The 288,358-nt window shown below is 44.7% G+C and overlaps 5 protein-coding genes and 1 long non-coding RNA gene across 15 annotated transcripts; 2 read left to right on the top strand and 4 right to left on the bottom strand.

Annotated features, from left to right (window-relative positions):
- The first annotated feature begins 11,043 nt into the window (after positions 1-11,043).
- LOC137157396 (trace amine-associated receptor 4-like) lies at positions 11,044-13,497 on the top strand. Its single transcript, XM_067554659.1, has 2 exons — positions 11,044-11,777; positions 12,151-13,497. Exon 2 carries the CDS (start codon positions 12,424-12,426, stop codon positions 13,495-13,497), a length of 1,074 nt encoding a protein of 357 aa, XP_067410760.1. The 5' UTR covers positions 11,044-11,777; positions 12,151-12,423.
- A 79,089-nt stretch (positions 13,498-92,586) lies between these two features.
- TP53INP2 (tumor protein p53 inducible nuclear protein 2) lies at positions 92,587-141,238 on the top strand. 2 transcript variants are annotated; one of them, XM_067554462.1, is made up of 4 exons: positions 92,587-92,880; positions 113,235-113,607; positions 126,778-126,913; positions 131,488-141,238. In XM_067554462.1, the coding sequence occupies exons 2-4, from the start codon at positions 113,484-113,486 to the stop codon at positions 131,735-131,737; spliced, it is 510 nt and encodes a 169-aa protein (XP_067410563.1). In that variant the 5' UTR covers positions 92,587-92,880; positions 113,235-113,483; the 3' UTR covers positions 131,738-141,238. The 2 variants fall into 2 exon arrangements, with proteins under 2 accessions (XP_067410563.1, XP_067410562.1); XM_067554461.1 differs by having other exon boundaries at positions 126,568-126,913.
- LOC137157204 (uncharacterized) lies at positions 97,750-109,886 on the bottom strand. Of its 2 annotated transcripts, none has more exons than XR_010921033.1 (2): positions 109,749-109,886; positions 97,750-99,738 (listed from the first exon to the last, which is right to left on the bottom strand). It is a non-coding gene; the product is annotated as an uncharacterized lncRNA (long non-coding RNA). The 2 variants fall into 2 exon arrangements; XR_010921032.1 differs by having other exon boundaries at positions 97,750-99,433.
- Positions 141,239-144,519: 3,281 nt separating the features above from the next.
- NCOA6 (nuclear receptor coactivator 6) lies at positions 144,520-207,742 on the bottom strand. 6 transcript variants are annotated; one of them, XM_067554455.1, is made up of 16 exons: positions 207,685-207,742; positions 198,554-198,658; positions 193,741-193,895; positions 192,222-192,500; positions 188,791-188,946; positions 187,945-188,067; positions 183,738-183,866; positions 180,854-181,669; positions 177,588-177,734; positions 175,538-176,654; positions 170,364-170,485; positions 166,424-169,390; positions 163,549-163,617; positions 161,704-161,740; positions 150,330-150,478; positions 144,520-145,135 (listed from the first exon to the last, which is right to left on the bottom strand). In XM_067554455.1, exons 4-16 carry the CDS (start codon positions 192,454-192,456, stop codon positions 145,089-145,091), a joined length of 6,114 nt encoding a protein of 2,037 aa, XP_067410556.1. In that variant the 5' UTR covers positions 192,457-192,500; positions 193,741-193,895; positions 198,554-198,658; positions 207,685-207,742; the 3' UTR covers positions 144,520-145,088. The 6 variants fall into 6 exon arrangements, with proteins under 6 accessions (XP_067410556.1, XP_067410555.1, XP_067410559.1 ...); XM_067554454.1 differs by lacking the exon at positions 207,685-207,742 and adding an exon at positions 206,691-206,808; XM_067554458.1 differs by lacking the exon at positions 193,741-193,895.
- Positions 207,743-211,341: 3,599 nt separating this feature from the next.
- GGT7 (gamma-glutamyltransferase 7) lies at positions 211,342-262,296 on the bottom strand. 2 transcript variants are annotated; one of them, XM_067554452.1, is made up of 15 exons: positions 261,489-262,296; positions 253,726-253,952; positions 251,715-251,867; positions 246,843-246,959; positions 245,499-245,566; positions 244,285-244,358; positions 241,220-241,413; positions 235,937-236,024; positions 228,208-228,335; positions 225,198-225,286; positions 223,189-223,341; positions 222,469-222,586; positions 221,609-221,746; positions 219,602-219,701; positions 211,342-216,298 (listed from the first exon to the last, which is right to left on the bottom strand). In XM_067554452.1, exons 1-15 carry the CDS (start codon positions 261,925-261,927, stop codon positions 216,135-216,137), a joined length of 2,250 nt encoding a protein of 749 aa, XP_067410553.1. In that variant the 5' UTR covers positions 261,928-262,296; the 3' UTR covers positions 211,342-216,134. The 2 variants fall into 2 exon arrangements, with proteins under 2 accessions (XP_067410553.1, XP_067410554.1); XM_067554453.1 differs by lacking the exon at positions 261,489-262,296 and adding an exon at positions 254,798-254,914.
- Positions 262,297-272,773: 10,477 nt separating this feature from the next.
- RAB5IF (RAB5 interacting factor) lies at positions 272,774-282,842 on the bottom strand. 2 transcript variants are annotated; one of them, XM_067554451.1, is made up of 4 exons: positions 282,570-282,835; positions 277,751-277,854; positions 274,853-274,982; positions 272,774-273,198 (listed from the first exon to the last, which is right to left on the bottom strand). In XM_067554451.1, the coding sequence occupies exons 1-4, from the start codon at positions 282,711-282,713 to the stop codon at positions 273,157-273,159; spliced, it is 420 nt and encodes a 139-aa protein (XP_067410552.1). In that variant the 5' UTR covers positions 282,714-282,835; the 3' UTR covers positions 272,774-273,156. The 2 variants fall into 2 exon arrangements, with proteins under 2 accessions (XP_067410552.1, XP_067410551.1); XM_067554450.1 differs by lacking the exon at positions 272,774-273,198 and having other exon boundaries at positions 273,209-274,982; positions 282,570-282,842.
- Positions 282,843-288,358: the final 5,516 nt, after the last annotated feature.

Below are 288,358 nucleotides of genomic sequence, written 5' to 3'. Positions count from 1 at the left end.
TTTGGTGATCTTAGGTCCCACACTTTTCTTGAGACATGATCTAACAGTCCTTAAGTTATAGCAGACCTTTTTGTTTGGCCTAATTCAGTCTGTTGGCCTTTTGCATTTTATCCAATCATATAATGGTAAATGTCAATGGCAAAAAAGTTTACAAGATATTTCACATTCCCACAGTTAAGCCTATGTATTTACCCTAATTACTTCAAGAGACCATCACTGCAAATAGGACATGGATTTATTTATTGATTGGATTTATGTAAGTGCCACCAAACACTGAGCATCCTGCAAATCCATGCAGCTGCAGTTTTGTAACCTCATAATTTTGCAAGGGGAAGGCACATGAATCTGGTGGTTTGGGCTGGAAGTGCCTGTGTGAATTTGCAGTCCACTGCGAGTCTCTTGTTAGTCGATTGCACATCTACATAACAGACACGGCATACTGAATAAGACATGGTATCTTGCCTCCAGCTGTAGCTAATATTTCATGCTTCAGAGAGAGATGGCAGGAGACACCATAGTGCTGCTGACCCATTGAACAGCACTGCTGAGTGGGTGGAAGAATCTCCATGGTAATTAGTTTGTGCACAATGATGGGACTGGATTAGTTTTGCTCAAATACACTGTTGTTCCACAAGGTAAAATGCCTCACTACTATATACTGAAGAGCTCTCCCTCCATCCAACAGAGTGTATCCATTTGTTAGCAGGAAACCTGCCTGATGAATGGTATTCGAATAACCTGCACCCCTGCTAAAAACAGCATGAAGTGGAGAAGATCTGGTGCCCCCATTGCTGTGACTGAGCCCTTGTTTTCAGGCAGGAGCAGACCATTTGAGAGAAGGAGGATGGAGATGGGATGTTAATTTCTCAGTTACCAGACTGAGGCACGAAATACAAGCTCAGAGAGAGACCATGAGGTTTGCAGAGCACCCAACAGGGTTTGCAAGCGTGGATTCAGCCACCAGTGACCACCTGGCCTGGGCAAAGGAAAACAGCAGAAAGCAGGGCAGCTGGAGAGGAATTTAAGAACTGAATCTGTTTGTCTCATCTATGCAACCCACTAAAGAGCTATTACAACAGCTGAGGATCCGGCTCAAATCAACATACTGTAAAAATCTATGCCAGTCTGTACCAGGTTCAAGTTTGGCTCGATACTTTGTCCTTCTCTAATGCCTTCCATCCCCAGATCTAAAAGAACTTTACAGACTACAGTTATTAATGAATTGTATCTCAAGACCCCGATGAGGCAGAGCATTAACATCTGAGTTTTACAGATGGGCAGCAGAAAGGCTAAGGCTCATATTTTCAGAGCATGAAATGCAGGAGTTGTTATTTACCACAACTGTGCATGCTCCACTTTGTATGAGTCATTATAGATCCATTGGTGGAGGGACTCCTAGGTCTCCCCTGGCAGTGTGCTAACCACTAGACTGCACAGTCACACTCTCTCTCTCTCTCTCTCTCTCTGACCCAATGAATATTGAGGTATTTTGTACCAAATGGAACAGCTTCACCAGGAGTGTCTCTTTCAATCTCTCACCCCAAAATGTCCCAAAGCCCAACACATCAGGCAGGGAAAGGCCAAGTTGGAGGACTCTGCCAAGGTTTAAGCATGGAGCAGCTTGGCAGGGCCAGGACTTAGGCCCGGTGCACACACCCACCAGCAGAGGTTTAGGTGCCAAAGGGATTTTACTGGCACCTAGGGAATTTAGGTGCCAACAGAGTTAGGAGGGTACTTAAGTAGCAGTTTTGAGGATCTCATTTTTTGGATTTAGGCACCTAATTCCCTTTATGGAGCTAGCTCCAGGCCATCTTTCCTCCCATATAATCAAATCAGACTATTGGTTTTTAGGCAATAGAGATGCAGCAGTACAATGTGAACAGCTTGATTGCTATTATCTCCAATCTGATGTTGCCACGGTTCTGTTTCCATGGTTGAGAAAGCGGTCCCCTCATTTGTGTGCTTAACCCGCTCCAGGACTTGTGCACTATTCCTTTGGGGGTGAAATTTAGCCCTGCACAGAACACCAGTTGCAGACCCAGGGGCCACTTTGCCCCCAGGGTTTGCATGGAACTCAAGTAATGCTGTGAGCTGGTGGATTCATACCAGCCCCAGAGCATTTAACAGCCTCCAAATGTCACAACCCATTGCCCAGTAGGCCAGGGTGACCAGACCACCACAGAGAGGGTGGAAGGAGGGTGGAGAAAAAAGGAGCCAGAAATAGCATAGTAGCTCTAAAAAAGTGGGGTTAGGGAATCAGTTTGTAATTTACCATTATCTACACCCAAAATCTTTAGCTCCATTTCCATACAAGTCCTATGGAAGCAGTCCCAGCCTATGCCCCACTCTCCCTGAAGTCAGTACCTTTTGTCCCAAGCAATTGCTTCTCCACCTGCCCCTTTCTGGAACAGCATTTCCTCTAATAGTCCTACAGCAACTCACCCTCTTTGAGTGTTACCTTTCCTTCCCTAGGAAGGGCTGCATCTCTCTTATACAGGACCCACCCCCTCCCACTTTCAACCAGTTCGCTGAGGATGCTAATTGGAGCCAGCTGTATGGGTTGAGGGTTTTTCTCCCCCATGTGACAGTTTACTCTGTTGTAAATGCAGAGGCTTTGTGCTGGCCCTAAATTCCACTTAAACCAGGGGCTTAAGGCTCAGGCTGGCTCTCTGCACAGGACTGAATTTCACCTTTGCTAGACACCTGAGCAGCCTTTAACCAGCTACTAAAGCTTCCCAAACAGCTACTCAACTTTCCCAGTGAATGTAAACAACTTACCCACCCTCCTTCCAACCTAAACAGAGATCAATTGTTGCAGTCTTTCAGGCCAGAAGGGACCATCATGATCATCTAGTCTGACCTCCTTGCACATCGCAGGCCACAGAACCTCACCCATCCACTCCTGTCATAGACCTTTAACCTCTAGCTGAGTTACTGAAGTCCTCAAATCATGATTTAAAAACTTCAAGTTACAGAGAATCCACCATTTACACTAGTTTAAACATGCAAATGATCCATGCCCCATGCTGCAGAGGAAGGCGAAAAACCCTGAGTCTCTGTCAATCTGACCCAGAAGAAAATTCCTTTCAAACATCAAATCTAGGGATCAGTTAGACCCTGAGCACGTGAGTGAGACCCACAAGCCAGACATCAGGGAAAGAATTCTCTGTAATAACTTAGAAGCCTCCCCATCTAGTGTCCCATCTCCAGCCATTGGAGATATTTGCTGTTAGAAGTCACAGATCGGCTACATGCCATTACAGGCCGTCTCATCATACCATAATTTATCAAGCTATGTAGCACCTCAGCTCACTGGCCCACCCTACCTGGAAACCCATCTTCAGCTGTGGCCAATCCCTGATATTTCAGAGGAAGATGGCAGGGAGTAGGGGAAAGAGGGGGGAGAAACAAAACAAAAATAAGAAACACCAGAATCCATTTAGCCCATTGTGCATTTGGGGGTGGGGAGGAAACCTTCCTGGCCCCTGAAGGCAAGCAGATGAAACCCTGAAGCATGAGCATGTGCCATATAGCAGAAATGGGATAAAATGGCCTGTCTCCTTCCGTACTTCACTTCCTGAAACCCAAAGACACCTGAAAGGGAGATGACTGAGATCCTAGTCTGGCAATTTGGCAATCCCCCTAGTGATATCAAGTACCTAACTTGGGCAGGCACCTTCGACTGTCTCTTTCTCTTTACCATCAGTTTGGATTTCCTACTAGCGCTCTGGGAAAAGACTATAGTCCTGTCCATCACCTGCTCTACCTGCATGTGCAGAGTCAGCTCCCGCTGTGAACAGTAACTGAGCTGGATCTGGTGATAAGTAGTACACAGACTTTCTCTTGGGTGATGACCCAAATCAGTCTATTGACTCCTTCCTGAAAGTGGGCACCTAACTGTTAAGGAAGTGTACATGCCTGTGTATGTGCCTTAAAGATTGTCACAGAGACACAGTGCATGTCCTTGTTTTGTAACAGGTTCCAGTCAAGATTGCTGTAGCGTAGGTTTGAAACTGAATAAGTTATTATTTTTAACTAAGATTGTGAACCAATGTACATATGCCTTCCATAGTTAATGGGTTCATACTGCCTTTCAAGTTATAGGTGTATATGGCCATAAATTAAGACAGCATGTGAAAGCTCTTGAGTGTACTCAGCTTATACAGTCTTTCATAAAACATAGGCATTCACATTAGATTATTAATAGTGTTAACCAGATCCTGGGGCTAATCAGATTTGTGTGGCTATATGTTAAAAGAGTTGACTACTACAGAGCCATTTTTGGGAAGGAAGCTTTACTGAATAGGCATGTGAGTAACTGACCAAATTGTCTTATGCCTTAGCGTTGGATTGTTCTCCTCTGCTGTGTTATTTTACAATTAATTGGCACAAGTGAAGTCCTGTTTGAAGGGACTCTTAGTCAGAATTCTAAACAAAGTCACTTTCCCAGGATAGCCACTGAATGGGAACATTTTCTGTTACGGATGTGTTACGTCATTCTTGAAAACCTGAATAGTTACAGTGTGTCGATTTTTTTCCAGTTTATGTTAGTCCAAAACACTACCCAGAAATATTTTGCCTCCTTCTGTCCTACACTAAACCCAAATCTGGTGATCAATTTGGCCCTAAGCAAGACTCACCAGCCGAGCGTCTAAGAAAGAAGATTCTCTGTACCACCTCAGAGCATCGTCCAGTGTCCTGTCTCCAGCTGTGGCTAATCCCTGATGTTTCAGAGGAAACTGTAAAAGACACCTCTGGCCAACTGTGCGTTGGGGGAAAATATTCTTTCCTGATTCCAGCAGGTGACTGGCTGAAGCCTTGAAGCATGAGATTTCATAGAATCATAGAATCGGAGGGCGGGAAGGGACCTCAAGGGGTCATCCTTGAGTGCACACTCAATGCAGGACCAAGCATTATCTAGACCATCCCTGACAAGTGTCTGTCCAACCTACTTTTAAAAATCTCCAATGATGGAGATTCCACCACAGCCTTCCTAGGCAAATTATTCTAGTGCTTAACTACTCAGACAGTTAGGAAGTTTTTCCTAATGTCCAATGTAAACTGTCCTTGCTGCAATTTAAGTCCATTGCCTCTTATCCTATCTTCAGAGGTTAAGGAGAACATTTTTTCTCTCTCCTCCTTGTAACAACCTTTTATGTACTTGAAAACTTATCATAACCCCTCTCAGTTTCCTCTTCTCCAAACTAAACAAACTCAATTTTTTCAATCTTCCCTCATAGGTCATGTTTCCTAGATCTTTAATTGTTTTTGTTGCTCTTCTCTGGACTGTCTGCAATCTGTGCATATCTTTCCTGAATTGTGGCACCCAGAACTGGACACAGTACTGCAGCTAAGTCCTAATCAGTATGGAGTAGAGTGGAAGGATTACTTCTCGTTTCTTGCTTACAACACTCCTGCTAATACATCCCAGAACGATGTTTGCTTTTTTTGCAACAGTGTGACACGGTTGACTCATATTTAGCTTATGATCCACTATAGCCCCCAGATCCCTTTCTGCAGTACTCCTGTCTAGGCAGTCATTTCCCATTTTGTATGTGTGCAACTGACTGTTCCTTCCCAAGTGGAGTGCTCTGCATTTGTCCTGACTGAATGTCATTCTATTTACTTCAGACCATTTCTCCAGTTTGTCCAGATCATTTTGAATTTTAATCCTATCCTCCAAAGCACTTGCAACCCCTCCCAGCTTGGTATCATCCTCAAACTTTATAAGCGGTTTCTCTATGCGATTATATAAATCATCGACGAAGATATGGAACAGAACCGGACCCAGATTTGATCCCTGCGGGACCCCACTCGATCTGATTATAGTCATCACCTTAATGAACAGTGGCCAGTCTTATGAGCATGCTGAGCGCAATGCACAGCTTTGTTCTCTCAATGGCTCACGGAGGAAGCAAATGAATGGGGGTGGGTTCCCAGATTCCCAGACTTCCAGGCCAGAAGGGACCACCATGACTATCCACCCCGAACCGCTGCACGCACAGGCTGCAGAATTCCTCCTAAAAACTAAATGAAGCCGTATCTTTCAGCATGACAGAGAACCTCATTTTAGAGACTTCAAGCAATGGTGAGTCCATCACTGCCCCAGTGAGCCCTTCCAATGTTTAGCTCCCCATACTGCTAGGAAATTGCATCTTATTTCAAAGCTGAATTCGTCCAGCCTAAACTTCCAGTCACTGGATCTTGTTCTGCCTTTGTCAAAAAGATGGAAAATCCCCCCACTATCAGATCTCTTTTCCATGTGTGAGTCCCTACTGGCACAGGGTAAGTGTGCCTGCATTCCCCCTTCCGGAGGTCTACTCCAGGAGTGCCCAGTCAGCTCCCAGGTGTACAGCTGTCTCCTATATCTGGGCAGGGACACTGGTCCCACTCCCTTCTGACCAGGAGTGGTCGGGTAGTTAGGCTGCACTGTGACATCCCCAGCAAGCCAGCCTGCCTAATGACCAACCTCTGTGCTTTGCTTCCTCTCTGAGGGTTATGCACAGTGTTTTCCCAGCAGTTACATGTGACCACCCAGCTCTTTCTAAGCAAGCACATTTTTTTAACGTAAAAGCATCACGGAAAAAACATAAAAAACAACAAAAGTTCCTATACGCATGCTAGCAGCTTTCCAGCGGTCACCCAGCAGTCTTATGGGGCCCTCCTAGGTTGGTCCTCCCAACCCGTCTGCAAGGGTTGGGGCCCCCTTTGGACAGAAGGTCCCGTCCACTTGCTGGATGAGAAAGAAGGACTTGGGTCCGTTTGAGCTTGAACCAGTATATACAAACCACTTCAGGGGCAGTAACTCTGTAGAGCTGAGGAGTCTCAAGCCAGGTATACACTACACACTTACTTTGGTATAACTACCTTGCTCAGGGGAGTGAAAAAGCCACACCCCTGAGTGACGTAGTTATACTGACTTCAACACCCTGTGTAGACAGCCCTATGTTGGCAGGAGAGCGTTTCCCACTGACATAGCTACCGCCTCTCGTGGAGATGGAGTTATTAAGCCGATGGGAGAGCTCTTTCCTGTCGGCTTAGAGTGTCTTCATCAGAAGCACTATAGCGCGCAAGTTTGTAGTGTAGATCTGCCCTCTGTGATTCACTTTAATCACCTCCCACGGCTTTTAGTTCCTGGCAGAGCTATGGTAACCCACCCCCACGAGTGGAACACAATCATACCTAAACCATTCATAGATTTAATACAATATGGTACCCAAAGATATTGCATGCCATTGCAGTAGCTATCACATCTATGCAGAGTGATCAAGTCACCTCTCAGTTTTCTCTTTGACAAGCTGAATAGGTCAAACTCCTTAAGCCTCACACAGTATGACTTGTTTTCCAGTCCCTCGATAACTTCTGTGGCCCTCTTTTGATCTCTCTCCAGTATTTCCATATCCTTCTTGATGCGTGGACACCAGAACTGGATATGCTGTGTGACTAGATGAGAAAGACCAGGTCAGAGATGATGCCCAGGTTACGAGCTGGCGTGACAGGCAGGACAGAGTGGTGTTCACAGTGATTGAAAAAGGAAGTAGTGGGATGGGTTTTTTGGTTGTTTTGTTTATTTTAGCTATGCTGAACTTGCGCTGCTAGCTAGAGATGCACAAGGAGGTGTCAAAGAAACTGGCCAAGACTGTTGGACCGAAGCAGGGGTAGAGAAGTAGATCTGTGAGTTGTCAGCATACAGATCACAGTTGAATTTGTTTGCCAGTGAAATTGCTCAGAGATATAGTGTAGACTGAGTAAAGAAGGGGACCAAGGACTAAGCCCTGTGGAACTCCTGCAGAAATTTGGAAAAGGATAAGGAGGATCCTCTGAAGAAAATGCTGAGGGAGCAATTAGAGAGGTAGAAGAAGCAGGAGAGGACATCATAATGGAAGCCAAGGTGGATAAAAGTGTGGTTGATGGGGTTGTAGGCAGCTGATAGGTCCAGGGGAATAAGGATGGAAGGAAGGGATCATTGGAGACTTTGGTGATTTTGCCATTCTCTTTTTGGCCTGCTCTCAGCTCTAGACCAGCTGTCTGCAAAAGCATCAGCCCATTCCCCTGCCCAGGACACATCCCTTTAACCAAGATTTTAGGTCAGCGGAGCAGCATTGATAGAATTGCTCCAGACTCACTAACTCATAAGCCACTTCAACATGTGGACTCCCGAACCATTTTCACATGTACCCTTTATTTGGACTGCTCTTCAACATAAATCATATCCCCTTCCCTCTGAGTCCCCTGAGGTTTCTTCCTGTATGCCTCAGGTGTCAGTTTGAACTTTTGCAGCACAGCCTGTTTACAGCATTGATAACTGCCGCAATCTTTCATGGGCATCTGGGTGAATGCTTCTAGTACCTGGGCAGCCACTGGTCCTTGTCAGCCACTCAGTTTAACTCACAACTCACAGCACCTCTCAAAAGTGTTTAAAAACTCATCCATGCCATCCCCATCCCTACAGTGCTGAACCAATGCTGACTCTTCAGGTTCCCTTTGTAGTCTAAAGATACACGCTCTCAGAACTCCAGCTGTGTAGGGACTCTGGGTTTCCAGTTTAACTCTTCGGGAACATGTGATAGTGAAAGCCAACAGACAGACTTTGCACAGGATTCTGTGCACCCTTGCTCTTTACTTAGCAGCATGAGAGATACACAGATCTCGACAAAAGTAATAAACACACCTATATGCATTTCCCTGACTCAGTTTCCTCACCAGTCTGGAGATTTCTTGTGGCTTGGGCAGAGTCCTCTGAGGTGTCCAGGATTCCCTCCTACAGCTCATGGTTTCACTTCAGAATCACAGAGCCTGTCTAGTAAACTCACCTTCTCTGTCCTTGGCTGGTACCTCAGTTAAAAGACACATATCCCCTCTCCCCCACACACAATTAAAGTGTGCACATCTCTTCCTTGATGCTGCCAAAATCTTTATGTGAGTGTCTGTGAGTCCATTGAGTTTATATATTTGTGTCCCCCACCCACCTCAAAACAAACCAACAACCCTTAGTTTTGCTGCTGGTGATTTTCCAGTCCCCACTTCAGCCCCCTTCAGAGAATCTTGGTCAAAGTGGTTTCCCCAGTCAGGCAACTCTTTAGCAAACCTATTGTTTGGTTAGAGCAGTCATGAAGATTAACAGCCAACTATTGTCCCTGATCTGGCAGAGACATGCTACAGCACATCAGCAAATTGTAGATTCCACATCCACATCGAGGCATTCCATGATACAACCATTTCATAATAACAACTTCATAAAGCAACCAGAATTTATAAGATAGATTCCAGGAAGAGGTCTTTATTGAGAATAGTTTTGCAAGAAAGATATAACTTCCGTCAGACAATTATACACACACACACACACACACACACATATATATAAAGACCCAAAATGGGATGTGGAAGGCAGATAGCAGAGTGAATAGAAATAAAGAGGAGATAGAACTGGTGAAATCTTTAAAGGAGACTAAATAAGATAGCAAGCTCCTAAGCTACCACACAGGCATGTCTAAGAGTGCAATTTGCTGTAATCAGTGAAACGGATAAAAACACTTGCAGTAAGTAGGTATGACCTTCCAACAGATGGGTCACAGTGGAGAACGGTGCCAAATATGCTATTACAGCAGAGTTCATTTTGGATAACAAAGCAAGGAGTGAGGGGCTGGAACAAAGTAACTTGTATGTAAATCAGTGTAGCAACCATTATATGCTCAGCAGCCCATTCACAAACCACCTTAGACATGAGAACCAGTTTTATTGCCAAAAGCATACTCTATATTGTTTTTGCTTATATATAAAATACCCCACCAGTGCTCAGGGCATTGTATTGTCCTGACATTGAATGGGTTATTGTTCAAAATTCACCCACCTCCGCCCTTCCTGGAGTTTTCCTTCACTGGGTAACAGCCATCGTAACCTTAGCCCACACTCCCTCCTGAGTTGGCTCTTTGTAGGGTTCCTCCTGTCCCTCCCCCAAAACTTTACTTTGCCATAGAGTGACACTCAACTTGTTAACTCCGCCACTGGAGCTAACGAAGCCCACTGAGTTTGACTGCCAGGGTGACTCAGTAAAACAGATACAGGGGGTTGTTAGAGGTGTCAGTTGCTACAGAGGAAAAGGCTCTTGCACTAGTAGTGACAAGAGTGTGAAAAGGGATGCTGGTGCTAAAGGAGCAGAAGGCGATGGGGAAGGAAGACAATAGCCTCACGATAGGGTGGGGAGCATTCATGGAGGGTTTTAAAACTGGATCCCAAAATGAATCCCAGTCTGACTGTGTCTGAGGATGAAGGTGATCCAGTCCCACTTCTTCATCTGTACAGTGGTAGAGGCACACTGCTGGCACCAGAGACTGAAGTTGGGATTGTGGCAGAACGGGGTGCGGCACTAGCCAAGGTGAGAAAGACTGAAGAAGGTGGCTGAGAATTTTGGTAGAGATGGAGTCAAGTGAGAATGACTGAAGAGGTGGCTGAGAATTTCGGTATAGATGGAGTCAAGGGGACAGGGAGAGCGCTGCAGGGTGAGCTGTGAGAGGCAGAGTTACAGATGCAGGAGATGTGAGAGAAGAAGAAATGTTCAGGGCCAGGAATGATGCCAAGACGATGGTGAGCTGAGGCAAGGGAAAGATCTGACTCAAGGGAGGTGTTGGAAGAAATAGATCTAAGTTGAGGAGATGTGTCTTGCCCAGGAGAAGCGCATTTGTCTTTATGCTATTTTGTTAAATGAAGTTGAGATGAAGCCACAACTTGAGTTGATGGAGACTGGCAGAGTGGGTGGAGAAGGAGAACTGACTAATGGTGTCTGGTCCATGCCCTGTGCTCAATGCAGGACGTGGGGTAGGCAGCAAAGGTCACTTTAAGCCAAATTTACATCTTATGACCCTGGAGCAAACCAAGGGCCAGGGCCAGGGCCAGGGTCAACCCTCCCCCCAGGCACAAGCCAGAGCAGCTTCAGGGCTGCTCAAACGTGTGCTGGTCTGTAATAGCCCTAGAACCGGTATTATGATGACTGGGGATTAGCAGACTGCATTGGTGCACCTGCCACTCCCAGCTCCTCTGCTCCCATCCTCAGACCAAGGACTGAAAGGATCGGCATAGAGTTGGCCCATACCACCCCGGGGGTTCCCCTACATCCGGCAATCCCCATGTAGCTGCATAGACGAACTTTAAGGGGGGGCCACCCGGGCAAACCACCTTCTTCTAGGAGAGTATTTATAACGCAGAGACGGGCCGTGTCCTGCCAGCGCTCACCGGGCCGGGCCAGAGGACCTTAGGGGCCAGTTTTCTGTCCAGCTTTCCCTAGCCCCGGATTCCCGGGCTCCCCTGCTCTGGCTACTGGGTCCGATCTGTATGTGACGCGCCGGGAGCGGCTGCGGTGGGCTTCGCTCGGGCCCCAGCGGCTCTGCCGGCTGACGGCGAGCGCGGGGGCAGCCCGGCTCCAGCGATCGCCGCCGACTCCGCGCCGCGCCAGCGCAGAGGGAGCGCGGAGCAGGGGCCGGAGGGAGGCGAGCCGCCAGCCCGGGGCGCAGCGCCCTTTGCCCGGCGCCCTGCCGGTTGCAAACGCCGGGGCTGGTTCCGCGGCTCGGATGCGCCGGGAGCTGTTGGCAGCCGGGTTGGGAAGCTCGAGGGGGAGGCACCTCTCGCCTGCGCCGCGCTCCCTCTGCACTCTCGGGCGGCCAGGAAGAGTTGGCCCTGGAAGCCCGCTGGGGACCCCGCCTGCCGTCAGCCGGAGCAGCGCCGCGGGGCGTTCCGCAGCTCCCGGCTGCGCGGCGGAGAGGGAGGAGAGCAGCGCACAGCTGGTGAGGGGGGCTCCAGAGGCGCGTGGGGCGGACTGGTTGAGGGGCGCTGAGGGGCTGAGGGGGGCTGGAGGGGTTTCAGCGCTCAGGGCTCGCGTGTCCGTGTTGTGGGACACCCTCCGTACAGCGGCTGGGGGCTCTTTGGCTGTGTGTGTGGGGGGGGGTGGGGTGGGGGGGCGCCCTGGGTGTGAGATCTCAGCGCCTGTGTGAGTATCTCAGTGTGTGACACATGTGTGTGTGTGGGGGGGGGGGGGGGCACATCGTGTGTGATGTGTGTGACACATCGGGGGCGTGATCTGTGTGTGCGCACGGGTGGGCCTGCCACTCGCCCGCTGTCACAGTCTCAACAACGACGGGTGTGTTTGTGATCCCCCAGGAAGCGGTCCAGGGTCCGGGCCCCTCCCGGGCGCCTCCCCCCTCCGGCTCTCTGCGGGAAGCCTTCCCCCGCTAACCCTGGCTGCGTTCGTGCAGGAGGTGCCGCTGTGAGCCGTCGGGCTGGAGACCGGCTCATGGCTCAGGCCGCTCAGCGGGACTTTCTGGAGCCCCAGCCCCCGCCGCCTTCTCCATGGAGCCTTAGGAGTGAGCCGCAGGACCCCAGCGCACCCCTCTGCCCCAGCCCGTCTGCTCTGTCAAGAGAAGGACCTGGGCAATGTGGGGCAACAGCAGCAGCCTCAACTGCACCCTCTCCAGCCCAGCGCTCCTGGGGGAGATCTGCAAACTCGTCCTCATGGTCCTGCTGATCGTTGCCATCGTGCTGGGCAATGTGGTGAGCCTCCTGGTCTTCCTGCAAGCCAGGCAGTTCAGGACCTCCCAGGGCTACCTGAAAGCCTCCTTGGCCCTGGCTGACCTGGCAGTGGGGCTCATAGTGGTCCCCTACTCCCTGTACAGGGAGGCGAGCAGCCTAGCCTCTGGCCTGGGGCAGGGAAGCAACACAGCCACTCCATCCTTGCCTTGTTTCATCACTGGCCCCCTCTTCGCGGGCTGCACCTTTGTCTCCATCACCACCATCTTCCTGCTGTCGGTGGAGAGGAGTGTGGCGGTGCTGAAGCCCCTGCACAAGAAGGCGGTGATCACCAAGCGGCGGACGGCCTGGCTCATCCTGCTGTCGTGGTCCATGAGCTTCTCCCTGGCTGTGGTGCCCATGCTCTCCAGCCCGGACATCACCTTGCAGTACAGCCCCTGCAGCAAGATGTGCATCTACACCTTCCCGGCAGCCAGGCTGCCCCACTCCCCCTGGAACATCATGCTGCTCTTCGCGGCCTTCGACTTCTCTCTGCTGGGGGGCACCTTTGCCATTAACTTCATCACCTTTGCCACCATCCGCCAGTACTGCAAGGCCCGCAGGCAGCTGGGCAGCGAGGCCCCGCATGGCAGCCGCCTCTCCTTCTCTGACATCACTGCGGCCAAGACCATCAGCATCCTGACCTTTGCCTTCTCGGCCTCCTTCAGCCCTATCGCTGTGTTCGTGGTGGGCTCCGTGCTGGGCTATCAGTGGTGCCGGTTCTCCTTCTACGCCTTCTGGATTCTGACCTCCAACAGCTGCTGGAACGTGGCCATCTACAGCGCCTGGGACCCCAAGTTCCGGCGGGGAGTCAGGGAGTTGTTTAGCAGGCCTGTGCTGAACTCAACGTCCCAGCGCCCTAGTCGCTCCACAGAAGGGGACAACTCTGCCCCAGCCTGTGTGGCTGTCCTCAAGGAGATGTTTCGCCCAGAGAACGCCTGATGTGAGCTCTCCACACAACACTTTGCCAGGAAGGCTCCTGTGCTCCTATCAGACAGGCACCTGCAGCCACAGGAATTCAGTGCAATCTGTGTTTGGGCCAGCAGCTCAGCTCTGGGGCTGACGGGGAAGTCTTTATTCAGGTACTGATTTTTGCCGGGAGATGTCATGAGCCAGGGTCTTGGGGAAAGCCATATTTTTCAGAGCTGTTATCACTCAGTCACTGTTTAACTCTTGCAGTGTTGGGTTTTCTATCCCGGGCATTGAAATTGCTGGAGGACATGGCTAAGGCATAAGAAAGGAGGGGGAAATATTTCAGACTATTTTTTGTCAGCATTAATCTTCCAGAAAGCAGTGGAAATATGATTCTTCTTTGTGCTGAGCTACCAGGCAGTTATATACTATAAGGAATCCACCATACCATGCAATTAACAAATAATCCCCTACATTGTTATTGCTAATTTAAAAATGGTTTCTGGAGCTGCCATAAATGTGCAAGATCCTTTACAAATAGAGGAAAAACAGATTCCTTACCCCCAAAAAGCTTAAAATTCCTGGGCCAAATTCCCTCCTTTCCCCACTTACACTCAATTTAACGTCAATAAAGTATTGCTTGGTTGCCCTTGAAGTCATTGAGGGGTTGCATGGGTGCAACTGACTGCAGAGTTGAGTATTACATTAGATGAGACAACACTCTGGACAACAGATCAGGTAAAAAAGGGAGAGTTCAAATATGGGGCATAGGATATGAGGTGGGGCTCGCTGATGTTGACAGGGTGGAAAACATTGCTGGAAGAAGGAGGTTTTAAATATCCTGTGAATTATGACATGCTGCTCTAAACAGCTGCTATTTGGAGAACTCTCATTTGACATGCCACTGGGACAGATGTTGTAACCGTCTGCAGTATCTTTAAAAAAACATACTGTATTACATTAGTGAATGTTCAGATCTTATTGTGGGCCAGAGAGTGTATGCAACTTGGCCGGGGGGGTGCCACAGCTCCTCCAGAAACTAAAATCAGTGGTGGAGGAGGGAGCAGTGATTCAAGTGAATCACTCAGGATGTAAACACTTCCAGAGAGGTACAGTCCCTAAGGAGGTTTGCATAGCTGATTCAGGCTGTTCCAGAGACTAGGAAACAAAGACAGGGCTTTTGGTATATAAAAGCTGAGTTTGGAGTGACTCAGGGACCTCCTTTATGATTGTACAGACAGGTCCTTTAGTCCAATGGGGGGGAGGGGGGACCAACACTTGCAGAAGGGCTGGAAAGGCTTTGCTTGCTAAGGCCCCATATGACTGATGGGTGATCTCGGCACAGTCATTTTTAAAATGTATTTTCTTGTCATGATTTTGCCTTAAGAATCTATGTATTTTGCTTTGTGAAGGCTGGTTGGTAACTACTATACACTCTGGTAGCCCACAGAGAAAGGTTAACCACAAGAGCTGGACCCTGGTCATTGCTGCTAGGGAAATCACAGTGAAATGCAGAGGGACTGCAAGCCTCCAAACTGGAGGGAGATAGAGAAGCAGGTCTCCGCCTGAGAGAGGTGAGGTCTAAGAAGCCTGAGAACTTTAAGTAGGTTCCCCCGAGGAGGACCAGGAGTGGAGTCAAAGGTGCAGTTAACTCTGAAAATGTTATGGTGGCAGCATGTTCAATCTAAGACAGTGGGGACCTGCTAGTAAAGGGCCAAAAGCAATGACAGTAAGTACTGTAGAAGGGAAAGCAAGGCAAAAAGTCTCATTGCCTTTTCAGGAAAAGAACAGTGAAAAGAGATGGGGAAAATAAGTACATAAGAATGACCATGCTGGGTCAGACCAATGGCTGGTGGAATGAGTTATGAACATGTGAAAGAAGTCAGGTGGTTGAGATATGCAGAGAAAGGCAGCTCAAGATGGAAGAGCTGACAAAGGCACAGCTAGGTGACCTGCTATACTCTGAGGACCAGAAAAGGAAGGATGGTCCAGGAGTGCAGGGCCCAGACAGAACACTGACAGAGTCCAGCAGGCTGGGGAAATCTCGCAGACACCTCCCTAGGGGGAAGCAGGGAAGACGCTGATAGAAGCAGCAGCTATACTCCATCCCGACCAAATGCACCACAGCAGTAGCGATCCTGGACAGATCAGCAGGTAGAGAAAGGTTGCAGTTGGAAACCTACCTGCTTCCAGACTAGGAGAAGCAGCAACAGCATGAGGAGAGAGAAAAGAATAAGGAACATCAACATCAGGTCGAGATGGAAAGACTGCCCTAGCAAACCCTAATCTGACAGATGGAGCGAGACCCCCGTGTACCTGTGCCAACGGGTGGCTAGACTCCAAATTATTACCCAACTTTAGGGCAGGGGATGACACAGAGGTGTTTCTAAATGCTTTTGAAATGAGATGTGAATTGAACAAGGTGGGTCAAGAGGACACTGGATAGTCTCTGGCTTCACGACTGCTGGGGAAGGCCCTAGATTCTTTCACCCATACGGACAGAGAGGACTGTAAAGATTATCGGCTGTGTAAATAAGCTTAAATGGACTCTTCCATATAGGAGGAAGTTTCATTGAGTGCAGAAAAGAGGGGATGTGGACAATTCTAAGGTTTCAACTGAAATTAGGGGTTACATAAGAAAAGTGGTAAGTGGTTGGAGGGTTACCACAGTTGATGAAATCCCCCTGATCTGACATTGTGTTAAATAGACAAATATCCTAGAGATGTAACCCTGTCTGGAAATGGGCCAACCAATATGCAGATAGTCTGCCTGGGTTTGATAAAATATTCAACGGAGAGTGGCACAAAGCTGACCCCCAACCAGGACTCTCCAGAAAGGAGAATAGGGTAAATCAACACCCAGGGGGGAGGGAAACCCTAACTGGGACTCAAAAATGAAACCGGGGGTGGGGGATCTGAAATAGTTTTAGTGCAAAAAGCATGGTCACAAGGTGATGCACTGTCCAGAACTAGGGAGACCCAGGGCTTGGGTTAAGCTGCAGTGGGTCCTGGTGACAGTGACTCCACCATCTGCCAGATCAGATCCAACCTGACGGTCCAATCAGTAAAACTGACCATGTCACACCCGAAAGGGGACTCAGCAAGACACCGTTTCCTGGTGGATGGAGAAAATACCCAGGGATGGAGGGACACTGGGGCCCCGGGAACTCTGGCACGCCCAGAGTGGTGGACCTCATGAGAAACATCCCTGATAGATTGCTGACCCTTCAGGGAATAATGGGACCCCCTTTCCAAAACCTACCGGCGCAGATCCATTTGAAAGGTGGTGACAATCAGGGACCTGAGGATGCTGGGCTGTCCTCCCAACTACCAGTGCAGGACCAGTTGGGGAATGGCCTAGAATCCTGGCCTGGCCTGGCCCCAGCTGCTTGTGTGGCTACTCAGAGCCAAAAGCAGAATGCAGCAGCCCTTGGCTCTGATCTCGGGGGGCTGCAAGATGACAGGCGGAGAGGCAGCTCTGAGCCGCTGCCTGGTAATGTGAGCACAGGCCTTGGGGCAGAGCCAAGCCGCACTGATGAACTGACTGGGGGCAAGCGGGTCCCAGGCAGCAGCCTGAAGTTAGCCCCCCAGCTCCTGCTGCGGAATTCAAGCAAGAACAATTGACTGACCTTTCTCTAGAAAAACCTGGGGCAGCAACTGACTCCCTTGGTAGCCCTCTGACCTGACGGCAGCTGGAAAGGTTTTTGAGATCCGGGACTACTCTATAGAGAGTGGATGCCCCCTGGGAATGCTGAGCTATGGGGGATATGGAGACAGTGGTACCACAAGGGACTGACTGAGGCTACTCAGCCAAGCCCATGATATACCCTTCTCAGGACACACGGGCATACAGCACCCTAAACAGAGCTTATTCCAGAATTTCTACTGACCTGGGGTTTTTGAGGCAGTGCAAAAATACTCCAAGTTCTGGGAAAACATGCAAGATTCCAGTGGAGCCACACAGTTGTAGAGCAAGTGAGAAATTATTGCTACTTAGAAAACATCATTACAGGAGATGTAAGATCAAATACTGACATCAGCACCAGAACAGCCAGAACCATGGACACATTCTGGAAGAATAAACATCTGATGAGAAGGGACATATGAAAACTAAATACTGACTCTTAAAAAAACCCTTACATTTGGTCTGCACTGAATTACAGCTGTGAAACATGGACATTCAAACAATCGATAATAAAGAAACTACAATCCTTCGAGTTATGGTGTTACAGAAGAATTTTGAAAATATTAAGGATAGACCATTAACCAATGAAAAAGTAGTGGAGATTATTGGAACTCAGCAAAGGGTACTTAGATATTTTATGAAGAGAGAGATTTGACTTTAAGAGTATTTTAAGAGGGTCAGTGGGCAATGCATGTGTACGGGCACTGGGAGGGAAAGTTGATGGCAGAAAAAGATAATTTTAGATGGACAATGTGGTAGCCTGCGTGAATGAAAAGGACTATTCATCCACAAAGAGATTAGCAGAGGACTGTACAGAATGAGTTACCATGGTTGCAAACCTCCAGCAATGGAGATGCCACATAAGAAGAAGGAAGCAGAGAAACTCCATTGAGTTCAAATAGGCTATGCTCATTTCCACCAGCCAAAGAGCTTGTTCTATAGGTTTGTCTGGTTTTGTTCATCGCAAATTCCACTCCCACTTCCCAAATATGACAAGTGTAGGGTGATCTGCATTCCAGATGCAAAGGTCAGATGCTAGGAAGAGCCCAGAGATACAGAGAAAATTAAACTATTAACCGGCATTCAGATTTGCACTACTACACAATTTGTGTTGTTGGGACTAAATCTCTCCCTTCCATGAATAAATACATGGAAAGGGAAAATCTACATTTCTAACCTCCTGTAGGGAGATTGCTGCATTGTACTGGTCAGCAGGGGTGCCCGAGGCGTGCCAGCTATATGGAAGTCCAAGCATTTCTGGGCCAAACTAATTTTAGTAGCATCTATGCCGAGTGCCTGCCCCTCCACAGGCTTTCCAGATCTCTTCCATGGCACCTTGGCTGGCTTATTGCCATGCTACTATTGGCTCCTCTAATGTGGCTGCAAGTTTTCCCCTCTGAGGGAATGTCTTCACTGCAGAGTTAACTTGGGCTCTCACTCAAGAGTTGCTCTTGTCCACATGTAAAACCTCTCATCTGAGTTAAGTGGTGCTTTCAACCCAGCATAGCTGGCCCAGCTGGGGGCAGGGGTGTCATTTCAGAATATTTTTTTGGGGGGAGGGAGGGGTTATGTCAGCACATAGGACATCACAGAATATAATATGAAGTTGGAAGACAAAAAAACAGAAGACGTAGTAGAGCGTGTAGACCTATGAAAAGTCTGGGGGAAGGGCAACTGCACCACTTGCCCCATAACAAATGACTCTCCTGGCTGGGGGTGCAGTTTAGAGCCTGAGTTCTGCTTTCATTCAGGCTGGTAACTTGCCCACTTTGCACTGTGGATGCAGGCTAAGTCACTTGAGTGCTGCTAGTCCTCCAGCGCCTTCCTACAATTCCTCCTCTCTGCCCAGAAGGACAGACAAGTTCTCCCACAATTCACTGGCAAAGAATCAGAGAGCAGCTCAGTTTAGCAGAAAAGAACCAAGGGAGATGCCCCCAGAAGTCCTGCTGGCCCACACAGGTGAATTCAGCACAACTGAGCACACGGTAACTGGAGTGTGGCTTTTCAATGGGGCTGCTCATGCTCAAGCTAGACTAACCTGGGCGCTGATCATTTGAGTTAACGCTGCAATGCAGATATACCCTGTAGCTGGTTAAAGTCATAGAAGAGAGTCAATGTTGCAATGGGCAGTATTAACCCTCAGGCAATTTGCTGTGCAAGGTAAAAGTGGTTGCCAAGAGAGTATGCCTGGTAGAGTAGCTGCTTCCTAGCACCATTCTCTGGCCTTGTCTACACCTGACTTTTTTTCCTTACATAATTCCATGGGTGTAACAGTACTGGGAACATCTGTACAGACGGGCTGCCATTGGTGTTTTAACCATTGTGTTGTCTAAATCGGCCTTGAGCAGGATTAAACGACGCACTAATTAAAAACATTATCTGTCAATCTACACTTGTTGGCACTTACGAACAGGGCTAGTGTATGGGGAGCTGCACCTATGGTAGCAATGGTGGAAAATTGTAAGAAAAAACTCCCATGTAGACACAGCCTCTGTCTGTTGTACACTGCATATATTTTAATACATGCATTGTTGCTGGGAAGGGATTATTGTCCTCTGCACATTGGGTGGGATAGCACATTGCATAGCCATGTGTCCCTTGCTGGCACACTTGCCAGTCCCCTGTCATTGGGCTGTCCCATGTCATGCATTTAGGGGGAGATTTTCAAAGGCGCAAATAGCAATTAAAGATGCACCTCTTATTGAAAGACAATGGGAGCTGGGTGCCTAAGTTGTTTGGCTGTCTCTGAAAATCTCACCCTTCCTGTACCCCACATCATAGAAATGATGAGAGCCTTTAGCTCTTTATACGTATCAAACAACGTATATATTTCTAGGGTGGAGCCGGGAACTTTCTCTTGACTGCGGAGGCATCAATGGAAACTTTGCAATCAATATGTCGTGGTCATCTATTTATTTTGGCAGCCATTTATTTTCCTATTAAAAGAGGTTATTTCAGAAGTTCATCTTCTAATGGATTTCAAGTTTTTTGAAGTTAGCTGAGCTTCCGTTCACGCACACTGACCAGAGAGGCAAGTAAATGTACATAGTTTTCAAAGGAAAAATATTAAACGTAAGCCCAACATGGAGCTAAACCATTGTATTCATTTCCATTACAACTGAAATGTTTGTCTTTACCTACTCTAGTTATAAAAGCCCAAACATTTCTATTACTTAATTAAATGAACACGTTTGAATCATGAGGCTGGTAAGCTGTTCCATCAGAATAGCACCATTACGAGTTGTAACATCATATTGTTATGGGTAATTATATATCTTTTGAATGTTTTTTGGAAGCAGCATGTAATACTGTGAAGCCTTGTCATTCCTTTCACACAGTATAAAGTTGATGTTGTAAACATTTGAAATGCAAATTTAAATGCAGTAACCCTTGGAAATAAAGCCAGTGAGTGCAGATTTATACGTTGGATACTTGTGCATATTTTTATTTGTTGCGGGCAAATATTGCTTGTTTCACAATAATGAATGGATTGAGGAGACAGATTTAGTGTCACAAAGTCATATGTACAAAGCTGTGATCCATACAATATTGACAAAGGGGCTGATTTACCACGGCCCTACAACTTGTGTCATTATTTACATGAGTGCAAAGCTACCATTTTGATTTGCACTTGCTTTAAACTAAAATGACACATGAGATGCAGAACAACAGTGAAGTGGGCCAACATTATTTCAACTTAACTCTCCCCCTCTTTACTAGCAAAACCTTAATACCCAACAGGCAAACAATTCACCATTGCAGCTACTTAGGTACAGTCATTTAAATGTGTTTCCTTACAATATGCACATTTTCCTTCCTATGCCTTTTATTTCAGCCTGGACAAAAAAAATCTTCTGACCTCCCTCATCTTGAAAGAAAACCATTTTTAATTGGAATAAAGTGTCTCTTCATAGCTTTCGTGAACCACCAACATCCCACACCGAAGAGGTGAATTCAGGGACTATTTAGGCACTTACGTCCCAGAATAATTAAAAAAGCACATTACAAGCAAGTTATCAAAGCACACTAGACTTACACGCTCATCCTCTAGTATAATAGCCAACAAAACATTAATAATAGATTCTTATCGGAAACTATTAAACCAATTTCTTACAAAGAGTCCGAGGAAACAAGGTATCAGTTATCAGTTTCTGTGACCTTAAAGTAATTACTTTGGACCAGATTCTGCCACCCTTACTTTTTCACGCTCCTATCTGACATAGCTACGCCAGCAAAACTTTACAGTGTAGGTCAGGCCTGAATGTCACTGAATTTCTATAAGACTCAGGAGTCTAAAGCCCAGATCCACAAGGGAATCTAGAATTTAGGTGCCACTAAGATTCTCAAAGCCCCACTCAGCTGTCACCTACACCTGGCGGTGCCTACATTTCCACTGTTAAAGACCCTGAGGCACCTAAGTATGTGCCACTGGACAAGCACACTGCCATCTCAGTCCTGATGGCTGGTACCTGCACCTAAAGGTTGGGTTTAGTGTGTGGATGGTGTTGGTGGCCTGGGATATTTAGGAGGTCAGAGCAGCTGATCTGTCAACACAGTTGGCCTAACACTCTACGATTCTACGCCCTGCAGTTGTCTCTCTCTAGGTGTTCCCCCACCTATCTCATTTAGCACTCTTTAGCCCGGTACGGGCTCAATTTCCTTTTCTGCCTGATGTGGCAAAGGGATCTGAACTCCGGCTCCCACTTCTTAGCCAAGTACCCGAGCCACTGGGCTATAGAGTCTCACTTTTCTTTTGGCCCAGACCATGCCATAGGCCCAGCACAAATGTCAGGATTTGTTGACATTTGGAATTACATCGTGCGTTAGCGCACCCTAACAATCACGATGGTCAATTCTGGCGTAAGCAGGGCACAAGTCTTTGTTGCTGGTCATATTTAACCCTAGGGGAGCTGTCTTGACTAGGAAAAAAATGTGGGTTTTTTAACATTCAAATTAGCTAAAATCATTTGAAAGGCCATTTGTGCCTAGAGTGGACACTGTTTAACCCCATGAAAATCCTGTTAGCTGGCTGTGTAATGACAAGGGCAGTGGCCCAGCTTACACACAACTAGCAGCAAATGTGTCCCCCCTCTGGACTGTGAAATGATGCTCTCAGCTCTAGCATGCTGGTCATGCCTTCCTGCAGCCCAGTGGGATCTTCATGCAGCCAGAAGGGCATCCGGGGTCGCCTGCCTGCTCCCCATTACTGGAGGCTGCTGCAGCATTTGTTCTGCAGGTAGCAATGTGGCCTCTCTGCATCCCATCTCCGTTCCCCTGCTAGATCTGACTGAGGAAGGAGCAGCCAGAGGGGAAGAGGAGGAGGCAGCAGTGGCAGAAGGAAAAGACAGGAAGTGAAGGTCTCAGTATTGGCCCTAGACTCCCACTTCCAGGCCTGCAGATGCTGTCACCCAGCACCTAGCTACAGCACCTCCCTCTACCCTGCCCCTGCTACCGTAGGCAGAGGACGTGTGAGGGGGATCAATGACTCATCCATGAGAAATGTCAGGCCTGGTCTATGCTTACCAGCAAATTCAGCTGCAGTCAACAGGAGTTCTGCAAGCTACATAGAGTAGCTTGCGTAACTTACATCCACTTCCTAAATTCTCTTCTCAGTGCAGTCTCCACTATGCTGTGCCGATGGGAAATGTATACCCGTCGACGCAGCGCTACGCTTTTTTTGGAGGTGGTTTTATTGAATTGACTTCCGGATCGATTGAGCAGGTCTTCACTTCTGCTCAATTGATCTGGATAAATCAATCTGAAGGCAGTGAATTTGGAAGGAGAAGGAGGCCCCAGTTATTCTGAACTCAATTTGTTCTTTTAAAAGGCTACATCCTGACACCGGCAAAGTCAATTGCAAAACTCTCCTTTGACTTCAAAGGAATCTGGATTTAGTTTTCATTGCTTTGTCATTTACATTGGTTTTGCACTGTGCCCACAAGTATAGCTGAATTGGAACCAGATCTTGAGAAGAACAGAGAATCCCTCTGGGTTCTTTTCCTTTCCCCATTTATTAGGAAACAGTCAGATTTAAATCAAATGAAATCACAGGGTCAGATTCATCTCTGGTGTAAGCCCCAGTGGAATTACAACAGGGGTGAACTTGCATCATTCTTTAAAATCATTAAGTATCTATGTTGCTAACACCTTATGTCAATATTTCCAAACTTGGCAACCTAAAGTCAGACTCCCAAACTCATATTTAGCACCAAAGTAAATTTTATTTGTAGATGTCTAACTATAGATTTAGGAGCCTAGCTTAGAAATTTTTGTCCTGGGGCACTAAAACTGAATTAAATACAATTAAATTTCCTTTCTACCATCCAGGCTGTTGGCTTACTTTCTACATTTCTTGCCACTGAGACAGTGAAAGCAACCTGGTCGGTTTCACCGGTGACTACACATTTTATTTTCTAGCTCTTCTGCACCAACTCAGTGTTGCAATTGTTGCATTGCAAATATTGCAAGGGAAGGTTTACATTGGAATTGTTGTTGTTCTTCCACTTAATTTAAACCCATTTGAACATAAATTAAAAAATAGGGGAAGAAATGGAGCAGAGACAGAGTGGAGTGAAAACACACAGGGACACTCAAAGAAGGAATAGACAGACAAAACTTAATGGAAATATAAATATAGTCTTCATAGTGCACATAGCATTCCTGCTTGGACCAGCCTAACTGGGAGAGTTCTGTCCCACTACACAGAACAGCCTTTAATTAGAAAGGTGGGTGAGATAATATCTTTTATTGCACTAATGCATTTCAGATCAGATGCTGAGGTGCTGTAAATTAGCGTATGCCGATTCACACCAACTAAGGATTTAACTCTATATTTTTCAACTGAATCTCCTTGGGAAAAAAAAAATGTGTTTACATTACAGAATGACAATGGAAATGTTTGCAAGTCAAGCTAGCTTTGTGAACTCCCTGCAAAGAGAGATAGAGACAGACTTCCAGCAGTGCTCACCATCCACACCTCCAGGCAAACTCAGTCGAGTTGGGGACACCCAGCACCTCTGAGAATCAAGCCTGTGGTTGGCATAATTCATCTAAGCATGGTTTAAATCCAAACACCCAGACCAAAGCATTGCCACCTGTTTTCAATGATTTGTCATGAAAAGACCATTTTTAGTTCCAACGAACTTCCAACAGAAATTCAGTTCCCATGCTGATCATCAGAATGTGCCATGTGCGCATTTGGCTTTTCAAACGACCACTGTGCTGCTGTGATAACAACCACAAGTAATGGGATTTGGTCCAGCACAGAACACAATATAAATTGTGGTTGAATGGGGTCTAACTTGATGAATCTCAAACTGTGGGCCATAGAGAGCTGGCTGGCCTCATAATGCCACGTCCTTTTTTCAAGCTGTTAAATCACATTCAAAGAAGGTAAAAAAGTAAATACTTCCCCCAGGTTTCTCTTCCATGTAGGTGATGGCTGCAGGGATATAATCAGTGATCATCAATGATGGGGGGAGGTGGGCTACGTGACTGTGACTGGGAGGTGTTGGAACTTTTACTTTTAGGTCAAAACCCTTTCCTAGTTGCATGGGATATATTGGATCAAGGGAACGCCCAAGGAGGAATAAAAGGCAGGATACTGATCTAATCGACTTTGAGAACTAGAAGCCCGATCCAAAGCCCTGTGAAGTCAGTGGGAGTCTTTCCAGGAACTTTAGTGGCCTTTGGAACAGGCCATAAACTGGGGGTGGCTAATACAGCTGCATTCTACTGTATTGCATATGGTAAGACATACAAGGAATATTAACTCAAACCTTTCTGCAGTAGCTGATACTTGAAAAAAAAAAAAAAAAAAAAGAGTCGGGTTGCAGTAATTCACAAATATTTGTCAGTCTGTGGTCTTTCTTCACATGTAATCTGAAGCAGAGCAAGGGGAGATTGCATTGTATTAAGCTCCAATAAAACTCTTCTAATCGAATTGCCAGTCTTTAGACACCCTCTAATTATTCTGCCATCACTAATCCTGGGGTCTCAATCTGTGACAGTTTTAATTCAGAATGAATTAATTTCCATCAGTGCCAAAGCTTGATTCACAATGAATGGTAGTGTTGTGACAAAGAGTTTAGTCAGTTTCAGGAAACGATTAGACTGGTATATTAATCAGAACAGGCTCTGCAGTTATATTATGGGGGAAGCTGAAGGCCAGATCTTGGTCTCAGATACACTGGTGTAAAACTAAAATAACTCCACTGATTTCATTGAAGTGACTCCAGATTTACACTCATGGACCTGAGATCAGTACCAAGCCCAATGTGTCTAATGGGGAGACAGTGAGACTATGGAAGTGGGAGTCAGGCAACCCAAGTTCAGTGCCTGGTTCTGCCACAGGGTTTTTGTCTGATCAAAAGGCCTCATGCCTCAGTTTCCCCACCTACAAAATGAGGATAATGCAAGGGTTTCATGAGGCTTAATTAATTAAATATTTGTGAAATGCTTTAAGATATTCTGAGCTATAGAAGCAAAAGTACTATTAATTGTTAGGGTAAACATTACAAAGCTATGAGTCCTAATGCTTTAAGGAATAAGCTGATCGCCGGCTGGGATAAGACAGAATTTCCTCTCTGCCTCAATGTCATTGTAGGATGCAGGTTTTATGCTTTCTCCAAAACATCCAACATTAGCTAGTGTTAGAGACTTACTAGACACTGTATGGCAATGTCTCTGTCCTTATGTTATCACATCTTGAAGCGATTAGCTACTCCCACTCTAAAGAACTGTGGTGCTGACTCAGAAGAGATTGAAAGGCGCAGAGCGGAGCGTGCAGACATGTTCAAGCTACTTTCTGCTGTTGTCAGGATTGATTTGACAACTGGAAAAGGGGTTTAATGCTTGATATTGATCCAGGGACAAGTAAATGGCCACTTTCTTCAAGGAAAGAGACAGGCTTGTTTATAAAGTGCTCATCACTCACAGTCTCAGAAATTACTGGGGTTGGCCTTTGTTTGTGAAAGGTGCTGGCTTTACAGCTCCAGACTCCAATATTTATCCATACAAGCTTGGGCAGCCGCAGAACAAGCTTCAGACCTATACACACACCCCTCCTTGGTCAACGTGCCCCACTGCTTACCTCCAGGATCAGAGAGGCATTCACACCTCAATGCCTGTTCAGTGCTTGAGTTCTAGTCTTCGCTACAATGGCTGAGGAAGTGGGGGCATTGTAGTCTTGGGTACTGTGACATGGACACTTGTTCAAATGAGACCACCAACTCATTTCACACAGGCTACTAAGTCGCCATCAGAAGGCAGCGACTCTCAGCCATTACTGACCTGTTTCATAATCAGCCACGTGATCTGTAGATTGGACACCTTCTCCCAGGACCAATCCCATGAGCCATCCAGGCTACCCAATTTGCTGCTTTTTATTCATCATGGGAGTGCATCCCTAGAAGTGGATAGTGAAAATTTAAATGCTAATGTCATATGGTGGCCCTGCCCCTCCTGCAGCAGACTATAGCACAAGTGGTGCCCCTGCCTCAGTTTCCCCTTTCTTCCAGAGTCTCCAGTAAATCCACAGCAAGCTTTTAGACTATAAGTAGTCTTCTTTGGGGCACATTTATTATAAAAGGTCCCATAACTGTACCAATAGTCCCCAGGATGATCCAACCAAGTTCCAATAATCCATCAACACCAAGAACACTTCTAGCATCTGTCACCGCACTCCAGCTCTTAGCTATGACTCGGATATCTCATCCCACCCCCTCTAGTTGGGGTGCTTCTCCACCCTTTTCCTTCCCAGGTATGGTTCCACCTCTTACCTGGAGACATCAGCAGGCTCACCCCTCCATCCTTCCCCCGTCAGCCTCTCTGGGCCTCCAGCTTCAGCTCTCTGGCTCAAAGAGCCAGCAGCATCTCCTTCTGCATATCTCAGCCTCTAGCCCTCTCTGGCCTGCGGAAGTTTGTTGGTGAGCCCCGCACAAATGCCTTCTGCTATCACCAGCCTAATCTGGATCCCCTGCTCTATCAGGGACCTCTCACCACTAAGCACTCAAGCCAGTCCTGCTCTTCTGAGCTCTCTCCACTTCTCTAGATGTCCTCCTCTCTTCCCTCACTCACCTTTGGCTGTCTCTCATTTATAACTCACAGAGGCAGCTCTGCCTTCCTCATTACACTCAACTCAGAAGCACCTGATGTGGAACAAGAGCAGTGGACCCGATTTCATTCCAGGGACCTGCTACCCTGTTACAACTAGCAAGTCTGAGGTCACAAAGTGCTTTGAGACTCCTGCAATGGGAAACAAGCGATTTTAGGAGCTGGTGTGCCAAAGAGCCTGTGAAATCACACGAGATTTCTGATCACCCTTCCATCGAGGTTGGCACAGGTTTATTTGAAGTAAATAAGGAAAGGTGACCTCTTATTACTGAACTATTGGGTTGATGTTTTTTAAATCGAGCCGTTGCACAACACAGCGTGTAGCTACGTAACAAGCTATGTAACAGTTTGTATGGAAAATTGTAGCTTCCTTGTCATGGGATTCTAGGTCTGTTAGGGCCCACAATTCACAAATAAAAGGCCAGTGTTTATGTAGAGAATGCAGTGGCCCTACTCCAATTATTCTGTATATACCGCACTGTTTGTAATCAGGAAGAGCTCCTTTCAGACACAATTACCATCTCTCTCAGCATATATTTCACCAACCAGATCATTCCACTGACAAAAGAGGCAACCCACTGGGCCAGATCCTGCTCCCACTTATCTGGGTGCAAAGTCAGCAGAGCGACTCCAGATTTATAATGGTAAAAGTGTGCACAGCGTCTGGTTCTGACTCACATTGCTGGCACTCTGTGAGGAATCATAAGAATTTATATTGTTCCATTTTGGGTTATACCGATGAGTGGATCAGAGGCCCTTCATTCAGGTTAAGTGTAAGAAGTGACCTCCAAGAAGCAATAGTGGTCTGCAGGACAAAGGCACACCATGGCCACATGGGAATTCCAGTGTTTGGGGTGGAGGGGTTTTCACTGAATTTTGTTTTGGGGATAAAGGTGTGGGGCGGAGAAAGACATAGAACGAGAGAGAGAGAGTCAGAAAGGCAGAAGACACACACAGCCTGGAGAAGCTGGCTAAAAGAGGCTGGGGGCTGTGAACAAAGAAACTCTCTCCTGTTGTTTTGGTTCTGCTCATGTTCCGGGAAATGAGGCTTTGTACATTCTCTGTAAATACACAAGACTGCATCACCGGTACCAGACTCCTCCTTCAATTTCTCCTCCTAGTGGAGGCAACCTGCAGGAACTCGAACTTTCACTAGCTGCTCAGGTCAAGAGGGGTAACAATCTCTTAGAAAGTCTGCTGGAGAAACGAGAGTCTCCTCAGGCTGCACTGAAGCCACAAGTGTGAGCAGTTCTTCTGAAAATCAAAGTCTTCTCTTCTCACTTGCTGATTGAAGTTACGGCTGCCCTCTCAGTCACTCTGGGCCGTACTGAGGTCCTGACGCACTGAAATGCTGAATGAATAGCTTCAGAGAAAGAAAGGCAAGAGAGAACAGCTCCACCTCAACCCTTTAGCAGAACCAAGGTACTCAAATGCCAGCAGCTTGCAATTTGGAAGATAAATACAAACATTTGTCTGACTGGACAGTACATCTTGGGCTGAAGACAGTGACCACAGCACCATCAGCGCAGAATACATACAACTTAGAGATACCAAAGCCCTGGACTCAAGCAGCCCTGAAACGTGGGGGCTTGTGAAAGCTGAGCCAGAATTTGCTAATGGCCCGGGAACAAACAGCGTAGACCCTTTGAGTCCCCACAGGAGGGGCTCATGGTCATTTTTCCCCACATCCCTGTTTCCTCTACAAAGGGAGGCAACAGCAGCCTGGAGGCTGGGATGCTAGGACCCCAGGCTTAGCAAAGGAGACAAGGGAGCTGCACTCATTTGACATGCTGGCGCATCACGTTCGGTGCTCAGCGTTGTCTCCTCCGTGCAAAGGGACTGCGCCTTTAAGAGCCTGGAATCCACAACCCCACAGCAGGTAAAAGTCCACAGGAGAAGCTGCATTGGGACATCCGTAGGGGAGGGAGAGGGAGATTTATGTACATCTATATAAGTGCATGGAGAAAGTTTGCAAAGGGAATTCTGACAGCAAGGAGCCGGGTGAGCTCCTTATAGGGTAGCCAGTGAAACTGCAGCTCCCTGGATGGCCTGCAGTGACTGTAGAAATGAAGCCACCCGCACACCCAGGTGATGGTGGCCCTAAGGACTCAGTCCTGCCCCCAGCATTGCTGCCTGATTGCAGCTATTGTAAAGGAGCCAGGGCGGCCCACCCGCGGGCCAGTAGGCTGGGATCCTAAGCCATTGAAAACAAGGATGTTCAAAGCGATGACTGCAGCCTAGCCCTTAGAACGAGGTGGGGGCTTCCCCGGGGCTGCTAGGCCCAGCGCGGTGGCTGAGCGGAGAATGGAGGAGCTGCCTCAGCAATTTTCTGTCTTGAATTCTTAGCTTGTGAACTTGGCGCTAGTGAAAGGCTTGGTTGTTAACCGTGGAGACCAAGCTTCTGGGCCCAAATCGGTACTACTGGGGCAGCAGCCGTGCAAGCTCCCTCATGTCATTGTGCCTCCAGTGCCAGCTCCTCTGGACTGGCTGGGGCCGTTCCCAGTTGGCTCTGCTCCCCATACCCCATCATGGGCCTCATTTGCTCCCTCCCCAATGCTCACTGCCCTCCACACACCTGCCTCCCTCTCCCCACCATGCTGACTACACCCCGCTTGCTGTCCCTTCTCCCTCACACTGCACAGGAACCTCCCTGCCCCCCACAGCTGAGTCCCCTAGCTCGCCTCCCACCTGGATTCCCCTTAGTCCCCTCCTCAGATGCCCTTGACCTGGCCAGTTTGGGTTTCCCTGTAAAACTCATATGTGCATGTTAACCCAGGCCCTGCCTTTATCCCCCAACACAGTTGTTTTCCGAGTCATCACCAGACACTTTAAATCCATTGCTTGCCAGCTCCACGGGGAAATCCATAACCTGGGCCTGTGTAAACACTGCTGCTCAGGGACCCTCTTCAGCACATGAGCACTCACCAACACTCTTTCCTGCCCCACGGTGTTGACCCAGGGAGCTCTGCTCCCTGCACAAGAATGCCGAAAGGCGCCAACCACCAATCCGGCAGCGCTCTCATGCGTTACTGGGCCTCATCTTCACTGCTGAAAATGGTGCTCTCTTTTCTTCACGGCAGGGTAAGTCACACATGTGAGCTATCCCGGGGTAAAAACCCAGTGCAGCCAGCCACTGACTTTTAAGCTAGGTCTGCGCTTACCGAAGCTTATGGCGTACAGGCACTGCATGTGAATGACGTGCCCCAGGAACGGCTCTGGCAGTGGGGCAGGGTGCTGTAGTAAGAAGTGAGAGCTTGAGGCCTGCAATCTAACAGAACAGGCTAAGACATAAGGCCTAAGTGGAAAAAGCCAAGCTAACAGGAGTCAGGCTGTGAACTGACGACCTGACTGAAACTGGCACGGAGAAAAAGCTGATACTGCAAACACACATTTCCAAACTATTACTAATATCAAAGCATTACTAAAAATACACAGCAGGTGCAGAAGGTACCAGGACATCCTAACACCAAAGAGATAACAAGGGCAACCTGACCCCCTGATGCGACACTTTGATGGATAGAAATGTCTGGTAAGGTGACAAATAGAGATGTTTTGCCCGAACCATCCAATTTATGGTAAAGGGTGGTATCAGACTACGTCAAGAGGGTGGCAACTACCTACGTCGAAGGGCGCAGAACGAAATTGTCTATAACCGTGTATAAAAGAGGGTGTCAGAGGGAACGATGTTGTCTGGCCTAGGAGATAATAGAAAGTCCCACCGTTAAGTTGCGCTGAGTTCATTGTAACGGAACACTCCTATTTGAAGTGTACCAGTAGCTACTCTATAAGTCACTTCTCATTATGCTTCAACTGCAATAAACCTGGCCCGACTACCTTCGTTGCTCAGCTAATCCGTGGTCATGTCGATTCAGTCGATCGCGAGTGCTGTCTTGGCTATCTGCAGAGCTAAGACAGTACCTTACACAAAGGATACATGCATGCAGCCTACACCGACAAGCACTAACAACCAACAACACGCACTAGCAGCACTAGCAGCGAGGCAGGCCAATAATAATGTTTACGTTCATGTGTTATATGTGTAATGGAAGTTATAGATATATTAAACATATCTGTATTTCAAATTGTGCTGTGTCTGGGCGACATCCCAGACAGGATGGCTGCAGCACTAGCCTGCTTAATGGCCCATTAAGAAATTCACAGGTACAAGAGGCCCAGGGGGAGAAGCCAGGGATATAGCTGATGAGTCACCAAGACTTACTCATGTGACTCTGGACTCCATCTTATTCCTGTAAAATTCCACAAGCAGCATGGCAAAGACCAAAGGACATAAAAGGCAGCTGCCCGAGATCCATTTTGTCTTTAGTCTGTCTTTGTCTTCAGTCTTCACCTGGATCAACTCTTCTACAACTGAACTGAAGCTGTGAAACAAAGAACTGAGACCCATTCAGGTACTGGATGTATATATACCACAGGAACTATACAAGCCTGCAAACTCCACAATTCTTCTAAAAACCTGATATATATGAACTTTCAAATCATTTGTATGTATTTAATTGATTTAATCATTTAACATTTCTCTTATAGTTTGTTTCTTTCTTTTTATAATAAACCTTTAGTTTTAGTTACTAAAGGATTGGCTGGCAGCGTGGTATTTTGGGTAAGATCTAAACTTATATTGATCTGGTACTGTGGCTGACTCTTTGGGGTCAGGAAAAACCTTTTTGGTAAAAAGCATAGTGTTTTAAATAACTGATCTCTTTACTGGACCTAATGGCTAATTGGGAGCCAAAGACTGAAATGCAGTAAAGGGGGCTGTGTATATTTTTATTTTGGCTTCTTAATAACCAGTGTGGGAAATCAAAAGCACTGTTTGTGGCTGGTTGGGAAGTCTGATTTCAGTGTCACCCACCAGTGCTGGAAAAATCTGCTCTCCTTTTACAGCCTGCCCTGACCTTGGCATTTTCAGGTGGCTACCCTAGGCACGAACGGGTCACAGTCACTGAAAACCCACTCAATCGATCCAGAAGTCGACACTCTAAAACCCCTCCCTCAAGTGGCGCAGCGCAGTGAGGACGCCGTTTAGAAGAGGAGTTACAAAGTTAACAGGAGTTACACAAGTCTGTGTAGCTTGCATAACTGCAGTTGACTGCCACCGAATTTGCAGCTAAGTGTAGACCTGGCCTGAGACTGAGGTCTCTCCCCCTGGAGTCGAGAATTCCAGCAGAACTGTTTCCCTGGTAAGGGATTTTCTGCTAGAGGGGATGACTGACCCGAAGTTACTGAATCTTGCAGAGTTTGCTTTGAGTTTGGCTTGGTTTTTATTCACCCAAACTATTTTGCCCATCAGGCACAAAATGAGTTATACCTAGCTATGGACACAAAAGGCAGTAAGAAGAGATTATATAAATACATGAGGAGCAAGAGAAAGATGACAGAAAGTGTAGATCCTCTACTTAACGGGGAAGGAAAGCTAATCACTGACAACATCAAGAAGGTTGAAGTGTTCAATGCCTGTTATGCTTCAGTCTTCATTAAAAAGGTAAATTGTGACCAGAGGTTTAACACTATTCCTACTGACAACAAAGGGGAAGGAATGCAAGCCAAAATAGGGAAAGAACAGGTTATAGAATATTTAGAAAAGTTAGATGTATTGAAGTTGGCAGGGCCTGAGGGACCCTCAGGTACTTAAGGAACTATCTGAAGCAACCTCAGAGCTGTTAGCGATTATCTTTGAGACCTCATGGAGGACAGGTGAGGTCCAGAGGACTGGAGAAGGGTAAACAGGACCTATGCTTAAAAGGGGAACAATGAGGAGTTATAGACCAGTCACCCTAACTTCAATACTTGGAAAGATACTGGAACAAATGATTAAACTATCAGTTTGTAAGCACATGCCAGGTCATGACAACAGGTGGAGAAGAATGATGCACCAATACCTGTTGAGGAGCAATGTAGCTCCCTGCATCCAGCACACATCCTATAGAACAGGGAGATCTCCCCCACCCAGGTTTGTAAGTGGAAGCTTTGCTGCCCTCAGCTATTCAATCAAGATTTCTTCAGGGCAGAACTTTTCATGCAATGAAGGGCTAGAGGACATGTGGGGGAATACCATTCACAGTTCTGGTTTGCCAATCAAAGCAGAACAATCCCCCCACATGCCTGTAATGGAGCCATCCCACAGCCAGTGCACCTGTGTGTTTGCAGTGGTTTAACCATGCACAGGCAGGGAGAGATTTGGAGAACTTTTGGGCAATACAGCTACCCAGATCTTGAGTTCATCCCTAGCTGCTCAGTCTTCTGTGAGAAGCACCTCTTTGCTCTCCAACTAGTGGCCATCAGCAAACCACATTCAGAGCACACAGCTCTAAAAAGTATCCCATGCTGCCAGTGTGACTGGCTGGAGAGCCCTTGTGACTAGATCCCTTATCCCTTGGTGAATTGACAACGGTAACAGGGCAGATGTGTTGTGCGACCCAAGTGTGGGGAATTAGGTCCCATGGCAAGTTTTCAGTGGTGACCCATAATTTAAAGTAACAGAATAGAAAATATCCTGGCAAGGCTGTGCTGACATTTTAGCTCTTTCCTTTTGGGCTTGTCATACCTGGCTAGAGCTACAACTTCAAAACAATTGGCTCCATGGCAACGCAAAGAGAAGTTCTTAATTAGGTACAATGCTTGTTCTGCTTGTACAACTGTTGGAACAACACAAGCCCATCAGTACTTTAGAATGGGGTGGAAAGTGTAGGAGAGTAAAGAGTTAAAAGCTGGACAAGTGGTCAGGCCTAAATTACAGGGAATGGGGTCAAAGCAAGGACAAACCTTGTTTCTGTTAATTGGTGTGAATTCTAGTTAATCTGTTCTCTTCTCCTCCCTTCCTGGCCATCTGCACAGGGGATGATTCTATTGCTATTTCTGTGCAAGGCTTTTTGGTGGGAAGAAAGCATTATCTTCTTTCCCCCCTGGCATGCCTTTACTTCAAAGAATGTTAGTGTAAAATGTATAGATTTTAAGGTGATGTGCCTGACCTCTGTATGGTAATCCTGTAAACAACAAACAGGGACAGATATAATTATATTCATTATGTAGTTGTTACTATTCATTTTATAGGTGTCAATGTAACCAAATAAGGGTGTATGGGGAGTTGCTGAAAATGTATACATTTACATACTATTATGGATAAAATAATTGTAAAGTAAACCTCTCGTTTCTCACACACGGCATCGAGGTGGAACGAGCAGGCAATAAAGGGTTCTGTCTCCCCACTCCACCCCCGGGACAACATGTTTGATTATTTCTAACAGAAAGGTGATAAGGGAGGAGTTTCCTCTCTATGAGAGAAGGACAGATTTATGGAAAAGCCATCTTTTGAGCTCTTCAAGGCAGGGGCTGTCTCTGTTTGTTTGCATCTAGCATGATAGGGCCTTGATCTTGATTGAGGCTTCTAAACACTACCATAAAACAAATCATTAATAAGGTTACAGTGGGTGTCCCCACGTGGCACCATCACACATAGACTTCAAAGTTCTTTTTCTTACCACTCAAGCAAGTGTTCAGTCTTGGGAAGACATAATGGGGTGGTGTTAGTTGGGTATTTTCATGATTCCATGTAGATGGAGCTATGTGAGCAGCAGGAAAGTTTGCACTGTCCTGGGTTTCGCTCAGACTCAACTCTTGGGCAGAAATGCTCTCTGGCAATTGGACATTGTTGTGGGGCAGAGATTCCTGAAAGAAGGGATCCCCTGCCTGCTGTTTGTGACCACCTCCATTCCAAAACTAATGTAAATAAAAAGCTGCACTTAGAATATGCCCAGACTCCTCATCACTCATTGCTGATTTCTTCCCCCTGGGATGCTGACCTGCAATACCCCAGAAAACTGTTACTACTTAGCAGCGGAACGACAATAATTATCATAATTTCAGCCACACCTGCTTTCACCCTTACTGTTTGCATCTTTTACTGCACTGTGAGCACTTGACTGGTGCCTTTGCCCTTGTGAGGCAAGTGTGCTGAATGCTCTCACCTGGTTCTGCATGATCTGTGAACACCATGCAAACATGAACTAATTCACTCTCACAATGGCCTATGGGGGAGGGGAGCATGATCACCATACAGATGGGAGAGCTGAGATACAGAAGTGGTAGGCTGCCTCAGCCAAAAATCACTCAGTGAGTTGATCTTGTGGTAGCATTTCATACTGCCCTCCTTCACCATGCCTGATTGCTCAGCCTTGTTTTCTCTTCTTACATTTTTCCAGAATCCCTTCCTCCTCAACCATCATCATCAGACGAGAAGAAAGATGTTACCCTGGATGTGGGTAGAACCACAGTAACGCATCGCAGTTATTCGTGTCTGCAGAGCACTTCAAATAGCTGAACTGAGATCTAGAAACTCCTCTCAAATAGTTCCCCAAATTGCTGTCAGACCAGACTAATACCACCTCACTACCAAGCTGGGCTGGAACCAGACTGGTGGTTTAGAGGTGAAAGACTTCACAGGCACTCAGGTGCTTATTTATCCATTTGGCAGAGCCCTGATTTGAATGTTTGCTAAATATCCTTGAGCACGGAGTGAGCAATCCTGTGGCTGAGGTGTCAGCTTAATGCTTACCTTACCCAGCATTCATTTTTCAGCAGCCCTTGGACTTCAGGGGGGAACACTGCTGAAAACTGGGGATACTAGCTTAGAGGAAGGGGCAGCTGCCTTCTCTTTCAGAGCCCAGGCGGAGATCAAAGGGGATGTGCTGGGAGTTGTTTGTGCTGGGGAACTGTCGAAGACTCACCCCATAGCACCCCCTCATGGCATGACTCAACACTGCTGCATTTCCACCTCCCTGGTCATCAGCCGCCTCCTGCTATGCAGGTGACATGGCCCTGCCGAAAAGCAGTTTCAGAGAGTTCCACCCCTTCCAGGCTATCAGCATTCCCAGAACAGCCACAAAGTCTACACCAGCGTCACACCAGGCCTGGCCCCTCCACACGCAGATCTCCTGGTCTCTCCTCAAACCCTCCTGAACAATGGGCACTCCCTGACCTGTCTACCCGGAGTCTTCCACAGGCCTCTGCCTGCCTTGTGCGCCTTCCTTCTGGTTCATCACAGTCTCCACTTTCCCCCCAGGCCAGCCCTTATTTGCTGGGCTGTCCTCCTAAGTTCCCGTGTGCTAGCTCAGCCCACAAGCCTCTGACTTGCCCTGGGCTCAGTCTGGAGCACCAGCTTCAGCTCTCAAGCCTGTCTCAGTTCTTCTGGTGCCTCAGGCTAGCACCAGCCCAGACCATCTCCTACCCAGCCAGCTCTGCTCCTATGAAGTCCCATGCCCTGCACAGGTGCAGCAGGGCAGGGATAACTGAACTTTAAAGGGCTAGGCCACCCCATTACAAACTCAAGCAACTGTAGTTCATCTGCCTGGGAAGATCCAGCTGATATTAGGGCTGCTTGTAGATGTGGGCACAAATTAGCCCATTAAGGCTGCTTCATGCTGCTCTCTAAAGCCAATTTAACTGGCCACTTGAGGATTCCCCCCCTGCAATGGATCCTTTAGTGGTGTAGAGCTGCTGGAGCAATTTCTGAGCCACCCTCCCTCCCAGGGACTCCTGGATGATGCAGCCACAGGAGGGCTGACCACTGAGTGCTGGTGACAGAAAGAGAAAAGTCTCCAGCAATGATCCTGTGACCCTGTGATACCAGTTCAGAAAAGCCCTGCACTCTAGAGCCCATCCCCAGCATGCAAGGACGAGCTTGGCATCTTCATCATGCGCCCAGAGCCCTCCTGGTAGCTGCATCCATCTTGTCTGGGCTGGAATCTGGGGATTCCCACCATGCAGCCCAGGCTGGGCGTGGGTCCACATTGCCAGCACTTTGCTTCTTGGACTCAGGGACCGTCACCCCACCCCAGGTCCCCAGTGCTTAGGTTACTATTTCATTAGAACCTTTGCACCAGACCAGCAGATGGGGCAAACCAGCCTTGATTTCAGTGCAGCTGATGATTTGGCCTGCTGAATGCTTCCTGAGCAATCCTGCTAGATTGCAGCTTTAACTCCATCTCACGCACATTTGTGTCTAGCTGCCACACTGCTCACATCCCCTGCCTCAAATGCTAATGGGGCTGGGTTCCAGCTGTAATTTGACAAGAGCAAGGGACAAGCTCAGCCTGTCGGAGACAGACGCCTTGTTTGCTTCCCATCAGCACTCAGCTTTCCCCCACCTTCATGCTCTGCAATGAATGTAGTGGTGCCTGGGGCGGATGGGAATCAATGCACGGAAGACCTTGTCCACCCTCTTAGTGGAGTCAAACTGACAGCCCTGGAGATTGACTCTGTCTCTGCCCAGAACAAGTCGAACAGAGTTAAGCTGCCCTTACCCTGCTCCAGCCCTGTGCGTCAAGAAGATCTAGCTCTGTCTTGCTGTATGAACTTGGGCTGCATGGACAGTGGTAGAGTCACAACTGACTCTGGACTCCCAGTTCCATGCTGCCTCTCCCTGGTCCCGATTCAGGAAACCACCCCTAGTTAGGCCAGCACTTAAGCATGTGCTTAAGTCTCAAGTCAATAGCACTTAAGTGCATTCTTAAAGTTAAGCACGTGTAATGTGCTTTCCCAAACAGGGGTGATGTCCTGTATGGGGGCTGCTATTAGTGTATTCTCCTAACCCCTTTAATCCTTAACCGCTTCACAAGCTAGCTACACACACGGGTCGCTTCATCTGCAGCTAAAATGTGGTCTCCCCTAGAGTGAGAGGGGAGCAGTCAGGACACCACAGAAACAGTGAGGAGAAGAGGGTGGGTTTTTTCTTGGCCAGGATGACATTCTTTCCTAATTAGAATCTAAAGCTGTTGGGGGCAGGGACCGTCCAGGACTTGGTGTTTGTATCACAGCAGGGCCCCATTCTCAGCTGGGCCTTTGTTACTACCGTAATAAAAGTGGTTAATAAACAAGCAAAATGGGAGGAACTTCCATATTGCTTTGGGTTGTTTTTTGTTAAGATTTCTTTTTTCTCTGCATCCTCCTAGCTCCTTCTCTCTGTTTTTTGCTGCTGTCATCGCACTCTTAAACTATGCAGCCTGTTTCACTTCTTTCCTGGCGTTACAAATGAACAGCTCCCTGGGTTTCTCAGTGCATTTTCCCCAGTCTGGCTGCCCAGATTCTCTCTTTGTATGAACTGGTGCAACTCCATGTGCAGTCTGCTCTGTGTCTATTTTATCTTCTCAATAGACAAGAGCTTGCTCTAGTTTTCTCTCTCGGCCAGGGCTACATCGGTTTGTGTTCTGCTGTAATTAGGATAAAGCAGTAGCATCTCATAACACTACCGTTTTTATTGGCCGAGCAAAGTAAAGACCTGTGCTGAACTCGATGGCATTTCTGTTCATCTGTAACACACTAACTTTTGAAAGCCGCAGCCAATCAATTTCAAAATTTCAGGGAATGTGCTAGGTAGCACCGGGCAGAACCCTATGGATTTTGGTGAAAATCAGAAAGCTGGAAAAGCCTGATTGCCACTAAAATCAGGTCAACAGTGCCCCCATCTGGTGCCACAGACAGAGCAAACTCTCCGGTGCTCTCAGCTGCTGCTTACACATATCACAGGCAGCAGTTCACAAGAGGGTGGCACACTTCCTTGGGTCCATAGGCTGAGTTGGACACCCAGCCGAGCCTCTCATCCCCACTACAGCCAGCCTCCCTTCAGGTGGGTTCCATGCCCTTCCCCCCCAGCCAGGCCTCCATTTGCACTTAAACATTGGGTGACACAGAATTTGGCCTATGTAAGCTACACAGTATGTGACCCTCTAGTTCCAAGAACTTCTAACCCTCATAAAAACTATGCTCCAAACTGTCACACCTGTATATCAAGACAGAAGGATGCTCAAGTACTATCTAGTTAATCCCAAGGTTACTCACTTTTTTTTTTTGCTTCTTTATAATATACAAAGACGATATGAACGAATTTTCTTTATTTTTCATTTAAAAATTTGTTTTCTGCTTGTTTTTATACTGGAAATATCAGGTCTTGTCTACTCGACTGTTTAAAACTCAGTTTTTTGGCTTGCTTTTGATCAAGCCTATTTAACTCCCAGGCCTGATCATCATTTGGGAGAATAGCTCTCTTTGTTAAAAGGTACCAACACCACCTCTTCAAATTAGGGGCTGAGAAAGCTTCACTTACAATTCTCTAGTCCTCTCGCAAAAAGAGGCAAGGCAAGACTTGACATTCCTGCTAAGGTACAAAATATACAGAAAAGGAACAAGGAAAAATAAAAGCATTCAGGCCATCTTCATAGATCACAAAAAGGCAAAAGAGAACATAAGGTATTCTCTCTTTGCAGATCACCTTTACGAATCCCTTTTCTGTCGTTATGGATGTCTGGATGCAATTTTTCCCTGTTTGCCTTTCCTCTCCTGCTGTTTTCACACTGGTTTCTGCTACCTATGTTACACACACTGCTGAATGTTGTTACAGATTTAAAATTGTCCATATTTCTTTCAAATATTACTGATCTCCAACATCTTTACAGGCCTTCCTGTTGCCAACGGGTGGCTTCATTCATGATATACAGTCTACTTTACTACTTGTTTTCCCATACAGCCTCACACAGAGACAGGGCTTTAATTGCCCCCACCTCAGTGCTATAAAGATCCCAGGAGTTTGCCATGCTTTATCTGTGAAGTCTGAGCTGGTCTTTAGGGCTCTTTTTAAATTACCTGTATTTGTTCAAATCTCTAGCTATTTGCAATTCTGCTTTGCGCTTCCTCCCACTGCAGTAGCACCATTCCCAAATGACTCCACAATATTCTTCTGAACTCTAGAGCTCCATACGTCTCTGCTGAATGCTGAGGCTCTGATCCCCCATCCTTTCCACAAACTTTCACTACGACCTATCCAGAAGGCTTGGGCTTCCCTGTGCAATAGAATTTGCACACTGCACTCCCCTATGCTGAGGAAAAGGTACACAAGGGCCTAAAAGGGTAAGTCTAGATAGACAGACATGCACTAGCTCATGCTAAAAATAGCAGTGTGGACACTGCAGTTTGGGCTAGAGAGCCAAGTCCACACCTACCCATCCCCTTGGGTCTGAGCTCACGTAGCTAGCCTGAGTTGCCACACATACCACAAACCACCCTGCTATTTTTACCATGCTAGCGAGTCTGTCTAGCTGAGCTGGGAGGCAAAATCCTAGCTGCAGTGTTGACATACCCCAAATGTCTTATGTGTTGGGAGCCTTGTGTTTTGGATGTCCAACTAGAACCTCCTAGGATGTTGCAGATACTCACTGTCTAGCACTTTGACTTAGCTCATTTCTGGAAAATGCACTGCTTTAATTATGAAGACATCAGATCTCATGGGGAAATGCACCCAGCAAACAGAATATGGATGATGAACTTGAAAATTTTTCCTTGTTTTCACTCAACGGTGTGTCCATCACTCAGGCCAACGCTCAAGTCAGTTTGCAACAATTCTGGAGAGTAACCCACGTGCAATTGGAAGGAAAAGGAATGAGAACGTGAAAGCTCAGCTTCCTGGGTGCCTGCAGCCTTCCATGGGAGTTCAAACCTTTGTTGGCAGATGACTCTAGGGGCAGCTGATGCATTAAAGCAGTGAACATTGTGAGGTCATTGGGAATTTTTAACTGTAACATCAGCAAAGCATCAGCAATTACTAACCAGTTAATCCAAATTGTTCAGACATGTTCACATCATCATCTTCAAAGTCATTGCCTTCTGAGGAGCATTTTTTCATAATATTGCTTCATTCTGACAACCAGGCCTTGCATCTCTCTGTTACACTGTTTACACTTGGTATCTGTTCCTTTTTTACCCAGAAGTACAGGAATTTCTTGAAAATATTCCCAAATAGGATTTAAAAAAAAAACAACAACCAACCTGTAGCCATGTTCCCTGGTGTTCTCCAGTTCCCTGGTGTTGAAATCAACCCTAGAGCCTGTACTGTGAAGATTGTTGTCCTTTCTTCCCACAGTGCCCTACTTTGATACCACGCTGCTCCTTTCTGGTTGCACACTCTGCTGCTTCTCCCTTGTTTCAAAAGAACTAACAACAATCCAAGACTTCTGCTCGTGTAACCCATATGCCTTTTGCACGGCAGTGTTTTATTTGTTTAGCAATTGAGTTTAGCAGTTGAGAAATTAATGGATTTCTGTTTGTTTGTGTCTCTGCCTGTGTACACCTGCAAGGAGACACAGCAAGTCCATTTGTCTGAAGTGCCCAGAACCACCCAGAAGCAAGGGCTGGTAGTTACCAGGCAGATCAATGTTTCTCCATGACCTGGAGATTAAGTTTCCATGATGGGTATTGTAATAAATATTCATAATTTGAGAACTGAGCCAATCTGAGCTCAGGTAGGGAGATGCTATAAAACAGGAGTATGAGATCACCCAGGTGGGCTCAGTAGACAATCCTGAGATAGATGATGGTGTCGCCTGGAGTCAAAGGCTGGGTCCAAACGCCTGTGGTGACTTTGTCTGTCTTTTAAACCTAGTAGCACAGCCCGTGGGTCCCCCACAGGATCAAGCCCTTAATGCACTGTGTGCCCTATTGTGACATATTTATAGAGCTTGGCCTCATAAGTTAGAGCTGGGGGGGAAACATCTTTCTTTATACCAAAAAGCAACCTTTAACTCGAAGTGTCTGATAGAGGCTCTGTCAGGGATTCAGAATATGTATGGGTTTTAAGAGATTATAATAAATTTAGGCTTTAATATATTCTGCATTAAATTCAGATTTCATTTCAAACAGATTTTCAAAACAATCATTGATTTTTATGCAACCTGTTTTTGGGAGGGAAAGAGGGCGACAGGACAGACCACCCTACAACACGCTGATTTTAATTTTAAAATGAGGTGCAGAGATGCTTATACAGACCTCTGTGTAGCTTGACAACTTGTCTCTTTCACTAACAGAAGTTGGTCCAATAAAAGATATTACTTCCCCCACCTGGTCTTTTTATAGAGAAGTGATAATTTTATATTGAATTCTATAGAACTTTTCCATAATGTAATTAAAATAAATTTAGTTGCATCGGTGCAACCTCTTGCGTGGGCACTCAAACTGGTTTCAGAGCGGCTGATACAATTTAGCTTAATTTGATAACAACCGTGTCATCATTCCAGGCTGACCTTATGCACCCCCTTGTGGGCAGGCACGGTGTTGCAGACGAGCCCTTAGTTGATTTGTTTCTGTCACGGGATCCACTCACCGCAGGTGGTGCCTGATCTCTCCGGGCATTAGCACTGGCCAGGCGTTGCACCCTCCTCTGGCTGTGTCTTCACTTGTCCTGTCTTGCCCTGTGGCCCCTCTCGCTCCAGGAACTGGAGCTTCTTCTTTGTGACTCACCCTCCGGCTGGGTCAGCATAGGTGTTCCCTCTTCTGGGATATTAAAGTCCTTCTTGACAAATGGGCCCAGGTACTCTTCTTGCTCACTGCCCTGCCAGGAGCCACTTTGTCAGCTGCTGGTAGGGGGACCCGGGCTGCCCTCTACTCTGGGTCCCAGCTCAGGGGCCCTGTCATTGGCAGCCAAGGTGTGACCTACCCCAGACCTGGCTGCTCTTTCCTCTGAGTCTTTCTGGCTCTCCCCCTTCTCTGGGCTTGCCAGTCCAAACTCTCCCCTCCCAGGCAGTAACTGTAAGCTGCTTGCCTCTAGCCCCAGACACCCCTCCCTTCTCCCAGGAAGTGACTGCAGACTCCTTCCCTGTAACCCCCTTTTGGTGCCAGCTTCTTGGTTTATATAGGCCCTGCTTATCCCCGCCCAGCTGAGCTTGGTGTCTAATCAATCAATCCCTGCTCCCTGGCTCCTCCTCCAGGTGCAGCCTGGGCAGTTAATTAGGCCTAATTTACCCTATGGAGGCCAGTCTGGGGCATACCCTGAGTGAGGGACTGTGATGGGGTGTATCCACAAGTCCGGACAAGCCATTGGATGCCTGCCTCTTTTGCAGGGCCTTGTTTATGAACAGTAAAGCCAATGCAGAACACAAACAAAGCTTTCACCCCAGTATCTGAGCTGGGTGAACAGGTCAGTCTAAGTCCCCCACCGGAGTCCAGTGCTCTCCTTTAGCCAGGCTCTTCCAAGAGCGACCACCTTTTCAAAATGCAAATATGGGACACATGCAGGAGCCCCACCCCCTCTGTGGCCCCACCCTGCTCCTCCGTTTCCCCCTGAGGTCCCACCCTCTGGCCAGGCCAGAAGCTAGAGCTGGGCAGTTGTAAGAGATGCCCACGGAGTCCAGACTGCTGTGGGGCGCCCCAGACCCTCCACCTGCCCTGTGCAGGGAGCCGGGAGGCCCAAGAGCAGCCCCAGCCTGTGTCCCCACCCTCTGGGTGTGCCGCCTAGGGCAAGTGGCATCTCTGGGGCTCCCCACAGCAGCCCAGGCTCTTACTACTGCCTGGCTCCAGCTTCTGGCCCGACCAGGGGTGGGACCTCATGGCCGAGAAGAGGAGCAGGGGGCGGGCCTTGCAGTGAGTGGGGGGCTAAAGCCCATCTCAGCCCCCCCTCCCTAGCAGCAAGAGGCTGGTGCTATCCCTGAGCCTCGGGCAGGCGCGGAGAGCACTGCTGGCAATCTGGGACAAATGCCGTCCCGGAGTCATTCAGCCTAGGATCGGGACTTGAAATGTACATTTCGGGACTGTTCTGACCAATTAGAGATGGGTGGTCACCCTAGCTCTTCCCCAGGGGTTCTCATGGTTCCAGTCTCGGCCCCTGGTGTTAGGCCTCTGGCCTCTGCTGGAGAAAGACCCTTCTCTGGAGTCAGGGGAGGTCTGTCCTCTGCAACGTGTCTCCAGGGATAGCAGGTGATCCTTGCCAGGGTGGGCTTCCATCCAGGGTCAGGGAGACCCACTGGCTGAGACCAGACCCTCTTGGATACCGGCTGACTCAGTTCTCCATCTAGCAGGCTCTTCTCTCTCTAGGATCCCCTCTTACGTTGCAGGCTCCCCAATCTGGTGGGTTCCCCAGAGCGCTCACCCTCTAGGCTCCCTGCTCAGCTCTCTGACTCAGGCCTCTCTTGGGAGATCTCCACAGGAGCTTCCTGTCTCCCGCTGGAGTTCCTCTCTAGCTGAGCGTAGGTAATAAAAGTTATTAGGTCCAGGTGCTTGTTTATTAATCAGCCCTCTGGGGCAGCCAGTTACCCCCAGGTGGGGCCTTCATAAGGCAGACCGGGCCCTAACTTCCCATACGGGGCAGCTGCCCTGTGACCAAACACTGTAGTGAGCTAACTCAGCATTAGCTACTTTTAACTGATATAAGGCACTCTGAAACCACTTTAAGAGAGTCTCCACTCGAGGGCTGTACTGACCGAGCTTATTAAAAACAGACGCAGTTAAATCGTGGCCATTTCTGTGGGTGGTCTGGGCCCCCGTGCACAGAAAGGGGATGTTATTACAGTTGCCTCGACGGAGGGCTCGATCCTGCTTCCACGGAAGTCGGTAACAAAACTCAGGGGCGGGCTGGGGGCGGTGGAGTCCCTCTGATCACATCGCCTCCAGAGAAAACCTCATGTGCATGCGCTGGCAGCCCTTGGTGGTGTGAAGGGTTGGGTTCTAGCGCCCTCTTCTGATGGACAACAAATAAAGCCAGTTTCATAAGGAGAGCTAAGGCTTTGTTCACACAGGCCTGACTGGAGGCTGCTTTCAACGCTGACATCATCAGAGCCCTCTTCAGCTGCGGGAAGCAGCAGTGAAGGGCATGTGCAACTCCTGGAACTCTTTGATAGGTGATCCAATCCCGGGAGCGGCATGAAATCCCAAACTGCAGGGCCACTCAGGGACAAGCAATGGGGAGGCACCGTCTTGGAGGTCTTCTCTCTCCTTTGTGTCCAGACTAACCCCATCACAGTAACCTCAACTAACCTCAGAAAAGGCAGTTGCCAGCTTGCGCCTCCTCAGAGGAAATGCACGCTGATTATGCTGAGGACCGCAGTGCAGCTGGACAGAGAATTATAATGCACCAAGGACAGACAGCCAGAGACGTAAGGAAACAAGTGGTGAGGGCCCCAGCTAGCGAGCGGCCAGGTTCCCAGGGAATGGCTGCATTCTGCTTTTTTTCCTCAAGGCAGGAGGTATTATGCCAGGGGGCAGGGGGAGGGCGTCCAGCCAAGACTTTTGCCTGGAGCACTGACCCATCCCTCTCACCGGGCAGCAGCAAAGCCCCTGACCTGCCTTCCCCATGAGACTCAACTTGTGCTGTTGCTGCTTCTCAATCCAACCATTCAAGGCTCAGTAGGTAGGAGATGGATCATCAGACGCACGGGATGGCATGGTGGTGGATGGAACCAGCGGGAGAAGTGCCTCAGTGCCAGTGGGTAGCAGGGAGGTGAGGGACGCAATTGATTCCAGGATCCTTCAGGCTAAGGCCACATGTGGCATCTGTCAGGAGGTACAATGGGGTCAGATCTTGTGGGACAGGCAGAAGAGGGATCAGAAGCAGAGCGGGCCCTGGGTGACTGCTGAGGACAAAGCATTCAGTTATTGAACGAGCTGTGCTGGCAACTCAATGAGCAGGGCAGGAGGCAGGCCCATGGTCTTACTCCCTTCTGTGGGCACCAGGGGCGCACACACAGCACCCCGCTAAGAGATGTAGCAGCAGGCAACCTCCCCAGTGCAGTGCACTGGGGAGGAGGCAGGGGCCTGAATTGATCTACGGGCCAGTGCAGGCTCTGGGGGAGGTGGCTGGTGCCTCCCTTAGCCGGGGGTTATGGAGGGCCAGTCCAGCTCAGCACAAGTCACCGCAACCACACTGGCTGCCCTAACTTGTGCCTCTGCTGCAAAGATCCCATGCAATGCTCCAGAATAGCTGGGGTGGAGGCACACCCTGGCCGTTCCACCTGCTGTGCCTGGCCTGCCTTGCTTCCCACACCTAGGAGAACTCCCCAGGGCAGCTTTGTGGGTGGCACAAAGGGTACTAGAGAATTATCCCCATTGTGTCCCAAGATGGGGCCGTGTCTAGAAGGCACACCCCTAGCTGAGTAGGGTGTTTTGAATGTCTGCCAGTTTGGTGGAGTAATGCACTGGTATGTGTTATGATGGAAGGGTTTTGATTAATGTGTTTTGTATGTCACGAATACAAGGAGAGTGTGCAGAGGGCGTGGGTGGAATGTCCTGGGTGAATGGGAGTTGTTATTGTCATGCTCGGCTCCACTGTGACCCGTCCATGCCTAGTGTAGCCACCTGAAAATGCCAAGGTCAGGGCAGGCTGTAAAAGGAGAGCAGATTCTCCCAGCACTGGTGGGTGACACTGAAGACAGACTTCCCAACCAGTCACAAACAGTGCTTCTGATTCCCCACACTGGTTATCAAGAAGATATGCACAGCCCCCTTTACTGCATTTCAGCCTCCAGCTCGCAATCGGCCACTAGGTCCAGTAAAGAGATCTGTTATTTAAAACTCTATGCTTTTTACCAAAAAGGTTTCTCCTGACCCCAAAGGGTCAGCCACAGAACCAGATCAATATAAGTTTAGATCTTACCCAAAATACCATGCTGCCAGCCAATCCTTTAGTAACTAAAACTAAAGGTTTATTATAAAAAGAAAGAAACAAACTATAAGAGAAATGTTAAAGGATTAAAGCAACCAGACACATACAATTGATTTGAAAGTCCAAATATATCAGGTTTCTAATAGAATTGTGGAGTTTGCAGGCTTGTATATTCCCTCTGGTATACATCCAGTACCTGGGTGGATCTCAGTCCTTTGTTCCTTGTGGAGTAACGTGATTCACTCAACGGCCAAAGGGGAAGTGATGGAGATAATGCTGGACAGTCACGCTCATGCGGCCAGAATACACAGCCGCTTATCATTCAGTCCGATTCGAGCTTCATGGCTGCACAACCTTGAGATGATGAAGAGGGTATATTAGGTTTTAGCATCAGCTGGGACACTGCTGGCCTTTGAGGTCACCTGTTTATGTGACTAGCTGCTGTCTCAACGGCTCAGTTAGCCAAAATCAAAAGCTCTAGGATATGCATCAGTCCCCTGGGGGCAGCCTACTGAACCTGAACTCTGAACTCATGTGGGGAGATAAGTTCATGGAGAATAGGTCCATTAACGGCTATTAGCCAAGATGGTCAGGGATGCAACTCCATGCTCTGGGTGTCCCTAAACCTCTGACTACCAGAAGTTGGGACTGGAGGAGAGGGGATGGATCACTGGATAACTGCCCTGTTCTGTTCATTCCCTCAGAAGCACTTGGCATTGGCCACTGCTGGCAGACAGGATACTGGATTAGGTGGACCATTGGTCTGACCCAGTATGGCTGGTCTTGTGTTCTTACAGAAAGTTGCACTGAATTAATGTGACTGTGCACTGCTGCCCTCTACTGGACGGATGTTTCTGAGCCGCTCCCACCCTCTTATGGCTGGAGGGCAACGAAGAGGAGTTAAGCCCTAGTACCATGCATTAGTCATGGGAATTCTCCTTTAGCTTGTGTAGCCACAATCTGTGTTTTGGAAGGGAACGTCAGGTGAGGTCTCTTTTCCCCCTGCGATAGAGGAGGGATGTCTAGAGGAAATGGAAGCGGCATCTATGGCCCAGCAACAGGGGCAGACAGGTATGGTCACAGGCCAAGTGCTACATATCAGTCGTACATTAGGAGACAACATTCCCCTAGGCAGGAATGGAGTGTGGGCTAGTGGTTGGGGCAGCCGAGAGGGAGGCAGGATTCCAGAGCTTTAATCTTGTCTCTGTCACTGAATCGGTCCATGGCTTCCTGTGCCTCAATTTATATCCATGTAAAACTGGGATAGTAATATTACCCACCTCACACAGATGTGGTGAAGTTTAATTTTCAAGGGCCTGACTGTCACCCTTACACTGAGGAGCGGCTTCGCTGGCCAAGAGGCTGACGAACTGCTCTCCGTGGACAGGGAGACTCACATTAAGGGCTCGCACTTCCTGAGAATCCAGGGCTTTGAAGTGCACAGTGTTTTTGTTATCATGCAGTGTGTGAAGCAGCTTAAAGAATGCCTGGGGTGAAGGATGCTGTGAAATATAAGTCATTAATTAACTGTGGATAGTGGGGCCTGCTAGCTCTCTCTTTTTTCTCCCGTAGATAGGCTGACAGGTGGCCGAGACCAGTCCTGGCTCTGCCTTAGCATTTCAGCACTGCTTTAGTGATGGGTCTTGCAGGCCACAGACGCTTCAAAAGAAGGACACTCACCACAGAGTCTCCTCCTTCTCTAGGCCTCCCTCTGTTGCAAAGGTTCCCAAACTTTTTGGCTGCCTAATCCCACTTTCAGACTCATTGCTTCCCGTGACCCCAGACAGCACGACGGCATCCTCCATGTGGCATGATCTCCCACACAAAGTGCGTGACAGGTCACGCTGTGTGGAGGATGCCATTCGGTAGAGCAAAATGGCAAACTCCACACCCTCGGGAGAGCCACAACCCCATCCAGTTAGAGCTGAAACCCATAGTTTGGGAACTGCTGCTCTCATGTTCACAGCGTCGAGGAGCCTCCCTATGGGCCGTGCCCATTTCTTTTTCCAATGGTGTGAAGTACCTTCTAATCCTACCTCCAGCAGTCCATGCAAGACCACTACCAAAGGCACAGCAATATCAAGGTAACAGCCCCCTTGGGAACAAGCAAAAGAGGCAAGTTTCACCAAATTTCACCAAGCACTGACCTCAGATTGGCAGATTCCAAGCTCAGGGCAGTGGTGTACCGATGGGGGCGGGGCAGGAGGGGGCCATGCCCCCAGGCATCAGCCTAGGGGGGGCGCCGGCTAGGCCCTCCCCTCCTGATCCCTCTGCCCCTGTGCTGGGCACAAGGAGGGAGCTGCAGGTATCCCAACCACGCAGGGGCCAGGTAAACCTCTCACCTGCCGCCACTGGGCAGCCTGGGGACATCTGCCTGGTCCCTGTCACTCCTGCTCCCTGTTGGAGGGCCAGGTTGGCATGGCCACCAGGGATGTCAGCGGGGAGCAGCTCCTCCTCCAAGGGCCCGGCCGCCATTCCCCCCAGGCACGGCCCCCTCTGTACACCACTGCTGCTGCAACCGCTGCCCCCAGTGGGGGACCGCAGGAAATGGACCCACAGACCCCACCCGCCACTGCTGCTGCCACCAATGGGAAGGGGGCACAAATACCAGCATTGGCCCCCGGGCACCAGAGACCCAAGATGCGCCACTAGCTCAGGGTGCTACACCTTGCCCCATGAAACCCAGACAGCTGGGTGTGGATCAAGAAGAGGCCAAAGCCTGGATAATGTGAGGACATGGTGGGGTGTCACCAGCTGTAGCCTGAAAGGTTACTTCAAGGAACAAGTACTTGTGAGCTCAGCCTCCTGCATGTTGGATCTTTTGCCTTTCCCCAGAGTGATCAGAAACCAGAGGCTGTGTTGCATCTGGAGCATTCAGCTCCCTGTCCTATGCCTCCAGTGACAGCAGCAAAAGGCAAGGCAGGAAACACCTTTGCTACTTTTGCAAGAAAGCGGATTAGTCCCTTGCTCCTTGAGCAGGCCCATGGCTAGGAGAGGAACGACCAGAGGAACTCAGCATTACTCAGCATAAGCAAAAGTGGCTTGTCAAAATGTCGTTTATCCCCCAGCAAACTCGCACATCTCCCAAGCAAAATCTCCCCTTAACAAAAACTAAACACCAGCCCTCATCAGATCCCTGAGCATCATGAGTGAAAGGACAGGCCTGGCAGTGTGCCTCAAAAGCCAACCACTGTGGCTTATTCTGGACCATGCATGGGAGTCGAATCCAAAGCTCAGGGCCCTCGATGGGGAATGCCCCGCTGCCAGCCCCCAACTTCTAAACCAAGGAGGGGACCAGATCAAGAGCCCCTGCTGAGAGCAAGTGTAGCCGTCTGGCCCCAGGAGAGAGGCTGACACTGACACAGGCCAGCCATTTGGAGAGAAGGGAGAAGTCGCTGGAACAGCTTCTCCCTGAAGACACTGAGATTCTCCTGAAGCAGCTGAACTTTGTGTCAACAGAAACGAGGGGCAGAAATCAGCAAAAATGTTGGGTCTGGATAAAAACAAAGAAAAACCTGGCCATTTTCCTGGCAAAGAGATTCCCCCGCCACCGGCTTTTAGCTGCACACTTATAAACTCTCCTTTTTCTCACTTGGGCTCCCGGTCAGGGACCCACTGTGCTAGGCCCTATGCCAACAGATAACAAATGGGCCCTGCCCCAAAGCAGTTACAGGGCTTGTCTACACTTGGCGTTAGTCTGGACAGAAGGGTGTAAATTCTAGTGCACACTAGCGTGTCGTGCTCTAAGTGGCCTGCCTAGCCCCTGCCGACGTGCACTGAACGTCCCTTGTGTGCGTCAACACAGTACTGTTGGAAATAGGACTACATTGATGGGGAACTTTCAATGGGTGCCAGCAGGGTCCACACGGGCCAATTGGTGCGCAACACGCTGGTGTGCACCTGAATTGACATCTTTCTGGTGCAGACTAACACTCAGTTTAGATGAACCTATAATCTAAGTCGATTACTTCCAATCTTCTCATAGTGTGCCTGCTAAGAAACCTCTCCTCTTGGAAACGCCTAGGGCACTGTTTGCCTCCCACTGACACCAGTGTAAAACTCCACGGATTTCAATGGGGTTACTCCTGCTTTACACCAGTGTAAATGAGAAGGGAAATCAGGCTCCCCAGGCTTTGTCTACACTGGGAAAGTTTTCCCCCCACATTCAAACTGGTTTCAAAACCAGCTTGGGAAAAATTTCCCCAGTGTAGACAAAGCCTGGGGGTCCCGTTCTGATCAGTTTGTCGGACGTCTCCATGTATCTTTAAATAGACCGCATGTGGCACAATCATCTCCTGACCTGCTCTTTTTAAAGATCTATTTGGTGGGCAAAGAGCTCTCAGTGCCTGTGGCATAGTGCTATCCTTTGCAGAAGCTGAGCGTGCGTCAATACACATTCAGCATCGCCCCTTCCCTGATGCAGGGCCATATGCTCAGTGGTTATGTTTCACGGGATTACGGTGGGTCATGCCAAGAGCAAAACCTAACTGACCCTCTGTCAGTGCATTTCTCAACTGATGATGGCAGGCCTAGTGTGCCAAGCCTGTGCCAGTCAATGCTTGCAGCACTTTGCCAGGAAGGAGAAGAACACAAGGACACTGCAGCGTCTGCTTTTGCCGTAGCATCTTCATACACCAGTTGCTTTGCTGCTGGTCTCCACTGCAGCGTCTGTGCATTGGTACATAGTGGTGACAGCATTTCTCTATGTGTCACTGTTCCAGTGGTGCCTCTATAGAGGCCTATCAGAGATACACACCTCCACTGATGCCTAGTGTATGATACATTGGGTAGCACTGAAATGATTAGCCCAGGGTGGCCAAAACCTTCTGGACTTGTGGGGCACATATTGTTTGCAGGAGGTTCTCCCTAGATCTCTCCCACACACCTCTGTCCAACTCATCGCCTTCCCTTGGGCTCTCTTACTTGCCTGCTCGGGTCACTAACTCCTTCCCATCATTTCCCTCACATTCCCTCCCTTTCTTCAGGGTCAGACACTTTGTTATGGGCTGAGCCTTTCTGACTTTGGTCCCATTAACTCACAGCAACAGGAGCAGCAGACAAAAGCAGGGAGGTAGTGTTGCTTAGTGGATAGAGCACTGGACTGGGCTGCAGGAGACCTGGGTTCTATGCCTAGCTCAGCCCCTGGTTTGCTGGGTGGCTGTCACTTCCCTATGCCTCAGTTTCTTTATCTGTAAAAGGAGGATAATGATATGGACTTCCTGTATAATGTGCTTTGAGATCTACTGATGAAAGAGCAACATCTGTCCTACAGTTGCACATGTGCAAGGTTCAAGTACAATCTGAACAAGCATACGAATCCCAGTAGTAGTGCGGGGCAACAGGGAACATAGTGCCCAGGTATCATGGTTCAACATCCTGATTTTTCCACTAACTGGCTTTGTGACCTTTGTCAAGTCAATAACCTCTCTGTGCCTCAGACTGTCCAGGATTGTTGGTGATAACGCTGTGTAGGCATGTTCCAGGAGTAGCGCGAAAATCCATTCATCTTACAAATTACCTACAGATCTTTGAATGAGATCAATGAAAAATATTATTGCTTTGAATATCATGGTCCTGATTTAAGACAGTTCTTAAGCAAATCCTTAATTCCTATTGACTTCACAGGCACATGTTTAACGTTGAGCATCTGTTAAAGTTCTGTCCTGACCACTGATGACTTTCTGAACAGAGCCCCTGACATTAGCCTAATAAGAGAAGATGCCAATGTTACAGTGTGTGACAAATGTTACTATTCCATATTAATTCTGTATTAGATATTCCCTAGCATGCAGACACTTTCCAGGCTGCTAGCCAAACAACTGCTGCGACAGATGTCTATATATACACACACACAGACACACACACCAGACACATGGTTGAGATAATGCTGCGCTATCAGAAAGAAGAGCATGTGATGACTCCACTGTCAATCAAAACCAATTCCCGGATGCATTTTGAAATAAGTCAGTTCCTGGATGATTATGTGGGGGTTTTGGGTTTTTTTGTTTGTTTGTTTTATGTTCTATTGTGAGTTTACAGACATCTGCCAAACACTGTCATTTAGGGAAAGAAAAGGAGACAAGGGAAGTGCTAGCACATGCTCTCGTTTCTTTGCTAATATAGAGCCTGATCCAATGCCCACTGAAATGAACGGGAGTCTTTCCACTGATTCAGTGGGCATTGGATCAGAATCTTGGTGAGGTATTGTCCATTTTGCTTATAACATCTAAGGTGCATAGGACTAGATCTTCAGGCTCAGTCAAGCTGTGCTGAGCCGAGGACCAGAGAACGTGGAAAGTAAGTGGCCACACACCACTTTTATACCCCTCAATCCTTAGGTTAGCTGGGGGAAAATGTGACTCCCAGCCCTGCCACCAATTAGAGTTGTTCTATTAAATAAATATGTATGTTACATTGCTTATGGCCACTGGTTTCATTAGTAGGCTCTGGTTCAATGTCTCAGCAAACGTTGCAAGATAAAACATTGCAAGCAAAAAAACCAGATAGGATCACAGACTCTAGAGATGACACAAACATCTGTCCATCCCCAGATGAAGAACATGTCTGATATTATTACATTTGATCTTAGGCTGATGTCATGCAGGAAATCAATAGCAATACGAAGAGTACTAGGAAGCTAAACAAGGTGCATCAGAAAACATTCATCAGAAAATCAAAAGTTTATTTAATATCCCCACACAGATTCTACCAAACAGAATGCAGGGGTGGGGGGGGAGGAGGAAGCAGGTCATTGATAGTGTGGTTACCCCCAGCTTTACCTGCACAGAGGTTAAATAAATAATTTTAGGACTAGCCTTCCACAGTGCTGATCAAATCCAGGATTGCCAAAATCCAGTTGGCATCATGCTTGGTGTACCTCTGACATTTGCAATCAAAGCTAGTCCTTGTATCACTCAGAGAGTTTAAAGCAAACCCTAGGGCGGGCTTTCAGTTGTAGAACAAGGGGAAGTAAAAGGAAGGCTTCCCAGAAATCTGAATTAAAGACACACACACACTATTAGACTGTGGCAATATCAGTTCTGTAAATTGGATAAATTTTGCACAACCAGTTAATAGTGTGTGGGTCATACCAAGAGGAAAACCTAACTGACCCTTTGCAGAGCTGCCAACTCCCATGATTTTGTCATGAGTCTTATGATAATTATTGTTTTCCTTAAAGCCCCAGCTCCTGGAGTCAAGTGGATATGTTATGATTTCAGCCTCCATTTCTAAAGAAAAAATAAGTTTCTAGCCACGAAAGCTTCAAAATGTGATCCCAGTGCACCCTAAAGGCTCAAAAAGCAGAAGGCAAATAAAAAGAACACCACAGCTATTATTTGTACATAATCTCATGATTTTTGGGAAGCCTGCCTCAATTTTTGAGCATTTGGGGTTGGCAATACTGCCTTTACCAGTGCACTTCCCAGCTGAAGATGGCGGGACTAGTGTGCCAAGCTTATGCCTGTGTATTTGCATTGGTTCAGGAGTGGAAGGATTTTAAGTCAATATTGTCCCAGAAATTCTATTTCATGCATTTCTTTCAGTAGCTCCCCCGAGTATAACCGTTTTAATTAAGATGAGACCAGAGAAAGATTTTAAAGGAGAATCATACTGAAGCAAGCTCTGCCCATGCTAGCACTTTAAAAGCACGTTACAGAACCTTTAGGGCAGTTTTCCAGCAACTTTGTGTTGCTCGAGCAGCACAAAACAGCCAGAAATGGGGGCTGAGAATCTGGTCCTTATTTTTTCTTTGGGCTCCCTTATTTTGGATGAACCCCCTGTTGTAATATTTATCCCTTTTTCTTCCCTGGCTCAATCGAGCATAGTGCAGCTGTACATTGGAGTCAGAGGCTGGAAGGCCCCTTTGTGGCTCTACTGTATGCTGCATGACAAACGAGAGGTCACGCACAGAACTATCAGACTCAACAAAAACACTTACTGCACACCTGATTATAGCCTAGAGCCAGACACCAAGGGCCTAATTCTGATCTCATTTACACTGGCTTTACATTGGTGTAACTGGAATGACTTCAGTGGAATTATTCCAGGTGTAAGGCGCGATCCTGTAGGCGTGCTGAGTACTCTGCCCCCAGGCCCAAACTGCCATGCTTAACTTCAATTGCAAGCATGGTCCCATGTCAGAGGAGGGACCACGCTCGTGCTAGTGCTTTGCTGCACTGGGACCAGTGTGCCCTGGACCTTGCAAGATGCAGCCCTTGCATGGATCCGAGTTCAGAATCTGGCCCAAACCTTTCCAACATGGATGGAGCAAGGACCTGGGAGTCAGGGCTCAGAGGTTCTGTTTCTGTCTCGGCCAGCAATCTGCTGCATGACTGTGAGCAAGTCACCCCACCGCCCTGTGTCTGTACAATGAGGGATAACAGCATACCTAACAATCTCACAAGGGTGCGTGATGAGTCCTCAGTGAACACTGGCAAAGTACTCCAAGCTCCACAGATGAAAGGCCTTTAAAGCACAGCATCATTGCTGTTTCCACATCACATTCCACTCAATATAGTGTGGCTTTGTGGCACCAAGCCCTTCTGAAGAGCAAAGACGAGATGGAAGGAGGGAGATAACATCAAAGGGTCAGAGACCAGGATGGGAATCAGTGACAGGCAAACTGCTTTAGGGAAGGCAGGGGCCCATCTGACCCTTCACACCTCCCCCCTCCTCCCGCCAAACACTCCCCAGAGGTGGGGGTCAGGTAGAACCGAGTCCAGATCCAAAATCACCCCAAGTTTTGGCTTTGCAAAACTAAAACCCAGCTGGTTAAAGTTTTTGCAAAATCAATCCTCTCCCCAGCTAGGTTTTCCATCTCATCTAATATCATTACTGGCAACTGTTGATCCAAAAATCTCTCTTCTAATGCGACTTAGTGGGTAGTAATAACTGATCACAACCGTGTTGAGCAGGCCTATCTATCCCCAAAGTACAACACAAACATGAACTAACCCTCCCAGCACCCCAAGATGTTGACAAGCTACTGTGCATCTCAGTTTGTCTTTGAGGTGAAGTGATTTGCCTGAGGTCACGCAGCAAGTCATTGTGTAGGTATTCGCTCTGGCTCAATTATTTGAGTGACTATGAAATTTCCCCCCCTAGCCTCTGCCAGTTCCTCCTCCTGATTGCCTGTGCAATCTGTATGTCAAATACCTGTGGGACAATAACTCAACTACACACCATGCAGCTGTGGGAATGGCAGGCGACCTTTGACAATAACAAAAGGAACCTGCTTGGCAGTCCACACAGCCAGTGCCTCCTGTCACATTCCTTCCTAGGGTTCTTATAATTACAGGGCGTTGCAATGTTGACAGAAAGAACAAGAACAGGCATGTCTGCCATATGACACAGATAGTGTGAACTAATCCTCACACCTGTCAATGAAGTTTTGAAAAAAACAACTCCCCTCCCCCCCCTCCCCTCCCCTCCCCTCTCCCCCCAAAAAAAAAAAAAAAAGTATAGCCAGACCCTCAGGGCTTAAGAGACACGTTTGGATCGCAGATATTACTTCTGCACTCCACACATGATACTAGTGTGGTCAAATGAACTCTCCCAATAGAAGGAAATATTTATCCCTAGCCCATGCATGAGCAGATAGTTAATAATTACAGCTGGTTCAAAACCAGGAAAACAATAATCTACCAAAGAAGAAGCTCTTAGTGGTGGAATCCAGAATTTGAAAAATTTCCAACCAGCTCTTTAGTTAGTCAAAAAGGGGGAGGGGGGAAAAAAACATGGAATTTTTTTCCTCAATTTTTTCCTACAGAAATGTTGATGATTTTTTAAAATATAATTTTAGAACTCAAAACGTTTTGACTTGCTGCAATAACAACAAAGTGTAATAACAATATTGCATTTTGCCTTCCGGGCAGGGAGGGTCAAAAAATCCTCTCCATATTAGAATGGGCAAATTCTGGCAAAGAGAGGTGACACCACAAAGACTACACAATGAGCTAGAACTAGACCTCAGCAGAGCCAGCTGCCCATGCCTTATCTCTAACCACTAGATAACTCATGCCTGATTGCACACACATTTAAACCGATTTATAGAAATACAGCATGATCCAAAACATCCCAGCCACAGAAATGTAAGTCAAGCAGCTTCCACTTTTAGAGAACTATTATAAGGGGACATGTGTTTTGTTAGCATTACCTACCTACTGAGGACAATATAAAAGACATGGCTGCAGATGGTATGCTCCAAACGGGACCCATTTCTTTCTTCAAATACATGTTTGTAAAGTGCATATGTAAGTAAGTTATCTGATGAAGTTAGCCTCTCTTTCTGTTTCTGACTCATTCAAAGAACAAGCCTGATTGCTACCAGATGGAATCATCATCCACAAGCAGTTGCTAAATAGCTGATGCAAACAAATTGGATTGTTGGAGATCTATTTGCTCCAAATGGGCCACAGATCATTGCTATTAGCTGTTCGTTATTTGCAGCGTTTGATGTGTCACTTAAATCATGTGGCATTAGCTCTGGCTCCTGATTGGAACGTTTAAAACGGGAATTATAAAAAGTGATGAGCAGCAAATAATCAATAGTAATGGTTAATTAGGCTTTGCAGAATTTGTTTTTTTTTAAATTGCAATGGATGTATGGATTTTATGTTTAAGCAATTTTTTCAATTTTTATTGATTTAATTTTTTCACAGTTGCACAAAATTATGGGTTTTAAGCATTTTTTCCCCAATTTTCACATATTTAAATAGGCACAATTGTGGAAAAGTATGGGGGTGGTGTCAGATAATTGTTTAATGACAATAGGCATTGAGAATCATAATGTTAAAGCTTGATAATTGTTAAAACACAAATTGTCAACAGCACATGTCAAAATATATAGTTAATATCCTTAAATCAAACTCTCGCAAACAGCGTTTTTCTTACTTTGCCTGTCTGTAAATTTTGATGATCATTGATGGAAATCTTTTCTCATCTGTTTGGGTGTGCACGGTGAAACTGATGTTACCCACATTTACCTATAGCAATCTAATTCTTCCAAGCCTACGAATAGTGCACTGGTTCATTCATGCTACCATGAATGAACATTGGGGATCTGCAAACAGCAGGGCTCTGCTCATACCAAACCCAGAGAGTCTTTTGTGGGGTGCCACGCCCTATGATCTTCATTCCTCCTGCACAAGGGAAGCAGCAACAGCCAGGAGGAGCTTGCAGGATGGACTATGGAATTCGGAGCACCATCTCCAAAAGTAGCAAACATTAGCTACAGCCAAGGTGCATGGAGTAAATCTGGGCTTTGCCGCCCTCCTTGTCCTCTAACTGGACTCAAAGGGACTCACCAGGCCCAGTGGCCACAGCTCCACAGAGCTTATCGAGGGAGGAAGACTATGAAAATTCCCAGACCCTTGGAGCTCCCTTGCCAAAGCAGCCAGCCTACTCTTGTCACTCAGCACCTTCGACACCTTTCTGCCCAAACAAGGACCTGGCGACAGACTATTCGCACCAGACTCGGCTGCTGGAACTCACTGGATCTGGGCCTGGGGATGGAAGCAGAGCAGTGGCTCCAGATTGCCGATTAACACCTTCAACAGGTGCCACAAGCACACACGGTCCCCTGTACCGTGCTCTGTCGTATTAATTCAGATGGAACATCTGGGCCCAACGAGTCAACGGTGTTAATGTGATCCTGAAACCGTCCAACATGCAACAGTGTTAAACAAGGTTCGCAGTTTGGCCTGCAGAGACCTGAGCCTAGTTGGTATCCCGGCAAACACCCCATTAATGATCTTTGCAACCTAGCACTAAAGATGCAGAAAAAGGAGGAAAAACAGTTAAAGCACTTGAAATATAAAGCATTAAGTAAGGCTTTCATTTTAACAGCAATGCTCGTTCCCTTTCTCTTTAGCTGGCGAGAATCTTTATAGGAAACCCCCCTTGTTTGACAGGCATTGAGATGGTATCAAAGATGATCATATCTGGCCTTTTGTGGGGAAGAGAAGAAGTTAATTGAAATGGGATGGAGCTGTTGATGAAGTCTGATCCCATTTATTAGAAGATAAAACAGGAGAAAAACACACGAGAGAAGAGAAAAGAACAGCCCAGATAGAAAATGCTTCCTCTCCACCAGTTTTCCTCTCCTAGTCTCTTATTTCCAAAAGGGAGTGGTGGGAAGCATAGGCCATCCTCTCGTTATTTTGTTCACCCAGTTTTAATTCACTGGTTTCCGGTCTCACGCTGGTCTTGGTTACCCAGTATGGTCTCAGCACAGTTGTTGATTTATAGCAGGAAAGCCTAACCTGTTTTTCACTTTTTCTAAACAACCTTATGTAACACTCTGAGCTAGACGTTTGTTACCTTTTTCCCAGTAAAAAATTTGTTACCATTTGTCATTACAGGGGGCTAAGCCATTATACAAAACTTCCATCCGTTTTCCCCGTGGTTGGGTGCACAGCTGAGGCAGGCCTTCTGGGCCCCAATTATTGCAACTGGTCACTTCCCAGATTCCCATTCATTCTGCTTCCTTTGCTAATTCCTTTGGTCCTGACTTCCAAAGCCACTGAGTCAAGATCTAGTCACATCAGAGACTGTTCCCTGGGCTCTCTGATGTCAGCACAGCAGCAGAGCCACGCAGGGCAGGGCAGCTATACCAAAACAGGGGGAGCTTGTACCTGCCTCATCATGGGGGTAGGGTGCAGAGCAGCAACTCCCTGCTTTCCCACAGGACCCTGGAGCCTCTACCAGGGTGAGGGCCTTCCATGGTGTCTGGCAAACAGACACCTACCCTTCTGCTGGCTAATCTGCCAGGGGAATGGGAAGAATCCGCACACCAAGCTGAGCTGAGCATCAAAAGGCACTTATGAGCAGACTAAGTCCTAGGCACTAATGACAGGCAGGTGAGGGCACCATAATGACGGGGGGCCACTTTACAAAGCACCAAGGGTCAGATTTTCCAACAGTGCCTAAGTGCCTAACTCTAATTGCTTTCAATGGGAGTTAGGTGGCTGGTGGGATTTTCCAAGCATCTATCTGCATCTTTACGCTCTAATTACCTTTGGAAATTTGTCCCAATGTTTCTACAAGCAATTCCCCTGCATCCCCAGCACTTTGAGCCTGATCTCTGATGACTGGATAGCAGCCAAACAGGCAGCTGGAGTGAGAGGTGAAGAGCTAGGTCAGAAGAGTATGAGTGGGGTGATATGAGGTGAAACAAGCCATCATGTGGGCTGTAATCCAGCTGCAGAGAGAAACTTAAAGCTGCTACTGTCCTAGCCCCACTGAGTGGCGAGAAGGGTCCTGGTAACCAAAACCACAAGATTAATTTAGGTCAAATGTGCCTCTGATTCCAAAGCTGCCTTCACCCTGTCACTGCTAGCAGCGTCCTTCACCTCCTCCTGGGAGTGCTTATCTCAACTATAAACCAAAGTGCAACTGCGTAAACAAACATTCTTTGTGGAACAGCCTCAGGGAAAGATCTGAACTTTAAACTGCCATGGAAAGCTGATTCCTCGGGGGACAAAGGAATCAACAGTGCTGGACACTAATCCAAAATGCCACCTTAACGTTATTTAAAATCATTTAAACAGGATCACAAAGTTACATTGTGCTCAGCATAGATTGAGATGAATTTCCTACGCTGAAGACTTTACAGCCCAAGAATGCATTTACCTGCACTGTGTTGTATAATATAAATCTATATGGAAAGTTTTATGTTATATGCTGCAAAAGGGCTGCGTGAACTGCTTCAGATAAAATGAGAACCAGCCCTAGGTCAAGCTGACATTGATACCATTTCTGAGATTCTAACGGGTTTAAGAAACATTTTGGTGTTTGGGTTTCAAATTTTTCATGTGCAAGCTGGGACTAGAAGCCAAGACTGCAAAAAACTAGTACAAGCATTAGTGCTGTCCAGCGGATCCAGCACTAGACTAGAAGCCAAGTGACCTAGCGGTTCCAGTCCCCGCTCTGCTGGTTTAGCATATGTCTGCTTTATTCATCCTGGCCTCCTTTTCTTCTATTTCCCTTACTTGAAATAAACAACCGGAAAATAACAAGCCATAACCTTTTTCTTTATTTGATTCCAACCATCACACTTGTGAATCTCTCCCTATGTTATCTGGTATATAAGTGCCTGGAACATGACCCTTAGCTAACCAGCAAACTGGGTGTAGATTCTGTCGACGGTGCTGCTATGACACTTCCCAGGGACACGCAGGGCGTAAGGCACCGCATGAGGAAACCTGGTGTGGGTCTGGCAGGGGTCAGCTCCCTGACTCTCCACGCCCCTCAGCCCATGGGGGCTCTTGCTCATGGAGGCTAGAGATCGGCACACTCCAACCCAAGTCTTCTGAGCATCCCACTGGTGCGTCCAGCTCCTTGTCCACTGAGCACTCACAGAACCACCCGTTCCCAAAGGAATAGTACATCACAGCTTATTAGCTACATCTTGGACCCCCACTCCACTCAGCCAGTCCTTCAATGTGTTTATAGTCAAACCAAGAATAAGTTTATTTAACAAAGTAGAATTAATACAAGCAAAGGGTTAAATATACAATAAAATCATAACACGCATTTAGATCTTAAACTTAACCAACAAGATGCCCTCTGGTCTAATAAGGTACTGCTTACCCAAAGTCCTTCTCACTGGGTTTTTCAACCTGGATGGCTGACAGCAGTGTGAATTGGTAAGGAAAGAGGTGCCAGAGCTCAAGCAATTAGGTACCGGGGCTCAAGCAAATGTTTTACTTTCATAACTGATGCGGCAAGTCTAGAGGTGCCGGGGTTATGAACTGCCATGCCTAGAGGTGCCAGGGCTCAGCCTGCCAATTAAGCACTGGCTGAGGCCCTTCTTTCATTGGATCAAGCCCACTGGCAGCTTGTCTCCTGCAGATGAAGGATGCCAAGACATCTTTCTGCACCCCTAGATATATTAGGCCAGTCCTTTGTTCTTTATCTGTAAACTGAATTCCCTCCCCAGCTGTTCACCTCTTCTTGTTAACTTCTTCTCTTGAAGTCCCCACCCTTTCTTAATTGGCATTAGACTCAGGATGCAAATCACCAGCCATCGTAACACACACAATAGGCAGTGGTCAGCCAGGGAGATCAGAGTCTCCCAACACCTGTCTGGGGGAACCTATCTGGGGGAACAACCTGTCTGCACGACCTGCCTGTAACAACAAGGCCTTAGGAACAGAATTTCCTCACATATTAGCCACACATACATTTTGCAAGAGTTATGATGACTGGTGTGACACAGGCCTTCAAAAGAAACCTTACATGAATGTAGATAAGAGACTCAGTGGCTCCTGTAACCCTTGTTCACCCCTGGGCCCTCTGGCAGTTGGCATCAGGAGGGCCGGGGAGCATCACAGCATCATCCATCAACTCCACTGCTGTTAGACTGGGCATGAAAAGAGGTGGGGGGGAAGAAATCGGATACCTGGGAAAACATTTTTGTTTTGATCCACAGGCATTCACACAACCTGTTTCAGCCCAAACCTCCAAGTGAGAGCAGCTGGGTTTCACCTGCTTTCATGTCAGAACCAACAATCCATACTTCCCTTGAAAGGGGATCCAGCCTCCCCAAAAGGCCTGTGAACTTTGGTGAACCTTTCCGTGAATCTGGCGTAACTGTGCAGCCTGCCCCACTCCCTCACCAGTTGAGGCTGCAGTTTCAGCATGAGGCTTTTGTGATACAGATAAGCCCCTGCATGGTTTGCATTCACAGCTTATCATTCGCCATGCCAGGAGCTTGTGAGGAGACAAAATATGCAATAGCCTTTCCTTGCACTGCTGAGAAGATCATTTTCTTATATCTGTGTGTATATTAAGAATGCGGGATGGCGGATGTCTGTCTACAAGTGATATTTAACTACATGAGAGAAGGAGGCCAAGTTCCCCAGTACTTTGACTCTAACTTGGTCTATATTTAGTGCATTTTTAAGATAACCCTCTTGTTCTATTTTCTGCCCCACACACTGACTTACTGGCCCTTTTGCTTTTGTCCCTCACTGTCCTGTCGCTTCAGAGTGTACACAGCCTTTTTATATTCTAATATCCAGCTCTTTAAACATTTAAAGGAGACTTGAAAGGGGGAGGGGAAATAGGATTTGTGTTGTTTTAAGCTTCTTTTTAATGTACAGAGAAGGCCAAAAAAGAAGTTTTGTTCTAAAGTTCCCCCCCCCCCCTGATTTTTTACAATAAAAACTCAAGGCTTCTCTCTCCTGCTTTTCCTAGAAGTTTCAAGGGTTGACTAGTAGGATCACGGCCTCATAGGTACTAAGTCAACAAACCTTGATCAATTGACCCAGGCATTATTTTTATTCAAACTGTTTTAAATGATTTTTTGGGGGGAGGGAGATTAATCGTTTATTTAACTCCAATGCCTGACAAACAGCTGGGAGGAAAGTTTTCTTGGTTAAAGATGAACCTTTCAAACAGGGCTGGGAAAGCTCCCACCAGTCCTCTAGTCCTCCAAAGAGATCTCCAGCACAAACAGAGAATACAAGGCTTGATGTTCCTGATTGTTCCCATGTAAAAAGAAAAGGAGTTTTTGTTTGTTTGTGTAACAAAAACTTCCCTACCCCCAGGCAGTATGAAGAAGCAAGGGGGGTCTCAAACTCCCAATTTTATTTTTCCTTGCAGCTCATGTTTAAGCTGTGGCTCAGAAGTGACAAAACCTCCCTTTCAGCAGTGTTTGGAAGAAGCGACTGCTAGGGCTCGGTGCTGCCACCTCCTCCCCCCTGCAAGGAAGTGGAAAAGCCTGAGAGTAAAAGCTTTAAAAAAAACCTTCTTGCTTCCCAGTATTGTTTTGTTCTTTTTAATGACTGTTTCTTGGAAGGATTGGGACTCAGGTGTTCCATCCTCTGCTGTGAAACCTGAACTGGCACAAATCCCTGCCCACCTCTGCCACCAACCTCTCAAGAACAGAACCTCCAGGTGGGAAAAGGTTATGTCACTTTTAAGCATTCGGTTTTATTCTGTTTAGCTGTTAATGGAGTATCACTAACTGAGAATATTAAAGTGGATTGCACTAGATTAAATAGATGGTAGATGCATAGGAAAAAAATAGATCTTTAGAAAGCTGGGGTCTCCATCCAGCGAGGCTAATAGGTGCAATTAGCTATTCTTGTCATTTAAAATGTACTAATTTTTCTGCAGGTCACCAGTTCTTGCTGGGTATTAGAGCTGATCAAATCCTGGAACCCTAACAATAAATAAATGACTGAATATTTCATAAACGCTAGAGTTTTGGTTTGATTCAATTGCTTTAGTATTGGAGGTTTATGAACCATTGGAGGTAGTTTGGATGATTTGAGAATATTTGGTGTTGCCTAAATATACGTTTGTGGTCAACAATGAATTTGTACTTTTGACTGGGCCCCAATGAGCTGTGCTCAAACTCCACCTCTTGTAGAAGTCAGCCAATCAGGAACCAAAAAAAGTCATGTGACAGGAGTGACCCAGTTCAAAGTTTGAATAGCAAATTGGAATATTTGCTTGCAATATTTGGATGTTTTGTAAAGCTATCGTTACTGATTATTTGGGATGATGCCCAAAGATTCCCATCACAATTGGTGCTAGGTACTGTACAAGCACATAGTCTGACAGTCTCTTCCCTGAAAAGCCTACAATCTAAAGCCCGTGTGTCAAGAACTCAGGGTTCTGGAGTTCTAATCACAGCCCTGCCAAGACTTCCTTTTTTGAGCTTGAATGAGGCACCTGATTTCTCTCTCTGTGTTTCAGTTTCCCTAAGTTCAGCATGATCGCCCTCTGCTTCCCAGGGCTATTGTGACAATGAGATAATGTCTGCACACAAAGCTCTATATAATACACCAATCAAAGGTGCCAAGTTCTGTATGCAGGCTCTCTGGCTGGCCCGTAACTACCTAAACTAGCGCATTAGCGTGGGATTCTCGAAAGCACCAGCTGCCTCACGAGCAAAGTCCCATTGAGTTGTGCACCTAAATCACTTAGGCACTTTTGAAAAAAAGCACACCCTTAGGGCTTAATCCAGTCTGAGCTCCTGAATGTAGAACGAGGTGCCCTGACTTTGGCTCTCAAGTTTGAAAGTTGGGCCCGTGGTGTAAACGGTTTGGATAGAATTTGAATCAGCTCAAGATTCAAACTGACCTTGAACCCTTTGTGAGGTTTGCTTTCTCTTTCCCAATTGCCACATTTCTCTGTGTGCCTTGATTTCAGAAGGGATGGTTCTGAAATGCCACGAATCGAGTGACAAGGGGGGGTGAGGTAATACCTTTTATTGGACCCACTTCTGTTGGGGAGAGAGAGACACTTTAGAGCTACACAGAGTTCTTCTGCAGCTCGAAAGCTTGTCTCTTATTGAACCAACTTTTGTTGATGAGAAAGTTTTCACCTCACCCCTGGCCCCACCCCACCCCACCCCACCCTTGTCTCTGTAATATCCTGGGACCGATGCGGCTACAACAACCTGCATATGTGGATCAGAGTGTCTGTTCTCACAGCCAGAGTGGCGGTGAAAGCTTTCTGGGCCTGATCCTGAAAAGAGCTGCTCACCCACTGGGTCCAATCCTGCTTCCATTGCCATGAATGGCAAAACACCTATGATCTTAACAGGGTAAAAGCAATTCAATGCCCTGTTCTGCCTCAACACCTGGGGAAGTCCCTCACTCCGGCCTTCAGTTTCCCCCTGGATAAAATGGGAATAACACTTCCTTTCTCCCAAACTTTATCTTCTCCATTTCGTAACACCTAATTCTTATTAGCACTTTTCATCCATTTTAATGTATGATCATCCCCATTTTACCAACTGGCACAGAGAGGCTAAGTGACTTGCCCAAGGCCATGCAGGAAGTCTGGGGGCGGGAGGGGGAAGAATCAGGAAATTGAAGCCGGGTCTCCCACATCTTAGGTAAGTGCCTTAGCCACTGGACCCTCCTTCCTCTTCTGAGTCCTTCCTCTGTTTAGATCATAAGCTCTGCAGGCAAGGGCGGGATCTTGTGCTGTGTCTGTGCGGGAGGGCTGACTCCTGCTCCCACAGCCATCTGTGGTTAGCTTCCCTTGATTTCAGCGGATGCAGCCGCACAAGCAACACAGCAGCCCAGGATAAAAATGGCAAGTTTCTCACCGTCAGCATAGACACAAGTGTACTTGGACTCAGGAGCTCCTTTGGCGTCATGGTCACATGCTGTGGGTTTAATGTCAGTGACAGAGTGGAAATGGCCAGTGGCTCTCGTATCAGGGTGAATGTGCTAGTAACTATTTCCTGTCGGCTTCCTGCTGTTATTCTGGGGAATGGAACACGCCAGATTTTCACCAGCCCAATAGCTGGCTTGCATGGTGGGAAACACCCTGTGCTGCCTGCATGGGGCGAGGGCAGGGCAAGGCTGTTTCCATGATCCCATTTGCTTTTTAACCCTCAATTCCTCCACGCACAGTCCATGGAAAGTAGGGGCAGCTGGCTTCCCTCATGTACTGCCCTGCCACTGTGTCTTAGCCACCTCTAGGTGACAGAGAGATTCGGCTTCCATTGCTATTTAGGCCAAGGGCCTCTCTGCTGAGACCGCTAGGCCTCGTAGTGGTTTTCCTGAGGTGGTGTCTGAGTTTCTCCTTAGGAAACTCCTAATCAATATCACTGCATTGCCCTGGCCTTGACATCTCCGTCCGGTGTGGGACTGCCGTAGCAATACCACTGGCCTTCAATGGATCTGTACCAATTGCACTGGGACCCCCTTATAAAACCACTATGGGCTAACGGAATCCCCAGTGTGACTCCAGTGAAGTATAAGGAGGTACGCCAGTGATGAGTTTGATCCTCGTCTGCTCAGTAACGGTAAGTACCAGCTGCATAGGCAGTGAGTATAATAGGCTTGGGGAGGCTAAGCCCACCACTTGCACCTCTTCACGCGCCCCCACCCTCCCTGCCCGCTGCTCGCACCTCTTCGCCTTCTCCCCGGACAGGCACGAGTGGCAGGCAGGGGAGCCCCTGCCGAGCAGGAGCAGGGCCTGGGGCAGAGCGGGGTGGAGCGTGGGGAGGGCCACTGTCCAAGCACCAGTGAGCCCCACTCAACCTCCCCAAAGGCAGGAGTCATGTGTCACCCATGACCAGCTGCTCCTGGATGTGGAATGAGAAGCCCTGATAACAGCCACTAGTTATGAGAAGCATCACAGCCAAGTGGTTAGATCAGGTAACAGAGATTCCAGCCTCCAGATAAGTCACCAATCAGTGTGAATTTGGGCAAGCCTGTCGCTGCTATGTGCCTCCATTTCCCCATCTGTAACTCAGGGATCATACCCAGCTAACAGGGGTGTTGTGAGACTTACTTCACTAATGGTTGAAGGGTGCTTGACAATTCTGGATGGATGGGACATCAGATATGCAAAATAGGATTATACTCACACAACTAGCCTGTTCAATATCCCTTTCACCTTGACTTCTATGTAGTAGCCACAACAACTGGGGTAAACACGGAGTTCAGCAGAATTCCCCCAACTCCTCCTCTTTTCCAAGGATTGTTATGTTCATTTTCCAAGATACTAATGTATATTCTGGGTCACTGAAACAAGCAGCTGATAGAAATGATAGCGTATAAGCAAGAGATACTCAATCCCTGCGCACTTCTGCTTTGGCTGGGAACACACAAGGGCAGCAGGAGAAGATCTCGGACATGACCTGCATGAAAACAGCATTTCAGCTTGCTTGCAATAACACTGGGTCATTAGCTAGGCTCATAACAGAGCGCAGGAAGCGATAAAAGGCAGCTCATTGCCAGAGCTCAGTAACAGGGATGACAAATTAATCACATAGGGCCAAACCCTGCCTCTCCCAGGCCCTTGCGGAATTGCTGCAATTCCACTGCTGAAGGGTGGGAGGGTTTGGGGATCCTATGTCAGGCGGCTGCATCACCCTACATGCTACTGAGCTCTGTTGAGACTCCATGTATAAGGGGGGCTTGCGGGCTTGGCACAGCCAATGGCCCCATGGTTTGGCAGGTCCATCAGCCGTTCCCTGCCCGTGAAGAAGTGCAGCAACTACCAGAGACAGAGAAGCCCTTACACATGCCTGCAGCCTGAAGTTTTCTTTCCATGGAGACGGGTGGCATGCCGCCTGCACTGGGCTGATGATGTGGCCCATACTCCTTGCTGGGTAATAAGGCACGTTACTATGCGGGAACAGCCCAGTCGCTAAATGGCCATTGCCCTGCAAGTGATGGTCATTGGGGGCTGCCTCACCTGGCTCCGCTTGGAAGAGAAGTTCAGACATTCCTTGCTGGAAACGCCTCCTGGGAGGCCCCAGGAATCCCTTTCTGCCCCCAGCACTCCAGAGCTGGCTCGCAGCCATTCCTCCCAATCTGCCTGGGTCAGCGGGGGGGAGCGACTCTGGGCTGACCTACAGCTAGCAGACCAGACACCTCCCTCCCCCATCCAGTAATTCCCTGCGGACCAAATCCTGCAGCCCTTCAACTCCCATTGCAGTCAAGGGCAGTGGGAGGAGGAGATTAGTAACAGCTGAGTCAGGACCTCAGGATCTAGCCCAGTCAAACGAAGAGACAAAAAGGCTGGTGTGACCAAAGCACCAGGAGGGGGCTCAGGGACTGCACGGCACATCCAGCACCGTTCTGGGATGGCTGGCGAGGGCAGCAGCTTGCCCTAATTTGGTCACCCTTCAGTGCCATGTTTACAGGTAGAACTATTTATAAACCCTTTCCGGGGATGTGGCTGTGACCTTCACAAGCTCAGCCACCAGACTGAGCAGCTGCCTGCTTAGCACTCTCAGGCACTCACGCTGGACTTTTAACAGCCAGCCGGTGCCATCCAGGCCCAGTCCCGCATGCGGAGGGGGAGGAGGGGGGCACAGGCTAGAGGGCACAATGTTTCTAGGCAAACAGGGAGCCAGCACTTTCTGCACTCCCCTCGGTGACCTTTCAATTCCACTTGCTGGTATAAGGGGGGCCAGAACCTGCCGCCTCCCGGGTACTTGTGCTCAGGAGAGAACAGGTCTTGAGAGGGTGTCTGGCCCCTGTATGGGGCAGGGCTCATTAGACACTCTTTGATGGGGGCAGGCACAATGTGGCCCTAAACAGATGTAGTACTGGGAAAGGCTGAATCCCTTTATTTATCCTCAGAACAGGAACAGCACAGGCTTTTGTCATGCTGCTTTGCCAGCCCGTCTCACCCCCCAGTGAGCTAGAGGAGAAGAGAATTCAGTCTCTATTGCCCACTCCAGACTCTGGAACTGACAATCTCTCTAACTGTACTGGGACCACTTAGCTACTAAATCCTGACTCCAACAGCTCCATTTGCTCAGGACACCAAACACCCATTAGATGGTGATAACTTTTCCTCACTATGATCTAGGCCTGGATTTGAATGATCAAGCTACCACTGAAAAAACCGCCAGCGCTCCTTCAAACCATCCAACCTCTGCACCAACCAATTTCTAAACCACCTACCCCATTTATGTAGCAGAGCTTTAACCTGTCTTGATTTCTCTGCATCATCTCTTGCATGGAAATGCAGAACCCTTTGCAATAACATTAAAGGGTCTGTTCAGAAAGACCATCGACAGGGTCAGAAACTAATGGAAGCAGGCAACATGTTTCCATAAATGCTGAAGTAGAGGACGTGCAGATGTTTGTCTGAGCAGGGCAAAACAGGGCACTTTGTGGGGCAGGACGGAGAGGGAACCAACAGAAAGTTGTTTCAGCAGAAACTTTCCATTGGGGTGGGGGGGGGGGGGAAGCACAAAGTGCTGAAATCAAGGGATCAGATGGTATCACTTTGCACTTGCATACCTCAAAGAGCTCTAGAAAGCTGGTTACGAGTTATCCCCATTTAATCAATGGGGAAACGGAGGCACAGAGAGATTTGATGGCTAGACCGGCACCTTGCAATACACCGCGTACTTGGGCTGTCCTGAGAAGGGGCTGGCACAGCTTCCATCTCCTTCCTCGCAGCTCAGCTGCGCTAGTTCAGGGCAGAGGTGGAGCCATGGGTCTACCCACTTCCCACCCCTTCTCCTCCCACCAAAGTGGCACGGGGAAAAGCAGCCTGGCAGCAGTAACTACTTTTCTGCCTCCCCACCACAACGGTTAGCAAGCACAGGGAAGCATGAGGCCCTTCCCACTCCCATTGCCTAAGCATCCAGCAAGGGTCACAGTCTGGCCAGCCCCGAGAAACCTGTTCAAGGTCACACAGCAAGTCAACGAGAGAGAGAGCTAGGAACAGAACCCCTCTCTCCTAAGTCCCAGTTCAGTGCCTTATCCTCTGACCAACCCACCAGGCCCCTAGCACCTCCCTTCAGAGGACCTCACAATTTTTATTTAAACACGTGTATTGTCTCCTTTTTAGGAGCTGTGTTGACTGTACAGAAGGGGTTAAAAGCACATTTCCTCTGGTATTTTTATTGCAGCCAAGAAATGTCACTGGCTTGATTTCAAATGCTCCAGAGTTAATTTTAGCTCCATCATGCTACTTTTTCAGCTCAGACAGGGAGCAGGGGACGTGTGCGTGTTGGGGTGTGCGGGCGTGAGTGAGTGCGGGGGGATTCTGTGCACACGTGCCAACAAAGTACACAAATTGCACACAACAGAAAATCCAGAACTACCTTGTCAGCACAAGCAGCTTCTAGATTAGGAGAGGACTTTAGTGTTCCCTTCCTGCCTTTTCTGGGGAGGAGGCCACTCAGACCTGGACACTTCTAGCTAGCCAGGACCCTGAGTCGCTGTCTAATTCTCTTAGGTTTCTCTCCTCAGTGGGACTGTGCCAGCGCGTGCGTTTCCCCAGCAGTGATGTTGGAGAGGTGACCTGGAAACAGGTGACGGCCTTTTCCTGTTTTGAACTGCAGCCCAGGGCAGCTCTGCAGTGCACGAGATCAGAGCACCAGTCAGGCCCTCGAGAACGGCTCTCCACGGAGAGAAATACCCATCATGCAGAAAGAGCTTGATTTTCTGCAGGCCCCGAGGATCCAGCCTTCATATTTTAGCCTGGTTTCCTCCTTCCCAGACCTTGCTTTCTGGTTACCTCCAGCCTGGACAATGAGGGCTGGCTAGGATCCCAGCAGTGCTATTAACTGTACTGTGGTAATGCCTTGAGACTCTATGCAGATGGTCCCTGCCTGCCCCTATAAGAAAGCTGTCAAGACAAGAGGTTTGTGGGGAAAGAGAAGGGCAGTGACATGCCAATGTCATAGATCAAGACAATGACAAAGCTGAGAATAGAACCTGGGTGTCCTGAGTCTCCCTCCACTAGACCACACTGCCTCTCCGTATTGCCTTGGCATTAGCCAGAGGAGACACTGCAGAGCAATAGAAGCTGCTCCTCCTCCTCCTTCACCATCCCCAGAGGTCAAACATGCTGCCACCTGCATTCTTCCAGTGAGAACCAGTGGTTAGAGCAGGGGAAAGCTCTCATTGCACCAGGCAGGAAGGAAGGAAGGTGGGAAGTACTGCTCAGTCACGCCAGGGAGAGGAGACAGCAGCGCTCGCCCCATCTTCCCCTTCCTTTAACCCCGGCTGATAATCAAGGGGCAGACTAAGAATTTGAACCTGGGTCTCACATGTGGGAGCTGTGGGGCCCCCCCCACAAAAGGGCTTTTATTCCAAGTGTAATTCTCATTGTCTCACGCCTCTCCCCTTCCTCTGCCACTTCCTTTAAGGAGCCCATCTCTATTCACCTGAACAGGGGAACAGACTGCACGCGTTCCCAGGGCTGTTCTAAGATACAGCTGGGCAGGAGCTGCAATTTCCGGCTCGGGTAGACATACCAGTCCTAGCTCTCATGGAGCTAGCGGGCTGAAAAGAGCAGGACTGCTGCAGCTGCCTGGGTGGCAGGATGCGTTAGGCACCCTGCATACGTCCCTAGGGTGTCACACGGGTCTGTCTGGGGTCGACTAGCCCCTCTCACCACCAGCGCAGCTGCATCTAGGCTGCTATTTGTAGTCACTCAGCTCCGTTAGAGCTAGTGTGGTAGGTCCCCTCAAGCTGGGAACGACACCTTCTAGGTCCAGCGCGGACCGACGTTCCCTTAGGGAACGTGGCGCCACTGAAACGTGCAGGCAGCCCTGCAGACTGATGCCCGCTGCTTGTCCTCAGGACAGATCAGCACAGGAAGCACCAGTGCAAGCTGCGCCTCACTACCTGTCAGCGTGCCTTAGTCCGCCAACCCAGCGGGCCCACCTCGAGGGGTCAGAGGGTCGGTCACTCTCCAAGTCCATTCACCCTGTGACTTCTCTGCTGAGACTGAGGATTTCTACTGGTGGACCGTGTTTGGTGATTACCAAGGGGAGAAAGCAGCTCTGCAACAAGCAGCATGTCACACACGCACATACATGTTGTCACAAAGGCTGCTGGCCAGATTTTGGGCCAGACAAATTGATGTTGTCACAGCCCCAATAGCTCGGTCACAACTTGACACAGCACTAGCCACCAGGGCTTTTGGGGGTGGAGATATCTTGGTCACAACTTGACACAGCACTAGCCACCAGGGGGCTGGGGGGGGAGCTATACTCAAGCACCTGTACAAGGCTGCTGGGTTGCAGTGAGAGCCGGCCACATGGCGATGGTTTGATGCAGTCGGTTCTGTGCAATCAGACATGTGAGTTTGTTAGTCAAACCAGGACTTGCTCCATCTGGGATGTAACCGGGCACCAGAAACTGCAGGTTAGCTCCCCGCTTTGCTATTATTCCAAACACAGTCAGGCCACGTTCCAGGGAAAGAGTTGGCCAGAACGGCCAATGTTTTGAAACACAGCTCTGTGCTCAGAGCCAAGTTCTTCCATGCACAGCAGCTCACGGGTTAAAGTCAATGTAAAAGGAAATGGGGTAAACATTCTGCAAGAATTTAGCTGTGCAATAGCCCGCTCGGTGTCAGTGCTACAAAGGCCCCTGCATGCTGCATTGAATAGTTATCCCAGTGTTATTTGCTGAGGTCCTGTGTTGTCCGCTGCATTGGAAAAGCCCATCCCTGCTCTGAGGAACCTAAGATCTAAGGGTGAAATCCTGGCCCAATTAAACTCAGTGGGAGTTGAGCCATTGACTTCAATCAGAGCCAGGATTTCACCCTAAAAGCAAGCAAACACAGAACACTCTGGGAGACCCTGCGTTTGTCTTAGAGCTCTCCTTTTCCTAAGATGGGCTAAGGGCAACAGTTTTACTGACCACGATTGAGGTCTGTGGGCTTCACAGCAGAAGGGCACCAAAGTCGATTGGACCGAACAGGACTGATCAGAAAAATAACTGTCCGCCCCAGGTGACAAGAACCTTACAGAAAGCAGCTTTAGTAACATTTGGTGATCTCCTTAGTCAGAGGCCTATCAGCCTCCACAAGTCCCTATATCCATCTTAAGAGAGGCATGAGGCTTGTAAGCAGCAGTTTTGGCAGGCCCGTGGGGTGGGGAGGACAGAAGTCTCCCTCATTCACAAGGATCTCTCCAGATTGCACAGGATCTTGGGACTCATCCAGTCCTGTCTCCTCCTCGTTTTCTCTCTTTTCCCAAAAGTTACTGTTAAACTAAGGCAGCAGGAGATAAAATATGAACTACAGACTGCTGTGCAAATCCCGAATAAGAAGCAACCATGGCCCCTCTTACTTGTTCTTGAAAGTTAACCACCCCAGGCATCACACACACAAGTGAAGACAGAGAGAATCCTCTGAGACGATGCCAGGGCTGAGGGAAGAAAAAGGAAGATAAAGCACAAGCCCAACAAAGGCAATTGTTTTCGAGATCCGTGAATCAAGCATTTGTTCACAGCAACTAGCTCAGCTTGTAAGTCCATTACCAAGCAGTTCAGTGGAGATCAACAGCACTGAGAAATCAACAGTGTTACAGGTAGGCCTTCATCTCCCATCAACACACCCAGGAGTAAATACAGACACGGCTCTCAAGTGTGAAAGGAAAGGATTCTTATAAAAGGGGCAAAACCTAATGCTGGTGAAAGGGCTAATATGAATGGTCAGGGCAAGTCTCATAGTGCGGGCAGACACTATGCAATCTTCCCTCTACCAAAGCTCCTCAGTCTTGACTGGCCACAAGTCCCTTCTCTTCCAGCTTGGATCCCTTTACTGCTCTGCCAGTATACATCAATCCTGAACTGCAGCACCTCTCTGATATCCGAGCTGTAGACCCCCCCTCAAACTTCTGTCAATATTTACCTCAGTCATCCCCTACTATTCCAGCCCTGTGCCTCCGCTCTTCCATGCGGACTGGCTGCTAGTGTGGTCTGGGCTGTGTCCTAAACTGGGATGCCAATCATGCTGCCATTGTGATGCCAACAACTGACGAATAGGATGAGTGCAGTGAGCTCATCTTGATTGTGAGCAGAGACAGGGTCTGTACTCTTGTCTTTGCAGGTAGGAGTTAGCGCTGCCGCTAGTTGGAAAAATTCCAGCAAAAATGTTGGTAAGAATTTGCCAGTTTGTCAAAATCTAAATGTTTGGTGGAACAGTTCTATTTGGATGAAGTTCCCTCATTGACCAGGCAGGAACCCAGTGCTTCCAGCATCTGTGGCTCTAGGACAGCCCATCAGGTGGATTGCCTTGGAGCTGAGGCTCCATTACCTTTCCGCTCAGAGCTTTGAAATTTTGGGGGTTTGTTCCAAATCAGAATGAAACCAAATGTCACAATAATTCACTCACCTTTCTCCACCCAGCTCTAGTTAGTGCTCTGGGACTAGCATCCCATCAGTAAGTAGGGTTACTACTGAGATAGGCAAAAGCCAGCTGCTACAAAAAGCAGCATGGACTATTCATTAGGTAGCGCTCTTTCACCCAAGTCAAAACTGAATCAATATCCCTACAACATGGTAGGCAGTGCTGTGCCCTTGGAGACACCATCCTTCAGATAAGATGCAAAACCAGTATCATTAAACATCACATGGTGCTTTGGAAAGAACAGGCGTGTGAACACCCATCTCCTGATCATATTCTTATCTGGGTAATTAAATCCTGCCTCCTTAAGTTCCTCTGCAGGTTCATCTGGATATGGCATACTTCACCACTTCCAGTTCCAAATTGTCATGTAATGTCCCTGTGGGCTGTAAAGCACTTGATGTGTTTTTACCCCAGAGGTAGCTGTATTTCAGTGGCAAATGAAGCAATCCCTTGACGCAACCATTTGTAAAATGCTTTTGGGTCCTTCTGGCTGGCTGGTGCTATAGTGAAGGTTAAGAGATAATTGTTATTCCTGTGACTGCAGCCGAGCAATCTGAAAACCACTGAGATTGGATGAAATCGACACAGGAGCAGGTCACACAAAAGAACTGAACAATTTTCTCGCCTGCTGGGAGAACAGGGTCATTTAATATAAAACTGTGAACTGGAAAAAATAAGCTTGATGTTATTTGCTCATAATTACTCTAAGTTAAATGTTGATCCGGGGCATCCTCCCTGCGCTGAGCTGCAAGCAATTTGAAGTAAAATTAGACACATTGATGGGAGTATGTTATTGCTACACTAGCTAGCGCTGACTAGGCTGACTGCTTCAGTTCTTTGTGGCGCACACTGACTGCACCCCCGCAAGCGTGTCACCATTGTGGCTGTGTTCTTTGCAGAGCTGCTATTATTGTTTCTCTTTACATCAGAGCCTCACTGGCATTAGAATCGTAAAAGAAAAATGGAAAGAAAGAGGGTGTGGTCCATTTGCTGTCACAGTGTGCCATGGCCGGCCACTCCAGGGTTAGCTGCTCACTGCAGTAATATTTGGGAGAGCATGCGGAATTGGACCCGAAAGAAATTGCTTTTAATTGGAGATGCCTCCATTCTTTACAGCTTGGTTTAATTTTTGCCCCCGTCCCAGGGAAGCCGTGAAACACAATAGGCCAAGTTCTGATCTCACTTAGGTTAATTTTGCCCTGCTGGAATTCCATTCATTTCAATGGAGTTACTCCTGATTGACAGTGTGACTGAGATCTGCCTCAAGCCTAATTAGCTGGTACTGAACTCCTGCTGTAAAAAAAGACCCAGGAGCCATCAAAAATGTCAGTAATCCTCTCACATGACATCTGACCATCGTCTGGTGGCTAGAGGAAAGCCTCCAGCCCCAGCCTAGAAATGCACTGGTCTAGAATCAGTCAGGATCGGCTTCTGGTAAGACCTGGTTTAATTCAATGAAATGCAAATGTAACCCTTCTGCCAGGCAGAGCCGGCAGCAGCAAAGGGCCGGGTTCTATATCTAGGGGTTCCTGTCAATGATACTGCACCAACCAGGTCAAGCCCCCACCCAGTCACCTGAGAAATCGCACACTATCCCCCGGGCGCCCGCAAAAGGCAATACTTCCCCTCTCGCAAGCACAGAGTCTGAGTGTAGAAAGTAAACCTTTTAATAACAGGAAGGAAACAACACAGCACTGGTTTTGGATCCAGTGCAAACGGAATTCATGAACTCAATGAGCTGAACTCACTCCAGAGTATGGGGGCATGTCCTTCACCTCTCCCTTCTTGCTTTCCCCTGTACTGACCATCGTAGTCGCAGCGTCCACCCCTCCATTGGGGGCTGAGCCAGTCCCCTTCTGCAGGCTCCTGCCGGATGTGGGCTTGACCAGGCCCTCTCCACTGCTGCCTCCTGCCACCTCTGGGCCTTGCCGAGTCCCTGCTACTGGCTCCCACCGTCGGCAGGCGCCAACCGCTCTTGGCTCCCGCCATCCAACCGTCTGCATGCTCCCACCACTGTCGGCAGGTGCCAACCATCTGCAGGGTCCTTTCTGCCAGTTGTCAGTCGAGGTTTCTCAGTTCCTGTAGTGATTTCAGCTCTCAGTGAATTTCAGCTTTGAGCTCATGGGAAAACCTTCTGCTGCCACAAGAGCAATGTCCCTGCTTTTTAACAAGACAAAAGACTCCAAGAGGAATTGTTAATTCTATCTTTTAACAGTGGGAGGAGATAGTTAATCCATGCCTGATTGAGAGTGGAGTCTGTGTCAGCATTTGACCTGGGAGCTTCAATCACCTTTTGTGCCACTGTCCAGTCTAGGGTTGCCACCCGTCCGGGTTTTACCCGGACAGCCCAATTTATAGCTTTCCTGTCCGGGTGCCATTCAGCACTGCCAGGTGCACAGTTTTCAGTGACCTGGCAACCCTAAATGGCACCCGAACCAAAAGTCCAGTTACTGTGGGGTGGGTGGGGGAGGCACCTGGTCATTAACCCACGCCAGCCCCTGCTCAACTGGGGCCACCTCCCACCTGCACGCAGGCTCCTTGAGAAGATCCATGGAGCAACCAGGCGAGGAGGGGAGAAGAGCTGCCTGGTCTTGGAGGGGAAGAGGTGGGACAGGGGGTGGAGTCTTGTGGTGAGAGGCAGGGCAGGGCGGAGCCTCAGGGGGTCTGGTTACCAGCCATTAGAAAAGGTGACAACCCCACTCTGGAGCAATTGTCAGTGGCTGCTAATAAACCCTTGAAAAAGAGGGGCTTACAATGGGAATAATGGAACCTCTAACTAGCCTGAGAGCAAACCCACTGCTGTCACTTGCTGGCTCAGGGAAACAGCTGAGCTCCTCTGGCCCAGCGCAGATCACAAAGCCCGGAATGAAGCAAGCGAGAGCTGGAGGTCAGGTATTCTCTGCCAAAGGGATCCGGGCTGTGGAATGAACTTCCAGAGCACAATCGACGAATCTAGAGGCTGATCAGCCTTAGGGAACGGTACAGAACTTTCCCCCCCACATACAGCTTTTCCATCATAAACAACACAACGTTCACAGCAGCCACCACCTTCCCCCTACACTGTAAAAAAGAAACCCAAAATAAACACAAGACCTACCTATGCAGAGATTCCTATCGCCTGGAGAAAGGGTCCCCATGAGAGACCTTGCTATGCTCATCTAAATCACCATGATATCTGTGCTCCTCTCATGTTAATGGGTAGCAGTACAAAGTCCTTCAATAGATAGGAGACAAGCATATATATCCATCCCCAACCCTTTCACCTTGGCTAAGGCACAGCAATTCTATTTGTTCAGATGTTATCCTGCTAACAACTGCCACACATACTAAATAGGTCCTGCTTATTGCCAGGCATGAACTCTCTACCATTTTTCATTCCACTCAGTTTCCAGTACAATGGAAATCTCATTTTTGCTGGGTTCCCAGGTGGCATGTGTTATTTCTAAAACCAGACAGAGCCAGTAACAAAAAAAACACAGAGGGAGAGACTCTCTGTCTTCAGAAAAACCCATACGACAAGTCCTCACCATGATTACAAGTTCAGACAATTTTTTTTTAAGTTTAAAGCTAAAACAGTAATTATAATACCTATCACTTTTCTTCCATAGACCTCCTTGCACTTTCCAGAGGTAGGAAAGCATCATTATCTAGCTTTTTTCCTGCTGTGGAAACTGAGGCAAAGAGAAGTTAAGTGTCTTGCCCAAGGGTCATAAACAAAGTCAGTGGCAAAGCTTTGGCTAAAACCCCATCCTGTGCACTGACTACTAAGCAACACTATCTTTGACTTATCCATTGAGCCAGGCTCCTTCCCTGTACATAAGCTAAAAAGGGGAACTTAAAATGAGGTATCAGTGGCTATTAACAATCTCATAATTCGTTCAAATTAAAATGAAATACCACTTTTCAACTTTATTTCTCACACACACACACACACACACACACACACACACACACACACACACACACACACACACACTTTGCTTTGGGTATTGGGTTCACACTCAAAACACAAATCAAAACTCAGCCGAAACAGCAAAATTTCATCTGATTTTAGTTTACACCTCTGTTATACTTCAAGGAGAAACCCTGCATTAGCCTATAGTCACTTGAAATTCAATACAGCTTTGCTGTGAAGTTTGTAAATATGGATGAACCGGAGGTCAGGCCTTTTATTTTAAACTGGTGACAAAAAGCTTCCCTGAAGATGGAAGTTCTTTCTTTGGGATATAAAGGTCAGTTCAAAATAAAAATTCTAAAATTAACAGATGGTCCAAGGCCCCATTTCTGGGCTGTATTGGTATTGTTCTTGGATAACTGTACACCAATTTCTGCCCAGAGACACAGCCTGGCAGATTCCCCTAGGACAGGGAGTTATGCTGGAAGCCTTGGGCAGAGTTTGGCTCTGGAACCAGATATGTCAGCCAGAGACATTCAAAATCTCCTGCAGCTATCTTCCAAGCCGATTATTCTCAGACAAGGCAGGGATTAGGTATCAATGGTTCAACACTGGGGTTTATTTTATACATAGAGCCCTACCAAATTCACAGCCATGAAAAATGCATCACAGATGTGAACTCTGGTCTCCCCCATGAAATCTGATCTTTTGTGTACTTTTACCCTGTACTATAGGGTAAAAGCATACAAAAGTGCACAGCGTTTCTCAAACTGGTGGTCCTCACTCACAAGGGGGTTTGCAAGGCTACTGTAGGGGGAATTGCCACCATTATTTTTGCACTGCCTTCAGAATGCCACTGCTTTCCGGCCACCCTGCTCTGAAGGCAGCACAGAATTCAAGAGTGGCAATACCACAACCTCCCTACAACAGCCTTGCGACATCCTTTTGGGTCAGGACCCCCAGTCTGAGAAATGCCAAGTCGTAAGGGCTTTACATGTTTGTATTTTGCCATTTTTAAATACACCTTCGTGCTTTGTTACAACACTGTGAAATGTAAGATTTAAATATCGGAAACCGCGAAATTGAAGATTTTTAAAATGCTACGAATTTACGTGAAATTTACAAAAATGGCCCATGAATTTGGTAGGGCCCGATTTATAAATTTAAAACAACAAACCTCCCATAAATAAATTCCATATTCGACAACAAGAACAAAGGAAGTTGTTGTATTATGAAGTTACCAGTTTCCTTTTGGTTCCTCAGTACACTGTAGAGAAGGCAAAAGCCACAAACTTTGCTGCTAAATTACTCTCTTTTTCAGAATAATTCACAAACAGGTTGGCAGTTGCTGAAGCATTTTTCTATTGCAGGTAATTTCCCCTTATTTATGCCATTATCATGGAAGTGGTTCTTTTGGCCCCTTATGGGAAACCACTGCATATTCAGCTATCACGAAGTTATTCAGCTTTTGGCCTGTGGGCTGGTTCCAGCTCTAAGCAAGGCTGAATGCAGAACAGTTCACTGTACTGTTATTGAATTTTATCCTAACCCTTTCCACTGGGTTCATAACCTCCATTTGTCATGGAGTCCAACCAATCCGTGTTTCAAACCTCCAGACCGGTTAGCTAGATATTCAGATAATGATCATTACAGCTATTTGTTGTAAGACGAAAAGCAAGAAGATATAGCTCCTCCTTTTTCCTCTCTCCAGTCTCATCTAAAAAAGGCAGTGTGGTTTAGCAGTTAGAGCAGAGGACCTGGACTCAGGAAGCATGGAGGTTTTAATTCCATGCTGCCACTCACTAGCAATGCAAGCTGAAGCAACTCATGTCACCACTTTGTGCCTCAGTTTCCCCATCTGTAAAATGGGGAAGATGTTTGTCAATCCTGCAAAGTTTATAGAGTTAGTTGAAAATGTTGGAGGAAAGGTGCTGTGAAAGTGAAAATGGGTCTGATCATGTTGCTTTTAAAAGGGTTCTCAGGATGGAGCATTTCCTTTTCCCTCCAGCATGAAACATGTTCTGCTACCTATATCCATGAGCAGGAGAGAGGAAAATGGATGGCAAAGACTGAAACTGAGTGTTAGACCAAAAGAGAAGCTAAGTAGAGATATAGGAACACCAAGGACCAAATTCCAGCCTTGGCTTCTTGCAGACATTCCCCACTGAAGTTTATGGGATCTGCACCTATACAGAATTTGGCGGAAGGGTCTGTTGGCACTTAGGTCAAATTGCCAAGGGACCACAAAAATCAGCCTGAGAATGAGGCGGGCATTTTAGGAAAAGGAGGATACAACAGCCACTGACATTTATATAGCAGATTTCAGCCAACATTCCCAACTATGCCCCAAGCGGTTATAATTTGTATGCATAGAGAAAAAGGAGAGAATGCAAGGGACATAAGTAACTAGGTGTAACTAGAAGGTTAAGAGGATGTGAGATGTAGAGATTTGGATTTCCAGAACTTCTGGAGGGGGTAACTCATGGTCTAAGTATCAGGTTCCAAGTAGCTAGATGCCTGGAGCCCATGGCTCCAATCCTACTAACGTCAACTCAGCCCTTCACCCTTTCCGTGTAGTTACGTTGAATTGCACACAATTTAACATGTCTGGGAGCTTTCTGCAGGAAGCCTTAAAATGCAAGGTCAGTGAAGACCCCATGGCACTTTTCATAAGGGCAAAATTTAGCAGTGTCCTTGTGCAAAGTTTTCCTTTGCAATGCTCTTGATAGTCGTATAACTGATTGTTGTGCTCCACATCAGAGCTAGCTACATTTCAATGGGAAACGGATCACGTATGGACTGTAAAGCACTTTGGAACATGGGCAGGTGCTATATAAATATAAGACAGAAGAGCTTACGGGCTAGATGGTCTTTTCTAGTCCTTCTTTTCCCCTCCTTTCCCAGCCTATCAAATCACATGAGAGAAAAAGAATGATATCTGAGTAATGAGTAGATTACAAAGGGCTATTCAGTCAGCGCCCGTCTGCTCAAACAGGTTTGATTTAGACCTATCAGTTCATAACCATTCTTTATACTGTACAGCCACTGATTACACAGAAATATTGTAGATTTACCTTCCCCTCCTCAAACAAGCTTTAGTGCAGCAAATAAAAAAACACCTGTGTTACCATGGGGAGCCAAGCACCTGTTAGAGGCCTAATGGTACTTGGGCTGCCACGAACCATAGAAGAGATAAGCACAGGCAGAAGGAGTGGAATTTGTAAGATAAATATTGGTGCAGCACAAAAGACATCCTTCATCCAACTCTGTGCCTTGTTCAAGGTGCTGCAGTGCAGCACAAGGGGACTTCTGGAGTGTGTACGTGTGTAAGCGGGCGGCACGTCCCGGCTAGGATGTCGCGACCCTTCTTCAGTCCCAGGCTCTGAGGAAGGCCACAGCGCCTCTGCTAAGGGGAGTTAGCAGTCTGTTAGGCAAGCAAGCAGTCTATTGCCCCGGCCCTTAGGTAGGGCGGGCGAGTAAGCAGTGGTGCCGCTTTCGGTAGCGGTAAGGGAGAGCACGTTCTCCCGGGGTGGCTAGAGAAGGGGGGAGAGGGACGCAGGCCCACCCATCTCCACTGTATCGCAGCCCAGGGCCCTCGCAGTGGCAAAAGGCGTTTGCCACTGAGTTGGCGGGGCTCCCGCCGCAACACGCTGATGGGGTTCTTGCCCCTGACTCAGCCACTGTCTACAGCTGTCCCTGGGCCACTTCCTCCCCCTGGTCCCCAGGTACCTGTGTCTACGTTTCTCCTTCCAGGTCACTGGGGGAGGTGGTAAACAGGTGTCCGGTGAGTCCCTCACCATTGACCGGCAGCAGGTCCAGAAACATCTGAGGGTCATCTGCGAGTGGAAGTTCCTCCAGGTCAGGGCTGGCCTCAGGGGGTTCTTCTGCTTGGCTAGGAGCCATCCATGCCAGTGGGTCCTCCACGCCAGGCAGCTCCTCCAGGTCAGGGCCGGCCTCGGAGGGCTTCTTCCATCCAGTGGTCGGGGGTAGCTCCTCTCCGCTATTAGGGTCCAGCAGCCCTTCCCAGTCCAGTGGGTCCGGCAGCCCCCTCTAGTCCTTCAGTCTCAGCGCCCCCACCCGGTCAACCGGGTCGGGCAGCACCCTCCAGTCACTCGGGCCTGGCAGGTCCGGCTAGGTTTGGGGCCAGTGGTTGGCGGGGCATCTACACTACACCACACCCCTGTGGGGCCTGTGTCAGGCCTCAGCTGCAGCCTCCAGGCAGAAACGTCTGCCTCCAGCGGCAGCTTCTTCCCAACTGAGCTGCTGGGCCTATCTTTTATACTTTCTGCCCCGGGCCTGGCTCCACCCCTCTGCTTCCGGGTGGCGGGCCTGCAGGGCCTGGTTCTGTCAAGCAGGGGCAGAGAGACCCTTCCTCGGTCCCAGGCTCGGAGGAAGACCACAGCGCCTTTCTACAATGTGTCTGACAAATCCTCTTGAATGTGACAGAGCTACAAGAGGCCAGGAGTTGGAGGTTTAACCGCTAGGAGGTTTATAGAGGTTCATGGCTACTGTGAGACACTCTCGTCTTTATTCTACCCTGTGGGCTCAGAGAGGACATAAAGAAACGTGTTGTCATTGCTTAGGAGAGCTACTGCATTAGCAGCACCAGGGAGCAAAGTCTTGTGTTTCTCCACAGAACAGGAGCAGCAGAAGCAAAGGTTCCCCCAGCCGTGCCAATATGTCTCTGCTGTAGCATGATGGGACCAAACCAAGTGAGGAGTTCAGTCTCTGTGACCCATGCAGCCTTTGGCTGCCACCAAGGGTGCTGATTAAGTGGACATCTTCACACACAAACAGAAGTTTTATTTATTTATTTCACACAAAGCAATGAAAATGCCAGAGCCAGGCAGAGAACATGAAGGTCAAAATGCCCGTGCCCCTTCTACCCTCTAACTTCCAACATTGGGTGGAAGATGCATCTAAACATGTTATGCAGAGGATGTAGGGTTACGCAGCATTAAGATGCACACCCCCAAATTGCCCCAGGTATAATTAGTAGGATCATCTCTGTCTCATGTTTCCTTTAGTCCCAGAGCCAAAAAAGAGGCTTGTTATGGAACAAGAAGATGTTGTCAATCAAGCTGCTTAGAATGTTCATCTACAGAGTCAACACATCTTAGGCTTGCATCAGACGCCTCTGCCCATCATGCGACTCCAGGAAAGGCTCTGTGAAAGGACATTTTGCTGAGAATGGAGAGAATCCAACTGCAATGACAGAATACTATTGTGCGTCTCCCCCAAGCTTTTCCATAACGAAGCCCCAGAAATAGCTGCATTGGACTGTGCAGACTTCACAAAGGGAGTTTTGTGTCCATGGCTGAAAGATGTTTTGCAATCCTTATTTCTACAGGCATTTCAGTGATGGATGGCAGAAAGCTGCGGTCATCTCAGCTGCATGAGTGTAGGGACGATGGACCAAAACTGGAAATATGCAAGCTACGTTTGAATTTAATGTAAAGTGACAAGCCCTAAACAACGTGCTTAGCAAATGGCAAACACTCAGGAAAACAATTGTAGCACCCAATATTATTTCAAATGGGGACGTCTCCTAGCTACTCTCAAGGAGCATGTTTAGCTCTTTGCCGTATGTAAGCTCCATAATCACTGCTAGTTCCCTGCTAGGGAACACTACATCTCAAAGAATGAACATATGTTGGATTTTCCCTCATTCGTTTGATGGTAAACTCAAACAGTTAAACTGTTGACCAGTGATTGCACAAACTGTCACAGGCACTGGCCAAAGTCACTACGGCCAGAAGGAGACCTTCACTACAGACCATGCTTTGAGGCAGACATGACCAGAACACCAGATCTGATCCAATCCCCCACACTTTGGGGAAGTGCAGATTCCAGCTTTGTGTCAGCTTCTCTCTCTTATGAGCCTGACTGGAACATTACCTTGAGTCACTGTCCTCTGGGAAGATCAGAACTTCACGACTCAGACCCATCTCTTAGGTTTCCAAGCAGATCCCAGTGTGGCTGAGTCTGGCCTCTTCCCACAGTAACAGCCAAATGGAAGTTTCTCGGGACCAAATGACTGAAGTTGCAAAATAACCAACACGTGTCCTAGAGGCGGAATCCGTCCGGCCCTGAGACATCTCCATTTGATCATCCCAATCTTAAGAGCAGAAACAAGCAGAGCAAGGTTCCCATCCAGCTGAGCAGAGTAATTATCTCTGCTGAAATACCTTGGAGCTTTTGACATCTAATTCCCTTCTACAAACATACCAGGTGTCACAAGGTCAGGACTAAGGAGGAGCTCATTACATGAGCCATCTTTGACATGCTCACTGATCCCCCAACTATGATATGGGATAAACTCCAGGCCTAACAGAATCTGAGGATGAGTTTCCAAACCATCTCTTTTGAACACAATGGCCTAGACCAGATGACCTGGAGAAACACATGGGGAGAACTGAAAAGACGATATCAGTACTGGAAGAAGTGGAACAAGAGAGTAAGGACTTTACCCTCTTGGATAAGGAATTTAGTCATATAGCAAGGAGATTGTAGGAAGAGAAACAGCTGAGAGAGGGAAATAACAGGCTCTTGGCTTCCCTGATGGAGGTGAAGGTACTTATTTATTACTATTTTTGTTTAATAAGCATCTCCAGGCCCCCAATCAGGAACAAGGTCCCATTGTGCTGGACTCTACAAACACATCTACAGACATGGTCCCTGCCCCTCAAAGCTTACAATCACTCACTGAAGAATACCTTATTTATTTTGGCTAGAACTTTTCAAAGCTATCTAGCTCAATTAAGCCCCTTTGAATAGCCTACATAACTACATTAGAGCTGGGTGCAGTTGTTTTGGTGAATAGGAAATTTGCTGAAAAATGCAGTTTTGGGCAGCGAAAACTATTTACAAATTCAGATCGAATTCAGCAAAGAGTTATGGCTGAATTAAAAAAAAAGGGGGGGAGGGAACAATTTTTTTTTTAAACAAATCGTTGCTTTCTTTTTTTTTTTTTTTTTTAAATTAAAGAAAATAACTGTTCCAACATTTGTTTTATTTTGAAAATGTTGTTTTGTTCAACTCCAGTGAATTTTTGGGTCTTTCAGTGAGAAAAATTGGGGGGTGGGGAGAAGAATCAGTTTCTGTTCAAAAGGAAACTTTTTTGTCCCCTGGATTTTTTTGGTTTGGCCACCAAACTGAATGACCATTTACAAGGGAATAAAAGTTACACTCTGCATGAAGGTTGTCTTTTGTTTCATAAAAGAACATTGGATTTGCTAAGGCTGAATGCTCTGGTGAGGGAGTAGCTAATTTATCTGTTCTTTTACTTGCAACATTATTCAACTATCACTCCAGATTTACATGGCTTTCTCAGAAAGGCAGCCAGATTAATTTGTGGTTAGAGCACAGGACTGTGAATCAGAAGATCCTGGGTCTGCTCCAAATTTCCATGTGAAATGGAGAAAGTTGTTTAATCTGTTCTCAGTTTCCTTCATCTTTAAAAAGAGAGACAACATCCCCTTCCTAGGTCGTGGATTCACTTTAACAATAGCAGAAGTAAACTCCCATCCCCGCAACCACACCCACCCAGTTTGTTTCAGCCACCAATTACATCCTGTCTGTGAAGTAGATTGCAGTCTCTCTGCGGTAGAGACAGGCTTCCTTATGACACGTCTATACAGCGCCCAACACACTGGCATCCTGATCCTTGACTAGGATTCTCAAGTGTTACCAGAACACAAATAATGAAGCTTCATATGGAAAACAGGTCCAAATACTCTTTAAAGTTTACCAAGGGATCTCTGCTCTACTGAATAGTTACAAATTTGAAAAAAGATACTTGCAGGGAAATGAAATAATAGAACTACTTTTCTTTTAACAGGACCCCAAACAGCATGTATGATGGAATGATCACAGGCTTTTTGGACCCTCACATAATCGGTGATTCAAGACCCCATTATGAAGAATAATGCATAAGACAGAACAGTGGACACACAATAAATACGTCCCCTTTTGAGAGCAAGGGGTTGAGGATTGTTGTTCATTTCATTTTCCTTCTTTATTACTCTGGTATTGGATGGAGTGTGTATATTTAAGCACTGTCTGTGTATGTTGTGTATATATTTTAACTAAATGAAATCTCTGACCACTTCTAATTATGAGGAACACCAACATGGTCTATAAAATGAATAGAGCAGACTCAAGACACCAATGTCAGATCCAGATTTTGAACAGCCCAAAGTTCAAAGCTGCTAAGATCCCAGATTTGGGTCAGACCCATCTTTGGGCCCACGTTCCCACAACCAACTTGTGAACCCCTTCCTTGCAAAATGAGCAGTTACTCACCCCAAGTAGAGCCATTGACTCCAGAGGGATTACTTAGTTGAGTAACTGCTCGGCCAGCTGAACAATGGGTTTATACTCTGACCACAGATCTATAGGAACCCCTAACAGCATGATGCTATAGCTATGTCGGTTGGATTCACACAGTAGGGACCACCATGGTACTGGCTCGGGTTAAGTCAGAGAAAAACCACTAGTGATACGATCTCTACAGGACTAGACTGGATAGGGAGTCTGGGGTGTTTTATTTGACCTGACAGTTCCAAGCCCAGAAACCTTATTCTTTGTGTGCTTTGCGCAGACCTAATCAAATGGTTATTTATAGGGTTCTTATTTGTACAGAAGCATAAGGCTATCCTACTCAAACTTTCTTGTTAATTTTTCTTTTTTTTAATTTAAGGGAAAATAATGTCGTGGGTTAAGACGAAGACATACAGTTTTGTTTGTATGTCAATATTGGAACAAACCAGAGAAGCACATTTTGGCCCCAATCCTGCAATGAGCACCAGCTCCTTTAGTCCACAAAGAACCCCACTGACTTAAGTGGGGGCTCTGAGCAGGTGCAGAGGTGTCAAGTTCATTGCAGCATCAGGTTCTTTGTTGGAATTCTGCAGCCCCTAGAGTAGATTCAATCTGATTCTTCCTTGCCAGTTACAAACATGCTTTATTACTATTAAACACATATGGCAGCAGTACCCCAATGCCACCCAGATCAGGGATCCATTTACAACAAAGTCATCCAAAATGTGTTGCACTGAATGAAAACATTTTTTAAAAACCTCTTAAGACGCAAACTGATACACACTGTAGTCTGTCTGTCTAGGAAGCCTGCGAGGAGACCTTAGTGTGAACTAAGAAAATATCTTGGGGCCCTGATTGTAGAATCAGTTCCATCTAGGGTGACCAGACGTCCCAATTTTATAGGGACAGTCCCGATATCCAGAGCTTCTTCTTATATAGGTGCCTATTATCCCTCAACCCCGTCCCAATTTTTCACACTTGCTATCTGGTCACCCTAGCTCCACCAGCATGAACTCCTGCACACAGCCAGGGTCCCAGTAGCCTCAGATTCCAGGATAGGGGCTTTGGTGTGAATATTCCAAATGTACACCTGCACTTGATTTTTAGTACAACTTGCCATAGGTTTTTATTGCATTCAGGGGATAACAGAGGAACCTTTCTGCAGTAATAAATTGCTATGGTCAACAACAAAAGACTTTCTAGTCAACTGCTAAAAGGCCTGCCTCCTCTTACAAACATTATGGCCAGAGCTTCAATTTCTGTAAATTATCATAGCTCAGTTGAAGTCAAGAGAACTACAACATTTACATCATTTGAGGATAGGAGTTCAAATACTATTAGGCGTATAGTTTTAGTATTATATTTTCTATTTCCTCCCTCCTCCCCGCCCATCAATATGCTTCTAGATTAGTTTTTACCACTCTTCTAAAAGCAAAATGAAATCAGACCCTCATCTTCTGAATTTATCAGAAAAAGCTGAAGTGAACAATTTAGAGAAATAAAGCCAGGGTACCCCTCAAAATAGCTTAATCAAAAAAGGCTGCCTGTGAGAGTTGGTGTGTTAAGGTGGCGAGTGAGGTTCAAGACTTCTAAGTTCTAGGTCCAACTACTATCAAACAGTGTAATCCTAGGCAAGATACTTTAGCTCCTTTCATTTGTGTGCTCCACCGCAGACACCCAGGGTGTAATTTTCAGTGTGCTGGGCACCTACAATTCCAACTAAAGTCAACAGAAGCTGCACCTGCCCAGCACCAGATTATCATGCCCTGAGTATCTCAAGTGGGGTAGCCAAAAGGAGTGACTCTTCGACTGCTGAACATTTTGACTTTAACTGTTCTGTTCCTCAGTTTACCTTTCAGTAAAATAGGGATAATAACTACCCCACATGACTGCTGCAATGCTTAATTGGTGTTTTTACACTGCTTCAAGATCCTTCAATTAAGAGGTGGAAGCTGTCCAAAGTATTATTTAAATTGCTACAGTAAATTAAATAAGACTCAGTTAGGGATAATTTGGCCTTTCCTCCCATGAACTCGCAATCAGGCAGAACAGTTCTAATATATTAGATGTAGGTATTTAACATGTTCAGTATCAATAATAATAATACATATTTGAATAATAGGGATATAAAACAACAGAGGTTGGGAGTATAGCATAGGCCTCAATCTTCATTTAATACACCAAACACTCTTTTTAATGTGAAAAATATTCAACAAATTATAAAGGTATATATTCAACAACAAAAATAATTTAACCAAATATAATGATTCCAAAATGAAGTATATGATTACTAGTATTCTCTCTCATCCAAACTACAGTTGATTGTCCTAATACAAGTAAAATGGGTGAGTACTTATCACCATTTTCATCTGCAAATGCTAAAGCTGATTTTGTCAACTCATAGCAACACACCACGCCTCCATACCATACCTAGAATATGGTACATGGCAGTTTTGCATGGTTATAGCCTCATCTCAAAGATTTATAAGATGCACCACTCACAAAATATCACTTGCTTAACTTCAAAATGTCTAGAGGAGCAAGTGGGACATTGTCTGGTACAGATTTTGGAAACAGATTGGGAACTGTCATCGCATTTCCATCCATACTGCAGTCAGTCAGGCGGTGCCTCTGGATCCAAAGCACTTTTGCACATACATGCCTGATGAGGTGCTCATTTTACATTTTCTATAAATACTTCAGTTGGTGGTGATAAGGAGCTAAGCTCTGGTGTTGACGTGGTACCTTTGCTGAATTTTGCTGCCCATGATTTCTGCCATGCTACTGACACAGTGGTTCAATTTACTTGTCTGTAACATGCAGGCATCAATTCAGTTGCCTGTTCAATGACATCAGTTCAATGACATCAGGCACTGCTACATCGATGTCACCCAGCAGAGAGAGGGAGTACCAGTTCACACAACCTTGAACACAGTGCCTTTGCGGAGGCCAACATAGGAAGCAACTGTATCACAGCCTGAGTATGAAGCCCTGTACAGTGTTCTGGTCTTAATCTGCGGTAGCATGGATGTCTATTACTGCTGTCTCTTGGACTAGGGGTTCTATCAATCACTAAAGATGTTAGGCCCTGTTGGTGCAAGGGTAAGACATACATCAGTGTCATCTGATAATACCGACATTCCTACTGGTTTCTCTTTTGCAGCCAACACCACTTTTTATACGAAGATATTGTCAGCTTCCACATGCAAGACGGCCATATCGTCTCTGCTGATCACCACATCTCCCTGGTTTATTTCAGCTGGGTGTTGTCTCTGCCTGTGATGACTAGCTTGTGGTTTCAGGTGTGTCATCGCTGAAACTTCTTGTCTTGAATGAGTTCTGTATCTGTGATGTCAATCTACAACTTCTTATTTTCAGTAACTGTCAAGATGACTTTCTGTGGAAAGAACTGTGCATTTTGCACTTAACTCGTGCACTCTGCTTGCTTCTGTAGCTCTGCTAGATCTTGGGACACTCTTTGTGCTGAAATTTTTGTACCTCTCAAAGACAAAATATGCAACATCTGCTGCTATCTCGTGTATAATGTAGACTCTGAAATTGGTCACAGTCTTTGAAACCACTTGCTGGCCAGCGTACTACTCAAAGAACTATGGAACTGACAATGACTATGCAAGTGACTTCTTGTGAAGTATGTCTAGTTGGCACCTCTGGCTGCAGCTGCTTCTTTAGCTTAGCCTTAGCAGTTCTCATGTCACCAGAGTCACTGAACACGGACATTGGTACATGAGCCAACTTATGGTGATGAAATAGTCTTGATAGCAACCTTCCATGAACTTGCTTGTAGGCCGAACGTTCTTGAATAGATAAGATTAGAATCAAGTCCTTTGTTGGACCAACCTGTGCATGTTTTTTTTGTCCCTGCCAGTGTCTCTACTAGCCTTGGTATTGTGTCATAGAACTCAGTGGACCAGCTAAGTTCAAATTCTTGCATTTGGTGAATTCTAGGTGTAAGTGCACCACCTACATAGAGTGGCACCACCACCAGCCAACCCCGACAATGTTTACTGTTGCCTAGCCTGGGTCTTTAGTGAGGGCTCAGGGATTGATGCTCTAGCTTCTTAGTAATGGTCTCTCTGTCTATTGCAAATGCAGCAATCGTTGACTTCATTTCCCCTTTGTGGATCTTTTGTATTTGTGCCTCATTGGTGTCATTTATGTTTCCAGTGTCTTCCACCAGCCAGCTGCCTGTGTGAAGGCTAAGAGACCAATTCTTGATAGTCTCTGGTTTCACCATGGCCATACCTCATAAAGGTGGTTTCAATGTACATGTCACTCCAGATATCAGTCCACATTCCTCAAAGTGGTTCATGATATGATGCATGCTCACCCTTCATAGAACCACGGAAAAGTAGAGCTGGAAGGGACACAAAGTCATCCAGTCCAGCCCCCTTCATGGAGGCAGGATCAAGTAAACCTAGACCACCTTTGACAGGTGTTTGGAGGTTTTTAAGAACAGGTGGACAGTGATAGGGATTCCACAACCTCCCTTGGAAATCTGTTCCAGAGTTTAGTTAGAAAGTTTTTCCTAATATTTAACCTAAATCTCCCTTACTTCAGATTAAGCCCATTATTTCTTGTCCTACCTCCAGTGGACATGAAGAACAATTGATCCCAGTCCTTTTTATCACAGCCCTTAACATATTTGAAGACTTAGCAGGTCCTTCCTCAGTCTTCTTTTCTCAATACTAAACAGGCCCGGTTTTTTTAGCCTATCCTGAGGTCAGGTTTACTAAATATTTCGTCATTTTTGTCGCTGTCCTCTGGACTCTCTCCATATCTTTCTCAAAGCATGGCACCCAAAACTGGACACAGTACTCCAGCTGAAGTCTCACCAGTGGAGTATAGCGCGGGACAGTTATCTCCCATGTCTTACATAACACTCCTGTTAATATACCCCAGAATGATATTATTGTTTTTTGCAGTTGCATCACATTGTTGACTCGTGTTCAGTTTGTGATCATGAACCATTCCAAGACAATCACAAGATTTGAAAAGACAAAAATGCATCTCACTACAATATACAACAATTTTTAAAAAGAAACATATTACAAAACCAGGATTCAATATGCCCATATTATTCTGTTCAAATTATTTTAGTAGATAAGACACATATTCCAAGTGAAGAGAAAACAGGCCTGCAAACTGCAACTAGGTAGTGATAGTTAGCATGGAAATGAAACAATGAAAAGCATAAAAACCCCCAATGGTTTATAATCAGTTAAAAGTGTATAACTGTCCAATATTTGCAGGCACTAATGCAGACAGGTGCACCTCCTAGCTAATTATGTTTCATTACTAAATATTACCGGAGCTTTCCATTAAAAAGCAACTGACATTCAATTAAAGTGGTTTCTCAGTCACCTGGCTTGGGAGGGAGGCAGGAAGGGGGCGATCAGTGCTCCTATTACAAAATGCTCCAGACTCACAAGATGGCATCTGGCAGTTGCTTGGAATGTAGGGTCTTGACATTCAGCGTCCCCAACACACGCACTCACTACCTAGGCAAGGTACTGCCAAGAGCCTGCCTTTAGCTCCTGGACACAAGTGGGGAAACAGAGGCACAGGGGCAAGGGCAGAGCGAGCAGAATGGGGGCTCCAGTGGGGTGGGATCATTGACAGAAAGGCGGGGGCTGCCCTCCATCCTGTTTGCAAGGGGGCGAAGGAGCAGGTTCCTGGGAAGCCTCCTGCCCGTGCCCACTGAGGACCTGGCACTTGGGGGTGGGGAGAGGATTCTGCTACCAGTCCCGCTCCGTCAGAGGAGGAGACAGAGTAGGACGCAGGCTCAGGTCCGCACCGCCAGCCCGGACCCTACCTAGTGCTATGCTGCAGCCCGCGATCGCGCCGCACCCCAGACTCCACACGGGTCCCGGCTCTCACGTGGAGCAGCTCTACTTCCCCCTCCCTTTGGAGGGGTGCATCCTTGAAGCCCAGCCCCCAACCCAGGCCGGTCTCCCATTGGTTGCTTGTCCGCGGATGCCACTCCGGCGGCGGGCGGGCCCCTTTGTGACGTCACAATCAGCTGTTTGAACGTTCTAATTTCTGATCTGAGATCAGCTGGAGCAGCAGCAATAATAGAAAATAATAATAACCCTGCAGCCAGTGGAGGGAGGGTCCGGCCCCAATAACAGCCGTTTGCAGCTTGCAATGGTGCATATCTTCTGAGAAGAACAGACACACCATCAACACCACCACCTCCTGCATTTTTTTTTTTTTTAATTTCTACTTATAGTATGGTTGTTGATTTCAATTAAAACTACCTCACAGACTGCCTAAAGCTGGTGCTTTAAGATATTTAAAATCTTGTGGGTTTCTTGTGGTGTTGTTTACAAAATAATTGCTGACATTAAAGGCAAGGTAAGTGCCATCCTCTGTTCTGAAATGTGGCTGGCTAAATTCAAACTTGAGGGCTATCTCTTTGTATTGCGGGCGCAATGCCCTTTTTTTTTTTTTTTTTTTAAAATGGGGCATGTTGTTTACGTGTTAAGATCCCTCTTTCTGCATTGAGTGGATTGGGTGTGTGTTAAAATCTGTGAGAGGTTTGTGAAGATTTAAGAGACATTTGTTTCTCTTTGGTGGGTGACTTAAGGTCCCTTTGTATGCAACGGTCTGGGTGCAGTCAGGACCATCTCTTTGTGTTTTAGTACGTTGAGTGCATTATGATTTGTGTCTGCTGGGTGTAAGGGAGAGCAGAGCTTGTGGGTGAGGCTCTTGCTCTGAAGAGAGGAAGGGAAGGTTGGTCTTTTGGTGTTTTTATACATCAGCTCTGGCCTGTAGTGACCACGGTAAAAAAAACTGGGTCATTTTGGATCTGGAGACAGGCTCTTATTTATTTCAACCACAGAAGAGTCTCTCCCTCAGCTTGGCTTGCAAATAATGAGGGAGCGGGGGAGCAGAATGTCGAGGTAGGTCTGTGAGAACAAATGGCCCCAGCTAAACCTAAATCCTCGTAACTACCTAAGCTGGTGATTTTTGCTTGGATTTTCTTGGTATTAAACAAAAGACATACTAGATCGTCAAAAATAATGCACTGGGACACGGGATCCGGCTGGTCTGTTCCTCTCTTTCTAGCTCAAATGCAGGAGGAGCCATTTGTCTCGACTTCCTTTTGCCACAAGAAGTGTGGCTATCTGTTATAATACCCATGCGGCGCAGGGGCTCACTAGCCCGTGTCTGAGCATAGAGCTCATCTAGGTCATAGCAGGCGAATGGAAAGTGTCCATCATAATTAACTGCAGATCAGAGGGGGGGTGGCTGTTGCTGCAGCTGCTGCTTTGGCTCAGCCGGTTTCCCCGAGCCAGAGACAGCCGATTATTCTGACACTATCCAAATCGGGCCTCTTTCTGTTCGGCTAATACTCCGGTCCCGTCGCTTCCCCCGCCTGCGTTTACAGTGAATGTACAAAGCGAAGTTGGCGCCGTCTGGTTTGGCTCCTGATCGATTTTCCATTTCTTCTCCCCTTTACCCCACTTCACTGCAGGGTTAGCGTTTCTCGCTTGCATGAACAAGAGAGCGTGAATTGCACCAGATCCGCTCGGGCTTGAGAAATTTAAGCCTGCCTAGGGAAGGAAAGAGGCGGTACAGACCGGTGTTATGGGCAAAACAGGACTGGGTGTTTGTCCTACAACATCGCCCCTTCTATGGAAGATGACATTGGTGCCAAGGAGGGTGGCTCTCCTCGAGAACGTAAATAGGAACAAAGCCCTGGCTCCTAGAAGGGGGAGATTTTTCCTCTGTCTGCGTCTGCAGAAAAACCGGCTGACTAGTTTCACTGCTCTAGTCAATATTCCCTTGTCTCTTTTGGTTGTTTGTTTCTTCCCCCCAACGGATTAAGATTAAAGGCTGATCTCTTTTCCCATTGGCTCTCTAGGATTGGAATCCTGTGGTGACGTAAGCGTGATTTGCATATGACATTGAAACGTCACCAAGGCCAGCCCTCCTCCCCACCACATATTGAAGTTGTCCTCTTTTGACCTGTGCAGAGGGATGTAATGTGCTCAGTGCTGGTCTCTAGCACATTCCTTTGACAGCTTGTAGTCAAAAGACAATCTCATATTTTTATCTTTGCATTACCGAGCAAGGCAAGATCAGGCTGCTCAACAGAATGAGGCTGATGAAGGGAGAAAAAATATTAATGCTTACCTTTGCTCTAGGAAGTGATCCTTAGTGGTAGCTAGGCTGTTAACCAGGATTTGAGCACTTCACTGAGCAATATATAATTTAATATTGACACATGCAAATTAACAAGCATAACCTATTTTTTCATACCATTAAGAGGGCATGACAAAATGTTCAGCTATGCCCTAGTACTTGAGTGAAGTGAGATATTAGGGATGGATAAAAACGTTCTGCATTAAATATCCTTTAATACCTAATCAGTAATGCAGATCCTAGGTTGCTCCATGAATAGAAAAAGTTATTTTAGTAACTTTCCAGTGCCGCTCCATAAATATCTAGGGGGAAGGGGGAAGAGAGGAGGACCAGAGAAAATACTTTAAAAGCATTTTGCAGCTGATCCAGTAAGTCTGAAACTCTGGGGGGGAGGGGGGGGGTTAAAAATCACTTTCAACTGTCCAAATGCATTTTGTACAAAACTGGTGTAATCTCATTATTATAAATTATTTGGGCTGGAAATGCTGCCATCATGAAATGAAAATTACAGATTTATTTAGCTAAATACTGTACATCCCATATCAAAGTTTGACTGGCTAGATTTTTAGATTCAGCAAAGCACTTAAGCACATGTATAAAGTCTCATTAACTTCAGTGGGATTTAAGCATACGTTTAAATGCTCTGCTGAATTGGGAACCTAGTGTCCTTCATTTTAGGCTTTAGCAGATTGACAGAGATGCAAATACTGGTGCTGGCATGTTGAAGTGTAGCTACGACCTTCTCTGCACTATGGAAGTTTAAAGAACAGCTACAAGTCTCACTGTTCAGCTGTACTTGTGTTAGAAGTGCTGTTATTCCTACTGCAGGCAAATTCTACTGAACCTGTTCTTACCACTTGCTTTTCAGGTGGTTAGAAGTGTCAGAAGTCAGCAGATCATTGTTTACTCTAGGGGCCAGATTTTCATAAAGGAAGTTGCTGACTGCTGAGCCCTTCAGTCACCTAAATTAACTGGACAGAGCAATGGAAGCTGCTGGGTGCTGAGACTGAAAAATTTGGCTCTAGTTGTGAGTTCTTAGCAATTGGGGAGGAGGGAGTCTAGCTTCAGTTCACCAGTGCTAGAACTGATGGAAGCTCTGGGGTCAGGAGTGGTGGGAATCACTTTTGTAAGTTTCCCCAGGCTAGACAAAAATCTAAGGGCTAGATACACCCCCCACTCAGAGAACCCAAACCAAGGCCTAGATGCCACTTAAGCCTCAGGGCTTAAAGCACGGTCCCTGCTATAAGAAATACTCACTGCTGACCATGGATGTCAATGACAGGTGCAGCTGAACAGGTACTGAACGTGGTTTTCTGTAAGCATAGACAAGGACATGCTGTGCATCAGAAGCCATGATTAAAACTTGGGTGGGACTTTGTTATGCCCAGGGGTGAATTCACCCTATTCCTTACCTTCCTTAGAAAGCTCTTTTTCTATAAAGAAAACAAAAACCCACTTGATTGGTTAGGCCACTCGTGCACTGAGACCACAGCTTATCAAACTGACCAATATTGTCTCAGTGTTTCCTTGTGTTTCTCCATCAGCCTGTCTCCATCCATTGGATCATATTTAGATTGTTAGCTCCTGGGGCAAGGACTCTTTTTTTCTGTTTGTACAGCACCTAGCACAATGGGGACCTGGTTCATGACTCTAGTTTATAATTCTGCCACATTTAGTCTCAAGTATTAAAAAAAACCTTTGTTCTTCAATAATGTTTTCACTTTCTTTCCAATAGTAGCAGAGACCCACTTAAAAAAATCCAATTGTCACAGTAAACATTCCATGGTTTATATCAATGAATATCTGAATGAATTATCAGATTCCAGAAGTTTTTCTTCAAGGAATAATTTTGCACTAACATCTAGTACTTGTAGCCAAGAGTAAAGACACCTGAGTTCTAATAAATGATCTCTTTGGCCCTGATCCCACAATAAGCTTTGCACAGGGGGATCCACCATGCACCTAGAGTACCCTGACTGAGCTCTGTGCAGATACAGGGGTCCGACCAGTGTTCATTGCAGGATTGAGGCTTTTGTATCTTGAAAGCACAATGTTCCAGATTAGCATTGTCATGGTTTTACATAAAAAAACCCAATTATTGACCTGTTCATCCCATGATACACATGCAGTTGCTCCTATTGATAGTCACATATCTGCATGAAAGGGAGACCAAGAAGGCTTCCAAAACTCCACCTGCTAAACCAGTGATCCCCAAACTGTGGGGCATGCCTCTCTGGGGGACACAGGAACTTTAGGGGACTGTGGTGGCCCAGGAGCACCCCCAGCTCCTCTCTGGCCCTGCCCTCAGCTCCAGCCTCAGACCCTAGCTCCTCGCCCCGACTGCAGCCCAGCCATGGTTCCGGTCCCTGCCACATGCCTGCCCCCAGCCACAGCTTTGGCCCCTGACCCCAACTACGGTCCCAGCCCTGGCTCCTCACTGTGGCTCCTGGGTGGGCACAGGCAGATTACAGGAGGAGTAAGGGGGGGGTGGACTTAAAAAGCTTGGGGACCACTGTGCTAAACCATGGTGCTTGTGTATATTAAAGCCCAGACTTCTGGGTGATAACTTGAAGTCCACTCTTGACTTTTTTCCTACAAACAGCATGTAATAAATTTGACCTGTGTTCTAATAAATCTTCAGTAAAATGCCACTGACTCCAATGGATTTATATGAGGGGCAAGTTTGACCCACTGGGTGTTGCTTTCAGCACAGCTGTTTTCACTGTGGGAGTTGCAGTGTATTTGAATGCCCAAGGGTTTATACTTCCCTCAACTTCTCACCCATTAGGGAGAAAACACCCCTCTTCAGCAGCCAAACACAACCCATCAACTTCAGCGAGGTGTTGGGACAGATGCCAAATGTAACATTTTTGGGGAGGGTGAAAAAAAGCTTTACTTCCCTCCACCACATGATATTCAGAGTGATTTTGTCACCTGAAATGGCTATAAAACCCATGCATGGTGTGTGTTTGTCCCAGCTGCCTGAAATCCAGGAGGCAATGAAACTAGATAGTCAGTTTCATTTTTCTAGTTTTCTCCCCCCATGCCAGAATGCCTGGGTCCATAACATGCGAGTGATCAAAGCAAAAGTAGTCTTCCCCACTGAATGTAAAACTTATTGATAAACATTTTTCTTCATATTAGATTTCCCAACTACACAGCACCTCTTCAACATTTAATAACTGATAAGGCCTCGAGCCTGAATTCAATCTTCAGACAGACCTTTGAGTCCAAATGAAGTGCCACTGAGTCGAGGGGTCTACATAGGCCCCAATCCTGCAACTGGAGAACTTTGAGCATCAAAGCAACAGGGACGAAGTTCCCTTTGGGAAATGCATTAATGGATTTTGTTCACCGTTACTTGGTGGCCACATATAAACACTGGGATTGATTTGTGTAGATTTTTTTTTTTTTTTTTTTTTTAAATGACAATGGACTAAATGCATTACCCAGCCTTGCAAAGCGGTTGTGAAAACTTACAAGCCTAGGAACAAGATCTACTCACCCACCCTTTTCTGTGAAGATTGATACTAATGAAGATGTTAGTTATGTCACTCACCCATCCAAAAAACTCATTGTCTGAGTGACCACAATACTGGAAGGCTGCATAAAGTGCCTCACCCTGTATTTTTTGCTAGAGCAATAGATTTAAAGTGTGTATTGCATCCCCCTCCAGTGACCTGTCTATTCAGGATAATAGCCTTACTACTGTTGCCCTACAATGTAGTTTTTCCTTTGGCTAATAGTATTTAGAGGTGTGGGCTGTTGCACCATAGGTCCCATGTTCAAGTGCTGCTAACCAACCTATGGGTGTGGGTGATTAACACACAAAACACAGAGGGGGCCCTGAAGAGCTATGGGGTAATATTTCCAAACCTCTGCTTAAGAATCCTGTTTCTAGTTAACATCTTGGAGGATTGTGAAATTTCTTTCATTGCATGGCTTTTTGTCTCCAAGAATAGAATGATTGATGCCAAAGGAAGGAACTGATTATTTGTCTTTTTTTTTTTTTTTTTTTGGTGGAACTAGATGGAAATAACATTTCCCAAGAGCAGCACTGAATGCAGCTGATTTGTACCTCCAATGCATTATAGTGACGAATGTACAGGGTATTCTTAGCTCTGCTGAGGAAGAATGTATTGTTTGTCATCAGTCCCTGTCCTGCTGTGTAGTATTTATGGGAAGATTCTGGGATCACTGTGCCATTTTCTGAATAGTATTATTAGAGCCGGTGTTCTGCTGCCCGTCAGCTACAAAAAACCAGACTCCTACTCCTCTCTTCAGCAGGATTCCTATGCATCATAGGTCTTTGCTGCCATTCCTTTATCCTATTCTTAGCTTCTAGGGCTATTTGCAGTGAGAGTGATTCACAAAACAAAGCTGATTATGTATGTGGATCTATGCAAAAACTAGCTTGTTTAAAGGTTAACTCTTAATGTGTTGCTTTCATTTGCTGGAGAGTATCCAACATTTAAAAATAGGGAATGGTTGAACTTTTCAGTGGAGTGATGACAAAAACTCGTTTTTTAAGGATTATCCTTAGGGGGTGTTGTTGGACGACTGCCTACTTTCCCTGGTGGGCCTGGCCACCAGGGGTTGCTGCGGCAGGGAAGAGGTAGTCTCCCTGCTGGAAACTGAGGATGGGTCAAGAATTCTGACTGGTTCTCTTCTTTCTGCTGGGGCCACTCCAATTGGTCTGCCTCCCTCTGCTGCCAGTTTCTGAGCCAATCCTAAGGCTGGAGGCCGACCTGGGGAAATTCTGCATAGGATTAAGGGAGTGCAGGTGGAGAGAAGAAAGAGACAAGAGTTTATAATCCTTTGAGGACAGATAAAAGGGTTAAGGTAGGTGCCTTGAGACCATAATAAACTGTCTTCTCGCCAGAGCCCCAGCCCAAACCAAGTCTCAACCAAAATGTTGCATCAGAGTGGCTCTACTTGCTCCTATGCAGGGGAGAATGGCGTGTTCCCTCTTCATACAGTGAGTTGCTGTTCTGAGGCTTGAAGGTGATGTCTCACAGATGGCACTTTGTAGCACACAGCAGAGCTTGGTGACACCAGCCGCATCTGTGTTTGTGCGGGGGGGGTGGGAAGGGGAGGAGAAAAAGCAAAGCTTTTGTTCATTCACCCGGCACAGTGTAGTCCCCTCGCTGTCAGGCTTTGAGCAGATGTCCCCTGCCCAGGCTCATCCACAGATAGTTTGAACTGTCTGTCACTCCATGTCTAGTTTCTTTTGCAGCTGGGAAGGGGAGTAGATTTGTGCACTCCAGTCCCTACTTCCCACTGGGACACTTTGCTCCTAGACTTGAGGAAGTGATGCACAGGCAGGGCCAGGGCCAGATCCTTATCTAGCCACATGATGGGATGCTGTCCCACGCATGCAGGGAGTCTGTAAACCTGTGTAGTCCGGAGGAGTTTTCCCTGCGTGCTCTACAAGCAGCTGTGGGGCTCTGTTAAGAGGGGAAGAGTTTGTGGGGCATTTCACTGTGGCCTACATGTGCTAAACACTAAACCTGATTGGAAAGGGATCAGGGCAGGGGGTGGGGTTGAAAGTTTACTTTTTGATTAAAACAAGTCAAACATTGAAACTGTCCCTTTAGGAAGTGCCATCAGGGGCCTCATGGAAGTTGTGGTTTGTGCTCCCATTCTCCTCTGTATGCTGGCTTCAATGATAGGAATACATCTCCCATGATGCACCACGGTGTCCCTTTTTAAATATGATTCCCCACCCCCACCTTTAATTTCAGCCAGGTGGATGTAAGTTTGGTACATGCCAAAAGCTGTTCAACCACGTTGTAGCCCAGAGTGGGTTGCATGTCACTGGTGGGTGCAGTGATTCCTCCATATCTACTTGGAGACAAGACTTTCGTTACTGTGATCACAGGAGTGGACAAAGTATCTAAGGCCATCTACATTACAAGAACTGACTCCAGGAACCTAGTTACAATACAGATGCAAGTTAGTGTAGACAGGACCCAGCAGTGTCTCCACAACTAGGTTAAGCCTTGGACTGTCCAGGTTTTTAAGTCTCATTATGGAGACAGCAGTGACCCATCTACATCATTTTTAACCAGGTTCCTTAACTTATTCTGTACACGAGGCCAAAGCCTGTTTAGCTTCAGCAAGCTTTTCTAAAATCCAGAGATGATTTGCTTGGTCTGTCTTTCTCTAACTACTTTAGCACTGACCTTTTTATTTCCCTGCCAGGCGGCTGCACCATTGCAAACCATGGACATTTGTAGCAGACAAAGCAGCAGCATGTCTGCACCTTTGCAGTATATAGTGCAGATGTTAGGGAGCAATTGGAAGGTTACTTCCTAGCCATGAAAACAGCTGCTAGATGGTGTCCACAAGTCTTGGCAAATGCTGAACTGATCCTCTAGGAAGGGAATGTTTTCTGTGAATTACTGGATGGTTTATGGCACAAAGGAGAAAGTGCTCATCAGGTTGGACAAGAGCCACTGATTGTAGGGCATGGGGAGATAGTGAGCCTGATCCTGTCTCCCGTGGAGTTTTGCCATTGATTTTAGTGGCAACAGAATCATGGCCCATGTTAAGATCAGAGGTCATGCCTGCCCTTGCAGAGATGTCTATCCTTACAACAAATGTAGAAATAGCAGGTCTCATCTCAAAGTGTGTTTCACAAGCTATCCATACAGGACCCACCCCTCAGCTCTGAAATGCAGCTGCCTTGGAGATGAAGGGCAGCAGTCAATGGGCTGGCCCTGCAAAACTGCAGGAAATCACACGTGACAAACATGCCAGGAAGAGTCATTAACTAAGTGGGACCCTTGTGCATTCTTTACCTCAAATGTTGAATGACTGAGCTTGGCATCATCTATGCCTGATGTTGCAACAGGAGTAGCAAACACACGTTTTGGCCAAGGACACCTGGGCAGCCCTCTCTTATGAAAGGTCTTTCAGGCTCTTATCTCTGTGCAACAGAGAGAGGTGAAACTTCAAACTGAGGTCCCTAAGTGATCACAAAGTAGATAGAATTCAGTTTCTCTGTCTTGGAAAGCCAAAGCCCCGAACTGCCTCTCAAAGCTCAAACCTGAGATTCCAGGGTGTGTAGGCATTTCACACCTGCTCCCGGGACAACTGGGCCATCCTTGTGTCTTTCTGCATTACCTTGTAGGACATCCCTTGGATTACACTATGTAAGATTGGAAGGCCACTTAGGATGTCTTCACATAGAGAGGAACCCACTGCTGTAAGTGCCTTTTGTTCACTACTTCTCCCTTCGATTAACTGCAGAGGTTCATAGATGGGGCTAGGGTACAGGAAAGGGAGCTAGGTTTGGAAGAAACCAGCTCACCCATAAAGTAGTAACTAATCTGTTAACTATGGGCATATCTTCACTGTAGAAGTAACCCTGATAGCTGGCACCTGGTTAGCTTAGCCTGGGTGTGAGCAGCCATGCTGTAAAGTCCTACGCAGTTACTGGTGCTGCACTCACCCATGTGTCCTGGAGGCAGGGTTGATGTAAGGGGGGCAACTGTACCAGGTGAAAGCTGAGGAACCCCTCTAGGACATCTAAGTCTGTAAAAGTCTAAGTCTGGGAAAGAGGGGGACTCCAGTCAACAGGATGCACCAGGGCCCCAAATTTCTCTTGATGGGTCTGCCTGGGGGCCTAGCCCATGGGTCTTTGAGCATCTGAATTCCCAGATAACGGTGAGAGAACTCATATGTTTGTCTGGGTGCACAGGTGGAATTGTGGGAAGGCCCTGGAGGACTATCAGAACTCGAGTGATTTAGTTTGTGTCCTCCCTGCAAAGTGGGCTGCTTACGAGCCGAAATGGAAAAAGCACCCGGGTTTTAGTCTACAGCTCCAGCTGGGCCAGAAGCACCACAAAATGTGGGTGGGAGATTGTGTGTGTGGGGGAGGAGGCTTTAACAGCAAAACCCAGGCTTACTCTGCAATGAAGACAAACCTTGTGCATGTAGGAGTGGCCGTACTAGTGCCCAGTCTTCCCTCTTTGTGCTTATTTTGCTTAGGCTCCAGGAGTTGTAACAAACCATGTGGTTCCAAGTCCTTCAGACAAGGTGCTGAGATCTACTCACCAGGGTGAGATTCCCCAGTTCCATGCAGGAAAGGAGCACATTTGAGGACTTAAATTTTAGCTTGGAAAACTACAGTTAGGTACAGCACTCAGACTCCCTTCCACCAGGTGTGTAGCCACGGTTTAAGGGCTCCTTTACAGATGAGCTGGGGAAACAATCTGCAGCTCACTTAGTCTGAGCCATTGGATGCTAAAGAAGAACACTTGATGAGGAAGTGAGGCAGGGGCTCTGTCACTTTAAGATGCAACTAGCATGTTACTACCATCCCACCCGCCCAGAAGAGGAAGAATCAATAGCAACTGACTTCGGTTCTGAGGGTGTTGCTTATTCCATGTCACTCTGGGGGCAGGTTCCATTAAGAATAAGCCAGCAAAGGCCTCCCTATTTTCCTCTTGGCTATGAGCCAGTCCTGGGCCTGGTGACTATCCTCACAGAACCACTTATTTCACAGTAGTGAGAGCCCCATCAAGACATTCTACAATTAACACCATGGGGACCAGTTCAGCAGCTGGGTTAAGTCAGCAGAACACCATTGAAGTCAATGGCACTACATTGATTTATACCAGCTGGAGATTTGGCCTGGGGTCTGTATTCCTGTGTTAGTTGGAAATGCTCATGGGCATGACACTAAAAGTCACTCTGTGCCCTTACTGAAATCATCTATCTTCCACTGGACACACTGGCTGGTTCATTGTTCTAGGAGTGCTCATAAGCACAATTGCTCTACACAGGTTATTGTAGGATTGCTCAAGGCAAGCACTAGGCTACTGGTAATTACTGAACACTTGGGAAGACATTTGCCTTTGCCAACAGATAAGAAAAAGCAATTTTGGGACCTACCAGCCCTAACTGTAGCTGGAAAAGGTTGTATCATTGGGAAGATAGAGCCTTGTATAGCAGCTAAAGCAGGGGTCTGGGAGCTAAGAATTTTGGTTTTGGTTTCTGGCTTTGCCAAACTCACTATCAATTTGGACGTCCCACTTAACCTATCTGTGCCTCCATTTTCCCCTCTCCATCTGAGAAAGGGGGATAATGACACTTCCCTGCTTGGAGGAAGTGTGAGCATCAGTTCAAGTCTAAACTGCTTTATCTTCAAAAGAAAGACAGATTGCTATTTCCATTATGCACTCTGATAGCATAGTTTAGAACTCATCCCTAAAATTCACAATGGCAAGAAACTTCCTGTCTTGGGGGGCAAATCTGTTTGAGCAAGGTGCAGTCTTTAAAGCAACAAAAGAGAAGGTTTGTACTTTCAAACGCTCTTCCATGCTAGGATCTCAGAAAATTCCCTGGCTCTTTAAACCAGAATACTTCAGGCTACTAGTCTGGTGTTTTTAGAGAGGCCAATTAAAGCCATGTTGCTTCTTACAAAAACCTGGAGAAAACTGCCCCTTCACCATGGAGTCCAAGTGCACCTCATCTTTATTACAGGGAGGGACTGGTTTTAGATACGTGTCACATCAAGGGGAATCACAAAATAAAAAACCCTCTTCCTACTTTAGGCCTCAATTCAGCAAAGAGCTTAAGCACATGCCTAGCTTAAAAGAAGGTGCTGAAGTCCCTCCTTGTTTAGCAAAACACATTAGCACATGTTTAAGTTCTGCTGAAGCCAATACACATGCTTCAGTACTTTGGTGAATTAGGACCTTACATGGCTACCTCTTTTGTAAGTTAACTGGCAGGAGACTACCAGATTTCTCCCCTTCACAGGCATGCCCTAGCTTGCCATCCCCTCTTTCTCTTGCAGGGCCAGTTGGTTTGCAACTGATTGCAGAATGAGCCTGACATTGTCTGTCTGTCGTTCTGCAGCAAATATCAGTTTAAAAAAAAAAAAAAAAAAAAAAAAAAAAGCCTAGGGCTGGAATTCCACATGGGACAACTGCCAAGGGAAGTCCATTTGTAGGCATAAAACATTATCAGTGACCTTCTAAGTTATGCCACTTTCACAAGCAGTGAAATTTAATGACACAGCACAGGCCTTGACTCCTGTCCCTTGTTCTTATCAAATTCAACCCTGGTGTAACTTCATTACTTTCTGAGGTGTTAAGCCAGGGGTCAGTTTGGTCTTGTGTGCGCGTGCGCACGCACACACGCGCAGTTTAACAGTGACGGTGACTCAAGGTAACAGCCAGAAACACAAGCATAAGACAATCTAAGCAACCAGCAATTATATTCTGCTGCATTGTCAGGGGTTAGGTGTTTTGTTGACAATTTATTGAATGCATACTAGCTGAGCATCTGACTCACATAGCCCTTAGCCAAGCCTTTCAATGTATTTGTTTTAGATCTCCTCTTTTCTCCTGCTCAGTTTTGTTACTTAGAAGGAGGGGGGGGAAAAAAAAAAAAAAAATCTTCAAATCTTAAGATCCAGAGAGCAATTTAATTGGAGTGATAGAGAATTAATTCTCTCTCTCACACACCCCTCCCCTATGATTGCCAACCCTCTAGGATTGTCCTGGAGTCTCCAGGAATTAAAGATTAATTTTTAATTAAGGATTGTCATGTGATGAAGCCTCCAGGAATACGTCCAACCAAAACTGGCAACCCTACGCATCAGTTCAGGCCACAGATTAAGTTGTGTTAGTCCTGAATGCTCTGTACACCGTACTCACATGAGCAATGATGTTGTGCAGAGAGACATGATAAAGTTTCAGTGCTCTGTTGCTAGGAGAAGGGACACATTCCATGGTAAAAATTCAACTGATTTCTGCTCTGCTAAATATACTACAGATTGCCCAAACAGACACATCATTCAGATGAATTGCTGATGGAATATAGTACCTGCCATGCTGTAAAGGGGAGCCACCAATGTTAAGATATTGTAACAAAACCATAGCAACTCACTCAGATCTTCTAATGCTGTTGTTGCTAGGACCTCAGATCCTCCTGCTCCAAAAGCACAGGCCCCCAATGAATCTCCATTAGCTATTAATGTAGGGCCTCTGACACACAGCTGAGATGTTCTGGTTCCAACCAGCAGAAGTCACCACAGCACACACACTAGCCAGTTAAAAGTTAATATTGTAAAGAACTAAAAAAAAAAAAAAAAAAAAAAAAAAAAAGGGGGGGGGCAGCCCCACGCAGGAAGGGGGAGGACTCAGGTGAGCCCTGCGTGGGGTCCCGATTTCCCTTTGGGAAATACGATCACCCTAAGAATAAGGCATGTGATGGTTGGAGATACCAGCGACTCCATAGATGAGAGCAGACGGCACCCTTCTCACAGGGAGAAGAACGGGGACTATTGTCACTGGCATGATACAACCCTCTCTTCCCTAGCTCTGCAGCCCTACTCTATCAATTTCTGCAAGACTTCATGCACAATATTTTTCTAATTTAAAGCAGACTCTCACCCATCTGTGTGTCCTCTCCAAGTTGCCTGCATGGCAGTTCCCATCAAGGTCTCTACATGCCAGATTGATTAGCTTTGATGCTGCCAGTTACACAGTGTTCTCCAGCCTTTCATAACAAGTGTTAAGTCATTAAAGTGCTTCACTGTGCTAGTTCAATATAGACTGTGCTTAAGAAGCTCCCCTATCTTGAGACCAGACCTGAAGGGCATTCATAGGCAGTGAATGAAAAGCTTCCTGAATGCCCTCTCCCCCCCACACATGCTTTTTTTTTTTTTTAAATAGTTGAATGCAAAAACTCCATCTTTATTGTAGCACCAGGGATCAAGCACTCCATGGTCAGGAGTTAAGTGGTTCACGTTGCACCTCTATGTTAGTGTGAGCTGTAAGGTATCTATCCCATTATTCAATAGGAGGTGATTTAAAGCTCTAGATTTGCAGAAGGCTGAACTTTGATATTTTTGTGGATACAAACCATGCTCCACCAGGGAAGCGTCAGGTGGCTTTACACCCACAATGAGACAAAGTGTCCCCAAACAGGGTGCCAGACCTGAGCCTTCACAAGGAATGTAGTCTGGAGCCTATGGCAGGGGTCAGGGCAGAGTTAAGGTCCAATCTAGACTCCAAAGTGGAACCATGTTGTAGCCAGAGAAGCCATATTGTAACTGGTTCCCCCAAAGCAATTAATTACATCTGCACCATAGATAGTACCAATCTGCTGCAAAGGCCAGCTGTGCCCTTTTAAGAGGAAGGAGAGAACAGTGGGCCCTGGCTCCATCCCCTCCAGACACAGAGAGGATGAAAAGTTGTCTTAATGGGGCAGCTGGACCTTCCCTTGATGCCTGGAAGTCCCTGGTGGTATAAAGCTGGTGCAGTCATCCATTCCTGACCCCAGGCACAGGTAGTGGGTTGGTGTGGCCAAAGAATCTTGCACTCCAGCAATTTCCCAGCCAGTGGAGCACTCCTCAGAGGACTATTCCTGCTGGCATCATTTAGAGCAGCTGTTAGGCTGTGTTAAGTTTTCCTGGAGATTAAACAAGGCCTTGGCCAGCCCCAGGATCTGCCCCACTTCAATTCACGGCTTGAAGCACATGAGACTCTGAACATCTTTCCTGCATCTTACTAGTGGCCTGGCCACTTTCTTCAGAGTACAAGAGAAAAAAAGAAAAACTAAAAACCACATAGCCCTTTTTAGGAATACCTCCTAGCTCAGTAGCATCCAATTACAAGTGCCCAAGGCCCAGTAGCTTCCTGGAATGAGCTGAATTCTGGGCACTTAAACCACATCCAGCTATGTCAATGGGTGACTTTTCCAGTGAAGGAACGACTATTAAGCATAGGGAGGCCTCCAAGAGGTTCAGAGAATAGCTCACATGCCAGACCAGATACCCAGGGGTGCCTGGGAAAAGCAGCCATATGGAGCACCATGGTATATGATTGGTCAGTTATATTTAGCAATACTCCTATTTAGAGATCCTTTTTCAGACTGCTGTAACCTATGGTACTTGAGTTACTGTACATGAAGGAGGTGCACAGACGTGGTTCTATATCTGAGGCTCTGAGGTTCTGTGGCCACAGCATTTGCCACAGGGCCGTGCTTCAGGATATCAGCTCTCTTATTCGGTGTCTAGCCCCCAATTGAGAAGAAACACTTGGCCTTGCAAGCATGAACTATCCGAAGCAGTATTCTCTTCCTGAGGCTTCAGCCAGCCTGCCATATTCACCACAATGACCCAGTAAAGCCAGTGTAATAAATCCCCCCCATTTAAAAATATCTGAAGAGATGGGGCGGTTATAAAATAAATTGAATTTACTAACACAACAGGTCTGGCAGTACTACTTGCCTTATTTGTTTTCATGCTCGGTTCTCTAAGCCTCCGAGTGTCGATATTTAGGTGAAGTGCTGCCGAACCCTGGACTCTGGTTGCAACCCCCCCCCATAAAGCATTGCACCCTGCAATAACTTATGCCAGGTCTGCACCATTAAAAAAAAGCCATGAAAGTACAAATATAACAAACCACAGCCACATAGATCCGTCATGGTTGTTGTCGTGGCTTGAACCCAGAACCCTAGCACCACACACCCCAGCCCTGCCCACTGGAGCTAAAAAGACAGCTTGCATGATAGTCACTATTCACTGAACCTCATTATGGACCTGAACCAAAGCCAATGAAGGTCAATGGAAGTCGTTCAGTGGCCTTTGGATCAGGCAATGCCGTTGTAGTGGAGGTAGCTCAGGTGACGTGACAGCTCACTTTGAGTTTAAGTGAGGACAGGTCAACAATCCAGGCGAGGTTGTAGGTGAGGAATGAGATAAGCACCGAGCGGCTGCCCTGTTGCTCTCGCAGCCCTAACTCTGGCGGCACACGCTCAGGAAGGGGCTCTGAAGAATGCCTTCGCCGGCAAGGCAGGCTGTAAGGAACAGGTTAGAGGCCAGCAGAAGACAGTGATAGCGTCAGGCCTGCGTGTTACACGAAGGTGCTGTGGGCTGGCTGGTTACACAGACCAGTTACTGTTTTTGTGTCCCCATCCGTAGTGGAGGCAGCTTTCAGTCACTCTGCCTCCAAAGGGTTCAGGGCCAGTGCAACATGGTCAGCTTGCCCTAGGCAGGTGTTCACCTAGCCATGCCTCATCCCAGAGTTCCCACAGTGTTATGGGCCTGGCCCAGTCCCATTCCTAAGATGTCCTCTCACCCTTCTTTTGTCTTTTCATTTAGCTAGTCTCCTCCTAAAACCATCACCTCCAAAAAACAAAGCACCAAGATAGAACTTGGGGAAGCAAGACACTCACAAACCATCATTCGGGTCTCTTTCCTGGTGTATTATGCACACCCTTTTCCCCTGCCCTCTTTGTCTTGTCTTAAATTGGAAGTACAGTGCCTAGTACCATCAGGCCATGACCAGTCCCCTAATCAACACTAACCTCAGGGCTTGGAACAGGGGCATAGTGGGGCTGCTTACGGCAGGACCATGCCAGGGGAATTCTCACCCAGCCAGCCAGGATATATTAACTGTCCCTTTGCACTGCCAGAGGGGCCAGATCTTGTCTCAGTTGTTTATAGCCTAGCCGAGTCTCTGCTCTGCTGCATAGTTTATTGATTTGGGAAGAACATGTATCAGAGGGTATGTGTTATACCCCAAGGTCACCACACAACTGGACCAAAACATCATTGGAGTGAACTTGCTCATGAGCTTTTTGTTGGGTTATTTTCCTTCTTGCTGCACCACTCTGCATGATTTTAAATCACACGTACAAAACCACATTAAAAACACATTATTAAAGTTGCATAGTCAAGATTGCAGTAGTTAGGAAATTGCCTATGCATTTCCTAGCTGTCACCCAGTCACCCCCTCATAGAAGGGGAAGGCTCTGCACCACCCCTGCCTTAGTTTTCGTTCACACAGAGTTTCTCAAATACACCACACAGGCCAGAGGTATAAAAACAAAAAATTTCCCTGGTGGAGATATAATCTATTAAGTTTTTAAGGGGTTGTTGGCTTTCCAGGCCCAAACTCTGTCCCCCAGACCAGGGATCCTACAACCCTCCCCACTATGCTCTGCTTCAGGCCAGCTTCTTTCAGTCCTTATTTCCCTAATCCAGTTCCCCCTGCACAGGCAACAAAGTCTCTCAAACAAAAAATAAACTCAAAATGACGAGTCCTCACCCAGTCTCTAGTTAGGCACAGTCTCTCCTGCCTGAGGGTCTGTCTTCCTGCTCTCCCAGCTGCAATTCCTCAGTAGCACCAACAGAAAACCTTCTTATTACCCATAGCCACCTGCTACTCACCCAGACCTCTTCCTTATCTACCAGAGGCCTGGTTGGATCTGGTGAACCACGGGGCACATGACTTGGTTAATTCTCCCCACCTGGGGAGGAGAGTGGGCTGTGTCACCGGTGGGGATGAGACCCCTCTCCCTTTAAAGGGCCAGCCATCCTGTGACACTAACTTCTGAGTACTTGACTATGCAGCTTTAATAATATTCTTTTAACTACTCTCTCTGTGTGTGTGTGTGTGTGTGTGTAAGTAAAATCTCCTAGGTTTTTAAAAAAGCACCTGGATGGGTCATCAGCAGGATTAGAACCTGGAACCTTTAGATCCACTGCACAGCCCGCTGTCACTTGAGCAAATGATAGCATTAGTAGGTTGTCACCCTTTATATGGAGTAGCACTCGAGGGGGGATAGGACACTTTGCCAGGGTGTTTCACAAACCTTTGCTGACAGCAGAGAAATGGTGAGACTCAAATCTTGGGCTCCAACCCAGGCTCTGGACGGGAGCATTCCCTAATGGGCACAGAACACTTCTGCCTGTTCCTACCATCCTCCAAGCTTGAGGCTATCTGCCCTATCCCCTCTGACCTGTCTCTGCCATGTGTCTCCTTGTCCCACTTTCATTCTCCTTCCTTCTTCAGACTCAGTCTCCACACCTCAGACTTTTCATTCCAGTCCCCACCCCCTGCTCCCAGGCCCAGGCTCTTTGCCCAGCCATCCCCATTCCCCCCTCCCCTCCCTGGCTTCTTGCCCCCAGGCTCCTTGCCCAGCTAGTCCCATTTCCTTCCTTCTCTGTTCCTTGTCCAATAGATCTCTCTCCCTCTCCTGGCCTCCAGTCTCCCCTCCCCCATGTTCTGCATCTCTGCTGGCTCCCAGTCCCAGACTTCCTCCCCAGGCTCATCAGCTAGTCTCAGCGTTCCTCCTCTCAAGCCTCTTTGCCCAGCCACTCCCATTTCTCCCTTTGTGCCCCAGCTCATCCTCAGATCTGTCTCCTCTCCTCCTTCCTCCCACCCCCCTCTCAGTCCTAATCTCCTTGCCAGCCAGTCTGATTCTTTCCCTTGGCTCCTTCTCCAGTCTCAGTCTCCACCCCACCCCTGGCTCTCACTTTGATCTCCCTGCTCCCAGTCCTGCTCTCCTGGCTCAGCCAGACCCAGCCTTCTCCTCTGGCTGCAAGTCCCCATCTTCCTCCCTCCCAAAACCCTAGTTTCTCTCTCAGCCCTGCCCGCCTGTAGTCAGTCTCCCCCAACCCCCAGCTCCTTGTCCCAATCTACCCCCCTCACCATGGTCCAACATTTGTCCCCTCTGCGTTTGAATGAGGCAGTTTCCATCTCCAGCCATTTCTTCCTGCCCAAGTTACGAATGCAAATGTAATGGAGATGGGCCAACATGCCGGTGCTTTGGATTCTGCAAAACCCCTTTGGTTCCTTTTCTTTCCAAACGCAGGGTGGCATGGATCTGGGTCCAATTTATATGAGCCTGCAAAAGCTGGGAGAGAGGGTGATCAGATAAGTGATCAGATAAGTGACAGCACTCCAGCAGGAAAAGGATGGCTTTTGAGGGCAGGGAGCAGTGACGCACTTTTCCTGCAATTTCTCATTACTCATTTTTTTACCAGAGTAGATAAATATTAAATTAAAATCCACCCCAGCCAAACGCAGGGCCTCCGTCCGTTAGCACAGCCACTGGTAGAGACTGTTAGTTCCGGGCAGCAGCCTTGCCCAGTGGAGAGGGCAGTGGACTGAACTGGGAAGTCTCTGTTCTCAGTTCTGTCACTTACCTTTTCTGTGCCTCAATTTCCCCAGCTGCGAAATGGGGATAATGACACTCACCCAGCTTTGCAAACTGCTTTGAGGACTAATTAATTATTGGAGTGAGACAGGAAGTGTCCGTCTCAACAAATTTCAGTGAAAAATAGGGAGAACATGGTTATTTGTAATTCCTATGTATTATTCCTTTGCCTGAAGCTACTTCTCTGGCTGCAAAAGAGACATTTAGCCAGTTTAACAATCCTGCTGGCTGAGTTTTACAGGCTATGAGTTGCCTTTCAGCAGATGCCTGCTCTGGGTGTATATATTTAGTGTCCAGACTGTGTCATCTTGATAAAGGTGACTTTTGTTGACCAAACACTAAGACCTTAGCAGCTCTTACTGTGTAAATTCTAATCAGCTTTCCAATACGATCATGCCAGTACGCCCTTTCAAATCCCTTTCCAGCTTTTCATCAAAGCCTTGGGCTAAAACTGCTCTGCTGCCCCAGCTTCTGCTGTGTAAATCTGGAATAACTCCATTGAAATCAACAGGCTCCAGCTCTATGCCAGGATGATGAAAATCAGAACCTGGCCCAGGGCCTTAGTTCTTCCATTGTAATTAAGATTGATTGACACACACACCCCCCTCCAATGCCACCAACTCTCACCCAAGTAGGAGCACACAGTGGGAAGACATGAGGATGTTCATGACTCAGGGGGTGACTAATCGCTCCACCCCGATAACTGTGAACCAAACCTTATTCAATATTTGGTTAACTCATCCGGGAGAAAAGGGATAGAGGGTGGCCTGGTCATTTCCCCTCTTTTTGCTTCCTGCTTCTGAACAGATGAAGCAGCACTGAAATAACCCAGGAAAGTCTGTTCTCGTGCGTTTTCCAGCCCAGCTACGTAGTGATGAGTGCAGCATGCAATCCGTGCGACCATCTGAACTGCGAGTGCTTCTCCAGTCCACCCCCTAGCCCATCTCTCGCTTTTCATGATAATATTATTAGGCATGATATCGTCGTTTTCACCCATAGATCTAAAAACATTTTTTACAGATGGGCAAGTGTTAACATCCCCATTTTACTGAGGGGAAACTGAGGCACAGCGAGGGGAAAGTGACTTGCCCAAGGTCACAGAGCAGGTCAGTGGCATGGCAAGTACTAGAACCCAAGTCTCCTGATGTACAGTTGGGTCATCTCTTCTTCCTTATATAGTGCCAGATAGCTAGACTGCCCTTTGCAAACTCAGTGCCAGAGCCAGCACTAGGCTGGTTGGTTTGCTTTCGAGGAAAAATGAATAAAAATGAATAAAAGCAAAAGACGATGAGGGAAAAGTCATTTCTTGAGGCACGGGGAGGGGAAAGGGAATGCTGAGAGCATGGCAGTAGGTGTCTGTGTGGTAAAAGAATGACACTGTCAGAGATCAAGGGATGCAGCAGCCAGCCCTCAGGGGCTGCACTTTCCCCAGCACACTGTACCCTGTAAAAAGGAAATGATTGCAGCGACTTGTTATGGAGATCCATATCAGGGTTTCCTCTCCCTCCTCCCTGCAGCCCATCTGAATCCCTCGTGATGCAGAAAGCTCCGGCTTTCCACAGGACATGAATGAATCTCTCCTTTCTTTGCAGGCCTTTGCACTGAAGCCAAGTGAAGAACCTCATGATTGCACTATACATAACGACTCAGCTAAACTTTCGCTAGGAAGAAAGGGGTCCCACCCTTCAGAAAGACTCATCCACCCAGACAAGACTCCCAAGCGTCGCTCTCCTACCCAACACCCACCAGCAACGTCCAGCTCCGTGCTCTGAGGCAGGCACTCGGCACCAGCTTTTGTCTTTCTTCCCATCAAAGCTCACCTTGGAAACCATTCCCCAGCCATGTTCCAGCGCCTCACCAGCCTCTTCTTCAGTGACAACACCACATCCGAGGGCCTTGAGGGACCCAAACCTTTTGTCTCTGAGGAGGAGGAAGAGGATGGATGGCTCATTATTGACCTTCCAGGTGAGAAAAGCAGGGGGTGGGTGGAGGGCACCACTTAAAAGGCCTCTTGCTTCACCACAGGCCTAATGATGAGTGAACCACTTCTGATAAAAGCCAACCCCTCCCACTCCTGCCTCTGAAGCTTGAACCCAAGCTCCAGCTGAAGCGTCAAGATTCAAAAGGGTCTGGTTAACTGCCCCTCCCCTATTATAATCTTTCCTCCTCTCTCTTCCCGGCACTTGCTGATTCTGGCCCCGGCAGGTCACGCTTCTGGGTCAGCGAGAGGCAGGCTGCTCTGGTGGTTAGGGCCCTCGCATAGGACTTGGAGGGTCTGAGTTCAAGCCCTTGCTCCACAACCCACTTCCTGTGTGACCTTGAGCCAGTCACTTTTAGTCCCTCTGTGCCTCAGGCCGCCAGGCGTGTTGCGAGGATAGCGAACTATTGTGCTGTGCTCAGAGACTGTGGTGAGGGAGCCCCCCACAAGTACCGGAGGGAGCTGAAGGTAGCTGGCCCTGCTGCTGTCTGTGCTATAGCTGGTGTGTGGAAACACAGAGCAAACGCCTCAGTTTCCCTCAGGTCAAAAGGATTTCAAGTTGGCACCATGACGGTTCCCCACCCTACACCTCTCCACAGTGACACTGCAGCCCTTGGAGCTGTGGTAGATCCGGGGACACTGAGAATTACATGGCTGTAAGTCCAGGACCTTGCAACATGTCTCCTTTGCAGTCCCTGGGGTGGGGTTTTGAAGGAGACAAGATGAATGAGGGGAATTTCACCCCACAAATGTGCTCTGAGGATGTGGAGGGAATGTGGGTTTCTCTTCTTACCTGCCCTGCCCCACTGTCCCTCCACCTGCTATAAATCATCTTGGCCAGCCCAAGGGTCTGCAGGCTAATGTGGCAGGAGCTACCTGCAGGGGGTGAGGAGGGGAAACCTTCAGGATCTCATTTGGAGGGCAGCTGGATCATGTTCCCAAAAGCTGACAGTGCCACACATTCCCTGCTCCTGGCTTGTTTGCTTGTAGAGTTTCCTAGCACGGCAGCAAATGGCTCATGCAGAGTCCACCCTCGCTGCCTTTTTTGAACTGCAAAGCAAGAGGCAGGTATTACATATCCTGCTTAGCTGCCAAGCCAAACACGATGAATCTGAAGTCAGTCATTCCATCTCTCTCCTACACTGACACAACCAATAGCAACAGTCGGGGTGAGACACTCTGCCACTGGGTCGTTCGAGGGCGCTCAAGGGAGAGCTGTCAGCCTGCAAGCTCCCATTGGCACTACAGTCACAGAGCATGAGAGTGCACCAAGTGCCAAGGAATCTCAGAAAGCATTTTCAGGTTAGCATCTTGCCTAAAGGATGAACATACCAAGGATTCTGAAACACATCCAAAAATGGAGGCACCCACTAATGCAGACACAAATCAGTTGGACAAAGGTTCTGAGGTATTAACTTTACCTTTATGTTAGCCCTCAGTTGGGCATAATCTAATTTAAAGGGCTACAGAAGAGCTGTTCACTTTAGTTTAATCCAAGAGGTATTTACCCTGATGACCGACTGCAAACTCACTTGGCACTTACTTGTTTGTGGACTCTTCTCCCAGAGTTTGGAACAGACATGAAGGATACAAAAAATGTCAATCGTCCCCCCAACCCCTTTTAAAAGCAGCGTCTTATTGAAGGTTAATGTCTCGCAGGCCTTTCGTTTCTTATTGCTTTGTTCATTTAATAAGAAACAAATTTTCAGATTGGAAAATATCGTTTTTGCCAACCTGTTTCTTTTTTACCCTATTTTCATATTCCAAGATTCTCACTAGGTCGGCGGGAGGGAAGCATGATTTAGGAACCGAGAGAAAGTTTGGCTGCACCCCGCAATTAGAGTTTGTATATTTTATCTGAGCCTCTTAATTAAATTGTGAGGCCCAGAGCTAATTGTGCACGCAAATGAGTACTGTTTACACACCTAACTGTCTGATTTGGGGGTACAAATGGGTGTCTAAGAGCTGCCAGCTGCCCCCACAGTTTGTTATGTGCACAACATTGTGATCAAAATCCATAGGCCACGTTGCTCCTGGGGCAACTCCATTGCCTTTAAGTCACTGCCTTTGCATCAGGGAGATGCATGCTCTTAGGCTCTCCTCTCTTGTGTAGCTCCACTCCCTGGAATTAAGCTCTGCGTTTCTCTATGTGTGGGCGGCCAGGTGCAGGGGGCGGGGAGGGCAGCTATTTCAGTTTGCAGATAACATTGTTAGGAAAGAGTCTTACATGGTTTCCTGTTTCCAGATAATTTTACATCCTCAGGGTCCTTCCCCTGCCAGGATGTGTTTCACAAACAAAGCACATGTCAGCGGGCTGCCATGCCAAGGGCTTTCAGAGCATTTGTGCCTTCAGGGGTGACATTTTGCCAGCCTCCCCACTGTATGGCCCAGGTTACAATGTGCCTTCCCACTAGACATATCAGTCTGCAGAGCCTCTTCCGTCCACTCAGTGCCCCTGCCACGGAGGCTCCCGTGAGAGCAATTTGATGCCCTCCTACCCACCTCAGAGACTAATATTCTGCTTCTTCTGTAGTGTTACTCGCCCACATTGCTTGGGACCTGAATGTATTGTCCCTAGACTACTGGCCTGGCCTGTGGCCATACGGCTCTGTGTTTTCCAACTGCTAGGGACACACATGGTGTGGAGCCTCTGGGTGCATGCACTATATACACAAAACAGTCACTTCAGTCAAACGACAACTCCCCCCCAACAATCATGGCCAGAACTTGGACTATGTTCAGTCTGCCAGCAAGCAAGGGAGCCTGGTATTGTATCCTGAAAGTCAGCAGGCTTGGCTTCTGCTGGGCCAACAGGAGACGCAAATTCCAGCGTCCAAGGCCCTCCATAAAGAATACTAGACTTCCCCTCTGAGTTCAAATCTAGGGACCTCTAGCAGCAGTGCACTGTAGAGATATGTTTGTGGGAAGTGAAGATTCAGAGATGCTCCCTCCTAAGGGACAGTATTATGAATATAGGAATTTAGAGCTGTGCCCTGGCAGCACTTAAGAACACAGTGTAGCTGTGTGTAAAGCACTTTACCACAGAAGCTTTCTTGTTTTTTTATTTACATTTTTATTCCTTTCTCATGCACTGGTTTATTGTTTAATGAACTCCAAGATCATTACATGGTGTTAGAAGTGCTGAATGAGAAGGAACTGCAGTTTTTGAAGTTAACTCTGTGTGTTTGCAACTGGAAGCAGATGCCAGGGGAGCAGCAAACAGAGAAGTACAAAGGCTTTTGTATGTATTTTATGAGCAATCTAGTAGCTTCCCCTTAAGAAAGAGAAAAAGCCCAAAATGGATATTTTGCACACTCCCTCCAGTCTGCAATTGTCAGGTTATGTTGCAGAGAACTGGAAAAAATTCAGACAGCGTTTTGAATGGTATTTAGCAGCCACAGGGGCAGAGGAGAAAAATGATAAAGTCAAATTATCTATCTTTTTTCGTATTGTTGGAGAGGAAGCATTGGATATTTATAACAACTTTAAGTGTCAAGAAGGTGAAAGCATGAAATAAATAACTGACTAAATTTGAGGAACATTGTATGCCAAAAAGGAATGAGACCTTTGAGAGAGACACATTTTTTACATGCATGCAAAAACCAGATGACACCATAGAGGAAGATGTCACAGAATTAAGACTCAGTAACGCCTGTGACTTTGGTGAATTGGTAGAGTCTCTGGTCAGAGATGGAATCATTTGTGGCATTAAAGACAATGTGTTAAGAGAGAGACTGCTCTGTGAAGATGTAACTTTAGAAAAAGCTCTCCAGATATGCAGGACGGCAGAAATGGTGAAAGCACAAGCCAAAGAGCTGAATTCACCAGAAGGGGTTATCCTTTGTACTTAGTATATGGATAGCCAGTACAGATAGCTAGATAGCCAGAACAGGTCAAATCAAAAAGTGGAACCACTTGCTATGAAAACCACTGCTAGGGGGAAGAAGACTGGGTACAGATGGTTGTGTGGAGCACAGCATAGCCTCAAACAGTGTGTTGCCTTTGGAAAACTCTGCCATAAATGTGGAGAAAAACATCATTTTGCAAAATGCTGCAGATCCCAAATGCAGAAAAGTCACGTGCATTCAGCTGAAGACAACCTGGGTGAGGAGTTTTTCATAGACGTACTGGGATCTAGCAAACCTAGTGAGAGGGATTGGATATTGCCTATGACACTAAATGGAACAATTATTCTACTTAAACTGGACTCAGGAGCTCAGGTTAATATTCCATCTGAACAAGATTATGAGAGAATGAAAATAAGACCAACCCTGAGACCAACAAAAATAAAAGTAAGTGGTTATTCTGAAACAAATAGACCAGTGAAGGGGAGATGGATTGCTAGCATCAACCATAAAAACACCATGTACAGACTCCCCTTCTTTGTCATGCTAAAGAAGATGACACCAATTTTAGGCCTGGCTGCATGTGAAAAACTTAATTTGGTAAAATGAGTGCTCTCACTACAAGATCATACTAAACCTGGCTATGAGGCACTCATTTGAGAATATCATGATGTGTTTCCAGGGATGCGTTGCTTGCAGGAGGAACATCCAATCCAGATAAACAAGCAGGTCCCTCCAGTTGTCCATCCATGTAGAAAGGTGCCATTTGCACTCCATGATAAACTTGAAGCTGAACTTGCAAAGATGGAAGCAATGCAAGTAATACAAAAAAATCAAGGAGCCAATGGAATGGGTGAGCTCTCTAGTTCTTGTGGAGAAAAGTAATGGCCATCTACGCATATGGTTAGATCCACGAGACCTTAACAAGGCTATAAAAAGAGAATATTTCAAACTATCGACCAGAGAAGAGATTTTGGCTCAATTTGCAAATGCTCAATATTTCAATAAGTGGGATGCATCCTCAGGATTTTGGCAGCTAAAATTAACTGAAAAAAGCTCAAAACTATGTATATTTAATACTGCATTTGGAAGATACAGACATTTACACAAAACCATACATATGATCTATGAATGTGTTAATAGTGTTGACACCTCAATGGATGACATCATCATCATCTGGGGTTCAATGAAAGAGGAGCATGATCACAGACTTCGGGAAGTCCTGGACGCAGCTAGAGCTGCAAACCTCAAACTAAATAGGGAGAAACGTGTTTTAGAGGTTACAGAACTCACTTTTATTGGGGACATTATTTCCGACAAAAGTGTAAAACCTGATAAGAGGAAGATTTCAGCCATTGAAATGGTGCCACATCCAGTCAAAGAGAGAATGTCCAATGGTTCCTAAGAATGATTAATTATCTTGGGAAATTCATATCTAAACTATCTACCAAAGCAGCGGCTTTGAGAAAACTTCTAGAGAATAAAAATGAATGGTGTTGGGGTGCAGAACAGGAGGAATCATGGGAAGGTTTAAAACAACTGATATAAGAACCAGAGTTGAAGTTCCTTGCACTGGGAAGGCCTATTAAACTTTCAGCAGATGCTTCAGTCTGGGTTAGGTGCAGTGATTTTACAGAAGCATGAGGATTGTTGGAAGCATAGGCCACGGGTTGCTAAATCACTGACTGAGGCAGAAACCAGATAAACACAGATTGAGAAGGAGCTTTTAGGACTATTGTTTGCCTGTGAGAGATTCAGTCAGTCTATTTATGGATAGACAGTGGAAGTTGAAATGGACCACAGTGGTGTACCGAGGGGCAGGGCAGTGAGGCCGGGGGGGAAAGGCTGCCCCATCCAAGCTGGCATTGGGCTATGGGGCTGGAGTGGTGGGTAAGTGCAGGGGGGCATGCCAGGCTGGCCCTTCACGATGGGCAGGAGGCACATTGTGATGGGCTGACCCAGCCCCCCTCCCCAGGCCAGGGGGTGAGGCCGCCCCGGCGCCAGGCTGTGGGGCTGCAGCAGGAGAGGTAGGCACCGTGTGGTGGGTAAGTGCAGCGGGGGGTGGCAGAGCCAAACCTGCATTTGCACTTCCCCCAAGCCTCACACCCCTCCTCCCTGCAGGTACAGACCTCCCTCCTCAGGGCATCTTGGGGGTGGCGCTGGGACCCATCCTGGCCTCCGCGGGTTGGGAGGCGTGGCGTGAGGCCTGCGGAGGGCAGAAATGGAGGCTTGGTCCCCGGGTGCCATAGACTCTCAGTACACCACTGATGGATCACAAGCCCCTGATAGCATTATTTAGTAAACTGTTAAATGACTGTACCTTAAGAATTCAAAGAATGATGATAAAGCCACAATAGTATGATTTGGTTGTGACCTGCACGCCGGTAAATTCATGTTCGCTGCAGATGCACTTTCCAAAGCAGTGACTTCCACTCCCAAACCAGAGAAGACTTTAGAGACAGAGACGCAAGTCTGTGTAGATCTGATTGTAAAGTCAATTCCCGTAGCTAACCGGAAACTGCAGCAAATCAGAGGGGAAACAGCGAAAGATGAATCATTGGGGGTCCTTAAAGAAGTGATCATTAAAGGGTGGCTGGACGAAATAAGCAGCTGCTGTCCAAGTATAAGAGGCTATTGGAAATGCAGACATGAATTTACTGTGATAAATGGGGTGATTCTCCAGGGCAGCAAGGTTGTAATTCCAATGAGCCTACGAAAAGAACTGCTAAAGAAGATCCACAAGGGTCATTTAGGAAACAACAAGCATGGCCACAGATCAATCGCAACATTACTAATTTGGTAGGAAACTGCTTTTCGTGCTTGAAATTCAAGCCATGCCATGCCAACAGGCAGAGCCACTGAGACCTCATCCAGTTCCACAAAGGCCTTATGAAGAGGTAGGCGGTGACTTATTTACCTGGCAATCAAAGAATTAGTTAATAGTCACAGTTAAATTATTCTCTATATCCAGAAATTTGCACACTGCCCAGTACTAATAGTAAGTCAGTGAGAGCCGGCATGAAGGGAATCATCTCCAGACATGGAATTCCAGATGAAGTCTCTAGCAATAATGGACTGCAATTTTCCAGTGCAGATTTTAGGCAATTTGCCATCGATTGGGATTTTCATCACAAAACATTAAGTCCAAATTATCCCCAATCAAATGGACTTGTGGAAAGATCTATACGGACAATAAAGAACATTATGAAAAAGACTCTTGACGGTGGGGGTGATTTGTATAAAGATTATATCGAAGTACAACTCTGGAAAAATGGCTTTTCTCCAGCTCAGCTATTTATAGGAAAAAGGATCAGATCTAATTTACCATCACTGATAACTTGCTGAAATTTCATAACATTGAAACCATATGGAAGATGAAAGAAAATCAGAAGTGGAAGCAGAAATATTATACAAAAGGGCCCGTGATCTCCCATTTCTTAACCCAGGTGATAGAGTGTGCCTGAAGAAACACACCTCTAATACTTGGGGCCAAAGGGGTACATTAAAGAGCAGCTGCATCCAAGGTCTTATGTAGTCCAGACAGACCAGGGAGACACATTTCGACATAAATGAAGGGAGTTAAGAGTAATCCCAGGAAGTTCCAAAACACTGACAGTCAGTGTCGACTCTGGCATTTCCCGACTGACTGATCCTTTATCATCAACAGACAAAGGAGAAACTGGCTAGGAACAAGAGAACACCTCAGACTCTAATGAAAGGCAGATACTGAGAAGATCAGAGATGGAGATTAAATGTCCTGAAAGACTCATAGAGACTTGCTAACTTGGCTGGAGAAGGGGTATTTGAGGAAACTGAGTGGTAAAGACATACTCCAGAGTGATGTGCTGATGACCTCTAGGTAGTTGACACATTGGTTTATGGAAGTGTGCGAGATGAACTGAGAATTTAATGTATGTGTTATTAGATAGTTGCTAGCTGTTCATATATATGTGTGTAGAAGAGCTCACTGGGTTTTTTTAAGAGGGAAGATGTAGAGATAGGTGTGTGGAAGATTATAATTTAGAGATGCTCCCTCCGAAGGGAGAGTATTATGAATATAGGAATTAAGAGATATGCCCTGGCAGCTGGGGCTGAGAACACAGTGTAGCTGTGTACAGCAGTTCCCCACAGACGCTCTCGAGTTTGTTTTATTAAACATTTTATTCCTTTCTCATTCACTGGTTTGTTGTTTGATGAACCCCAAGATCACTCCATGTGTCAGCTGATCTCTGTCGGGCTGGTGCACATGGAGGCATCTCAGCCGGGTGTCCAGAAACCCATGCGTCCACTACCCTTGAAGCTCTGGTAACAGCCCCTGTCAGAGATGGACCATTGGTCTGACCCTATATGGCAGCTCTTATGTTCGTATGAGGCAGTTTTGCCCCTCCAAGCTGTGAAACCATTCCCAAAACTGCTTCAGGCAGACCCATGGCTGGCAGCCATTTGCAGCAACGCTTCCGTGTTTAGGGCGATAACACTTTGCACTTAGAGATTGCTTTTCAAGGGTTACCATTTTCAGCCCTTTTGCCAACAGCAGCTGTCAGCAGCAGGTCAGTGTAGACAGGGAGTCTCCATCTTAATTAAAATGGTTTGTGTCTTCTCATTTCTGCTGTGGGATAGATAACTCAGCCATTTGCAATGACACTTTCTGACCTTTTGCTTACAAATTAAGCAGAGTCCTTGAGCAAACAACCTTCTGTGCACTGCCTTTCTATTCCTGCTACTCCCATTTAAAACTCTGCCTCTGCAGCCTCTTTTTTTTACCAGGGTCACTCTTTCTTTTCAGATATTTTTAGATATCCTGGAAAGAGGCTAAGAATAAAGCTACCAACTGACAGAAGAGCGAGTCCTGGTTGTCTTATCACCAGGAAACCCTTTGCCTGATAGAAGGAGACTGAAGAGAGCTAGTCCCTTTAATCATTAGCTAGACCCCTGGGATCAGGCATTGCCTCTCCCTCAGAAGTATTGGGCTGGCCTTGCTCTTATGAAAGTGCCCAGGTGGTGGTTGTGGGTCTAAAAGCCACAGCACCGATGAGACTTTAACCTTCACTCCCAGTTTTTCAGCAAGCACGAACCCTTGACATGGAAACGAGCTGGAATAGGGCAACCAGATTCTTCAAAGCAAGAAACTGGGCTACGTATCTTGGGAAGGGGGAGACAGTGCAGTGCATGGTGGGGAGAGCGTTGCTGGGGAACCAAGAGGGTGTACATGGGATGCGGGGGGAGAACAAACTGGGAGGCTGGTCTGGTGTGCAAATGCCGGACGATTCCTTGTTTTGTGGGATGTCTGGTGGAAGAGGTCAGGTGCGTAGCACGTGACATCTAGCAGTGGGGACGTCTCTGAGGCACACGGGATCAGTCAGCCTGCTGTGAGTGTCGCTGCTCACAGCTCCTTCAGCTAGCCTGAGTCTGTGATGGTTTACAGGGAGGGAAAAGGGGAACATCAGGTTTTCTCAAACTGACAGAGACACCAAGACAGGCCCTGAGCCCCCACTTGTCAGTCAGAAAGACAGACCCGTGACTTGATTTTTCTTGATAGCTTTCTGTTTTCAAAATCATCCAGGCAGGCCAGTGGCTCCAAGTTCAGCAGTTGATGTTGTGCGGTCCATAGCCTTCCTACCAGCACACCACACCAATAATCCCCTCCATCACAGCTGAGGAGTTTTTCCTCTGCTTTCCATCTGCTAGTCAGGGATCTAGTTATTGCAGCCCTCTCCTGCAGACTGGAGTTCTGCAAAACACTTGTCGGCTAAACTGATCAGCTCCACCCTATGAGCTAAAACTATGAGGGCACGTTAGTGCATCCCAGACTGGGCCACTCCCAGTGCGACAAAGGCCCAGTGCTCCAACTACATAGGGTTGAACGTCAGTCATGTCTTTGCCCTTCAATCACTGCCTTATTTCCGTGCGCCAGGTCACTTAGCTAGACCATTTAAAATGGGTCTCTCCTTTCCTTTTCCTGCCCCACCCTGAGCATTCACACCACTGATGAACCACTTGGACCCTGGGCATCCAGGCCCAACTTTCAGAGCGGGTCAGATGTAGCAGCCAGTAGAGAATTGGAGCAGACCAGGAGAGCAGCTGTAGGCAACTTGAGCCCACCTGCCCAGGCTTATCTGCCTATGCATGGAGGATGGATAGAAGTTTCTTCAAGCTTTGGTGGGAGTAGGAGGGGGAAGAAGTGTCTGTTGGGGTAGGAGGGGAGAAGGGAACCCTGTGTGACTGGTATGCTGCCTCCCAAGCACTCCTCGTGGCCTGGAGTGACTCTGCCACACTCTGCCTCAGTTTCCCCTTCTGCTCAGGGCCCCTTAAGAACTCCACACAGTCCAAAAGATGTAAGACAAAATTCCTCCGCTCGGCTCCTACTTTGCTCAGCCCAAATAAACTCAAAATGAAGTCTCTTCCACCCAGACTCCAGCTGGGCCCAGTTCCCCCTACCTGAGGGTCTGTTGTCTGTACCTCTCCACCATCACTCCCCGCTGAGGAACGTCACAGTCCTTCTCCCCCAGGCTGTGCAGAGTCACATAGGTTCCTGCTCCAGGAGAGGATCCTTTCTCACCCCAACCTCAGAGGCTATCTTTTCGTGCTCCCCGAGTCGCTGGAGGCCACCTCACACCTTCTCTCTTCTCTAGCTTCTCACTGTCTCCCCTGGGCTGGCCACATGCCCCTGTTTTTCTAACCCACCCATCCTGGTTTAATCATGTGACCATCTCTCCCATGGCTTCATTCATTCTCTCCAGCTGGAGAGGCACATCGGCTGTATCACAGGTGGGCTGAGCCCTTTGCCCTTTAAAGGACCAGCCACCTTGGCACAGGCTGGGAAAGGAGGCAAGAAGAGGCTGTGCAAAAGCAGAGTCCGAGATGCCCATGACCTGGCAGGATCATGCACGTAGTGCTGGTTGCCCAGCCCGAATGGCTGCGTACCACAAGTGCAAAAACCACAGGCCATTTTGAGCGCTGCGCTCAGTGAAAACTGCAGCTCACCTGGGAATTGTAGGTTCCCCTTCCATTTCCTGTCACATTCACACTTATTGTCAGGAGCACTGTCTAGAAGGAAGCCGCCATGTGAACGTGTCCAAGTGCTTGGAGTGTGAGAGGCTTGTTTAGCCAGAATCCTTCCCCCGCCAACTCGCCCCCCAGTTACACATTTGGCTAGAGCAGTTCAGGTTCCAAGAATCAAGGAAAAAACAAGCAAACCAAAACACGCCAAACTTGTCTCTATGCTGATACATAATCTCCAGCCAGGCCACTCGACAACTATTAATAGCCCAATATCCAGGGACCAGGAGAATGACTCTCTGCAGTGTGGCAGTCTAATTCTGGACCAGCTTAGGCCCTTTGGAAGTATGTCCCCTGAAATGAGATTGCTCATTGGCTGCGCTCTCCCAGCCCAAACCATATAGCCCTGTGTCATGAACAACTGAACCAGCATTTTTTTAAATGATTATTTAATCAGAATCTTGAGAATCTCCAGGCCTTCAGACTGCCCCCTGTGAGGAAACAGTTATTCCGCTCTTCATACAACAGGAGAAACTGAGGCGCAACGGGTTTAAGTCATTTGCCAGAGGTCACACGGGAAGTCAGAGGCAAAACAGAGGCTAGAATCCAGTATTTTAATTCTGGCTTTACTGTGCTTTCACCACTACTCCACCCTGCCTCCCATTATTATTAGCATCCATGAAATTCATGCTGTCCTGAAAGCAATTAATAATAGTTAGCACCCATACAGCGCTATTCAGCCGTCGCTTTCCAAGCAGCCTACAAACGAGTTAAGTGTTACCATGTCTTACAGCTGGGGTACGTGAGGCAGCGCGATGAAGGGCTTGCCCAAGGTTACCCAGCGATTCGGTGACAAGGGAAGCGGTCAATCCTGGGCTCAGAACTCCCAGCCCCCCCCACTAGACCACAGGTGCTCACTGGGGGCTGATGCATCATTGATGGGACCAATTGAAGCCATCCGTGTCAAATAGCTATAGAACGTCTGCCCCACAGTTTGTGCTTTCTTCCTTCCCTTTGTATCACTGCATTCAGCTCAGATTTCACTCCCACCCCCAGCCCCACAGTGGCCGGCACAAATAGCTCTGTGCTCAGTGCGCCCCTCCACTAGACCAGCCTCCATTAATCTCTTGATGCCTGAAACACACCGATGAGCTTGGCAGGAGTCTTGGAAGCCCTTGCTAAACCTAGCCATAATAACAGCTTCCTTCTCTATAGCACAGCCAGTTTCTTGTAGCATGAGCACTCTGGATAACACTATTCCATCTGAACTGCAAGAAACTGACGATGCAAAATGGGGAGAGGAACTGACAGATGAGCGCCAGTCTGAGCAGCTCCGTAAATCATGACCCATCTGCCGGCATGCTCCCTCAGCATCACAATTATGATGGCATCAGGGGACTGGGTAGAGCACAGTGATAAATTGCAGTATTGGCCCCATAAATTTAGACTGTCCCAGTTTATAATTCATTTACAAGGACCCAGTTAACCTCCAGCCCCACCACAGTAACCAGCTCAAGGAGCAAGCGCAATCCCGTGCCTCGAGTCCAGCGCTGCCACGACCGTGTAGCATAGCACTTCGCAAAGCGCCGTGTGGGTTCAGAATGGTGGGAGAAGGCCTGCAGGCAAAGTTATGGGAAAAGCTTCCTCCAGGCCATTTCCTCCTGCCTGCTGGTCAGAGATGGGTGTAGGTGGGGTGGACAGAGCACGTCTATCCGAGAGCAAAGCACGAGCCAGACCAGACCCTTGTGCTTTTCCCTGCAGATGCTCTCATGGTTCTTGGGGGCTCTGCGGGCACGCAGGTGCTTGGCTGACTTGCCCCTGGAGGTGGCCGTGCTGTGCTGGTGTTTTTATTTTGCATGATGGTTTCTACTTCAGTAAAGCTTTTAGAGAGTAAAAAGAAAGAACTCAATAATACTGTTGGGGTGTCATTTTTACTAATAATGCCCCCTTTTTCTCCCCCCTTCCCCTCCCCCCCACTGTATATTGTATGTGTGTGTGTCTCTCTCTGCTTCTTTATCCTTCCCCCACTCTGCATGGCTTCAAACTACTGTGGGTTTTTTGGCTGCTCCTGCCTTGTGGATGGTGACTCTTGTCTCTCATTAGCTAGTTACGCTTCAGCCTCAAGCGAAGAGCAGCGGGTAGGTGAGAGGGATTCCGTTTGCACGTCCCAGTCCTGTCCTGGGTCCCCCCCACCTACCACTTCTTCGCCCCACTCACTCAGTGACTGTGTCGGCAGGCCCGTGCCCTCCCAGCCCGACCCCTGCTTGATGGACGAGAGTTGGTTTGTCACCCCTCCCCCCTGTTTTACTGCAGAAGGCCCCAGCCCCGTCAGGGTGGAGAGCAGCCCCATGGAGGACCTCTTGATCGAACACCCCAGCATGTCCGTCTACGTCACCAGCAACAGCATTGTGGTGGAAAGGGAGAGCCCTGAGGAACCGATCAGCGAAGGGTGAGTCCAGCCCCGGGACGCTGTGGAGAGTAATAGTAGTATCTGGCGCGTCTGTAGCCCATGGCAAAGGCCGGCGGGTATCATCATCCTTGCTTGCCAGCTGGCGAGGCAGCGGAATGGCGGCGTTAAGACACTAACCCAAGATTGCACTGCAAATCAGTGGCAAAGCTGGGATTAGATCCCAGGTCTCCTAATATCCAGACCAGTGGCCTATTCAGTGAACCGTGTTACCTCCCCAGGTGGCAGTCTGGGGAGAGGGGCCTTGCCCAGTGGGTAGAGTGCCCTAGATATCCAGGCAAAGCCATCTGGCTAAAACACAAAAGAGGGGCTTTCATATTAAGGACTGAGGCACCATGGTCTCTAGAGCCTTGTCTACAGGGGAATGTTCTTTCAGTATAACATTCATTTTTGGCACCCACAAAAGGATTTTTGTTTGTTTGTTTTGCTTTTAATTCATCTGGCATCCTATCCCACTTGCATTCTACGTTGGAAGGAGTTAATATGATCTAAGGTTCTCGTGGGTGCATCCCTATTTCAGATTAACTACGCTGCTCCTACAGTTCCCCCATTGCTATCCCACATTGCATCATTTCATGCCTGGGTTGGCTTGCCTGTTTCCCTGCCTGCCCTCTGTTGCTCCGGGGGCACCATGACCGGATGTCCTCTTCCTGTTTAAATGGCAGCCAGGCATGCCCCTTTGCAATTCCACACTCAAGGGCCACATACCAAACCAGGCCCTATACTTCCACACAGACATATCAGGAAGACTTGGACTTCTTGTGCTCTGGGGAGAGGAGCATGTCCAGGCCCTTCTGGACAGCAGTGAATGGAATGCCAAGGTTGACAAGCAGCTGGCAGAGCAAATGCAAGAAAATGGGGCACCCCTGGGACATGCCCCAGGGCTGTGGGAAAGCAAAAGAGCTCTGTTATCATGGACTTATCCAGACCACCCCATGTTCATATTGGTGAACGTTCTACAGTAATCAACTTGGCCTTCCTGTTGATGAACTCGGAGGCCTGGTGTGGGGGCAAGGAACAGGTACATGGGTCCCATCCATGGCCCCTGTACAAGTTGGGAACCCTCCATCGATAGTATCCTGTGCATTGCCAAGCTTTATGACTCACCCCAGCAATACCCCTTCAATAGCAGCACACACCTCTGTGACAACAACCCTAAGACTAGATCTACCAACACCAAATGGACCAGTAGCAATCAAGGGTAGCAAGCTTCCAGATGGTGATGACCACATGGTTCTCTTCGCTGAGAGGAGCTTTCTGGTTGGTGTTCCACCACTGCAGCTCTGGAATGAACTCCACGTAGATCTCCAGGAAAGTAGCCTTCTTACATCCTGAAGTTCTGCCACCACTGCTGGTCATCTCAGTTCTTCATTACTATCCTATCCCACCAGTCAATGCTGTAACATTGTTAGCATGCCACTGGCCAAGTTGTCAAGATTGTCCTCCCCGCATCATGGGGAGCTAGCGGTGGAAGCCAATGTGAAGAATCCTCATATGTTCCCCATGGATCACAATAGTCCATTCTGCCCTTGGAATCAATTAATCTAAAATATCCTGTTATATTGTGGTCACAGGCAGTTTAACTTACATCTTTACTATTGAGGCTTCTTGGTCTCCCTGTTGCAAGAACAAAGAGCGTGCCATCTGGTTACAGACTGCCCTCTTTATCATCTTGATGATGGATGGACGCGTTTGACGTCCCCAGATGCTGCTGCTATGTGAGAGTGGCTACATCACTTACCCAACATCTAATCCAGGTTTGTGCTGTCAGAAGGTGTACACCAGAAGAAGTCAGTGCTAGTTTGCCAAGCCCAGAAGCCTGCTTGGTCCAGCGAAGTCACTCTAGGAAAGGGTCCTACAGAAATAACTGTTTAGTTTCAACCTCCTCCTCTAGCTGTATTGACACAGCATTGCTGTGTGAATGATGCCCCTTTGTCCCCAAGTGCCCCCGTGCAACTGGGTACCCTAGTACCTTGCTTACCATCACACTCAGCCCTCCAAGGACTCCACGACAGGCTCTCTTGCCTCAATCATACTCCTCCTCGGGGCTGGTTTATTACAAACACCATGAAAATAATCCATAACAAAAGTCCCCAAACATAGTCCATTGATCTCCCCATAGTCCTTAACATCCCACAACATCTAGTCCTTTGACAACACATACCACACTCCGGCACCTTCCACAACTCCCGGGCTCTTACTTTGTCCTCTCCTGTCCTGCCAGGACACCCATTCAGCTCTACCGCAACTCTGCTCTTCCTGTTGGGAATTCATCCCCCCTCCCTCCACCCCCTGGCTTCGCAGCTAGGAATTTGTCCTCACCGGGGAAAAATTCATTAATCTCTCATCTGACAGGCCAGCAGGGAGACTCTTCCACTGTTCCCCTGGCTTTCAACCCTCAGGTCCTCTGGCTCCAGTTCTCCACAAGGAGATGTCAGCTGGTAAGCCCCTCCACTGCTCCCCTGCCTCCCCCAAGGACCTCCTCCAGCTTCCTTCAGAGATCTCCTCCCTCTCTGATTCTCCCTGGGCCTTATTAACCCTTATTAGCTCCACCCTTTAACTGGCCAATCATGGAGCACCTGTTCTGGCGCAGGGCTGCTGGACCTGCTTCATTTAAAAGGGCCAGCCATCCTGTGACACTGCAGCTGTCTCCGACACCATCCAAAGCTATGCGGCTGCGTGGCTGCCCAGACGTGTGTGGAGTGGTCCGTTTGTATTGATGACAGCCAGGGTCACAGCATTCAGCAGGATTTCCTCCACGCTGCCTGACAGCAGTTTGCAAATAGCGCTTGCTCCCAAACAAAACAGAAGAATTATGGGATGCTATGAAGCGTTTGTTGGTTTGATCCCAGAAATCAAATCCCAGAATTCCAGTAGGGTCCAATAGGCACGAAAAATCCCAGAATGCAGGGGAGCCTAGCAGAAGAGCTTTGCCCCAGGGGATATCTTTCCAGAATGGCACGTGGGTTATTCGAAAAAGTACCGGGCTTTGTGAATTCAATGATTGATAAGGGAAGTAGCTTACGATGGCATAAGCAACACGGCGTGGACACTCTTTAAGTTATACCAGCCTCGTTCCAGCAGAAACCCATACACCGAAAAAACTTCCCTGTGTCAAGTGGACTTGGATCATCTGCGTCTCCTCCTCCCTGGTCCAGTTATAGTTCTGAAAGCAAAATCCTCCACTCTGGAGTTCTGTTCTTCCTGCAAATTGAGCTTTCCTGAGCACTAGCCCCCTGCACGCCTAGAGAGGAAAAATATCCCCATGGAGGGGAACAAAGTCCACTGCTTTCCAGGAAAGGAGCTCTACCTGGGAGGCAGCAGTGATCCTTACTTCCAATCCCACACATTCTCCCGTGAGCAGCTGCATAGTTCACAACCAATGCAAGGAAGTGTAGCCACATGGCAGGTTACAAGCCACGCAGTCTGCTCAGTGTGACGGCATGAGTTATCGGAGCATCACAAGAGCACGTACGCACTAATGGCCAACTAGGCTAAGGCCTTGACATGAGCGAGTCCAAGAGCTCTATTGTTTTTGGCATTAAAACTCCCCGGTAGCGTGGGCCATATACGTTATTATAATTTATACAGCACCACAGGGTCATGGGCCAGTCCAAGTTTGAATTCATGGGCAGGTCTCAGAGGGCGATACTGAGCATCAGCAGCTGTGATTTAATTTGCCCTTTGCAAACTCCTCTTTCGTGGAGCCAAATTCTGGAGTCAGTGGAAGGTTGGAGTCCGAGTGTGAAATATAAAGCAAAATGGCTGCAAATAATAGTGAAAAGTAGGGAAGAAAGGAGGAAAGCTCGATTTGCCCTTAATAACCCTCATTGTTCGAGGAGTACTTGTGCTGACAGAGCAGCTGGCTTTGAAGAACCCTTCTCCCCATGCTTTAATGGGAACTTGGTTTAACCATGACAATCATCTGCGCTGGGAATGTTCTGTTCCTTTTAACAACTGTGCTTATTGCAGATTTGTCCTACGGAACAGTTCGCTCATAATTCAATTGGCCTTGTAACTTGTAAGGGGCTTTGAACAGTATGGCTTACAGGAGACAGCGGGCCAAATTCAGAGGTGATGTGTAGGGGAAAGGTGTCAATGAAATGCCAATTACTAAATTAAAGGGAGCCTAAGATGGAGTAATTTGCACGCTGAGGTTAGAAGAAATCACCTTAGACTCTCCTTGTAATGTGGCTCTGTATGTTTGCTCATCAATAACACACATGCAGAGCCAGCTAAATGGTCCTTAAGGGGATGTTAGCCTGGTTAATATCAGCATTTTAAAGAATGAAAGTGCCATGCTGATCTGGGAAAAATATTTCCCTGATGCTGTCACCACACCATAGTATTACTGCGTGGTGGGCATGACGTAGCACTTTTGTTGTGTGGGTATTTGCACAGGTGACTGAGAAGGGAGCTGCCAGTCGACCCATGAGTGACTCCAGTTGGCAGTCGACCCCTTTGTGCCCTGGGGAAAGGAAAAGTGGTGTTTCCCCAGTCACCTGTCTGAGGTCATCAGAGCTCAGCCATTAACATGCATGTGTGTCTCTCTCTAGGGAAGTGCCTGAACCCCGGTTGGAGCGCCACACCTCGCACCACGCCACCTCCCTCACCGCGAAAGCTGCCATCTTGGAGAAGGTCAGCCAGGTCCGTCGGATCCAGCGAGCAAAGCAGCTGGTAGAGAAGCACAAGCTCAGTCAGAAGGTCATGCAGCGGCAGAACCGGGCCAGAGAGTGCCACCCACGGCGGGCCAAACACCAGGGCAGCTTTGTCTACCAACCATGCCAGCGCCAGTACAACTACTAAACTACTTCAGGAAGTCTGCACTGCGGGGCATTTCCCCTTTAACTCTCAAGCTTCACTTCCCATCTTGCGATGCTTTCTCCAGACGAGGGGTCTTCATCCTTTCTCTGGAATAAACCTGTCCCCATGAGAAAATCTCAATTTCTTCTGAACCAGTGACACTCCATAGCAGATCCTGGCTGGGCTATCCTTCGGTTTCACTCCCCCTTTTTACATTTGCTTACCTATTATTTTTTTCCTTCTCCAGTTAGATACCTTGCCCTCCCCCTCCTCTCTAGCACTGCAGATTTCTATCTGGAGCTGAGAAGGAGAGAAAGCCAGCACAACACCCTTATGTAACCCAACAAGGCTGTGGGTCAGCTTTTAAATGTCAAGAGATGATATAAAAATCAGTGCTAAAGTGTCTGGAGAAACTTGTATCCAACCAGTTATCCTCGGGAAAATGATTCCTGATGGGCGATACTTCCCCAGCTCCCTGCCTCCTTCCCCAGTACTCACATAAGTTCTTCCATCTGCTCTTGCAACGGTTACCAGTATTTGAATTCCAGTTTGGTGTTCCCACTGAATGCTCTACCTTTCGCTAAGTTTAACACCAATGTCACTCTGAATTTATGGGAGGTTGAAGATGCCCTGTCATTTCCTTTATCCCTTGTCATTGTAGTAGGGAGCCTGTGACATCAGTGCCTTTCTTTATGGCATCACATTCTTATCCATGGATCAGATTGTGATGTCACAAATGGAGATACCAGGTTCAACTGCAAATTGGAACAAAATAACAACGCAATTTGGTCCAAATTCCAAGAAAATGTAATGACTTATGTGGAATACGGCATCCCCCCTTTAAAAACTGGATTGCATATCAGCTCCTCTCTGAATTAACTTAGGAGCTAGGATGGGGCATCATTGCTGATCCTTAATTTCATGCTCTTATTATCTAGCTGTCTGTTCAGAGGTGCCATACTGGAGTAGAGGGAACCCTGCTTGAGCATTTTCCTAGCACATATTCAAGATTTGATTTTCAGAAGTGTTGAGCACCTACAACTCCAGCTGAAATCCGTGGGAGCTGCAGCTACTCAGTGCTTCTGGAAATCAGGCTGGTGTGATAGTATTGTATCCCTTAATTCCCCATAGCCTTTTAAAAAAGAGTGCAAAGTCCATTTTATTATTGTAGGGTACAGTGGGATTTCTTATGTACATTTGGTCCACCCCCTCCAAACAGCTTTGCTTAACGGACAAGTGTCAAAACTCTAAGCAGATTATTGCTTGTGGAACGTAGTGAAGAGATCAGGAGGTGTTTAGAAGGACATGAACAAACCTGCCTTGTGAAATTGCCAGGAACATTCACCAGCTTAGGCAAAAAAAATCAACAACAAACAACCCCCCCCAATGACTTGCTTGCAAATGACCATGATGATGCCCTTGAAAAACTCATAATCAAAATAAAGAATTCTCATCCCAAGCAAAAGGCAGGGTACAAATCTGTATATGTGCGTGGGGGGTGGATTATACGATTGATTGTAAACATGGTATTAGATCTTCAGAGCCAATGGTTTCACGATGAACAAGCAGGCCAGGAAGCCAGTGATCTGTACGTGTCCAAACAGCTCTTGGTGGTTTTTACTTTAAGTCAAAATTTGGACCCTCGGAAAACAAACTGGCAAAGCAGCCTTGTATAAAGCCCACCACCTTACAGGGAGCTATCAGAGGAGCCGCTCCCCGCTGATGAGACAGTCTCACCACCAGGGAAAGGCCGGGGCGAAGACAGCAGGAGAAGAGGAGGGAGCGATCCCACCATCCAACTCCGAAGCATTCACAGAGCGGCAGCAGGGGCACAGCCACATTGATCGTGCCAAGTTAGTGCATGTAAATAATGTCCTCTCAGTAAAGCCCTGTGCTGTTTGTGTCCTCCTTAATGGCCCTTCCCTGGGCTGACCCAGCTTTCTGACAGAAGAGAACTTGGCGGGACTCACTCAGTTGTCAGTCCATGCTGCTCTCGTATTGGCCAGAGGGGTTCACTCAAAAGAGACACGCGGCACCAGGGTGAATCCCAAGGGATCCTCAGATTGTCATCTCAGTGCTGCCAGTCTGCCATCTATAGCAAGCACCTCTTCAGAGGATGATTCTTCTTCAGCATGATCCTAAATCTAATGGTAGGACATGTCCCATCACTCAAACTCCCAGGCATGGAAATCCTCCTTCGCACTAGTATAACCGCCGTGTATGGTTTGCTGTCACATCCAGTGTTCGGAATGACAGCGCAGAAAGGGGCTTGTGCACCAGTCATAGAGGTGGCAAAGTACGTCGAAGCTGGTAGTGAAAAGATGTGAAACAAGAAAGGAAGCAAGAGAGAGTGGGAAGAAAAGAAAGGCAGGAAGAGAAAGGGCAAGACAAGAAAGGAAGTTGGAAACTGGAGCAGTTGAGAAGGTGCAAGCCCAAGGCTGAGAACTTGTGCCTACTTTGATGGAGATAGATATGACAAGTCCCCCGAAAAGAGGTATATATGACAGCTCCTCTATTCCACTGTAACAGGCAGGACTAATGCTTTCTAGTCTTATAGTCCCTTTAGGACTATAGGAAGTTTCCTATGAGAAATAAAGTTCCAGGATTTCAGACCAGTTGAGGAACCTCATCCCTGTAGTTGGAATGGGATAATAAAGTAAACCCCTCTGACATGAATAGCCAAATTCATCCCTGGTGTAACTTGGTTTTAATGCTGCTACACCAGAAATGGGTTTGGCCCAAAGTGATTATCCTTAAACACCACCGTCAAGATAAAAAAAATAAATCATACGTTAACAATCCAGGAGATCAGCAAAACTGCAAAGATGGATTCAAATCACTTTCCTCTGTTGATGGACTTTATTTATTGGATGCACGTCGCTCTCCTGGGGACTGAAGTTAGATTGGCCACGTGCTCTTCATAGGCAGTCTCCTGTTCCAGTGCGTCTGCATTTGCACAGTGCTGTTGCGTTTGAGTTTCCACCATAAACGGCCATTTTGAAACCCAACAATAAACGGCGTTCACTGGAACATCGTCTCTAAACCATTATGAAAACCTTTAACTTCATATTAGCTTTTGAGAAATCTTTAAAAAAAAAAATTGTCACCAGTGGGCCTACACCATGTGAGAGTCCCTTTTAAAATGTCTCATTGAGCTCTTGAGACTTTTTAAAGGAAACAAACTTCCAATTAGCGGCCTCCAGGAACTGTGGCAAACAGATCAGGTTAGCCGGGAGACTGGCTAATACCATTTTGCCTTCAGGAGCTAGCTAAAATGCAGGTGCCATGGGAGCCTCTAAAAACACAGGGACAAATGGGCTTACTTTAACTATTTTTTCAAATGTGTTCTTTTCTTCTTCAGCGTAATTAACCACTGGTTGAAGTGGCCCTCCTGTCTCTAGCTTTCTAGCCCTCTCAGTTTGGCTTTTTGAAAGTTCTGCACAAGACTATTATTAGTGTCTCCAAAATAAAGACCTGATGCCCACATGACACAACCAAACAGAAAGTTCTCACACCGAATGGAAATAAATTCTAACCTGCCTGGATGAATAAGAGCAGTGCCTGGCAAAGAGTAAAAAAAGCAGTAACAGCACTAATGGAAAGGAAGCTTTCGGCAGCTATTTTTGACTGAATCACTTGTGACTGTAATAACTAGAGATGGCCCCCAACCAATATGCTGGACCTGAACTCTCCCCACCCCACCTCCAACACACACATCTTGAGGATGTTCCAGGTGGCTCCAATCTCTGTGGCTTAGGCCCATCTCTAATAGGAACCTGATTTTTAGACTCTGATCTCTGCTTTCGGTGAAATCAAGGGCAAAATTGCCATAGCGCTAGGATGTTTGTTCCTCTTTGCTTTTGCGCCCTTGTTAGCGTTTGCAGAGGCAGGCGAGCTCATTTGCACAGATCTCTTGGCAAGATGGTGTAACAGCAGTTAATGAGCGAGAGAGAGAGACCTTGAAAACCCAGTGTTATTTCTCATAGTTTGGATGATCCCCGCTTCTGTGTGTCGTTTGATACCAGCGCCACGTTGTCGCCATGTGTTGGAGCAGGGAGTGAAGTGCTAGACCCACAGCTACGCACAGCTGAAGGTCCCACCAGGCTAGTGTTAATGGCGGTGACGAATGGCTATTATTTCATTTGCAGACGACTCCGTACTGGAGCCTGACAACGTCTTGACTTGATGGGAAGTTTATATCCTTGATTTCATAGTAAATGCCTTTTTCTAACGTGATCCCTGAGCCAAGTTTGGCTTGGTGCATTTTCCATGAACATTGACTTATGTTCTTGCAGAGGTGAGGAGGAGCTGTTTCCTGAGCACGTCAACATCCATGTCAGATTTAAGAACTTTTGAAGCAGCGGCGTAGGAATGGAGTTAAATTTTGGCTGCTCGTCAAGTCTCTCCTCTCTGCATCCCTGTTCCGTTCTCCTTTTCATGGGCTGGCTGGCCAACGTGTCCTGTAGCATTAGCCTGTTTCACGCGCATAAGGTGGCTTTAGAGGGCGATTTTCTTGCTGGCGCAGAAACCAATAAAGAGCAGCACAAGGTCAGTGTTTTTCTGCCTCCCAGCCCAGTGCCCACCAGTTACTGTCGCACAGTTCTAAACAGCCAGTTACGATGTGCCTCAGTTGCCCTGCAAATGACTGGGACGTCACAAATGTAACACAGTGATGGCATATGGGCCCAGAGCCCAACGATTCCATAACACTTGTGAAATCTGAGCTGGCTTTTGTGACTTGCAGGTCAAACCGGTGCTGAATGGCGGCGACAGCGAGGGAGCGACGCTGCCTAGAAACACACATTGCTTTGGGGAATGCTATTCACACTGCACAATTTTACAACTCCCTTGTCTGCTAATCTGCTCACGAGCATTTCTCCCAGAAAGAGAAGGCCTTCTTTAAAAGCCTTCCACCCTCACTTATTGGCCAGGACAGTGAGAAGCAGAAACTAGGCAAGTAGGGCCTGATCCAGCAGCAACTGAAGTCAATGGCAAAGCTCTCGTAACCCTCAGTAGTGCAGGATCAGGCCCTCAGGTGCAGTTAGAAGAGCGGGACTGAGTGCACTAGCCTGACCACTGCCTGTTTCAGTGATGGTTCATTTTTAATGGCTAACATTGTTATTTAAGTCCTTTTTTATTTAGAATGAAAATGCAAGGAGCTTTGTTTTGATGTCATCGTTCTGCACAACTGCATCATGTTAGCCTTAGCCAGCATGGGAAACCAAGCAAAACTACCATCATACTAGATAGCACCAGTTTAGCAAAGGTAAATCAATAATTAATAATATTTTAATGAAAGGTCAAACCATTGTTAGCTAGGTCACTAAGATTACTCTTATCATGGCTTACAAGCATCAATAACACAGAACGTCCTCTCTGTAATGTGCGTATCATAGCTATGAATCATTTATTAACCCTTCATAAACTGATTATAAAGGTACCTGCTATAAAGAGTGACCAAACATCTAATGCTGCAGCAGGGGGTGTGTTCAAACTGGCTTGCAGGTGCCCTGCAATTTTCCTGTCTTTTAAAACAGCGCGCACTAGAAGCACTGGTCTGCTACCAAATTTCCTGTCCCAGTTCTTTACCAATCAAGTGAAGTCTGTCACACTGAGGTTATATGGCTCTCCTTTTATCTTAAAATCAAACAAAAGGTGCTTAAAATACAGAATTTTTGTGTGCAAGTGTGTAAATATCTTAAAAAACAGCGAGTGGATGTAAGGTTTTTGTTTTTCATGCAGTATTTCCAGTTTGTGGTTCGTTCTGTGATGCCCCCAACTGAAAGTTTAAACCAACCAACCAACCTCTAGCTGGGAGAGCATTGTTCTGATGTCCTACTTAATGACTATGTTGAGTTTTCAATTTCTTTTGTATTTGTATGGGGAAACTACAGCATGGACTCAGGGACAAACAATGTGTTGAGACCTTTAAAAGTGCATATTTCAGAACCATTTGATGCTGAGATGTTCTTTTATTTCCCGTGAGGCTGTTGATACTAATCTGCATGTCCTGAAGGAATTTGTTAAACCTAGTAGGATGTCTTTTTATTTTTCTTAGCATGAACTGCTAGTAGCTGCTGCCTTTTGGAAGAGGAAGAGGATTTGAGGTGTAACTGTAACAGATTTAAAGTTAGCAGTGACCGCTTTCTCACTAGCTGTCCAATGGCAGTCCCACCTCACTCATGTGGGTCGCAGAATTCACACAGATTGCTGAAATGTAACTCATTCCTCCTCTACGCCGCTTTCACTGCAAATATCTAGCAAGCTATTTTTAGGTAATATATTCTGAGGGAGCATCAAGGCCACCAAGCACTTTGGGGCAACACCAAGAGCTCAGAAGCAGAGCTGACGCCGCGCTGGTGTGCCATACAAATGGCAAACTCTGGGCTAGAGCCGACTCCCAGCAGAGTCAATGGGAGCAGAATAGAGCCAGACTGGTGCAAAATGGTTTGGAAATAGTGTGTTGAGAGCAAGGATGGGGTGGGGGGGAGGCCCTGCAAGGGTTGTTCCCTCTCTTAGGAATAATATCATTTCTGATTCTTTTTAACTTTAAAAAAAACCCCACCATAGGGTGGAAAATAAAGTCCTGAGGGGCTGTCTGTTTAGAAAGCTCCTGAACAGTATAGAGAATAGTGTTATGCCATTGTTTCCGCTGATGGCACACCTCCCCCTTAGTCAGCTAGTTACCTTCTCTTTAAATAAATTGAATCAGAAAAGATGAGGGCAACTAAAACTGCTAGAGGCCAAGGGGCCAAGGGTGTGGAATTTCTCCTATAGCCCTAGGGCACTTTTGAAACTTCTTCTGTAGGCTCTCTGGGCGTCAAGCTCCACGCCCACCATTTTTAACTACACTGAGCTCACTCTGGCCCATTTGATTCCCATGCAGCATCAGTCAGGCCAACCATAGCATTTCCTCCTTTAGTTTCAGGTGCCTCCTCTATGCCTCTCTAGAAGAAGCTTCAACTATTATAGTTTGGCGACAAAAGTGGCTCACATGCAGCACCTGCTTTCATGTCCAGATTGACGTATTATCCCATTATGTGGCCATAACTGTTTCCAAAGCTTGAGGGCAGGGGCAGGCCAGGGCGAACTGGTTATGTTCACCTCCGTCCATTTCTGCTGCAGCTGCTCAGCAGGGTTTGGGAGCTGTCAGACATCCAGCCAATCTGTGAACACCACCGGGGCCCAGCTCTCATTCCGCTGAACTAACTGGGCGTTTTGCCAATGGGAGGAGGAGCCGGGAATTTAGAAGAGTCTATTTATAACTGGAATGGCAGGGGTAAGAATGGTGGGGTGCTGTGGTGTGGTTAGCAGATCAGTTTTGTTTTGACATGTACGAGTTTTGGAAACCCTCCTAACCAGAGGCGATGCTGCTTCCCCCTTCTGATCACCCCAAAAAGGCAGTCTGGCACAGGAAGCAGGCAACAGCGGGCAGCTCTTGGAGCCCAGAAGTTAATGGGTGATTGAAATCTTGACAATCAGAAATACAGGGTCAGTTTTTTAAAGGGCCCTCAACGTAGCCACTGACTTTATGCCCTTGATGCAGGAGCAAAAAGGCTTTTTCTAAAAAAATTAGCTCATGAAATTTAATCTAAGAAACAAATCCCACATTTCTCCCCCCAAAGAATGGTATAAAAAAAATTCAAAAGGGCCATCTCATATCGAAGATGACTCTGAATAGGACTTATCCCTTCTTTGTTCAGTAAGCAACAGCAGCTTCAAGTTCTTTCCACCTCCCTACACCCTTTGTTTACTAGGAGATGCAGGATGTGGGTTAGAACCTGATGAAACATTCAGCCCTTACCCCCATCTAAACCCACTTAGGCAACACCAACTTCCCTCATAATAAATCTGCCTGATTAGGCTGTAAGATACATCTGTCTCATTGGTCTAGATCAGCATATGCTACTTGTCCTCAGCTACTTCTTCTGTCAGAGCCTTCATAGGCAGGGCCACTGCCACTGCTCAGCCTTCCTCCATGGAGACTCAGATTCTGGGTGAATCCTGGCCCCACCGAAATCAATGACAAAGCTTCCTTTGAGTTCAATGGAGCCAGAATTTTGCCCTTTATCTACAGGGTATGGGAGATCCTATTCCTTGTGGATGAGGGGGGAACCCTAGCAGCATGTAACTGGTACAGAGTTCACTAATGTGAGAAGCCCAAAAGATCTTTGCTGTTCCAAGTTCTTCTTGCTAAAGAGCTGGGGAGCAAAGCTGTCCATAAATACAAAGTATTTTAAACACCCATTTCTCACTGCAAACAACTTGTATCTAATTCACTTTGTGCTTTCAAAATCCGGCTTTTACGCTCCTGAGCCAAGGGAACAGCTTACACTGTAATAGCTACAGAATACTAGTCTTTTCTATTGTATCATAACTGTATCTGTAATGTAGCATTTGAATGTTGCAATATTTTATTTGTGTATATATCAACCCCCACAACTAGGTATTCTGTTCATAATACTCTTCTATATGCATTATACCTCTTCATTGTGTATTGACTGTATATGTGCCTTTCACCCTTTTGCATGGTTTGGTAACAAATTAGGGAACCATAGTTAAAGTCCTATGCAAAAGATGACTGGGAATTTAAATTACAATTCCACAGCTGTATGTTATTTTGAAAAAAACAGGTTTGGGATTTTCAAAGGAGCTAGAGTTAGGCCCCCAAATCCTCTTATTTTGGTGCCTAAATCCCCTATGCATCTTTGGAAATGCCAGTTTAAAATCTTATTTGCCACTAGTTTGAGAGTGAAGATAGATTATTAAGATGACATGACTACCACCAGCACTTTGCCAAGACACACTGCATGTTAATCTTTTTTTTTTTCTTTCAAAGACTTTTCTAAAGAGAAAGTATAATTTGGTTTGAAAGGGTTGCCTTAAACCTTCTTAAAATAAGTTTGAGAACATTTTCTGTTTTTGCCACCTCCTTTTCCTGCTCTCCACATCACCACCACTCTTACAAGTAGCAAGTTTTGAGAGTGTGTGCATTTGACCTGTTTAAAATACAAGCCAGATGATCAAGCAGATTAAATTCCCAGCAGGTTTTTTTTTTCCCAGCTCTGTTCTTCTGAGGGTGATTTAAACCTTCAAATCTATTGTATGCCTTACAATAGCAGGACAACTTTTAAAACTGGCTTTGAGAAGACAAAAAAAAAAAAGCCCAACATTTTCTACATCACTTATACTGTAGAACTGAAACCTACGTCAAAAACAGAAAGCTAACAAAATACGTCCTTGTTGTGTGTTACATGTTAAAGCAATGTAAGCAAGGCTAGTAGAAAGAGGGAGTCTACTTCATGTAGAATACTGTTTAAACATTTGCAACATGTTGACAGAGCCACGACTGCCTGGGACATGTTATGTGGTGTGTGTGTGTGTGTGTGTATGTATGTAACATGGTTTTGGTTGTTAGATTGTAATGCTGTCCTGGAAAAAAAAAATCTAATATAAAGGAAAACCACAAGAAATAAAAAAAAAAAAATCTATATATTTAAAGCATACTTTGTGTATGTGTGTGTGTTTTAAAGCATAAAGGGAACCAGGTGCAGTTAAACTGGTTACACCCACCACTCCAGTGGTGCTGAAGTTTTAACAAATTAATCTGAGGCACATAAAGACCAGCATCGCTGGGAGGCAGCGCTATAGTAGCACCAGTAGTCAAGAGGAAGCCTGCTATTTAAAAAAAGTCTTGAAAGGCTGAATGCATGCCCTTGATTTGGCAACTTCTCTTACTGTAACATCCAGGAGTTTATTTCACTGACTGTAGCAAGTGTTTGTGCCCAGAGGATGATGAAGCACTTCCCTAATGAAGAAAGCACCAGTGTTTTCCATATCAGTACAGATCGGAATGTGGGATTTCAATTTCACAAGCCTGCAATAAGTTTAAGTGAAAAGTAGTAAAGTGTCATGCTGCTAATCACAGTTCTTGTCCATGCAGACAGCAGGAAGCTGTTGGAAGATGTTAAAATAAAAAGCTTCAGCTCAAAGTGATGCATTCTTGATACAGCATATCTCCACCCTGTATACGATGGCAAGAGATCTTAAACTGAGTTAATAGCCTTTGTGCTAATGGCCTTTTCCAAGGCTTGGTGGATGATAGTGTCCTTAAACAAAAGAATACTAGCTGTAGAATTCTGCTACCATCCAAAGCGGTGGTAGCTTTTTATTTCTAAGCTATCTCTGTACAATCGTATCTTTATCAGAGCATTCCATTCACATGAAGGGTTTCATTTTAACATGTTTATAGGAGGCATCTGGGATTAGTGAACTCTGAAGAATGGTGCACTGGACTTGGGGGGAGGGGGAGGGGGGGCTACACACTCAGCAGTGGAGCAGGAATCGGAAACAAAGAGAAGGCAAAGAAAACAGGATAGAGATGAAAGGATGCAAAGCAGACAAACCTCAGTGACAGTGTGGAAAGGAACGAACTTGATACTAGCTAGCAGATTCCCCAGTAACCAGCCATGCAATATCATCCATAACTGCACCTGCACAAGCTGTAGCTTGTTTACATGGGGAAATTTACCAGTATGACTCTACCGGTACAATAATACCACTTTAGGTATACTAGTACAACTTCCTAGGCAGACTTTTTTCCCCCAGCATAAGAATACCTTTTTCCAGTTGAGTTTATATTGGCTTTTGGAAGTGGATTAAGTAAAGCAGGAAAAAGGCACTCATTCTGGAAAATGTGTCAAAGTGGAGAATTACAATTTTACCACACTAGTCAAACTGATATCTGGGTATAGTATACTGGTAAATTTCCCTGAGCAAACAAGCCCTAAGGTTTGGTAGGAACCTCAGAGGCTAGATTTGTTTTTCCTCTCCTAAAAGCCAGGTAGGAGCCCTATGCTGATCATCTCCACCAGGCTGCTTCTTTGATCCAACAATTTTCAGTCAATGTAAATGCCAACAGAGGTTCATTAGCTCCCCTCTCCCACAGAGGGGAAATGAATGCCAAGGGTCGGAGCAATTGCACTATCCACCTCAACCCACAAGGGTCCAGAGAAGTCAAGTGAAGCTACACTAACCATACTAGAGTCCAGACAGAACCTTCCAGTTCAAAAAGACACACACTGCAACGTTTATATGTGGAAATCGTAACTTCCGGTGCCAGTTGAGTTACATGCTGTCAGAGTCTAGGATTTCCAAACAGTAGTCAGATGTGCTTCAAGAACAAGAGGAGTTTTATATTAGACATCCACAATAAAAAGGGGACTAATTCAGAGCCATTCTCACAGGAAAAGCAAATTTAGGGGAATTAAATGATTTAGGGGACAGGTATTGGGATACAGAGCTTCTCACCTCAAGGTCAGAATTGTCCCAAATGGATAGGATGGTTTAGTGGCTTTTAAATCTGGTGGTTTTGGCTCCAGCTCCCATCACAAAAAATTTCACCATAACTGGCCTCATTGCTGGCAATATCCACAGCCATGCCAACAATGGCATGGTAAGAGAGACTAAATTACCCTCTTCCTGATAGGTCTGGTCACTCAAGTTTCAGGTTCATTGGTAGGATAGCGTGGAGAAGACTGCATTGCCATTACACACTTTACACCTCTTCTGTGGAAAAAGTGGAGCTTAGTTTTCACAAATATCACCCCAGGAGTTTTCACCAGCATAACAAATAAAATGTAAGGCAAGACTTAAAGAAAGTATAAGTAAAGCCAGGGTTCTCTCTTATCACGTTCCCTAAAATCTTAGTGTAAATATGCCATGTGGCGCTCTTGCTGAGTCTGATCCAGGTCCCATTAAAGTCACTGGGAGTTTTGCCATCAACTTCAATTAGAACAAGACCAGATGCAGTGTGATCTCAAAGTAAGAAAAAACAAATATTAAAATAGCTTAGTTTTACATCTTAGTTTGTTGAAGATGGTAGGCTTTGAAGGAAGCAGAAGTGTGGAGGTTGGAAGTGGAAAGGTAGACTAATTGCCCCTTTTCAGTGTTTTGGCAAAATCTCGGTGAGCCATGTTGCCTACTGCTAGCTTGTTAATATCCCTGCAGCAGGAGTGGGTAGATTTTGTTTGTTTTTTTTGGAGAAACTGATTTTGTACAGTAATTCAAGGTATCAAAACAGCATGACTGAATGTGGCACTCTGGGGGAAGTTAACAGTTTCAGGGCACAGGTAACATCTGCCATTTGGCCCTTGCCCAGAACAGAAATTTTTCCTCTGAAGTTTTATATGCAAAGGCTCAGCTTTCTGGTGCAGCTGCTGACCAACCAACATTTTCTGCACAATAGAGCTTATTTGCCACTTTATGTTCCAGAGATTTTTTTTACAAGGTGTAATATTTGTGAAAATTGCCTGTGTGCAAGGTAACAGGCAATCTAGGAAGACTTGTTTCTCGACTTCTTACCATGAAAGCTTCCCAGCACAGGAAGGCTGACCTACATTCTCTTGTAGGACACATGAGCAAGTCACCACTGACCCCAGAATACTTGTTCAGATAAACCTTCCAGGTACCAGATTTCAGAAAGTCTCCAAACCATTTAGTACAGCATTCTTCTGTGCAACATCTTCTTCTTGGTGAAAACTTCCACATGGAGAAAGCTCTCTTTTGGAGTTTCTTGGCCCATATTAAACGCATGCACCGTAAAGGCTGGGGTGGACTTTGAATATTTTCTTGCTTTGCAACAACTGCACTAGTTAATTCATTTGTGGTTAAACAAATTCCTCTTTAAAGCTCCAAATAAGGAGCTTGTAGGCTGAGGGCTTCAAATAATCCATTCAATCTCCCCACACAGTATTATGCTGCTGCTAATAATAAAACAAGCCAAATTATAGGACAACATTTATTTAGAGCATTAGGGATTCCACATTATACAAACCCTTAAATTTATTTTCATTTCACTGGTCCATTTCTACAACAAATACATCAGATCTACTTTATAATAAAATTATTTACATTTCCAAACAAGACTGGGTTTGCTTGTAACCCTCTTACTGCTATTCACATACAGTACTTAAAAACAACAGCACAATACATCATTTTAATACCTAAAAATGACAACCCTGTCATCTAATTTTTTTTAATTAAAAGTGGAAATTTAGAAATAAGTTTACAACTGCCTTTCCCTGCTCCTCCCTTGTATTTCTTACAACACATTAACCTAATGTGCTAACTCTGGACTTCATCTTACAATACCAGAGGGTTTAACAATAACCCAAATTTTTATATTCATTTATTTGTTTTTAGAAAAAAACTTGCATTTACTGGGAATAGCATAATATTAAAATGACTTACTGTACAGAATTTTATTCTTTTATAAAAAAGAAAAATCACAGCTCAAAATTGCTATTGGTAGAATTCACACTCATTTACAAGTCTCAGGTTTCCATGCAGTAATTTACTTGGATTTTCTTCTCTTTGACTGCATTGCACTGGCATTCGTTTCTGAAATTAAAAGAAAAACCTGTGGATGCTAAGCTGGTAAGCCTGTCAAGAGAGGCACACAAATTGCCTTTTTACATTTTAACAAACACACTGCAGGGGAGGGAAATTCTTAGACTGTGAGCCCCAGAGGGCAGGGATTGCATCTCATCCTGAATTTGTACAGCACCCACCACAATGGGTCCCTGATCCTGATTGAGGCCTTTATGGAGATAGGACAATCCCAAAAAAATAATAATAAACTCTCAGTAGCTTCTGTTACAAGGATGTGGGCAAATAGTTTCCCAGTTCACAGGGGTGTTGTGAGGCTTAACATTTGCAAAGCTCTAAGATCCTTGGCCGAAAGTTGCTGTATAAATATTACTGTATTAGCTCTCATTATGATTCTGCCACCTTGCAAAGAACTGCCACAAAAATAACCCCCATGAAACATTACACATGGCTTGAAGGACCTGAACTACAGTTACACATGCAGTGCTTAGGCACTACAGAGATGGGTGCTATAGAAATCTGTACCTTTTAAGTGCAGAATATATTGGTCCCACTACAGAGAGAACTTCAGTCCTGATGTAACACAACATGGCAAGTTACAAAACACTGTAGCTCTTCAGCAGAGGAAACAGACATACTTAAGAAGCTCGAATGAAAATAGAGCACATTTCAAGTGCACTTACTAAAGTGCACTCAAAATTTCCATGTTAAAGCAGGAAGAAAAATATTGAGCAAAGACTGAAGAAACTTATATCCTTACAATTTTAACTAAATACAACATCGTACAAGTTTGGGATGATTCTTTGGCTCTTTACAACGTTTTCTGAATACTACCCTTCTATATCAATATGCATTTTAAAATTGGTGGGGAAAACAGTGTTGCAGGGCAACAAAGGAAAAAAAAACTGAAATACAGTGTGCAATTCTGGTCTCTTGTGTGAATTCACACTGGAACAGATGAATTCAAATTGGAACAGATGCAGAGAAAGGCTACTAGGATGAGCAGAGGAATGGAGAACCTGCCTCACAAGAGGAGACTTAAGGAACAAAACGAAGGCTGAGGGGAGATATGATTGCTCTCTATAAATATATCAGAAGGATAAACACCAGGGAGGGAGAGGAGTTATTTAAGCCAAGGGCCAATGCTGGAACAAGAACAAATGGATATAAACTGGTAGTCAACAAGCTTAGGCTTGCAATTAGATACCCTTGCAATGAGATTAGTGGAGGCAAAAAACCAAATTTGTTTCAAAACTGAGTTTAGTAAGTTTATGGAGGGGATGGTATGATGAGGTTACCTACAATGGCATATGGCCCATCTGTGACTGCTATTAGCAAATACCTCCAACAGCTGGAGATGGGACCCTATATGGGGAGGGCTCTGAGTTACTACAGAGAATTCTTTGCCAGGGTTCTGGCTGTTGGGTCTTGCTAAAATGCTCAGGGTCCAACTGACTGCCATATATGTGGTCAGGAAAGAATTTTTCTGAGTTCAGATTGGTAGAAGTCTGGGAAAAGGGGGAGTTTTCCTTCCTTTGCAGCTTGGGACATGGATCACTTGCTGGTTTGAACTAGAGTAAACGATGGATTCTCAGTAACTTGAAGCTTTCAAATCAAGATTTGAGGACTTCAGTAACTCAGCCAGAGGTTATGGGCCTACTGCCAGAGTTCGTGGGTGAGGTTCTGTGGCCTGCGATGTGCAGATGGTCAGACTAGAGGATCATTATGGTCTCTTATGGCCTTAAAGTCTATGAGTCTATGAAACACAATGGCACTTCTTTGAACCCATTAAATGGCACTGTAGTAACTTTTTATTCACGTTGACTTTACAAAATTTGCTTAATCAGAAGTGATAATAATGAAGGCTGCAGCCAGGCATGTTCCAACGGTTCTCAAGAGTATCAATTCAATACCACTACTCAGAAGTGAACTGCACTAATCAGCATGATTTATACCAACTGGAGTTTTACTCCTATAAATCCATACCTGTCAGTTGAGTTTAGTTCCAAGCAGTGGTGCTGTAGTCATATCCTTTGGCCACAAGCAACATTAACTGTAGGGCTTGTTTTCTGTTTATATTAGAATTTCTGGTGTTTGGTACAATAAATGGCAAACAGCCACCATTATATGGAGCACTGTTTCAATCACTCACTTTTGAAGCAAATATTGTCTAATGTCTTCTAAATATCACTGCAATTCTAACACCTGTCACAACCTAAAACTACAAACTAAAGCATGCCACATATGTAATGATCACTTAAAACTGACTCAGTTTGCCCAGCTCTACAACTGGCTTTGGGCTGCATCTTCCTTGCTACCTTTCATACACCAGCTGGTCTGCCATGCTACAACCCGCTCCTCATTTAAATCCTTCCCATAGAGCCACTTCTTCCAAAATGCCTACAAGAACTAGCTAAGTCATCAACGTATTTATCTTCCAAAAATATCTTTTACTCCATCTTATTGTGCACTAGGTCTTTGCTTAGAGAAACTGCATGACCTCTCCAATCCCTCACTGTACAGTGTCTGAATTCAGTTTGTATGCTTCTTAGTGCATGGATTGTGTTTTTATTTGTACTGGGAGGCACCTAACACATTCCTGAGTGCACTTAAAATAATAAATGCACTTTTTTTTTTTTTTTTTAAATAAAAAGGTTCCCATTCACTATTAAAAAGGTAGAACATATAGGAGTATGCACAAATGACAAACTTCTTCAGGTTCTATCAGCTACCTTGCTAGCTGTGCCATGCATAGTGTGTTGTCACACAAAAATTCTTGGGTTTTTTTTTTTCCATTTTTGTCTTTGGGCCTGAATTTGTCCAATCACCTAAATGGGGGAAAAAAAAATAATCCAGGCCCTATGTACAACTTGGGAAGATGTGGCAGCTTTAGATACATGGTTAATAAAGGAGGCTTTTATTTAATTAAATAGGAAAATGAATAGTGCAACAAATTTGTTGTTTATTCTGATACTAAATACCATTTATTTTATGCTGTTCCCACATTTTCAGTTTCAAAATGCCATAAATTGTCTGTCATCTTTAGGTTTTAGAATTAATCCATTACAATGGAAGGGGCAGGTCATACTTCCCAATACTATTGTTTCAGGCTACCTCAAACTCAGGAAGACATCACTGTATCACTCTACATTCTGTTCACATTTTCAAACTTCTTTAAAACCATCAAAGATAATTAATTTTTAAATGAAAAATGAGATCATGGAGCACAAGTTCTGCTACAGGAAGTGAATTTCATGGCCATAGAATTTGCAGAACATGTAGATACATTAACATAGTTTTTGATACTCATGACAATACTGTATTTAGCTGGAAGTGCTCTCTGGACACTTTGATGGTAAAAATGTATGGGAAAATGTTGCTGAATTTAATTTGATCAATTTCCTTTTATTATAAATCTGTGTTATTCCTTTATGTTCTATGTTATCTTTAAAACATTGGTTGAAAAATTCCTCTTTGCATTCTCTCTACACCATTATATAAGTCTCACCTACCAGAACTTTACTGACATAAGACTGACCCCTTCATCTTAATGTACACTTAAAAGTTAGGTCGACACAGGTATGCTAGTCAAGGAAGTGAAAAACCATACCCTGACTGACATAGCTATGCTGACCTAATCTCAAGTGTGGATGCTGCTCTGTTGTTGGAAGAACGTTTACATCAACATAAGGCCTGGTCGGTCCACACCTAAAATTTAGGTCGACCTAGCTACTTCGCCCAGGGCTGTGAAAATGCCCTGTGCAATGTGATTAGGTTAACCTGACCCCCACTGTAGATGAAGCTTGGCTGACAGAAGACTTCTTCCATCAACCTAACTATGACTTCTCAAAGGGGTGGATTTGCTATAGCAATGGAAAACCCCGTTTTGCCACTAGAGAGTCCACACTATAGTGCTACGGCAGTGTAGTTGCAGCACTGTAGTTATAGCACTTGCAGTGTAGACCTACCCACAGCTACTGTCATTTAGGGATGTGGTGTTCTTAAACCACCAGGAAAAAAATCATTCTATTGGCGTAGGCGGTCTCTATACTATGGGATTATGCAGGCATAGCTATGCAGTACAGTTTTCATAGTGTGGACGCAGACTTAGACTAATGAGTCGGGAATTCCTAGAACTGTTAGCTTCAGAAATGCAGTATGTGTCAGGAATCAAGGCCTGCAATGGAGCCTCCAGGCAACCTAATCAATGCAGCTGGCCCCTCGTAGGCTGCTGGATTTGCTACACTACCTGATTGGTGGGAAGAGTCAGCAAACTAGCTCTTAAGCCCAGCAGCAGTTTGGTGGCTGCTCAAAGCATTCACCTGGGAGGTGATAGCTCCTGTGCCTACTCGTTCCCAGACTTGCCCTGCCTTGTTCCAGCCCGGATCCATGCCCCACTCCAGATAACCCAGCTCTGACCCTCGGCTCTGGCATCTGGTCTCTGACATCTGCTTTGACCTGCAGCTCCAACCACTAGGTCTGACACTGGCTCCAACCACTAGGCATGACCATCCACATCCCTCTGACACTGCGCACCATGCATTCTACTAGTAAACATGTATGCACCAAACAAATGCTGCATACTTTGTTCCAGACCATAGCCCTTAGAGAAATAAGACACTCCAGCAACTGCAGATGCCATGGGTTAATATCTGTAACTTTAGGATTTCACACGTTCTTAGACAGAACAGCTGCGGATGTGTGCGCTAACAGATGACACTCTTCTACTCTCTCAGACAGTCATCCAGGTGGTATTCTAAACCTGCCTGAGCAGCAGAACAAGAACATTTTGGCTTTGTGAAAGCTGGTCAAATACTTGAAAAAGCACTTGTCTCATTTCTCTCAGACTTTAGGAAAAGTGTCACTGTTTTGCTTGAGTACAGTTCTTTCAATGTCTGCCCATTAGATTTTTTTGATTGATTCATTTTTTAATGCTATGTTAATGAACACTATAGAAAACAAGTTTAATGGTGGAAAATTTGCATGCAGTAGATTTACTGCAGGCACAGAACTATGTAAATTTCTTAACTCCAGCCTGTCTCTAACCCATCAGTACTAACTATAGGGTTAGGAGCATACACGGCACACAATATTTACAGGCTGTAAACCGTAGGCATGGTACACTTCTTCAAAGTAACATGATTATTATTTGGGAAACAACTTCACTTCCTTCCCACTCCACAATAAGGATGCCTGTGCATTTTACCTTTTGCAGTGCTAGATGCAGATGATGGCCTGGAGGATCTCTTGCGCTGTCCATTCTCTACAGTTTCCTGTGAAGCAGCAGATTCCTCTGTTCTTGAATTTCTTCTACTCGGTGTTTTAGACTTTTCACAACTTTCTTTTGCCTCATTACTAATAAAGTGGAACAAAATATTTCTGATGAAGTGCAAGAATCTTTTTTTATGCAGTTCATTAGACAAGCATACTGGTACCAGTTCCAGACTTTTAGCACTGAATATATGAAATGCTAGGAATACTAGAAGAGAACATTTTCAACATTCAAAAGACCAAGAAATTAGATATTTAAATGGTCACCAGATACCACCACTACCGAAGTCTAGGAAAAGTCTTGGGTTACATAAGAAACTGTTATAGTAAGTAAAGCCCTACTTAACTTGCAATATTGCAGATTCCATAATATTAGGCTTCCACTACTCTCAGCCCAGGTGGCCGACAGCAGAAAATCACGGAAAAGTAATAGACTATTACCACAAATAAGAAGATCCATTATTACTTTTCTGCAGGGTGGATTGATTTAAATGAAGGCGATTTAAATCACCAAGAGAAAATCATTTTTTTAAATCAAGTTTTCCACTGATACTTCACATATTTCTTAAACAATGGTGCAAATCTGATCACTAAAACATGTTAATTTACAACTCAATACAGTATATTACTACATCTTTTTGTTATTTTTTAGATAATAAAAATCAAGTTAATTTAGGAAATAGTTCATAATACTCATTACCTATGCCAAACTGCAGATTCAGCAGCAGTACATTAGGAATGGTAAGAACTCTCTCTCTCTCTCACACACACACACACACACACACACACACACTCTTATATTTTATTAAAATAAATCTTAAATGTTACATAAATGTTTCACATGTGCAATTGCAGCAGTCTCCTGAGTTGCCAGCTGACCTTAAAACTTTTTTTTTTAATTTTCAAATTTTATTAACTCTAGCAGACAAGTCATCACAACACTAAACACACACTGTCCTTAAAACTTCTACAACTAGCTCTCATCTTCCCCACTCCCACTGTCATTTTTATTCATAGACAAACAGAAATACGAGTTTTCCTGCTTTTTCAACTCCCAGTCGATTTCTTAGCTTTGAGTGAAAAATACCAAATGATGAAAATATTCTCTGTGCCTGCAGAGGAAGCTACTGCTGTGAAAAGTTGGCTTAGCAACTGAAGAAACTCTGTTTCAAGGTGCCTGGCTAATGATTTCCACCAATTCAGGGGAGTGACTTTGTTCAAAAAATCATCAGCAAACATGTATTGTTTAAATGGTTCCACTCCAGACCTGAAATATATTATGACTGGCATAACTGAGGAGTGATTTTGAGATGCCCATGCCATGGAAGCATCATCTTCTTCAGAAGTTAGGTATCCACCTTTATATCTGGGATCGAGAATGTTCGCAAGAAAATGAGGTTGAGTTAGTGCTTGATCCATTCGCTTCTTTATTGCCCGAAGTTTAACTTTCTGGTTAGGTATTTCTTTCTTCAATGTCTCTTGAAGTGTCTTCCAAATTTCAACAGCATCAGCAATGCAGCAACAATTTCCTTGAAGTTTGTTTAAGGCTGTGGATATAGGCTTCAGTATACTGAGCATATCCTCTACATTCCTCTTTAATTCAATGTTAGATAAAATAGATGGAAGTATCTCATCCAAAGTATCATGGTTTTCTTCACAAAGTTTTATGAGAATAAGTCAGTTCTTAATAAATTGTTCAAAATAATCAGCCACAGAATTCCATCGAACATCTTGAGGGAGAATTAGTTTGGATCCTCCTGCTCTCTTCAGTGAAGCTGAAGCAAAATGGTTGTTATGGAAGTATTTTGCAACTTCAACATTTTCTTTTATTCCTGGAGAAGACGTACTTAAATCATTGGCTAAAAGATGCATTAAATGGGCACTGCAGCCATGTTATTAAAGAGCATCCTTCTGTTTCTTCTTCTTCTAAGTATCTTCCCATCTTTGCCACGTTTGCAGCATTGTCTGTGACAAAACTGCACACGACAGTTGAATTTTGTTCACAGTTTATTACACTTTCCCTGCCACATTTTTTAAATATTCTGTTGTGTGTGCATTTCCCAATGTATCTATTGTTCCTGAAAGATATGCAGCCCCGTCTTCTGTTGTCACACAGGCACATATTACTGGATCATTGTGTACATTGCTCCACCCATCAAGGCTTAAAGTGGCAAATTGCCCCTCAGTATTTCTTGCAGACTGTTCAAGTTCCTTCTCATACATTGTATCTAGCAACTTTCCACCAATGTCTGCTCTACCAGGTGGAGTGTAGCCTGGTGGTAAGGTCAGCCATGTCAATGAAGTGTTTATTGTTAACAATGCGAAAAGGAGATAAATGAGCCGAGCAATCTTTTCATCAATGGTGTCTTGTTGGTATTTGCTGGTCCTTACTACAAACCCATTGGGTTTACTGGATGATTGAAATCTTTTGCTTGCTACTGATACTTCGTTGCCTGAAATACGTTTAGTTGCAGCACTGCTGCTAAGAGTACCAATGGATGACTCTGAAGCTGTTGAAGATAGAAGTCACAGTCAAAGTCTCTTATGCTTAAATGGAATCCTGAAACAAAATTAAAAAATGATTTTGAACAGCCGTTCTTCTCAGTTCTTCTCACTCCATTATTCAGTTATCATTTACATTTTTTTCATCAAGGATGCAGATCCAATTCCAAATTACCAAAAAAGTGAAGACTGACTGCACTTAGAGTGCACTTAATTTTGGAGTAGCCCCATAGAATTCACTTGCACTTCTATTTTTTGAGAGAACAAGTATAGGATGGGGTTCCCTTGGGAAAGCGGAGTTATGCTGAAGTAAAATAGGGAATAGATTTATGGCATCACCATTATGGTCTGTGGCCATGATGTTCCAAAATAAGGGGCATGTATTATGTAACATAAAATAAGAAAATTACACCCAGTAAGATTTCTCTTACCGCAGTTTTTTGTACCGTATACTTGGGTGATAGATTCTAAACCTAGTTACCTAATTAAACAAGCCATAAGGATTAGCTAAGATAAACTTTTTTTTCTAGCAATATCCAACATAGCAAACAGCTTGGGAATTTACTTGTTAAATCACACTTATGTTGAAAGGCATAGAGAGAGTCTTGAAGAATGATGCATTGCAAAGTGAATTATTTAAGTTACTAACCAGTTGATCCACATTGTTCTTCAGACTGATCCATATCTTCATTCACATCATTTTCCCCCAATAAGCAGTTTTCATTATGATTTTTCATTCTTGCAGCTAGGCCCTGCATCTCCTTCTTGCACTGCTTACACTTGACACACTTTCCATTTTTACCGAGGGAAGGAATTTCTTCAAAATATTCCCAGATAGGGGGTCTCTTACACCCAGAAGCCATGACAGTTTTTCTGTGGCAAAAGTGTGAGGGAATATAGGAAGCTGTCTGTGTACTGAATAGTGTCTTCCCTTTTTCTTTCCAGTCCACTCCACTGTTCCTTTCTACTCTGCATCCGCCCTTTGTCTCTCTGTCTTTAAGACAGTGTCTTAACTAACTCCTTTGCCTTGCTTGGCCCAGCTCCACCACCACATTAGCACAGAACAACAACGATCCTATCCAGCCTGTGTCTTTCTTTGCACATGTGACTTTAGTCTGCAGAGAAACAGAAACTGAAAGCCCAGAACTTTCAAGAAGCAAGAGCTGGTAGTTAGGCTGGACAGACTAGAGCCATTAATTCATTTTTATGAGACCGTAAGTGTAGGTTTAGCATGTTTGTGATGAGATTTAATTGCAACTGTTATTTTTTAAATGAGAGAAATTTAGTATTTTATTGATGATTTTTAAAATAAAAAAAATCTGATTTAAATTAAAAAACCCACTTTTTTATTTTAAAAGATCATTGATTTTTATCCACCCTGCTTTTCTGCAATTTTTCATGGTTTGTCTGCAACTCAGCTGCAATTCTTTGACAATCATTGTGCAATTTAAATAGAACCTTACTAATAAGGAAATACAGAAATTAAGTTGCAGATGAACACAAGGGAGAACTGTGAATTTTTAAGAAGGGACTGTTGTCAATTATTTTGTACAACTAAGAAGAGTTGCTTCACTAGTGCGTTGGAGGATAGGATTAGAATTCCAAATGATCTGGACAAACTGGAAAGATGGTCTGAAGTAAATAGGATGGAATTCAGCAAAGAAATGCAAAGTACTCCACCTAGGAAAGAACAATCTTGCACACATACAAAATGGGAAAGGATTCCCTATGAAAGAGTACTGCAGAAAGGGATCTAGGGGTCATAGTGGATCGCAAGCTAAATATGAGTCAACAGTGTAACGCTGCTGCAAAAAAAGCAAACATCATTCTGGGATGTATTAGCAGGAGTGTTGTAAGCAAGACACAAGAAGTAATTCTTCCACTCTACTCCACGCTGCTTAAGCCTCTAATGGAGTATTGTGTCCAGTTCTGGGCACCATACATCAGGAAAGATGTGGACAAAATGAAGAAAGTCCAGAGAAGAGCAACAAAAATAATTAAAGGTCTAGAAAACATGACCTATGAAGGAAGATTGAAAAAACTGGGTTTGTGCAGTCTGAAAAAAAGACCAGGGGTGCAGGGGGGCCGAGACATGATAACAGTTTTTAAGTAAATGAAAGGTTGTTACAAGCAGGAGGGAGAAAAAATTGTTCTCCTTAACCTCTAAAGATAGGACAAAAAGCAATGGGCTTAAATTGTAGCAAGAGTGGTTTAGGTTGGACATTAGGAAAATCTTCCTGTCAGAGTAGTTAAGCACTGGAATAAAATTGCCTAGGGAGGTTGTGAAATCTCCAACACTGGAGATTTTTAAGACGAAGTTAGACAAACACCTGTCAGGGATGGTCTAGATAATGCTTGGTCCTGCCATAAGTGCAGGGGACTGGCCTAGATGACCTCAGGTCCCTTCCAGTCCTACGATTCTATGATCTTTTTAAATGATTGATTCCCAGACCTAAACAAGTTTTATAAGTGTGGGTTTAATGCTTTACAAAAAACTAACAACGAAGTGCAGTTCTGCCATGAAAAGTTATTCTATGATATTATTATGGGGCTCCACGTTTATTTTCTTTCATGGCAGATTAGCAGTGCTTCATTTTCTTATTTCTACCAGCCCTGAAAATTCACCTTGTGCTCTAAGAATCAAGTTAAGTTATTTTCTTCTCATACACGAACACTAATAAATTTCACCGATGTATGCTGTGTTGTTGTAGCCATCCCAGCCACAGGATGTTAGAGAGACAAGGTAGATGAGGCAATATCATTTATTGGACAAACGTCTGTTGGTGAGACAGACAAGCTTTCGACCTACAGAGTGCTTTCCCAGATTTAGGAAAGGTACTCAGAATGCCATAGCTAAATGCAAGGTTGAACAGAGGTTAGCAGAAGCCGTTAGCACATAGTCGAAGGAACCATTCAAGGTGAAGCGGCCCATTAACACTTCTGCAGTCATAGCACAAAAATGAGGGAAGTAGGTTAGGGGGTTACATATTGTTGTAATAAGCCATAAATCCAGTGTCCTTCTTAAGACCATGACTAGACCCTACCTACCAGAACATATGCAAAACCTGCAGACATATCTCCACTGGTACAATGGTTAGTACTCCCCCCAAACACCTTTCAAGATCCACCGGTCCTACACGCCTATCACAACATGTGGAGTACCCCATCCAGTGCACTAAATGCCCCAACAACTATGTTGGTGAAACCAGACAATCATTATGCTCGCGAATGAAATGACACAGAAAAATGATAAAAGACAAACACCATATCACCTGTGGGTGAACACTTTTCACAAAGCAACCACTCCCCTTGTTGGTTTTATAGGGATTAGGAAATCCAAAGCAGCCAGAGGTGACCCTTCCTGAACTGTGAATAACCTTTAGTACTTGGCATGAGGCAGGGCTCTCTGAATGTGCATGATACTTATGCACAATTCTGGAAGTCCACATTCAGCTGGGGTGGATCCTCAACTCCATAAAAATTGACTTGCAGACTTACATAACTTCACTGGGGTTGACAAAGTGACACACACAGTCAAAAATGGAATTACTTGTTTCTGAGTCACTGATAACTCAGAAGAAAATTATCTTGAATGATTCTGGATCAATGTCCTAGCAGGTAAAGCACAAGATGGTGTGTTAGTTGGTATCTGTTACAGACCACCAAATCACACCAGAGAACAGGATGACTAGCTTCTTTGCACCTACCTATAATGTGTAAGAAAAAAATGCGTGATCATGGGTGACATATGTTGGAGGTCTCATTCTGTCAGTACTCAAACATCCTCAGAATTTCTAAATATTACAGATGACAATTTCCTAACAAAGTGTTGCATCCAACACAGGGGAAATTTTATATTAGATCTTGTGTCTTGACTGATGATGGGGAACTGAGCACAGAACAAAAAATTAATGGTAGCTTATGTACAGGTGGTGATGACTTGGATCACATTTATAATGTGAAAACAGAATAAAGTCCAGACCAGTAGTATATATAGTTGTTGCTTTAATAGGGCCAATTTCACAAAGCTGAAAACAATTATGAGACAAATCAGCTGGGAGGAAAATTTGAAATCAGAAAAATCTGAACAACAGCTGTTTAAGAACACTTTACTAGATGCCCCAAAAGCCACAATTGAGGCAGAAGGCTGTTTTGGTTAAGAAAATGACCTGGTTTAAAAGGGAAGTTAAGGCAATTTTAAAATATATATATATAACAAATGGAGGAAAGGGGAAGTCAATAGTAATGAATATAAATCAGAAGTTCAGAACTGTAGACAAATGATAATGGACACAAGGAGAAATCTATGGCCAGCAGAATGAAGAACAATAAAGGTTTTGGGTTTTTTTTGTTTTTTTTTAAAGCATATTAGGAAGAAAAAGAAACCTAACAATGGTATTGGTCCATTACTAGACAGAAATAGTAGAATTATCAATGATAATAATGCAGAAGAAACAGAAGTATCCAATAAAAATTTCTGATGTGTATTTGGGGGAACACAGATGTAGTTATATCATATGATAACACACTTTTCATTCCATTAGTATCTCAGGACGATGTTCAACAGCAGCTACTCAAGTCAGACATTGTTAAATCAGCTGGTCCAGATAATTTGCATCCAAGAGTTTTACAAGAGCTGGCTGAGGAATTTGCTAAACTATTAATATTAATTTTCTATAAGTCTTGGAACACTGGGGAAGTTCCAGAAGACTGAAAGAAAGCTAATGTTTTGCCAACATTTTAAAAGGATAAACAGAAAGATCAGGGTAATTATAGGCCTGTCAGTCTGACACTGATCCCAGGCAAGATAATGCAGTGACTGATACAGGACTGGGAATCAAGAATCCCTTCATGCCAACTCACAAGGGGGTACAAGAATCTCTTGATTCTGGTTTGTACGTTCTGGTTCACTGAAGAATGTCATGTGAGGTCTTCAGTGAAAGCTGGGGTCACACTATTATGAAATGTATGTGCAGATATTCTGTAAGGAGTTATGTAAATATACTGAAAATGTTTTAAAGTCTGTATCAAAGCAGAATTGACAAACATGTTTTGTCAGATGAGGTTTTTCATCTTTCTCTTGTCAGATGTAAATTAAGCACTATAAGCTAACACAATGGATGCCTATTTACATAGAAAGTTGTGAAGCCTACAAGGAAGGAGCACATGTGAAAAGAAAAGACACGGGTGGATATACTGTCTCTGAGTACAGACAATGAAATAGAGGGATGCAAGTAGAACGCACTCCCTTATCCTTCATCTAGGAAGTAAATAAACAGCATATTTACATTCATGACAATGGCAACACCTCAGCTGAAATGCTGCAGAGGACTTTGGTGGTGAGATTAACTTCCTATCTAAAGAAGCGTATCTGTTAAATTCAGTCTCTAGATAGCCGTTTATGGTTTTGCTTTATATGTAACCTTTTGTTTTCAATATCCTTACTCACTATCACTTGAATCTTTGATAATATATTTATAATAAAAACAAGAATAAATGTATCTGTGTGGTGGTGTTAAGCCTGGTGGTGGTCTACTGTTCCTTTGGGGACTGCACACCCAGTGTGTGTGTGTGCTGCCAGTTACAGGGGCGAAATATCACAGGGGAATTCTTCAAAGGGACTCGGAGATAGGGGTGCCCCTATTGTTAACCAGCAAAGCCATGTAAGGGTTGGCCTAGTCCAGAGGCTGACAGGCTGGTGGTGTCAGGGAGCGGATACCCAGCTAAACACAAGTAGGACTCTCTCTTGCTGGAGGCAGGAATAACGAGGTGACTCTCAGTCCTGGGTACCCTGAGAACTATCACAGTGGCCTAGTCAATTAATGAAGAACTAAATTAATGCCAATCAACATGAGTTTAGGGAAAATACATACTGTCAAATTAACTTTGTATCTTTTCTTTAAAATTTGGATGATAAAGGTAATAGATTTAGACTTCTGTAAGACATTTGACTTGGCACCCCTCCATGACATTTTGATTAACAAACTAGAATGACATAAAATTAACACAGCACACATTAAATGGATTAAAGGCTGGATAACTGACAGGGCTCAAAATAGAACTGCAAACGGAATCATCATTGAACAGGTGTGTTTCTAGTGGGATCCCAAAGGGATCGGTTCTTGATCCTATGCTATTTAACATTTTTATCAATGACCTGGAAGAAAACAAAACCATCCCTGATAAAGTTTGCACAAAGATTGGGGGTGGGGAAAACAACAAAGAGTACAGGTCACTCTTACAGAGTGATCTGGATCGCTTGGTAAACTGGGCGCAAGCAAACAATATGCATTTTAATATGGCTATATGTAAAAGTATACATATAGGAAGAAAGAATGCAGGCCATACTTACAGGATAGGAGACTACCCTGAGAAGCAGTGACTCTGAAAAAGACGTGGAGGCCGTGGTGGATAATCAGCTGAACATAAGCTCCCAGTGCAATGCTATGGCCCTAAGAGCAAATGCAATCCTTGGATGCATAAATAGGGAATCTTGAATAGGTGTAGAGAGGCCATTTTATATTTGTATTTAGCAGTGGTGTGACTGCTGCTGGAATACTGTGTCCAGTTTTTTTGTCCACAATTCAAGAAGGAGGTTGATAAATTGCAGGATTAAAGGATTAGAAAACATGCCTTCCAGTGATAGCCGAAGGAACTCAATCTATTTAGCTTAACAAAGAGAAGGTTAAGGTGTGACTTGATCACAGTCTGTAAGTACCAGACATGGTGAACAAATACTTGATAATGGGCTCTTCAATCTAGCTGAGAAAGGTATAATTATGATCTAATGGGTGGAAGTTGAAACTAAACAAATTCAGCCCAGAAAGGTGTAAATTTTTTTAACAGTGAAGGTAATGAGTCATTGAAACAATTTACCAAGTGTGGCAGTGCATTCTCCATCACCGGCAATTTTTAAATCAAGATAGGATATTTTTATAAAAGATACAGTGTAGAATTATACTGGGGAAGTTCTCTGGCCTGCGTTATACAGGCTACACTAGATAATCACAATGGTCCCTTCTGGCCCTGGAATCCATGAATCTATGAATAAAACAACAGACTAGCAAATTTGGAATTCCCAGACACTTTCGACTTACATAATGTGCTGAAAGTTAGGAAAATGTTCCAGTGCGGTAACCACATTTTGTGAACCCTCATATCTTCCATATGTCTTGTTTGTTAACCATATTTTTCCAGAAAAATTCTGCACAGTCAGTCTCTCATATGAAATTTCAGTTTATGTTTTGCTGAAGTTAAAGGGAGATTATAATGGTAGGGTGCCTCCAAATGCAACTTTGCAGTGACGACAAGACTCCAGTCCATGCAACAAGATGGTTTATTTTAAATTTTAACTTAGCACCAGCCCCCCCCCCAAAAAAAAAAGTTTTATAGCATTAGCCCCCATTGAGAGCTTGGTACTCCCCCAATGTACCCAACATGGGCAAGTTTTAGAATTTGCCCTGACTAACGGAATTATTCTGTTGTATTCAGGAGAGCATGAAAGATATGATCAATAGTCTTAACGTAACTATCTTCTCTCCGTTGAAAGTCTAGCAATATTTCTATTAGATACTCCGACAGTCAATTTAAGGTCCCTACTATTAAAAGGTGTGGCCCAGAACATCAATAGACCAGTACTACCTTGAAAGTCATACTTCATCCTTTTTAACCACCTGAGTTATTGATTACATTAGCCAGCACCTGTCCACGTATGTCCTACAAGATTCTGCCAACATAGTTTTCAGCAGAATAAATGCTAGCAACCATATACCAAGCTCTGCTCACAGGCCGATGTCCCCAGCCTGGGTGCAAATGAGGTGTCATGGTGACCTCCATGAGATGCTTTCCTGAGGTGGAGAGCCCTACCTTCTCGGGTACGGCTGGGGAAGGAATAGTAGATACTGCACCTGGATGTGATGTGGCCCTCTCTCAAGCAGTAGGGGCAGTGTTGATGTTCATTGCTGACCAAGAAGGAATGTGGGCAGGAGGCACAGATTTTAAAGCCTGGGGTCTTCAGCATAGTTCAGTACCCATGTGTGGGTAATGAGGGGCAGGAGAGGAGACAAAAAACTGGCCCCCAAACTAGCTATTCTACTCTAAAACTATTAGAAACTACCTAAAAACAATAAAAAGTTAAAATCTACAAAAAAAAAAAAAAAGTGTCACTAGCAAACGGATACCAATTGTTCCGACCCAGACCATGCGGCGGTGAGAAGGAACTGGAGATGTGGTCAGTCCATCCTGCCCCACTCTATCACGTTGGATAAAACCATGAGGCAAGTCAGGGCGCATGTGCACCTGAACGCTACTTCTAAATTCTCCAACTTCAGACGTATGGTGCGCATGTAACCTTCAGTGGAATACAACAGGGACCATCATTCGAAAAACTGATTAATAATGCTTAAAGTACATAAACAACATTCAGAATTGTCTTTGCAGATCCCCACTTTTGGGAAATACACACCCACAATGCTCCTGATCTGGAATTTTTTGGAAAGTAGTGACCATTGGAGCTATCCAAGAATCCTCACAGAACAGAACAATCAGACCGAAGGGTATAGAAGGAAATGCTGCCCAAAAGTGTAGGGACACGTTTGGGAGACTTAATGCAACAGTATCCTACTTAAACAATACCTCAGCTAACTAGCCTCTTCAGTAGAGAAAAGAGGTGTGGCCAAAGAGAATAAAGAGGCTGAGGCAATAAAGGATTTCTTGAAAGTTGTGTGATTAAGGTAAAGTCAAAGAGAAATAGACACCCTCCAAAGATAGTTTCTACAGATTCAGGATGGATGTAGCTCTCTACTTACCTTTGGCCAGTAACTATTGCAGCATTTGCTTCAAGTTCTGCAAGAGAAAAAAGATATATTTCTAACCTGTTGAGGAACCGTATACATGCTAAAAATCAGGCATCTAATGGATATGTGACTGCTACCTATAATACAGGCTTTCGGGACAAACTGTGAAATATACTGCAGGATTGTCTTACTACATTTCATGGTAAATGTTAAAACACACAGCAGAAATGTACACAGGCACAGCTATATTTTAAAAAACCTAGACTAGTTTTAAATATTCTCAGTGTAGCATACAGTACAACTTTTTTCTGATTAGCGTGACTTGATCCCACCCCTTGCCTCAAAAAACAAAATCTTTCCAGGCACCATTATTTAATCTCACGTCATTTACCCCAAACTAGGTTGGTAAAATAGCCTCTTTTCTACAAGACAATTGTTACTGTCAAACTAAAGAACCCTATGTCTGGGAAATGCTCTACTAGATCAGTGGTCTAGCAAGCCCAGTACCACCTCTCTGACCAGCACCAGCTACATCAGAGAAAGATATAAGAAATGCTGAAGAAGGCAACTGTAGAATAGCCTGCTCACAGGCAAAGGGTTTTTTTTTTTTTTAAAGCTTTCATTTGAGTTAGTATTTGCCTTATGCCATGAAGCATGAGGATTTATATCCCTTCTAAAAGGGCCTTTTTACTTTTGAAAGTATAAACCTTGTCTGATCCACAACAACTGGAAAGTAAAACAGACTGACTATATGCTAATCTACAGCAAAAGACTGAATCTTGAAATTACTAGAAATTTTCCTTCCATGCAGAATTTTGAGCAACAATGTCGTCACATGGTAAAAATTAAAATAGTTTCTTCATGTGAACTCCCTATGACACCCATAGTCCCCTGGCTTGATGAGCAGAACATAACCCCAAAAGGCATGCCTGTAATTACTTTTTTCATTGAAATGGATGTTTTTGAACAAGTCAGTGCAGTGTTTTCTTCAAGTCCCATTTCCAATCACACTCATGCCTCAATCCTGCAAACACACACGTGCTTCACTGTACACATCCACTGAAGTCAGTGGGGCTACTCACATGTGTATTTCAAGGATTAGGGCCTCAGCAAGGGTTTTGGTTTTTTTTTTTTTTTTTAAACAGAATTTACTATGTCTATTATCTTAGATAACAGCAAATAGTTCTTCCCAAAGGTATCAAGAAAAATGGATCAGTGCAAACACTGCTACGGATTCACTAAAAAACTGAATAGAAGAGAAATTAGATTTTAGGACTAGAATTTCGAAAGGGATCAGGTACCCAAGCAGTACACATTTAGGCCCCTAAGTATGTGGGCAGCTTTTGAGGAGCATTTAGATTCTATTTAGGTACCTAAATGGATTTCATAAAATACTCAACATCCAGGGGCTCCCATTTAACACCTCTGAAAATGATCTAGGTATCTAAATGGGAGAGCTAAGCTCTTTGGAAAATCCAGCCCTTAAAGTTGATGGTTGAAACTTTCAAAGCTATCTTCGGAGATTGGGTAAATATACCACCCAATAAAAATGTGTTTAAATCCACATTACTACTTTGAAAATCGCAACCTACATTTCAACAAACAATATAGTCTGTTCACATAAATTAAAATTAAGGCAAGCTTATTACGGACAAAATGCTTAAACAGCAGGAGCCACCCAAGCTATTGTGTTGATCATTCCTATAAATTTATGAAATAACTGTTTCAATGAATAACAGTATCAAAACTGTTTCAGTAAGGACAGCTTATAATCATCAGGAGGCAACTGCTTCCTAGAAATGCAAAATAACGTAAAGGTACGTAAGTGTATGCTGATTTTCCAAAGTAAAAAATTACCTGTTCTTTGAACAGTACTTTCTGGTGTTGCAACTGGAGTTTCCTTCTGGGTTAAATGTTGTGAAGATGCTAAGATGAAAGTGAGGAAAAAGTCAGCACTGACTCACTTTTCTTTCAAAAGCAATAACAGGATTTTTTTCGCCTCGCATGATCGCCCAGGCTACCATCCAGCAATGTGGTAACCTATGACTGACTGCATGTAAAGACTTGGAGGGGAGGGTACAAAAAACAAGGAGATAAAAAATCTGCTTGTTTTTTGCATTACAAATTTTGGATTTCTCCAATATATATAGCGTTTGGCTGGCTGGAGAACCGGTGAAATTAGAAATCACAAGAGATAAAGGACTGAAAAAGTGAAGGGATTTTTAGTTAGACTTTTTAAAACTGTGGTCTTTCTTTGGTTTTAACAATTTTATGACTCTAATGCACATTTGGGTAAAAGGATGTCTGTGAACATTCAACACTCTTACTCTTTAAATTAAATTGCAAGAGTTCAATATATGTTCCAGAGACTCCTAAAAAGACCTCCAGCAAAACTAAGGAAGATGTGACTTAATATTTCTTATGCTACGAAGTTAAAAATAAGCAGGGGAAAACAGCCTTGTTAGAAAAAAGCATACTAAATAATTCAAAAAGAAAATAAACCCAAAACTGTTTAAAATCCCACAGATTATAGACCTTTAGAGCCATCAAATTATACATACATTTTGAGAGAAAACAGAAAAATCTTTTCTTCCTTTAATTACATAGCAAGTCTTATTGAAGTTGTGTTACTCCTTTAGTGGCTGATACCACCACCAAAATCTAAAGCAGTACAGAATATGCAGCTACCTATTTCTGCTTTACAAGTTGGTGAACTCAAGTTGCAAGATAAAGACAATCTTGAACTCAGCTCCTTCACATGTAAAAAGGCTTTTGCTTTCAACTTAAAATATCACCACCTCTGGGGTGTGGAGCTGATGCAACTATCATCATCCATTTTAGTATTTCAAAGTTAAATGTTGCCACACCATGTTATGGGTTTGCAACTACTGCCTATTTTACATATCCAAGTGGGCTGAAAAAGGTTTCATGGTCATGGGAATGTCAAAAAAAAGAAAAAGAGGTTCCTGTTACCATGTCTGACTGAAAAGTGTTTTCAAGTGTGGAACTGCAGCTTGCTGCAAATGTTAGATCAACTATCTACTTTTTTTGTTCTCTTGGTATAGAACCTACATAATTCCATGTTATATCTCCACATACTAACAAGAGCACTCTACTCTACTATATTTTATACAGGTTTCCAATGAAAGCTCCTCTCTGTAATTAGATAACCTGTCTTTTCCTATTCCTCTTTTTGGTATTTCTCTCTCATATTAAATAAAAGGTGCACCAGCAAAATCACTTGGAAAGTAACACAACATTGTTTGCCATTAATGTTTTAGAGGAAGACTGTCATAGTTAATTTTTGTTAACAGCTTTTTTCCCCCCATTGTGCAATAATGTTAAGACACATTTCAAATTATCTGATAAAGCTATCCATAATACTTAAGGTGAAATTGTGGCCCCATTCACTTCTATAGCAAAATCCCCAGTGACGTCAATGGTGAAAGAATTTCAACCCTTATATCCAAATTTCATGATATAAAAGCACTAATGGGAAATGCTTCAGATAATTTACTGCAGGACCCATTTTATTTCCATTCCATTTTCAGGGGATTATAGAAATGCCAGCAAAAATTAGCTGGGACATCTTAAAACTTGTTCAGCTACTTGAATGGTAACAAAAACAAAACCCCCCAGGTTAGATATAAAGATACTTGTTGTACTGACATGACATTTACCCACAATTAAATTTTGCAATTTGTCTCTGAAATTTGGACATATATACTCTTTTATAGGAGAAAAAAATTTATTTTTAAAAAGCTGCTGCACATTGATGATAATTAATCTCCACAAAGGGTTAACACTTGTAGAATGGGGACACTGTGCTCATACTCATAGTTAAGTCTTCTTATGCATGTTTACTTCTTTGGAACAAAAGTTTTACTTCATATGCTAATTTGAAAGAAAAATTACTCCAAACAGAATATAAAAACAAACTTGCATTCTCTGACAAGAATATTTCCAGTTCATATAGAGTTCTCCTGGTTGAAGAATTGGTGAAATCAGATGTCACAAGAAATTAAACAAATGTTATTTACACCTTTATCATATTTAGATGTGTCCAAATACATCTTTTCTCCCTACTTTTGATCCCTAAGTGAAATTACTCACGAATTACAGCAGCTGAGCATATTGCACTTGAAATCACATGTTAAATATTTTGCTTCACAACAGAATTAAGGGGAAGAAAAAGGTTGTCAGCAAGAAAACTTGTATTTTGAACACAAATCTCTCTCTCAGAACTACTGAATGTAGCAAGAAAAATTATGAATGTCACATAATAAAATTTTAAATTGGGAATATTTACAGCACAATTTATTTAATAATTTCAGCAAGTAGCAAAAATTAATGTGGCCTCTTTATACCCATGAAGACTCACATAAAACTGAACTGAAATAACAATTTTCGTGAAGACACTGTTTTTGTTCCAAGAGGTAACACAGCAATTCTTTTATGTAAGAATGGAGTCAAATATGGGAACAAGAAAGCTTATTTCTACAAAAAGAAAAAAGTGTGTTTTCAGTGTAATGTTACAAGCACAGTTATCCCATTCAGATGCTATAAAAACAATGCTCTAGAAGCAGTAACTGGATTATATAACCTCTGTTGAACTGTCTGGATTTTATGTTAATTACAAATACATATTCCTAAAGCTCTACATATCAGCTGAATTTCTGCTGCATAATGGTAATAGACGGTGGGAGAACAACAGTGCACACAGAGTACATACCTATATTCTGTAGCAATTCCTGGTGTGCTCCTGCTTTTTCCTCCACTAAGCCAATCCCAATTTGCTCAGCTGGTAAACCACCACGGTTACTATTAGTGCTTGAAGCTGTGGGTACAAGCTCTGAGATTACAGGAGTGGTTACTACCGACAGTACATTCGTGGAAGGAGTGTTGCTTGATAAGCTTGGAGATACAGAAGCTGAAACAGTAGCAGCAGTGCTAACACTCAAATTCCCAGACCCAGAAGTGCTCTGTTTTAGAAGACTAGGTGCTGGAGATGTCACAGTTCTATTGTCTAGTTCTACTGGTAATTGCGTTGTTCCCAGACTATTAGGGACTGATATTTCTAGCCCCTGGCCTTCAACTTCTCCATCCAAAGAATGTTGTTCCTCCCCTTTTTCAAGGGAGCCTGTAACTTTTTTACATGCTTTGGTCAGCAAAAATTGACCAATTTTGTCCACTTTTCCCTTTCCCTTACCAGATGAAACTGGACTTCGCCTGTTTCCAGAAGATCCTGGACTACTTGTGAGAAGAGATGAAACCACAGCTCCCGACTGTGTCGCTGGGACAGAGCACTGATCAGCAGATACACTAACTTGAGAACTGGACTCATCAGGGTTAAAATCTTTGACTTGTTGAACATGGGGATGTGGAGGAATATTTGAAGTTGCCATAGATGGAGGAGAAGGAAGTTGAATAGGAGCTGCAAGTGGATTAAGAACCAGTGACCTGCTTGTTGGTATACTAGGGACAGGATTATTAGAGGATGTGCTAGGAGGAGCAGGCCCAGATGAAAACTTTATGTTCTGTGGTATATGCAGAGGACCAACAACTGCAACTGACTGAGACATTAAATTAGAGTTAGAGGTCAATGGTGTTGCTGGAATTGTACTTGGCTGAGATCCTTTCACAACCTGAATGATTGAAGATGAGTTTATAAAAACTGGTGTAATGAACTGAGGCCCGGAATTAGACTGAACTGCTGATTGTCCCTCAGAAACCATAACTTTGTTACCTACATTGGGCATTGTGACAACAGTGGACACTAAGGTAGGCTGTAAATGAGATGGCAATGGTGTTGATGTGTTAGCAGAAGATGTAATAGGGTTTGAAGTTACAAAAACTGTTATCTGATTAGGTGGCAAAGCAGTGGAAATAGAGGAGGAGCTAACAGGTCTTTGTATTACAGGAGGTACATTCTGTGGAACATTTAAATTCATCTCTCCTAGTTCTTGGTGCACTTGAGTAGAACAGGCTTCATTATTCTGAGGCAAGCTTAAGGAATTAGAAGGTTTTTTGCTTGAAGAGGAATCTTGTAGTGGAGGAATGACAGCTATCTTCTTTAGCTCCTCCCCAGAGGTTACCATTGGTGGTACTTCAAGACTGGTGAGCCCAGAGGGCTTAATAGTTACATTAGGAGCTCCAGAATTATCAAGAAGTTGACTTAAGGAAGTTGATGCCTCTCTCAGAGCTTGTGATACTATAGTCTTATTTTCCTCCAAGCTGGGAAGCTTGTTGGTATCTAAAGATGGCCCATCTTTTTTTGGTTGTTCTTCAGGGACCAACATTTTGATTTCTTGGTTGGGAATGCCTTTTAGTTCAATATTAGGCTTGTCTTTGTTACTCTGGACAACCTGTGTACTCTGGCACTCATTGTCTTGAGAAACATTAAGGCTCTCTTTGCTATCCTCAGGAATGCCAGTCATAACAGATACAGACATTGCAGGATTCTGAGTATTCAGCATGTTATTGTTGGGAAAACTTGTTGTCACAGGTGTTGGCAAAGAAGCTGGACCAACCACCATGTTTCTTTGTAATTCCATGTTCTGCAAAAGTGATGGATTCTGCTGAGTTGGCAATGCTAATTTAGCTGCTTTTGAATTTTGTCTGCCAGGACTTGGTGTGGTTTTCCTACTAGATCCAGGACTGGACCTTCTGCTATTGCTTGGACTTGCTCGCTTTGTTCCTCCAGTGTTGGCTTGCTTTCCTGAATTGACAACAACAGTATCCAGCTTGTGTGACTGCGGAGCAGCAAAACCAGACTGATTGTTAATTGTGAGATTTGATGGCGCTTGTCCAATGGCCTTCAAAGTAGTTGGATTAAGACCCTGCTGATCAAAACCTCTATTAAGATTAGGCCTAGGAGGCAAAGGAATATTAATTTGGGGAGGAAAGAGACCCGCAATAGAAGCATTAAGTCTCTCTGGAGATAAGCTTATTTCTGAAGGTTCTGTGCTTGGTGGACGGTTATTAGGCGTCTGAGGATAGTATGGTCTTGGGCTTGCTCTATTTGGGGTTTTAGGCCTTGAAGTTTGAGATGGGGTGGCAACATTAGGGAAATGGTGAGAGAGAGAGCCAGGCAGAGAATTAGACTGTTGTTGAGGACTTGCACCTTGGGAAGTCGAAAGTGGAGAAGGTCCAGGTTTTGGCCCCGTCATCATTAACTGGCTTTGTGAAACTACTAAATGAGAGGTCATATTATTTTGAGCTCCTGATGCCAGTGGCCCTTCAGCTCCAGTTCCTTCTGGGAGAGAGGGTACTGATGAAACCTCTCCCAGTGGTGAACTGGAAGGATTCTGTACATTATCTTGGTAAACCATCTTTCTTGCACTATTCCCCAGAGGAGGATTGCCTGGCAAAGAAATTCTTTGCTTATCAGGAGATGGAGGTACTGATCCAGGACCTTGTAAACTAACCATTACAGACATGTTACCACTCTGCTGAATTGGCATTCTTTGAGTCTCTGGATTTAAAGGGCCCCTAGGTGGATGAACACCATGTGGCACAGGAAGCCTGACTGATTTGGGATCCTGTTGCATCATAAGCATCATCATCATTTGTTGCTGCTGCTGCTGTGTCTGTGGCTGTGCCTGGGGTGGTGGTTGCTGCTGCTGCTGCGGTGCATGTTGCATAAGTTGAGGAGGCATCTGCTGAAGAGGCCTTTGTTCAACTGGCTGAGAAGGATAACCTAAAAACAGACGTAAGAAAAACTAAGAAAAAACAGAATTTGTATGACTAGCTCCAACAGATAAATAATGTTCTTTTTCTATCAGTGTAACACAAAAGTGTTCTTTGATTAATATCTACAAGTTGTATACTCCCTCCTGGGTTACAGCCCCCCTAGGACAAGAGCCATTTCACTGAGGCAAAAGATTTAACACAAACAAAAACAAAAAAAACACATGGCATTATCAGTGCCTTAAAGGGGCTTATAGATAAAGCCATCATTTAACGAACAGCTGACTTCCAGATCCTTGAATTGCAGGAGGCATGTAATTGTATTACATCAATCAGTGGCGATCATTCTGAATCTACTTCATCTGAAGAACAAGTTTCTGCAGTGGCTTTTATAGCTATGTTTTCACTTACAAATGCAGAGCTGAACGTTGCCTATATTTACATATGTCTTTGAAATAGGAAAAAAATTAACAGCAACTGTGGGACTCTGAAGAGCAAATTCGTGACTGAAATTTTACAGCTTCAGGGGTATGCTGCAAAATCCTGCACCATGTCACACAGACAAACAGCAAAAATTGTCCTAAAAGCTGAAATGTCCTCTACCTGAAGAATCTATCCTGTATAAGCAGGAAGGATAAACCTAATTAGGTCTTCTACTTGTACTTCTAAACTCTCCATAGCGTGAGTTAAGAAACACAACATTTTTAAAGTATCATTTTGATGTACTGTAGGCCCCAACATTTAATTCAATAGGGTACTCCAGGTATAATGCAGAGCAGAATTTGGCCCTAAATGTCTATTCAACTACAGTTTCAAGCTTTAACTAAAACAAAACATTTAGACAAGAAGCACCAATTATTTGCTAGTGCCTGACGTCAGTTAAGAAACAATATATATCCCCACATATAATACTCCCATAGTCAAAAAATACCATACATCATATTTGTTACTACATTCAAATAATCATGTTAAGAACTTATCACCTGGTGGTCGGTTTGTGAAATCTGAAAGTTTGGGGCCAGTGTTATCTAAATTTATTCCTTGCTCTCCAGGCAACGGTGGCTGATCAGTCTCCTCCAGGCCAGCTGGACGTGTTTCCGAAGAACTTAAAACAGAAATAATTGTAATTAATGAACATTCAGTAGTTCCAGAGCCAGTGCCAAAATGTGTTCAAAATTTGCTTGAATTATTTAGTATTGAGTAATAAATAAATAATGCTTAGCATTTATGTAGTACTGTTCATTTATAGATCTCAAAGATGTGGAGAACCTTAACTACATGAAAGCTCAAAGTTAAAATTAAAAGACATGGGAATGGGCCTAGTGCCCACAGAGATGTATGTACTCAGAAATGCTTGTGAAAAAGAAATTTAAAATGCAAAAACAAAACCAAATAGATTCTTAGTCCAGGTACTGAAAAGAGAATAGAGATGGTACATTTAGCATGCAAAAGTGAGATCACTTCAGCAAAACAAGGGCACTGGCACAGTGATAAAGTTCCCCACCCACCCTTCCAATAATCTGAGCTGGAATTGAGTGTCAGAAGAATTCACGTCCTTCCTCGGCAACTAACCTTCTATATGGACCTCTTAAGATTGCAGGTCAAACATTTCTCTTAGAATAAATCTTCATTCAAGTGCTCTGCTGCTCACACATGAACCCACCCTCAAAGCTGCATGTTGGACAAACTATTTGTTTAATGACACAGCTAGGCATTTTCATAACTCTAATATGGTTTCAGTACACATACCAATAAGTATTATAATTTTTGGCCACTGAATTAATACAAGTGTAATTTCCAAAGAAAAAGGAGACATGAAAACCTTTTTAAGGACTATCTTTTTGTTCTGTGTTTGTATAGCACGTGACACCATGGGGTCCTGGTACATGATGAAGTTCCTTCTGTTATAAATAAAGTGCTGATCACACTAGTTCTGTTTTTAGACAAAGTTTGCTGTTCTAATTTCTTCCCTATAGCTTGCACGGAAACTGCTCTGTAACTTTTAAAGAAAAATGCTCTGCAAAGAAAAACTTCTTGTTCCTGATGCATAAGGAGCTGATGCAAGCCAAGTAATTTAAGTGTAAAAAATTTTAGGCAATCACTGAAAGGATTGATTTCAAGACAAACAAAGCATAAAGCATCTCTAAGTAGTACCAAGTAGCTAGATGGAAGAGAGGGACAGAAAGAGAGAACAAACCTGTTTTAAGTATCAGAGTAAGATTAGGCAAAATTTTGGAATAAAAAGGAGTACAGCAACATCCTAATACAGCCATACTCTTACAATGCTACTGACTGCTCAATACTAAGCCACACAAAATTGGGACTCAAAATGCTAAGCTGTATAAAGGCTATAAAATCATACTTTGTAAAAGCCAGGCAATAACATCAAAGCACTACTATGAAAAATTCAAGTACAGTAGTAAAACAAAGCTAATGAAAGTAATAATCATTGCTACAGCTTAATACAAGCAAGATGCAATTAGAAACCCCGCTACCCCTCCCCCATTTAGAAGGCTATCAAGAGAACAAATAGCTTTATGTGGCATTGTAAACCCAGAGGACAATTTTACAAATCTATATATTGATGTCTTTTGGGCTCATAATGAAGCCTGGTGACCATCTAGAAGGCAACTGATGAAAACAAAATACTAATCTTGGCTTTCTTTAAAGTAATTTTAATTATTAACAACATTACTTTTCAGAAAGCAGGTGTCATTCTTTTGTTCTCTTCTGAGTTATTTTGTTGTTACTGTGGGAAACAAGACAAGCAACTAAAGCTTCTGTTATTTTAAAATTGCCATTTGCTGTACAGCTGCAGTGGTGGCTGAAGTGATACCAACAAATTCCTCTCCTATAGTGAGTAATAATTAACTACTGTTTGAAAAATACTTGGAAATCTTTGGATGCCAGGTGCTAGATAAAAGTGAAACAAACATTCTGATAAAATGGAAAATAATTATTTGCAACAAATAAATCTGATCCTTTTAAGGAATGTCATTGTATTAACTGAAAGTATGAATCTTTTGACTGAATGCAGAAAGATTCAGACATTTCACAAGATTGTTAGAATTCTCTTTGATACTGGAATATGGTACCAAATCTGGTGCATTTAATTCCACTATAAGCCACCTTTGTTGTAACCCTTCTATTGCTGTGATTCTCAAAAAATTAGTGTTCTGAAAAGCAAACCAGGATTTTGAGACACTGTACAAACAACACACATACACAAAGATACATTACAAGTTCAAGAACTCAGTAGTTAGGAAATGCCAAAATTAAGGTTGCCTGTGCAGCCTTGATTTGTCCCTCTTGTGCACATGCATTATGATGCAGCCTTAAATTACATGATCACATACTATTCTTTTCACAGGACTCCTGCCTTATTCATTGCCCATGATGAACCTGTTCTGGGGATGAATTAGGGTTGTATAGTGAAAGACTCGTCTGTAGGACCCCTGCTTCATTTGTTAATGAAGATGAAAAGCATGTAATGAACGAAGCAGGGAACTGTAGGAAAAGAAAAGATGATCTCATGGGTAAGGCAGTTAAATGCTGCCTTGGAGAAACTGAGTCTCTCTCTGCCTCTGCCACAGAATTCCTACATGGTGCTGGGCAAGTCACTTGAACCAAAAAACTGTTCACAGATTATCACTAATCAGGTGTTCCTAATTTTCTGGGTGCCTGATGAGACACTCTGGAGCCTGATTTGCAGAAATGCTGAGCACTCATAGCCACAACTGAAGTCAATAGGAACTATGCTTGGCACATATAAAATGCTTTATAGTGCCCTGTACCTGAAAAATTCATGTCCTTAAGTGTCTCAAATTGGGCACCCAAAATTAGTGGGTACTTTTGACCTTAATCAAATTGTGCCTCAGCTCCCCATCTATAAAAAGGCAATAAAAATCTCATCTCAAAGGGGTGTTGTAAAAATAAGTTCAAAATTCATGTTTGTGAAGCACTTGGGTACTATAATGATGGGAATTATAGAAAATGGCATGATGAAATTGACAGTTCTGTCTTCAGAGCAGGGTTTGGATAGTGTGGAGTAAGACAGTCCTAGAACCACATATTGAACAATGAGGAGAAAAAGTATTGAACAGCTGCTCATTAATTGAGCATCGTGCATTCTGTGCAAGGCAGGGCACTTGTGGAAAAAAAATAGTGAGAGATCATGTCATTAAGAACTGTATTATAACGCATATGCACAAGGGGGACAAATTAAAGTCTCACAGGCAACCTTAATTCTGGCATTTGTTAACTTCTGACTGCTTGACTTTGCAATCTTAATATTCTCTTAATATAGTTTGTGTGTGTGTAATTTCCTATGTTTTTAAAAAGCAAATGGAAAAATCAGAAATTCCATCATGTGACACCTACATGGGTCGGTCACAAGCAAGGTTGAAACCCTCAGATCCACCACATTGACCTTTGCCACTTGAACTAACAGAATTAACTGATAGTAATAGTAGGTTATCATCCTCCCCTAGTGCTGGTCTAGGTAGAGGATATTTTGCCAGTGGGTTTGACAGGCATTTGCTGACAGCAGAGGAATGGTCAGATTCAGGATCTTGGGCTCCACTTCAGGCTCTGGAGAGGGATGGCCTCTTGTATGCACAGACTCTTCTGCGCATTCCTCCCAAAAATGCGCCCTTGTTCTCTGTCCCCTCCAACCTGTCTTTGTCTCTTCTCCCTCTAGCTTTTCATCCCAGCCCCATTCCTCTCTCCTTCCCAATCCCAATCTCCACCCCTCAGACTTGTCATCTCACTCCCAGTCTCCTAGCCCAGGCCCTTCCAATTTCCCACTTTGCCATCAGCCTCCACTCCCAGTCCCCTCTCTACCCGCCCCCCTTAGAGCCACCTCTTGCCTCTATGCATTTGAATCAGGTAGCTTCCTCCTCTATACTGCCTGGGCCCAATAGTGGGGACATTAAGAGCACCAAAGGAAAAAAGTCTCCCTGCTCTAACTTCAGGTGTCCAAACCTGGCATAGCCTGCAGCATTCCTGAGCTGCAATTGCAGGGAAAGTGCTACTAAATCCCAGGCTGAAGCATGCCCAGTGAGCACACAATCTTTGGAGAATTTAGCTGCTAAAATCTAAGAAGTCTCTACTGAGCACATGCAACTGTGATTTTTCAAGGCTTATAACTTGGCCAAATTCGGGCAGATATCCATGAGAACAGCAAAAGGTATATTCCTGACACAAATACAATCCATGTCAATTTCAAGTCCCTGCTCCAAGTCATGGGAGCACTAGACCTTTTCAAAGAAAAGGTTGCCAGAGTATTTATATTTTTAAACATGAGCAAAAGAATATATTTTTCTTTAGCTTTGTTCTTGGAAATGGCTGAGCTATTTTGGCTGAAGTTTTCCAAAACATTTCACACTTAGACATATAGCATGGAAAGTTTGCCAAATGGCAACCATTTAGGCTCAAAGTTATATGCAACTTAAAATAGGGTCTTAGAATGGAATATGTTGAGCAAACTGAACAATCTAAACAAAATCCAACCAAATTTTTAAAATATTTGCTCAGTTACAATCTTTTATCGCCATAAATAAGGGGTTTATTGATTAATGAAGCTGAAGTTCTAGGATCTCTGTTCCACTGTAGGGGAAAAAGGCATCAATTCTGAACAGTTTTAAGATAGTGGTGGCTTGTGATCATTATTTTAGGTGAGGCATTGGAACCCTGAACAGATGCATGCACATTAATTAGGAGCACTTCTGAAAGGGTCCCCTCTCACTGTGGCTGTCATGTTATTTAAGTATGGATGCTCCCTCCAAAGTCCTGCAGAGCTTCTGCTTCTGTTGCTGTTTTAGAACAAGTACACTTTCAAGTCCCTTAAACAGCTGGGGACACTGACACCGCAGTCTCACATAGGCCCTTTCAACTGGAAGATGTCAACATTATGGTATTTATTTAACAGCTGTGAGTGATGCACATAACAGGGATTATGGCAAATTTATTTTTGTAGTTTAATTCCCTTTTCCCCCCCCCGAATGAGGCAGAGCTGCAATGGCAGAACTATCATTGCTTTATCATTTAAACATCTTTCTACAAAAATATTTTTGCTGCAGCATGCAAAATTCTGGACTCTCAGCCCTCCCTCACATTGAGGGTGTCTTGCTGAAAAACAAGAGAATGTTAAACCTACTTAGTTTGTTCTACTTGCTGATTATTTTTCTTCTTTCTTTGAGGCTTTTTCTTTTTGGGTTTATTGGCATTCTGGTTGTTCTGTTTGTTGTTCACACCAAAATGCCCTGCGGATATATCACTTTGTAGCAAGTTTACCAACAGTGGACTTGTTAAAGTGACATCTTTATTGACGGGAAAACCAGGATTTTGTCCACAGGAAATCTGATTCCCATTTGGTGGTCCACTAAAAGAGGAATTGAAAGGCAATCCATGTCCAGCAAAATGACTCCCCGAATTATTGTTGTTTCCTTGCATTGCCTGCAAGTGGGAAGACACCATATTTGGCTGCTGAATGGGAACTTCAGGTAACATCTGGGTCAAGTTTACATCACTGTTTGCTGTGGTAGCGGAGTCCCCATGTTGCTGAGACATGTGGGGACCAGGTCCTGTCGGTCTTAAAACCTGTCCTTGAATTCCCATGACCTGAGAAGGATTGCCATTTACAGGGCCTTGTTGTGCCATCATCTGCCCAGTGAACTGCACCATGTTTCCTTGCATATTTGGGGTTGGTCCTCGCATTATTTGAGCTGGCCCCGTCATAACATTAGACTGGTTTTGAGTATTAAATGATTGTTTATTGCCTTGCATCTGATTGGTCATCATCTGTTCCATCATTGAGTTTTGCTGTAGCAAGACCTGGCCTTGAGGTCCCATCATTTGATTATGTGTTGCCATCATCTGTTGGCCCTGCTGAGGAATCATTTGCTTGGGTGGAGTCATTCTTTGTGGTGAAGGACCAAGATTTTGGTTTTGAGGTGTTACCATCATTTGGCCTTGTGGCATAAGCTGGGCTCGAGAAAGAATCATCTGGTTTTGTGGGTTTAGAGATCCTTGAGCCTGAATGTTCACCATTTGTGCTTGGGAGGATACGATTTGCTGATGCATTCCCATAAGCTGAGACTGTGGTCCTTGCTGAGGCTGTCCTTGCATGTTGCCCATATTAACTTGTGGAACTCCACTAGCACCAGCCTGCTGGTTAATATTTCCATGAAGTCCCATTAAACTGGTCTGCATCATATTTGATGGGCCATGTGGTACCTGCATCTGATTTTGAGGAGGGCCAGATCCCGGGCCACCTTGCAAAAAATGAAAATTTAAAGTTAAACATTAAAAATTGCACTGGCACTAAACACACAAACTAGTAACTTAGTTAAGAGAAATAACCCAATTTAGTTACTTTATCATTTATTTTACCAGTGAATTGGAATATTTGTTAACACATTCACAATTCTCTGCCACAACATTTGACACTATGTCCAACAGTCATTTGGAAGTAAAAAGGGCTAGAACTTAATCCAATTCACTAAGAGTGTGTTTATTCCCAGATAAACAATAGCTTCAAGATTTGAAGCTATCCCATCATATGTTTCATATGAAAGACAGCAATATACGAGGAATACTGACAAGATGACATTTTCTGGGCTTGCAGAACTGAGAAGAAAAGTCAGCCCAGTGGACTACATTTGGCAAATGATTGAAGCATTAAAAAGGGAAATTGCCTGTACTCCAAAGAGACAAAAATGTGACCATCTCTAAACCTGAGTAGCTTTAAAAGTTTATTGGAAGATGAAAAGTTTTACTAACGACTACACAGGATTATATTTCTTCTAAGACAAAGATACTATATATTGTTTTAAACTATACCCGAGATTCTTCCAACAGCAATGTCTTCCCCACAAGATCTTCCCTTTACTATTTCTATCCTCAGAGGTCCAATGTTGAGGCACAATCTTCTTTTCAGACAAAAAAGGCTGGATGCAGTTAGCACCACTGCTCTGAGCAATGACAGATGGGGTTGTCTGAGAATGCTTCCTGTCACCCTGGAAACTATGCATGCTGCCTCTGCAGTATTCCCAGTCCCAGATAGCAGAAGTTGTATAAAATTGGCAAGAGTAGAACATTTTTGCTGTACAAAGCTGCTTACATTACAGGAGTAAAAAAGTTAAAGAATAATTAAGACAAGTAAACAAATGTTGAAGAATACAAGAGAAAATACACTTGAAACAGACCTGTATGTTGCACATTTTGACTTGTTTGTAGCTGAGGGGCTCCACTGTTCACAGGTGTACCTGGCGCTGTCGAAGGCACCTGACTTTGCATAAAGTTTTGATTAGCCTGCCCTCCAGGGAAGCCAGGTGGGAGGCGCTTGGGCATTCCTTAATACAAAACCATTATTTATTAGTCAAAGGTAGTTTCTGTAATTTGATTACACTGGTGCAGACTGATAAGAGTAGCTTTCCCCATCATGTTAGTAAGGGCAGATGGCAACAAACAGGCCCCAATCAAAATCAAAGTCTTCTAGCAGCCTAGTTCTTCCCATGATCAGTTTAGGAATTTCCAAAAGGGCAATTTAACTTAGATAAAATTTGGAACTATAGCAACTTTGATTTACTGAAAAAAAGATGTTTGTACTAGTATACCTATAAACTTGAGCGCAGCATTTATAACACCTATCTGCTTCAACAAACCTGGTTAAGAAGGTTTTCGACATACACTGTTTTCATTCACAAAGGACAGGCTTTTTTAAAAAACAGAATGAACGATGCTTTATAGTACTTTAATCTCCTTATTTTTTCTTGGGTCTCCTTTCTAATCATGCCCACTATACAGTCAACACACACACTGAGCGTGTGGCAATTTCTTGTGTTCTTTAATATTGATTACGAAATCCTTTGCATGGAAACCTTGTCTTTGTCTATAAAGCACACTCCTTTTGTCACTATTTGTGTGTTGGGGTGGGGGATACTTTTAAATGCAACTTCTAGTCTCAGAAGAAGAAAATGTAATTTAGCCATCATTGCTTTCCATTTATCCCTATATGTAACAAAATAAGCACAATCTAATAAAAAGATTCAGGAATAGATTTAACTCAGATGTTGATAATTGCTTAGTCTTTCATCTCCCTATCAAACAAATTATTTGAACAGTTTTTTCTCAGACTGATCAGGCTACATAGCTCTTCTTTCATACCACACACACAAAATCTTTTATACACACACACGTCTCCTTTATTTACAGTGAATAGCCTTATTTTTCAGATTGGTAACTCTGGTAGGTTACACATACCCTTTGAACTATAGGAATTAGTGAGTTTTACTAACTGTAGTCATACTCTTGTCCCAGCGTGAGGGATAACGAAGTGCTGTGTTGCCCCAGGATCAACCTAGGAGGGCAACTACAACTCGGCAAATCACAGTCTTCTTCCTGGTTCCCCTGCTACTCCACGAGGGAGTACCTGTGCTGAGTTCAAGGCTCTGCCTAGTCCCTGCCCCACCTGTGTGAGAGGTGGTGTAAATGGCTCTACAGAGCCCATTTCCTCCTCCTGCACATACTGTGATGTGGGTAGCTGGCACACATGGGCATAAGGAAGAGCCTTGCATCCTCTTAAGTCTCTGTACCATTGAGCTAGAAAGCCACAATTTGACACTCCGGCCCCACTGAGTTCCTTGCGAATTAACAGCATTCTAGCATATGTAAATAAATCACTTGCACATATGTAAATTATAGGCCAATCATTAACATTTCATGACATCAAGGTTACCAGTCAAGTCTTAGACCCAACTGCAAATCTTGAACAGACATGCTTTCAATTAACCTGCTGAAGGACTGTCAACTCTTAACTGTTTAGCAGGAGTTAAAGTTCAATTAATCAGAACTCAGGGAAAAAAAAGCCACTGAAAAGTCAAATGTTAAATAATTTTGCTATATATTAAATCCCATCTAAAATTGTTACTATGCTAAATTAAGTAAACATTATATAAAATGATGAAATATGTGCATATATTTGAATAATTTATAAAGCAATACAGATGTGTATTGTGCTTTGTAAACAAAGATAGTTCCTAACCACCCTCCCTGATGTGCTTAAAGTTTAATTCAGACATAATACAGCAATGGATAACTATAAGCAAAGGGTGGGAGATAAGAGGCAGGATTCTCAGCACTGAAAATCAATAAAGCTATGTCAATTTAAACGAGGCGAGGATATAGTAACCCATGTCCTCACTGTGGACAGCAAAAAGGTCTAGAAATAAGATCAAATTACATACATATATTGCTAGTTTGTTGTGTCTTTATGTGAGATGTTTAAATAGTTAATAAAATCATAAAATCCTACTCTTTCTAATAAGTTAACATATTAAGAATGGAGGGGAATGAAAGGACAAGATTATAGGTAGGAGTAGAGGTCAATGTTAGACTACTTATCTGGAAGTAATGAATCCTGAGGAGGAATGTGAAAGGGGGAAGAGAAAGAGACCGCAGTGTGTAGGATCACAGAGGTTATTCCAGGTAAAAGGGGGTCTGGCATCAAAAAGGGTAAAGAATTGCCTGTGGATGATGGAGATGAGGGAAGTTACGAGACATAGACCTATGAACAAGAGCATGAAGAATTTGAATCTAACACAGAAGCAAATTAGATGCAAAGTGCAAGGACTAAAGGGATGAGAGACTTGGTTGGATCAATAAGCATGGAACAGCTTATTGGATGGACTTGAGATGTATGATATGAGAACCTGGGAAGCCAGAGTAGATGATGCATTAGACAAGGAAAGAGATGACTAGAGTATGGACGAAAGATTTAGGAGTGGCAATGGAGTTAGATGTTTTTGGAAATGAAGAAAACAGCAGGATTTAGCAACAACCTGAATGTTGAAGGAAATGGATATGATTAATTAAATGCTGCCAGTAAGGGAAATGCTGAAGGAATGTTCAGAGAAAGTACAAGATCCAGTCTACTACAGAACTACAAAAGCCTAAAGAGGAGACTGTTGAAGGCAACAGACAGGTGGGAGAAGACAAGAATGGACAAAAGGCCTTTGGGATTTGGCCAAAAAACAGTCCTTACTGACCTTAGTTAAAGCAGTCTCTGGAGTGATGAAGTAGAAGAAAGAAAGAAAGGAGAAAACTGAGGCAGCGTGAGTAGACAAAAGAGAAGGAAGGATATAGTGGGGCAGAAGGACAGACAGGTGAGGTCAAAGGAGGTTTAAATTTTAGAAGAGAGAATACAGTAGCATAGCTTGAAGGTAGAGAGAAAAGAGTCAAATGTGAGGAAGGAGATGACAGGGAGCAAGAGAAGTGAGTAGACAGTCAAGGGGATACATCATTAACAGTTTGGAAGGGGACAGCTGAGACAAGTTTGTACTTATTCAATGAAGTGTTTTTTAAGTTTTTTTTGTCTGTTTGTTTTTTTAAAGTAACAGTCTCATATAAGTTCTAGCAGTCTTTTTATAATGTAAGTTTTATTTTTGATGACACAGAGGACTGATTTTCTTACCTCCTAAGCCAGGATGTATACCCTGTGGACCTTGATTTTGCTGCTGCATCACCATGAAGTTAGGGGGTACATTCCCCTGTTGCACCATAGGATTACGACTAGGAGAACTGACAGGCTGTTGAAATCCCTGGGGAAGTGTGTTATTCTGAGGCGGCCTTGGTCCCATCTGCTGCTGTGTTTGGTTAACTGTTGGAGAAGATGCAGGAGATCCCTGCTGGAAGGAAGAGGGAGAGGAAGCAGGAGATTTGTTGGTCAGGTGTGGTTGCTGTAGTGGTGTAGGAACCCGTGAGGGCCCTCCCTGAATATTCTTCATCTGAGGAGCAGTAAATTGACCAGGGTTATTCATCTGAGAAAAGTTTGGGTGAGCCTGAGGCGCCTGCTGGCTTCCAAAAGGATATGGAGGTGGAGGATGCGAGGGAGTCTGGACTGTTGCTAAAGATGGCCTTGCTTGGAGTTGTTGCTGCATTTGTCCAGGCAATGGGGTCTTTTTCCATCCCTGGTTTACTGCCAATGTACCCATTGTTCCTTGGCTTGGAGGAGGCTGAAGTGCTCCTGAAGGCAGCTGGTTCCAACCAGGAGGAACAGGAACCTGAGCTGGGGTGGTAAATGAAGGTCGAATACCCTGTTGTGGCTGCTGATGTTGCTGGGGGGGACGTGGCTGCAGCTGTGGCTGTTGCTGAAGTTGTTGAAAGTTGGCTGGGTTCATTTGTCTGTTTACAGGAACTGACTGCATTGAATGGATCTGAGGCGCTAAAGAGACAGAGGGATGATTTTGCTGTTGGATAGTTAGTCCAGACAAGAGTGGATCCATTGAATCTATTAAAACAGGAAACAAATGTGACAATAAATAATATACGTTAGCCAAAGACACAAAACAAGAAAGAGTAAGATGCTTGCTTGCATTTGTGTTCTTCTCGGACTTGAGATCTAACACAAATTCACTCACCAACATTCCAGTTTCTCCAATGTATACAATAAGTAGTACGCTAAAAGAAGCCAGAATTTCTCACAACCTTAAGAATTTAAGTCATAAGTATTGTGAAAGCTACAAATACCATATTATAATCTTCAATAACCTGTTCCTATGGATAAAGGTAAGCCTTATATACATTTACAGGGACCAAAAAACCTCCCAACTCTGAAGGGAAGATGAAACAAGAAATTACAAAGATAGCATAATTAGATAACGTTTCCAGAAAAGTAGTTTCTGTAAAGAAAAATTATGTTTTGCTTTTGTATTGTGCCTTACAGTGAAAGGATTTTAGAAGCACTTTACCAACCTGGGCAAGAATAATCACTATTTTATAAAGGGACAAATCACTTAACCTTTCTGTACCTTGATAGTTCTCAACTCACACAACTTGCAGTGGCAAACTGGGCAGAGAAATCAGGTCTTCAACTTCCAGTTGACTTCGCCTGAAAAATTTTACTTCCCAAAGAGGTGTACTTGAGTCTCATTTTACAGCTGCCTCAAGCTACATGTCTTTTTCCTAGTCCTACCTACCGTAGTATTCATGATTGTGCATAAGCTTTCGTGGGCAAAAAACCCACTTCGACAGATATAATAAAATGAACAAATAAATTTGTTAGACTTTAAGGTGCCACAGAACTCTCGTTATTTTATTATAGATTCATATATGACTATATCAGAACGTAGGCTCTTCAGTGTGGGGAGCCTATCTTATCACTTTGTGAAGTGCCATGCACACCAATGGCAGTATATAAAGTAACAATTCTAATGCAAAAGGTCAAGGAAGAGAAAATGTTAGTAGGAGTTGCACCTCTTGGGGTGGGAGCAGGAATCAGGCCACTTATTTAGGTGCCTAAATATCTTATTTGGCTAAAAGCAAAGCTGAAAATACATTAGATGTTTCCAAACACAACGTCCCTATCCTGAGGAGTGTACAGTCTAAAGAGACAAAGGCGGACAGATCCACATCACAAAAAAATGCCACCACTCTAGCTGGTAGCCTCAGTAATGAGACCAATGCTATGTCAATGCAAATCAAAATAAAAAAAACCATAGCAGCAAGCCTCAGAGCCCGAGTCTACATTTGGGCTTGCAGGGCTCATACTACAGTGTTAAAAATAGCCGCGTAGGTGTTCCCACTTGAGCTCTGAGGAGGGTGGGTCTCAGAGTCCAAGCAGGAACATCAACATGGCTATTTTTAGCACTGCAGCGAAAGCCCAAGTCTGTACACCTGGGCTCTGAGACACACTGCTGCGGGTGTGTTTTTGCAGTGTAGACATACCTAAAAATTGACAGCACACAAAAACTGTTATTCTTTGATCTTGAGAAGTAAACCCTCTGGACACAGAGGAGGAACAGCAGTGTGGGGAAGCTTTCCTTACCTGATACAACTAAAAATATTTTATCCGTACTACAGTGAGAAAACTCTGAAAATAGTCCTCAAGGTTTTTGTTACTAAGGGTTTTTCTAATATTAAAAATCTGTTAGAAGAAACCTTTCCCGGTAACAACAACACTGTCTTCCAATTAAGAAATCGTTCAAGGAAGGGTGTCTGTTAGAAAAGTAGGGGGACTGCCCTGAACCAAGTTTTGGTGATATCCTTCAGAGTGTATTCATGTGTCTGTATGTTGAAGGAAAAATAATTCAGAAGTACTTTGCAGTAAAAAAAAAATGTCAACAACAATAGTTGTATGCAGTGTTGTTGTAATCTTTATTGGACCAACTTCTGTTGGTGAGAGAGACAAGCTTTTGAGCTTACAGAGAGCTGAAGAAGAGCTTTTTAAGCAGTGTAACCTCGAAAGCATGACTCTCTCACCAAAAGATGGTTTAGTAAAAGATACTGCCTCACCCACCTTGTCTCTCTAACAAACAGAGTGACAGATCAATGTTATTACTGTACATGGTCTTTTTTACCTGACTGTGAAGCAGGTCGAGGTATCCTGGGCTGCAACTCCGCATTAGCTCCACTTGCCATCATAGAAGAGGAAACACTTCCACTCTGGGACATCATGACAGCTGCAGGATTGTTCATTCTTATTAACCCTAGACAATTAAAAATCATTATTTGCTAGATCTTACAGTAATGTGATCAATTACATCTATCTATAATGGATAATATTGGTTTCAAAAGGAAAAGTTAGAATAGCATTATTAATTTTTAATAAAACAAAACATTTCTTTAAAGAAAGAATTATTCCACAAGAAAAGACTCAAATTAGATTTACTTAAGGAAAACTCCACTCATTCTGCTCAGCCTATCAGTCAGAGTTTGCATAGTAAGAAAATTCTCATTAGGACTAAAAGGAGGTATTTATATGAAAAATATTTTGAAATACTACTGGAATTTCTGAACCTACCACTGGTAGCATCCACTGTGCTGAAAAAGGGATATCTGACTCAATGTCAACATGAAAGCTTCACATGAGAAACTGAACAAGATGCTTAGCTACCAGAGTGAGGAGTGAAATGCAAAAATAGATTAGATTAACGAATATTTCTCTAGGATGGAAACTTAAGAGACAAACTTTTGATTAATTTTTAAGTGCTTTATGACTGTTAAGCCAATATTTCACTGGGATAGAAATTTAGTTTCTTATATGTGGCTTCCATATTGACATTAGGTTGCTTATCACTTTTTCCAGCAACATGGTCACCTCTTTTAATGTGTTCAGAAATACCAAAAGGTAATTCAAAGCATGTTTTCATATTTATATATCTGTAAATAAAACCAAACATCTAAAATGTAAATAAACCATTCAAGTTTAACTTCTTGTTTTGGTACGGAATCAACAGAAAAAAAACAGTGCCATCCTAAGTCTTACAGTGATGGAATTATTAAACAGCAAAAATACATATAGTCCTCCTTTTATTTCTGGTGAGAAGCATTTCTTACCCGAAAAACTTCAGATTCTAGGATAAACAAAACAGACAACTTTATTCTAATGTATTCGTTATTTTATCTCTTAAAAGAAAAATTAGTTTTAATAAAAGTAATAATTTTAACTCAGACCACCTTTGAAAATTTTGCAGCTGATTTTTTGACAATGTTTAGTCAAATAATGTGAATGTGTAACATTCATAATAAAAAGCTATACAAACTTTATCAAAATACACTTTATGAAGTATTCATGTGTTTTCTTTATGTAATAGAGGCGATGCAAAAGAGGTAAAGTGATTTGCTTAAGGCCACATTCCAAATCAGTGGTAAAAACCAGGATTAGAACTCAGGACCTGAGGGATTACAATTTCTAATCTCATTCCTTCAGACTATCTGGATTCTTCCTGAAAGGGGGTTCCAGGGAGGATGGGGCTAGGCTGTTCTCGGTGGTGGCAGATGACAGAACAAGGAGCAACGGTCTCAAGTTGCAGGGCGGGAGGTCTAGGTTGGACCTTAGGAAAAGGTTTTTCACTAGGAGGGTGGTGAAGCACTGGAATGGGTTACCTAGGGAGTTGGTGGAATCTCCATCCTTAGAGGTTTTTAAGCTGAGGCTTGACAAAGCCCTGGCTGGGATGATATAGCTGAGGTTAGTCCTGCTTTGAGCAGGGGGTTGGACTAAATGACCTCCTAAGGTCCCTTCCAACTCTAATATTCTATGATTCTATGATTCATTCAAAAATAAAAAATAAATAAATAAAACCAGGAAATATTTTAAAATCAGAATATGTTAATTCAAAGTGATTTCTTTCCTGAAGTCTTCTAGCCTATTCAACCTCTCTGAAGAATGGATTTGTAGTGGGAATGGTACATTCTTCATTTTTTCCTCACACAATGAAGAAAAGGGACCACAAGAATCATTGGCAAACCCCATACCCCGCAAAGAAAAGCAAAAAAGGAAAAAAGGAACGGAGAATCAATCTGACTTTCATGAGCCTGTGGCAAACATTCTCTAGTCACAATAATGTACCTTTGATTTATTTTTCTGTGCTATACAGGCAGTAAAATGACTTACCTAAATTAATTTGGGAAAGTATTCTGAATCCCACACATACAAATTTAGCTCCTGATCCTGTAAAGCTTTAACCACGTGCCTAACTTTTAACAAATATAGTCCCATTGACTTGAACAGGACTACTCACTTGTAAGAAGTTACACATATACTCAAGTCTCTGCATGATCAGGTGTCTAGAAAATAATTAATGGGATGGACAGAAAAGGAGCATATGAAAAGCAATATTTGGAGGAAAAATTTCATAGTTTCACTCAAATAGGCTGAGATTTTCAAAAACATCTAAGGGAATTACGCACCAAAATATCTAACTTTCAACTGGAAGTACAAGGAGACTTAGGAAATGAAGCTCATTATGTACTCCTGGGGGAATTCTGCACCACTGCACGTGTGCAGAATTCATGTCCCCTGCAGAATTCCCCCTTCCCCCGCAGAAAATAGATTTTGCTGGAGGTGCTGCAATTACACATTTCACCCACTAGGGGCTGCTGTGGCACCAGAAGAGAGGGCAGCCAGCTCAGGGCAGGAGCAGCCGGCTGTGGAGAGGGAGGGAGCAGAAGCTGCCTTCCTCACAGTGCACTGTCCATGGTGGGGCCAGGTGAGGAGGCATAGAATATGGGAGAGGGGGAGGGTTGGACAGAGCAGGGCACACAGGGCTGGTGGGGGTGGGAGGGGAGGTCACAGACTAGGGTTTAGAAGGGCTCGTGGGGGGACAGCCTGGGACAGGGACACAGGAGCTAGTGGGATGACAGTACTGAGCCAGAGGCTGAATGGGAGTAGGGATGCAGAGACACATGAGGAAGGGAAGAAGGTGCAGGGACACATGGGGACTAGGGCAGATGTGCCTGACTAAATGAGAGAAGCTAGCGGACAGCCAGGGGCTGCATGGGGGAGGCTTCCTTAAAAAAACAAAAACAAAAAAACCCCTTTTCTATACTACTTCCACCTATACCCAACAACCCTCCAGGTTCACTCCCAGGCTCCTTCCCAACAATTACTTGCCTCTCCCTCAGCTCCTCCATTACCCCTGACTCCCCCAAGACTTTGCACTGCTTCTGAAAAGTGTGGGAAATGTGTTTCTGTATTGTAGTTTCAATGAATATTCTGTATCAATATGCCTAGTAAGGAATCTATTTGTCAAAAGACATTTCCTGAACCTTTTTTGTCATCTGTATTGTTACAGAAATACTTGCTGATAGGTATTTCGAAATAAATTACCAAAATAATTGAAACTGGCAATTATGTTATTTTGACATATAAAATATGCAGAATTTTACAAAATTTTTAAATATTGTGCACAGAATTTTTAATTTTGGTGCAGAATTTCCCCAGGAGTAATTATTATAGTGAATAGATTATCAGAGATTTTCATAGTGGAAGTAATACACATTCTATTTTACATTTTGTTAATTACAGTGACTTAACTACTCTTAAATTAATCAGATTTCCACCTACAATTTGCAATATGCAAATGTCTTTTCCACTCATTCCAGTGGATAGCTGTATTTTTGGTCCTAATCCATTATACTTTAGAAAGTCAATGAAAGCTCTCCATTTGTTAATATTTTTAAAAGTTATATTAAATCCTATTTTAATTGTTTTTTAAAAATGATTTTCTTTGCTTTGTAATTAAATGCCACTGTTAGAATACTTTAGAGAACAGTTTTCCTTTAACTTATTCAATAGTCTGACTTCCTGCAATTTGTGAGTTATACCGGCATGAGAGGATAATGGATGGTTTATATGCAGTTTTCTTTAAGCATACAACTTGATGAGAAATAGTTCTTCACTACAACAATCTATTCAATTTAATTGTTGACATATATGAAAACAGCCATACTAAAATATTATTTAGTAGAATTGAGTGAATAAAGCAAAAATGTGAGAATTTTTGTAAGATTTTAACATGAATTCACTTTTCTATGCTCCTGCACCTTGTGTGTTCACTATCTGAACTTTTAACTGAAATTCACTAGTATGAATGCTTGTAGAAAACAACACATGCAAGAATTCACATACTTTACATGAAATGGGGACACTGACACAGCAGGGAAAGTGGTATGCATACTGCTTATCTCTACTAGCAGTTATTGGTACAATCAGTGAAGTTACATGATAAGCTTAGTAATAGATTTAATAATGTATAACATTAAATTTAACAGAATTGAATTTACCTTGGCCACCCTGCATGGGAAATCCTGTCTCCATTCGTACTGAATTGCCTGCTCCCATGGGACCATTAATCCTGACATCTTGACTTCTATTTTGACTTAAAGCCAAGTTGATGGCACCTTCACCTGGAAGTAATATACAATTTGTGGAGCTGAATTATATGCATGAGGTGGTGGGCAAGGGAAAGAAAGGAAACACCCTACAAAGCAGCATTTAAAGATGGTATCAAAACCAGCAGTCCAAATTTTGACCTACTGTGTGCGCTTTGGAATATAGGGTGATTATGTAACACACTTTATTCTTGCTCACTCCTCAAATATGCGGTCAATATATTGAAAATGGAATTGTGGTCTTTAAGAAGCAAATAATAGAACATCCTGACAGAAAAGGACTGAAGTTTGCCCTGGCTTTGAACCTTACACACTGTGTTCTGGGCTTGTTCTTGTAGGATCATCCACGAGTGCAATTTTAATTGTGAAAGCCACTGATTTTGAGAAGAAAGCTTCACCTCAAACAGCAGCATGAACATATGTTTTTTTCCTAAAAGCTAAGTAATATGTCGGTAATAATATTCAGAAACACCTTTTACAGACTTTCAAGCTGCTCAAAGTCATGTAACTATTCATCAGTTTTATCATTAAACAACTCCTGAATGAACAAACTAAGTGTTGCTTCAATACAGCTACTGAAAAACCGACTGCTTCAGAAAACCAATCAAGACATTTCTCTAAATTAAGAAGTTTCAGAATGTCAGTGAAGCTCATTCTCAAGCACAAAAATTGCTTCTATCAATCCTGGAGTTTTAGCACTTCCACAACTTTAGAATCTCTTAACAGCAGGTGACATACCTTCAATTTGAACAGAGAGAATTCCCAAGTCACGGAGCTGCTGGTTGTTGTTCTGAGCCAGAATTCGCAGCCGCTCTGCAGCTTCACGGGGTATGTTAAATGTAACACGTACACTGTTCCAGGGTTCTACCTTCTGCAATTTTAACTTGTTGGATTCTTAGTTAAAAGAAAAATAGAATGAAATATTAAGTCATTTTTCAAACAAACAGTGCAATAATGTAGCAGAACACAGATGAAAAATGAGCTATCTGTTTGGCTTTCAAGATGATCAATGGTTATTCCAACAGGTGCAGATGGGGAAGTTCTCCCATACAGATGCGTAATCAAGCTACCTGCCAAACTATACCAGTTATTTTCCCTAAAAGTCAACTTCATGAAGAACAACACTGATGAAAACCAATACACCATAGCCAACATAGTAACTCAATGAGGCTATCTGAAAATTAAAAACTTTGTGTGTGTAGACTAGTTTAGGAGGGTGTAACTATTGAAAGCAAATGGGCATATGGAGAAGCCGAGTTCCAGACTGAGTCAGTTTTCCATTCTTACAACATATGTGGTTCTGAAACTTGTATAAAAAATATTTTTAAAAGACCTGCAGAAAGCCCTATGAGACACCACTTATCAGTAGCATCTATGAAGAACATACATCCTTAACATCAACTAACTTTCTTAACCTCTTGATAATTATATCCAACCCATATTTAGAGAGCATATACAAGAAGCATATGTAAAACTTCACAGGAAAACTAGCTACATTAAATCTATTCAGTCTCCTCTATGTAGATCATCAATTATTGAAAAAGTAATAAGAGAGAGCCAGAATAGATATGGGAAAGGCAAATCATCCTGGATACATTTAGTTAAATTATACTTATCCAAAACATATCACTAAGTAGCATATTAAAATCATCTAAAATTATTCCTTATACAGATTTACAGATCTATAATTTTAACCTCTTTTCAAGAGTCTCGCTATAATTTGGGCCTATAGTTGTTGTTTCCCAAATCACTTGATGTTTCCCAAAGAAACAAAAGACTTATTAAATTTGTTAACTGTTCCTTAATATCATCACTCTATCATCATCCTTAATATCATCAGCTCTATTGTCCTGTTTATCGTCTTTTGTACCCACAGACATTGCCTCCAAGGTTAAGTTATTTAATCCTCCTTGTCACACTGATGTAAAGAACAAATTCTTCTGCCATTTCATTTTCTTTAAAATTATAGTTTTTTATTTTCCCCCCATTTATCAATGGCCTTGTTGGATCTAAGTTTTTACTCCTAAAAAGATATAATATAGAGCTCATTACTAGTTTTAATACTCTTAGCTATTAATGATTCATTTTCCCTTCTTGCCCTTCAAACACTATTTATCTCTGGTTCTTATACTGGTCTAACAAAGATACAGTTTACACCCCCTATACTTTTTGAGCTCTTAAATGAGGTTAAATGATTTGCCACTCATTTACATTAATTTTAGAAGTTTTAGTTTTACATAGAAGCATGCATTTTTAAACCAACTTCTTCATTTCTTTAGGTTCTGACCAATGTTCATCAACTCTACCATAAACACTGGTAATTGATTTCACTCTGTAGATCCATCCTTTTATTGAATCCAGTTTATCAAATACACAAAAATTAAATGGTCTTGCATGAAAATGTGTTAATCATTTTATATCTGTAATTGTGTTTTTTTAAAAGCACCTATTGCCATAGTTTAATATATGCTATATAAACTGAGTGGGATTTGCTCAAATTAACTACAGATCCACACTAACTCTTACTAAAGGCAGTGAAGACTCCCATCAGTGAGAACTGGATCAGCTCCTGACTGACTAAGGTACAGAATGAAGAGAAGAGAATAACAGGAGGTGAAAAAGATTTGTTTTGAGCATTTTAGACTTGGTAGACCAATTATATTATAATTAATAATTACCCTACATTGTGTAAAGAGATCCATGATAACAGGAAATATTTAAAATCTGACCCATAACATAAATGGGCCAATATGCAAACACATAAAATTGACTATATGGAATAGAGGGGTCAATTCTTAGAGCAAGAAAAGGAACCTTCCACACAATCTGAGACAGATGACAGTCTACCCTTCCAGAGAATCAGAAAGGGTGTGGCCCAAGAACACTGTACAGGAAAAATGTGTCTAGGACAGTGTTTCTCAATTAAATTTGGCCACGGAACCCTTTTGAACTCGATAAATAATTGCGGAACCCCCCAAACTCTTAACAGTATTTTTACATATGGGGCCAAAAAAAAAAGTAGAAATAAGCAAATTATATACCAGCGTTTCTCAATTAAATTACACTCATACTCGATACCCTCCGCCGAAAAAACCGGGACATCTTCCCTTTTTCGGCGGTGCGGAGAACACCTGCTCTGGGCGGCACGATGTCACTTTCTCGCGGAACCCTAACAGTGTTACCGCGGAACACCAGTTGAGAAACACTGGTCTAGGAGAAAGAGCCTATTACAATAAGGCTTGTCTTCATGGGAAAGTTATTTTGGTATAAACAAAGGTATCAATTTAAACTGCTATAGTTATATCGCTATAGCCTCCATTTTGGTTTATCTTCTGTTGCTTGGGAAGGGGTTTAAGCTAAAACAAAAAAGCCACTTATATTGGAATAAGAGTATCCACACAGAGCCGTATACAATTAAAATTAAAGTTAGTTTATAGTTTAATTTAATTATACCGGTATAACTGGTAAAATTCTCTTGTTTAGACAAACCCTAAAATGGGAGTAAAACCATTTACATAGATCTTTTCTACAGAAATAGAGCTCTCTACTGGCTGGGAAAAAACCTTAAAAAGGATTCTAAGTATGGCAGCTAACTCTTTAACCTGTTTTATTTTGGATGTTTATCTATTATACATATATACTATTTATTTTTAAAGTCCTGACCAGTTTTCTAGACATATATAACAACTATTCAGTCTCTCTCTGGAATGGGGAAAAGCAGCATACATTATGGATCTTGTGCTGGTCTTAACAGGGAAGCTGTAGGAAGTTTTCAGCTGTATACACAATTCATGGGTATCTCAGAAAGTCTGTGGGTGCAGATGGGACATGGAACAAAATGCTAAACACAAACATGCATGTAACTTTTTGTAAAAATGAATTAAAAAGTTGAGAGTGGGATATGGGAATTCTGTAAGTGGGAGGAAAAATGCTGAACTAATACAATCAGAATGATTTTAAGTAGCTAAAGAATTTCAGAACATGTTTTTGCTCTATACTGCCTAGAGAGAAAGTACTATAAATTTTTACAAAAAAATAATCCCAATATATTTTATCAGAGTCTAGATAATTTAATTTAGAACAATATGACTTGGGTGTGTGCATATGTATATAACTAGTTATAAAGCATTTCAAGGAAGCAGAAGTTGAAAAGTAAGAAAATGGATTACCCATGTGTAAAAGTCCAGGTACATTCTTCAATATGATACCCAGTTTCTGTTTAAAGTCTTTGTCATTTATATTTCCTTTAAAAGCTACAAAGATGGTGGAATCTTCAGGAGTAAAATCCTGTTTTAGGTCATCTTCCTCCAGTCTGGAGTCAAAATCCACCTCCAAGTCTTCCATAGTTGAGGAAAGCAAGGAAGCATAGGTTTCTTTTAAGTTAGGTAGATCATCCAAAACCATGGCTATTTTCCAGCAATGCAAGTCAGTCAGACGTTAAGGAGATGCTTTGAAGGGGGGAAAAAAATAATGCATTATAAAATAGGTACAATTAGGCATCTTAACCAAAACCATGATATATAACAATTTGAACACTAGAGGTTATTTTCTAGAGGAACAAGGAAGGACACAAAAGTGCTACAGTGTTACATTTGCTACGTGTACCCAATGCAGATTATTCTAAAATAACATGGTACAACAGTAACTGTCTGTCGGTCCAATAAAAGATATTACAGGAGTGGCCTGACACATCCCGCAAGACCCCGCTCTTCCCTATGCAGAATCCTCTAGCACCATCACCCTGCCACAGGGCAGAAGCTCTGAGTTTCTCACCCCAGTCTGGTAGGTGGAGAATGAGGACCGGGAGACTGGGAGGGGAGCAGTATAGGAGGCTTTGCCAGCTGCACTTTAACTGTAAAAGAACTGCTTGCAGCTCATGACCCACAGTTTGGTCACCCCTGAGATATTTCACCCTCCTTGTCTCTCTAAAACAAAGCAGAAGTGGAAGAGAAGGAGAAGGGCAGCAGCCTTAAAGCTGTTCAGAGGACAACCAGTGGCCCCTATTACAGCTGGAGATGTCACTGCTACTCCACCTTAGTGCCTCCACCACTACCAAGACTACCACCACACCATCTTGAACAACAGATGGTAGGATAAAGGTAGCAGCAGCAGAATTAAGGCAGCATGCTTCCAATTTTTTTTCCTTTTCTCTCCAGCCATAAACATTTAAAGCATTAAAGAGGAGACATGAATCAAGCAGAAACAGTTATGGCAGGCAAATAGAATGGTCCCTGCACTGTCATGTAACTTTTCTTAATTTTATACAGTTATTATATATGTAGCATCAACAGCATGCTTTATAATTTTATAAAGATATTGGTCCTCAAAAACTTCTCTTATGCCTAATGCCTCTAGTAAGATTTTCCTAAAGCATTACTGGGGGAACCAGCCAGTCTGATAAAGAAAACCAAAATGGATTCAAAATTAGTGGCAACAATTGCAGGAGAGTTAGGAGTGAGTATCAAGGTGTCCTTGTCAACAGATATTTTGGGCAGTTCAGAGCACCTCGGAGAAGACTAAATACAAAAAATGAAAGCAACAGATGCCAAATGAGAGAAGGCCACAGAACTCTTTGAAACCCTGGCTGCCAAAGTCACAAAGAATACAGACAGAATAAAGGAGGCCAAGTTTTCCACTGCCAATGTGGAAAGCACACAGAGGCTGCCAACAAGAAAATAAATAACCCACCATGCGACCCAATATCAGGGGCTGCAAGACAAACAAGTTGATCTTGAAAATTGTAGCCATCGTAATACCCAGGTAGTTGGTCTGCCTGAGAAAACTGAAGGGAGTTTGTTCACAGAATTCTTCAGCACTTGACTATCAGAAGTACTCAAGTTGACCTGCAAAGGTAACCAGTTAAAAATCAATTGCACTCTCTTCCCAGTAGCAGAAAAAGGAGAGCACCTGATATTGATCCCGATACACTACTTTACAGATAAAATGCTTGTGGTTAGACACTGCTAGGAAATTGAAAAATTTAAAAACATTCCCTTATTAAGTTAGTTATCCAAGATTTGCGTATGGAGATAGAAAGAAATGCCAAGCTTTTAACCAAGCCAAAGGCAATATCGGGGATCTGAAATGCAATATGAACTCCTTTACCCAGATAAATCATAGTGAAAGAAGTCCACAATCATCTTTTTACCCAACAAAGCTTAGCCTTTGGCTAGCTACTATGATCTATGTCCAGATGAGACTTGAACCATCCTTTTTTACATATCACAATATACACATTTGGCAAAGATCTCTGAATCCCTGACAGACCTAGAACCTACATGGTCTTTAAGGCTTAGTTCTTTCAACTGGGTTTTGGGTGGCTGACATTCTACTAATTCTTGTTTAATGTTTCTGATATTTTTATTTTATGGAATTTGTAGCACCAGCAATAAACCCTACTGGGATTCAAGGAGGTCACAATTGTAATCCAAGAGCTCGTCTACATGGCAAGGTAAAACACATTAGAAGGGTGTGGTTTGTAAACTGCTGTAATATGCTCAGCTCTGACTGCCCTGGGTAGACCCTACTGGCACAAACAAAAAGGTACCTAGATTGCACCAGTAAGATCCACATGGAGCAGTTAAGAGTGCAGCACATTACAGCACTTGACAAATCACCCTTGTAATGTGTTTTGCTGGCACTGTGTAGACAAGCTCAAAGCTATCAGTTTTTATCTGATGTTATGCCTGTATATACATACTATTTCTATACTACACTATGGCAGTTGATGATAGGAGAAGCTCAACACTTGTGTCAAGGGCATGTTATTTTCTCCCAGTGCTAGCTCTTGCAAAGGACTGGAGACCTGTTAAACAGGCATATATGTCACTGGTCATAAATTGTCTGGTTATCCTACTACCCAATTAGGCTTTCTGTACATTGCTGAAACAGTTTCTGTCCTGCCTTACCCAACAGTTAAATTGTTTAAAGGACCAGTTAAGAAGACCCATTCCTGAAAGCCATCGTCAGCAACAGATGAAATTTCCTAACAGACAGGATTGTCAGGAACGCACAATTTTGAGGTCAATACAAAATTCAGAAGCATGTATCAAAACATTTATAGCTAAGAACTGCAGTCTAGTTTCTTAGCCTGAATGAAAACCTCAGGGTAGAGCTTAAAGATGATTTGCAAAAGGAGTAAAAAAATGACTTGGCCCCTTCCTTAAAAGGGGAGGGGAGGGGGGGGAGAAGAAAACATCTGAAAAAGCTTTAAAATGAGCTTGGACTTCAGTTTTATATATATTGATTATATAATTTAAAATACACACAAAAATTATGCCAACAAACTGTTAAGGCTGTAAAGTCCAGCACTCAGAAGTTAGGAATGCCACAACTAAGACAGTGCATGCAATTAGTTCAGGCCCCTTGTGTGGATGTATTATGACACCATCTTTAAATTACATAATTGCATACTAATTTTACCATAGGACCTTTGCCTCATTCAGCACAGAGGATGAATGATGTTCATTGAAACCTTGCCCTGAAAACAATGATTAATATCTTCATGGGTTTTTCCATAGTGCTCATCACTACAGTACCAGAATGCTTCACAAACATTAATGAATTTATTTTTGCAACACTCTGGTGGAGAGAGTTGTTATTCCCATTTTACAGCTAGGGAATGGAGGCACAGGGCGATTAATTAAGTGTCCAATTAAGAGCATTTAATTAGAGGCACCTAGGATCTGATTTTTTCAGAATATTCAGCATTACATATGGTCAAAGAACAGCTCCCATTGAATTCAACTGCAGATGAGTGTGCAAGTCAGGCACTCAGAAAATGAGGAATACACATACAGTGCCAATTGTGAAAAGTCTGGTTTAACTGACTTACTAGCATCAAATAGTAGGAACTCTGGTAGAGACAGGGATAGAATCCAGTTCTCCAACACAGCATTTAACTGCCAGAACCATGAGACTCTTCCTGCAGTCCCCTACTTCATTCACTACACATCTTTCAACTTCTGCAGCACACAAAGCAGGAGGCCTAAAGACAACATCCTCTTTCACTACACAACTTGGATTCATCCCCAGAGCAGGCCCATCCTGTGCACTGAATGAGGCAGGAGGCCTGTGGAAAATAGTATGTGATCATGCAATTAAAGACTTTATCATAATGCATACTCACAAGGGAAGTGAATTAAGAATGCACAGGCAACTGTATGTTTACCATTTCTTAACTTTTGAGTCCTTGACTTTGCAACTTTAATGTTCTTTCAAGATAGTTGTGTGTGTGTAATATGATATGCAAACATAGGTAGATATTGTCTGTGCTATTCTTCCTGGAAGACACTAGACAATCAAATGAAAAGAGGATCAGCAGGATGACAATGCAAGAATTAAAGAAGTGAGGAAAGAAACCCTGAGCAATTGAAAGAAAAGAATTTTAGTTATTGTTTAAAACTGTGTTTTGTTAGGTGTTTTCTGTTTTGTTTACATACCTATTTAACTGAAATGCCTGAATACATTGCCAGGAGAAAGGAACTCTATTTAGAATTCAGTACACCTCCCCTTAAATTAAGGATTGAGAAAGCCCCACTACAGTTCTCTGCACCGCCAGCATGAAAGACAGACATGATATTGCTGAAATTTCTAAACTAGAAGAAAAAGGAAAGCTTTTTTGTTTTGGAAAAGCCTTTCGGGCCTTCTTCGTACTCATGAAGAAGCAAATAAATAAAATAAAGGCAAAACCTCAATAGTCCTTTGCAAAACTATTTCAATAAGCAAACAGAAGACGTCTTACAGAGAGGTAAGTACGATGATGTAGGCAGGCAAAGTGTGATAGAGTTCACTTAGTGTTATACTGTACATTATACATAACCTCTCAATAGTCTCTCCCATTATATCTGAAGCAGTAATCTTTCACCAATTACGAGTCAAACAGACCTATGGCCCTTTTAAATTGTGATATTAGAATCTTCAGAAGAATGCTGCAGTTCAAATTGCAATCCATCATCCTGCTCTTAACATGCCCAGATCTGACAGGATTTGTTAAATTAGAAACACAGCAGACAAAACACTTCACAGGTGCTAATATAACAGAGTTTGCTAAATCTGAAAGGATCGCAGACATTGTTTCACTTGACAAGGAAAGCCTTTGATTGCACTGAATGGGCGTTTTGAGATTTTCTTTATGTTTAGGTTGGGTTCTAAGACTATAGCTACATTGTGCCACAGTGCAGACTGTAGGGTGTGAATTGCAGAGAGCACGAAAGGGTTGTATACCGTGTGAACACTACTCACACAAACTAAAAGGTAACTGGTTTGCATTAATGTAGTCCTGTTTGAAAGAGATAAACATGTAAACAGTTATTGGGCCAAAGACTGTCCATTGATTTTGGCACCCATCTGGGAGAGTAGGAGACCCAGGGTCTGCTCCCCTTGTTCCACTCACTCTTTCATTATTTATCCACAGTGAACAGCTCCAACAGGAGAGATTGAGGGAGTTCCATATCAGAATATCTCACAGCTCTATGGTTACAGTACTCTCCTGAGAGGTGGCAGACCCCTGTTCAATTCTCTCCCCCAGCAGCAGACTTGATCCTGGGTCTCTCATATCCCAGATGAGTACTCTAACCACTGGACTTAAAAGTTAGAAGGTGGGTACCACCACCTCCACTTCTGGAGGTTTTGTGTGGCACCTAACTCATTCCTGCAAGAAACTATTTACGCTTCTAACCCCTATGATTTCAGGAGAAAGTCCTGTGGATTGCTAAGCAGAGAGAACTCCCTGCTGTCAGGCTTCTGCACTTACCTCTGAGACACAGACCAGGTCTAGTACACAACCTTTTGTCAGTACCTCCCATTGTAAAAGTTAAGTGTCATGAAACTTAAGGTTGCAATGCCTAAATACCTTCGTGGGCCCCACCCTAAGTAACTAATTAAGTCTACAAAAACAACACACCATCACCACACTTAGACAACAGAGGTCCGTAGCACTGAGTGTCCATGACCACACTGTAGATCTTTATTTCAGAAGTGTAAGACATCCACAGAGTTATAAAACAACCAATCTATTAAAACTTCCATCGTATTACATCGTTGTGTTTGGCACAAGTCCTGTAAAAACTCTGAAAAAGCAAACTGCGGTCTGCTGTGTTTTAACACTGCATGCACAGAAAGAGATGAGAAACCAATGTTATAATGTATAAAAATCCCTGAAAAGAAACAAACTCAAATATATATTAGATTTCACTTTAGTTTTAGTAACCTGTATAAACTGTTACTTACTGAGCTCTAACCTTTGCTCCCCATAGCAACAGGGATGGTGAACATAATGCAAGCAGCACAACTGGCCCCTCTGACTGAAAGGTGGGTATACATGTACATGCTTCATGTTGATCACTGAACCCTATGTGGCAGACTGAAAAAGCAGCTCGGAGAGCAGACTCCTGACCTCCACTTCAAAATTGAAGCAATGTGACCAACTTTGAGTTGTCTTTTTGTTTTTTTAAAGGTTGGAAAATAGATCTCCAAAAGCCATACATACTCTTTTTCTTACCTGAGACTTCCTTAATGTGTGTCATTTATGCAGCTCTTCATTAAACTCAGACTACAGAGCATTTTTAAATAACCATATCCTACAGCAGTGCCCGTAGTGAAAACCCTGAAAGAAAAACAAATGTGGTTCATAAGACAAAAGTAGTAGTCCATATGATACAAATCTAGCCCATAATAGTGTTTTCAGTGAAAACTTAAAAAAAAAAAAAAAAAAAAAAACCACCACTCCAACATTTTGCTGCAAAAATCAAATAACTGTTTACCACTTGTACTGACAACACAAAATGTTTTTGTAGGTGGTAGGAACAATTTTTATATTATAATTCATAAAAATTGAAAGTCAGTAATTGTGTCGGTTTCATGACATTTTCTAGGAAAAGTTCTGTGCCTGCCTCTATTTTTGCTCACTAGGGAGGCTGACCCCAAAATCAGAAACTGAGGAAGGGGCAAGAAGAGACAAAAAGCTCAGAGAGGTGGAGCTTCAAGTTTATATGACATCTACTAGCCAGATACCAATACAAAACAAGATCCAGGGATACCACCAAAGCAGAAAACCCAACACTCTCCCCTTTCCCAGCAGCTGGTGGCAGGAGATGGGAATCTCACCAGAACACTGCCCTTGGAACTTGCTAGTGGAGCCCTCTTTCCCTCCCTATCTTTCACATGTAACTTTGAGCTCTCCCTCTGGGAGTTGTCTAATAACTTTTTCAAGCCTTGCATATTTAAAAACATGAGTCAAAAACACTGCAGAAATTACCATCTTGGCCTGGGAGGTGATGTAATGTTAAACACAAACTGAGACTTGAGTGGCAAAAATGTATCTACAGGGTCTCCAGTTACCTTAAAGGACAAACACACCTTTCTAAACCTATCAAACATCAAACTGATAGGGAGAAACAAATGTCTTTTGATTGAAAGAGGGTTATCTTGTAAGTAAGATTTCAATATTCGGTAACTAAATTTAAGACCAGATTAACACTGCTTTCTATAGTACTTGTCTAGGACATTGCTGTTTGGTGATTCTCTCTCTATTTCTGTAAAATGAAAGAATATTTAAGTAGTCATTTAAGTCTAAAAGAAATGGCTCTTTGAACAATTACGTGATTCAGTTACTGAGGGGGCTTCAGAGAGTAGACCTGATCCCTGACCTAAGAAGACACAGAGCCAGGATTAAGTAACCGCATAGGTAGAAGCTCACATGCATAAAGACTGTGGTCTCTCTCTCTCTCCAAATAGGAGGGCCAGACAGAGATGTTGTGAGACAGTCAGAAGACCTTAAAAATGCTAGGTAGAATTATGATACACATTTGAGAGAAGTGCAGTCGATGTTTAATATTTTATTTTACACACCACAACATCAACATTAGATGTAACTGATCACTTGCCAGGAATTTGCTATGTGAACTGAAGAAGCTGAGGTGAATTGGTATGAAGTTCTCACAGAGGAAGTTTTACACATCTCCTACATGCCTGGCATTAATAGTATAAAGCCACCGTGGTTACTTAACTTAAAATATTAGAAAAAGGTAAGTTCTTGGCAACCATCCAGAAGTTAATGGCTACAATTACAATTAAGATTATTATAATGTTTAAATTAGAGTTTGTAGCGATAAATATTTAAACAGGTTTGAGAACTGTTTATTGTTTATGCTAGCTCTTCCTATAAACCTGAAACAATGAGACCCTTTGAAAAAAAAAATCTTTCTTCCATATTTCTGCAAGGTATGAAGAGGCAACTTGTTAGGATGTAGGTGATCTTGGGTGTAAGGCATACTGATATGCATGAATAGAATTTTCTTCTGTTTTATGGTGGCTTCATTTGTTAGAATTCCATAACCTTCATAACCAATCACTCTTTTTAGGGAATTTAAATGATGTCCCTTGACATATTTCCATTACTGAGACATTCTAACTTTTATTGTACAAAAAGCTAACTGATCAGCTCCCCAAGCGTGACTGAAGAATAAGAAACCAAATTCCAATTGCAACTAGTCACTTACCTAAAAAGATTAATATTTTCAGAGGTTAGGTCCAAATAAAGGGAGATATCCCCCCAGCCCATTTGTTACAAATTTATTTAAAGCGTTAACATTGTTACTGGGACTTGCTTTCTGTAAAATTTAATAACCGAATGGTGCAGTACAATTAGCCAAATTGTTAGTCTCCTGTAAAAGGGAACATTTCCATTTGGAAACAATATAAATATAATTTTCTGTTCCAAAAGAAAGCCAGAGTTTTATAGTAATGCAGTATTTCATTAAGATACACAGACACGTCAAGCAGTCATTAAACACACACAATGAAATAATCAGTTAATTAAAATTACATATATTTTTCTGATGATAAACTGTGCTTCAGTTTGATTTTCCAAGTGCAGCGAGGGAACTCATTTTTAATTATGGTGAGACAGTCCATAGTTAATGTTGTGACAAGATTTCTACTGAAAGGTCACTTTACCCACAACTAAACCAATTTGGCTCAAGGTTCTTATAATTACTTCTGTCAGAAAAGTCTTGGTAGTATTTATAAAATTTGGGCATAATCAGACCAGGAATTCATGTTTTGAAATAAAAAGGTTTTATCTGCAAACTTTTTTGCCAAATACTAAGCAGCAGCATGGCTGAAGAACTTCAAATCTGATTTATTCTGCTGTCCCCACTGTGAAAGTATTCTTTGAATGGATCTATAAAAGTCCAGCAATTCTAAAATAATCAATGTTTTAAAGTACGAAAATACAGCATTATGATACTACAAACAATTTTAACATCATACCTTCCTCATGAGGCTTAAAAATCAAATTGCCAGCAGCAACTAAGAGAATTTTCCAGACAAGTAAGGCATGTCAATTTTTGCACAATTTTAGCTTTCATTTTTAAATACATGTATTTTTAACCTTCAAAGTTAAAATCTTTTTGTACCTGAGCCCACACATTGGTATGTTCCTGATTCTGCAAACACCAGTGTCTTCTACTGCTTCAGCTTTGCCAAGCAGAAGCAGAGCGAAATTAACAAGATTCTTCTTAGTATCACTGATGCTACTAAAAAAACTGTGATCAGCAGTGAAGCTGAGAAGAATCATGTCAATTTCATCCTGCAACTGTGTAGGAAATCTATGACCCATAGGAAAGGAAAACCCCTAAGCTATTCACATGGGAGGACCAAAAGAAGCAGAGAGTTAGAGACCTTCCCATGCTGAAGCCAAGAAACTAGGCAAGGAGCAGCATAGCGCACAGCTCCAAACGCACAACTGTCAAGAAACTCCCGAGTGGAGGGAAGAGAGTGAGAATTCCTTCTCTCTTCCAACAACCAGAGGCAAGATGAGAGGACTAAAAGAGGGGGGAGGGGTGAAGAGTGAGGAGGTTTAAATTTATCAGATGCCTATTAGTGCTAGCCAGAAGCAGGTACAAAAGGTACAGCCTCCATGAAGGGCTCAGTACTCTGTTAGGATTTATTATTTTATTTACACATCTTAAATTACATATCCAAGGGTTTGAGGATGTACACAACACATAGTAGCCAGAGTGAAAAATATCTGTACCATTCCCTCAAATGCACACAGATTGAACAAAATCAAAAATAGGGCACACTCAATCCAAAATAAAACCAGGCAGCTGCACTTATTTATTTAAATCAGTTATCAAATTGTGTATAGTAAAGGTCACACTGCCTCTCTCTCCTGTACCTCTCAAACTCTCCCACTGTTTCACTAATCCCCCCGCCCCCCACAGCACGATATATGGCGCAAAGGGGGGTGGCACTACATCTTGAGACCACTTCAAATGAAGCTGGTGCAGGCTGTAGCAGCCCAATTATCAAGTGGAGTGTCATGGCAGAAGCACACTACTCTAACAGATGAGAGCTTTAAAAGTTAACGCTAGAAGTTGGTACCTGTGGTTATGTAAGAGATTGCCCTTCTCCCCCTGTCATACTGCCACAACAGAAGTCAACTGAAGCACTATCTGGAGCTCCCTCGTGATAGAAAAAGATCACTATTAGCAGGATGTTATCCATGCATTCTCTCAACTCTCAAACTTCTTTTAAGTTCATTCAGATGTATTAACCTTCCAGTTACACTGCAATGTTCCACTATTTTAATTTTTCTTTTGTAAATGTATTTACTGTTAAGCGCAACCAAGAAATTAGCAATTTAGCCATGACAGAATGGGCAGGTTTTTGTTATTTTGGATTAAGGTAGGATATTATCAATTTTAAATTGCATGAGTGCCCATAGCATAGGATGGGGACCTGTTCATAAATATCTAACAATAGCATCCACACTGAAAGAACAAAATAAATAAAATTAGAATTCTGGTGGACCAATGTGTTGAAAGGAATTCAAGAGTCAAGGATCTCACTTTAAAAATCTTGCCACCTGCCCTCCTGTTAAATCAAAATATTAGCTGATCTCTCAACTCCAGAAGTATCACACAAGAAGAGAGACTGATTTTAAAAGTTAGTCAGGATACAAAATAGTTAGAGCTTCATGAGTTTAACACACGACTTTGGTTTACACCTAAAAATTTATTACAAAATAGCACAGATCAAGGAGCACTAGTCAAAACACACCTTCTACAAGAAGCACTGCTAAATAAGTGGCTAAAGTTTCCCAATGGCCTAAAGCCAGAGCTCCACATAGAAAACATTGCAGTGATCTATGCTGGAGATCATAAAGATGTGAATAAGGGTGGCAAGATTACCACTCAAAGGAGAAGTCCGTGCCCTACTGGTGAAGCAGAGATGGAAAAAAGTACATGCTTGGCCACTTCTATTATCTAGACAGCGGTGGGAGGCTTGGTTTCTCACCAGGGTGCTGCCCCTGAACCTTGATGATGCGCCTCCATTGCCATCTTTGTATTGGCCTCAGGCTTATCAGGTCTAATATTTTTCAAGCCAGTCTTCCCTCAACCTTCCCAAAGGTTCTCAATCTTATGTCTGCACAGTATAATGGAGTACAAGACTCATTTTAAGAGTTGAATACTATATTGTCCAACATTCTACCTATTAGCACGTGTACAAATTCACCACATGTGCAACCTACATAACTACAAATCAGCTTCTCAATAATACAGTCTCTCTTCAGTAAGATAGAAACAAAAGCATCTTTCCTACTGCACTTCAGGCACACACCAACCACATGTACAATTCCACTTTTCCCAATACAACCGAGTGATATCAGAAACTAATAGCCACATTAACGCTTCAGTATCAACAGTGAGGTTCCCTGCCCCTGCAGACATCACAAACTAAGTACACCTATACAACTAAGCTATGATTAAACCATTACCTAAAATGCAGTGGATCTAGAATACAAGATGTTTAATATTAGACACTTCTTAAGGTCCATACATGAATTGATAAAATATACTGGTTTTAATACGTTTTGCACCCATACTCAACGTATACAGGGTTTAGTGACGTCAACTCAGTATCCGATTCAAACTTTTACTAACCTTACATAAACAGCATTGAGATTGTTTGTTGAAATGTAACTGTGCAGTTCCGCATTTTTAAGTATTTAGGCAATTAAAAACTTAACCTTAGTTTAGAAATGCTTGGCTTTCCAAGGTGTTTTGATTTTGTTTTTATTTTTTTTAAGGGAGTTAAAAAAAAAAAAAAAAACTATACCCATTGGATTTGCCACTGTTATTAGTGTCAGATTACCATCCAAGCAGCAAGGCTACCACAGGCAGTTCCTCCCCTGTAAGTTCTATGGAGGGGCACGTGTGTCAGACAGAGCATTACTGGCCACAGGACAAGCAACTGCAGGTCTGTATAGGTTAAGTTTGAAACCTGCTGAGGGACACTATTTTACAATTTTATCACCCAGGGAGCCTTCACTTCCCATGAGGATAGTGGGACTGTGAGCAGAAGCCAGTGTGAGGTGCAGGTGCAGAAACATGACCTTAATAGTGAAAGTGAGGATCACAGTATTACCATGCAAAAATGTCATGGTAAAGCCAGGACATTCTAAGTTAATGTTAAAAGCAGAGCTGGTGCTAGGCATAAGTAGACTTAGCAATTGCTTAGGGCCCTGAGCAGCTCAAGGGGCCCCCCTATTAATTATTAGTATGTATTGGGAGGAAGAGGGAGGAGGGTAAAATATTCCTGCTTAGGGCTAGCACCAGCACTGGTTAAAAGGCAGCAGTATGGTTCAATGGATAGGGCAGTAGCCAAAGGAGTCATGAGATTCCTGTTCCATTCCCAGCTCACCTATGAAGTTGCTGTATACTAGGCAATTAGCCCAAAATGATCAAAAGCAATCACTAATTTTGAGTGCCTGACTTGAAACATCTACTATCTGATTTTCCTAACTCCATATGAAGTCCAGGGGAGCTAAAACTGCTCACCACCTCTGGAAAACAAACAAAAAAAGCCAGACCATACATGGTTGGGCACCCAAAAGTAGTTGTTTCCATAATTAGAGGACACTTTTGAACATTTCACTCTTTGTGGCCCAATTTCCCCATCTGTGAAGAATGATGTTTTTTGGTCCTGACTACCTCAAGAATTATCACTTTTGTAAAGCTACAGTGAAAAATGATCATGACAGTTTAATACCATTATGATAACAGATGCAGTCTTTTCTAGAACTATGAAGTTCGGGCAAGATTTTCCCTTTAAAAATTAAGTTATGCTGATAAGTATTTGCTGCTTAATTAGGGTGGTATGTGGAGGCCTGCAATATGCAACTTTAAAATCCAGACAAGGCTTACCGGACTAAAATAAACTCTAACATCTTTGCTTAACTTATACAGCATTCTTGTAAATTACATTTTGCGACTTACTTACTACTCCAAAATAGGAAGCACAATTGGCTAGGCAGGACACCACTACAGAATCACAGAAATCCAGAACCCAAAGTTGACTTTTTAAAAACAACATACAACTCCTAACAGGAGAACAGGAAGTTGCTCTATTGATTTATTTTTTTAAAGGCTGAAGGACTAAAATAAATGCAGAAATATTGCCTGTATTTGTTCAGAAGTTAGAAAAGGACAGATAGTGAACCAAATAAGAAAAGTTACAGGATCTACCAGTCCCCATGTGTACCAATGATACAACTAAAGACAGGATATTGGATTTGAGAGTTTAACAATCTGTACCAACACAGCAATGCTACATTCTTTGAAGTTTAGGTGAAGATTTGAACATGAACAGTCTAGCCAATTCAACATTCAATATACTCCTGCTAAACTGTGATGGATCCAGTTTAAGGTGTCCACCACAAACCGCAGATATAAGAAAGCCATAAGAACATAACATAACATAAGAAAAAGGCCATAACATAAGAAAGTCAGTGGGGAGACTGACAAGACATACCAATTCACAAACAGAATACCAGGTTAGCAGCAAAAGCTATAGAGCTAGGTTAATACAGAGATTGCTGGGAAAGTGACACAGGTCCTCACCTCTTAGGTGACTCTGGGTCTGACCTGGTCAAGCTGTTAACTGAATAACTGATCCAAAGAAGTTAGACATTTCTCTTTGAATAAATTATTTAGCCAGCTTTGCTCAGGGATCCAGGAGCATCATGACAGCACAGGTGCAGACACTGCTGGGGCACCGTGCAGGGGGGGCGGGCCCCGCCTCGCCTCAGACCTGCAGTTTCTATACATGCTAAGACTTTCAAAGGATCCTAAGGGAGTTCGGCACCCAAGCCCCATTGAAATCCAACCGGAGGAGGGTGCCCAACGCCCTTAGGGTCCTTTATAAATCCCCAACCTTTAACCCATCTAAGAGGCACCCCCCAAGGAGTGAAGGCCGCCACCTACCCCAAGAGAGAGCCCAGCCTCGCAGCATCCCACCTCCAGCAGGAGCTGGGCCCGGGCAGCAGGAGCGGGACCAGCCACCGCGCGCCAGGCCAGGCCTCGGCCCCAGACCCCCTCCCCCGGCTCCAGGCTCCCCCTTTCCCGGGCCCTGCTGGGCACCCCCACACGGGACACGCGCCCCTCCGAGCCCGCCCCGCTCTCCAGGCTCAGCCAGCTCTGCCCCCTTCCCCGGGCCGGGACCGCTCCCGCTGACACCGCCGGCTCCGCCTCCGCCCCCCCCGGCCCTGTCAGGCCTGCTCCCCCCAGCCCCAGCGGGCCCGCTGCCCCGCCGGCTGCAGGGGAGGGCCCGCGGCGCGACCCCGCCCTCACCTAGGGTCGCCTCCGCCGTGTCCGCGGCTGGCAGCGGGCTGAAGCCCCAGCCTTGGGCCCGTCTCACCGGGGGAGGGGGTCGGCCCACTCCCTGCCAAGCGCCCAGGATACCCACCGTAGGCAGCCCGGCCGCGGCTCCGCCTTCTCCAGGACACGTGACCGAGCGGGAGCGCGCCGACCAGAGACTGGGCAGCGCGCGCGCGCACCGACGCCGTGCCTGACTATGGCTTCGGCGCACCAGAGCCAGAGAGGATTGGGGGTGGTTGACCCCAGGGGAGTGAGTGGCTGATCGCCCAGAGACCCCCCCTCCTCACTGAGGCAACCTCCCTGAAACCCCCAGGGCACAGCCAGACCCCTCCACGCACACACACCATGGGCACAGCCAGACCCCTTTCCCACCAAGGGACCTCCCCCCCAGGCACCCACTGAGAGACCCCCTCCAAAACACCCAGGGCTCAGCTTGTCCCCACAACTAAGAAAGCCCCCCTGAAACTTTAGTACACAGCCTAATACCCCCACCAACAAAGCCACTCAAAACGTCCAGGGCAGAGCATGTCCTGCCTCCCACTGAGAAATCCTCCCCAGACACACTGAGGGCACATACTGAGCCCCACAGCCCACTAAGAGACTGGGGGCACCCCTACAGGAAAGCATCATCACTCACCACTGAAACGAGGAGATACTCTCTATCACCACTACCCCCATCTCTCCACAGGTGCCACTTGGGGAGAAACCCACCACCACCACGCCCCATTGAGAGAGATTGGGATGGCCTCCTCAGCATCAAAGACATTGCTTGGGTTGGGGGACCTTTCCTCCAGGTATTTGGGAAGGCACCTTGGTCCCACACAATGGGGAGGTGCAGAAAGAAACATCATTCTCCTTCTCAATGGAGAGAGCATCACTCCACAGCCACCCCCATTCACCAAAACTCCCTCTCCCCCCAGTGCACATCACCCACTCCCAGTCTTCCACTCTCAAGGGATGCACTTACTCAGCCTGAAATTATGGGAGATTCCCATCCCACCTCACCTCTGCTGAGAGGTATGCACCCCACCACACAGCCCTTCATCCCCCTCATGCCAGGCTTTGCAATGAAACCCACATTAAAAGCTCTTCCCACACCAATGACTGAGATTTGAGGACAGCACACTCCCACTAGGCACCCGTGATAACTACACACCAGGCCCCATAGAAGAATTATACCACTTAACTACAGTGTATCCATATGAGAGGAAAGTCTCCCTCCCACTTACTGCAACAACACAAGCTCTAAAATGTATCCCACCTGAGGAGCGTCCTCCCCAACTCCAAACCACTGAGACTTGCTTCACACCTCATGACTTAGGATGCTGTTGGTTTTACCCAATTCTGCAAATAAACAGAAGGCATTTTCTGGACAATGTTGTAAAGAAAAACTCAGTCCTTTACAGAAAAACTATTAAGATTTGAATACCTATAGTGCTTCCCACTGAGGATCTTAAAGCATTTAATAAAGATTAGATTATGCCTTATAACATCTGTCAAGAGTAGGTATTAGTTCTGTTTTACAGAGTGGTAAACTGAGACACATAGACTTGTCAAAGCTCACAACTGGGGGATTTTTAAAATGTGTGTGTGTATAGCTAAATAGCAGGTCCTCAGTAGTGCAAACTGTTCCATGTGGACAGACCTCTACACCTGTGTGGAGAGCCAGTGACTTCAGTGGGTCTTTGCAATAGGATAAAGCTCCACCCACACAGAATACCTCAAAGGATCAGTGGCTATAGGATTTTGTGCCTAATGCTACAACCTTTATTCATACAAGTGGTGGTAAGGCGATACAGGACATCTGTGACATTGGGAACAGAAGTCAGATCTTCTGCATGGACTCTCAGGCAACCAAGATTCAAATAGGGATTAGGCCCAGATCCACAAAGATATTTAGGCTCCTAACTTCCATTGAAATCAATGGAAGTTAAGAGCGTAGCTACCCTTGTGGATCTAGTCCTTATAGCTAAAGTCAACACCCTTTTTGGAGGTGCATTCTTGGTGCTTTTCATCAGAGGACATTTGTTCAGCTAGTCCCTTCGGCCCTGATCCTCAAAGGATCTGGGCCTTTGGGAGTTAGGCACCTAAATACCTGTGAGAATCTGGGCTTTAGTTCCTGTTTCTTTCCTCTGGAACCTAATGTCAGCATTTGCCTGCCTACAGCCTGCTGAATAATGAAGGAAACCCCCTGTGAGGGGATTCCTTCTGACATCTCAGCAGAAAAGGAAAGGGAGCATCACTCAGAATCTGACAAGAAGAGGAGCTTTAGGCACATTTGATTTTGCACCAATGAGTTCCTGTTTGCCTGGAATATTGTTCATAAGAACAGTACTCCCCGTGCTCTGGTTTATTCAATTTTCTAGCTGTCCAGGCAGTTTCCACATCTAAAGTTTATAATTCTGAGAAGCCAGCAATACTGAAATTTAGACTGGACCTCTTCAGGATCTGAAAATTATCCTTTTACCACTCCTGTCTTCATACCTTCTTCCATGCTGCCTCCTATGCGGGAAGTCCCTCTTCATGGTCTAATCTCCAGCAAGCCCACAAAACCAGCCCACAATGAAAGACTCTCCTTAGAAATGAAGTATTAGATTATAATCTCTTTTTAAAAAAAAATAAAACTAAAAAACAAACAAACAAACAAAAATACCCCTACCTTTGCTAGGTTTCCTTCTGTACCCTGTATTCTATGTGTCTAAATTGCAACTCTTTGAGGCAGCGACTGTTGTCATTTTTGTGTCTTGATTAGCACCCAACATATTATCCATGTGTAAATATTAATAATTAGCCAGATCCATTGTTTTTCAATGGAAGTTTAACTGAAGGTATGATACTCTGTGTGATGATTTGTTGTCACTCTAACCTTTGAGCCAATCACCTAAGTGCTCTAATTTCATGATCTGATCCTGGGAGGCGGCTTGTATGTGTAGACAAGCTAGGTTCACGTCTAATGGCACATGGAATCATAGAGGGCAATCATGAGGTTTTGAGTGTCCTTAGCATCTTAAAGAATTGGGCCTTTTGTAGAGAGCAGGGGATGATGCTTTTCAGTATATTATTGTCTAATTGGGGCTCTGTAAAATACTTTTTCATGTGGGCTGCATATCCCTACAAAGAAGGCCAGAGCTGGCACAAATGCTATATGATTAAAATGAAGCAAAGAACCAGTTCTTCATAAAAGAATCCAGAGATCGCATTCTGATTACCGCGAGGAGGAAACGTTCCCCAGGGCTGAAGTGGGGGGCATCAGCATGAAGGGGGTTGGTATGAATGGGAGACCTCCAGTGCGGGGCTATTTAGAAGGCATCTGTAGCTGGCGGTCCAACTGTGGTCTCTGGTTGACAGTCTCAGTTTCACCTCAGTTTGTCAGACCAATATTTGCAGCCAGCAAATCAAATGTGATTCATCAGGTGCAGACATATGGAGCTGGAGTCAGAGGCATTGCAGAAGGCTCAGAGGAATTTGAAGTGGGGCAATAATGAGGAGTAATAGATGGAGGGGGGGGAAATTATTGGGGGCAGAAAGGAGAATTCAGTCAGTGAATGGACTGAAAGGACAAAATGGACAAAAGGAGGTTTGCAGGCTGAGGCAGCTGAGAGAGGAGCAGTACTGGTTGCTTCATTCCCAACAGCATCTCTTTATGCTCAGACAGGCCACCTCTACAGTGATTTGTACATTGTGGAACAGATTCCCAGAGTGCATTGCAACTGAGCTGATTTAGGAGCACACCAGTGTCTTCATGGGCCTGCAATGCAAGGCTTCTCAAAATGGTTCAGCATGGCTAGTGTGAACAAACAGAATAATTTATCCTTTAATCAGTTGTATCTAACCAAGTAAAGTACAAATAGCTCACTTCTCTATTTTAGGTCTAGCCAATGGTGTCACTTCAGTGACAGCCACAAGTGGCTGCTGCTCTGCTTTCCTCTAATAGCTGAATTTCACTCCTGAGCCTGTTCTCATTTGAGCCAAAGGGACCCAAAATATGGAGAGGTACAAAGGTGGCCTAAGGCTCCTCCCTTCTGTATCTGGTCTGCTCACAGCTGGAGCCTATGGCTTTAGTAGGATTATTCCTGATTTACCCAGGTGAGAGTGAGATCAGAATCAGGCCCCGTATTTTAAGAACAGCCATAAGTATGTGTAGCCTAGGAGGGGAAATTGTGAATAGTCCTAAGAGAGGCTCTTTCTCACCTGTTTATAAGAAAAGAACAAACATTTATTTTTTTAAAATGTTAAGAGCAGTAGCCCCTTTAACACACCCTACATATACAACTTGTTTTTACAAGTGAAAAAACCACACCACAAACTGGAAAGACATAAGTGATATGAGAGATGGAAGTACACATACATTAACCTTTCAAACAAAGTCTTATTCAGTTTAGCTGAAAAAGTAGATCCACAAAATGTGGATCCAAATTGGGGATGTTTGGATCTGGCTGGCCCCTTCAAAGATATAGGTTCTTTGTGACAGGGATTGTTTCTTACTACGTGTACATAGAGGGCCTACAGCAATGGGGCCCTGATCTCAGTTTTAGGCCCCTCGGTGCTACAGTAATATAAATAATAATACAATACAATCTATCAACAGAACACTGTAAAGGATGAAACAAGTACATTGTGAGTGCATAATACAAAAGAAAACTGCATTTATTTCAGCCTTTTTTCATTGTATGTGAAAAAAATGCACAAAATACATGTGATTTCAATACAATCAAAGTCACGGTTATGCTTACAATGCATTTTCATATGTCAGTATTTTCAAATAAAACTGAGTCTATACAATAAATGTGGTATCTTTACACTTGTACTCATCATCATGTTTGGATTTTCCAAAATTAAATACTATCTGACAATTCTGTTGTAAGAACTTAATCTCTCCATGCCCGGGTTGCACTGCCAAAAGTGATTCCTAGTTTAGAAGCTGTATGCGCTCTCTTTGACAAATGTGGGGAGACGGCGTGGGGCAGACATGTTTTGATGAGATTTTAATTGCTTTCTTCCCAGTCTGCACCTACTTCTGTCCAGGTAGGAAAAAGGAAGATGAGTACATAGCTACCAAACTGACAGGCATGGTATAGATTAGATATACTGGAGGGATTAGCTCCATGAAGTATTCTTGCAGCTGGTGGTCTGAGACCCATTTGTGGAAGATTTGCACAAAGCTGAGGGACTGTCCTCAGTTGGGTGAACTTCCTGAAGTTATCTTGAAGGGCTTCAGTCTGCAAGAAGCTACTGTTGTTGAGAGACTTTCTCCCTCCAGTCTCATCCTTGTGGAAATCAGCCCTTTTAACAGAAGGGCTGAACAATGGAGGACTCTTTGTTGGCAGATAGCCTCATTATTGGAGGTTTCACCATTGAACAGCCTCATCGGGCCCATACACAGAGGCATGGGGTTTTTTTGTTTGTTTTTTTAACGGCTCATTACAATCTCCTACCCCTTCTGAAAGCTGCCCTTGCCCTCCCACTGTGCTCATTCCTCTGGCCTATAATACTGAGAAGCCCTTTGCTGATGTATAGAACTTTCTCAAAACCATTGCAAAGGTTCACCCACTATAGCAGCACTTCTTATTTCTGATTTGTGCTATAATCTTGTCCACTATGAAAAGGTTCTGAGTTTTATCTAGTTATGCTTAAGGGGCCTGATTTGTCTTTCCCTCAAACTAATGTAAATCCAGAGTAACTCTATTGAAGTCCCTGGAGCTGCACTGGTGTGAAACAGATGTGAGAGGAGAGTTGGGCCAAAAATCCTTTTTCAGTTTCCGCAGTGAGCTTTGGAGTCTAAAACTTTTTGAGCAGAACAGCTCTAGAGAAAACCACCAGTAATTCAGAGAAAAACCCCATTTCAAATCAGATAGCTAAAGCCTGTGCCACTTACTACAAAAAATGTGCTTCGTAGTTTTCCCTTCTTAGTCAAGGAACCAAGAGCTCACTAAGCAAGGCATTAGTATAACTATTTTGAAAATACTGAATGTGCTCTGACCTCCCTTACAGCATTTTACATCAATATAACGCCACTGATTTCAATGAAGTTGCTCCCAATTTACACTGGTGTGAAATCAGAATTAGATCCTTTCACTGTTTGCTGATTTTAGTAGCGGGAATGAGGAAGGCAAAAGTCATAGTCATAGATTCCAAGGCCAGAGGGGACCATTGCGATCATCCAGTCTGACCTCCTGTATAACCCAGGCCAGAGACCTTCCCCACAATAATTCCTAGAACAGATCTTTTAGAAAAACATCCAGTCTTGTTTTAAAAATTGTCATTAATGGACAAATGGCTGTCCTGGTAGGAGAACAGATTCTCTCGAATAGAAGAGGGAGTGTAGGGTAAAAAAAATAATTGTTACACATACACAAGTAACGATGTAATTCTTACCCATTGTATATCCTTACCTTTAGAGCTTTAAACACAGCAATCTGTGCTTGACACAATGGAGAGTGCAAATGCACTATTGCATTTAAAACCAGTGAAATGTTGGTCTGTAGCTGTATTCATTAATTGCATTGAGCTTCTGTGGGAAATCATTAATTAATTACCTCAATACTCAAGGCCAGATTCTGATCTCAGTGATTCCTGATGTACATTACTCTGATTTTACAATAGTGTAAATGGGTGGTAAAGGTTTGACCCTCATTGGTTTTTCAGTCACTTCCAAGATCATGATACAAATGGTAAAAGCATTTTTTAAAATTAAAATGTAATTCTTACGCGGTGTCAATTATCTTCATAAGACTTTGGGCCATCTCATACTGTTGTTCTGTGCTGAGAGCTTCTCAGTGATATCAAGGCAGAATTCTGCATAAAGACTCAGGGTCAAATTCTGCTCTCATGTTGTAGCAAATTGAGAGTAACTTCACTGAAGTCCATGGAGATACTGCATATTAACATGTGTTTCTGAAAGCAGCATTTGTTTCTAAGGTTAGAATACGGACGTTTGTTTCACAATGTTTGTCTCATTTGTACATGAGGAAATACCACATATTTTCTAGTACAATGAATTAAAATGAAATGAACTAAAATGAAATTCAGTAGATCTTGCCATAGTAGATTGACTACCAACATTAGAGATGCTGGTCGTAGTAGAAATTTTCTGACCAAGGCTTTAATGACAAGGGACTCTGTCAAATACATGCTATACTGACATCACTTTTTAAACAGAGTGAAGAGGAAACCATTCAGACCTTTGTTTCTGTTAGATGTGGCCTTTGGGTATAATACCATCTCCCTGTTTCTTTCAGTTTTCTCACCTTCCCAGTATAGGCCCTGATCCTGCACTTAAGAATATGCTTAACTTTACCGTATTTGAATAATCCTATTGAAATTCCACTTTGGAACAGTAAAGGGCACTTCTGATCAGAACCAGAATCTTTACTTGTAAGTGGACTTTCAGGGCTCAGCATCAGAGCTCTACTGGTGAAAAGAAGAATTCAATTTACAAATAGGACTTATCTTTCCAAGTGATTTATAAAGCCCTGCACACTTTTGGAGCACTATAAATAACAATAACTTGAACACTTACTTTACAATCTTGTTCAGCAAACCTCCATATATAGGGGACAGATCATGGCTGTCACTGTCCTAGAAAAATCCCAGATTTCAGTCCATGGGGATCAATGCACAAAACTGCCTCCCTCCCTTCCCTTATGAAATCTACTCCAAACCATGTATAATGTTATGAATGCGGTTTGCTGCTTTCACTATAGCACTTCTCCTTTCTCCTGTAGTACTACTAGGCTGATGGCTGACCCATACTGAGTCATCTGTGATGGAAAATATTATAGTTTAGTCACGTTTCCTTAATAGCCACCTTGTTCTACCTTCAAGGTGTCTGCATTTCAATAGTGAACCAAAGTGATCTCTCTGATACGTCTTTCCTACCTCAACAGGGTTTTGTGTGACTTCATTAGTTAACATTTGTAAAATTTTGAGATCCTCAGATAACAGAGATTACATAAATGCAAAGAATTATTAATTTGATAATCTGTTAGTTCACTGATCCCCTTAAGAAGATACCACATACTCCCCCCATCAGGTTGCATTTGAGCCATAAAAAGGTGTCATATGAACAAGACAGCATTCACAAGATTCCAGCTCATTGGTGTCTCAGGGCTGACAAGATCTGGAATTCTCTTCATAAGCATTAAATGAAATACCAAGACATCCATAAGCAGACATACATATATAATATGTACAGTGGCCATAGATATATTAACATCAGGAAGGAAACCAGTACATCTTAGACTGTGAAAACAATGACAAAAATAATTTAAAAACATCTTAAAGTGCTAGGTGATTGCCTATAACTTATGGGTGGAAAAAAAAGGAGATGCTCAAAAGGTGATCAGAATGAAACTGTGCAAGATCATGCTTTTTATTTCCTCATTTTTACGGATAAGTCAACTGCTGAATTCGTCCTTCAGCCTGTCATGGATGGTGGGCACTCTAAAAATATTTAAGTAATTTTTGCTTTGTTTCCTGTCTTATCTCTATAACTTAGGTTTTCTAACATACCCACCATAATAGTATAGAAGCACTGGTTTGAACTGTTGGCATGAATTTGATGCTCAGGACAGGGTTAGATGAGACAGTGTTAAAAAAGCCCTGATTCTACCCAAATTCTTTCTACATTACAACTTGCACTGTGGCCATCCCCGTGGATCTCTTTTGGGGGCACCAGTGGTGAATTATGGGTGCCATTTTTGTCAGTGTAGACGTAGTTTGACTCCAAGTTCAGACCCCCCATGAGTCTATGCAGTAAATTAATACAAAACATTGAGGGTGAAGGAGACATAAGGGTACTAAAGACATGTAGAGATGCATGAATGGGGATTGATATAGGAATATGCATGCTAGTAAAAATCAGATGACCTCTAGGGAATATTAAAGAAATCCCTGAAGTTCCAGGTACGACTGCCTAGAGCCAGTACATCAATTGGTATTATATATTGATTTATATGGGGCGAGGGTGTTGAGCCAGTGAAAGGAGGGAATTGAAAACTACAGCATCAGCAGCAATTGTCTGTTTGGCACAAAATATTTTGTTCTCTTTGTCATCTCCTTCGCTAACGTTTCTGCTGGTTAATTTAAAATGTTTAAGGTTGGCATTTGAAAAGACTGCAACCACTAATGAGGGACTGTCAAAATAAAAGTGTATTCCCAGCATTCCTTTAATAACAGCTGAGATTATTACAACTCAGATTATTTTTTTTACAAAAATCAAAGGGCTATATAGTGGCATTGCCCTCCACTCTTGCATTGTTTGGGGTGGGGAATGCAGAAGCTCTATTCAGCAATGCAGAAACCCACAGCAAACACTGCTCATTCCACAACAGGGGAGGAAAAAGGGGCCAACATGCACAGAATTTTTTGTTGTAGTTGTTTAAAGCCTCATTCAATTAACACACCATCTGGAGGTTGCTATAATATTGTGGCTCCTGCGGCATCCAGGCTTCTTGGGTCTTTCACGCCAATGATGAAGTTGTTGGTTCTCCTGGCTCCGTGAACCAGGGAGAGCACTTCGACTTTATCCACTTGATGACCCCTGGCTTCAAGGAATTCAATATCTTCTTCGAGAAATTCACCTGTCAAGATTTTAGAAGAGGTTATTTTAATTTAAGCCATTATTGCATTAGTTTTAAGTTTTTACCTTAAGCTTCTTGGAATCCATTGTGGCAGTGAAACTGCCCATTGGTGCCCATCAGTTAGGGATCTGGGAGACAGAGATGCATCACAAGAGTACAAGTGCAATGGCCTAGTAAGAAGCACTGTTCGCTGGGTCTCAAGAGAGCAGCAAAGACAGTATCATAATGGGGTATCATCAAGGTGGACAGTATTGTGTGTGTGTGTGGTGGGGGGGAAACGGGAGTTATGCGAGGATCATTTAGGGATGTGGAGGGACCTCCTTCTCAATGGAAGGGGAAAATGAACTGCTGCTTCTGCAAAAATTGATGATAGGGTAAGTGTGGGGCAAGAAAATGGAAAATCTAGCAGACAGAACTTACTATAGCCTTCACTGTATGCCTTCAGGATTAATTCAGACTCAAATATTAGGACTATCAGGATTAAACAGGAGTATGTGGAAAGCTGCAGTCCACCTTAACAGTAGGTTAGGAGAAGCACCATTCAGGTTCTTCACATGACGGACAAGAAGCAGCACCCCTTTTCCTATGCATGAGAGGAGGAGAAACCTTTCATGCCACTTCTAAACGGTGTGGCAAAATGCACTAATGGGCGAACTTCTGAAGGTTCAGAGAGCTGGGTCAAAAGTTTTGATGAGCCTGCAAAGCTAATGTGGAAATCAATCTGCCTGGAACAAGAAAGTGCTCCCAATTTGGAGTGCTTCAGGTTCTGAGTGCCCCGCTTGAGATAACTGGGGCATGATTTTCCCAACAGTCACGCACCCGCAGCTACAGGTAACTGGAGCTCCAGGTGCTCAGCACTTTCTGAAAAGGCACCCAAAGATTGAAGCCCTAAAAATCACTCGTCATTTTTTATAATTTAGGCCATATTTTTTTACACCAAGATCATTTAGAGCTGAGACACAACTTGAATTTCTCCTATTATTTATTATCTGTATTCCAGTAGTGCTTATGGACTCCCGCTAGAGTTGGAGACCTCATTGTGCTAGGTACCGTACACACACAGAAGACAGTCCCGGCCCCAAGAACTCGCAGTTACAAAGGCAAGAGACAGACATGCAACAAAAAATGCAAGTTGCCAAGAAGCACAGTTCTGATAAATTACAATGCAGTTTCTTCCCTGGTTCCCCTTCACATAGGTAGAGAAAGGCAGGGCTATCTCCCCTGCTTTGTTATTTGCTGTGCTTTCACTATTTTAATATAAATACTGAAGGTAAGGTTGCAAATTGACTCAAGATACAACATTACAAACTGAGCAGGTAAGTACAAATCTCATTATATTTATAGCTATATAAAGTGTAGGTAAGAGCATGGTTTAGAAGTGTCTTTTACGGTATTGTCAACTGAAGGCATTCAAAAATCACAGATCAGGTTGCAAAAAAATCATTACTTTTTTTTTTTAATAGTAAATTTTGGGTTCTTTTTAACTGTCTTCTGGTTAAATTACATTCTGGTCCAATTTTCAGGCTTTTCTCTGCAACTATGAAGGCTAAAAACTTTGAAGGAAGGAGTGCCTTTTTTTTTTTTTTTTAAATGAAAGCAGAGATTTTCATATAATTACATAATTCCAGGACCTGGAGCTTCAGGAAAAATACAAAATTATGTGACCCTCACAATAAACTTGGGAGAGTTGCCAACACTGCGGAACTTGGGGACATCTAGACTGGCAGAGTTCTGGGCACATGAGAATCAGAAAAATATTATCATGGGTTTCCCCTTCCTGCCATCTGGATTGCAGCTGAGTATAGTGGCAGGGGGAATGGAAAGTGAAAGAAAAAGTGTTTGTGAGGGTAACACAGGCTGTAGCTAGCTCTAGAAAGGTAGGCACCACTGTGTATGAAGACTCTGGCTGCGTTAAAGGACTGCCAGTTTGAAGACATGATCATGGTCTTGCCTCATGCATTTTGGCTAGACTTGGTGCCACAATCTTAGTAACCAGGCGGTGTTTGCAGAGAGGAACAAAACAATTATTAGGAACCAGGTGAATGGTTTATGAGGAAAGACTGAAAGACACTGAACACATACAGCTTGGCCAAATGATTGTAGAGGGGCAAATGAGTATTTGAAAGGTGTGACCACCAAGAAGGGAGAGGAATTGGTGAGAATAAAAGGGTGTAGGTAGGAGGAATGGGATGATGGCATCAAGCAAAGGAAAAAATATCAGGGAAAGTGTGCTAATGATGAGGTCTACCAGACTATGGAAAAATCTCCAATTTGGGGTGGGGGAAACTCCATTACTTTGGTACATTTGGGCTGGAAAAAGCATGGAGATTAGCCAGGAAGGACCAATCCCAAACTGGCTGGAAAAATAATATGTGAGCCTAATACATCTTTGCCATTTCCAATGTCTATGATACTTCATTATTGTTTTGTTACAAGTCACTGTGGTCATTAATAGATCTCATTGCTGAGCATAATGCACAAGTACTACTTATCCTATATGTAGGGTGCTCAAAAATGCCAGCTTATAACATCTGTCTCTTTGGATATACACTTCACAGTTTGTACATGATGAAGACTTAGAATGGCTAAGTATGATGATGCATAGACACGGGAACAGAAAGCAGGTCTTCTGTCAGCTTTGGGGAATGCTTTCATGTGGAGGCCTCCTGGCTGTACTGAAACTAGTTGTACAGATAACATGAGAGCACAGCTCTACTATGGCACTTACCATCTCTTTTTTGCATGTCAGGAATCATCCTAACCAGTCCTCTACAAGCTGGGAACACACAGTCCCTTTTACAATTCAAGCCATTTAATTAGAACTTGTCTATTTCTTTAGCTTTTACCTACAGAAGCAAAATCCATCCACTGGTGACTTGTTCTATGATCTCCAAATCCTGTGCTTTCTTTGAAGCACATGAGACAATGTTCTACAATGCTAGATCCCATGTCCAACAAGAATGACAAGAAGGATTTGGCAATCATGGAATAAGCAATGCCAGTCAGTCAATTTCACCCATATAGATGAAAGTTGAAGGAGTAAAAAAGAAGACTGAATTACTAGAATTTTAAATTTGACTTGGTCTCCCTTAAGTCTGTCCCTCCTACCCACCAATCCCTATTCCTAGGCAAACTGTAATTTGAAATGGACCTCTCTGTTCCCAGCAGCTGCATTGTACATTTAAACAGATGTCTTCTTGGGACAGACTACAGAGTAATCCTAGATGTATAAAAAAATTTCCTTTCTTTTTTGACATGGTGGAAATGTAGTCTACCAAGATCAGTGCTGATCTCCATACTCACTGTCAACTTGCAGGATGTTGGATTGAAGCTGTGGATGCAGCCGACCTAGTGACAGACTCTCACTCAGGTTCTTGTTAAGTGTTAAAACATTTACTAAAACCTATATAAGAAAAAGACCCCATATATTAACAACTTCATTCAAACACTAAGGAATAAGCATCCAAAGCATCTTCCTAATTTGCAACCCCAACATTTTGAAATGTACCCACTTCACAGGCAAAAAGGCATTTTTTGCACAATTCCCCACTTTACATGAACAAAATGCATGTTTGTATACATTTAAATAGGTGCACCTGAAGATACTGCAGACACATTTTTGGAAGCCCTTTTTAAAAAAAAGAAAATTAGTCCCGAAGACCTTATTCTTGGCCAGGTCCCTCCTCTTATCTGATATTTGCTTATTTGTTTTTGTTTTTAATTCACTTTCTATATACTTATTAATATGTCTAATCCCCGCATATTTTATTTCAAGCTGAATCAAAAAAAAAAAGAAAATTAGTTCCAAAGGTATATATTTGTAGAATTGCATGTGCACATGCAGGTTTTGCATATAGTCCCATTAAATCAGTGAGAGTCACGAGGCTGAAACTCCAGGGAAATCTTTGAAAAGGTATTTTTATGACCAAAAAGTGAACCCTTCTGATAGAACATTAGAAGGCAAGTGGGTGGCTTTAATCTTCCTCTGACTAATGCCTTCAATGGGGTAAAGTGACTCAGAGTAAAGTTTGGTTCTACTCTTGCCTTTTAATAACCCAGGGCTGTTATATATACAGTCGTGCCATCAGCAAGTGCTCCATCTCAATACAAATGATAAATTAGGAAGAGCTATTTGGAGAGCTCACAATATGAAGGATTTCAGGAAGGAATGTGCTAAGTTGAACTTCTATGGGGATCAGAACCAAAATTCCACTCACATCCTCCTGCAGCTCTCAGAACACAACAGTTCTATTTTCTAAAATTCTTTAAGAAGATGACCATTGACTATGTTGTGGCATGTCACAAAACCTTTATGAAGGTTGCTAAGATTCTGTCTCCTGACATTTATAAGAGCCGTCATCAGCGAAGGCACACCACCTTGTCCCAGATCTTGTCTACTGGCTAGTTAGCGCACAGCAAGCCAGGCTGTGGATGTACAGCACACTAACCTGTCATGCACTATCTGGCCATGTGGACCTTGGTACTGTGCACTAAAAGTTCCATAGTTCTGCACATTCACACCTTAGCTTCCCCCTACTAATTAGCCGTGTAGACAAGCTCTTGGTAAAAAGAAGGGACAAACCTAGCAAATGTAATTTTAGACTACCAATTATTCAGGACTGCATGGCTCAGAGGATTGATCTGATCACTTTGAGGTCACCAGTTTGGATCCAGGCTGGCCAGCAGCAACAGAAAGTTGTTACTAATCAACACCAGTTAACATTTTTGTTGGCAGCCTCAGGAAAAAGTACAAAGATGAAATGGGAGAAACAGAGCTCTCCTATCTACTTTGGGGACTATCCCTCTAGGGCAGGTGTGAGGTGCTTTGGGGTGGCAGGTGGGGAAGGGAAACCAATTTATGCTCACACAGTGTGGCTTGACCATATATGAGCCTACTACTTCCATTGAAGTAACAGGCCAGCACCTTTAGCTCAGCTAGTAGAGGCTTGTGCTTTTAGACCCACAGGTCCTGTGTTCATGCTGTGCAGATGACTCAACCAGGAGTCTTCTTACAAGTGAAACTCATCTTCCATGTCACACTAGTGCCCATATTTTACTGGAGGACTTCAGTCTCCATAGGCTGTTTCCTTGAAGCAGAACTAAATGTAGATTAAGACAATATTTTAATCTCTTCAGAAACAGGAATTGCGTATTTCATGTTTGTCCTGATAATTGCCATACTGGTGTAGGCAGCCTCCAGTGCCAGCAGGAGGAAACACTGGAAGACAGCTTGGACCTTCCCTATAGCAAGTGGTATATGTGCAATGTGCCTGCAGTACAACATGCTCAGATGCAGTACTCAAAGCTGACCTGCGTGATGCTGCTCAAAGCTTTGTCGCCATTGTTAGCTCCTAGACAAAGATAAGTCCCACACATCCCTTCTGACGGTCGAACAATAGTGGGCAGTAAAAAGGACAGGGGTCTTTTTCCAGGCTGAATAAGATTCCTCTGTTGATGAAAAAAATAACCCCCAAAACCATTAAACAGATCAGAACAAAAATTTTCCATAGCCCAAATTGCTCATGTTACATTGTTTCTCTTTGCATTTCTGAGTCAATAACCCTAATACTAGTGGCTTGATTATGATGCCATTCACACTGCTATGATAATACTAGTTTACATTTATATAACATTTTTCATTCCAAACTACAAACAGCAATGACTTCACCCACTACTAAAATGCAGCCACCTCTGGAGTGGAAAGTGGCAACTGTTTAACAGTGCATAGCAACACCCCACAACACTTTAGCACAGGAAGTGACCAGCAGTGGTCAGTGACGCTCTTTGTCTGAGACCTCAGGATTTGGTTTCCATTGTCCATCACTTTTTCAACATGGAGAGCGATAATTTTCATATATAATCCTTAATTCCAATCAACATAATGTGTGATCAGCCTGGGAAGAAAGTGTGCTTTCTACATAGCAACCATACTAGACTCTGTATGTTTTCCTTGCAATACTATGATATTTCACATAGGCAGATCACACATACAGATAACCTCCTACTGTAGTCTATATTCTATTTCTCTGCTGGGCAGCATGGAAAGAGAAGAGATAGCTAGAGAGCTCAGCCTGCATAAACAGCCTCTCTTTGTTTTGTGGAAGTTATTTGAGAATATAGAGTCAAAACCAAAATAGTTCAAATTCAGAATTCTGTGTGGAATTCATTACCAGGCTGGCAGAGGAGTGGTTCGAGGTACTATTCAGCCAGGAAAAGTCCAACATCTGACTGTTTAGAAGGATTCCAGATGGCGTTATTATTCCACTTCCAAATGGACGGTTCAGGGAACTGAAAAGGAATACAAAGAAACCTTGCGACAACCCTTCCAGTAATGCACATCACACTCCAAGGCTTAGTACTGTCAGAGCACTACCCCAGATTCCTCCTTGGTGGGGAATCTTCAGTAGGTTATTTTAGTGTTGGCGAAAGGTGCCAGCCTGACAACCCTAGAGAATGAAAGTCTCTGTGTATCTATGGAACAGGTCCGGCATGGGCAGTAGCAGTGCAAGCTTCTTCCGCCGAGCCCTGTCAGTGTGCCTGGAGCCATCCCCTCTAGGCGAGAGGGTATTTCGGTCTCCATGAACCAGTCGCCCTTGGACTCTCTGCTAAGGATGACAGGTAGAGGTGGAAATTTGTGATGTGAATTCCTCTCCATTAGGAACTAGACTGAGACCATCAAGTTATTTCAGAGAGGCCATTGAACAGCCGGAGATGGTAATGACTTGCAATCACCAATGATCTAGGTTGAACCAGTGTGTGCTAGGTGATGGGGATAGGTCTGTCATTTCCAATCTCTAGAGTCATTCCTCTCTCCCCTACACTGAATGTACCTTCTTTTCTCTGCTCTCCCATCTCTAAACCCTGCCATGCTGAAAAAGTAAATCCTTTACCTTACCACTGCAACAATGTAGTCATCGGGTCCCATAACGAGGACCTGGCTAGCAGGGGGGCCACTCTCCATGGAGAAGGGTGGAATATTGATACCAGAAGGGAAGGATTGGGAGTCATTAATGAGCTGACGCAGGAAATCTGCCTTTGATTTACTGCAATGACAAGAGAGGGTAGGGGGCGAAAAAGCAATGGGCTTAGAGAAAGCAGAACATCTCCTAGTTAGGGCACATCTAATATATAAATCCATGGGCTGTACTCCTCACAGGCCCGTTGGATGTGCCTGGGAGGAATAGAGGTTGCACTGTGGCAAGCGAGCTCCTCTGGTGTATCAAATGGAAGGAAATGAGACGTCTCATCCACCACATTAGGGGGAGACGACTCCATGGTCATTGCTCTGGACCATTCGTTAGTCAGACTGTGGGCTGCAGCACCTGCCCCACTGTCTGGAGTTCAGTGAGGTTCAATGAAAGCACGGCAGGTAAGAATGATGGAGCATTACTGTGACTTTACAGACAAGATTGTTTGTACAGTGCCTAGCACAACGCGGCCCTGGTCCACGCCTAGGGCTCCTGGGTGCTACCACAATACAAATAACAACATGAGACCGTACAAAAGAAAGGAAGGCTCCTTCAGGTATGTGTCATGGACATGCTAGAAATGGATACACAAAAGCAACTGACACATAGCTGAGTTGTGAAAAAAAGTGGCTGCTTGTAACACCCCACTTTTTTAGCAAGGGTTGATGTTGCTACAGGTTAATTTATTTTCTACTAACTCAGTGAGGTAGACATTACTATGCTCCGTACCCCACCTAGCTATAAACGAGGTGGGAGGGCCTTTTTGGAGAAAGCAAATATAGGGTGTGAGCTGAGCATCTTTGAGGGAGAAACCCTAGGAGCAATCAGGTCAGGGAAGAAGGTTTGAGCTGACTTTTATGTGGTATTATTGTTCATTTCTTTGTTAATAAAGCCAAACTCCAGGAAGGACTTTGCTCAGCATACGGACTTTCTTTTAGAGCAGATTGGGAAAGACTTTGACTGACAGAGGTCAGAGGAAAGCATGACATCCTGGTTACAAACGGACAGTTACACTTCTAGTGAGACTGGGCCTTTAGGCCTTATTTTAATGAGTTTGTAAGTAGGGTATAGCATGGTTTGTTCCTAATCAAATGATGTCCACACACAATATGGCTTAGACACAATTCCTAATGGTGTCACTGTGCTTTGACCCTGCTCATGAAAGGACTGTAGCAAGTCCCTCCAACAGGAATCAGACCTTAGCATGATTCCTCTGCTATGTAGATAAGGCCTCAGAGTCACTGCACTGTGTTCTTGTTATACGGAAAGGCCTTGTCTACACTAGCAAAATTACCCATTGTTGACCACAGGTGTCAGCAATGGCTGCAGCTGAACCAGCATTGAACATGGGGTAGCTGCAAGTGTAGAAATGGATGAACTGCGTCCAGCATTGTTGCATTAACCATAAAACCAGCTTTGAGATATGAGACAATGTTTCAATTCCAGATTTGTCAGAGAGCATTAGGGAGACATGAAGCACCATTCTGGGTTTTGGGAGAAGCCAGTGTCCTTAATGTACAACTTCTGATTGCACTGGATAGGCTCAGATGAGAGGTGGGTGTCTCTGCCTGAGCCTCTGAAAAGGGATTTTAGAGGGGTAAAAATGGATGATAAACCTCTGGGTTTAGCCTGTTACAGAAAGAATCCGACTGAGGAAATCACATTGCAATTCCCCATAGTTTTTCAGGGCCAAATTTGTTTTTGCTCATGTGAATATGGGCTGTGAAATATGTGGATACCTTCTAAGTGGTCATCCCTGATGACAGCATAGCTCATACTTTGCGAGGCCCCTTGGGAACTGGCCTTTCATCAGTAAAACAAAAAAAGACATCCAGAACAAGGACCAGGTTTCATCGTACAGGAATGTCAAACAAGATTATAATGATTCATATTCATTTATTCACCAAAGCATTCCTCATTCTCAGACCTACCTCACCATGTCTTCTACACTATGGGAGATGGATGCATCACAGACTGGGTCTCCCAAGCTGTTAGCTAGGTCCAATGCTATTTTTAATGTCTAAATTGAACACAAAGAAAGAAACGAAAAGCAACATTTAGGTGGCCCTGGAAGTCTCAACTTCCATTGTCCAGATGGAGAGTGGCACTTACTCTTCTGGCATGTTGGATCTAGCTTCTATTTTGCCCCAACTCTTTGCCCAGTGACCAGCATTCTAGAGCAGCAAGCTTCCAGGATTTCTTGCTACACCTCAGTAAGCAGGAGCAAAGCGCACGGACAAGACAGCCAAGGGACATGAGCTTTGCTTTGCAGGCAACATCACATGAAAGCGGGATATACCCAATGATATTTGTACAGCTGGTGGGCCAAGGTGAAATGTACATACACACTATCTTTTCAACTGACTCATGCTAGCACCGTCCCATCTAAAAAACACAACCATCAGACTATTACCTTCCCTCTACCTTCCAGCCAGTAATTACCACTTCCGGGAGCATTCATCACAACACCAAAAATCATGCCAGATTTCCATGGGACTCCTGCTGATGGAGATGCACATGCTCATAGTACACAGTTCCACCAGAACTGAACAGGAATTCATTGTTTTGCTCATTAACGGCTACCCATATTTCTAATTATATGTCACCCACATGGTTTGAATGGAAAATTTTAACCCCAGAACATTTAAAGGGCCACATTTTAAAGGCATGATGGAGACGTGGCATCTTCGGGAATACAGAATCCTGCCAGGTGCCCCACGCATTCAAACATGGGTAAAGAAGATGTACCATGAAGAGAAAACTGTTTTTAGGTCGATAAGCTGATTTCAATTAACTACAGGAAGGAGGGAGAAGTGTTAGCTGAGAGCTAGTGTATATGCACATTTTGTTCCGTTCCAAAACGGTTGTGATTTGACTCAGGTTGATTGACAGTTTCTTAGGATCAGGACAGCTTTATGATACATTGCTGAAGGCAGAGTTACAAGAACAATCGTGCTTTTCAGTCAAACAGGCATGGGACTAAGACAATTTATTGGGAGATTTCAGTTTCAAGTTGGTGTAACTTTCATTATCGGTTCAAGTCCTTGCTTAATCCTTTTGATTTATAGCCCAAATGTGTATTATGCTTTATCACGTGTGGCGCACAAACAATTCCTCTTTATGAGTCGTAATTTATCTTCTGATGTACAGTAAAAAAAAATTAACTCTTGGAAAAATGCTGCTTTCCCCTAGTCAAGACAGTGTGGGAGGGATTTTCCCTTATGCTAGCTAGTAACCAAGGACAAGGGCTGTAAAAGCCCCTTAGGTGCCTAAGGAAGAATTCCCCCAGCTGCCCCCGAAATAGGCAGGACACAGCACAGCTAAGGCCCACCTGGCAAACCTTGCTTAAAGATACCTTTCCTTCTGCTGCTCCTGGCCTGCACCTTTCTGTGCTGCATTTCCAGTGGGTGCAACACAGCATCTCAGCCAACAACTAAGCAACACTGCAATTTGCGTTCAGGCCCCAATTCGAAAAACGCCACTGAATGCGTGTTAGACATCTACCAACATACCTGTGCTCCCAGATCAGGTTGTCAGGTGTCTATGTGGCGTCATACGCACCTGCAATTATTTGCAGGGGCAAACAGCAGGCATAAAAAGGGAGACCAACAGTATTGGCAACCCCAAGCACTCAAGAAACATTACTTAGGCCCCCAAAATCAGGAGACTTTAAAAATAATAAAGGTTGGTTCTTTTTATTTGTCCTCTGGGTTTCTTAGGATGCACTCAGGTCACATTTTCAGGCCTTTCTCCACAAATATGAAGGCTACAGCTTATTTTCTTAAAATGAAAGCTGAGGCTCTCACATAATCATATGACTCCAGAACCTGGGGCTTTAATGGGAAAAACCACACCAAATATCACTAGACTCACAATAAAATTGTGACAGTTGGCACCACTGGAAAAAATTAAGCCCTCTTTAAAAATCAGGCCCCAAATGCTTTTGCATTGCCACCACCAACAGAATATCTGTGTTTTAAAGGTAAACGGTAAAGCCTTTTAAAAAGTTTTTTAAAAATCACCCACTATCATGTTCATTGTCACTTTTCTGACTATAGCTGCACTTTGAATATTGTCCATTTACATCAACTTATTTTATTGCAAAAACCTGTTATGTCTGGTTAATGCTTCCTCTTCAAATCAAGACACTGAGTTTGGATGATGAGGTACATAAATATGAACTTCACTGACCATGGCAGCATGAGGAGTGAAAAATCACTCTAATACCAAGAGCCCCTGCAAATCCCACTTAAAAGCCAAATGCTTCAGACCTTACTCAAGACTTACACAGGACAAACCTGGGAGTTTTGGCTAACAAGTCTATATCAAGTACTGCAGGATTTAGCACTTAAAGCTTAAATAATAAGGAAGGCCTTTTGCAAGGTGATGAATTCTATCCGTATGGGTATCTATATAGCGCTCACTAAACCCCCCCTAAAATCCCATCCAGCAGGCACTGGGCTCATTGTAAAACCTGGGAAGGATTGAATGGAGTAAGCTTTTCTCTGGGCATTCCAAATCCCACTCAAAAACATGAAGCACAAGCCTGCAGGGTGTAACACGCCAGCCCCTAAAAGTCCTCTGTTAAAGTCAATAACTAAGTGGCTCCATACACTGAGCTCTCAATGAGGAAATAGACAAGACTCTTCTCAACTGCTGCTGAATCACTCTGTGGGGATGACTGCATACAGGAAATAAATGGCAACAGATGTTCCTTTGCAAGGAGTTTTGTTCAAGCAAAACGGGCTCAGATAATCAAGAGATTCAGGGTTACCCTACAGTATCTGCATATATTTGATACAGTGTCAAAGCCCAGATTTAAACCTTAGCAGCCTGTTTTCCCATGAACCCCAGTGGGAGTTACCTATGTAAATTCTCTGCACATTCATTAGGTAAATAAGGCCCCTTTACATCAACACAGAACACTCAGCCCAGTCTTACCTCAGCTATCCAATGGAGGGTATTTTCCCTGGTTACCTGGCTCGTGATATTAAAGCCCTCGAGGATGTTTAGCGCTGTGATCAGTGCAGGACCCACATGTGGAGGTGGAGGGCTAAGAACAAGGTGACCTGTCAAGGTGAGAGAAGAGGAATAAAGCTATTCACATTAGAAGCTGCTTTGTCAAGGTTTTATAGCACTGTGCTAGCTTTAAACACTTTACTTTGAGCTGTCATCCAAGGAAAGGAAAACAAGCTTTTCAAATGTGGGAAGGCAATTATAGGTGATTTGAAAGAGATTTTTTTAAAACATAGGTATCAGAGGGTAGCTGGTTCCTGTGAGCAGACCAGGCCCAGCACCCCTGTGCCAGATCAGGTGAGCCAAACTAAGATTAACAATTAATTAAACAAACAGTTAATTAAAGGGGGCAGACCTAAAGGCCAGTCAGAGTTCAGGAAGATGGGGAGTGACTGGGGCAGGTTGTGCCTGGGGAGAGAATGCACAGAGGAGTGGAGCTAACTCTGGTGGTGGGTTCCTGGGGAAGTAGCCCTGGGGTTTGTGTTCCAGAAGGGAAACAGACAGACTAGCGGAATGAGAACTGGCCATGAGAAGGAAGCTGCAGAGGCCCCTGGGAAGGGAGACCATGAAACCCTCGGACAAAAGGTCAACTGACTTTTTCAAAGGGTGAACTGATTTTTTGACTGCTTTGTGCTTATATTTGGCCAAATAAAGCTACTTAAAGGAGATGGGGCATGCCAGTGAGTGCTTGTTAAGCTGGGGAGAAGTCCTGCCATGTCACACAGTGAAGAACACTGGCTCTTTGATTAGCCCCTGATACAAGAGGAGCATGAGGTGGATCTTATGTGCACAGTGAAGAGGGGGAAAACAGAGACAGGGAGCTGCAGTGCGGCCTTTGGCCACAAGGGGGGGGTGATTGTGTAGTGGCCACTACATTACAATAGGTTTATGCCCCATTTTTCTCTTTTTAGATGGATAAAGAAGACCTGGAAGACTTTTGGGTTTTTTTCTGCTTGTTTCTTATATCAGAAATGCAAATCTCGTCAACATTTGGGAGATTTATGACCTCACAGGCCCAAGGAAGTAAAAGACAATTGAGGCCTGGTCTACACTGACAATGGAGGTCGACATAATGCGGCTTATGTCGACCACATTAAGCATATGTCTCCACTGGCATGTCTGTTCTGCCGACCTAAATTGCAATAAAATTCAACTTAATAAAACCACCTCTGCAAGTGGCGTAGCGCTGAAATCGAATTCTATGGATCGAATGAGCGTCTGTGTAGGCAGACGCAATGTAAATTGACGTCATTGGCCTCCAGGAGGCATCCCATAATGCTCCATTGTGACCACTCTGGACATTTTCACCACGGCCAAATGCACAGGAAACAGCCCCTCCTCTGAAGCCTCAGGAAATTTTGAATTCCCATTTCCTCTTTGGTCAGCATGGAGAGAGCTTTGTAGCTGAACTATTCATAGTGACTGCATGCCCCAAACACGTTCCAGCCTGGAGACGACCTAAGGTCTTGGATCTTATCAGCCTGAGGGGTGAAGAGTCTGTTCTGGCTCAACTCTGAGCCAGCAAAAGAAATTTTGATATCTACGAGAAGATATTGCACAGTATAGTGGAGAAGGGCCACAACAGGGACGCTCAGCAGTGCCGCGTTAAAATCAAAGAGCTGAGGCAGGCATATCAGAAAACTAGGAAGGCAAACAGTTGTTCTGGCTTGTCACCAAAGACATGCCGCTTTTATGAGGCGCTGCATGCGATTCTCAGCAGTGACAACACCACTGTGCCATCATGCAGCATTGATACCTCCGAAGAATCCCAGTCCAGAATGAATGAGGAGGACTCTGTGGACGAGGAGGATGAGGAGAACAGGGGGCAAGAGAGCAGGGTATCCATTCTCCCTGAGAGCCAGGACCTGTTCGTTACCCCAGAGCAGCCCAGCTGGACACGGGACAACTTTACTGACCGAGATGCCGGGGAAAGCACATCTGGTGAATGTGTATAGCAAATCGCATTTCTGTGGTTATGTCCCCAGTCCAGCTTATTTGTGGGAAAAAAGGAGTTTGTGTTTTTGTGGGGATGGGCTTCCTGGGTGTTGGTCCACTGAAGCAGAGGGTTACCCCCAGAACAGACTATTTATGTTCAGAGGTATGCTCCGAGAATCCTCCATGGATATCTCCAGGAAACTTTTATGTAGGTACTCTGCAATCCTTTGCAGAAGGTTTCTGGGGAAGGCAGCCTTATTTCTTCTGCCACAGTAGGACACTTTTCCCCGCCACTCTGCTATTAAATGAGCAGGCATCATTGTGGAACACAGCATACCAGCATAAGGGCCAAGTCTGTACCCCGATGCTTGCAGCAAATCTTCCCTTTCCGCCTGCATTACCCTCAGGAGGCTGATATCACACGTGGGCACCTAGGGAAGATGGTGCAAGTTTACAGTACCTGACCAATATAGTCACTGAGTGTTATTCCCCTGCCGTGGATGATGTCCTGGGCCCCAACACAGACAATTCCTAGTCATGATATTGTTGGCATGGGTGTTAGAACAAGTACCCCTATGGTTTCTCCAGAGACACTTCACCCACACTCTCCTCCAATCCCTTTGGACCACCTCCTCCCAAACCGGTCTTCAGGATGGTAAAGGGGAGCCCAATGATCCTTCTCCTTGGTTAAGTGTGGATAGGGGAATTTAGTGCTACAGAGACTTCCCTATAATGGATGCAAGGGCCCCTTACTTACCATGGCTGGAATGCCACTCCGACCTGTGCAATAGGTAGTGATTGGTATGTGGGTCTGGCTTTGCCTTGTGAATATGAAAGGGAGTTCTTTTTACGTTGTAATATTTCTTTTTGTCCATGGGGCCAGATAACAATGGCAACTTTGTGCTTTGCTTGCCTTACAGTGGACAGCTCTGCCTTCACCCCAGCTTCTACTCCTGCAGACCACCTTTCCCAGATTAGAAAGTGAAAAAAAAAACCTCGGGATGACATGTTCAACGAACTAATGAACGCCTCTGCAGATTCTGAAACAGAGCTCAGAGCCTGGAGGATGTCACTGTCAGAGAAACTAAACATAGAAATGGAAAACCAAAAATCAGCACAGGAGTAAGAGCGTGCAATGCAAAACAAGGTTACTTACCAGTAACTGATGTTCTTTGAGATGTGTTGCTCATGTCCATTCCACTAGAGGTGTGTGCATGCCTCCGTGCACGACTACTGGAACTTTTTTCCCCTTAGATTCCGTAGGGCCGGCTCTGGTGCCCCCTGGAGTCCCATGCACATGCCGCGATATATGAGGCACTGCTGGCCCTACGTCCTCTCAGTCCCTTCTTTCCGCCAACTCCAGCGGCGGGGACAGGGGGTGGGTTTGGAATGGACATGAGCAACACATCTCGAAGAACATCAGTTACTGGTAAGTAACCTTGTTTTCTTCTTCGAGTGCTTGCTCATGTCTATTCCACTATAGGTGACTAACAAGCAGTACCTTGGAGGTGGGCCGGAGTTAGCGGTGAGCTGCTTGCAGCCCAGCTCTGCTGAAGCCCATTCCTTCCCATGCCTTGGACAGAGGCGTGGTGGGAAGTGAAGGTCTGTTCCGCCAGCCTGGCAGCTGCTTTGCAGATGCCCTGCCCTAGCACTTCCGCTAGGAAGGCTGTAGATGGAGCTTGAGCCCTGTTGGGTGAGCTGTGGTGGCGCCCGGAAGTGGCACCTTCACCTGCTTGTAGCCGAACATGATGCAGGGAGTTATTCACCGGGAAAATGTGCTGGCGGAGACTGGTGAATCTTTCATCTGGTCGGATGCTGTGAGGAAGAGCTCCATCGCTCTCCGTAACGGCCTCATACATCTGATGTAGAAGCCAGGGCCCCACTCGCGTTCTAGAGAGTGCTGCCTTCTCCTCTCCTCCAAGCTGTGTGGCTCGGGGAAACCTGGGGAGAATATATGAGACTGGGCAACCCCTTGGGCTGGAGGGCCCAGTGAGGTCTCACTGAACCTTATCTTATAGACTACAGTATAAGGACAGAGCTCTGGGGTCAGAGCTCTGATCCTGGAGACCTTCCTTGCTGAGGTAAACACCCCCAGGAAGGCCACTTTCCCGGACAGCCAGAGTAGGGGGCATGACGCCGTGGGTTTTGGGGAGGAGGGGGCATGGCCTGGGAAGGACCAGGTCGAGATCCCAGGGAATCCTTGGGTCATGGGCCTACGGATAGAGCCTCCCACCCCCCTTCAGAGGCCAAACCACCATCTGACAGGAGGGCCACAATCCCCCTCGAGCGGCTGATGGAAGGCTGATATGGCTGCTAGGTGGGCCTTCAGGGAGGCCACAGTCAGTCCCTGGAGCTTTAGCTGAGGCAGGTATTTCCTGGCTCGCCTATACTGGCGAGCGGCTGGGCTGAGTATCTCGGGACTGCTCCCAGCAAGCAACAGCCACTTCCACTTAACCTGGTACACGGCCTGTGTGGAGGGTTTCCTGCTACCCATTGGTACACATTGGGCTTGTTCTGAGTGGCTCACTCATCGCCTCTCGGCCATCTATCACTCCCCGAGATGTTGGGGATCCAGGTCTGGGCACCACAGGTGACCGTGATCTCGGTAGCTGGAGTTGCGCTGGCTCAAAGGCTCCCAAGGCGGGTGATCAAGAAATCCAGCAGCATGCTGAACCCGTGCTGGCGTGGCCAGCCGGAACAATCGGGATGGCATCTGATTAGCGCTCACCTCAAAAAAGAATAAGAGATGTTGCATATTATAAGGGATCAGTCGGATATGCTGAGACATCTGGTAGAGCTCCAGGAACAGTTGCGACAGGACAGACTCCCTCTGCAGCCCCTCCAAAACGCTCAAACAACAAGCTGTTTCATACCAGCCCCCACCCACAACTGCTCTAGGAGGAGGTTGAGCAGGATGCAGTACGTGCTCTACTCCACCCGGTGGAGGGGAGCAGAAAGAGGCGACAGACCTTTTAAGAACTGGGAATGTGCGTGCTTTGCTGTTTGCACAGTCACACTTTGCTCTGGATGGCCAAGCAGCCTTATGAGAATGTTAAATTATCTTCCTTTTCCCCCACTGTAACGGGTCACCAATAAAACTGTACTGCTTTAAAAAACATTACTCTTTATTCATTGAGAGCTCAGGGATTGTCGGCGGGGAAAGAAGGGGAGGGGACCGATGGTGTGAGGGTGGGGTAGAGGAAAGGAAGGGAAGACACAGGACTGAGATGTACATTACTGCGATTCATTGCAAAAACGGGTTTTCAATGCTTCCCTGAGGTGCAGCACTCCGCGGTTGGCTCTCAGCGTAGCACTGGAATATCTGAAATTATGCGGCTAGCCTATCAGCCTCCATGACCCAACCCTGCAGGAACTTTTCCCCCTTTGTTTCACACACATTATGGAGCACACAGCAGGCAGAGATAACAGTGGGGATGTTATGTTCACTGAGGTCTAACGTAGTGAGCAAACTGCGCCATCAGGCCTTTATGCGGCCAAATGCACATTCCACCACCATTCTGCACTTGCTGAGCGTATTATTGAAATGCTCCTTCTCGCTGTCCAGGTGCCCAATGTCGGGCTTCATGAGCCAGGGAACCAAGGGAAAGGCAGGATCCCCCAAGATCACTAATGGCATTTCAACATCACCAATATTTATTTTTTGGTCAGGGAAGAAAGTGCCCACCTGCGTCCTTTTGAACAGACCTGAGTTCCTAAAGATGTGCGCGTCAAGCACCTTTCCAGACCACCCCACAATGATGTCAGTGAAACATCTCCTGTGATCCACAAGGGCCTGCAACATTATTGAGAAGTATCCCTTTCAGTTCGCGTACTCTGTGGCAAGCTGGTCTGGTGCTAAGATAGATGGCACACATATCTCTATCTCCCTGCCACAGTTTAGGAAACCCATTGCGGCAAACCTGTCCACTATGTCCTGCACGTTTCCCAAAGTTACTACCCTTCTTAGCAGAAGTCTATTAATGGCCCAGCACACTTGCACCATAGCAGCTCCCACGGTGGATTTATTGAGTCCGATTTGATTCCCAACTGACTGGTAGCAGTCTGGGGTTGCTAGCTTCCATAGAGCGATGGCCACTCACTTCTCCACTGACAGAGCTGGTCTCAAGCGAGTATTCATGTGCTTCAGGGTTGGGGACAGCTCTGCGCAAAGTTCAAGGAAAGTGGCCTTTCGCATACAAAAGTTCTGCAGCCACTGATCATCATCCCAAATCTTCTGTGCTTGTTTCCCGGGACCAGAACCGGCACGCCACCAACTGAAGATGTTGCATTACAGTCTGCAGCAAATGGGAATTGTTTCGCTCTATGGCTTGTAGCAGGGCAGCCTCAGTAACATCACAATTTTCCACGCTGTGGCTTCTGTCTTGGCCTTGAACATACTGCAGGATAAGTCGTGAGGTGTTTGTGATGCTCAAAATGATAGTGCAGAGCTGAGCATGTTCCATGCTTCTCCGGCAATGGTGTGCGCGTGCCAGAGATGGGTTTGGAAAAATGGCGCGAAAAAACGTTAATCTCTTTGTTTTGGACAAGGGGGGAGGGAGGGAGCATGGTGTATCATGGGAGGAAGACAACCTTCCCAAAAGGCACTACAGGTAGTTGCACTCTGGGATAGCTACCCGTGGTGCACTACTCTGATTATTGATGCAAGCACAGCTGGTGGGGATGCAAACCCCCAATGCAATGCGCGTGGTGTGATCAAATGCCTCTGACTTCATAAATTCGGTGGGTGAAAGTCGATTGACATTAAATCGACTTCACTCTGCAATGTAGACATACCCTGAGTGTGAGAAATGGGATTTGTATTAAATTTGCTTAAAACTCTTGGGGTCAGGTTCCCAGTTGCCGAAGCCATGAACTTCAGTGAAGATTATCCACTGGTGTAAATCAGTTTATCTGGCCCTTTTACCTGTTGTTTTTGTTAAGAAACATTTATCTCAAATGCCTAAATAAGCAGCAGCAGCAGAAGAGGTCGTTTGTTAAAGATTCAACACCCTGCTCCTGCCATTAAAGGATGAGGAAGTTAAGGGTGGTCTGACTCCTCCAAGAAAAATCTCCAGCAAAACAGAATGGCCAGATTTTACAGTTCTGATATTCTTAAAGTAAAAAATACACCTTACTTTCCAGGTCTTCTCTATCCATCATAAAGAGGCCAAAAAGGGCATAAACCCATGTTTTTCCCTTTTGCAGATCATCTTTAAGGGCCGTTTGCAAGCTGTACAAAACTCATGTGCAATGACATGGCATGGCATACATCAGGATATGGCAGCAACATGTAGTCAAGGTGTGGCTCTGTGTGATGACATTAGATCAGAATATCATCACTTGCTTTCACAAGCCCCAAAGCTATCTGATGGATCGCTGATATCCCCCAAGCCAGGATCAGTGTATACAGACTTGTTCTGTCAAGGAAGACGTGAATCTCTGTCAAATGCTGAAAGCATCCTTAACTTACTGAGAGGCATCACAGTCATTAGTTTGCAGCAGGTGACTGGAACAGTCTGACTGCCCTGAGCAGATCTGTGATCCTGCCGCTACAAGCCCATACTGTCACGGAGTTATAGCTCAGTGGGCTTGGCTTCCTCATACTCATTTCTCCTCTGGTCTTGGAGGCAGTTCTGATTTACTGTTGTTAATTGCTATCGCGTGCCATAGGGTGAGGAAGCCTATGAATCAGAGATGCAGGGCTGTCAGGACACTTTACCTTGATACACTGTGTGGACTGGATTCTCCACTAGGGCATTGTAGTTACTGAAGTCTTCCTCTAACAGGACTCCTCCATAGTTATGGACCTGAAAAAAAGAGCAAGGCAGAGCAAATCAAAGCAGCTGCGTCAATGAGTTATTGCAGTCAGCATGCCACGGTAGTGAACAACATTGTATTCTGTCTTTGGTTAAACAACAATTACCATCTTATTATGATTTTTGGCTGTGGTGTTCAGAGCCTAAGGAAGTTAGGAGCCCATTGAATTTCAATGGAATCTGGGTGCCTAACTGCCTTAGGTCTCCTTTGAAAAATCCCACCCTTTATGACTAAAAGCCTTGGCCAAGTGTCAACACATTGTGAAGCTCTATAGTAGCCCAGCCCCAATAGTATGTCCAGGTGACAGCACTGTGAAACAGCTCTGCATCTCTCTCCGTGGTATGATGGGCTGACAGAAATGGCTACAGCTCTGCAGACTTCAGTGGGGTGAACCAAGGGATGAATCCGGCCCATCACCTTTACAGTCTTGCTACTCACGTTTTCTGCTCAAACTTAAGAAGAGACCTTCCCCCTAGGCTCCCTGCAGCACAAGGGAGTTCTCTCTCCTTTCATCCTGTGTACTCTTCCTGTTTATTTCTGTCTCCTCTCCTCTATAGCAATTCCAGTGGAGGATGGACACCTTGCTCCTTTTATTTTTAACTCCTCCTACAGACTGCTTGCTGCACATATCACTTGGCCAAGACCATCCCAAGGAGCAATGGGGCCTGCATCTCAGTCCTGGAGCCCGTTGGGTACCTCTGCAGTAATAATTATTATAATGAGGATACTTGGCCATTCCCTAGTGCTTTTCATTTAAGGGTCTCAAAGTGCTTGACAAATATCAATGAATTATGCCTCAGAACTACTGTCGAGACAGGAAGGACCTGAAATATTCCGATCTGAAGCTGCAATAAGTGTCCGGATGTGGGATTTAGGTTCAGGCCCTTTGGTTCTGGGAATAAGATGCAATTTTTTTAACCAGTGAAGGCGAGTAACCGTTGGAACAGATTGCTAAGGAGAGGAAGGATTGTCCAGTGGTTAGGGCACTAGGACTTGGGAGACCTGGATTCAATTCCCTGCTCTAATACAGATTTCCTGTGTGACACTGGGCAAGTCACTTAGATTCTCTGTGCTTCAATCCCACATCCATAAAATGTAGGTAATAGCACTGCCCTCCCTCGCAGGGGTGGTGGGAAGCGAAATCCATTAAAGACTATGAGGTTCTCAGATAATACTGTGATGGAGGCCGTATAAGTACAAAAGACAGAAAGGCAAGAGATATGGTGGATGCTCCATCACTTGGTGTCTTTGACTCAAGACTGGATGCCTTTCTTGAAGATATGCTCTTGTTTAAGCACAAATTCTTGGGCCCAGGAAGGCTCACTTACATAGAAAGGAAGGGCAGTTCCCTACAATACTGGAGTGACTGTGTGAAATTCCATGGCCTGCGTTTTACAGAAGGTCAAAGTAGATGGTAATTGCCCCTTTTGGCTCAAAGTCTGAGTGTGTGCACTCACAAAACCCTGCAAGGTAGGTAGTACAATTGCTCGGTCTCTTACACCCACGCACACACAGGCCTGACTCCCTTCACTTACATCAGTATAAATGAGAGCAACTCCACAGAAGTCAATGGAGTGACACCAGTGTATGATGCGATACGACTCAGGCCCACTGTTGTTCTAGCTAGTGCTTTGGCTTTCCACCCAACACTCAGAATAAGCAAAGAACACAGTCTCTGCAGTTCTGGGATCTGGCTTTCCAAAACTAAGCACTTAACATATCGAGAGGTTGCCATCTCAGGCAGAACTGTTAGCAGATGAAGCATAGGAGCAGGAGAGCTAATGCATTCACATGCAGGGCACGTTCACATAGGGCAAAAATAGCCTGAAGGGCACATGCAAGTCAGGGTTTGCACTTACACGCAACGAAGCATGCATAAGCATCATCTCATCTGCCTAAAATGTGCAAATTCCCACCTGTGCGTGCTAGGTGCCCCTTTGAAAATGTGACCCATCATTTTAAGTCCCACCCCCTACACCAAGCAATAGCTACATTCCAAAAGATAAAGAGCCTGATTCATCTGCGTTACTCCAGTAGCTCCACTGGAATCACTTCGCCACTGACTTGCACCAGCTGAGGATCTAGCCCAATGGATAAAATGGAGCAACTGCTACCCAGGCAAAAGGAGTGTGAAAGATATGCAAAGGGGAGCAGGCATCTGAGAAACAAAGACAGAGGCCATCTCAAATTCTCAGAACAACATTCTTCCCACCTGTGCCTTTCTGGAAAAAAGGGATCAGGTGTCTTGCAGAGTTACATGATTGCACATCTTAAATGTCATTTGTTCAGTCAGAACAACAAACCACTTTAAGCTTATCTGTGAACTCAGCACTTTGCTTTTCTATACAATGTAGGCTTTAACCAGGAGCTTAACCCCACTGCCTGGCATATTTCTTTGTGCTCTCAACCCCTTGGTTTACTCACTGTCTGTGCCTGGCAGCCACTTTTTTGCTTTTCTTCAGCAACACAGTGTGGGGGGGAGAGGGGGGGTAACAAAACAAAGATCAACACAGCATAGAGCTGTGAGCCAGTCCCCCTTCTCAGAGCACAAGCTTGGAGCTTTCCTCATGGAGATATGGAGAAAGGCCCAAGAACTTGTTGCAATCACAGAACTGTGTGATTACTCTACAAACAGCAGCTTTTCACACTCAGGCCATGGCATTTTGGGAGCACTTGCAAAATGTCTGTAACCATGGGAAGGGAATAACTTCCAGCGTCATGTGGCTGGGATTGCCACTCTCCAGCTTTTGTGCATGTGATTTATTCTTTATTGCTTCTTTTAACACAGATGACAAAGATAACAAAAAGGGCAAAGAGAAGAAAGGTATCCAACCTGGAGTAGAGTCAATATCAGATTTTAAAACAAGGTAGGTAAGACCAAGTTTCTTCATGACTAAGGGCAAAGAGTAATATAACAAAGAGAATCTTTGAGGAGTTAAAGAGATTTGCCTGTACAATTGTGAAACAATGGTCATTTTGTAATTCAGTCCCGGTGTGGAGTTCTTTGTAAAGAAAGATCAGACACTCATCACTAGAATTATTCCTTTTCAGAAAAAAGAGGGAGAAGAAAAAAGAAGAAAAAGGACCCAAGAAAAGCACAAAAATTAAATAAAAGAGGGTAAGAGAGGAATGATGGGGGGAGAGGGAAGAGATAAGTTGGACAGATGGGAGGGGACGATGTTCTCAGGCAGCACTACAAAACCAAAGGTTACCCGATGGGCAATTTAATTGATTATTCTGATACTTCCGAAAATGGGGACCATACATCCATAAACTTATCTTGCTTGTTTCTACTGCAAACTGTTATTTGTTCCACTGCCGCCAAGTCAGAGATAGTTGGGTGCACTTTGGACTTTCACCATGATAGAATTAGACATTTGGCTCTGATCAGAACTCTACCCAACCAAAATTTTTCCCCATGGATTTCAGGTTCCAAGATGGATTGGCTAGGCCTAGGATGGCATGGCCAGCCTACAGTTCCACCTTGGGGGAGAGAAAGAAATTTCCCTATTTACCTCTGTCCAAAAAAGACAGATCACAGGGCAATCCCATAATATGTGGTGTAAATTAGCAGCTCTTTGAAACATAAAGTCATTTAGAAACTGGAACTTTTCATCTTTTGTTCCTTTTCTTCAGTTCTCCCTTCCAGCTGTGGCACTGATGAACCAGAAAGGGCTACAGAGAACTTTCTGAACATGGTAACCTCACTACAGCAAGTGGAACATACCTCTGAGCAGTCCAAAATGGTGACTGAATAGCTGAATGAATCATTGAGGGCAGGGTCTAAGAATCGCAGGCTATCATGACCACTTGTTTATGTTTCAGCATGGCAAATAATAATACATGCTGATTCCGTAGTGCCTTTCATTGAGAATCCCAAAGCATTATAAAAGCATTAGTTAAGCATCACGACAGCCTTGAGATTTCATGAGTACCATCTCCCTTTTATAGATGGAGAAACTGAGGCAGAGAGAGATTAAGCCCCACATTTTCAAAAAAGCCCCCTAATTTTGTGTGCCCAACATCAGATCCTCTGGCCTGATTTTCAGAAGTGCTAAGCATTTGTACATCCCACTGAGCTCAGCTGAGGAGGCAGGTGTTCTCTGTATGTCAGGCCCTCTAGATATAAAGTTGGGCATCCAAAATTAGAGGCCACTTTTGAAAATTGGTGCATGGGTAACTTGCACAGGGACATGCAGTGAGACAATGGCAAAGTCCAGGGGAAAAACCAGGATTCCTGACTGCTCATGCAGTGTTCTAACCCAAAGAGAATGCTCCCTCCTCGGCAAAGCAAGCCTATACTTATCAGACTGCCACAATCGCCCGTCTTTAGAAGTTAGTAACATATCAAAACTAAAACAGAGCAGCCAAGTACTGAATTGTGAGTGTGGACAAAGGCCTGGGGAGCATCAGCACCTCTTGGAACAGTAACTTACATAAAAGTGTGTCAGTGATCACCAGGGAAAAGGTGGCAAAATTAACTACAGGTGTGACTCCTATTTAGCTGCTTTGAAAAGGTTCAGGGAATGGGGTCTTCATGGGCAAGGACATTAGTAATAAACTATCACCTCAAGGTCCCCAGTTCAAATACACCCAAAGCTGGTACTGACTGGAAATCATTGTCATCTGATAGCTTTTTGGTGTGCAAAGAGGTAGCAGCCTCAGGACTATTACATTGATTTGGTGGCCAAATGGAGGACTGTCCTCCAAGGCCTTCTGGCCCTTTTCCTAGGACCTAAATTCACTCATAAAGGTTAATCATTCAATCCTTACAGACTAGTACTATCAAATGTAACAGGGATTAAACAAATGGAGTTCTACAGAAATTATGGTAAAAACCCTATAGAATTTAACAGAGAATTAGATCCTTTCTGTAGTTTCTTTGGGACATTTCAATAGAGGAAAGAGTAGATTTCACTTTCCTAGATGATGGCGCCGCTTCATTGGTCCCTCATACTGGTTTAAATCAGGATTAAATCTACTGAAGTCAATGGAGTTACACACGTGCAAGTGAGAGAAAAAACTGAGCTCTAAATGTTTGTTTTTAATCACTCAGGTCAAAACTGGCGACTGCTCACCTTCAGCAGACTTCTGCATTTAAAACAGAGCAGCTAGTGGCACCATTACCTGTCCTAGTTTGCATTATGCAGTAATCCGTGTACAGGTAAGTACAGACATAGCTCACCTCAGAAATCATCTCCTGGGTCAGGTTTCCACTGTAGAAGGCTGAGACCCCTTCGGAGCCAACCATATCCAAAATGGTTGCTAGATCGAATCGCCTCACAAACATTCCAGGCAACAAAGGCTGACCATCTGGAAGGAAAGTATCTCTGAATTTGTCAGAGTAGTTCAGCTCCTTCAGTTCAGTAATAGCTCTGGCTGTAGGGCAAGAAAGGTAACAGCAGTATTACAGGAGGAGACCACATAGTAGGACATTCAGATCACCACGGAGACCAGCTGAAAAAGATGGCCACCAATGGTGCATTTACAGCCTGTACAGTTCTGCTCTCCGGTTTGTTAAGGTGACTGTGTGTGAGAACGAGAGAGGGCTTACCAGCCACTGCCCTCTTTGAAAAGTGACAGATAGTCATGGATCATGCGGGCAATAGGATCATCAGGTTAATGGTAGGAGATGGATTGGCTTGTGGCTATAGCATGAGATTCGGATTCACGGTCAGGATTGCATTGCTGGATCTGCCACAGATTTGCTGTATCTTCTTGGGAAAGACACATCAGTCTGCATTTTTGTGCACACTTGTGCACTCTCCCATGTTGTGCATGGAGAGTGTTTGATGCATGAACATAAAGGTAAGTGTGAGTGTGCAAGTCCCCTGCTTGGAGTTGGAACAGTAGGGCCACATGCACTGTGGCTGACACTAGGAGATCTAATTTGCTTCTTGCTGCCCCAGCCTGGCCTGTTGCACCCTACGGGCAGACTGAATGCCAGCAGGCACCACTGCCCTTCATCCACTAAGAGCTCCTCTGCTAGAGGCAGCCTATAAATGCCCTGTATCAGCATCATCCCTGCCTGCCCTAACAGTACTCGTAAGAACGGCCCTACTGTGTCAGACCAATGGTCCATCTAGCTCAGTATCCTGTCTTCCAACAGTGGCCAATGACAGGTGCTTCAGAGGGAATGAACAGAACAGGTAATCATTGAGTGATCCATCCCCTGTCACCCATTCCCAGCTTCTGACAAACAGCTAATAGTCATTGATGGACATATCCTCTATGAATGTATCTAGTTCTTTTTTGAACACCATTATAGTTTTGGCCTTCACAACATCCTCTGGCAAGGAGTTCCACAGGTTGACTGTGCGTTGTGTGAAGAAATACTTCCTTTTGTTCATTTTAAACCTGCTGCCTATTAATTTAATTTGGTGACCGCTACTTCTTGTGTTATGAGAAGGAATAAATAACATTTTATTTACTTTCTCCACACCAGTCATGATTTTATAAACCTCTATCATATCACCACTTAGCTGTCTCTTTTCCAAGATGAAATGTTCAAGTCTTATTAATCTCTCTTCATATGGAAACTTTTCCATACCCCGAATCATTTTTGTGGCCCTTTTCTGTACCTTTTCCAATTCGATATATCATTTTTAGATGGGGCAACCAGATCTGCATGCAGTACTCAAGGTGTGGGCATACCATGGATTTATAAAGAGGCAATATGATATTTTCTGTCTTGTTATCTGTCCCTTTCCTAATGAGTTCCAACATTCTGTTAGCCTTTTTGGCTGCCGCTGCACATTGAGTGGATGTTTTCAGAGAACTGTCCACAGTGAATCCAAGATCTTTCTTGAGTGGTAACAGCTAATTTAGATCCCATCATTTTATATGTATAGTTGGGATTATGTTTTCCAGTATGCATTACTTAGCGTTTATCTACATTGAATATCCATCTGCCTTTTTGTTACTCAATCACCCAGTTTTGTGAGATGCCTTTGTAATTCTTTGCACTCTGCTTTGGACTTAACTTTCTTGAGTAATTTTTTATTGTCTGCAAATTTTGCCACTTCGCTGTTTACCCCTTTTTCTGGCTCATGTATGAGTATGTTGAACAGCACTGGTCCCAGTACAGACCCCTGGGGGACACCACTATTTACCTCTCTCCATTCTGAAAACTGACCATTTATTCCTACCCTTTATTTACTATCTTTTAACCAGTTACTGATCAGGACAGGACCTTTCCTCTTATCCCATGACAGCTTACTTTGCTTAAGAGCCTTTGGGGAGGGACCATTGATCTGACTCAGTGTGGCCATTCTTATATTCTTAACAGAACAAGCAATCATCAAGTGATCCATCCCCTGTTTTCCACTCCCAGCTTCTGGCAAATAGAGGCTATGGACATGCAGAGCATGGTGTCCATCCTGGCTAATAGCCATTGATGGAGCTATCCTCCATGAACTTTTCTAGTCCTTTTTTGAACCCAGCTATAGTTTTGGCCTTCACAACATCTCCTGGTAACGAGTTCCACAGGTTGACTGTGTGTTATGTGAAGAAATACTTCCTTTTGTTTGCTTTAAACCTTCTGCCTATTAATTTCATTGGGTGACCCCTAGTTCTTGTGTTATATGAAGGAGTAAATAATATTTCCTTATGCACTTTCTCAAGATTTTGTAGACCTGTTCATATCCCCCCTTAGTCATCTCTTTTCCAAGCTGAAAAGTCCCAGTCTTTTTAATTTCTACTTATATGGAAGCTGTTCCATACCCCTAATCATGCTCCATCCCAGCAGTTCAGTTGCAGTGTAGACATACCCAAAGAAAGCTGAAGTGAATCAGGACTCCCGCTTCAGTACACGAAAAGTCTAAAGCTAGCATAGAAGTGTCTACACTGAAAAATTATGGGATAGACGTGTTTAAATATGAGGGTGAGAAGTGCCTCAGTAACACAACAGATTAGATCAAACAGATAAATGGACTCACTTTCGCACTGCACTTGCCCACACTGCAGGATCTGACTCTAGGTTCTGTTTCTAACGAATGTTGAGCCAAAACCCAGGAGTCCACGTAGGAAAGATCCGCTCCGGATCTTTCATTCTCCACTGCTCAAGCCGGGCTCACTGTCTAACTCTAATGCAGTGCATTTCCCTGTCTGAAGAGCATTAAATTCCAGGACATTAGCTCCCATCCACGTTCCCAACACGTAAGTGCAGTCCCCTTCCTCTGTAACATATGCCAGATGAAATACTCCCTGGCATACACCACATAGGACCCTTTGCTGCATTAATGCGCTCACCCAAGTCATGCGTGACATTGAATCCATCCTGGGCAATGCTTGCGGCGAGGCTCAAAAGTTCTGACCATGGGAGTCTGGCAAAGAAGAAAACAAAGAGAAATCTGCATTTGAAATAGAGCCTAGTAAAAGCAGAGCTGTCTTCAGAGGACTAACACTGCAGCTAGGACAGAGGTACAGTCAGGATCTGTTTTATTGGAAGCCTCTTTGTTGTAGCAGAGCACAGAGCTGGGACACTGCTTCCCTCTCTGTAACCTTGGGAAGTCACTTAACACCGCCCCTCCATACTCCATCTGTAAAATGGAGGTAATAATACTTATCTACTGCACAGGGCTGGGTGTGAGGATTAATGAAGTGGAACTGATAAAAAAAACCCACAAAACATTGCAAGAAAATTTTTGAATGAAGTGAAAACAAATTTTTCATTTGAAAACTTTTACAGTATTTTTTGACAAAATGAAAACCAGAAAAAAATCAGGTTTTGAAAAATGATTTTGTGTTCATTTTTAAGCCACTTCCTCTCTTCATTTCCCCCCTGAAAAAGGCAGAGAGAAGGGGAGAGATCCCAAACTTTTCAATTTTCATTTCTTTGTTGAAAACCCAGAAAATTTCAACCCAGATAAAATGTTTTGTTTCAGCCAAACATTTTTTGGGGGGGAAAACAAAATCGACCTGTTCTATTAGTTAACTTAGATTTGTATCTAAGTTTGTAGTCCAGTTTTCACAGGGCTCAAGTGCCCTTAACTCCCATTGAATTCAATGAGAGTTGAAGTGTGCTCAGTTCATCTGAAAATTGAGCCAGAGACACGTGACTGCAGGCACAGCTGTGAGAACTGCACATGCAAATCAGCCATGTGATGGCACATGTGCAATTCTGAAAACGCCAACCAGTGTCTGTAAAGGGCACTGGGGACAAAAAGGGCTATAGAAGTGCTGCTCCTTGGAGGAAGAGATCTGAAAACAACATGTTCCAAGGGAAAGTGAATCAATAGCCTATCCAAGAATATCAAGAGAGATCAAGGGAGTCCTGTGCAATGGTGAGCTGGGCCAGAGCTTCAACAGCAAGATCATACGGACACGGAGTCCACCCTAGCCCTGAATCTGCTATGAACTGGAGTATTACAGCGTGAGCAGCTAACAGACTGGGTGTTTTATCCTGCCACCCCTTTCAATACAGTACACTCTGTGCAGAGCTAAAGCATATGAAATAGTCTTACCTGCCATGTGACTGATGTGCCTTGTGCATCCCTTGTATCATGCCTGGCACCCCCACTAGGAGACCTGGCTGGATAAAAGGAAGCAAAAAAAGGAAGAGTCAAATCGCCCTTCGGACACAGTCCCTGAGTACCAGAAAGGAGAGACCATCACCTTCCGTACAGAAGGGTCCTAGGATGTTTTCCAGAGGAAGTGACAGATGCTGAAGATGCCAGAAATTTAGATACAAGGGCTGGTGACAACATGCTCAGGAAAAGAGTAAAACCCTTTAGGAAGAAAGTAGGGAGAATTCATCCCTGCTGTAACCCCAATGAAGTCAAGGGGGAGAACTCAGCCCCGCGACACGTAGCGTTTGCTGTTTATCTGTCATTTGGGATATTTCCAAGGGTGCGTCTACACGGCAAAAAAAAGCCCTCAGTCGTGAGTCTCAGTCAGAGCCCATGTCTACTGCCTCTGACTCGTGGCATTTGCACTACGGCGCTAAAAATAACCACGTAGACATTCAAGCTCTGGCTGGAGCTTGGGCTCTGAAATCCAACCCCCTCCCCGGGCTCCAGAGTCCGAGCCCACACGTCTACATGGCTATTTTTAGCTCCACAATGCCAACCCAAATCTGTAGAGCCAGGCTCTGCGACCTACCACCACACGGGGGGAAGAGGAGGTTTGCCATGTAGACATACTCTTAGGGTCCTATCTCCTTGGAATCTCACTCTCTAAGGCAGACTGTTCTCATTTAATTTCCCTTATCCCCAAGCATGGCTCAGTTTACTCATTTCCGGTCAGACTTGCTGGCTCAAGGGACTTCTGTGTTGCACATGAGCATTTCCCCGCTAGGCCACTTGTGCTAATCTGGATTGGCTCAGTAATGCACTGACGGTTGTCCCCACGTAAGTGTTCTGTGGCCTATGCCAAACAAGCAGGTGAGTCTCTGTTCATCTGCTAGTGGACAAAAATGGCTAGTTACAAAAACCACCATGAGTACTGACAAATCAGCCCCGTTTGTTGGCCGGTCAGGAGAGTGGTCAAGGCTGGAATGGGCCCTGGAGACTGAACTCCTCAGCCCTGGAGGAAATCACTCTGGAGTAGGAGGAGGAGCAGTGTGGGGGTAAGGAAGCTTGACCTGTGCTTGTACCTATTCTGTAAAGAGGGGATTTGAGTCTCTAGGACTAAAAAGCCAGCACCTTTCATCAGGGCTAATTTCCTCTGTGAGTAACAGGCCCTCCCCCACCCCTCCTGCTCACCGCACATTGCAGGGAATCGGGGTTAGTGAGGGAGGGAAGGAGAAGACATGGAAAAATTAGCAGGCAACGGCCACAAAAAGAAAATATAAATGCTCTCTCCCTCACCTTCATCTCCCAGGCCTTTCGAAGGCCCTCCTCCTGGATCCCAAAGGGGGCTGTCTCTCGGAAATCAATCACCTGACTCTCGTTTTTTCGGATGTCGTGGACCAGCATCACTCCCCCTGCAAAGAAAGTGCGCCTTGGGCATATAGAGCACTTTGCTCTACAAGCATTTACTGCAGCCCTGAGCCCGGGGAGAGAAGTGGGTGTTTGACCAGCAGCCCACCCCCCCACCAAATCCTCTGTGCAGGACATGGAGGCGCATAGTGATCTGGGGTTCTACACCACCGTGCTTGTACAAATGGCGTCCTCTTACTTCTCTTCTGTTCCCTGCACATTGGGTACTGTCTGCTGACTTCACTGGCACACACAAGCATTTATTCCTGGCAGGCAGGGAGAGCCAGCACAGCCAGAGGAAAGTGAGCTGTTCAGCTTTGTGCAACTTCACCTAACCTGTCATCTGATGCCAATGACAGAGTCTTTATCGTCAGTGGTGGTGTATGAGGCAGAAAGAGCTCAGTCTGGGTTTCAGATCCCAGGCTCTGATTTGTAAGCTGAGTACACGCTTAACACAGGCCAAAACCCTGGATCCAGATGCCCAGGAACTTGGGGAATGGGTGTATTTGAAATCTAAAGCAAGGCCCACATTTTGCAAATGGCCCTATTTTTATAATGGGCCAAACCAAAGCACTGGCTCCAAACACATCAGTTCAGACATTGGGGTGTACGAAATCCAGATCTAAAAGCAGTGGCGTGACCCCACTTCTAACTTGTTCTGGAATCCTTATTATCTCTGATGATAACTAGTTGTTTGTTAAGGATCGCTGTGAGCAGCTCTGCACAACCAAAAAAACCCCACAGATAGCTGTCACCAGTAGCATTCAAACTAAAAACACCTTCAGAATGAAAAAGGTTGAAATTTCTTTTTAAAGTGAGATTATTCATTATTGTTGATTATGACTCATAGAGTCTAGGGCCAGAAAGGACTGTTGTGCTCAGCTAGTCTGACTTCCTTCATAACACAGGCCAGAGATTTCACCAAGAGATTCCTGCATCGATCCCTAGAGCTTGGGGTTGGATTTATGCCTATTTTAGAAAGGCAACTCATTTTGATTGAAAGAATCCACCACATCCCATGGCACATTGTGCCAATAGTTAATTATTTGTGTTGTTGTAGTGCCTAGGTCCAGTCATGGGCCAGGAGCCCATTTTGCTAGAAGCTGTACAAACAGAGGACAACAAGGCAGTCTACCTTTACTGTTTAAAATGTGTGCATTTCTTCCAGTTTTTATTTGTATTAGGGCTGGGCGGGAAGTAGTTTTGCAATCCCACAAAAGTGTTTGAGATTTCCAACATTTTTCCCTTTCTGCACTGGGATGAAACTGAGACCGTTCGATATTTTTCAAGAGAGATGGACAGACACAGAGACAGACAGCCCATCCCAGAATAGCTAATAGCCCACTGGTTAGTCTCTCTCTCTCATTTAGACCAGAAATTCCATCCTGGACCTGAGAAATCTTCCTGACAACAGTTTCATTACAACTGAAAAGTTCTGTGGTTGATGAATTGGCATTTTCCACTGTGAATTTTTCAACAAAATGTTTTTTTAATCTGCTCTAATTTGTATGTTTCAGCCCCAGACATTGGATCTTTTAATGCCTTATGTAACAATATCAATGTACGTGACCTACCCTGGACAGCTCCTAATCTAAGGGCCTCACCCTGCAACTCTCACTTTGATTATACTTAACAATACAACTCAACCTGGGTTAGTAAGTACTACCCTGAGTGCCTCAGGGTGACAGAAGGGGGTCCCAATTTAAGACAAGAACAAGCAGGAGGAAGTGACAACCCAAAAGAGATTGGTTCCAATCTGGGGATTGTAATCTGCAACCCCAAATCCAAATTTGAAAGTCCCTGCAGTAGAGGGTGGATTGGGGGCATGTCAGAGGTGTGGCTGGGTTACTTTGCACTATAACTATTCTCTGCTTCCCAGGGGTCAGTTACACTGCAGCTCGTATAGATATACCCCACCCTAGCTCTTTGCTAACTAGATCGCTAAAATAGAAGTGAGGACATGCGGAGCAGGCTTCAGCACTGGCTGTACATGCACGTATGTACCCCAGGGTGGAGGACGGATCAGGCAGGTTTGTGCAGCCCACACTGAAGCTCACCCCATGCCAACCTCACTTCTAAGTTAGCCAGAATACCGCTAGCACAGGTTTGTCTACATGAGCTGCCATTCACACCCCAGCTGCAGTGTACACGTAAAACCAGTGTCCATAGGCAGCCATGGGAAGCACAGCATAAGCTACAGCAGCCTCAGAACTGCTCTAATTTACACCAGAGAGATTTGGAGTGAAGATTCTTGCATTGGTTCATCTACATAACATGCCAATTGGAGTAGCACTAGTTCACTATTAACCTATCCAGAGACAAGGCCCTATACTGCTGCTGCTCCAGTCAATGGAAAATCTCCCACTGACGTCAACCAGGAGCAAGAGCAGACCTTACACTTCAAAGTTCTCCACCTCTTCTCCTACCTAGCTCTGATACGCCAGCACACTGATACTGGCACATCTCCCTCTGAATAGCTCCTTCCTCATGATTTCTACAGAGAATCCCTAGACCGCTGTGAACAAACAATGAGGGCATTTTCTTGATTATATAACCTGGCCCAACCTTGTGCCACAGCACACACCTCAGAGGAAAAGATGTACGCTGTAATGAGCTGGGATGGACAGATCTTTATTTGTGTAGCCTCTGGGGAAGAATAAACACAACCCTAATTAAGCCCAGAGTAAGAGAAGCAGCAGCACAGGAGGTCTGAAGGACTGAAACTTGCGGTAGACACACACGGGCTGATTGTCAGTTACTTCATTCACAGGTATGGAGAAGAGATGGAAGCAGTGAAGTGAAGGTGGCTTTAAGCTCACCTTATCTGTCTGCATTTCCATGTTTATACTGGGGCCTGCCTAGCCTCTGGTGTAAATTGGAGCAGCTCCAGGCCTGCTCTGTAATTTATGCTCTGCTTCCCGTTGCCGCCTGGGGACCCTGGGAAGCAGAAAACCGCCATAGTGCAGTATAATCCAACCCCACCTCTAACATGTTCCCAATGGACCCCAACTCCAGAGACCGGGAGCAGGACTGGTATCCTACACTGGCCAGGAATAAGCTCTGCCCAGGGGATATTCTTAGCAAGATGTTTCTGCCCACCTTAAGTCTTCTTCATGCTTCCAGAGTGGCACAAAGACACCTCAGTAGAAATTAGAATCAGGCCTGAAGTGTGCGTGGTAGTTTAAAATGTAGTTGTTCACTTGATGCTTTAATCCCCAGGTAGAACACGGGAACTCTGTGCCTTGGAAGTCTTGGGTAAATAGCACATTTCCTAAATCCATTCCCAACTAGCCGAGCCATTTGTGGTTTGTTTTGTTTTTTAATCCTAAGAAGAGATTTAGTAAGAGGCTCTGGGATCACACTGGGGTTTCCACTTACAACAAAAGAGTCTCAAATCCGAGTTGATGAGACATTATCAGGTGACAGCATTTATGTAACATTCGCTGGGACTTCCTGGTGTCCTGGCAAGCGGAAGGCTCACGTCCCACTTGCATAACATCTTTTGAAACTAACACCAAAGGGAGGCGCATCTCCAGGCAGTAGGCTCAAGTCAGAGGAGGTCACATGGAGTCCAAGGTGGTGCAGCTGGCACCTTCCTCCAATCTCCTCACGCTGCGCATTCCTGCAGTTTAGATGTCCTTACCTTCACTTTGTCCCCCCATGAGCTGAGGGAACCCCCACATAGCACATGCTGCTGCTGCACCAAGGCCACAATTTACAGGTGTAACAAATCTTATTCAGGTCCCTAAAAACACCAGGATAGATCCTAAGGCGTGCCTGAGCTCTGCTCAGCATACCTGGGTGGGGGAACAGGGAGCACTCCAGCACCTTTTAATCTCTCCCGATCCTGGGGGCCAGATCCACCCCCACACGTGCTGGAGCCGGCTCAGGGCTGCTGTAACTTGTGCTTGCTGGAATTGCCTTCTAGTGGGCCCTCCAACTGGTCCTGGGTCACCAGAGTGCAGCACACTCCATCCTTGCCCCGCTCCTGCAGCTGGCCCACCTCAGCAATGCAAAGCAGCCAGAAGGATGGGAGAAAGGCTCTGGCCTGCGCGCTGTCACAGTGATTTGGTGGCCCCCCTTGTCTCCCTCCCTAACAGCAGCCAGCAAGACAGTTTAGACTAAGGGCTAGATTGCACCTGTAAAGCCACTACCTGTGTTGGGGGGTGCAGTGGCAATCCCCACTCCCTCCCAGCAGGAGCTCCTAGAAGCAACATGCATGACTCAGGGGAGCGTGAGTCAGATTGGTTCTCAAGAACACTCCACACACTCACGCAGCTCTGCTGGCTGCTGCAGAAGGGGGAAGCCCTAGCCCTCATCAGCACTAGCCTTGGGCAGTCCTTGTGTTCAGGAAGAGCGAGGACAGATTGTGACCAGCCTCGTTTGGGGGCGCAGAGAGTGGAAGGATCCTTGTAGCCTCTCCCCTACTTTCAGGGCTGCAAAGACGCTGCAGCAGAAGCCTTCCCCGTCTCAGCCAGCAGGTGCACAAAGCAGGCGAGAAGCCCTGAGTCCAATGACACTTTCTGCTCACAGTTCCTCCTGTGTCCATTCCCCGGAGCACGGAGTGCAGCACAGAGAGAAACTCCTTTCAGCTCCCTTGCAAAGCTCTGCACCACTAGCCTGACCAAACTCCTGGCCGGACGCTGGCCCCTTGCCCAGCCTCAGCGTCCTCCTGGTTAGCACCCAGCTTCAAAACAACAAAGCAGCCACACTGAGTGGGCCCTCTAAGCAGAGGGGAACCCAGTGCCCGGTTTGCACCTACCCGCCAATGCCCGACGTGTGCGGGTTGATTATTCCTGCGCACAGAGCTGCGGCGATGGCGGCGTCCACGGAGGATCCTTGCTTGTTGAGCACCTCGATGCCCAGCGTGGTGCAGCGGGCGGCATCGGTGACCACGGCGCCCTGATGGAAGATCTAGGAGAAGCAAAGCCAATGAGTTAGGATGATGGTTTGCAAGCGGGGGGGGTACGCGAGAAAAATCCTGTAGCGGCGGACACTGCGTTTTATTTAGTAAGACTTGGCAAGCTAAGCACAGGTCTATTGTAAGCCGATCTCAGAGGGGGGACGCGGTAGACTGCGTTATTTGGAAAGGGGTACGCAGCCGAAAAACTTTGAAAACCACGGTGTTAAGGGAAAGGCAGAGCCATCTGCTGGCGGAAGGAACATTTCCCACCCTCACATTCAAGCCCACAGCAGGCCTGGTCTGGGGCCCATGGCAAGCAAGGGCAGCAGAAGATGATTTGTGTCTGGGTGTAGTTCAAGGGGTCGGTTTTGACCTGTAAATGGCTGAGCGGTTGGATTCCTGACTACCGCACTCCTCGTGCTAGAGCTGAGACTGTTCTTGGCCTGGGGCAAACGGCCTCCCGCCACTGCTGCTGGTGAAGTGCCCCCTTGGCAAACGCCCTAATGTGGTGGGTCGTTGCTAGAGCCACGCTCTAGCCCAAGGTTTATTACGTTATGTCATGATCACAGCTGGCACCCAGACAGGGCTGGGATCAGCTGGCCCCTTTGTTCTATTCAAACCTGTTCACCTTTGTCAGGTTTTCAAAATTCCACAAAAAAAAAAACTTTTGAGAAAAGACAAAGGCAGACACCAAAGCAACCCCTGAAGCAACCTCATCTCCGCCCCCCACCCACACATACACATAACTAAACAAAGCCTCATCCTCCCCCCCACAAATCCACACACAACCACCAAAGCAGGGCCTCCATCCCCCCTCCCCAAATCTACACACAACCCCCCAGGGTATCCATCACCGCCACACAGCTAAACACAACCCCCGCAGCAGGTCCTGGCTATTTGGCAAGGATGATCAGGAAACGGCTTGTTTTTACTATGTTCAGCACCTAGGTTCTATAATTGTGGGCACTCTAAAAATACATCACAGACAGACAGACAGGCAGATGGTTAGACGGACCGCTACTTAAACAGATATCTCTTGCAGATGAACTTTGTGCATCAGTAAGAGTCCAAATAATTGACAGAGCAAGGATGCACCTTTCCCATTCTGACACCTGCCCCAGGACATCTTGCCAGGACCTCCCCTCTCATTGACCAGTATGAGAAGGGCAGGGGGGTCATAACCCACGGACACCTGTTTGTGACCCCCCCCAGTTACAAGACATCACAGCACACCAGTAAATGTTCGGTAGGCATGGGCAGGGGATAGCACAGGGTTCTGCTGTAGTTTAAACAATTACACTGCCCAGTTAAGAATTAAACCCCTCAATGACAGACACACAACACGCAGACCAGCAACATTTCACCCGGTGATTGCCAGAAAAGTGACCATGTACCAATGGTGCCTTCTGACTTCCAAACCGAGCTGCTCTCTGCATGTATTCAAGTCCGGGTTTTTCTCCTGCTTGAACCACAGAGCCAGCCAGGGGAGGATGAGCTGGAGACTATTGTCTCCCATGCACCATCATCCAAACCGCCCAGATGAATCGGGTTGCACGAGCTGCAGCGATGATGCAAAAGCAGAGAAAACCCAGCTTGGCTCTCAGATCCTGCAGGGAGCTGACTGCACTGGCTGTTAGAAAAGCTTTTGATGTGTAAACGGTTCTGATTTTATATGGAGTCACTGAGCGGGAATCAGTACTGAGGCTCCCAATGTCAATTCTACAGTCACTTTTTGGCATTCTCAGCATTTGCTGGGGAATCGTAATTGCTGGGAGCAAAGGAGGAAGCTGTAGGTCCCAGCAGGCAATTCTACCCATTTCTAGGTTATCGTCCATTGATTAAAAAAAAAAAAAAAAAGCCTTCTCTTACCTGTGGGTCCCCAAAGTAGATCTGCATGATGAGGGCCACTGTGACTCCCATAGCAAAGGTTAAGCAGGCAGTGATGATCACAGTCAGCCCATCCTGGCGACAGCTGCAATCCCCAGAGAACGGGTCTTTGCTGGTCTCCCGAAGCGGTGAGACACCCTGACTACCCATCTCCGATGAAGACGACGGCAGGCGCTGGAGGCGAGCAGATTTCAGGAAAGAATCTGGATCTTCATAGGCAGGAAGGAAAGGGAACGAGTATTAGGCACCGAGGGAGCTTCGGCTCTTATTGCAATGCACTCACATTACTAGCATCACACCTGTACCCATTCCAGCAAAGCTCTTATCTTCCCTATTGGTCTGAGCTTTCAGTAGATTTTCTGGCTCAGCTACTCCTCTGGGTCATTTTACTCCTGCCTTTCTTTACCACTTGTTAGTCTTAAGGGGACTTTTCACCTGGAGAAAACCCAAGACAATGAGATTTAGACAGATAACTTGTTTGAATTTTGCTTGATGCAACAGATGGGATGCACAGATTCAGGGCACCAACCCTGCCATCCATGAACCCATGATTAGGCCCCTTTTGGGATTGATTGTAACACGACTCCCATGGCACTCTGCTTGCAGACCAGCCTCAGAAATGCTGCAGAAGATGAGTTAAGACCAAAAGCCCATCGACATTACTTGGAGGCTATGCTTAAGGGAAAGCAACTTAAACAAACATACCCAGATCAAAACAGGAGGCACCGGTATAAGAATAACCGTGATCAAAAGGCTGGCAAAGTGGGAGCAGAGGGGATAGGAAAAAAATCTACCTGTCTGTCTCTCTACATCAGTGGTTCACAGCAACTCAACTAATCCTAAAGGCATTCAGCAGGCACTCTCACCACAGAAGACTTTAGAACAATGATGAGGACAGCTGCAAAATTTGGTAACTCAATGTAATTACAATATCGGAAATGCTCAATCCAACAGAAGGAGTTCCTGTTTTCCCACTGCCAGGCAAATGGGAGGAAAAGGCCAGAATAGTCAACAAAGTACACATCACTTCTAAGTGGCTTTGAAAACATTGTACCTTATTGTTAAATGTTCTTCATATCTATATTTTCTTCATCCATTAATTTTCACCCGGATGATGGTTGTGAGAAGAGCCTGCACTGAGGGCATTACCTGGGAGTTAGTAGCATGGGCCCGACGCAGCTACTATTTAAATCCTGCTTCATCTAATAGGTAGAGATTTATATTCACGCAGCCAGAGGAGGCCTTCCATGGTCAAACACACTCCAATTGGCTGAAATGAGGCCATGTGACCAAAGGAAATTTTACACCGTTCCAAGGTAGACTACATTATTTACTACTTAGTCATCATTGGCTGCTTATTTTTTTGCTATGCACTAGCCAGTGATTGGCTGAGACTGATTACATGGACCTATCACACCCACACCAATTTTCTTTGGTCATCTAAGAATGGGACTTTCTAATGCTCCCCTGCCCCTTTCCCTCTCTTGTGGTTCTGGGTGCAGTGGGTATTGGAGCTGTTACAGTCACTTTCCCCGTGCTTTCTTTCTTGTTCATGTGAAGCAAGGTCCTCTTGAGCTGCAAATGCTGGCATCATCAGAGCTCAGGTGTAGGGCTGCCAACAATCCCTTGTTTTTTTAATCTCTGTGCTGAGTGCTGCAAAAAGCAGCAAGAAATACCCCTGGTGAATATAGGTGAGTCTTGCTTATTATTATTAATAATGATGATAATAATATCAGGAGGGGCGGGGTGGGGTGGGGTGATAAGAAAACAGTCCCTTATTTTTGAAATACAATGTTGGTAACCCTAGCAGCCCAGATTCCTGTTCACCAGTCACCGTAGTGCATCAAAGCAAGTGCTGCAGTCACTGGTGCATCTGAGCTACACAGCATCAGATTCTCCTCCCACTTACACCAGGGGCTCACTAGTGAAACACTATTGACTTGAACGAGATCACTCCTCGTTTTCACTGGTGTGAGAGGAGAATCAAGCCCTGAGACACCTTTTGAGGGTGATTGTGTAGCAGGCACAAAGGTTCCTGGGTGGCATCACAGCCTGGAGGATGCTAGGACGCGCAGCTCAGCAGGAAACCTATGTCAGAGTCACAAGAGATGTTGCACAGAAATGAACTGCTGGCAGCACCTAGAGCAGAGAAAGGGAGTGGGAGGGGACTGTGGATGGAAGGGAGGAGCTGTTTTCTCACCATGTGGTAAAAGGGCTGCATATTAATGAGATTTGGTGACTCACAGGTAAAATGATTGGCTCTTGGTTTGAGTATGTGATCACTGCAGAGGGAAGGAACTGGCCAAGAGGGGCCTCTGCCCCTGCCACTGGGGAACGAGGCCAGGAGCCTTGAGACACTTTTTGTCAGTCTGTAACCATAGTTTTTTTCCCTCTTGAGGCTACAGCTATTTCTGTGGAGTGAGCACACTGGGATGAGGGGACCCCGGGTCAGCACTGGTGAAGCATGTTGAACCTTGTAGAACTGGGGCAAAAGGGGGTGAGGGGGGAAACTGTCCACATCACTTGGTTCCACCAGCATTCACACCTCTCTCAATTCCACCAGCACCACATTTGCCTGAAACAGGAAATTCAAATGACAAATGATGATGCTCTCTTACTTGGAATCTCTATTCAAAACCATGTGTGTCTCCAATCTCAGTGCTAATCTATGTGCTACTATAGAGCTCTGGAAACAGAGACTCTGGAAAATTAGACCTCCACCACATTGATAGTGGGGACGACAGCACTCATCACATGCCCCGCTCTTTCCCCAGACCTCAGCGCCCCTCCTACTTCTGCTCACACTGCCCCTCAGCCCAGAAGACAACCTCCTGCAGAGGCTTTCACGGCAGACAGTTATGCCAGGGCAGCCCATTTGTTCCTTGGGGTCCCAGGCACACTTTGACAGCCCATGTAGTGTACGCACAGGAGCGGGGAGGAGAAATAGGCAGCTGAATGTGGGAGAGCTTTGCAACTAAAAAAGGGATTGGAGTATTTGGTAGTAAGGGGAATTTCAGCAACTGATGGGGGCTTTGGCATCTGTCATGGGTGGGTATGAGAGAGCCAGGCTGTGGCGCTAGTCCCCAGTGAGGATGCATGGGGAGCCAGCATTCAGAGGAAGTTGAAGGTGAATGTAGGAAAGGGCAGTACCCCCTAACAGATAAGGCCTGGTGTCACCACTCTTTAGCTCATACTCTATTGGCCTGGTTCAGCACCCCTCAGAGCTTTTAAACCCTGCGTCACCCTGCACCTTTTAATCCTTGTTTGCCCCTGTACGTTAATATAGTGACAGGAAAATAATCCGAATACTTGGCAGCTGTACAGTGCCTGCCTGCTACCCAAGGATCTCACAGACCTTCACAGGCATTAATGACTTCAGCCTCAAAACACCCTGCGGAGGCAGGGACACATCTGTATCCCTATTTTAGAGATGGGGAAACCAAAGCAGAGAGAGTCGACCTTGGGAAAGTCATGCCACAGGACGTGCATGGCAGAGTTGGGACCAGCATCCTGAAGAAAAGGACGCTCCAGTGGCTAGCCTGTGACCTGGGTTCAATTCCCTGCTCTGCCACAGACTTCCTGTGTGAACTTGGGCAAGTCATTTAGCCTCCCTGTGCCTCCAGTCCCTATCTGTGAAAGGGGGATAACAGCACTGCCCTGTCTCACAGGGACTGTGAGGATAAATACATTAATGATTGTGAAGTGCTCCACTAGTGTGGTGATGAGGGAGCCATATAAGTACCTCAGCTAGAATCCAACCCTCCTGACTCCCAGCACTGGGGGTTGCCTGTCTACAGGCTCAGAAAGATAGCACTGCATCTGGTTCCATCTGATTCTCACTGCAAAGTGCTCTTCACAACCACAGGGAATACAATTTTTTTATGAAAATAGGGGCTTGGATTGGACAGAAAATGAAGACCTAGGTTACCATCTTCCTCAATTTGCCAGATAACATCTCCCCCTCAGCACTGGGTGAGTGCACAAGTAGATTTTTCGAAGCCACTTAATGTTACATTCATGTACGTTTTTGTATTTTCAGTTATACAATGGAATAGGGGAGTAGGAACATGAAACATTCAAGAATGTCAGCTGTGCAATGAAAGTCATGCAGCATTGTGGGGAAATTCAGTACCTGTGCACACAAAAAGCCAGATTTGCATGAATAGCCAGGATAATTGCACACATCGAATCATAGAATTGTAGGGCTGGAAGGGACCTCAAGAGGTCATCTCGGCCAACCCCCTGTGTTAAGGCAGGATCAAGTATACCTAGACCATCCCTGACAGGTGTTTGTCTAACCTGTTCCAAAAAATCTCCACAACCTCCCTTGGAAGCCTCTTCCATACTTAACTCTTAAGTTAAACTTAAGTTTTTCCTAATATCTAACCTAAATTTCCCTTGTTGCAGTTACGCTGATTACGTCTTATCCTACCTTCAATGGACCTGGGGAACAGCGCTTCACTTACTTGAAGACAGTGATCAGGTCCCCTCAGTCTTTTCTCAAGACTAAACATTCCCATTTTTTTTTTTAACCTTCCTTCAGAGATCAGATTTTCTAAACCTTCTCCTCTGGACTCTGTCCAATTTGGCCACATCTTTCCTAAAGTGCGGTGCCCAAACAGGACACAGTACTCCAGTTGAGGCTTCACCAGTGCTAAGTACAGTGGGACAATTACCTCCTGCATCTTACATATGCTGCTCTTGTTAACACAGCCCAAATGTTAGACTTTTTCACAACTGCCTCATGCTGGTGGCTCATATTCAATTTACGACCCACTATAACCCCTAGATCTTTTTCTGCAGTATTATTGACTAGCCAGTTATTCCCCAATTTTGTTGCTGTAAATTTGATTTTGCCTTCCTAAGTGTAGTACTTGGCACTTGTCTTTACTGAATTTAATCTTGCTGATTTCAGACCAGTTCTCCAATTTGTCAAAGTCATGTTGAATCCTGTCCTCCAAAGAGCTAGCAACCCCTCCCAGCTTAGTGTCATTTACAAATTTTATTAGCATACTCTCCATTCCATCATCCAAATCATTAATGAAAATATTTAGTAGTACCGGACCCGGAGGAGATCCCTGTCAGATCCCACTAGATACACGAGGCATGAAATTGTGCTTGCATTTTGCACACACAATGATATACATAAAGTTTTTGAAAAATATGTTCCTTCACCTTGCACACAGATTCCAAGATAAGGTAACTAAGGGGACATTTCTCTCTGGGGCATGAAAATGAGGGGAATCTGGACTGGCATTACATGAAAATAGATGATGAAAACTTAGTCATTTATTAGAATGTGATCAAGGGAATGAAAAGATGAAAACTGTGACCATTTGCAAATTAGCTTTCAGTCCTCAAAGTCAATGGGTCAACGACCTGACTGGGAGCTATACAAAACAGTCCTTGCATTGACAGAAATATGCATGCACAAAATTTGTTTTCAATCTGGGGCCACAGTGGTAGGGGCCCTGACTTGATACTGACCGAAGAGGGAACCGAATACTTTGCTGATCTGAGAGAGGGGAGCAACAGCTAGTTATATGGATCATTGTCACATCAGGGTAGTATGAATGGGCCTGGGGCCAAATTAATCCCTGGTGTAAATCTACTGACATCAATTGAGTCTATAGCTCTCTCTATAAAGTTACACTGGGGATGAATCTGGCCTAGGGTCTGTACCACTAGGTTTCACTTAGACATGAGTTGGAGTTGGGTTGTGTGTGGGATTGGGGGGGTTAGACACAGAGCAGGGGCTAGCTCAGGTTGGAGAAACTCAATTTGGATCCATAGGAGAAAAATATGACTTTGATCACCTGCGATGAAACAATTTTTTAAAAAGGGTTTATCAAGAATAAGTAAAAATAAAAAACCACAACAGCTAATTTTATTAAACCATGCAGTTGACAGGAACAATCCACGGCTTTTTGCAAGTATCTATATGTCTTTGCAGCTGGTATTGCACTTCCAAACCAGACTGAGTGTTCATGCTAGCTGGGAGACCGCAGCAAATTAAAGTGGGAAACTGGCCAGAGGATGGTAAAGATGATGACACAAGATCTTAGCAAAACCCTTCTGAGTCTAATAAGATTTAAGGAATACTAATAACTAAGAATAAAAAGGGTAGTGACATTCCAAGTGATCAGTGTGTGTGCGAGGGGGAGATGGGAGGACTGACTTGATGCATGGGTGTGAGGATACTAGGGATGAAGGGATAATGCAGGGCAGTAATGAACTAAGTCAAGGGCCTGGGAAGAGTGAAGAGTAGAGGAAGGGGTAATACAAAAACAGAGGGGGTGCTCCCCTGAAAAAGGTTGAAATGCCAGGTTCAATTGCCTAAATTCCAGAAGATTCTGAGAGAGAGAGAGAGAGATAAATCTGTTGTTTTGGGGTATATGAGTAACTGGACATAACTGTGTTTTAATTATGATCCCAAACCATTTCCAAGGATTCAGCATGGATCAAGGACATGGTTCAGTCTTGTCTATACTGCAAGATCAAACTATACTTTAACCTTCTTTGGAGACAACCACGTTATAACAAGAAATCACTGGGGTGGGTGGATCTGGGCAGCATCTACCATGTTCTGGCTAGCACTGGGAGGTAGGTTTGGGACAAGGGGGAGGACCTGCCTGCTATAGGGGAAGGTCTTGGAAGCCCCACTTCCTAGTAGATGGGAGTGCCTGTGTTATGGGGTTTGCCTGTGTTATGTAGGGAGGGAAGCCCTCAGGAGGAGATTCTCCACTGCACAGGGAAATCCTACCCTTAAGGGAGTGGGACTCCCACAGGCCCTCCTCAGCCAGCTCAATCTGCCTCTGCAAGATGAGGGAAGATCAGCAGCCCAGGAACTGAAGGGTCCCAAGTCCTGTGTGAATTGAGGGGAGAGCAGGGGTTTCCCCTAAGCAGACCCCTGAAGATCAGGGGAAAGACCAGCCAGCCACACCCAGAAGACAGTGGATGGAAGAACACCCAACCCTGTTCCCGCAAAAGCTCCAAGAGCGAATCCTGAGGGGAACAAGGGCCAGGGGCTTTCAGAGGACCTGGGGCTAGGAAAGTGAGGGGGGATAGTGAGGGTTTGGGCTGCCTGGTCCAAGGTGACGGACGGATTGGGGGTGCGGTAACCTTTGGCAACCAGGTCCAGAGTACAGTGGAAGCAAGGGGGCAGTGAGGGGCATGGAGGGAGTGAGGCAGCAGCGAGAAGCGGGGTGGAGAGGAGAGATGGAGGCAGCAATGAGGGAAGGGTCTGAGGAAGTGAAGGGATCAGAAGCAGCAGAAAATAAGGAAGGGGGGAAGGAGGCAGCAGCGGGGGGTGGGGGGTCCAAGCATGGGGGGACGGTTCTTGGCCGGATGCAGACGGGGTAGAGAGAGCTGCGTGCGGGAGAGGAGGGATGTGTGGAGGGATGCGGGACGGGTGCGGGAGGGGGGCGCGGAGCGGGTAGGGAGGGGGTGCAGGCACGCGAAGAGGGGTCCAGAGAGGGGAGGGGAGGGGAGGGGGCTGGCGGGGGAAGGCAGACGGGCAGCCCGGGCTGGAGGCTGCAGGGGGAAGCGGGGACGCCGGGCCGGGCCGCGCCGGGAGGGATGCGCAGGCCGGGCGGGGGGCTGGAGGCAGGGATGCAGGAGGCGGGCGGGAGAGGCCCGGCCGGGGGCCGGAGGGAAGGATGCCCGGCCGGGAGGCTGGCGGCCGGCGGGCGGGGAAGAGGCGCAGGGGCTGCCGGAGGCGAGCGGGGCCAGCCGGCTGCTCTCACCGGTGTCCTGCTCGGCCAGGAACGCGTCCTCCTCCTTCCTGGAGCGCAGGCAGCTCTCGGCGGCCGCGCCCGGCTCCTCCTCGGGCAGGCGGGGGAAGCTGGTGATGCTCATGTAGTCCACGGGCGAGTAGGCGCCCAGGGTGCTCTGCTGGCTCGCCTCCTTCTCCACGGCCACCGCTGCCGCCATCCTGCCCTGGCCCGGCCCGGCCCGGCTCGGCTCGGCCCAGCTCCGGAAGTGACTGAGGCCAGCGGCTGGGCGCCCACTCCCCTCCCCGCCGCTGGGTGCGTAGCGCAGGGATAACAGGTGCCCGGGATCCGCCTCTGCAAGGGAGAGAAGCGAGGCCCCCTCCCCCGGGCCGGGGATCTCGCAGCCGGGCAGATCCCCCAGCTCCTGCTCCCGGGCAGGGAGGAGAGGAAGGTGCTGTGCACAGCTGCTCATTCAGGGTGACAGGCCAGGATTATTCGAGGCCCAGCGTGCGCCCACCTCTCTGCCCCCTGCCGCTGCGAAACGCGCCAGCCATGGATTGATTGTCCCAGGGAGCCGGGCGCCCACCTGCCCATGGGGCGTTGGTGCTGTGCCGCCGCCTCCAGCCCTTTGCCCTCAGGGAGCTTTGCCAGTGGCTGCACGGGTGCCAGGATTTCAGCCCCCGAGCCGCTGCCCTCAGGCACTTAGAGGCCTGAGCAGATGTGCCCCCTCAGTGCCACAGCGGGCACAGTCCACACCTGCAAAAGGGGAGCTGGCAGAAATGTATTACCCACCCCCTCGGCTCAGCCTTGTACAGGACTCAGGCAATGTCATTAGCTGAACTTGTCCTTCCTGCCCTTCCAATAGGAGCCATATTGTAGCCTCTTCTGGTCCCAGCTGTTCGCTGACATTCAGGGCTTTGCAGGGCTGGTTCCATTATGATGCCACAGGTATGTTCCTTTGTGCAATCCTGTGTATGTACAAAGGATAGACACTCCGGCCTGGTTCCCTGAACCAAACAGAAGGCAGTGTTCCCAAGCCTGCCTTTCCAAAGTGTTCTGTGCCCAAGGAGCTCCCTCTCTCTGCATCCTCCCAGGGTCATGCTCATAACTGCTTCTCTGGCTGGTAGCTGGCTTTCCTCTCTCTCTCTCACACATACACTGCACACCAAACAATCCCCCAGCCTCTGTGCTTGCAGTCAGGGAACTCCACAGCCCACACAGCTTAGCTTCTGCTCAGGCTTGGCCATGTGGCCCATTGCCTTGGGCAGTAGTTTCTGTTGTTTCCAGCTCTCTCTCTCTCTACATAAAGGGGCTTACTTGCTGCTTCCATGGAGCCTGAAAGAAGCCTGCTTAGCACACCTGTCGGCTTTAACTGGGTCGTGACAGTCTAGCAATCAAAGACCTACCTGCTGGCAGCTGTAAGCACTTTCCAGCATACCAATTTCTATTTATCCTTTCCCTGGTCCTCTCAAAAAGGTTAGATCTAGTGGAGCCCATGGCTTCTCATGTCTTCTGTACGGAGATGTAGTCACCCAGCCTGCAATGCTCCAATGTAATCTGAGCAGCCAGGCTAGTCAGTTGGGCCACACACCTTTCAATATAGAACCTCACTTTGGGGCCCCGTGTTGCAGCACAGTTCTTTCTGGCCAAAGAAGGATGTATGGAATTTAGAAGCCTTAAGATGCTTGGAAGGACACTTAGGGCCACATTTTAAAACACCAGCTCCTAAATTGTACTTCTAAAACTCACACATCAAAAACAAAACAAGGGGCGTGTGCATGCATAGAGGCTCGCACACAAATTCCTGTACGCGCATTTAGTTGCATGTGTCGTGTGCACAGTTGCTTCTCCACAGCTGCTTTTTTCACACTGACAATTGCAAGGTTAAAGCGCCTGTTAGTGCAAGAAGTTATGTTCCGGGTGCAGCTTAGCACCTGCGTTTGGAACTGTGGCCCTTCCTGATCAGCATCGCAGACAGCGAGCAGCCCACAGTGTCAGCTTTTACGTCAAGAAAGGGAGGGAATAAATCAAGAATTTTAACTAGAGTTTGCTGAAATATTTTTTCCATAACAAAAGTCAAGAAAATGTGTTTCTTTTGGACCAGCTCTAGTTAACATCTTTTTACTCATCTAAATATTTTAATTTACATTCTTAATAATAAAATGTTGCAAGTTATTAGCTCCCTGACTTAGTTTGGATTATTTTATAGTTAAACCTCATACACAACAAGCCTAAACTGACATGGCTTGGTTGTGTAAGCCAGTGGTTCCCAAACTTTTTTCTGCCATGGCACACCTTGATACCTTGAATTCCTTTGAGGCACACTACCATATAGTCTCCAAATGAACTCATGAATATTCATGAACCAATTCAGAACTCTTCAAGTAGTTTTTCAAAAAATTCCATGGCACACCGGCTCAGGCCTGACGGCACACCGGTGCGGAAACACTGATGTAAGGAATTGGAGGCTAATCGGTATGCAAAATAACTGCACGTTATATTTTATGATTGAGCCACATAAGATAGCCTATGTATCCCACATAAACTATGATTACTACCGCTACTTATTACAATAATTCATGTGCGCAGTCTCCCGCTGAATTAATTGACCAGAATGTTTTGTATTAGGGGATACATCAAAACAGGTTCCACTGCCATGTCAGACTCCACAGGATTTGCATAATAATGGGAAAGGGGAAATTTCATTGTCACAATGGGATTTAAACAGCCTTTAAATGTATCCCCAAAGACCCAGATGGCTCAGGACTGGGAGTGGGATAAAGAGCCTTTCATCTGCAAGCTAGGTCAAATAGTGAATGAAATGTGTATTCTTTTTATTATTTGTTTTATGGTAGCACCCAAAGGCTCTGCTCGGGATCAAGGTCCCCTTGTGCTGAGTGCTGTACACGCATATGGGAAGAGACAATTCCTGCCCTGAAGACCTTACAGTCTAAGGCTCCAATCCTACAAACACTTTATGCAAGTTAGTCTAATTTAAGCACATGCCTAAGTGTTTGTAGGATCCAGGTCACAGTTACAATAGGATGGCTGTTGAGTGGCCTCTATGGGAAATAACCAGCTTTTGTATGGGGGGAGGGGCTGGTCCTCAGTTAATTTCTTAGCAGACCAGTGTCAGCATCACAAAAATCACCCACTTCTTGGCAGTCTCAGCAAAGAGGCCATGGACTGAACAGACTACAGAGCCTGGACTCCCTCTTCCAGTGCCCCCTGAAGTTCAGGATTGAGGTACATTGCTGGCATCAGGCTTGCCCTTCCTCTGTCCATCCTGTACCTCGTGGGTGGACATAAGGGTTCAGTCTGCAGGGTATAGCATCTTTCACCAACAGTAAATTCACATATCAAACGGGGAGGGAGAGAGAAAACATATTTCTGATTAATGCCCAAAATCCCATCCACTGCATGGAGTGGAAATGGGTAGAGGAATACGTTGCAGTATCTACAAGCAAGGTTGTAATGTTAGTGGAGAAGAATAGCTCCCCTCATGTCTTTCTTGGTCCGAAGTATACACAGATCCCATAAAAGGCCTGGAGAGCTGGGAATATTGTACTTCCTTTAAATGCAAATGGAGATAAAAAGAGAAATGAAATACCATCCACCAAGTCAAAAGCCATGTTAAAGCAGTGCTTGCATTTCAAATCTGGACACAGCCATTCGCCCACAGAGACATGCATGCACCCATTGAACCTATAAAATTCTCTCTTTTCCTGCACAAAGGCAGGGTTTGCTAAGATCCTCATTGCACTAGCTTTGAAATTTTGACCCAGAGAAGCAAAAACTTGGGCCTTCTGAGGCTGGCTGTTTTTCTTAACTCATGTTTACCTGTTCCTAGATAGGGATTGCATCTCATGCTGTGTACGCAGCATTTGCTTTTCTGAGATCGCTGTGCCCAGCCTCCAGGCAAAACATCGAGAACTTAAGAGGCTTTGCTAGTGTAACTCCTTCACAGTGAGGATTCCACCCAGGCTCTGCTGACACATGCAGCCTATACAAGATGTACATCTGCACTCTGTCTCACTGACTGTAACAGCTATGGTCACACTATGCCTGCCATGTGCTCTCTGCAGTCACAACTTAAAAGGGGCAGGTTGGCTTTAAAACAATCCTGTTGGCTGGTTATTTGAAACCTGAATGGGACAATGTTTAGTCAAATTTGGCCACAGCTTAAGGTTCTACGAAAATAAATTATTATAAGCAATAGTCAAAATGTTTCCGGAGTGGGGGGGGGGGGAAGGGAACCATTCCTGCAAGAAGAGTTTTTGTGAAACAAATAAACTTTGCAGTCCAGCATTTGCAATCCCAATTTTGCAATCTGCTGGGGTGGGAGAACCTGACAGTGAAATTGATTATGAGTGACGGTGAAACTGACTGGCGCCCATCAGGAGGAATGCAGCATCCCGGCTCCAAGCAGGGAGACAGTAGTAATCTTCTTCCTCTCTCCCTAGACTGTTGAGCAGTGTTAGAGGCATATCAAAAGAATTGCTGCATCCTGAGGACTTCAGGAGCCTCCATCATCAGGAGGGAATTAACCCCAATGTGGAGGTCCAACATAAAGTCTACACACTACTTAACTCCTATTTAAGAGCTCTGTGTAAGCTCAAAAGCTTTTCTCCCTCAGCAACAGAAGTTGGTTCAATAAAAGGTGTTACCTCACCCACTTTGTCTCTCCAATATCCTAGGACCAACAGGGCTACAACAACACTGCATTAAAAGGGCAAGCAAATTCCACATAGTTACCACAATGATTTCCTATACACAGCAGAGGCAGGACAGAGATCTGAGATACCACTGCTAAAACATTCTGATTTTTCAATGATTGCGACGGTATACTGGGAACAACTGAGTGGTGTTTGGGTGTAACTTCATAAATAGCCCACAGCACCATAGCTCGGCAATTCCTTTCAAACTCCAGCTTTTCTCTGGATCTTCTCTACACCGTGATCTCCTGTGAACTAGCTGGGGCTATAGTGTAAGACGTTGCAGTGGTGCTCATTTGAAAGGCTCATTTGCAAGAGAGGAGTAAGTGTATTTAAAAGAGAGAGAGAAAAAAAACAGGTAGGTTTCATTATCACCTGTTACAGGAGTGCTCTGTATGTGTATATGTAAATAGTTAAGATGCCAGCATATGACATTCAAGAACAATTGCACAGTTCCCGGGTTTCATAGGACAAAGCAAAGGCTTTAAGGCTGGTGTCTAATGTTTGGGCAATAGCGCTATGCACGTCACATCTCACATTGGGTTGGATTCTGAAATAGGGATGAGGTACCACTGTTGCTGTGATGCCCGTTTCAGTGTTTAGAGCCAGAGGAATTCCTCAAAATGTTTCTTGGGGACATCCTGGCTGTCAAACCCTTGCTAAAAGCCAGGTTTGCTTTGTTTCTTAATTCATGGTTGCCTCCACCCTCTTCTTGCTCCTTCCACGTCATCAATACACATGGCCTCCAGTGAATAATTGCTTTGCCTTTTGGCGTCTGAACCAAAATATCTGAAAAAAAGGTCAATTAATTTTGAACTGAAACTGCGTTTTTTCAGTTTTTCTTGTCAAAAAGAGAAACCAAAGAAGTTGCTTGAGTCAATGAAACATTTTGAATGTCTGTTCAAATAGACATTTATATTTGAAAATGTAATTTCAAAATGACACGAAGAGTTTCATTCACGAAGAGTTCCATTGCCCCCAAAATGCACTTTACTATTCATCAAAAAAGTTTCACCCAGCTCCACACCCAAAGGCTGCCAATTTCAGAACAAGGGCTGCTGTCTACTCTAAACATGGGAACCTAGTCTCAGTGGCAGACTAGGCAGTGGAGAAACCATTTCTACCCGTGCACTGCAGGAAGGCTATAGCTTGCATTGCCCATGATTGAATCAATGATTTGTTAGCAGGGGATTTGTTCTTGCTGTTTCACTGAGCATGCTGTTGTCTGTATCTTTGTCCCTCTCTGATCCATATCAGAAGTTTGAATCTGCTGCCCCTGCTAGTTAATGCACGTAGGTCCAGTTTTTAACAGTATTTACACATTGCTCAGCTCATTGCCAGTCCCCTGGAAGTCCCCATCCAAGACATTGCTAATGTCAGTTAGGAGCGGAGGCACAGAGCTTTCAGAGGAAGCAATTTGCGGTGCACAAGGACACGTTCTATGGGGCCTACAAAACTCGGGAACTGTGCTATATATTCTAGAGCACCATCTACTAGCACCTATTTACAGCTATACAGACACTGAACACTTGTATCAGTCATAACTCAGCTTGCTCTCTGCATGCATAGTATGTGCCCAGTCCCCTAACACAAACACCCCTTCTCACAAGAAGGAGCAAAAATAGATGCAAAATAGACCTTGCAGCCTTCAGGATGCTTCTCCAACTGGCAGATAGCACCTTTGATCTACCACCAGCAAGCTTCGCAGTGAGTGGGTTCTCCTTCCTGTTAGCTAAGCCTATCTCCCCCTTTAGGGGATGAGAAAGGAACCAACATCCTCTTGGTAAAGGCCTGCCCTCAAATCGGAGAATACCTGGCCTCATCTCCAGAAGAGTTTGCTGCCTTGGATCTCAAGCAGGTGGAGGAGTTTTCAAGAAGATTCTTCTGAGACTTTTCATGTGCATGTACCAGCACGCTGAGCACTGCTTGTTCAGGTAACTATCCTGAAATCAAAGTCTTCTTTCACTTGCTGCTACCAGACTGTGTTTCATGGGGTCTACAGATACTACGGTGATGTACGGAGTCTAAGAACCTGTGCAGAATAGAATATAGAATAGCCATGGGAGCAAATAGCAATGAAAGGGCAACAGAGCTAGCCCTTGATTTCTGAGTTTGGGTGAGAGATTAGCCCGTATATTAGCAGCATTATAGCCCTACTAAGCTGACAACTGCCTACCGCTACGAAACACGCAAAGATCATGTTGCAAGACAGATTTATGATTCACAATTAGAAGGGCCTTTTGCATTCTGAAGGCAGCTTTTTCTGTGTGAGTATTGGCTGTAGCCCCAATCATTCCCAAATGAGTTTGCTTTCCCACGTAAACGGTGAATCAAAAAGTCATCTGTTAAAGAGATGCATGAACATCCCAAAGAGACTATTTAATTCCCTTTCCTACCAGACTTGGATAGAGTCTTAATTTGGTCAGTCACCAGTAGGACAGCTCGTTCACATCTACCTAAAACTATATGGAGTTGAAGAGAGCAGTATTTTCTATAGTAGGAATAATTTTTGGGCTGTATGATTTGAGTATGACATCAGACCAAACTCAGCTCTGGCACAAGCAGGTACAGCTCCCATTAACTACAGTGCGAGCTGAACTCCTGCCAACATTGAGCCAACACTTGGTGTAGACTTTAGCTGAAGCAAAACAGCATGGGACGGGGAGGCAGGATGTGCTGTGTTCTAACCTGGCTCTGTCTCTCATCAATCATGGGATCCTGGCTGAGTCACTTAAACATTACAGACTAAATTCATGTTGGTGGGGTTCTTGCGTCCCAGTCCAGTGCTCTTTGCATTAGGCCACACTCCCTCTTTGATGTTACATTAGTGATATCTGCAGCATGGGGATGACTTTGAATACAGGGAGGGTCTCAGTAGAATTTTGCATTTTATTAATTCAGTTTCAGCTGCTTTTGGAAACAGACAGGGTCAAACATCCAACTGCTCGGTGCCAAGGAAATCATTTAAGTGGTCTACATCTTAGTTGCTCCATCCTGAATAGAACTGCTGCTGCTCCTTGCCCTTCTTTGTACAGAGCTGTGCGATGCTCAGACAGAAGCACAGATGAAGTGCTCAGTATTGTTTGTTAACGAGGAATGCAAATCTTCCATTGCTCACCCAGTCGGAGTTCAGGGCGTGCTTTTCAGTAGCCAGAGACTGTGATGGGCATTTCTAGATGTTAAGAATGCCCTCTAATGGAGCTGTGCCATTGCTCAAGGGCACAAACGGGAATAGGTTGGAAGCTTACCTGGCAAAGATGCAAGCACTGGGCTGCACGTGCCAGGAAGGGAAATGTATAGCCTCAAGTATTCCTGACCCCAGCTCCCTCCCAGATTGAATCAACACAGCTCATTTTATTAGCATTGTAAGCACTACCAAACATGGGTCAGATTTATCTCTGCTGCAAAAGCAGTGCCATCAATAGATTTACAGGGGGGGTGAACCACCTGCAATCATGGAATCGCCTAAGCCAGAGCTATGCCATGGCCACGGGGCAGCATCACACTGCCACCTTGTTGGTATGGTTGATGCTAACTCTGACAATAAGCCTGGCAATGCCATGTCCTCTGCCCAGCTCCTTACTATATATTTGCATAGATCTGGGCTGTTCACTTGACTACTGGCTGGAAAATGCCACCCTGGAAGGGTTAATAGATTTTACACGTGCCTTGCCCATAGTGCTGAAAGCAGCCATCCCTGCCCATGTTTGGCTGAGTGGGAGGAAGGCTCCTGCTTTGATCTAATGGCAGAAGCGGAGTTGGGTTGAGGAACACGTTGGCTACACCCCTTCTCTCCCCCAAGCCATCTGCTGCCTTCTGCAGAGGCACCGTCCCAGGGCCATGTAGATGGGGGAGCAATCCATGCCAATGGGACACAGATTCATCCCAGATCCTGGCTGCATCCAGGGGCTGGCTGGCAGCTGGAACGTGGAGACTCACTTCCATGACCTCAGCATCTCATCCCCACTGCCCAAGGCTTGGTTCTCAAGAGCTGGAAAGGACTTTAGTCTCCCATTAACGCTGCTTCGAGCTGGGGCAGTATTGGGTGTGCTCCTGCCTGCAAGTGTCACACCCCAAATGGCTGCTGGGTAAAGTGGCAGACACGTGTATTGGTTCCCGATTAAGTGCCTTGTAAATTGATACCACCCCTTGTTCTGTATTACAGAACAAGACACAGAACTAGGGACTGCTTCACTTCTGCTCTTCACTTTAGACTGTAAAAATACATCTCACACTCAGCCCTGCTCCACTGTGCGCCCCCATCACAAACGGGGCTGCCTTTTACAGGGCCTTTTCGTGGAGGACCTCAGTGATACAAAGGGGAGCATTAGAGCTGCGCCCCTGTAAGCTGTCCAATGTAGCCGCTCTAAGCCACCGACACAGATTAAATCAAAGAAACACCACAGAGGGTTAAAACCAGTGCCTTTTTTAAATTGAAAACCAATGGTCAGGATGGGGCAGGGGTATGAGAGACCCAGCTCAATTCTCTGCTCTGCCACAGATTTCTGTATCACCTTGGGCAAGTCACTTAGAATCTGTACGATGGGGTAATAGCACTGCCCTACCTCACAGAGGTGTTGTGAGGATACATCTGCGAACGACTGTGACGTGCTCTGCTACGATAGTGATGGGGGTCAGATGAAGTACTTTAGATCTCACTCAGCCCAGCAGCAAGGTAAGGTGGACAGCTCCTGTCTTCTCCATTCAGGATGATAAAAAGGGACAGTTCAGTGGGTCAGGGATAACTATGCACTAATTTACACTAAGCAATTTCTGCAGTGGTGTGCGGAGTCAAACCTGGAGCAAACTTAAAGAGTCCAGTCTGCAGGGCTCCCACAGCACTTCTGGGCCCAGCTGCAAAGTGCCACCAGAGCTTGCCAACCACAGTGCAAGAACTGGGGTTCTAGGGGGACACAAGGCTCACAATGATGGAAATGGTCAGTTCTCGTTTTATTACCAGTGAAGATAAAGCTTTAAATCCCAGCTGCCCGCTTTGGAGGGTAGGTGTCAAACCTGTCACCCAGATCCAAGAGACAAAGTTAAACCGGGTGGGCTACAGGTCAAGATTAGTTGTCACAAATAAGGGTATTTAAAAAAGCCCCACACTCCCACTGCTCTGCAATACTCAGAAGACAGGATAGAAGCCACACAACGGGTTATTCAGGTGACATTATTTAATAGATTGCTTTCAAGTATACAATGGTTTAGTTTATTGATGGGGGTGGATAATTAAGGAAATGCACAAACTGATGCTGATAGCAAAGAATAACTTTAGACTAGTGGACAGTACATTTCTCAAAGGAAATGAATGCTTACAACTGTGGAGGAGGAGAAAGTCATAGTAGGGTTTAAATCTCTTCACTCACACGAGAGCACGGCATGTTTAGGAGTCTGCATGAGATCATTCACTTTTTAAATTGGCAACTCGGAGTCTGCAGGAGCAGCAAGCCTGAGCCCCTTTCCCCCCCCACAGCTCCCAGGACCAAATAGTTAGGTCCCAAAGCAGATTCCCCGTACCCCCATTAAAGTTTGGGGGGAAATGCATGAGAAACTTCCCTTGTTTTCAGCACTGAAAACACTTTAGGTGCCTTTATATACAAACATATGAATTCTGGGCTCTTGAGCTTTCAGAAGAGAGGGACAAGGTAACAACATAGGATTTCAACAAAATATTAAAAGTAGGTCAAGCTCTCATCATAAGGCAATCTTGGTACAAACCTTCCCCCACTTTACTCAAGCTATAGCTTACAACAGCAGGGACAGTTCTACAACCAAACCACACAGTGGCGCTGCTCCCTCAGGATAACTGCATAAGCAGCACTGTGCACATACTGCTGTGAACACGAGTCTTGAAAAGATATGTAATTAAGCATTTTAGAGAAGTAAACAGGCCCCAGGAGTAGCTCTAAACTGATGGGATAGCTCAACAATGTCTGGTTTAGATGGTGCTTTGCTCTGTATCATGAAGAGACCAACACTGAAATCTGGAGGCCATCTGCTCCTAGGAAAACGCTTCTTTTAAAGAGTTAATAATTCTGCATCTATGACGTTAGCTGCCTGAATTGTATTTATTTTTAGTCTCCTGCATTTGTCAATGTCTTCATTTGAATCCTGTTGACTTCTATATACATACTATAAAAAAAATTAAGATTTTAAGCAGTTAAATTCTGACATTTAGAAGTATGCCTCTGGAATTATTTTATCCATCTAGACTACTGAACTCTGAGGTAGGCTCCGGGAACTGAGTTAGTAACCCTCTGGGCTAGCAGAAACATGATGGAGGTTCTAAGCATGATGAACACTGTTTACAAGTTAAACACTCCCAAAGCAGATCACTCTAACTCTGCCCAGCAAAATGATTTAAAAATCCATGTCTTTAGCAGAGCATTTGAAAATTCTGGTGATCAAAGGATTCTTAACTTAAAAAGAATATGGTAACAATATAGTCAATTTACTCAAATAAATCACATCTTTAATTATCTTAAAAGAACCCAAGAGCAACCATTGAACTCCATGTATTGTTTGAATGCTGCAGTGTTTTCCTCCTGAAAGTAACTTAAAGTGACTGCTGTTTTAAAAATCTATTTCTGAAGGACAACAATGGAAGACAAGTCACGATTTAATGACAGATTTCATCCAGAGGGTGAGGTAATTTATACAAATTAAATTAACAGATTCACCCTTTAGCGCACAGGAGGTTGTTACAGTTATTGGATAAAGTCATGGAAAAAGTTCAAAAGTTGAACAGTCTTGAACTGCTTTCAAAAATTGTGATGGCTTTTAAAAAGTTCCAATAAGCAACACTTGTATAAAATCAAGATAGACTGGCTTCTCTCTCAGGAGAGCTGGGGCTCTTCCAGGTTCCTCAGACAACTGGTATAAAGGGTGGCTGATTTTATCTCCCACCAGTCCGTTAGAGGCTCTGATTTATTAAAATGTTCTTAGATTTATTGAAGACTGGACTGGGAGGCAAGGGCTGCAGATGGTCAGTTGTAGTGGATGGCAGTGTAAAAGATTATCCAAACAACCTGAAGAAGGGACAAAGAAGAGGAAGTGAAAGTTAATTAAGCCCCCCGGAAAGGTTTCAAACATTTACCACCCTCCCCCTTATCACAAAAACGAATAAGCTGTGCTAGTACTGAGAGTGGTGCTAGCAGTACAAGCAGAGTCCAAGATGGAACTTCATGGGGAAAGTCATTTTTGACATCAGAAATCTAAGAGGCCACTCTACTTGACAGGAGACAAAATTTAAATTTTGGGGCCACTGTGGACAGCCATAGGAACATCACATCCCACAGACTGTTGCAGTCTACCTTCTGATTGGCTTGCAGTCCTATCATGCCCCACACCGAGGTGCCACCAAAGCCTCTACACTGACTTCAAAACAGCCATAAATGGGATCACAGGTATTTTGGAGGGTGGAGGGAAGAGGGGTGCATAGAAGAAAAAAATTTAGATGTGCTGTATTAATGAGTCACAACAGAGACCCTGAAAGACATGAGCAGTGAATTTGATATAACAAGTGCTAAGGCTCTAGATTAAACCTGATGGAGAGTAGATTTTAAAAAATAAAAAAAAATAAAAATCACACTGCCAATATCATAGAATCATAAGGTTAGAAGGGACTGCCAGGGTCATCGAATCTAACCCTCTGCCAAGATGCAGTATTTGTTGTGTCCAAACCATCTGAGACAGATGGCTATCCTGCCTCTTTTTGAAAACCTCCAGTGAAGGAACTTCCACAATCTCCCTAGACAGTCTGTTCCACTGTCCTATTGGTCTTACAATTAGTGAGTTTTTCCTGAGGTTTAATCTAAATCTGCTGTGCTGTAGCTTGAACCCACTGTCTCTTGTTTGGCCCTCTGTGGCAAGAGAGAACTTCTCCCCATCTTCTTTATGGCAACCTTTCAAGTGTTTGAAGAACGCTATCATGTCTCCCCCCATAATCTCTTCTTTTCCAAACTAAACATATGCAGTTCCTTCAGCCTTTGCTCACACGGCTTGCATTCCATCCCTTTGATCATCTTTGTCGCTTGCCTCTGGATGTTTTCCACTTTCTCTACATTCTTTCTATACATCGGTGATCAAAACTGGATACAGTACTCCAGCTGAGGCCTAATCAGCGCTGAATAGAGTAGTATTATCACCTCCTGTGACTTGCATGCTATGCCTCTGTTAATGCAACCTAAAATTGCATTTTTTTTTTTTTTTTTTTTTTTTAAAACATCGCATTGCTGACTCGTGGTGGATCACAACCTCCACATAACTCCCAGATCCTTCACAGCAGTGCTGCTGCCAAGCTGGTTATCCCCCATTCTGTATTTGGGCATTTGGCTTTTCTTCCTTAAGTGGAGCACAAATTCAGCATTTGTCTTTGTTGAATTTCATCTTGTTGTCTATAGCCCAGTTCTACAACTTATCAAGATCCCTCTGAATTTTAGTTCTATCCTCCAAACTGTTGGCTTTGTGCTACATGCATGCCAGAGGGGAGGGAGAAGATTAAGAATTAACTGACCTTACTACTGCTGCAGTACAGCCTTTTCACTGGCTGCAAACTTTCTGCTCCTTAGCCGTCCCTTACCTAAGATTCCATGGAGTGTTCCTAGTCACTCACATCTTATCACAACAACTCCACAGGCAGTAATTGGAGCAACTGGAAAGGGAACGGGGGAGGGGGATTACCAAAAACAGTGCAAATGAGGTCATGAATCCTTCTTTCGTTAGCTCCCATGTGCCTCCATACTCCTCTTCGTCTATCTGCTGAAAGCTACTAAAATAGAGGTACAGGACGCCAGCGTTGATCAGGCAGAATCTGGGGACAAAGATATTAGGAGCGATCATTTCCAAATTACATGATAAAACCAAATAATGACCTAATCAACATTACAGTCAAGGAGTAGGATGTTCTCCTCCTGTCCCCAGCTTGCAAGAGGCTCAAACTCTTTTGCCTCCTGGAAAGAAAGCATACCAAAGCAGAGTCTCTCCAGTGCAGGCAATGTTAACTCTCTACCAACTTTTCTCCCAGCCTGTCAAGTGCCTGAACTACAAATGCATCATAGGCTGGTTTCATATGGGTATAGCAGGGGACTAGTTCTTATCCAAATTTAAGATTACCTCCATCACATGCTGCCAGTAGAGCATAGATTTGTGGCCCTACAGTCAGAGATTGGTAGTTACTCTGGTGATCTCCTGAGCATTTAACAGTTAAACCCAAAAGATTTAAATACAGTATCAGTCTTTTACACTTTAGGTCCTAGCGCCAGTTAGGTTTAGTAAAACCATTCTGAAATCTAACAGAGCTCATCTCACCCTAAAACACACAGGGCCCAATTTGCCATTTCCCTGTGACCATACTTGATTGACTTTTAGGCTAATGTAAAGGGGTCCCCAGGAGTAGAGGGTCCCTATCCCCAGCTGCAGTGCAGAGACAAGCATGGACAGGCCAGAGGGGTGGATCTGGTGTGCCCTTGCCAGATCTGTGCCCCGGAAATTCTGTGCTCCTCCAAGCCCTAAAAGCCACTGCCAACTGGGGTGCAACTTTAGGCAATCATCAGGACTGCCCTAGCCTGTTCCAAAGATCACACAAGCCCCAATGCAGAGTTAAATCTGACTTCAAGAGACTCAAGATTGGGACAACCTGGGAAGTGAAAACTTGCCTTCAAACAGTGCACTTTCTGCAAGGATAGTTGTGTAAGATGAAAGGATGAGGGTGGGAAAAGACTGGAGCTCTGTGCCAGATACACTCAGGACTCCTGCCTTCCATGTTGCTCTTCAAAGAGAACATGCACAATGTTTACCAGAGAACCTACAATAGTCACAGTTGCATTAAATGTTTCTGGCACATTAAGAAACTGTTAAACACAAGTTCCCCATTGTGGAAAATTCCACTCTACACCAAATATCAGCTTCAATTACTTTTATAACCTTCTACACAGTAACTCATGAGTTATACTAATTACTGGAAGACCCACTGAGTTAGTAAGTGAACCACAAGCAACAGTGTACTTCTCATCTATTGTAACTGCAGTTTAGTTTAACGGTTCATAATAGGGACTGAAAAACCAGCTGTCCAGTGGTTCATATAAAGCGTTCCCTGATAAGCCTATGGCTCTGACCCTTCAATTTTTGCAGAATTTAAGCTTTCAGTAAAACAAAAAGTGTTTCTAGCCCTTATAGTTGTGAAGATAATCTTCAAGATGTAAAATGATACAGCGTTTTCTTCCAGTGTCTGCAAACAGCTTCAGTGTCTCTGCTACTCAGAGCTTTCCCAGGCAGTTTCACAGTGGCATTAACAAGATTAGTCAGTTTCAGGGCTACTATTATGAACCATGTGGGCAACAACGAAATTGTCCAGAATTGTATCAATGTCACACTGCTGCTGCTGGGAAACTATGAGCAGCAGCAGAAGCAGGCACTGGAGAAGACCCACCCCGTTGGTTAAAAACAGTCTGGAAGAATAGAGAACCAGAGACCTCCTTCCTTTCCCCTCACCTTCTCGCAGCAGCTAAGATGTGCTGAGAAGGGGGAAGAGTCAGAAAATTTCTTTTCCCTTCCAGCACTTAGAAGGGTGTAGAGCTTTAAGTTTCTAAAACATCAGTCACAGGCAAATACAGATATGGAGTCCCCCAGCAGAACTCAGGGACAGCACCATTAATGAAATCCCAGTGCTACCCATCTTCAACACCTAGAGCACTGCCTCTGATGCCTCTCCCATGTTCTGTGTTTACCTCTGGCTAGGAGGCCTGGTCCTTTAACTCATAGGTGATTGGTAAACTTTCCAAATTCTGTTACAAAACTTTTTTAATTAAACTAATGTGCTCACTGCAACATCTTTGCTAAAAGTGAACAAGGATCCCGTACATCGGGACAGATTAGAGATTTTGCTATAGGTTTGCACAGCTATAAATAAAAACATTAAGTTATTTTGGAAGCCTCTTCCCCTTACAATAATATTGAAGGTACTGATTTTGGTAAAGTGGTATCTCTGGTGAGAAGGATGAGAAAACAGCAGAAGTATCCCCGAGAATGATGCTTTACTTGTTACAGTTTACATTTTCTGTTTTGAAGAGACAACTTTTTGTTTTCAAAAAGGAACAAACACCAGTAGTGGGACTGTACAGTACACATTCTACAACAAGGGCAATCAACTTGGAAGCTGCAAACAATGATCAGGGGTTGTGACCACTCTGTATTTCCCATGTGGCTCGCAGTTACATGGGACAGGGGGTCCCAGTATGGGGAAAAGGAGTCATAGTATGGAAAATATTCAGAACCACTGTTTTAGTAGACAGAAATTGGGCATTGCTCCAGTAAGCCTGAGAATGTTAGTAAAGCAAAATAATAACTATTCAGAATAGGGGGCAGGGGTAGGAGTGTTACAGATGCCAACTGGCTGATTAGGTTACATGACACATGATGCATTATAACTTGCACTATGATACTGTATTTAAAAGGAATGTCAGACTTTAATGCATCTCCATCACCCCACTGCTTTACTGTTTTAAAATAGACTAGAGATATTGGGACCTCAACATCTGGGGAGAAAAAACAACATGTCAGATAAGAGGAAATAAACCTTACATTGCTATTCCCACAAATCCTTTCAATGGAACTACGCCCCAGATGACTCCCAAAATAACTGCAATGATTTGTCGGAACCAGTAGATCACGTCTAAAAACTCATCCTGAGGAGAGAAAAAAAAAACAGCAGCAAAGTTTGGTATCTCACATCTAATATCTAGTTTAGATAAACGATTTATAAGAGCATTTCATGCAACTACCTTGGAAAGATCAAGACTCTGAACCCATCGATTGCTTTTAAAGGAAAAAGTATTTTAAGAAACTATATATATAGAGTCTATGAAAGCAGCTAACCTCAATAAATGGATCCCACCCCCTCCAGTTTCCAAGGACTAGTGGACACTTAAAACTTACAGCAGCAGCACAGCTGTATTAGTACAGCTGTGCCAGCAGTAAGAGCACTTGCGTAGCCACATTATGTCAATGGGAGAGAGTGTCTCCCGCCGACATAATAAAACAACTGTCCTAAACAAATGGCGGAAGCTATGTCGGCAGGAAAGTGTCTCCCACCAACATAGCGCTGTCCACACTAGCTATTATGCTAGCAAAACTTGTTGCTCAGGGGTGTTTTTTTCACACTCGAGTGACAAAAGTTTTGCCGGCATAAGTGCTAGTGTAGACAAGGCTTAAATTCTGGCTTCAGTTTACACTTCTACCACTTGTGGGACACACAGAGAACAGATATTTAATCCATTTGTTTTAGAATTTGATACTATCAATGTTTGTAAGTCCAACTTTTCAGTTATTTATATTCTTCTGCCAGTTTTAAATGCCTGTATCATTCTTGATGTCTTTCCCATCACCCACAAATGTTGCCAGCAATTCTGTACTCTCAAGCAACTACAAATGACAGAATCTGCTGCGTATTATGCATCATGGAGATAAAAAATCCACCATCACTAAGGAAAACCTTTTTCTTCATAGGGCTGTTAAAAAAAAAGACATACATAAATTGGAATTATGAAAAAAGCATTGTTTAAAGTTCAATTCTATTCCAAAGAGACTAAAAATGAACCTATTTACATACATGGGATTGGGTTTGTTATTCATAGCCATCCCTGAACATCCGAGTGACAACACTTTGTAACTTTCTATTCCTGTTCTCCTTGTAGAGTCCAGGCAGCTATGAATGCTTGTATTCCACCCTGCCGCATGCTTCCGATCAAAATTCAGTTCTGATCTCAAATACATCTTTGCACCTTCACTGCACCAACATAACTTAAGACAGAATTTGGCCTACAGAATTTTTATCATGGGGCTGTGAAAGGCTGTTTGGGTTTCCACACATCCCAACATCTCAGCTTGTTTGAAGCCAATTATGCATTAACAGCATCTCTCCATGCACTGATAAACAAATAAGTCAATTTCTCCAGAAAGCGAAATATCTCTTCATTGTCAATTCACCTTCTATCATGTTCAGGGTCAACGTTATTTTTTAAAGAAGCCTTTGCACACAGTTAGAAGAAAGAAGCCCAGGTGACAACTGTGGCAGCATCTCCAGGAGCTCAAATGACTCCTTTGCTGTGTTGGCAGTGGCACCTCAGGGAAGGCCTTTTATTTGCACGATGGCTACTGAAAACTCAAGCCATTGACCTGCTGATTGTGTTGTTTGTCACAACACAATTTTGGAATCACAGCTTGCTTATAGCAAGAAATGCAAGAATGTCGCAATTCTAGCTAAAAAAATCACACCCCCCCAAAAAAACCTCTGGCCACATTCTTCCAAATGTATTGTTATTTTTTTAATTGCTTTTAAAAAAGTATCTGATTCATTCAAATAGAAAGAATACGAACAATACTGATTTTTTTTTAAAATAAAATGATACGAAGGCTTATTTTAATAGGAATGTGTAACATGCCTAAATTACACAGTTTTACAGATTTTCTGTGAGTCCCAAATACAACTTTATGAAAACAGAAAATAACTGCTCTAGGAGTTATTATTTATACTCTGCTCCCGTTTGGAAGATACAGCTCTGAACCTGCAAACACATACTGGAATTTAACTTTACACATGCAAGTAGTTCCAGTGATTGCAGCAGAACAATTTATTTGCTTAAAGTCAGGTAGATGCATCTATTTTGTGGAACCCATTCCTTAATGTGTTTATTAATGAAAGCTGACAGAGCACCACAATGGAATAGTGAGCAGTCATGACATTTATAACTGAAAAATATGGCAGAAGAGTTAAGCCATGCCAATCAGCCTTACAAGTTACACTGTGCTACTCCCCAAATAGCCCAGGTGGATGACCATCATCTTACAATAGATAGCCAAATGAAACAGCCAAGTGTTAGTTTACCCCTGGTTTTGATTTTTGGATTGTGCATGTACAAATTTGATTTAACTCTAAAGCAGAATCAGTGAGCTGAATCCTGCTCTTAATTACCTTTGTATAAATCCAGAGTCACTCCACTGTGGTGTAACAGAGCAGAATTTGGTCCTCTATAAATATATGTAAGTTGTAAAACTTACACTGAACACTTGTAATCATTTACATTCTAGATCTCGTTAGAGGAAACACTTGCTTCTCTTGTTCAGATCTGAAAAAGCAACCCCTTTAAAGCACTAGTCTAAACAAATGATTGATATAAAAGGGGCAACTGCACTGAGAATATGGAGTTGTATTCACTTGGGACATTCACAAGGTGACAATAAAACTAGCCTGATGTACAGAGGGAGCATTAAGCAAAAGGAACTGGAGATCTACTTACGTCACTACCATGGTATCTGAGCACCTCACCATCGTTAATAAGTTCACCCTCACAGTATTCCTGTGAGGTAGGAAGGGATTATTCTCATTTATTGCAGAAAGAAAATTAAGGCAGAGAACGTTTAAATGACTTGTTTTATATACATCTATGTTTAATTTCTGCAGTAGAGGAGGTACCTGTGAGCAAATAAAACTCACCTAGTCTTAGGCCTGGTCTACAGGTTTGCCAGTATAGCAATGCCAGTCAGAAGTACAGTTTTTTCCCCACTTTGACTGACAGTTAGGCCAGCAAAAGCCCTAATGTAAACAGTTATACCAGGAAAAAAGGTCTTTTGCCTGTACAAATTACCCTGATCAGGGAACTGGTTTAAGCTATTCTGACAAAGTAGTATTTTGCTAGAATAAGCTGTTTCTCCACTAGGAGGGTTTAGCTACACCAGCAAGCATTTTTAAGAGTAGACAAGTCATTAACAAGTACCAGAGGCTAGCTACATCTTTGCCAGTTTTCAGAAATCCACTCACTGTTCTAGCACTGCTGTAGCTTTACCAGCACCAGTGGGACCAGTGTAGGGCCATTGACATTTTTACTACCATTGCATGTCTCAGAGCCAGTCTAGACCACCATGCAATACCTGACACTTTCCCACATATGCCTCTCATTGCAAAAGAGAGGATGTGGGTGAGGTAATATCTTTTACTGGACCAACTTCTGTTTGTGAGAGAGACAAACTTGCAAGCCACAGAGCTCTTCTTCAGGTCTGCATGGCTCAAATGCTTGTCTCTCTCACCAACAAAAGTTGGTTCAATAAAAGATATTACCTTACCCACCTTGTCTCTCTTGTACCCTGGGACTGATATGGCTACAACTATGACTACATATGACGGTCTTGCCTATGCTAGCAAAACTTTTGTCACTCAAGGGTGTGGAAAAAACACCCTGAGCAAACTAAATTTTGCTGGCATAAGCACTTGTGTGGACAGTGCTATATTGGCAGGAGACACTCTCTCGCCAACATAGCTACCGCCGCTTGTTTAGGTGGTTTTGTGTCGTCAGCGGGAAAGCTCTCTCCCATCAACATAATGTGGCTACACAAGCGTTCTTACAGTGGCACAGCTGTACTGATACAGCTATGCTGCTGTAAGTTTTAAGTGTAGATTAGCCCAAAGACATATATGGAGATTTTTTTCTTTTAACAATTTCCTCCCTTTCCTTTTTATATATGCAAAATGTAAGATTACTTGTTTTTGTGTGATGTCAGGTAGAGGATTCTTGCTGAGTAGAACACCTATTTCTGTATCATTCTGAAATCTCAGCTTTCTCACCATTCACACCATCCATCAGACCAGGCTCATTGATAGTCAGGACAGCTCTACACTTAAAATGACGCAACTGTGCCACGTCAATGAAAATGCTACTACACCAATGGGAGAGCTTCTCCCATCAGCTTAGTTAATACACCTCAGTGCGAGGCGACAGCTATGCTGACAGGAGAAGACCTCCTGTTGACACAGTCGGATAGGTTGATATAAGTGCCTCGCTCAGGACTATGGATTTTTCACACCCCTGAGCAATGGAGTTATAGCAATGTAAGTTCATAGTGTAGACCTGGCCTAAATGAGCATCAATTCATTCACAGAAGGCAAAAGAGCAGCATTGGTTGGGACGTGTAATTGAGGCCTTTAGCTGCTTGCATGGGAAGTTTTATAGCTCCAATTATTAAAGAAAAGTTAAGACAGCAGCATGTAGATGATCTCCCCACATGGAGCACTGCAATTTCGCTCCTGGAGTGTCTGTGCCCTAGTGTCACAGGGAAGAAGTGACTAGCCTGATTTCTGAAAAAAATCAAATCGGGTTTCTGAAGATGTGGCAACAAAAACTAGCAGAGAAAAATACCAAAAGGGCTGCCCCAGCTCATGGGGCTGCAGGTATCCTCAACCCTCCCAGCAGCCCTCAACCCTCCCAGCGCCCGTGGGCGACCCCACCAGAGGCCAGCAGCCCCCCGAGAAGACGAGCACCAGCCCCCCGCGCTGACCCCCGGCCCCGCGTGACCCACGGGCCGCTCTCCCGCCGCCCAGCCAGTCCGGGCCACCCGGCCCCGGCCGCACCTTGTCCTCCCAGGCGGAGTCGCTCCGCAGCGCCTTGCCCCACACCGAGCCCCGCAGCGCGCCGCCGCCGTTGGCCACCAGGTGCTGCTGCTGCGGGTGCGGCGGCGGGGCCGGGGGCTCCTCCTTCCGCCGGGCGCCGCTCATCGTCCCCAGGCCACACCACAGGCCGCCCCGCTGCCCTCGGGCCCCGCGGTCACTCACTGCAAGGGAGGCGGCTCACGTGACCGCCCGCTCTCGGGCTCAGCCAATCACCCCTCTCCCTGCCGGGGAGGGGCGGGGCTGGCTCCACCTTTATCACACGATGGGTGGGGCCGTTTCCTTCTCTATGGCAAGAGGGAGGGGTCACGCCGAAAAGCGTTGCTTCTATCCCCTTGGGGGTGGGGCCTGGGAGAGCTGGAGGGAAGAGCTGCAGAATGGGGCGGGGCTTTAGGAACGAGGGGGAGGGGGCCTCTGCCAGCGGGAGGTGGGGAACTGCAGGAGGCTATGGCAGATGTCCCATTGCATAGCCCACACAGCCCTTCTGGAGCTTCCCATGCCCATGGGAGCTATACTCCAGACAGGGGCATAGCCACTGGTTAAAACTCCACAGCAGCTTCTCATAACCCTAACCCTCCCCTCTAAGGGCCTCGATGCCCTTTACAGACACCAACCATCCCTCCCAACAGAAATCCTAGGCAAAGGATACTCAGAGCACAGCTTCTGAATGCAAGTGGCTCTGTAATGCGTCTCCTGCAGTTCAGTTCGTTGCAGCATGTGACATTAAAACACTGGGATTTAATTACTAACCAATCTAAATTACTAACCAATCAGGCTGGCTCTTGCTATGTTATTAACCAATTAAGTTATCAACTTGCACTCAGTTAACTTATTTGCTGTGAGAATAATATATATATATATATATATATATATACACTAAAGATTCCCATCATGCTATTTAAGTGTGAATAGTATTGTAGTAAATGAAACAATGAATTCACACCACTGTGGCTCTTTTGGGTAATGTTGATGGCTAATTTGGCTCCTGAACCCCTGAGGTCTGAGTATCACTGCACTAAGCAGAAATGTGGTTCTCATTGCATACAGCATGCAAGAGGTGCCTGCAGGTTGGGAAGCACCAGTCACTTGCTTCGGAGGTAGGGAGACAATATTTGTGACAGATATGGCAATATCTTTGGGAAATCATATTGAATTAAGTTTAAATAGCTTTGGAGTCCATGGTATTATAAATGCAAAGTTTATGTATTATTGTGGGATTGCATGTAAATTATCTACTGGGACACCTGACCAATGTAAACACTGGGAAGTGTTAGGAGCTTCAAAGGACTATGTGTCAGGCAAGATAGAACTTTTAGGACAAACAAAATTAAGTGGCTTTCCTAGGAAATAGCTGGGGGAGAGGAATGTAAATTCTCACCTCCAGACCCAAGCTTTTGAAGCTATGGCCTGAGGGGAGAACCACTGTCTGACTGATCACCTATTCATCGTTTCTGAAGATTAGGGTTGCCAATTTTGGTTGGCTGTATCCCTGGAGGTTTCCTCACATGACATAATCTTTAAAGATTAATCTTTAATTCTTGGAGACACCAGGACAATCCTGGAGGATTGGCAACTGTATCAAAGAACAAAACTATATAAAAGAAAGTTTAACCTATGCATATGTGTTCTTGTTCTGATAAAAAGCTGTTATGAACTTGTAACCACAAAACCCGTATGTGAGGTTTGAAAGACTGATCACCTGCCAGAGCTCTTGCTGGAGTTGGGGGTGATCTCCTGTAAGCTTATTAGCATGTGTGTAATTTCTTTTATTATTTTTAATGTTTTCTCTGTAAGGCTTTTACCTTAAGAATAAATGTGCTTGCCTAGACAGGGTTCAAAACTGTGGGCAATTGCACTGTTTATAACCTCTGGAGAGAAAGAAAAGTGCAGATGCTAGCCATTTAGGCAGTACTTTCTGAGGAACTCACAATCTACACCGAGAACTGTGCTGTCTGGAAATATCCCTGTTAGGAGGGAGAGAGATGCGGATCTCTGGCCAAGAAAGGTGACTGCTGACAAGCTGGGAGCCTAGAGTGGACCTCCTTGCTGGAGCACAAGGGGGAAATACAGGCGCAGTTGCCCTGAACCTGACAGTATTATTTATCCCTGTTTTACAGAAAGAGGAGCTGAGGCACAGGGAGGAGAAGTTATTTGTCCAAGGTCACACACAGCCACTGGCAGAACTGTGAACAGAATATGGCAGTGCTGACTCCCAGTCCTGTATTCTAAAATTAGGCCATATTGTCCTCCCTCTATAGCCACAATAGGACATTCAGGAGAATCTCCATAGCTGATTTACACTATTGGGTAATTTGGAGAAGCAGAATGTAATTACACACAACTCAAGGCCAAGGCACCTGTTTTGACATAAAGTGCTCAGGGGTCCTCCACAAGCGATTAGTTTCTCAGTATGATGTATCTTCCAACAGATGACATCTCTGACAGCAGCAGCATCTATACGGGCTATCTGAGGAATGAGGACAACTGTGTGGAAAATACTGGACTACGTTTATTTTGAAGTATTAAGGATGGTCAAATGATTTGGGAGCTGAATTATGACTCAAGCAACCTTGCTTCACTTCCTCGCTCAACCACAGACTTCTTGTGATGACCTTGGGCAAGTGACTGTAAAATGCGGGTAGCACTTCCCTATCTTACAGGGGTATTGCAAAAATAAAATCCCTCAATGATAGTGAGGCACTCAGATACTATGATGATGAGGGTCACATGTACAGAGAGATTTTTTTAGGGGACAACTCCCCACAATGTTTATTCATATTACAAAATCCTGCATTTATATTGCAATGTATTGTCTGTTACATGATGATTACGTCAAATGACACATATTTAATCTGATCAAATGTTTCTTAGTAGCTCCTTATTGAATACAGGACTTGAGGCATTAAAGAAGGGATGTCCTTTAAAACAGAAAATGTGGGGTTAGACAAAAAGAGTTCTGCCTCTGTCTCAATTAATTCAATCGGACATACATGCAAACCATCTGAGACCTGCAAGACACGTTCCACCTCCAGAAACCATTCTGTTGGTTGTATTTGCAATGAAAACAATAACTGAAATATCAATTGGGTCCTAATAACTTGGTCATTATTATATTATATTCTTGCTTTACGAAGACAACAGCATTAAGCCTAGATCGGTCGTATTTCTCATGAGAAAGTGAGTTGGGAATCACTTTAGCTGCCTCCCTGTGGAATAATGTGGGATGGAATAATACATTGCCCTTGGATGACCTATGATTATGGTTGGTTCAAATGAAGATCCTCTTTAGGATGCATTCTGCTTCCACAGGCAGGCACGAAAGAGGCTGATAGACTTTGTGGGGTGGAGATGCATAGCAGATGTACAGCTTAGCTGAAAGCTACTTCCATAGACGCAGACAAGACTTTCATGGTTTGGCTTTGTCTTGACTAGGAAAAGTGGTGAGTTTATGTCAGGTTTAGCTAAGGCATGCTACACCTCATCTGAACTTAACCTCTTTTCCTAGTAGAGATGCTGGCTAACTGTGAGCTACAAGGTGTACCCTGCATCTACACAAGGAAAAAGGACAAGTTCGGGCTGAGCTAGCACATGGCAGCTAAGCTCGATCCAGACTCACCCACTTTTCCTAGTCATGACAAACCCTTTAACAGAGAGGTGTTTCTCTGCTATCTGAATCCAAATGTCAAACCCTAAGGATAAGTTGGGGATATGATCTGACTTTGAGGCATCTAAGTAAAGTTTTCACCTCCAGCAAAGCAAAACATAATTTGGTGACCAGTGAGAGCATCTGAGTTAGCCTGGAGGGTTTCACACGCATCACGTCTTTGCTGTTGTTAAGTCTTGTTGGGGTGGAAAGGGGGCCCATTATACTAGCTTTTTGGCCCATAATGGAGCATGCAATATGTTTATACGCTGTGTGGCTGGAGAGAGAAATGTATATGGTTTTTCATTGATCTACTTATGTGACACTCACCATAAGGTCTGAGCACCTCACAGCACTACTGTGTGGCAGGAAGGTATTATCCTAATGTATTACAGACAGGGAACTAAGGCAGAGAAAGATTACATGACTTGCCTGAGGTCACACACAAAGTCTGTGGTAGGTCCAGGAATAGAATCCAGCTTTCCTGCATTCCAGTCTGGTACTTGGCCATGAGATTATCTCCCCTGCTTTTAGCAGGCCTACCAGTCTAACTCCAACTGAATTAAATGGTTTTGGGGTTAAATCAGAGGACTGGGAGGCAGGAGAGCTGAATTTTATTCCCAGCTCTGCCAACTGCTTATGCTTTGGTTTTGGGCAGGACATATAGTGTCTCTGTACCTCTGTTTCCTGATCTGCCTGGCTGACTGGGAGTTACTCGTGTCCCCTACTGTAGGGAGAATCAAGCCCCATGGTGTGAACTGTGCTTATTACTATGGAGCAGAGCCCATGTGTCCACTAGATGGCAGGAAATTTACATCCTTATTTGATTGTTCCCCTAACTGCTCTGCTCTCTCAACCTGGGAATTTCTTTCAGCTGGGATCAGACATGCAGTCACTAGAGTAAAATACTGGGGAGTCCGCAATATTTGCTTAAACCATAGCTCACCCAGTGAGAAGGAAGCTGGCTATAACTCTGCCATACAGATTAATTAAATAGATTAAGAACTGGCTAACTGACAGATCTCAAAAAGTAGCTGTCAGTGGGGAATCATCATTAAATGGGGGTTTTCTAAAGGAGTTCAGCAGAGATCAATACTGGGCCTGATGCTATTCAACATTTCCATCAGTGATCTGGAAGTAAATATAAAGTCACTGGTGGAAAAATTCATGGATGACACGAAGATTGGTGGAGTGGTAAATAATGCTGAAGACCCACCAGTCATACAGAGTGATCTGGATTACTTGGTAAGATGAGCCCATTCAAACAAAATGCATTTCAATACAGTCAAAATGAAGAGTTTTCCATCTAGGAACCAGGAATACAGGCCTCATCTACAGAACGGGGGACTCTATCTTGGGAAGCAATGGCTCTGAAAAAGATTTAGAAGGCAATAGTGGACAAGTAACAGAACATGAGATCCCAGGGCGATGTTGAGGCAAAAGGGCTAATGTGATTCTTGGATGTATGAACAGAGGAGGAGTGAGTTGGAACAGAGAGGTGATTTTGCCTCTATACAGCGGTGGTGAGACCAATACTGAAATATTATATACAGTTCTGGGGTCCACGTTCTTAAAAGGCTGTTGAAAAATTGGAAAGAGTGCAGAAAAGAGCTACAAAGATTATTTGATGGCTGGAGAAGATGCCTTATAGTGAGAGACATCAAGAGCACAATTTGTTTATTTTATCTAACAGAAAATTGAAAGGTGACTGGATGACAGTGTAGAAGTACCTTCATGAGAAGAAAACACTGAGGTACAGTAGGGCTCTACTCTGTCAGAGAAAGGCATATCAAGACCCAAGGGCCGAAAGCTGAAGCCAGACAAACTCAAATGAGAAATTAGGCACATTTTTAACAGTGAGGGTGATTAATCACTGGAACAAACTCCCAAGGGAAGTGGTGGCTTACACAATGCTTGATGTCTTCAAACCAAGATTGAATGCCTTTCTGGAGGATGCGTTAGCCAAACACATGCTATTGGGCTTAATACAGGGATAACTGGGTGAAATGTAATGGCCTGTGTTATACAGAAGGTCAGATCTGATAATCCCTCCTCGCCTTACCCTCTATGAATCTGTAAAAGCCACACTGCTTTCAGGTCCTATTAAAAT

This window comes from Emydura macquarii, unplaced genomic scaffold (assembly GCF_026122565.2).
Source record: "Emydura macquarii macquarii isolate MOO-44397 ecotype Brisbane River unplaced genomic scaffold, CSIRO-AGI_Emac_v2 contig_1483, whole genome shotgun sequence".
NCBI lineage: Eukaryota > Metazoa > Chordata > Testudines > Chelidae > Emydura > Emydura macquarii.
The sequence above is the reverse complement of the archived record's forward strand: the minus strand, read 5'-3'. Positions and strand labels throughout refer to the sequence as shown.

Coding starts and splice junctions, on each gene's coding strand:
- LOC137157396 (XM_067554659.1), top strand. CDS start 12,424: ATGTGGGGCAACAGCAGCAGCCTCAACTGCACCCTCTCCAGCCCAGCG.
- TP53INP2 (XM_067554461.1), top strand. CDS start 113,484: ATGTTCCAGCGCCTCACCAGCCTCTTCTTCAGTGACAACACCACATCC. Junction 113,608..126,567: donor GCTCATTATTGACCTTCCAG/GTGAGAAAAGCA, acceptor GTCTCTCATTAG/CTAGTTACGCTTCAGCCTCA. Junction 126,914..131,487: donor GAGGAACCGATCAGCGAAGG/GTGAGTCCAGCC, acceptor GTCTCTCTCTAG/GGAAGTGCCTGAACCCCGGT.
- NCOA6 (XM_067554455.1), bottom strand. CDS start 192,456: ATGGTTTTGGATGATCTACCTAACTTAAAAGAAACCTATGCTTCCTTG. Junction 188,947..192,221: donor ACCTGGACTTTTACACATGG/GTAATCCATTTT, acceptor CTTTTAACTAAG/AATCCAACAAGTTAAAATTG. Junction 169,391..170,363: donor TTTCACAAACCGACCACCAG/GTGATAAGTTCT, acceptor GTCTGTTTTTAG/GTTATCCTTCTCAGCCAGTT.
- GGT7 (XM_067554452.1), bottom strand. CDS start 261,927: ATGAGCAGCTGTGCACAGCACCTTCCTCTCCTCCCTGCCCGGGAGCAG. Junction 246,960..251,714: donor ACACGTCGGGCATTGGCGGG/TAGGTGCAAACC, acceptor ACTTTCTTTGCA/GGGGGAGTGATGCTGGTCCA. Junction 245,567..246,842: donor GAAAGGCCTGGGAGATGAAG/GTGAGGGAGAGA, acceptor CCTTTTATCCAG/CCAGGTCTCCTAGTGGGGGT.
- RAB5IF (XM_067554450.1), bottom strand. CDS start 282,713: ATGAGCGGCGCCCGGCGGAAGGAGGAGCCCCCGGCCCCGCCGCCGCAC. Junction 277,855..282,569: donor ACTCCGCCTGGGAGGACAAG/GTGCGGCCGGGG, acceptor TTCTCTCCTCAG/GATGAGTTTTTAGACGTGAT. Junction 274,983..277,750: donor GGATTTGTGGGAATAGCAAT/GTAAGGTTTATT, acceptor CTTTGTCCCCAG/ATTCTGCCTGATCAACGCTG.